At 43.9% G+C, this 288,358-nt stretch overlaps 1 protein-coding gene across 1 annotated transcript; it reads right to left on the minus strand.

Moving 5' to 3' along the window:
• Positions 1–29,680: 29,680 nt before the first annotated feature.
• Positions 29,681–193,647, minus strand: LAMA4 (laminin subunit alpha 4). The gene is made up of 40 exons (XM_088460491.1): positions 193,117–193,647; positions 178,752–178,853; positions 165,314–165,441; positions 160,656–160,736; positions 152,818–153,032; positions 152,212–152,312; positions 150,291–150,471; positions 145,805–145,897; positions 144,259–144,410; positions 134,873–134,983; positions 129,179–129,290; positions 108,716–108,883; positions 103,793–103,989; positions 101,029–101,145; positions 100,154–100,302; positions 95,187–95,328; positions 80,993–81,089; positions 78,213–78,311; positions 72,588–72,773; positions 70,807–70,946; positions 67,917–68,081; positions 67,307–67,452; positions 64,257–64,419; positions 63,063–63,196; positions 61,081–61,252; positions 60,862–60,993; positions 59,428–59,567; positions 58,140–58,275; positions 55,643–55,780; positions 47,782–47,915; positions 44,716–44,874; positions 43,399–43,552; positions 40,119–40,312; positions 39,825–40,014; positions 38,680–38,835; positions 37,943–38,102; positions 34,767–34,897; positions 33,045–33,138; positions 30,353–30,472; positions 29,681–30,238 (listed from the first exon to the last, which is right to left on the minus strand). Exons 1-40 carry the CDS (start codon positions 193,315–193,317, stop codon positions 30,093–30,095), a joined length of 5,736 nt encoding a protein of 1,911 aa, XP_088316617.1. The 5' UTR covers positions 193,318–193,647; the 3' UTR covers positions 29,681–30,092.
• Between the last annotated feature and the right edge of the window lie 94,711 nt (positions 193,648–288,358).

Genomic DNA, 288,358 nt, shown 5'->3' on the forward strand with positions numbered 1-288,358 from the left:
CGGCACTCGTAGAGGTGTCCCGCATCCTTGTCTGGGCGGAGCACAATCTTCCGGCTATATCAGCAGTATTCATCCCGGGAGTCCTCAACTGGGAAGCGGATTTTCTCAGTCGCCAGGACGTACATCCGGGGGAATGGTCTCTGCACCAGGACGTCTTTCAACTTCTAGTGGACAGGTGGGGTCTTCCAGAGATAGACCTCATGGCGTCACGGCACAATAACAAGTTGCCGGTGTATGGGTCTCGAACAAGAGATGAAAAGGCGTCTCTGGTGGATGCTCTGTCCGTCCATTGGACGTTCCGGTTTGCTTTCCTCCGTTTTCCCTTCTTCCGCAGGTAATCCGGAAATTCAAACAGGAAGGCGGTACGCTCCTGTTGATAGCTCCAGAGTGGCCCAGGCGGCACTGGTTCTCAGACCTTCAGAGACTGTCCGTGGACATTTCTCTGCGGTTGCCGCTACGTCCAGACCTGCTATCACAGGGTCCTTGTCTTCACCCGGACCTGGCTCGGCTGTCTTTGACGGCGTGGATGTTGAGATGACCATGTTAAGGTCCAGGGGGTTTTCCAGCTCTGTGGTACAAACCATGCTAAGAGCTCGGAAACCGTCCTCTGCAAGGATATACCATCGTGTGTGGCATACATTCTTCCAGTGGTGTTGATCGAGAGGTTATGCCCCTCGGGAGTTCTGTCTTTCTAGAGTGTTAGCTTTCCTACAGGCGGGGCTAAACCATGGGCTTCACCTTGCTTCTCTGAAGGTGCAGGTGTCTGCCCTATCAGTCTGGTTCCATCATAGGATTGCTGTGCTCCCTGATGTGCACACCTTTATGCAAGGTGTTCTTCGCATTCTGCCACCTTTTGTTCCACCGGTGGCGCCTTGGGATTTAGCTGTGATCCTGAGAGCTCTCCAGGGACCGCAGTTTGAACCACTGGGCTCAGTGGGCCTTAAATGGCTGACAGCTAAAACAATATTCCTTCTGGCCATTGCTTCGGCCAGACGTGTTTCTGACTTAGGGGCTCTCTCCTGTAGACCCCCTTTTCTGATTTTTCATAGGAACAGGGCGGTGCTGCGCACTCGTCCTGGATTCCTTCCCAAAGTTGTTTGAAGTTTCCACATCAACGAGGAAATCATTTTGCTGGCGTTTAACTCACCTGATCTTTCAGTGGGTGAGGCCACTTTGGACGTTGTGCGGGCCTTAAGAATTTATGTTGACCGCACTTCTTCGTTTAGGAAGTCGGACGCCTTGTTTGTCCTCTATGGCTTCCGTAAAAAGGGTTGGCCTGCTTCAAAGCAAACTTTGGCAGGTTGGATTCATACGGCAATTTCAGAAGCTTATCTTCATGAAGGCCTTCCGGTTCCATCCTCTGTGAGGGCTCATTCCACTAGGTCTGTGGGTCCTTCGTGGGCAGCTCGACGTGGTGCCTCTGCAGTCCAGATCTGCAAGGATGCCACGTGGTCCTCTGTCCACCCCTTTGTGAGGTATTACGCGTTTGACACCTTTGCTTCTCAGGATGCTTTCTTCGGGCGGTGGATTCTCCTTTCAGCACAGGAGCGTCCCCACCCTTAAAAGATACTGCTTTGGGACATCCCCAAGGTATCCTATGGATACCCTATGGACCCTGATGTAGAAAATATGAGATATGGTAAGAACTTACCTTTGTCATCTCTATTTCTACGAAGTCCATAGGGTTCCACAGGACTCCCGCTCTGTCGCACCTGTGCTGCACATGGGCTTTACTCTGGTCACCGTTTTTTTTCCATCTCCCTCTGGTGACAATGTGATTCTTGTGTGTGTCCAGATCTTTCTTCTCTCTCTTCCTTCTCCTCCTCCTCCGGCCTATGGCTTGGTACGTAACTGAGATGCCTTGGCTCGGGGGCGGGGTATAGGAGGGGGACCCTGCTGCATCCTGGGAGGCTGAAAACTTAACTCTATGGTGCCCGATGCCTGACGTCATCACCTATACCCCAAGGTATCCTGTGGAACCCTATGGACTTCGTAGAAATAGAGATAACAAAGGTAAGTTCTTACCATATCTCATATTATTTTGAAGAAACCAATGATAAAATATTTCTCAAAACATTCCTGTTATGGTTATTTAGTTATTATACACTAGATAACAACATACTTAATTATCAAGTACTCATATGGCTTGATTCAATACAGCACGATGCTTTATAGCCCCGGGAGGAAGCGCCCAGAGCTACTCAATTCAGTACGCTGTTTGGTCCGATTACAGGATCTCTTCTTGCACCCAACTGAGGGTTCGATGAGAAATCCAACATAAGTGCCGGCCGCGAGGCTGTTTTCCGGCTTAGTGTGGCGCAGCCGGCACTTTAGTCAGAGACACCCAGGTTAAGTTGCGAGAACCGTCATTCTACAACTGGCAACTAGCGGACCATGCAGCGTACTGAATTGAATAGCTCCGGGGGCTCCCTCCCGGGGCTAGTCAGCATCGCGCTGAATTGAATGGAGCCCACTGATGGGATTACCTCCATAGCCAAGTAAACAGCAGAGAAACTAGGACGGTCACCCATGGGCGCCCATACATAGCTACATTGCCAGCAGGGAGGCCACTGTGCCATATGTGAACTGGTTTCTGTGTGGTATAATGTGAATTGGGCTCACTACTGTGTATTTAACACATTTGTGGTGCTGCGATTATTTACACATTATACTTTTCAATAACATCACCAGAATATCTTATTGACAATTTTATTGGTAGTGACCCCCACAAGTTAGATGTCCTGGGGCCTTTTGCCTTGAAAAAGCTAATAAGTGAGTGCATCGGCTTGCTCCCGGTGCTCTAAAGGTGACCTTGAAGACAGAATCTATTTATGTGATGTGTATATCTTTATACCAGTGACAAATTAGATAATTTATTAACCCGCAGAGACCAATAATATAGATATAACAAAGTGTACAATTTTACCAAGATGAATCTCTATACAATGTACTGATGTATACAGACAGCACTAGCCGATATGTTAATTCAGGATTGGTATTCAGATATATTGATATACCTACCGCTATACGGCTACAACACTAGATGCATGTCCACATAGTTCTAATAATCCAATAATAGAGAATACCTCGGGATATATCCAGAGACCTATTTATTTTACACGTGTACTATTTTACAAATAAGTGATTTATCTTTTCCACATAAACAATATTATTGGTGTGCTTTTATATCAATATAGTATTTAAACTAATTATATATTTGTGATATAATTATTGCTCTTTGTAATTAGCACCGGGCTGGGTATGAAATCCCGGTTGTTGGGATGCCGCTGTTCAGAATACTGACAGCAGCATCCCAACAGCCAGAATACCAACACCCATTGGAACGCAAGGTAAGTTTTTTCCCTACCCTAACCCTCCCCGGTGCCTAAACCTAACCTCCCCCTCCCCGCACCTTACTCTTAACCCTCCCTCCCGATGCCTAACCCTAACCCTCTCCATAATGCCTGAATCTAAACCTGCTACCTAACGCTACCCTCCCCGTGCACCCTGATACCATTCGGAATGCCAACTGTCGGGATATTGGTGCCGGGATTACCGACCTGTCGGGATTTCGGCGCCTGTATATAGACCGTAGACATCCCGCACGCCGGGATGCCGACTACATCCCCACCTGTTGCAGCGTGATATTCCACTGTAGAGAGTCTTTCAATTCAATTACTGCCCTATATACACATATATATGCAGCGCAGCAACCCTTTGTGCAAGACGTGCTAATTTAATTATTGAGACTATTGATATATTTATATATAAATATTTTAAATCCAGTACAATATATAGGGATTGTCACAAATGTGATATATGCTGTTCTCATCATGATTTAGAGAGAACTGAAAGATTTGTGAGTGTACAGCTATAACATCAATGTGGATATAGTGAAAATTGTGAGTATAAAAGAGGCTGTGGAAGATACTGTCTTCTATGATATTGACAATAAGATATATCTATATACACAACACAGATGATGTGGATATACAGCCCCATTACAGACTTCACACTGAAAGGTTTTAGGTATACATTATATGATATTGATATGAGGTCAGGGTTTGAATGCATTCTGAGTTATAAGCCTCTATAAATTATATTATGATTTACGATATATGAGAAGAAAGCATCATTGATTGTTGTGATAGACAACAGTTCCCTATGATTAGCAATGTGTATATGATTCTAATATAAGATAACTTGTAATTACACTTAGATGTGGGTAAGGATTGAGATCCTCACAACTGGTGGATGAAGTGCAGATGTGGAGACTTTGGCCCTCATTCAGAGCCGCTCGTAAGCGGCCGTACGCTCGTAGTGAACCGATGTTGTGCAACCACGCATGCGCCGGTGTAACAATGCGCATGTGTGTACGGCTGAATGCGATCTTTTTTTCCGTCGTTCGTCAAATAGCAAACAGGAAGTGACATGTCAAATGTGATTGACAGAACAGCCCGTTTTGGGGCGTTGACGGGGGTGGAGATGGGAAAACGCAGGCGTGTCGAGGCGTTAAATTATCTCATGCGAACGGCCAATGTGAACGGAACAAGTGATACATCACTGTCTGATCCACTTTCCATTCAAACTGCTCGTTCAGCTTGTGGTCTGGTATTCTCTACCGCAATGACGATGGTCTCTTCCTCCTTCCTGTGCCTCTTCGATGTTTATCCGATTTATCAATTGTTGCCAGAAAAACAATCAACTTAGAATTGAAAACAAGCTTGTAATGTGTTTATCAAATAGTATTTTTTTAGTAGCACAAAACCGTACGCAGGTGAACTACTCAGCTGCTAATTTCTGGATTAGACAATCAATTAGCGTACCAATTTTTGTGAAAAATATGTGTTTTTGCATTTTGTATTTGGAGTTATTTTATTGCAACAATATTGTCATCATGTTTGTGTTTTTTCTTCATTTTTAAGGGGCCAAGAAAAAACTTGTCCTTTTTTTTTTGGCAAAGTGTTCATTAAAACTCCTAAATGGTTTTTAACCCTTTGGTTTCGGAATCCAAAATAATGTGTAGATTTCCGTTCATTTTTTTTGTTTGTTTTTTGCGGGATTACCTATGAACCAGTTTTTGTATAATTTCACAATACAATTGAGCAGATTTTCCAGATGTTTTATTTTTTAAACATTTTTTTTTTTATGTGTAATTGTCATAAATCACATCTGGATAACGTAAATAAATTAAAAAAATAATAACAAAACACACAAACACAAATAGTGGCAGTTGCCCAACACAAAATAACACAATTTAAAAACAATTCACAAGAAAGGAGAGGGAAGTTTTGGCCCTTAAGGAATATGGGGCAAGCACAGAAGGAATGTGGGAAAATTAGCCAGTGCTGTCATTGCCTTTTGGCCCGTTTGGCCGGGGTAGGGTGGGAGCCTGACCTGGTCCAGGAGGTCCTTCAGCTGGCCTGTCCAGAGGCAGATGTTGGGGCCTCTGGACTAGGCATAGGGCTAGGCACATTTGGAGGGATGGCTGTTGTGCCAGAGGTGGAGGGTCCTGATGTTCCGGCAGGAAGGGAGGCCGGCTCCACCATGTGCTGGTGAACAAGCTGCTCCAGGGCATTTGCAATCCTGATGTTGGCCCCAGTATTTGCAGCCAGGGCCTGAGCAATGGTCACGTTGGCCGCAGCATTTTGCTCCATGGCCTCTGCCACCCGTAGCAGACTGGCGTCCATCCTCAGCAGAATCTCCATGTGGTGATCCGATTTAAAATTGAGATCCGTGAGGAGGGCCACTGCCTGCGAGGGGGATTGCCCTGGACTGGCTTCTGAAGGGTCCCCAGCCGGATCTACTGCTTCCTCCCCTGCAGAGCCAGCAGAAATTCTGCGGCCAAGGCTCCCCTCTGGAGCAGACTCATCCGCCTGTGTCTCTGTGAGAAAAATGAGAAAAGAGTAACATTAGAATCTACATATTGTCACAAACACATTTCAGAGTTGGTAACATAACAACATTTACCTGGGACAACATGAGGAGCCGCAAAGTCTGGCATGTCCGTATCCATGTTGGACACGCCAAACACCTCCTCATCCTGTACACTGAAAAAGTTGGCATTATTCCTGCAGTATTTGGCCCTGTAACCACTTTTTATTAAAATGTAGTCTTTACGTACCGGCGTTTGACATCCCGGGTTGCGCGGTCAAACTCATCCACCCTATTGACAGCACTGGCTATGTCATCCCACATTTTCCACTTATGGCTTGCACCCATATTCCTTTCTGCCTGTGGCAGGTTGTCATGGCACATTTGGACCAAAACCTCCATCTCCTTTCTTGTGAATTGTGGCTGCCTTTTTTTTTACGTTTGTTTCTTAGGCCGACTAGGCCCAGCAGCCTCTGACATGGCATCCTCCACTCCTTTTGTAAAAAAACATTTTTCAAATTTTTATGTCAGACGTTCCCAAAATTATTGCTATAAATAATCCTTTAATACAAAAGAGACAAATACTTACCGGGCGCCTCTTGGCCAGTGTTTTGCTGCTCTGTAGCCATTTTAGAGAGTAAAGTTTCACTACAGCAGACCGTTTGTGAATTTCAGTGACGTATTTATACATGCGTCAGCATTATTCGTCCGCATCATTGATTGTGCGCTCCTATTATCCGTCCTTAATTTGAGCGGGAAAATAAAGACTATTTATGGCTTGGTGCGACTCGAGTCGAGGTGGCGGGTGATGAATGTTGGAGGTTTAGCTTGGAGGAGTGGATTGTTGGCGTGGTTTGTGGTTTGAGGCGGTTTTTTGGAGTTTGTTATTGGTTTTGGTTTTCTGACTTTTTTAATTTCCGTTCGCTTTTTTTTAATTGGTTATTTTCTTTTTTGGTTCTTTTTTTAGTAAGTCTTTTTAAAAACCTCCCTAAAAAAATAATGGATCTAATAACCAAATGTTAGTACTTATTTTTTTTTTTAGTTATTTAGGCATTGCCCCATTGACGTTTTTGGACTGTGACTTATTTGTCGGTTTTTGGTAAGTTTTTTTTGGTTCATGAAGTTACAATTTCGATGTGTTGGTCTTCGCATATGTTTTGCATAGTAATTTTTTATTTTGAATTTAACCAATCATGTCTTGACAAGAAATATAACTCTTTAGCGAAATATAGTTAGAGTTGTATTTAATTTACAATGCAAACTATTTAGCGCACTAATGTTTCCTTATTAACCAGTAAAAGATGCGAACTATTTAGCGCACTAATGTTTCCTTATTAACCAGTAAAAAATGCGAACTATTTAGCGCACTAATGTTTCCTTATTAACCAGTAAAAAATGCGAACTATTTAGCGCAATAATGTTTTTTTTGTGTAAAAAATGTAAAGTCATGTTTTACCACTAAATGTAGCGTGCATTTCATAACTAATGTGTGCTTTTTGGGAAAAAAAAATGTGTTTAGAATACAAATTTGTTTTAAAAAAAACTAAATATATTTTTAAATTTTGAAATGTAGGTTTTTCTACTCATGACAATACCCCGGCCTGTAAGCATCTTTGGATTTATTGGAAAAGATAAGTAGTTTTTTTGGTTCACATTTGTCTCAAACAATAACTACCTGGCTTACCATTTCAGGTTAATGTTGGTCGTATTATCTTGGCCATGTTTCCAGAACCCGACCAACCTCAACTTCGTCCCAGGCATAGGCCTCGTAGGCGTGCAAGGCCCCAGATATATAGAACACATGTCACCCTTTTTGGAATGCCAGATGATGAGGTCTTAAGACGATACCATCTTCCTCCACAAATCATCCTAGACACTCTCTCATTAATAGAGAGTGATCTTGAATGGCAAATTGTCAGTCCTACAGCAATACCACCACTTACGCAATTAATGTCGGTGTTACATTTCTGTGCCTCAGGATCCTTTCAAACCACGGTGGGAATAGTTGCCGGAATCTCCCAATCCTCCTTTTCAAGGATCCTGAGGGCAGTGATGGAGGCCATTTTTAAACACCTCCATCATTTTATTCAAATGCCAGTGGATATGGGTTCCCTTAGTGTGGCAAAGGCCAATTTTTACCAAATAGCTGGGTTCCCACTCATCATAGGGGTTGTGGATGGCACTCACATACCACTTCAGCCTCCAGCAAGGCTGGAGGCTATTTTTCGGAACCTAAAACACTTTCATTCACTGAATGTAATGGTGGTATGTGATGCCTCCCTCCAGATCCTGTCCCTGAATGCCAAATTCCCCGGGAGTGCACATGATTCCTTCGTCATCCGGCAATCAGGGATTTGGCACAAATTAGACAACCTACAAGCTGGTGATGCGTGGCTTCTGGGTAAGTTGACACCTTCCGTGGCAACCAATGCAAAGCTTGTTACACAATGGTCCTGATGTTTGTTTTTGTTTTTTCACAGGAGACAGTGGTTACTCTTGCACGCCCTGGCTGCTCACTCCTTATTTGGCTCCCACACCAGGGCCACAAAGTGAGTATAATTCCGCACTTACAGCCACCAGGCAGGTGGTGGAGCACTGTAACGGCCTTTTAAAAGGCCAATTCAGATGCCTCCACCGCTCTGGTGGTGAGCTCATGTATTTACCGGATATGGTTTAGAAAATTGTGGTCCTGTGTGGGATATTTCCCAACATCACCATAAGGAGTGGTGTCCCAATGCAGCCAGAGGATGCCTTGCCTGAGGATGGACCCCCGAGGTTGGTTGGAGGTCAGTATGTGGGGGGGCCATACGCGATGATGTGGTGGACAGATATTTTAGGTAATTATTGTAAAACATTTAGTTAATTGACACAATGTAGACATGTAAGATTTTAATGGCCAATTTTAATATTTTTTTTTGTCTTTTATTCCCTAAAATTACCAGAAAAAACGATGCCTACTACCTGATCCCCAAAATTGTCTTCATGTGGCCACATTGGATATAACTTCGGGAACAATTATTTCTTCGCCTCATTTGTGGATTCATGTTGGCCTGCTACTTCTTTTTGGCGTGTGTTTTCACTGTGTGAATTGTTTTGTCACAATTCACTTTCTGTTTATTATTTGTGTGTATTAAATTTTTGCTTGACGTTAAAAAGACTTTTCCTTGGTAAATTAAAAGCACGTGTAACCTGGGCCAAAAAATGCAAACTTTCATAATGGCTAATCCTTTAATGTGTTAAATTGTTAAGTAGTTTAACATGCTTTGTGGCAAAAAACAAACACCAAAGGTATTATGGTGAAACAGTATGTTTTATAAACTAGGCCTAAGCAGGTTTGAATTAATATTTACATTACCCACCAAAAAAAAAAAAAAAAAATGCTGGTAATTCTACAAACCTATTGGTATTGTTAGGTGTTTAATGTGCCAGCTTACATACTTACTTGCGCTTTCTACAATCTAATTTACCTTACTTTAAAAAACATGCTCCAATAGTCGACTTATGGAAGGTTAAACAATCTAATATTTACAGACAAGGAATGAGGCTTGTTAAAATACAACGCAATTTTATTTGAAACAACATTATTTGGGGGGGACAAAAAAACAAAAAATTAATTACGAAGGACCGCCGACATGTGGTCAAGGACCACAAGCATGGCGATGAGATGGGCCCGCAAGCTTTGCATTCCCGCCTGCATTGATTGCTGCCGCCTCTGGTCCTCTGTGGGCAAAAAAAATGTGTGGATTAATAAAATGACAATTTACATTAGATGTTTGCCAACAAATTAAAAATCAGACTATAGTTTAAACAAAGAAACACTTTTTAAAAAAAAAACAAAGTAATGGCAAACGCAAAGATGGTATAAATACAAACTAGAAAAATTACACACAAAAAGCCAACCAAAAAAAGGGCGAAGTACGCCAAAAAAAAACATTTTTTGGTACGGTAAACTAGAAATACACAAGTATGAGTGTTTGGACATGTGTGATATGTGTCAGTGGTAAACATCCAAGACATTGTCTTGCAAAAATATATATCCCAACCATTAAAAAAACTTAAAAATTTGGAAATGCACAGGCAAAAGGACATCACCCAAAAACCAAAAAATGACAAAGCAACCATAGTTTAAAAGGGAAACATACCAGTCATCTGTATGCCGGCTCTTGGAGCCCCTACATCCTCCTCCTCTGAGGTGGGCCAGTGCTGGTCCAAAGAAGGAGGGGAGATCTGGCTCAGCGAGGAGGGTGATGAAAAGAGAGGGGTGGGGGGAGGTGAGGGTGATGAAAAGAGAGGGGGGAGGGCAGGTAGAATTTGGCAGGATGGGAAAATTGGGCGAGGGAGGGGCCTCAGGTACTGGGCAGTCTGGGGTAGAGGGGGAATTTGGGGAAGGTTGTGGAGAGGAGTTTTGGCTGGGAGTGGGGGATAGGGGACGAGCCCGGCGTCGTCTTCGTATGCGATGCAGGAGTCTGCGCTCAGCCCCTAAATGATTGATGAAAAAAGTTTAGGCTGATTTTTTGGGGGGGGTTTGTGAACAAATGTACAACACCAAAAATGTTTAAACAGTAAAACAACTGGAAACATGCACACGCAGGCATGTCAGAAAACAACAAACAGGGCTAGACTGGAAACATGCACACGCAGGCATGTCATAAAACAACAAACAGGGCTAGACTGGAAACATGCACACGCAGGCATGTCATAAAACAACAAACAGGGCTAGACTGGAAACATGCACACACAGGCATGTCATAAAACAACAAACAGGGCTAGACTGGAAACATGCACACGCAGGCATGTCATAAAACAACAAACAGGGCTATACCGGAAACATGCACACGCAGGTTGGGCCGCAAAAAAAGCAAAATAAAAATACACTTACTTTCACTAATCTGCAACCGCAAACATGCCAGCAGGAGTGGCGTGCAGCAGCGCAGATCCGACCACCTGTGCTCCAATTGGCCGATATTTCGGCGATAGCTGAAGGAGCGCAGGCAGCGGCGCACCTCCGCGTACGCCATACGTTTGCGGAGGTTGGTGATGGGGGGAGGCTGGCTAGTGATCCTCTGGTCCATAACCTCGGTGAAGACCAGGAGCTCCCGCCTACTAAACGCGGAGGCTCTCATGATGGCAATGTTTTTTTTTACACAAAACAGTTTTAATAAAGGGCCTAAAAAAAATTTGTTTGGCTAATGTACTTGGAAAATTAACAGAACGCATTGTATTGGTTATTGTATGAGTCATGTGACCTACAGCCTCACAAATATAATGTGAGTTATGATAGGCTTGATGCAGTGACATGCGTAAGCTAATTTAAATAAAGAAATGAAAGTACTAAAAAATGCCTATAAAAAACAATGGAAAACAATAGTATCAATCCTAAAAACATGTAATTTGTAAAAAAAAAAAACATTGGTGTAACCGTACGTATTCTGCGGTAAAAATGACACACACTGACAAGAATAAAGTTTATTGACAATGAAAAAAAAAAAAAGGATTGAAAACGTGAATAGCAATTAAGGTAATTAATATATTGATTGCCATGAAACGATTAAAGTATGTTTGCAGAATGAAAAAGCAGGTAATCGAAATCTGACAGGCCCACTTCCGGAATTGACTTGTGCGAGCGACCAAAGCAACCAAAGAGGAGACGAATGGTCGCTATTTTGAACGGTCGCAAGCTAGAGGAGCGGTTGGCAGACTATAGGGCGGAAAATTAGCTACGAGCAAACATACGGACGAACGCTTGAATTTAAATATTTCTGCTCGTACGGCGGACGAGTGTACAGCCACTTGCGTCCAGGTCTGAATCAGGCCCTTTGTTCTCAGGGAGAGATTTACCTGACAATAAATTAATGCAGAGATATGTTTCAGTTTGGGAGGTTAATGATACATTGTAACCTTCATTGTAACCACTAGTGTGGAACTCTAAATCTAATACTTTGGGGTATGTTTACTAAAGGGAGAGTTTCCTATAGCAACCAATCAGATTCTAGCTATTATCTTCTAGAAAGTGCAAGTTATCAGTTAAGTAGAATCTGATTGGTTGTTATGGGCAACAAATTCACTTCTAAAAACTCCCACTTTATTAAATGTACCCCTTTGTGTCCATACTTGTATACTTTCTCCACACAAGATACCTTCATCACCACTGAATGAAATATTTTTGATGTCCCATGAACAAATGCTTTGAAGAACAGATTCACACATTGTTATGAGGGGAATTTGTTTATTGATAAATAAGTCTGTTTATTTTCTGCAAAACTCAAGATCATCAGTTTCACACAAAGCTACAAACACTATTAGGTCACTATATGAGCCCCGAACAGCCTAGTTGCTTTTTAATACACTAATTCCTCTCTTTAAACATAACACATATACTATCTTTTATATTTCATTGTTTCAATTATTCATGTATGGATTTTCAGTAAGCCAATAATGAAAGTTATATTTTAATACAAATGCATCCATAAATGACAACTTTCCTTTTTTTTGTTGCAAATAATATTGTTTATCAATTGTCAAGGTTAGCACCCCCTTTTCAGAACAGAACCGATATGTAAAAGCAGATAGTAATATTTATAGGGGTCTGTATAATTATATTCCTCACTTACGAGATGTAATTGGATAGACACATATACCTGCGCGGACAAGTGTTATCTCTTTGTCTACATGTCCTGGGCCCACACAAACTTATATCTGGCCCTGGTTACCATCTTTTAATTTTCAGATTCCCGTACAGATATATCTCTTTGCATCTCTATTTTATATTCTATATCAGTATTCCATTGTTATAATATTACAATAGGAGAAAACTTGTTTTCTAAATCAAAGTGTTGTTTATATCTTAACAAATCTGATTATTATATGCCTCATTCATAGGTATTGTATCCAAACCATTCCACCACTCCAATTGTTATACATTATTAATGGGTAGATCAGAATCAGCTAATTAGGATATACATAGTCAGTAATCCACATTTGTCCCATAAGGCCAAACATCAAAATGATAGAAATTGTTATACGTTATTAATGGGTATATCAGAATCAGCTAATAAGGATATGCATAGTCAGTAATCCACATTTGACTAATGTCCCATAATGCCAAACATCAAAATGATAGAAATTGTTATGACAAAATACATCTTTCTTGTAATGGTATCCATATAGTTCTTTGAGCACTTTGCCACATGTAATGATCATCCAATAGATGGTGATCCACAGTGCCATGTATCTTACCTTAGACAAACAAAAAGTTAAATCATATTGAGACATTTTGTATCAGTGGGCCTGATTCAGAGCTGAACGCTCTGGGCAGAACGCTCGCTCTGGATCAGGGCCGTCCTATTTAAATGTGGAGCGGCCTCTTGGACGCTCGCATAGCTGTGGGTTACCACCCACAGCTTATGCGAGCGTCCATGATGATGGTTGCGATGGTCAAAGACCATCGCGACCATCGGGCTTGCGACGAGACCCTGCGGTAGGGTCTCGCTGCCGCAAGCCCAGGAGTGATTTTGGCTCTATCAGAGCCAAAGTCACTCCCACTGACATCATTACTGATGTCAGTGGGGCCGGACTCAGACGGTAGGCGTTCCCATGGGAACGCCTCCGCCTGGCAGCCACGCCCCCAGCACGCCCACCATCGACAGCACACCCCCTTTGGTGCGAGACCCCGTGCGACGTATTTCTCGTCGCTCGCCGGGTCTCGTGCATGCGCACAACAGCGACCCGCTTGCGAGCGAACTTCCCTCGCGAGCGGGTCTGAATGACCCCCAGTGTTTGTAGTAAAAAAATTTTTTTTCAATGTGACATTTTTAAGGACTATTTTTATCCAAAGAGGAGTACATCATTATCAATATTTCATATGAATTGTAAATTCTAATAAGAGGATCCTAACATACAATTGAAGCAGAAATGTTATAACTTATAAATCAATCAGAACACAAGCAAACACACATATATAGAGTCTGCTGCCTGTATTTCACAGAACCAAAGTAACCACAGAGAATATATTTTAGGGCATAGTCAGTGGCTCTCTTTTCAGTTGGCCACACATTACACCTGACCAAGGCCAAGATTTATGAGACTGTCCCCTGGGACCAACAATCACATGAAAACAATATATAAATACACACACACAGCAGCGACCCCTGATTTGTCCCGTACGGTGATGAAGGGGTACCTATCCCTTTTTACCACTGTTATGCAGATGTCATTGCCAAATACAGTGTGAATCCAATGGCTTTAGTGATGGTACACAGTAATTATGCAGTATAACTCACCAGCTCCAGATGTAGCAAAGTGCTGGTGAAGCTGTAGGTCTTGTCTATCAGAACAGCCGTGCACAAGCCTGGAGCTGGCAGTGTAGGTCACCGACTGAAGGTAGAAAAAGAGTGCTACTTGTAGTGTTTATGCAGCAAATATCACAGGTAAAGTGTCACGACCTGGTCCTTGAGTTTTCCAGTCAGAGGACTGGGAGTTGGGGTGACTAGGTGGGGAGGCAGCAGTAGACGAGGAGGAAGTACATATGTCTTCCTCATCAGCTAATTCCGGGTCTCGACGAGACGTAACCAGAGTCTATCTCATTGGTGGTTTTCACTAGTGACCCTTCCAACTGGGATATGAGTTTAGCTGTGCTCAATGAGCAGGTCGCGGCCCCCTGATTAGTGACCCAGGAATTAGCAACTGACAGGGAGATAAGAAAGACAACTCAGTGGCTGGAGATTATCAAAGGAGAATATTGGTTATCACCGATGTAGTGGCTGGAGTTTATCAAAGGAGAATATCGGTTAACACCGATGTAGAATAACACTGAAGAATAACGGCAGCGACCGATGTAGAATATCACTGGAGAGTATAGGTAGTGACTGATGTCGAATATCACTGAAGAGTATTGGTAGTGACTGATGTTGAATATCACTGAAGAGTATTGGTAGTGACTGATTTGAATATCACGGAAGAGTATTGTTAGTGACGATGTTGAATATTCCTGAAGAATATTAGTAGTGACTGATGTTGAATATCACTGAAGAATATCGGTAGTGACGGATGCTGAATATCACTGGAGAATAACAGTAGTGACTGAAGTTAAATATCACTGGAGAACATCGGTAGTGACTGATGCTGAATATCACTAGAGAATATCACAGAGACTGGAGAAGCGCACTAAGGGTGCCCACACACATACCGATATACTTACGATCTGACGATGTGTCCGATTTCCCTTGAAACTCCGGCAGCTCAGCACACGATCTGCACACGATATGCTGTCAATCTTCATCCGATCTCCTGCAGCCAGACTTTTTTATAGTGCATTGTGTCCTAGATTGTCAGATCTGCCGTACAGCACGGCAGATCTGGCGATGCGATGTGCGACCTGCGGGGGCGTGCATAGCTTCGTGATCGTGAGTGGGGACTCACGATTTGGCCATTTTTTTCCCGATCTGTTATTCCGATATGTCGGAATTGGCCAGATCGGGTAAAGATTCGCTATGTGTGTGGGCACCTTTAGGATAAAACAGCGTGGAGCCTGGAAAAGTGATCTGAAGCTAACAGCTACTAGAGAAGAGAAGTTTTTCAGGTGACTTCCTGTTTCCTGCAGTCCTGCTTTGTACCCTTAGGTAGCTGTCCATTGGAGGAGAGCCGAGAGGTGACCAGGTTACCATTGGTGGTGGGTCTAATCAGGTGAGACAGACAATATGGCTGCACTCATGACCACTGCCGTGGGAACTCTGATATGGAGAATTGTGTGGAAGTCAACAGGGGCCCTGGGATAACACTCAGCGTGTTACCTGCCGCCACACTTGGCGTCTGACTGCACGGCTAGTCAGGGGAAGCCGGAGCCGTGGTGAGTAACAGCCGATCCCAGGCTGAATCCTGACACAAAGGTACTCGATGTGTGCTGCAACACTTGGGTCGGGAATCGATGGCTGTGTTCATGGCTGCCATCAAAAATTGCCCAATATACATGTAACAGATAGGGCCCCTCCTTATCCTCCCCCACACTGGCATATTGGATACAAAGGGCCTGATTCAGACCCAGTCGCAAGCGCTGAGCGCTCGCAACCGGGTCGATGGTAGGCCAGTGCGCATGCGCGAGACCCAGATAGCGGCTCCGTCGTGCGCATGCGCGAGACCCAGATAGCGATGGGCACTCCGTCACTCCGGGTCTCGTACCAAAGGGGGCGTGCTATCGATGTTGAGTGACAGCACGCCCCCTTTGGTGGGCGGGCCAGGGGCGTGGCTGCTCAGACGGAGGCATTCCCATGGGAATGCCTACCGTCTGGGGCTGGCCCCACTGACATCACAAGTGATGTCAGTGGGAGAGCTTTCGGCTCTGTTTGAGCCGAAAGCTCTCTGGGGCTTGTGGCAATGAGACCCTACCACAAGGGTCTCGTCGCAAGCCCGAAAGTCTTCCTGGCCGCTCGCTATAGCTGTTGGTGGTCACCCACAGCTATGCGTGCGGCCAGGAGACCGCTCTTAAAAACAAGAAGGCCAGCCCTGATTCAGAGCGAGCGCTCTGTCAGAGCGTCCGGCTCTGAATCAGGCCCAAAGTTCGAACTAGACCTGGTGCCCAGAGAAAGCACATGATGCCTCTTCCCACATGACACACACACACAAACAAACATATACATACATATTAGAAAAAGAGGGGACAAGCGCCTGATAGTGTGGTATTGTCAGATAATACAATGAACAATTTTTTAGAAGTGAGTACCCATACCATAAGTACACTTGTATATTAAGCGTAACAATAAATCCATCTTTAAACAGGGATCCCTCACGTTCCACCTTTCTAATTGATCTCTTCCCCCGACTCCAGTATGCCACCAATTTGGATATCCTTACAAGTGAACTACAGTCACTAGTATCCAATAATTAATATTTTTATTTCATGGTAAATAATTTTTAAAACAATATTACAATAAAAGTAAAAGAACTTATCTTAAAAACAGGGTGGCTGGTCCTAAGGGAGAGTTTTCTTGTAGAATCGTGATTTCCAGGGATGCACAGGATAGTCTCTTAGTCAATGGTGCAGGGTGTTGAATAGTGGCCCTGATTCAGAGCTGGTCGCTCTGACAGAGCGCTCACTCTGAATCAGGGCCGTTTTTTTTTTTTTAGAATCGCCTCCTGGCCGCTCGCATAACTGTGGGTGACCACCCACAGCTATAGCGAGCGGCCAGGAAGATGGCCGCGATGGTCAAGACCATCGGGCTTGCGACGAGACCCTTGTGGTAGGGTCTCATGGCCGCAAGCCCCAGAGAGATTTCGGCTCTAACAGAGCCGAAATCTCTCCCACTGACATCACTCGTGATGTCAGTGGGGCCGGCCCCAAACGGAGGTGTTCACATGGGAACGCCTCCGTTTGGGCAGCCACTCCCCCGGCCCGCCCACCAAAGGAGGCGTGCTGTCACTCAACATTGACAGCACGCCCCCTTTGGTATGAGACCCAGAGCGACGGATTGCCCGTCGCTATCCGGGTCTCGCGCATGCGCACGACGGAGCCGGCTCCGTGGTGTGCATGTGCACTGGCCCACCATCGACCCGGTTGTGAGCACATAGCGCTTGCGAGCAGGTCAGAATCAGGCCCTCAGTTCGTATATCCAGAACATCTCTCTCTGTAAGAGTAGTTTCAACAAGTCTCCTCCTCTAGGACCCAGGGTGACATTCTCAATAGCTTGATAGGTAAAAGTATCTGTAGAGGCATTATGGTGACTGAGAAAGTGTTTTGATAGTGAATGACTTTCCACCTTATTTTTAATATTACGAAGATGTTCCTGTATCCGTAATTTTAATACTCTTTTGGTCTTGCCAACATATTTCTTGCCACACCCACACTCTATCAAATAGATGACTGATGTAGTGTTGCAGGTTGCGAAATGTTTCAGTTTATATTCTCTGGTATCATTAAAGTTCCAAAAGGATTGTTTGTTGGGGTGAACATACTGTATTTACATACGTTACAGTGTCCACATTTAAAGGACCTGATGCATTTCAACGATGAATGTGTAGTCTGTGAGTTTTCTCTTTGTTTTAATTGACTTGGTGCCAATATTTTTTTGAGGTTCCTTGGTCTCCTGAAGACAATGTCCGGTCTGTTTGGTAAAATGTCCTTCAGAATTGGGTCCATTTTGATAATATTTCAGTGATTTTTGAACACATGTCTAATGTAGGGTTCCTCACTATTATATTGGGTAATGAAGGGCACACATTCCTTATCCTACTTGTTCTGATGTTTCTCTCCTCTTTTGGTTAGTAGTGCTTCCCTATTCAAATTGGCTCCTTTCTGCAGTGCCTTAGTTAGGATCTCTTCTGGATAGCCTCTTTCTCTAAATCTATTGGTATAAACTTCTGCCTGTTCTCTATACGTATTATCCTCTAAGCAGTTCCTCCTAATCCTGTAAAGTTGGGAGTATGGGATATTATTTTTCCAGGCCTTTGTATGACTGCTTCTGTAGTGGAGATAACTATTGTTATCGACTGTTTTGATGAAATTACTGGTTAGCACTTTATCATCTTCATGTGAGAGCATACATATGTGTAACATTTCTAGGACACCTATACTTTAAGTACCCTAGAAGAAAGTGGATTTGTACACCAATAATCTTATACCACATTCATGCACTTAACTTGAGAGCTCCTTGTCATTCAGTTGCATTATCCTTTATTTTAAAACACACATTTCTTAGCAGTCATAGCCAGGACTTGAACCCAGCACCTTTTACATTGACAGGCAGGAAGACTTCTGTAAGTACAGGAGAATATGCGCACCTTCAGTTACGAACTCCCTTATTTAACACACATTTCTCAAACCCATCATACCCTGGTCTCAAACCCATCACCTCTCACATTGCAGTCAGACACCTTACACATGGAGCAATCTGCTCCTGCAAAGTAAGCCTGTGAATTCTGAAGGTGCTTGGGGAAGTGGCCAAATGGGGGGGATGACCAGAGAGGAGATAGGGGCGGCCAGGAGATGTCAGGGATAAAAGAAGAGGAAGCTACAGGTGAGAATGAGTATAAACAGAAATTGCAAGCTCATATAAAAGTAATGTGCCTATAGAAATTATAGTGATCCACCAATCCACTACCACCATGTCCCCAAAGTCTCCTAAATGAAACCCATACAGGTACTCTCATGTTTTTGAAGGTGCCACGCATTAGTCTTCTTGACACATGGCTATGTTTTGTTTAGCTGTGCCAGGGAATATGTCAAACTGTGCATGATCGGCATCTTGGCATCTTTGTAGTTGGACATTGTGCATCTCTGTAGTTACTCTCAAATTGCTCTCTGCCACACATGTACTACAGACTGGCCACTGAAGAAAACACTGTGAAAGTTAGAGATATGCAAAGTGCTACTTCACCTTAACTAATGAGAGGAGCAGTAGAGTAGCCACAACTTTGGGGGCCCCATAGCAACATTTTGAAGGGGCCCCTTCCCAGTGCTTCTAGATAGACAGCTCTCCTCACAGTGATTGTTCATTTTATACCCCATAATAGTGCCCTAGTTCATTTTAAGCCACATAGAAGTGTCCTAGTTCACATTATACCAAACCAGTTCATATTATGCCACATTGTATTCCCCCACAGTACCCAATATGCTGCATTGTAGTGCTGCCAGTACACATTATACAGTGCCTCCAGTTCACATTACGTCATGCAGGGAGTGGGGACCAACCAGCTCCTACCTGAGGCAGATACTTCCTAATGCAGAACATTCTGTTTTGAGTGGAGATCTTAATTTATGCATGTTGTCTCTTTCTGCAACAGTCCTAATCTCTAAGCTCACTTCCCGGCACTTAGCTTCCTAAAGACTGTAAACAAGGAGAAGCCTACTCTCCAACAGTGCTGGGCTTGCTGATCAGCTCAACTGTGTCTGTGAGCATGATACAGGAATGTGGGAGATGGCTCATATCAGTGTGGAGTTTTATTGAGAGGGACAGACAGATTACCAATGAGTCCCCCTTTTAAGGCCCGGGCAATGGGCTGGACCCAATTTCTTAGCAGGTAATTTCGTGAACTTGGTAGAAAACTATATGAGCTGGGTCCAGGCCCCCTAAGACTCTGGGCCCCATAGCAATGGCACCCACTATAGCTACGCCCATGGAGAGGAGGCACCCACTATAGCTACGCCCATGGAGAGGAGGTTATAGGAAATCACAAATATCTCTGTGGCTGAATTCACCTTCAAACATAAAAAAATGCAAGAAATAATTTATTGCAAACGGATCTGTGGTACACAAGGGCCCACACTGCACTTCCTGCACTATAGATGATACCTCCCAGGGAAAATGGCATGGACACCATATTTGTGGTGATCAGGACATGCGCAATAAACTCTGGCATAGTGCTAGAGTCTACTGTACTTGGCACATGCACTAGTTAGAGAGACAGGACATGTACGGAGACTGCACATGGACCTTCACCTCTCTTAATTCATCCCTGTGTTCGTAGCATGTATGTGTAATGCTATGCAGGATATTGAAGGTTAATGTAGCATCTGGCCTGAGCTCAGGTAAGGGGGAGGCATCACCTTGACTACCGTACCATATTTAGTGACCACAAGCTAGTCTACGTGTGTCTACGTGTGTTACAGTTAGTTTTGGAAACTGTCCCAGTGATGAACTATGCAGTTATTTTGGAAGCACAGATTACTGTAAATTGTTCATCTACAGTGATCGCAAATACGCGCTATAGAGCGTATTTTACCCAAAAATGAGCACCTGAGACTCACTTTTTCAGAATTGGTGGGTCCCCGGGGCGCGCTCCGCCGCTATTGGCTACTTCTTAAATGATTGAAGTCTCCCTGGCCCAGCGGCAGGGAGCACTATTAAAGTGGAGGAGGAGCCAGCCCTTCCTAGAAGCAGCAGCTGTGGGACCCGGCACTCAGCTCTACAGGTACTGTACAAGCGGCTTCAGCGTATTGCACGGAGGGCGGCCCCGGCACTCAGCTCTACAGGTACAAGCGGCTTCAGTGTATTGCACGGTGGGCAGCCCCGGCACTCAGCTCTACAGGTACAAGTAGCTTCACAGTATTGCACAGAGGGCGGCCCCGGCACTCAGACATGAAGATGTCTTAAGCACCCTGGCAGCATAGAAGGCTGACAGCCGGCATGAAGGCAGCTTTGGCGTAATAAGCTGCCTGTATTGCGCCACAGCCGCCTTCATGCCGGGTCTGCCAGCCTTCTATGCTGCAGGTTGGCGCTTGCAGTGTGTACCCAGCATAACAGCACAACTGTGAGATTATCAGACATCATAGGAGTGTGAATGGAGCAGGAAAGATACTGTATTTTATCTGTCCCACAATGGCCATATCTATGTAAACTGACTACACTACTGTGTCATCAAAGGTGGCTTCTGACTATCTTTGTGTTTTAGTGAGGGGGATCAGTGGCAAACGCAGGATTTCTTGAGGGAGGTTTCCAAATGATTTATTTTAGAGTGAGTGTGGCCAGTTCGTGAACAGGACATAATTAACACTTATCCAGCTTTGCATCAATGTGTATTGTGGGGCATAATCACGGCCGGTTCCAGGGGTGCTCGACCAGTGCGGTCGAACAGGGGCACCACGCCATAGAGGGCGCAGTCCTCCCAACCATCCCGATTTCACCAGGACAGTCCCGTTTTTCAGGCACTGCCCCACTGTTCTACCCGCAGACCGAAGTGTCCCATGGGTGTTCTGGAGGTTGGGAACACGCACCATCGCAGCTCTGCTTTTTTAAACAAATAGCACCGGTACCGGTGAAGCTGAATGGATGGCGCGCGTCCACTCAGTGCATGGAGACTGCTGGAGGAGTGCTGGACTCCCCCCAGCATGACGTAAAATGGGAGGTGTGCCATACGGGCACGTCCCCAAAAAACATCATCTAGGGGCGTGGTCTGTGGAAATTTGGTCACACCTCTTTTCAGATGTGGTCCAACAACCTATACTGGCACAGGGTGCTGGTCCACCTGGAGCCATCCCTGGTCATAATTCCAGCATTTACAGGACCAGCGATCACAGTAAGCCATTACATGCGGCAGTATGGCCATCCTGTCTGAGCTGAATGTTTTTATTTCAAATGTGGGCACCATTCCAGAGCATTGGAGCAAGTCTGGGAGTCTGAGGGAGTAGCAGAACATAGCACTGCCCTGGACATATATGTATATATTGGTCTTGTTATGTACTGGATAATGTATTATTATACAGTATTAATAATTAAGCCTATAGATGGTCTATAGCAGTGCACCCCTAGCAGTGCATGTTTTCCATATCTCCTAGTTGGTGCATAGGTGTATTAATTACTGGCTGACACATTATTATTATTATCCTTTATTTATATGTGCGCCACAAGTGTTCCGCAGCGCCTTACATAGAACATAGAACTAATGGGTGAACAGGAAACAAGTAACTTACAGTACATTACAGTGCAGGACAAGGACATGATTTATATACATTGCTGCAATAGCGATTAAAGAACTCACAAGAAATAGCAGGGAGTTGGCAGTCACATGTTAGGTGCCCTTATGGGGAGTAAGGAGTAGAACAAAATGTAAAGAGAAGCACATGAGGGAAGAGGTCCCTGCTCGTGAGAGCTTACATCTGAGCTTACACATGTTAAAAGATCCACAGGTGGTGCTGATTATTTCATATGTGATACTGAGAAGAACATGCAGCACTAGTAAAATTCTATTATATTACTATTTATTTTGTAGTCATGGTGTGGGTTGGGGAGGGAGGGGGGGGTTTCCAGGCAACTGGAAACCCCTCCTGCGTTTGTCTATGGGGATTTACCTTATTATGAGGTGCACCAGCAATCAAATTGTGGATGGGCTGAGCAGTAACAAAGCAGATCAGTAATCAAGATGACCAGCTCAAAAGCTATAGGGGAGCCAGTTGTAACTGAGAAAACCCAGAAACACACAGAGCTGTAGGCAAACGCACAAGCATGCAATAGTTTTTATTGGCACCATATTTTATTTAAAGGAACTCAGGGGTCTATGCACTAACAATCGTGGTACTGCCGCGATTATTATCAGACCAACTCACAGGGGGTATTTTCATTTTTACTGAAAATATATCTGGTAACCAGAGGCTAGCTGGCAACTTTTAGCCTGGGGGGCAAATGCATGCAGGTGGCCCTGGCAGAGGAGTAGCGTGTAGCCAGGGTGCCCGAAGAACGTGCATGCGCGAGACGACCCCCTTATGCAGGCCTCCAGTAGTGATCCCCCCTATGCAGTGCCCCTTATACAGTGCCCCTAGTAGTGGTCCCCCTTGTGCCCCCAGTAGTAAGCCCCTTCTATAGTGCACCCAGTAGTGGTACCCCTATGTAGTACCCCTTATATAGTGCACCCAGTAGCAGTCCACCCTCCATGCAGTGCACCCAATAGTGGTAACCCTTATGCAGTGCCCCTTAAATAGTGGCACCAGTTGTAGTCTCCCCCTATGCAGTACCCCCAGTATTGCCCTTTTTATAGAGCCCCCAGCAGTGGTCCCTCGATGCAGTGTCCTCAGTGGTAGTCCTCTCCCCCCTATGTAGTAGTGCCCCTAGTAGTAGTCCTCTCCCCCCTATACAGTGCCCCTAGTAGTAGTCCCCTCCCCCTATGCAGTGCCCCTAGTAGTTGTCCCCTCCCCTTGTAGTGCCCCTAGTAGTAGTAGTCCCCCTAGTAGTAGTAGTCCCCCCCCTTTTAGTGCCCCCAGTAGTAGTTCCCCAGTTGTAGTCCCTCCCTTGAAGTGCCCCCAGTAATAATCCCCAGTAGTGGTCTCCACCTTACAGTGCTGCCAGTAGTGGTCCACCCTTGTATTGCCACCCCTGTAGACGCCCCCCCTTGTAGTGCCCCCAGTAGTGATATCCCCCTTGTAGTGCCCCCAGTAGTAGTCCCTCCCTCTTGTAGTGCCCCCAGTACTGGTTCCCCCTTTGTAGGGCCCCCAGTAGTAGTCCCCCCCTTGTAGTCCCCCCAGTAGTAGTAGTCCTCCCCTTGTATTGCCCCCAGTATTAGTAGTCCCCCCCTTGTAGTGCCCGCCCTTCTCCCAGTAGACACAGGTAATAAAAAAAATAAAAAAAACACTTACCTCAATCCCCGCTCCCGCCATCGCCATCCACTCCTCCGTCTGTCCTTCCCCGGCCGGGCCGTTCTGCATTATGGGGGAGACGTCATGACGCCTCTCCCATTGCCCACTGCGGGAGCTGGAAGATGGAGCGACTCCCGCAGTGGGTGCAGCAGCAGCTAATGAGAGTCTGACAGACTCTCATTGGCTGCTGCTTACAACAAACACACAGCTGCCGGAGCCGGCGGCTGTGTGTTTGTCACTTGTGTAGCGCTGACCGAACTCCGTCCGGTCAGCGCTACACACACGGTGCAGTCTGTGTCACAGTGAGACAGACTGCCCGCGGCCCACGGCCCGCATGACGCTGCGACCCGGGGGGCACATGGCACCCTGCCCCCTGGCCCAACCCGCCACTGCCAGTAACCGCTGTCCCTCCAAGTTGTATCCCCGGCGAATTGTGGTGTCTTTCACAGAAGTGAAGATTTCCCCGGGGGAAGCTGACACTGCGCATGTGCACAGCATTAGCTTCCAGGGCCGGCCAGGGGCTGCAGGGGAGAGATTGAAAGATCTCTCTCCTGGCCCTGGAGCCCCCATAGGATTACAGTAGTTTACACCATTAAAAGATGGTGTAAACTACCGTGGCTAATCTCCGAAACGCTTTGTTTTTTGGAGTTTAGTACATAGGGGTCAAATCGTAGTCCCCATTGGCAATAATGGGGACCGCGTTCTGAAGCGCTAATTAGCATTTTGCCGGAGATTTCTGTGAAATCGCCTGCATTGTGCTATTAGTACATAGGAGCAAAACATAAAATTATGCAGAAACTGCAGTTTCTGTATAATTTTATGTATCAAACAGCTTGATACATAGGCCCCATAGTCTCTCTCATAGGTGGATGTTTTGTTCAGCCTCATACATATGTACTGTGGAGGGTCCATCTTATAATCACTGGTTAAATTTATGCGTGCTGTATAAATGTCCCAAAGAACTGTGATTAGATCAGGGAAAATGCACCCATAGCAGTTAGGAAAAGAGCCTGTGTATAGGATTCACCCTCAGAACTGCACTCACCTAAAGTTACTAAACACTGTGAACGTGAGAATTAACTTAATTGATCAATTAGTAGCTGAGAAGACGAGTAGCTGAGTAGAAGAAGACTGTGTTACTCTGTGCATTCCTGCATTCTCTGACCTGAAGCAAAGTGCTGTAAGTGTTTAGTAAGCGGGTGGCGGGAGAAAGGGAAGGCGGGTGGGGGTGTCTTTTGGTGCAGGTTCAGATAATATTACAAACAGGATGGGGGCTGGAGGTGCCGTGGAGGCAAACAATGTAATCAGTCATTGTGGCAGGCGTGCAGAGGGGTCCGGAGGGTAGTCTCACAAGACTATTATTTAGAGTTCATAATGAGTCAGCACCTTACCTCCTTTCTACCCCCAGCATTTGTCTGCCCCTAAACCCCGTCTTGCCCACCAGTACTGCTCCAGCTGCCATCTACCCTTATTCCCTCCCTATCTCCAGCACTGCCTGCTCCTAACCCCCTCCTTGCCCCCCAACTGTCCCAACTGCTAACTACACTTATCCCCCCTGCTCCCTGCCTTAAACCCCAGCTCTACCCCAAATGTTGTCTGCCCTTACCAACCTCTACCCCAACTGTTACCTGCTCTCAGCACTGTCCCAACTGCTTTATGCACTTACCCCCCTCCCTACCCCCAACACAGCCTGCCCTTACCCCCCTACCCCAGCTATACCCCAACTGCTTCTTGCACTTAACCCGTTCTACCCCAACTGCTACCTGCCCCCAGCATTGTTGCAACTGCTGTCTGCCCTCACCCCCCACTTTGCCCACAACACTGCACCAGTTGGCTATGTGAGATTAAGGCAATGTAATTATAAGCCTTAGCCATACTGCCAAATATGTGAGTGTGACTTCACATGGCGTATGTGTAGGGCATGTGGTGTGGTCTGATGCTATATGGGGAGCTCAAAAGCATAATATGTGATGGGACCCAGAAACGGTGGAGTAGGACCCCAATTTTTTAAAGTGAGTGGTCCCTGGGACCCACAATTTTTTTAGCTGAGCACGATCACTGATTAAATCTTTAGATAATCCATTCTTCCCTTTTGTGACCTCATAGGCTTATCAGGGCCATAGCTAGGGTAGTGCGGCCGGTGCCAACGCACAGGGCACCACAGGTCAGGGGCCGCTGTTTGGGCCTGTCAAATTTCTGTTTATTATCATTCTCACTTATAGCTTCCTCTTATTTCATCCCCAGCATCTCCTGGCCTCTCCTATTTCTTCCCTGGCCCTTCCCCATGAGGCCATTCCCCTTTTTTGGGTGCATTATGTCCCTTTGAAAAATGAGGGGGGAGCCAATGCTCTTCTGGCACAGGGCACCAAAAAGTCTATTTACGGCTCTGAGGCTTATGCTGGGTACACACTGGCTGACATATTGGCCAGTGTGTACCAGCGTGTCCGTCAGCCAGTATGTACCAGCGATGTGTCTGTGAACAACGTTGTTCACAGACATGTCGCGTAAGTTGTGCTGCACAGCCAGTGCCCAGTATATCTGCAGATACATTAGGGCATCTTGCTGTGTGTATGATCGGTAAGCCGGGTGTCGGGCTCCCAGCGTAGGTCTAATGACAGGCATCGGGATTTCGATGCCTGTCATTAGTGCCTTGCCGGGATTAGACAATCAGGAAGCCGGCGGTCTGGATTACGTCCATCGGCTTCCCGACTGCTTCCCGATGAATCAGCTTACTGCTCGTTTAAGCCAATTAATATTCGTTCACAAATCTTGCACACAAATCAGGATGTTGAAACACATACCCACATTTGTGATTTAACATCAGGAAACAATGAGTTCCAAAATTGTATTTAAACTAGCAGTATTCTGCAAATTCAGCTCATCCTTTAAATACAGAAAAGAGAGAATGAACACCTGTGCTTTATCTATGCTAAAATAACACACTTAATCAAATTATTTGTTTGGGTTTAAACTCAACTGACAGCAATCTGTCAATTGAGTTAATCTTTGGAATATTTGTATTTAAATAGCAATTTGATTTAACATAAATCTGGGGCCATGGTTGAATTCCTGGGTCGAGTGAACCGACAATCCAACCCAGGTAACTTGTAGGGTTTAACACGGGAATGACCCAGGTCCCGTTTATAACATGGAGCCTTTCTGGTTTCTCAGCACTTGGAGTTGATGTCATCTCCAAGCGCTGTAAGAAGTGTTCCACTGCACCCCTGTGCAGTGTGAACAGCGCTGATCCAGGAATAACCCGGATCGGCACCGTAGCGGAAAAGGGGTATGTCCAGGGTCTGACCCATTTTGGAACTGTGTGGAAAAGCAGTATTAGGGGTAAATTTACTAAGATGGGAGTTCTATTAAGAAGAGATGTTGCCCATAGCAACCAATCAGATTCCAGGTATTATCTTCTAGGAGCGGATCTGCTCCTGATGAAGGATTATTACGAAATGCGTTGTGCGGACGACCTACTTGTACCTGTACTGATTTGGACCCACTACCACTTCCGTTTGGACTCTTCATATCAATGTATTGCGGTGGTGCCGAGCTATAAGCCCGGGACCCACAGCTAAAGAAAGCTAGCCCACCGCAACCAACAATAAGGGTGAGGATATCTTATCATCATTGCCCGCAAGGGAGTATATGGACAATCGTATCCAGGACCCTTTATATGTTTCTCATATGCCATTTGATGTATGAGTGTCTAAGGAATTTAATAAATGTATGTAAATTTTCGCTTATCATAGCGATCATTACATTTCATTTTTCCAACCGACTGCATCCATAGTCCAAACCTAGCGCCTCGTCACACACACCTATTATTATTATTACTATTATCCTTTATTTATATGGCGCCACAAGTGTTCCGCAGCGCCTTACATAGTACATAGAACTAATAGGTGAACAAGAAACAAGTAACTTACAGTACATTACAGTGCAGGACAAGGACACGACTTATATACATTGCTGCAATAGTGATTAAAGCACTCACAATAAGCTTCCGGGAATTGGCGGTCCCGTGTTAGGTGCCCTAATGGGGAGTAAAGAGTAGAAGAAAATGTAAAGAGAAGCACATGAGGGAAGAGGTCCCTGCTCATGAGAGCTTACCTATCCTGATTTTTCATTTACTATGATAAGAATGACGTGAATCATGTGTGTATATGCCACAGAGTGAATAGTGGGAATGGCACAGGGGCCGGCAACTCTGCCCCAGGACTCTACAGTGCATAGAGAAAGTATTCACAGCGCTTCACTTTTTCCACATTTTGTTATGTTACAACCTTATTCCAAAAATGGAATAAATTAATTTTTGTCCTCAAAATTCTACACACAGTACCCCATAATGACAACGTGTAAAAAGTTTTTTTTGTTTTTTTTGCAAATTTAATTAAAAAAAAAAACCCTAAGAAATCACATGTACATAAGTACAATAAAAAGTGTGGTGCGGAGAACTGGCGGTGCCTTTCGTAAAGTAAGGGAAGTACAAAGAAAAATACTTATCTAAGATGGTGTTTAGATCATATTTTTCCTTTGTATCATGGATGTTCTGAGAATGCTTCTCTTTATAATCAGTGGACTAAAGTTGTTTCATACATACAGTACATGAATGTGTAGTATTTTTTATAAATACTCCGTATATGTAAATAATAATTACATTTGATGGATATATCACATCAATTGATCAGTCACTACTTGTACAATATAATCTTCCCAGTAAACGTCTGGAACAACAATCCTCACTTCATATAAAAAAGTGAGCTCTTGCTAGTAAGGGTTTATAATGATCTCACTATGTATCTTACCAGATGACCAGAAAGGGTGACTGAGAGACACACCTGACTTACATAGACAAGTGCAGACCAAAGCCTGTAAAGGTATCTTTTCTCCCGTAAGACTTGAATCCGATTGAACATCTCTGGAGAGATCTGTAAATGGCTGTGCACCGACGCTTCCAATCCAACCTGATGGAGCTCGAGAGTTGTTGCAAAGAGGAATGGGCGAAACTGCCCAAAGATAGGTGTGCCAAGCTTGTGGCATCATATTCAAAAATACTTTGCATCAGCAAAGTATTGAGCAAAGGCTGTGAATACTTAACAGAGCACTGTGGGGTCTATTTACTAAGCAGTGTTAGGAGACACAGTGAAAAGTGATAAGGTGCCAGCCAATCCGCTCCTAACTGCCATCTCACAAGCTGTGTTTGAAAAATGACAGTTGGGAGCTGATTGGCTGGCACCTTATCACTTTTTACTCTGTCTCCTAACACTGCTTAGTAAATAGACCCCACAGTGTCTTAAATACCTATTCCCACTATTATTTTCTTTATGAATCTTACCTAGGGCCTGATGTTCGGGAATCTGAGCAGGCGCATGACCCATTCTGCGTATGTGCAGAACGGGTCTGCGATCCCACTCGCAGACTGGCAGCAGACTGCTGCCGTTTGTGGGTGGGAAGGGGGCGGCAAAGCCCTCTGTTCCCCCACATGGAGGCATCACCTTAGGCAGCCGATGTCCCGCAAAGTATCTGATGCTGCATTAGACAACGCAGCTCGGATAAGTAATGCACAGGAGGCGTTATGCCTCCTGCTGCATTACCATATCAGCACAGACGGAATTGCAAAGCTGCTTGCGAGCAGCTTTGCAATTCCGTCTGAAGCTGAATCAGGCCCCTAGTTCGCAGGTAAGTGCTGTAATTGTTGCTATAGAAGTGAGCTAATACAAACATTTCTAAAATAACTGATTTATTGTCAGTTTAAGATGTGCTTAGAAAAATAAACAAACAAGCGATAGGTGACAACTTTTGAACTAGATTGTTACTTTCATATATATTTAGAACACTTTATTTTGTAGCAGATCTTCATGTGCTTTTGACTGGCAATTTCTTCTTCTTGGCAGTCCATTCTGTCCATACTAAAAAGTATTTTTAAGTAGAAACCGTATCCAACATGGCCAGGTATTCTATTTGATGACATTAATACACATTTTGAGGTCTGTTTGCCCTTATAATAGTAAGACTGCTGTGTGATGCTTTGTGCAGCACACAGTATGTCATTTGTTACCCAAACTCTTCTTCCATACTGAATTTGTTGTACTCGTACAGTAGTAAAACCAACAGCCTAATGTGAACAGATTACAGTACAAACTTTTATTGTGCACAGTGACTGTTAGAACAAAGGGCAGGTATTGACGCTGACAGCCCCACTGATAAGGGTTGCTTCGCTGAAGCTCACTGGCTGCTTGTCAATCACAATGTTGCGGATGCAGCCTATATATGAAGTTCTTGTAGTCAGACTTGGAGCAAGCAAAGAGCCTAAGAAAGGGGGGAAATTGAAGAGAAACGTCAATAAGTGTTTAAGTGCTGCAACTATACTGAAAATACAGAATGTGAGTAGTATGAGTGTACATTATTCTGTCATATTCTTACCTGGCACTCCTCCAACAAACAACGGTTCTTTAAAGGAGACTAGCTTATTGTCTAGTGGGCCAACCACAAAGTTGAGCTCAGAGTCTACATCCAGTTGCACCGATTTGGCTATCCTTATGACTGTAATATGAATACACAAGAAACTAAGTATAGTTTTACAGCAAAGAGCAGACTATCTCCCAGATCCTAAAACATTTATAAGAACAAAAACACAATAATACTTCTAATAATATCTCTCTGCCAGTATAGAGTATGGTTAATGTCTATTCACGATATGTGTCTTTTGTACTAGAAGCATTAAAACCAAATGATACATTGGATTTTACATTCATTTTCAGAAGTTCATATTTACATGCAAATCTCACCATGTAAAAGCAAAGAAACATTTAAAAGAAATGACCGCACTGCTAGTACAGTCAAGGGAGGATTGAACAAAGGTCTTACTGGGAATTTTTTTTTGGTAGGCCAATGGCCTGATGGGGCTGCCTGGAGGCTGGCTAATATTTTTTCATTTCACATTCCTTCCTATTTATTTTTTACTCGGTGGCAGGGGTAAATTGTGTGGAGCTTCATTGATCTTGAAGTCTGCACTCGCCATGGACCGGACCTGTTTTAGAGGCAGGGCCGTAGCTAGGGTAGTGCAGCCGCTGCCATGGCACAGGGCACCACAGGTCAGGGGGTGCTGTTTGGGTCTGACAATTTTCTGTTTATTATCATTCTTGCTTGTAGCTTCCTCTTATTTCATCCCCAGCATCTCCTGGCCTCTCCTATCTCTTCCCTGGCCGTTCCCCATGAAGCCATTCCCCTTTTTTGGGTGCGTTATGTCCCTTTGAAAAATGAGAGGGGCGCCAATGCTCTTTTTGGCACAGCGCACCAAAAAGCCTAGTTATGGCCCTGCCTAGAGGGGCTGCCCCGGTGACAGTGAGGTGTGGTTAGGAGTGTTACTCACAACCTGCCCTGCGCTGTCTGTAGCAGAATGGCCCACAGAGATAATAGTCTTGTGAGATGAGGTAATTCTTGTCTCGAAAGCTCTCCACTCACTGAGATTACTGTTAGACAGACATCTGCATCCTGCACCACAGCAGCATTCTGCAACAGGCAGCATGGTTAAGTCTACCTAACCTCTGTCCCCTGCCTACTGTATGGGGCATATATATTAAAGTAACATTTTGGGAATACCCTAAAAACAGCTGTTTTTGGAGGAGTCCTACAAAATTTTAGCCTCCTAGGATGTAGCAACAAAGGACTAAAGATAATGTTAGCCTATAGTAGCTTATGGGCAAACTTTTTTGAAGAGGGATCCTCCAGATCCCTTTCCATGTGTCCCAACTGACACATACACAGGCGCACACTGGAATCGAATCCGAAGCAGAGAGATAGTCTAAGCCCTTTATTTTCCCTTTATTTTTCTGACACTTTGTCCCCACTAAAGATCCCCATGAAATAAAGTAGGAACGGATCTTGTAGAGATGTTTAATGGAGATAACGTTGCAGATTGCAGAGATTGGGAAAAATGTGGCAGTTTACACATGATTCTCCTTTTTCTTCGGGTTTTATTCTTTGTCAAAACATAGTTTTTTTTATTAGTCCCATTAGTAATGATCCAGATTTGTTTGGAAGTCTGGATGATATTTACCACAGGAACATTTGTTCAGGTCCATGAGAAGCTGGACATGGATGACAAGCTGCATATGATCGTCATGGGTCTCAGGAGATACTTTGCAAAAGTGAATGCAGATGATTGCCTTTGTAATGACCATTTAATTGAGCTATGTATTAGAGGGAGTCTCAAACAGGATGTCTACTTGTGTGCAACCCTCCTCTATGTACCGGATCTTAAAGTTGTAAATGGGGACCCCCGGTGTCTCCAATTTATTTGGTGACAGTCAATGCTGCACTCAGTACAGGATGATACCACTTTAAATTAGTAGATGTATTGTCAAAAGAATGATGTCACACCTGATGGTTGGTTTGGGTTGGAACAGGCGTGGGAGGCTGAAGAGGAGATTTGAGAGGAGTGAAAGAATTTAGGTGGCTTGAGCCAGGACTTCCTCATGTATTGATGTGAGGTAGAGTTACGGCAGTGGATGATGGGCAAGGACAGGAATAGAATATCTTTATTGAGCAGCAGGTTGGAATGGGACTGGATATATTATACTGAAGGAATGGGCAGAATTGGATTGGGACTGATGATGCTGGATTTAGAGCTGGATTGGTTTGAGACCGATGTTGATGAATTGATGGATTTGAATCCGATGTTGATGAAGTAAAAGGATGGCTAGTTATAATCATGTGCTAAACCCACTTAATTTTGTACTTGTCCCGCCCACATTATCCTACTTTCCACTATTTTTTTCCAGGGCCAATTAAAATTCCCAATACACTCCTAAATAGTACTTCATATGTTTATGTCCAGTTTCATTCATTACTATGTGCTTAAAGGATATAAATGACATTTATAGAATTAAGCACCGTGTAATACTGGTTTACTTTCATAGGATGTCATGAATCAGGTGAACATATACACAATGTATTGTTTAAAGAAAACTTTTAAATACAGTACAGTTATTTCAGTAAGCTAATTGTCGGCAGATATATAATTCTAAACATAATATGTACCTACAGTAAACACTAGTGATTTTGATAACTTGCAGTAGCACACACTTTTACAACAAAGGTACTTGTCACAAACCTGCAATTCTGTGCCACTGGCCATCACAGAGGCTTTGCTTTGGTACAACATTTGTAGAAAATTCCTTATTGCCAAATTTCACTTTCACTACAGCCTATGTTGAAACAAACATATATCTTTAATAGACAGAATTGATATTATACTACCAAACAATGCTCCATTTGTTTCACTGGGATAAAAACACACTCCATATAATAGCTAAAATAAGGTTACTAATCAATTAGAGTCATATTCTGTTGTTTTTGCTATTGTAATCAATTTATATATGGAAACAAAAGTTACACTAATCAGTTCATTTTATTTTTTTAACATAGCGTTGCATTTCTATCATTACCAGTGTTTTTTCCAAATGATCCTCTGTATTTTATATAAAACTACATAGATGTTTTTAAAACTTCTCTATAGACATTTCCCCATTTAACAGTGGGCCTGATCATTACGGATCACAACTGCGATTGCAATAGCGATTGCGCACGCAGTCTCACTGCGATAGTATGCTAATCCACGGCGATCGCTATCCCATCGCAGCACAACATAAGGACGCCCACTTTACCTTACACACATCCGTAGTCCTTAGCAAGACTGCAAAACCATCAGTAACATCGAGTACCATCGCAGCCTCATGCACACTTGCACAAGCTCTGACCTTACTCAGGAATTGCTAACTTCATTGCATGCTATGAGCACTCAAGCTACGTAGGGCATCGTAGTGGCTAATTTATGTACGTCCATGAAACGGCGTTCAAATGCACTGGCACGCATGCGTTTCGCCAACCACCCCCCGTCACCACCCACAAACGGCACTTCCTGTCAATCACTCTGCGATGGGTCTGCGTAGTCACTGCGATCGAAGTCCCAATCGCAGTGGCTGGTTCGTGTACGTGCACTGCGATGTATACGCATGCGCAGAACACAACATTCGGCCGGTTGCGAGCATAATCGCAGTTGCGATTGGTAATGAATCAGGCCCAGTATCTCTACCCTCATATATAAATGTATAGAACTTGGTAACAGGTACATATAGTGATTACCAGCACACTTTGTTGCTGAGCACTTGCACCGTTATGTGCTTTAACTTGATTACAATGCTTTTTTTTTTCCATTTTAAATATTCTATTAAATGATTTATTGACTTATAAGGGCTGATTCTGAGTCGGACACATTGTCGTTGTTAGACGCATTTGAGCGTCTAACACCTGCGCCTGCTATAAAGCTGGTGTAAGTTGTGATGGTGTGACCAATGTTGTGTCTAAAGATGCACCAAGTGGTATTTGAGTGTCTAAACATGTGCAAAGCGGTTGTCTCAGTCCTTGGACATGCAGACGCAGGTATGCACAACGGGGAAGGGCTTGTAGCTGTATTTGCATAAAGTTGCAGAAGCAATACTGGCAAAAGGCGCACACACAGACGTTGCAGTGTCCACCTCAGGATCAGGCCCATAAAGTCCAGGAAATAAGTGAGAACAGTGCTGTGCGACGGCTCAGTATTGATAATGTATACAGTATATAAACACATATTGCTTGATCCATCTGTTATTATGTTCCCAATAAACAGACTCAGCACAACAGTGTCTGCAAATATTTTAAAAGTCCTGCGCAATGGAATTGCCAAGAGTCCGATGATAAAACAAACAGAGATGAGGATCAGCTGGTATCAAAATAACTTAATCTACATATTATACAAGATAACCAAAAGCAATGAAATGTAAAATGTCATCATTACCTGTCCTTCTTTTAGGTGCATATTTATGTATTCACCATTCACATTTTGGATGTGAAACAAAATTCCAGAACTACTCCGAGGGCGCACTTCTATTACAAAATCAAACTCGAATCCGCTATGGAATGATTCCGCTAGGAAACATAGAGCATATTGCTGTAAGTATGTACCTTGTTTCATTTTATAACTTGTGCTCATCTAATTGTTAAATACAATGTTCATTCTCCCTAAAATAGTTGCTCTGCATTTATACCATACCGCCATTGTTACTATAGTTCGCAATGCAGAAAAGAAAGGACTTTACACCCAATGCAGTAATTGTAAATACAATTCTGGTATACGATATACTTAAGTGATAATTACATGTAACTGCTTCTGTACTCGTATGCAAACAGTAGTTAAAGGGGAGGTCAAATATGTTAGTAGCCAAAGTATAATGCAGAGCCATTTTTACTTTTGCAGATAGGTGAATATCTGTCACAGACAGCAAACCTTGCAAAAAGTTGCAGAAGGTACTGTATCAGGCCAGATGATCACTGAAAAGCAGAATGGGTACATGCTCCAATATGTATATTCCGGACAAATAAATGCACTTGTATAATAAATCTATCGTATGCTTTCACTTTTCTTCACATTGACAAATAAAGCCAGCATTTAACAAAGATAGTAAATAAGGAAAATGTGGTGTTACTTTCTCTTTTTTTATATAACTGTACTGAGGCTACTTTTCAATGGAGGCAAAAGCAGTGGCAGCTTTTATCTAAGGACTACAGGACTTCAGCCCTCCCAGTAAAATCTGCCACCTCTCACCACCCCACAATGAGCTCCGCCCCCCTCCCCAGTGAGAATGATCACTGCTCACTAGTAGAGCAGGGCACAGCAGGAAACAATCCTGGACGGTCCATATCCTGCAGTCGATGCAGTGACCAGCCTGTCCCTAAATGAGGAGGAGGGGACGAGTACTGGCTTGAGACTGCCATTGGAAGTTCTTACTGCTAATCTCACGCAGAGATAGCAGTACCAGGGGGAGGAAACTTCCCCTCCAGGGCCTGCCAGTCCAGTGTGTAATTAGCAGTAAGAACTTCCAGTGGACAGCTCACACTGTGGTAATTGCCGGCCTTGTATTGCTTCTAGGAGCTGCTCACACTGTAAGCGGCAGACAGGATACAGTCAATATTGCAGATGGGATACAGTCAATATTTGTAACTTATCCTAAATTGTACAACTGTAAAGTATGTTTGCTACCGATAATAATAATAACATTAATAGAAGCAATAGTACTAGCAGTGCTTTCATTCTGCAGTTTTTCAACTTAAATACTAACAATGTAACAAGTTATTTTAATTTAGTGACTTTGAGGGAAATGTATCAAGCCTTCAAAGAGTGGAGAAGTTGCCCATAGCAACCTACCCGCTTCTATCTATCATTGTATAGAATGCATTTAATAAATAATAGCTATAAGCTGATAGGTGGCTATGAGCAACTTCTCCACTCCTTAGAAGGCTTGATACATCTCAGACAGGCTTTATGTAAAAGTCTACAAATAATTGCTAAACAACAACAAAAAAGAGGAATAAACACGTAAAATAACAGTATACCATTGTACTAGATTGTCATTTTATTGGTTAAGTCAGTGGTTCCCAAACTGTGTGCCGCGGCACCCTGTGGTGTCTCGAGACACTTGCAGGGGTGCCTCAGGTTGGTGGTCCAGCACCAAATCAAATTCTTTATGGTCAATGTAATGTAAATATGTAGACAAACAGAAGCTCAAACCTGTCCACCACCACATAACTGAGTCCAAGGATGACAGTTCAGCACAACTGACTTCACTTTACTACTTCACTACATTTTTTTCTTAATTTCTCAATAATAAACTTTTGGCTTAGGGGTGCCATGAAAACAATTCTGATACTCTAGGGCACCGTGATTCAAAAAAGTTTGTGAACATCTGGTTTAAGTGTTAATTAAACTACAGAAAAAACTTTCTAACACAGCAGAAACAACTCCCCATCACAAGTATGCAAAAAAAACCCCATTTTTATTTAGCCTAAATACGCTCACAAAAAACATAATCGTTGCCAAAGCAACAAAGAAAGCACCAGTCAATGTGAGAAGAGCGTTTACAAATATCTAGTCACAAGCGTTTTGCTAGTGCTGGTGACCATCATCATGCGATATTTCAACCTGTCCCTGACCATCTGCAAATAATATGGCTTTACTATTTGTATATGGGTCCATTCTGCATGTGTTCGCAATTGTGCAATCACTGTTGTAACCAAATTCAGAACGACCCCATCCCGCAGTGTCGCCCATCCAATTGCAAGAGGACATCACATCGCAGAATCACAGAAATATGCTTTGGCATAAATATGTATGAACATGCGCACGCAGAGGCATTTAAGCGGCTGAGTGCGATTACGCAGTCCCATTCTACACACTCGCAGAATAGGTCCTGTGCATGCGCAGATTCCGATTAATCGGGAATCTGCATTCAACACTGCACTTGAGTGCACTGCTGAATCAGCCCCTCTGTGCTTTAATGGGATGCATTTTGTACCTTTGAAGAAGACCACCTTTTTACATACACTATAACCAATGTGATACCATATGAGTCTAAGCTACTAATGCTTTAGGATCACCAGCTCTTTCATTTCAACTTTACATTTTTCTTAGTTTGATTAATTTATTATGAATATAAAGGAACACTGGCACTGTGTTTATTTTATGTCACTTTTCTGTGTTTGCATGTTTGTATCACATTGGGTATAGCGTATCCCGACAGCCGGGATATCAACTACATCCTGCTTTTTAAGGTGGTTCTGAAAACCCACAAAGATAGGTCAGATTGGTCTTCTGGGGGAAGTTCTATAGACCATGTAGTGGATTTCCACATTAAGAGATAAAGATGAACTATCACAAATAAAGTAGAAATGCTTTTGTGTAGTTAATAAATGACATGCTCTACATTTACTGTAAGAAAGATAACCTTGTATAGAAGCTGCTGCTATTTTCTGAATTCCGTTATGGTCTTCGTGCCCCACTGACCCTGAAGGTGTCATGTGTCACTCTAGCCAACTATTTGCAGTAACATGTTTCTGCTAAAGAAATGCTTTTGTCCACACAGTCAAGACAGAGCATTGCTAGTGTACAACACAGTGTTTCATTCATTAGATCATTACCTAGAATCACATATCCTCCTTCTGATGAGATGTAGGATCCAGATTCCATGGGGCCTTCAAAGCAAGGTGTCACACTGAATGTCTGGGATGGGGAAGCTACAGACCGTCCATTAAGCTGCAGGTTTTTGAGGCAGCCATTGAAACTGTACACTGAGCTTATCTAAGAAAATGGAAACACGCAATAATATCAAGATTTACTGTGATAAAAAAGGAAAAAAAAATACTTAAAACAAACTTCTTGTTCCCACCAAAAATTCTATAAACTGTCTTAAAATATTAAAAAATATTTTGTCTAGATAAAGGTGTTCATAACAGGTTGTAATGACCATTTCTGAAAGTACTATGAACTATTTTCTTCTACCACTAATACCCTGATGGATTTGTCTCCACTTCCACTACTAATTCCAACTGGGCAACAAATGCTTCCCTGTCCTAATAATCAGATGGGTAAATGACATATGTGCTACACAGTCAGTTGCATCATATAACAGTGCTATTTTTTTATTATTATTATTACTTATGTATATAATGTAACTACAACTTTTCTCATAAGTGTGCTGTATCTCTGGCACTCAACTAACCCTCATAGCACACCACTCATACTGTCAGCAAGAAGCTGCTCAAAACATCAAGTGATAACATATTAAAAATCACTTGTACTTCAAAACCTATACACTACAATATGCTTCTAGTACTTGCATAACATTGATATCTATCTTCCTTTATAGGATCATTACCTGAACATTCTTCACAGCTCTCCCAGGGGCCACACCTCCTACATAAAGCGGTTCATCCACACTCCATATAGCTTCGGTCCCAGGAAGACTGTCTTCGAGCACTTGTAGACCATCAATTATTAATTTACCTTTGTTACTGTCACGGACACATATAACCTAGTTACAAATATAGTACACAAGAATAGATTTGTGAGGAAATTAAATTGAAATCAAAATATTAGACATTAAGAGGATGTTATCATTTTACTTATACACTATAGAATTTCCATATATATGTTGATCGTCCAAACAACGGATTCTTTGTACATTTAGCAGGTTTGTGAGATGATCAAAACTATTTGTACAAGTTTGCACTAAGAAAAAAAATGTTTTTGTTTTTTTCATTTTGAAACAATTATTCTACAACGAAAAAGTGAAAACCTGTCATTAAAGCGTTCACATACAGTATGTTTATTTAAAATGTCCTTCCAGCAATATTTATTAGTATATTTCCTAAGATATTATTATCACTGTTTACATGTAAATCCTTTTCTCTGAAATTAGTAGGATGTTGCACAGCATGGCGCTCACACGAGACAAACTCTGTACCAACCTTAACCCATGTGTTGGAGAGCAGGGTCAGCTAACATATAGCAGTAATAAATAAGACATATTTGAGAATCTATACACTGAAAACAGAGGGAAGAGCAAACCCCCCTTAAAAAACACAAGTGTAAATGCAAATAGAAACACTCTGGTTTATTTTGCCAAAAGTGTTACTAACTGTGATTTCATGGTGTGGTAATGGTTTGTATCAAGCAATATGCATCCTTGTGTATACAGTACATAAATAGCAGCTTTATATGGAGAAATATATTGCGATAGGAAACAAATCTTTCTCTCATCACAGCTATATTTCTTAAGGCTTCAATTCAAATATCCTCCTGAAACTGAAATATGTATATCGACATATGCCATTAGAATTTGATTTATACTGTACAAGACACCCTGTATTTTAGTTAAGTCATCGTTTCACAGATGAAATTAGTACTGTCAATTTTAATAATACATTGTCCTACCACCACTTCATTCAAAAACCTATGACCCTCCATCTCTAGAACACTAGTTGGAATTAGTTATTATTGCTGCAAACAACTTTGACTTACAGTGTGCCATATACCATCATTGTACTCTTTCTGGCTTGTAATTGTCAGCTTTTGTTGACCAATGTTAAACATAAAGTGTAGCTGGCCTTTAGCAAGGAAAAGAGTTATAAAGTTTCTTTCTTCTTTATCTGACGCATAGAAGACCATTCCATGGGATGAATTTGTTCTCAAATGGAAAGACAATTCAGATCTGCCAAACATATAAAATAATGCATTTATGTGTTTTACAGCCAGTTCTGTATGCATAATAATCAATGGAAAATTTAAATCAACTGGTCTTGTTATATAACTTACTTTTGATTGAATTGTTTAGGAATGTGCGTGTATTCATGGCGACTGTTTGTAGTTCCACCATAGAGGTAAGCATTTCTAACTGCTCTTGGTGTGCTAGATGAGGAACACTGTGAGACTTCTTCTGGGTTATCCTCTGGATGTATACCGCTAGCCCCAACTATTCTCTGTGGGGTCTTTGCTTTATGTTTTCCAAACTGTATAAATACACAAGTTAATGGATCTTGAAATTAGTTAATGAATTTATGTTCATACTATCAATGTTATATTCACCCGCTAAACTATGGCACATTGTATTTTCAAAATGACATCACTTTTATCATGTATGAAAGATCCTAAGGGGTAAATTTACTAAAGTGAGAATTTTTAGAAGTGAGTTTTAAAAGAGATGTTGCCCATAGCAACCAATCGATTTCTACTTAACATTGAACTAGCACCTTCTAGAAGATAATAGCTAGAATCTGATTGGTTGCTATGGGTAACATCTCTTCTAAAACTCACTTCTAAATACTCTCACTTTAGTAAATTTACCCCTAATTCTCAAGTGCAATCCTAGAAACAAATTACAATCATATAAAGAGATTTTATTCTATGTGTCAAAAACCATATGTGTTCTGTATACATTTATATTGTGGTGTGGTATTTTTGGTGCATTCTTGATCTTTATGGGAGTGCACTGTGGGTTAACAGAACTATTGGCTGTATTTTTCCCATTGATATTAATGAAATAGGGCATTCACATGAATGGAGTTTTATAGGATTGATAATAAGTTTTTTTCTCAGTAGAGATTCAGTTAGTTTAGTGGCCTCTGTGAAGGGAAGAGCCACTCTGTTCTTTGCAGCCCCACCCCATCAAAGCTCCAGCACCGCACTGACCATTTGGGGTCTGGTTCCTGCTATGAGAAGGGAATGCTACACTAAATGTCCCCTGTTTTAGTGGTAACTAACCTAGCACTGGCACTGAGAAATGTGGGGGGCCATGCTGTCCACAGGGGTATATCTATAATGGGAGCAGGGTGTGCGGTGCATACGGGCCCCCAGATCCAGGGGTGGGGGGGGGGCCCGCACTGCACACCCTGCACCCATACTTTTTTATTTTTCTACTTACGTCTCCGATGTCCCACAGAGTAGAGCTACAGAACATACCTGGAAAATGGCCGTCATGTCCATTTTCCTAGCGTTTTGTGCATGCGCAGTAGGAAATCACTGGGAAAATGTCTGCTGCACCATTTTCCCGGTGATCTGCGCATGCAGTAAACTCAGGGTACACTCTATTGCCCAGAGTCTACCGCTGCTGTCAGTTTGCTGATGGTAGCCGGAGAGCAAGGAGGGGGCCCAGGACGGGGAGTGAACACGGGCCCCCTCCTCTCTTAATAGGCCCCTGGCTGTCCAGTTCTATTTAACATACTGAACTTCTTCCACTCATTTAAACATGTTCAATGCAATTGCAAAGTAGTATCTACATGTAGTTTACATAGTGAAAGTGACATTGAAACAAATGAGTTATTGAGAATAGGAAAAGCTCAGTGCTCCTTGCATTCTGAGCACATTTACAGATGTGTACAACAGTGTCCAGCTCATTGAGGGCCTGATTCAGAGATGTACGCTAATGCCATCACAGCTGTGATTCCATATACAGCTACTGTGCAAAAATGTGCAAACGTTGCAGATGGAGAGGAATGTAGTGAGATGCCGGACTGTGGCTTTGCAAATCCAAGTATCTGTGTACAAAGACGCAGCATCGGTTGCAGATCCTTTGATAATCGGTCTTCTAAGTAGCACTATGGTTGTGCAAAATGGCTGCTTTCACTGTGACGCCGGAGCCACTTTCGCTGCGTGTGGGATCTCAGATGCAGGCTGTGACATGCCTGTGTTCTTTGCAGCCACTTCCTGTTACCTCCTACAATTGCTCCCTGTCAGTCACACTGTGAGTAAAGAGTTGCTGCAAGCAACTACGGTAAAGTACCTTGATGCAGGCCCGCCATTGGCACGGGTAACAGGGGGTGTTGCCTAATCTTGGGAGGCGTGTCCAGGCCCCCTTCTAAAAAAAACCTAAATTTTAAGCACCGCTTCTACGCTGGCGAGGGGGGCGCTCTGATCGCCTCCCCCACATAGGCATAGGAGACTGCTGTGGTTGCTGTTCAGCATCCACGAGCAGTCTCCCACTGCAGCTCAGCACACGCTGTATGCTGGGCCGCTGTGAGGGCGGCGTCGGACCCGGGCCCCCGCCGGGCCCCTCAGGGAGCCCGGGTCCAGGTAATTTGTACTCGCTCCCCCGCTCTCGGTGCCCCTGCCTTTATGCATGCACAGTGCGTATTAGACGCATGTGCAGTTTACCAATAATCGCTCAACTGCAAAAATATCATTATTCCCACTATGGCCCATAACTGTGTGGAGTTTGTATATTCTCCCTGTGCTTGCGTGGGTTTCCTCCGGGTTCTCCGGTTTCCTCCCACACTCCAAAAATATACTGGTAGGTTAATTGGCTCCCAACAAAAATTAACCATAATGTGTACGTGTGTGAGCATGTGGTAGGGAATATAGATTGTAAGCTCCACTGGGGCAGGGACTGATGTAAATGGACAAATATTCTTTCTGTAAAGCGCTGCGGAATATGTGTTCGCTATATAAATAACTGGTAATAAATAAAATAATTAATAATTATTGCATACTACTCTGAATCAAGCGTGGCTATGATTCATGTAACCACATATCGGGTTCAATTCAATTAGGCATGACTGAGTATATGCTCTTTTTTTTAGTAAACTCAACGCCAGTTGGATAGGGCGCTTACACAAAGCTAGCATAGACAACCTGGAGAAGTCCATCTAAAGCGACAATCAACTTTTTTATTTTCCAAGCAGACATCACGTTGTGTATTTTATACAAAAACATTTCAGTTCCAAAATACAAATAACTAGCAATTAAACTTATTAAAACTTGTACATTTCACCTTTATGTAAAAGAAAGTGGGATTGCAAACAACAAGAAACATCCCTTAATGGGACTATACCTCCCTGTGAGGATTTTGAGGAGCCATACATTATTAGACTTTAATATGAGAGGTCCCTTCCTCATCAGTACTATGTCTTAACTAGTTAATATTGGGTATAGAAGAGGATTTTACGGTATCGGTTTCTGTTACTAAAAACCTTTATTATCATTACCAATATATAACATTTAAACCAATCATGTGAGGAGAACCCATGCCATCACTATCCTGTGGTAAGTAATTGAATTAGTTTTTCTTCCAATAAACCACATATGAATTATTTTTACTTACTCTATTTTTTTGTTTTCCTTTGGCTTTAGAAGAGTTTCTTCCACGTTTATGGATTAAAGCAATTGGGGGTGTTTCAACAGGGCACCCATACAAAGACACCTGGACCTTTTCTGAGTATTTCTGGAAGTCTTCAACTTCCACATCTCTGTCAATTCTACAAAATAGGCAAGTAGAATAAAACAGTATATATGTATTATAAAAATAAAGTGAATACTGTTATAGAAAGTGATTTACATGTCAACGTATTGTGATCCAATTGCAGAGTTTTAATCACAATTTACAGTATTTTAGCAGGCATTTTCATGCACAATACCAGATACGTATGACAAAAGTTTAAGATAATTTATCTCCGTAGCTAAAATTAAGTAAAATGCAAACAATATTGTTTATGATTAATTATAACTCTTCCAACCGTTATTGCTTGTGAAGTATTTCACTGCCTCAGTCCTCTGATATCTCAGGTTTATAACAAGACCAATGTAGTTCCATGTATCAGACTGCACCACTGCAGTGAGACATGAGGCATGTGATTGGTTAATGCATTTCAAATCTTGGGAAATATTGGGACGTTTTGGGCACTCTAGTGAATAATTGATGTCCTGTGTGTCAGGCTGCAGAACTGCAGTGTGACAGATAGCATGTAATTGGTTGTAGTCTCTTCTGCTCTGCTTTTATTAAAATAGCTCTAAATGAGTAGGTTTTGATTTTACAATTTGCTGGCATGCACTATTACTTCTTTCTGGATCTTTACATTGTACTTGGGTTTGAGGAGACCTGCTTTGTAAGTGCACCACCCCTCTTGAAAGGAGGTTATCACTGGGAGACCCCACATCCATACTTTTGCTCTATGGACTTTACTAGGATAAAATTGATAAAGTTAAATACCGTTTAGTCTCCTGAATATAACATTGTATATTGTTTGTTTTCTATCAGGGTGCTGGTCGTCGAAATGTCGGCGCCGGAATCCCGACTTGCAGCCAGAACACTGATGCCGGAATCCGGACATCAGTTTAGATGCTGACGCCGGTATCCCGACAGCCGGCATTCCGATCATAAGTATTGCGGCCAGGTTAGCTGTTAGCCGCTTTAGTTTTAGGCACTAACTGGGAGGGTTAGGGTGCGGGGTAGGCTTAGGATGCCAGAAGGGAAGATTAGGGTTAGGGGTGAAGGGTTAGGATACTTACCTAGCCCCTGTCGGGATTCTGAGCATCGGGATGCCGCTGTCGTTCTTTTGACAGCTGACATCCCGACTGTGTTTACAACCCTGTGTGTTTACAGTTACACAAATTGATCATTTCTGAGCAGTTCAGGACAAACCTGGTGAAGTAAGCATTGCTGATGCACCCTGTAAAATTGGCTTGGGATACATTACTAGGAAAGCCTCCAAAGAAGAACTTTCTTGTCACTGGAGGGGTTATGTCTTTTTTATCCATGTCCTGGAAATTGATATCTGTCTCATCCACCAGGAGATGATACCTACAAGAAACATACAGTGTCCATCAGTACATTAACTACTGAGATTTATTATTTCAATTTCTTATTAACCACCTTACTGTATATATAGGTTTTACTTAAATTGGGTATTTACTAATGTCTGATCACCAGCTTAATTTACTGAGATCTATAAGAAACTGTATATCATTGCTAAGGCTTCTGGGTAATTGCTTTACAGTACATATTATGTGGCTGATTCTGAGTTGGGAGCATGGCAAAAAAAGTAAGTAACTATGGGCCTGAGTTAGATGTGGATGCTTATGCTACAGCCGCCTGGAAACGTATTGAGACGCTCAGCGTGGCGGATTCACAGATTCAAGTAACTGTATACAAATACGCAGTGGCGGCTGCAGTTCATTTGAGAATCATCCATCTGCGTAACCGTATGTTCGTACAGAATGGGTGCGGGAAATGAGACGCTGGGCTATTGTAGACGGATACATGTCACAAAAATGATCACGACATGTCTGCATTTGCACATTGTGGCTAAGACACATGCGCTGTCCATCGATAATCGCTCAGTGAAAATCGAAATAACGTCCACATCTGAACAAGGCCCTTTGCACCATGGTAAAACCATGTTGCAGTGCAGGCGGCAGCAGATTAAAGTGTGCAGAAATTTAGATTTGGGGGGGCGTCCTAGCTCATATCTAAATTGCAGTGAAAAATAAAGCTGTCCAGCATTGGTGGGCTACATGCAAAAGCAGCCAGTATTTACCCTGAATAAGCCTCTATGTGTATGAAACAGTAGCATATTATGTCATAGTTATGTCTGTTAAAATGTAGATAAAATACTTTGTGACTTACAGATGTGTCCACATACACCTATCCTTAAATCGCACAAAAAAAACAAGTTTGGCGAGCCACAGACTTTGCACCTTAACCATGCCATGCAACAATTTCTTAAAATATATGTATTAATCTGATACTTTATACCAATTATTTTGCAACATAATTACTAATCCTGCATACTTAGTACACTATTACAGGAAAACGTATATAATCTGGGTAAAAAGACAAAAGACAGAAGTCCTATATGAGTGACTCACACCATTGCAACAATAAATCATCATTCTAAGTACAGTACTTATGATGAACTGTATTACCGGGTGGCTAAAGGGCCGTAAATGTTTGGACCAGCTTCACTCATTATCGCGGTGAAGCAGGTCCAGACAATGCCCGCATGTACTATCACCCGGTTTGCGGAAAAAGGGATAGTGTTAATTCACTTCCTTCGGCTTCTGACTGGCGCTTGCAGTGAATCTGCGCCAATCAAAAATTTCCACTGCATCCGCGCCATTACTGAAAAAACCCAAACCACATCTTAAAGGTAGGAGTGCCAATAATGAAGGGGGCGCATACTGGGTCGGACGGTGGGCCCCACAGCCTGAGGGCCCACCCCCTCCTATAGGAATCAGGTTTAAGACTGTGCACTTGAACTATACATACGTTACATTATACTGCACAGGACTATGATGTATTTACTGTATAATATATATACATTTTTAAGGGGACCAGTCCATGCATTCTCTAATGGTTAGCCAAGCCTCAGTGGAGGCTGGCCACACCTCCTCTGGAGGCTGGCCACACCCATAAGTATGGGCCCCTATCACTGCATTCCCCCAGAGGACTCTTCATGCCCAGTCCGACACTGGGCGCCTAGCACATTAATATATGGGGGAGAAACAGTAACTGCAGCACATAAAGGGGGTCATTCAGACCCACTCGCAAGCAGCAGTACGCTCGCAAGTGGGTCGATGTTCCCCACTGCGCATGCGCACGACGGAGGGAGCTCCGTCGTGCGCATGCGCAAGACCTGGACTGCGACAACAAGCTGTCGCTCCGGGTCTCGCACCAAAGGGGGCGTGCTGTCGATGGTGACTGACAGCACGCCCCCTTTTGAGGGCGTGCCGGGGGCGTGCCTGCCAGACGGAGGCGGTCCCATGGGAACGCCTACCGTCTGAAGCCGGCCCCACTGACATCACTAGTGATGTCAGTGGGAGTGATTTTGGCTCTGATAGAGCCAAAATCACTCCAGGGCTTGTGGCAGGGAGACCCTACCGCAGGGTCTCCGTCGCAAGTCCGATGGTCGCGATGGTCAAGACCATCGCGACCATCTTTTTGGATGCTCGTATATGCTGTGGGTGGTCACCCACAGCTATACGAGCGTCCAGGAGGACGCTCCATTTTAATAGAGGAGGGCCCTGATTCAGAGCGAGCGCTCTGGTCAGAGCGTCCGGCTCTGAATCAGGCCCAAAGTACGCAGTTACCAGTTATCCCCATAACGCAGGGTCAGAGCCGTAACTAGACTTTTTGGTGCCCTGTGCCAGAAAGAGCATTGGCGCCCCCCTCATTTTTCAAAGGGACATAATGCACCTAAAAAAGGGGAATGGCCTCGTGGGGAAGGGCCAGGGAAGAGATAGGAGAGGCCAGGAGATGCTGGGGATAAAATAAGAGGAAGCTACAAGAAAGAATGATAATAAACAGAAAACTGACAGGCCCAAACAGCGCCCCCTAACCTGTGGTGCCCTGTGCGATGGCACCGGCCGCACTACCCTAGCTACGGCCCTGCGCAGGGTCATACATCTACCCCTTAGTACACTATTGGCTACTCACTACACTATTAGTAAATTAAGAGGCAAAATTTGTGAAAAAGAACTGAAGCACAGGAATCGCTTCCAATGGCGGACAGTCTACGTCATGCCAGGCGTCTTGCGCCATATGGAGTAAAAGGATAGGTGTATGAGGACACATCTATATCTCTGATCATAAATATTGCAGTGAATGAAGAAGAACTCCTAAAACTGACAAAAATTAAAATGTGCTGTTTAGTTTGAAAAACATAAAGGGTAAAGGAAGAATAATTGTTTACTAAGGAAAACACTGTACCTGGTTGGTGAAACTGACGCAACTATGAAGTGACTGTTACCATCGTTGTAGTGCATGTCTTTCGTCTGGACCTTTATGTCTTTTATAGATAAGACAACAAAACCTTTATCAATGGAAACTGAAAACACATCAGCCTGCAAAAAATAAACATAAACTTAAATATATTTGTGTCATACCACAAGCAGCAAACACATTATTATTATTTAGCATGTAAAAAAGTGATGATTTTAGATGAGCAGTGAATAGATGACATTGTGCAGGGCTGCCTAACACAATCAATACTCAAATAGGCCTATGACAAACAGTATGTTTACTGTTAAATTATCCTAGCCAGCGACCATTTATATGTAAAAAGTCAGACGTGTGAACAAAGGGCCTCATTCAGCAAGGAACGCAAAGGAGAGAACGCATGCGGTTGGCCGATGTTTTTGCAGTGCGCATGCATGTACATCACCAGGCAGTGCGATCGGGTTATGGTACACAGACTACACACAGTGTGCATGTAGACCCCTCCGATATTGATTGACAGGAAGTGCTGTTTGTGGGTGGTGGCGGGGGGTGGTCAGGCAAACGCAGGCGTTATAACACCATTATAAGGGCGTGCATAATTAAGGCAGTGCAGTGGAATACACAGGAAGTGCCAAAATCCTGTGGCAGGTCAGGTCAACCACTATTATGCTAATGAGTCCAATGGTTCTTGATGTTACAGATGTTTACGCTATCTTGCGTGCTGATCAGGCTGTGAGTAAAGGGAGATGGGTTGCTTAATTTGGGACTAGGCGTCTGCATCTTGTGCTGTAGTCTCCGTGTGTATGCCTTGATTAGCATATTCTCGCAGCAGACGGGTGCGTGCGTCTGCTAGCGTGTGTTCCTTGCTGAATCTGGCCCAAAGCTCACGTTGTTTATTTCCCCAATATGAGTGAGTGAGGTGAGATGATGCCTTTTTCTAGTTATAACTAGCAATGTTAATGATGAGCCTTATGGCACCTGTCTATACTTTCCTCCTTTACAGTACACTACATGTTGTGCATGGCATAGCTTGGATTCCCCTCCCTCATCTCTCTCACTCTCTTCTCCTTCTCCCATATCTCTCTCTCCTCGCTGCTCCCACCCCCTCTTTCTCCCTGCCTTGTCTCTTTCCCTTCATCATATTTGTCTCCTTCCATCGTTCCTCCTGTTTCTTGCTTTCTATGTGTATCCTCTCTTCTTTGTAGAGATGGTGGGACACCCTGTACACTCTGCTGTTTTCCTGTCCCCCATAGAAAAACCCTGTATCCCTCCTCAGGAGATCGTTGTCTGGAATGCAATGCAAATGCCTGGGTACCTGTATTGTGAAATTATTTTCCCGATCTTTATATGATACTGTAAGTTTATGCGTGAGCAGGACTTACTGTCAGAGAAAATCTTCTCCAGCTCACACTCCTACTGCTAGTTGGGCTTACTTTCAGTGGTTTGCCATGTGAAAAGGAATATGCTCAAACTAGCTGGAGTGTAATGCCACAGCCAGGGGTTATTAAAAAAAAATAATTAAATACTCGCCTACCTCCTGGCGCTGGTTGGTCCTCTTTTCCAATAGAGTTCTGGCCCAGCAAAACAAAAAGCAAATCAAAAGCGAGCTTACTCTAGAGTGGGCGCTGATTGTCTGTAAGCCGTGTAATTGTTGACTGACAGCCAGGGGTCACAGCCAATCAGCGGCGGTGTATTCTATAGCAACCTCTGATTGGCTGGTGGCCCGGCAAATTACATGAACCACAGTGTCTCCGTCATTTACCGAGGAAGAGATGTATGTGGAAAAACATACATCTCTTCTATGTCCGGCCTGGTCCATGTTACTCGTTTTTTTGTTTTGTCAGGCAGAGACTCTACTGGAAAAGAGGACTGATCTGTGCCAAGAAGTAGGCGAGTATTTAATTTTTTTTAAGGATAACCATGGATTTCTACTGGACAAGGAGACTTTGTACTTTCTACTGTGTGTGTGTACTGTGATTTTTTTACTATATTTTTACAGTGAGGGTAACGGTGCCGGCCGCCTGTTGGCACCTGTAGTCCCACTGTAAAAAATAACAGTACCCTTCTATTATTAACACTATTACCCCGGCACCTACAGGCCAGGGGTGCAGTGAAGAGCCATGGTCTTCAGCCTAGGCCTGGGGTGCTCAGGGAAGGGGGACCCCTTTATTGGGGGGTTCTCAACTCCCCTGGGATCCCCGGCCTGGGCTGACTAGTTTAGGGTCCCCGGTGAAACACTCCCCTGGTTGTGGCATTACACTCCAGCTAGTCCGGTGCTGGTTTTAAAAATACTTGGAACCCCATGCCATTTTTTCTCCGTATTTTTAAAACTGGCTCACAGAGCCCAGTGCTGGTTCAAAAAATATGGGGGACCCCTACATGTTTTGTCCCCCATATTTTTAGAACCAGGACTGCCTCAGGAGCTAGTGCTGGTTATGCTTTTGGGGGGGAACTCCATGCCGTTTTTTGTAGTTCTGATTTTTACACTTTTTTTTTTACACTATACACACATGCAGCCTGCACGTATCTCAGTGATATGTGCAGGCTGCATGTTCGGGAGTATTTGGCTGCGGTCAGACACAGGGAACTAGATCACATACACCATCAAAAGACACAATGCTGCAAAATATGCTTCTTGGTATAGTTGAGTGTTTCAGCAATGCTGTGAGTGTTTCAACTCGGACCAGACCAGTGAATTTACACCTCAGTCTCCGAGAAGATATTCTATGTAGCTAAAATTTTCTTTTGATTTTTTTTCTTGCCCACTGCAGATGCACTTCTACACAACTGCCCAGCTGGACTGGGCCAATACCTACTCAGGGCCTGAGTAAGGAGTAAAGCAACACATGTTGGTCACACTCCCTCCCCTAGCACATTTTTAGTACTTGCTCCTGGCACCACATGTCCACACTACATTTCTGCTCATATTAACCAAACCAATTGTATTTGTCATTTAGCTACAGATGTTTAAAATAAATGCCCTTTTTCCAATGGAGTTGAAAATAGGGAAAAAACGTAAAAAGAACATTTAGAAAAAAACAACTTTTTTTGTATGGGTTTAGAGCACAGGTTCTCAAACTCTGTCCTTAGGACCCCACACAGGTCACGTTTTCTAGGTATATTCATTACTCACTGACACATTTTAAAAGTTCCACAGGTGGAGATAATTATTTCACTTTTGATCCTGTGAGGAGACCTGGAAAACATGCACTGTTTGGGGTCCTGAGGGCCGAGTTTGAGATCCTGTGCTCTAAACTCATACGCTAATATCAAACAATATCCATATTAGGTTGTAGCAGATTTCTGCGTTTGTATATCAATTAATTGTCAGGTAAACAAAGCAAGCGAAGTGTTAATATAAAGAGAGAATTGTGAAAAATAATAAAGAGAGGGATTAAAATTGCTGACCATTCTTGTCTTGTATCCCTTATTAATTTGTATGTGTGGTCTGTGCTAAATATAGCCTTCTGTGTCAGAAATAGATAGATATACACTTATTACAGTGTATCGTTTAATGTGTCTCATGATGTAACATAACAGAATTGCGTTTGAAACATTGCGTCTGTTCATTGTGAAGTCCAGATGGCTGCAGGATGTATGCTGTTGTATAAGTTATAAAATGCAAGGATGATATCACTCTTATAAAGGGATATAAGGTACGTTATTTTGGGATGGGTCCATATCCCGACTGCCGGGATTCCGGTGGTCAGAATGCTGGTGCCAGAGTCCCGACACCTGTCAGAATCCCGGTGCCAGATTCCCGACCACCAGAATCACGAAGGTAAGTATTGGGGTTAGTGGGCAGGTTAACGTTAGGGTTAGGCACTAGGGGGAGGTTTGGGGTTAGGCACTAAGGGTAGAGGGTTAGGTTTAGGGTGTGGGGAGGAGGAGGTTAGGTTTAGGCACTTGGGGTGGAGGTTAGGCTCAGGCACTGGGGAGGGAGGGTTAGGGGTAGGGAGATGGGGAGGGTTAGGATACCTACTGACAGGTGTAGGTATCCTAACCCTGTCAGGATGCCGGCGTCAGGATTCTGACCGCCAGGATCCCGAATGCCGACATCCCGTACCTATCCAGTTGTTTATAGGTTTCAACAAGTGCTGATCTTTTAGATCTTTAATATACAAGATTCTTCGCACATATTGAAGGGAGTCAGATGTTGTAAATATATATAGAACTTTATTATATGAAATTATTTATTGTCCACACATGTTCTAGATATTTCTTAAAGTAAGTAAAGTGTGTTGAATATTATTCAAAGTAAATTATTATTCAAATAAAATAGATTGTACTGTATCCTAATGTGAGATTCAGTATCTGCCTGTTTATCCATTCAAAATCCTTGGTGTGGGATATATTCTCTACCCATCAATCCCATTCTTTGAATAATATCTGTTGTTATCGTTATTTGTTATTTTTCTTGTTTCCTAATCCTTTTACTGTTGTCATGAGTAATGCGTAATGCTGACTTCTCTATTTCTCACTCTTAGATGCATACAGAGTACATTCTGCCCTTATCACAAATTCTGAAGTACTTTTCATTGTATGGAAACATCACTGAATGTCTATTACTGTCTAAATCTGCAATAATCTACAATATTCTTTTACGGGCTGTAATTCTAAAGACAGTAAGGGGTAAATTTACTAAGATTCGATTTGGTCCCAATTTGTCCCGTTTTTCAACTCAGATAGGATCGATCAAAAATGGATGTTTTTTTCACTTAACAAATCGGGAATTTACCAAGCTCCAGGTTTTGACAGGATCATTTTGATTGATGGTGTATTTGGTCGATCCTGTCCGCTTTGTCCTGATTTAACCGCCCGAATTTCTCTCCCGCACAAGCAGGCTGCACATATCAGTGAAATATGTGCAGACTGTTTGTTATTTCTTTATTATTTTTAGGGTTCATTTTTGTTAAAAAAAATTACATGAGGTCCCCCCCCAAAAGGCTAACCAGCCCCGGACTTGCCAGCCTGTCCTGATACCTAAAATTATGGGGAACAAAACGAATAGGGTTCCACCGTAAATTAGGTACCAGCACCAGGCTGCAGGGCCAGTCGTTGGTTTTAATTATAGGGGGAAAAAAATTGCATAGTGGTCCCCCTATAATTAAAACAAGCACTGGACCCTTTCTAGCGGGGGGCTGATGCCACAGCCAGGGGAGCCCTTTCACCGGGCCCCCAGCCACAGCATCAGTCCTGACCACTAGTCATACCAGGCCAGGAATCACTGGGGAGTTGGGGACCCCCAATAAAGGGGTCCCCCTCTTCAGGGCACCCCTGGCCTAGGCTGATAGCCCGTGGCTATCCCTGCCACCCCTGGGAGGTGGGTGGCGGGTTGATAGTGTATGTGGTACCTGTAGTTCACCTGTAAAGAAATGTGTAAAAAAAATGCACAACACACACACCGTGAAAGTACAGTTTTATTACATACATACACACACACATACTCACCTACATTACCAGGGCTGGTACCTAATTTACGGTGGAATTTTAATTTTAGGTACCAGGACTGGCAGGCAAGTACGGGCCTGGCTAGCATTTTGGGGGGACCTCATGCCATTTTTAAAAAAAATTTAACCATTACAACACACTTGCCATTCAGAAACATACACAAATCACACTGATTTGTGTATGTTGAATGACAACTCGCAGCTCAGGAGGTGGTGCATTTAAAACTTCTATTGAGTCCCTGATTTGAGTGTAAAACGGGTGACTTTAGCAAAACGAATAATGGTAAATTCACGATTTGTATGAAATAAGTGAAAAATACTTCCGAATTGAGCCGATGGTGATATAATTTCTATTGTTCAAAACGGGCGAATTTGCGGCATTAAACCCTTGATTTCAACCTAAAAAAATGAAGAAATCACCTGACTTTTATGATAGTAAATTCCCGATTTGCCAAAAAAGTTATATTGTTACCCGAAAATGCAAATCGGGACAAACACAGATCTTAGTAAATTTACTCATAAGAAGCAGCCAGTTATTTGCCTAGGAGAATATGCAGACAATTATACATTGGAGATCATGACAATTGCCACCCCTCTGCCTGAACACTCCAAACAGTGACTTAGGGTATGGCCCACCCCAAGGGGGTGCAGCTGCCACAGGGGCCAGTGGTAAGGGAGGCCTGGCAAACCCCCCCAAAGGCACCCACTTATGTGGAAACCCCTGTTCTGCTAACAAAGTAGCACAGTGGAAAGCTCTTATGAGCATATGGAAGTCTGACCAATACATACATGTTAGTATCTATACAATAATCTGCAAAGGTCTGTCTCGTCATCAACATGCATGTACAGTGGGAGCTGGGGTGCACGCCACAGATGGGGTAAGTATATAGCAGGGTTGGACCAGGGAGGAGGAGAAGCAGGTGGCGGACCAAAGTGACCCAGAATGTGGCGGGTCCCTTTACTAGGTGGCTAATAAATAAATGTGTGATTCCAGCACATGCACAGTAAAGGCCCAATTTCTGAAGGACACGAAAACCAGAAAGGATAGAAAATATCTGTAAACTAATGAACTGAGATTATACATCTAATTTTATGTGATTACTAAAACATACATACTTATTGTTTACATTTCTATACCTTTAATTTAACTGCTTAAAACAAAGGGATAAAGCAAATGTACAAAACAGCAGCAAATTCAACAATAACATGGTGCAAATTAAGAATTTCTAAACAGCATGATACCAAAACAATTTTTTTTATAAACGATGTACTTCTAAAGATTATGGACCTGATTCAGACCCGCTCACAAGTGCTTGAGGGCTCGCGAGTGGGTCAATGAAGTGTTCTGCACACGCACAGCGGCCGCACTGCGCGTGTGCAAGCCCCGGAGCGAGAGAGAAATTCTCTCGCTCCGTGGCTCACTAAAAAAAAAGCGGCGGCTGTCGATGTTGATCGACAGCTCGCCCCATTTTGTAGGCGTGGTGGGGGGGTGGCTTCACAAACAGAGGCGTTCCCAAGTGAACGCAATGGTCTTGACCATCGCGACCATCATCCTGGCTGCTCGCAATAGCTGTAGGTGGTCACCCACAGCTATGTAAGCGGCCAGAAGGCCGCACAAAAGAAAACAAAAAACACCCAGATTCAGAGCGAGCGCTCTTTCAGAGCGTCAGTCTCCGAATCAGGGCCTATGTTCATTTTATATATACATTTAATGCAAACTAGAGTGCCATTAAATAATTAAATACAGATCACCAGCTCATGTGACATAGCAGGCTACACCTTCTTGGTTACACCATCATCACTGCTCTGTTATGTCACCTAATAAACCTGAGATCTTTTTTTTGTAGAGTATAAACAACTAGACTGATGTTTGGAAAAAACTGCTTGATACTGACACAATACTATGCATGTGTATTTAATAATACCTTCTTCTTTTAAATTCTTCCATTTACTCTTAGGGGAGAATTCAACTAGTCCCGATAACTTTTCGGGGGCGAAACATTTTACTTTTTTGCATATTTTAACTTTGGGTAATTCAATTAGAGCTTGTTCCTCCCCACCCCCCCCCAAAAAAAAGATCAGTATTTGGGCGAATACACATAGAATATGTGATAGGTTCATGTGTTTTCACTGCCGGCTTAAAAAAAAATCCCCGATAAGTGCTGCCAGCGGCCACACTTCGGGGCTGATTGGATAACCCCAGGGGCTCAATTAGCGTGTGGTAAATTACCGCGGCTAATTGAATTCACCCCATAGTTATAATTCTGTACAATGCTTCTAAATATTTTAAAACAAATAATGTAAGCTCATAAGTGACTCATAACCTAACCTATTGTACATGGTATTTGAAAATAATGTATTTTTAACATAAATAATTATTATTATGGTGAATTTGTACTCACCCCTTCAGAGTGATAGAGCAAGAGTCCACTTGGCTGTAATGTGGTAAAGCTAAAACCCCCTTCAAAGCTATCAAAGGGAGCCAACTTCTGATTGGATGCAATATAGCTTTGTCCATTAAAATACGCTCTGCGAGACATCTATGGTTAAAAGGGAATAATCAGTCAAATAATAAACAGCTATATACCTGTATTTAAAATATTTATGTAAACAATATTTATATAAATAAATTAAGCTATTCTTACCTATGTCTCATATGACTACATCTTTTTAAAAGATATTATGAAATTGACAGTTGTTTTTACTTACTCTTTGGATGCAAAAAGCATTAACAGATTTTCATTTGGAATAATCAGATTACAAGCAAAGAAAGGAAGCTTCTGTCTCACAAAGAGACTAAGGGGTCAATTCAATTAGTAGCTTGAAACTGTCATACATCATGTGAATGTGCGCAGGGACGCCGAGAGGGGGGGTACCGGGTACAAATTGCCCGGGCTTCCTGAGGGGCCCAGTGGGGGTCTGGGTCTGCCGCCGCCCCCCCCTCCCTCACAGCAGCCCAGCACACAGCGTGTGCTGAGCTGCAGTGGGAGATTAGGCCACGCCCCTTGTTTACCCGGGCCCGCAGCGGCTGTTGGCGGGCCTGAATGTGCGCAACTGGGAAATGTGAGATCCAATTAGAAATACCAATTTATGGTACTTGCAGCAAAGTTTTACAACTTTTCTACAAAATGTGACCTGGGAGAAGAGCAGGAAAAAGTGGGGAAACCACCCTGGACCCGCAAAAGAGACAACAGAGATAGCAGGACCATAAAGAAGGCTGCTAGTGGCCATAAGGAAAGTACTAAATGTCCTTAAAAGGTTTCAATTGGCTAAATTTAGCATTATGTATTAATGGTTGATAAATGATAACGAGGAAGTGTTTTTCATAAATGTAAACTTACCAGCATTTTGGGGTACAGAAAAATGTCTATATACTGTAGTAATGTTTCATTGTTTTTATATAATTTTGTAAAAAGTTGGAATAAACACTTTTAACTCTCTTCTGCAAGTTCAAAAACCCCTGTCCCACATCATTTACACTTCCACATACCTGTCCTACATCATTTACACCTCCACATACCTGTCCCACATCATTTACACCTCTACATACCTGTCCCACATCATTTACACTTCCACATACCTGTCCCACATCATTTACACCTCCACATACCTGTCCCACATCATTTACACCTCCACATACCTGTCCCACATCATTTACACCTCCACATACCTGTCCCACATCATTTACACCTCCACATACCTGTCCTACATCATTTACACCTCCACATACCTGTCCCATATCATTTACACCTCCACATACCTGTCCCACATCATTTACACTTCCACATACCTGTTCCACATCATTTATACCTCCACATACCTGTCCACATCATTTACACCTCCACATACCTGTCCCACATCATTTACACCTCCACATACCTGTCCCATATCATTTACACCTCCACATACCTGTCTCACATCATTTACACCTCCACATACCTGTCCCAAATCATTTACACCTCCACATACCTGTCCCACATCATTTACACCTCCACATACCTGTCCCATATAATTTACACCTCCACATACCTGTCCCAAATCATTTAACCCGCTACTGAGCTTTTTAGAGATATTCACCTGAAAAACTGTAATGTCTTTATTGGCCAAATTATTCTAATTTAACCCTTCCAAGTGTGTGATTATTCTTTGGAAAGGGGCGTACTGTTCTGCACTATGGACCTTATACAGAGATCACAGCTGCGATTTTGCATGGAACGCAGCTGCGAAAATATACCAATAGTTCCAAACCTTAGCCGAGCATAGGGACACCCACTGCTGCCTTCTCATATGCTTACGACGTCACTTACCTGTGTAAATATTGGTAACATTGACGCATACCGCGCAGCCATATAGCCCTTGTGGCAGGTCTGACCAGCCGCAGACTCCTGACACACAGAGGGATCTCATGCTGCGTATGAGATCACAATGGCTAATTTATGCACGCCCATGTTATGGCGTTTAAACGGTCAGACACGCCTGCCTTTTTCTGACCATCCCCCATTACCTCCCCAAAATGCAGACTACCTGTCACTCACTTTAAGAATGGGTTCTCTGTGCATGCAGAATTGCAAGACAAATGCTGCGCATGCGCAGTACGGCTTATACGCATGCACAATGGCAAACAATTGCTCGATCTATGTAAATAACGTCATTGCATCCGTCTCTGAATCAGGCCGTGTCCTGACATTTTTGCCACAAAATAAATATTTTCCCTACCCCTTCACTTGCTCTGTGGGATCTGCACAAAGAAATGCAAATTTCCTCTGAAAAATCAATGCAGGTTTGGAAATTAACTTCAAATGTAATTCTCAGTGTGAGTTCGCCGGGAGAACAGCTCACAGGACCCAATTCGCGTTTAACTGGATTGACCCCTAATAGTTACAGTATCATACAACTTACAAGTGACTCCTCGGGGCAGCCATAACTGATTCCAATGGTTTCTGGTTCTTCTAAGAGATTGAAATCTTTTTTCTGGAACTGGAAACTTTTCATGCATCCTCTATAGGCAATGTCTGCAGCCAGGTGAGTCTTCATACTGCAGAAGATAAATATTATTTATTGCATTACTAATACTAGTACTAATACAAGACAGCTTGCTTTAATAACAACTTCAGAGTTTTATTGGCAATGTACTTCAGCATAATGTACTCTGATTCAAGGAGCTCATTCAGACCCGCTCTCTAGATGCATTCGCTCGCTCCCAGCGTATACAAATCCAGCGCACGCCCAGCAAGGTAGGCGATCGTACGGCAAGGCATTAGCACGCCAACTATGTATTGGCGTGCGATCACTTTGTGTATGCAGACGCCCACCAGCCATTCTTAAAATGCCCACTTGCGCACGTCATCTCCTGGAAGTGCATGAAAACATTGATACATCGAGCACCATCGGATGTGCTTGCAACGCTTGAGGTTGACTATACCTTGCCACAAGCACTGCAATCACTTCAGTGTGAAATACAACCAAGAGACGTGTACTATGACGCTGCCTGTTAATTATGCACGCCTCTGAAACGGCGTTGAAACACTCAGGCACACCTGCGTTCGTACCTCCATTCCCCCGTTTCTAGTGGCCTGCCCCTGTTATCACCCACAAACGGCCTCTCCTGTCACTCATTCAATTGGGCTGTCTATGCTGGGCGAGCGAGCGCTTCCCGATCGTTTGCAGTGGTTCGCGCACGCGCAGATTTAAAAAATCGGCCACCTACGAGCGATCGCTTGCTAGCGAGCAGGACTAAATCAGCTACCAAGTTCTATACACTGACTTATAACTTATTGAAGTGAAAGCTGAATCTACTGTAACTGCTAGCTATTGTATGTAATACTCACAACATCTTTATTTTGTAATAAAAAGTCTCACTCTGTTGACAACAATTAAATGTGTTAAGTTATATATGGAATAACATATCACAGATTTTAAAATAAGTAAATCAAATTATTATCTTAAACCGACTTGAGGCAGTTGCCTTTGTATACTGTATAACTGTACTGTAGAGTTTGAGTTGTACTTTTGTAAAATGTGGTAAATCACGAGACATCTTCCTGTCATTCTCATGAATAAACTTGCTGCACTTCAACATGTGCATGTGGTTGACAGTGTTAATGTGTCCTGTTCCACTGACAAGCTTATTGACACAGCTTTTTTGCCCCCAGTCAGTCAATCCTGTTATTGAGAAGAAAGAACATACCTCTGCAGAATGTGTGAGGGAGCACCACCTATGTAAATGTCAGAAAATGGAATTGAAGTCTTTTCGTTGTCAACACTCTTCACGTGTTTTCTGTCAACCACCAAGATCATCTTCTTGGAATTGTGATAAATTACAGAAATCTGGAAAATTAAATTTGCCAGTGAAATCTATGATTAATCTGTTAGCTTCATTTATGCAAAATGAATATCATGTTTACAGATATTTTCAATTTAGCATACTGTGCAATAAGTAAATACCGTAAATGTTAACCATTTTCCAGCCAAGGTAAAGCTCCTGTATATTTTTTAAAGAGTGTTGTAGGTGTAAAGTTACGGATTCCTCAAGCAAGGAATACAATGGAAGGGGCTGTGCGCAGTCCTAGGGTTTTGCTTATGATTCATCATTGTCCTTTGGTTTGGTTTTGGAAAGACCACCCTCAAGTGTTATGATTTGGTTTTGGTTTTTGATTTCTTGAAGAAATTGATAAAAACAGCTAAAATCAAGTAACTTGGACCTGTTTTTCCTGTATTATTATTATTATTAATAACATCTATGCACACCTGAAGGTATGAGACGCCTTCAGCCTAGGATAGCACCCCTTCCCACATGTCCCCTATTGGTTTAAGCAGGGATCTGGCATTTTGACTGCACTTTAATAAGAGGCACAATCTAGGTAAGTCCTACAACATTTTTATACTGTAGTGCAGCTAAGGGTTGATTTTTGGGGCGTGGGTCCCCTGGATTGCTTTGGTTGGGCTGCTTCAAGACATCGCATTATAAACACATTTTTCCTTTCTTGCACTTTTAGCACCTCTATTGTTTGTTTAATATATATGTATTATTTTCACATCTTTATTTTTCACCTTACTATATGCAGCAGTAGCTGCTCTTATCTATCTAACACCTTTTTACACTTCACTTTTCCTTATTAGAGTGATGCCCTGGGGTGGCTCAGCTGCACCTGTTTGGGGGTGTCCTGCACTCTGGATTCCAAACCCAGTATGTTAGGGACCTACCCTCAGAGGTTACCTTGGTGCTGTGGGTAGGCCCATAACCATGGCCATGATTATGCCAAAACCTCTATTTATTTTTTGCAAAATTCTATTGCTAAATGTACTATATTATATATAATTAGTAATGTTGGAGTTGTGCACTAGTAATTCTTCTTTTTATTGTTAACATCAATAACAATTAATTTCCAGTAAAATTTGCCTAATTTTGGCACCTGAAATCACGAGGGAGAGACTTATATTCATTCAAAAACATTCAAGATATGTTATTTTGATCTGACTTGTGGGAAGACCTGAGCCGGGACTCAATTCTACTCAAAACCCCCAAAGTGATCAGAGTCAGGACTCAATTCGACACGAACCCCAAAGTTCGGGTGTATTCTTTTTTCTTCAAAACCAAACTTCTCATCTCTGAAAAAAATACCTCATGATATCTTGCATCATTGATCTGAGCTTTTTTCATTGAGTCATCAAGAAGCACAGGACCTTTACTGAAGCCAAAGTCATACATCAGCCTTAGGTAGCCATCTTGGATTTCTAGGCTAAAGAATTTGGTCTGAGGAATAATAAAAATGTTATAGGGTAACTTGACACAAAATGAGAGACCATTATACAGTAGCATTATGAATAGCAAAGTACTTACTCCATTAACCATTAGGAAAACAAGTGCATTATCTACAGGAGTTCGAACTTCAATGTCAAAACGGGTGACTTGTGTAAAGCGTCCTCTCCTTTCAATATTGCGCACTACAGCATAGCCAGTACCATCAAAGAAGTAGCTGGCGGCACGGCTCTGGCTGAAAGCCAACTTATTTCTATGAAACAAAAGTTATTATTATGATATATCTTATAGTAAATCCCAAATTCTAGATTACATATTGTCATATTATGGGACTCATGCAAAATTGAACGTATGCTTGTTTGCGCAACACATCTTGCATGTATAAGCGCTAAATGAGCGCACAGAGACATGACAGCACTGAGTAAACAGCATTCTAGTAGTGTCTACACCTGCCACCAAGGAGGCAGAACTGGGGTGTGAAGGGACATTTGGGTCTATGTATTAAGTCTAGGAGAAAGATAAAGTGGATAGAGATAAAGTATCAACTCATGTCACTTTTCAAACACAGCATTTAATTGACAATTAGGAGCTGATTGGTTGGTAGTTTATCTCCATTCACTTTATCTGTCTCCAGGGCTTAGTACATAGACCCCCATCATCACTTAGGCAAGGTTTAGTACAGATGCGATCACGCAAATGTGTCCCATGTAGAGCAACACATAAGTGTATATATGCTGTATCTTTTTGCACCAAGCCTAGAGCAGGTGAAAGTACACACAGTGTGACACAGATGATGACTTGTAGTAAACCAGGTACATATACTGTACTGCTGCTGAGGCAGAGGCATATGCATCTCAAGATGTGCATATGTGTGAAAATATAATCTTTTTCTGTGTATGTTTCTTCTGAGTAATGTATACCCATTTCACTGTACTTCCAACTCTCAAAGATCACAGATGAGTGCAATCTTCAAAGAAAGCAATTTTATTGAGCTGAGCAGACTATTCAAACTATATTTATTGCAATAAAAAATGCTGCAAAAGGTGTTCTTTATTATAATGTATATCAAATAGGATCATCCCACACAAATAAAGTAAATATGAGCTGTCTCTAAAAGACAAGGCAGAACTAGCTCAGTCACAAAAGTTGTGGTTTAAGCTATAAAGAGGAGACGTTTAATGCACTTTGCACAAATGTTCTGCCAATATTTGAATGCCTGGATTCTAAGTTTTTAAAAGTAATCTTAAAACGTGCAAGTGGCCTCATAAACCACCAAAATAAAGTGCTGAGGAGACATTTAAATAATATATATATTTTAGAAAAAAATAAAGATTTAAAAAAAGACTGTTTGTTAATAAAGATTATTAGAATCAGACTTATGTGACAGCAAACTTCTGACAAATTTACAAGCCGCACTTTAATCTTGATACAAATAAGGTTCAGTAGTGCTGGTTTTAGCATTGTGTTCTAAAGTTGAATGCTGCCTTAAAATGTCTAGAGCGCAGCAAACCCTGCTTCTTATACGTTGATGCATGCTTCCAGCACAATACATTGTATTGGTAAAAGTGCAATGCATGCAAAGTGCCATAAGAGTCCATCCCTCCATCCCTGAAAGGGTTTTGCCCATTTTCCCAGTGCATATGTGTGAACAATGCCTAAAATTTCTTATTTGTGAATTTGGCAAATTATTATTATTTTTTTTTAGACATCAGTACATTGCACTGGTCTCTAATCAAGTAAGCCTAGAATATTGTACAACTAGTTCTACGCTGTGCAGTTTTAAATCACTGGTGACTTATTTGATATAATTAATCTATTGTATGATCTCAACACCAGAATAGCTATAGTAAACAGAAATGTATTCTTTTTATTAGTGTAACTTTAATTTAGTGTGCATGTTTGTGGTATGAGCAATTACGATAGGGCTAACCTTGGTTTCATGGAAAATTTATAACTGCCCTAAGTAATTATATTTTAAAATAAAAATATCTTTGTTCAGTATTGCATAAATTATTTTGTACAATATTAAATGATTTCATGTTAAACTGCGACATTTGCTTTACCTCACACAAGGTGGCGCTGTGAATGTATTTATGTTATATATGTTCTGAAAGTTGTATAAGCTGATAACATCATTATTTACAGCAGCGAGCTCCAGGCAGCCAACAAAGCCGGGTAGGTTCAAACTGTCCGGGATCTGAAGAAAACAAATTACCGGTAAGCAGATGTAAATCACACACCAGCAATGTCAGACACAAAGCCTACCATTATGTTATTAGTTGCTAGTGTATATGCCATGTTTGTTAAGATGCTTGCAATATTAATATTAATGCATATTAAATGCATATGTAAATTATTTTACCTATAATCTTTTCTGATTGTAAATGATGTAATGTATGCACTGCCTGTGCGGGTGACCTTAAAGATTCAATTAAAGTTGATTAGCATATAGTAACTATGTTAAATAAAAAAAAAAATGTCAATAAAAAAATATATATTCTTTCTAGTCCTCATAGTGTATAATATAGAGTATACCTAAAAATGTATATTATTTCTATTACCTTCATCTATTGTGTTGGATACCAACATACAGTATGCCTGCTGTCTAATACTCTTGGGGATTCTGGCAGTGGCGTTCCTCCCTGAACAGACACCTGGTACGGGGAGGGCTAGAGTGCGCGCGGTAGAGCCACGTGCCGACAAAAAATGGTGCGTGGCCTCACGGGAAGGGGATGTGGCCTCCTGGCCGAACCCCCGTTTGGTGTTCAACTTCTTATTACTCGGGGGTGGTAGGGTTGTGCCGGAGGTGCAGACTGCCCTGTGTGCAGTGCCGGCTCCCTCACTGTGACAGGAACCGAGTAATGCACTTGGCTCTTGTCACTGAGGGGGAGTTGGCACCTTGGTGTCACCCCCCGAACCACCGTGTGACGCTACTGGTTTCTGGTGATAGTGGTGGTTCCAGTATATGTGTGTATAAATGCATGTATATACGGGTTGGGTATGGGATCCTGGCAGTCAGGATGGCAGTGATCACAATACCGACAGCGGCGTCCTGATAGTCATAATCCCGAAACAACTAGGTAAATGTACTAACACTAAACCCTAACCCTCCCCCCTGCAGTGTAACCTTAACCTTCCCTCCCCACAGCCTAACCCTAACCCTCCCCCTAGCCCTAAACCTGGATCTTGTCCCAGGCTGTAAATATATGCCTGTATAGTGTACAACATGTGAAAATGATTAGAGCTCCAACTCATACCTTAAATCCTTCAGGCACTCCCCCAACATAAAACACAGTATTCAGAGGGTCTAGATTAAGCAGAGAATCGCTCCCAGGAGCTTCGCCTTTCTTGATGAACTTCTCCTCTGCCGTACTGCTCTGACTAGGTACAGTTAAAAGTACTTTGCCATGCCGTCCCAATCTAGGAAAAAATGTAATCTATAAAGTACTGTATAGAACTTATAATAAGATATCTTATAAAATGAATGGGATATAATACATGGAAAACACAAACTTATATGATGCACTATAGTTAAATATATACAATTAAAAGTTTTTTATTTTAACAAAATATATATATATATATATATACATATACATATTTGGAATGCACAAGTGTGCAACATATCCACTTAACAGCATACAATAAATACAAATAAAGTCCAGTATCAAAAAAGTCCCAAATAATGGCAATGTACGTGCTGCTGTCCTCTTATTAGCATCACCACAGGCCAAATCATATCAATCATTAAACAAAAAGAAGAAGACAAGACGCATCCACGTGAGTAAAAAATAACAATCACTTTTACTAAGTGTAATAAGCTCACATATATCAAAGTAAACAGCGGCTGGCTCACACTCAATCCTCCGGGGCCTCCGGATAGCACCCAGGGTGATGGATATACATGTTATACAAAGTGGCAATCCCATCCGGCTCTCCTTGCAACAAACAGCTTGAGACTCAGCTCGTGACAACACCACGTCCAACGTCAGACACCGAACCACGCCCAACTAGTTTAATCAGCGAAGGACTTCGTCTTGAGAGCCGGACGGGATTGCCACTTTGTGTAACGTGGATATCCATGACCCTGGGTGCTATCCAGAGGCCCCGGAGGGTTGAGTGTGAGCCAGCCGCTGTCTACTTTGATGTATGTGAGCTTATTACACTTAGTAAAAGTGATTTATTTTTTACTCACGTGGATGCGTCTTGTCTTCTTTTCATTCCATTATATGTATATATATATATATATATATATATATTACAAACTATATTACTTAAGAAAATATACTAGCTAAGAATTGCAAGTAAAAGAATAGAGCCAGTGAAAAACAGATATAATAAGCAATATAATATGCAAGATTAGGGACAAAAGTCCCAATTGGAAAGCAAAAATATTGAAGGTAGGTGATGGTAAAAATAAGGATGAAAAAGAAAGAATAATACAGATTGGGTCCACATACTCTTAAAGTCTTGCAAAATGCCATATGCAGAAGTATAATATATAAATCGAAGCCATGTTAGTAGAATAATTCAACATTTATTGATATAAATATGAGCACTAGTCTCCTGAGAGACTATTAAGGACCTTGTGTTGAGTACCTTAGATTTTTGCTCCTAGGGTGCACCCTCATAAAGGCATCATTGTTAAACATACAACTATAGGAAGCTTTTTATGGGAGACCTTATCCACTTCCTCACCACCATCCTTCTCCCCCCTTTCCCATTGAATAGTATATCTAGACTATTAAGATCCACAAGATTGGTTCAGAATTATACAGTTGGAAGGTATCAGGGGTTCATGTGCTTTCTTGCACATGCTAAGGAGCAGTGAATGCAGGATGAGAGTGCCCTACCAGATTTCCAACCATATGAAAAAAGTGCAGTGGTATCTGCTGTGAATACAGTCACTGCAGGCTGGGTCCTGTTATAAATTACAGCGCAGGACTCAGCTGAGTGTCAAGGTATTCATGAGAGTATCTAAATAAGAAAGATAGGTATTTGATTACCTGATACAGAAGAGGTACAGAAGATCAGGGGAGCATGGACTTCAGGACCCCGCTTGTGCACAGCAGGAATTCCATAAGAGGGTCAGTAGTGCATTTCACTGTGGGTGGGGCTTGTTCACAGTGAGTGTGTTTTAACCTAAATAAATACTAATTTCTCTGTTTACAAGAACATTACAGTGCCCCACAAAGTGAAGTTTGCAGTAGCCGGCAAGGGACAGGAGCGGCCATTTGGCTGCGATAGAAAACGGGTCAGCGGTGTCAGGTTCCCTGGAGCCCACACTGCTTTACCCCTTCCTTAGACAGTAGCTGTCCCTCCTTTGAACATCATTGCCGGTGCACGTCTGGGTATCCAGTAGTGACACTGGCACACTACGCTTAGGGGTGAACGCTGTCATTAGAGCTCTCCTCGTTTAGTGGCTGAGTTTAAAAGCCATACTCCTACCCCGAGAAGATTAACAGCCCCTAGGGAAGGCGCCTACAGCAAACTTTTTTCCAGACCAGCGGGATGCAGCATGTTTGAGAATTATTAACTGTTCCCACTCCACTACCCTCCTGATAAAACAATCACCTTAATTCATTCCCGCACACCATCAGATGTGACCACAGTCACAGAATATATTATCAGTGCATCAAGCTTGTTTTCATTCCATCTGAGAGAACAAAGTTTGTTACCTTGTTTGTCTCACTGTGGAATATTGACTATACAACCCAGCTACCTAGTAGAATTAATGAACATTGTTGAGGCTCGTACTGTATATTTAGGTTTCTGTTTAGGATCTTTTTGTCATGCATATCTATCGTGTATAAGAAGTGACCTATCACGATTACATTGTTTTAGTGTGTGTCTTAGGGACATCTTTTGACACTCTATTTTGTGACATGTTGCTATGCTTATAGTAACTTTTACATATTGTTTTCAGTAAGAGAGATTTTTGATTTGAAACACTAGCCTGTATATTCATATTCATATCACTTTATTTCCGATATATTTACCATGCCACAAACACCACACAAGCTGTAGCGCTCTAATACCATTTATTGATCACCCTATATGTTTTAAGAGACTGGATATCTCTTTTTGGAGCAGCTCCCGTTAGGGTTATCTATACTTCATCGAGCGCAGGTTCTCCGCCAATACCAGTTACATAGTTACATCATTTGCATTTTTAAGAAAAATCGGTTCCTGCAAATAATTTTGACAGTAATTTCATTCTGCTCTGTTCTGCACCGATTGTTTGTATAGTGCTACGGTATTCTTACACACATTGTGCATGCATCGCTGCTAGGTACACATACATTACCTTTCTATTTTCACAAGACTAAAATATCCTGGCCACATACTGACAGGCTTAGAGTCCAGAGGAATCTCCACATCCCCACTTCCCAGGTTGTACACATATACCAGATTATTGCGCTTAATTGCGAGACCCATGTAGTCTGATTTGGCCTACAAAATAAAGTCTTGTTAATAATTCATTTCTTGTTAATAACTTCAAATACAAGTTGTCATGACTTATTAATGTATATATCTTTCAAGCAAACATAGATATACTGTATATACTTAATGTTATGTATTTTATAGGTCATCCTATTATGACCCCATTATTAGACTTAGCAACTGGTAAACTGCTGTGAGGAATACATGTAAACTGCAATTATGTGACAACTCCTCTGTCAGAGTTTTGTTGCCAAGATACAGTATTGTGTTACTAGAAGACAATTACAGATGCAGCTCTCTCCCTTTTTCCTACACTCAATACTGGAGAAAAATATTGTATGTCTAGGGAACAATATGGACCTGGTGTGTTTACTAAAAGGCAGCAAAAGTATGAACTAGTCCTTGGAGCGCGAAATTAAGACTCAGCTTTATAAAGAAAGAAAATAATAGATCTGTTCAGAATTATCCTTTACATTTTTATGTCCCAGATACATGATGAATCTGTCTTGCGGCTGTTGTTGGTGTGCATCTGGATTGATGTACAAGCTGATGGAGGAGTAAGCCTTTAGGTCAGCAAGGTTTGTTTTCAGATTCACATTGACTGCTGATTTGCCTCCAAACTTCATAGATACTTGAACCTGGAGGTTAACACAGAACATACAATGGTTATAAATGGACATAGCAAAGAAATACATATTATTTGTGAAATAAGTGTGCTTTGTCCTCCCCATTCTACAGGGCTAACAGCGACATCAGGCTCCATCCAGGGTGGCGTGCAGCAACAGCGCTGCTTCAGATCCCCTGGATAGCGCACACCCAGTCAGTTGTAATTCATACTACCTGTGTCTGTGTGGCTCTCCTCCACATAACCTCCTCCCAGCAGCATGTTGGTATTTTTGTAAACCACTATTTAAAAAATATATTACACCATGTGAGATGCTTTGTAGCCCGAACCTATAGGGTATTGTAGAGATCAAAGACAAGATCTGCAGATAAGCCACAAAGATTTTTTATCTGGTACGCAGAAAAGTATTGTCTGAGCGCAGAGATATTTCCGGTGTTATTAGTACATCTCACTCCCTCCTTTCCCTAATTATCGTCCAAACAATATTAAACTATTGTGGACATTTTTGTTTTATTTCTTGGGGAATATCCTTCAAGTAGTCTGGATGAGACCATACATATTCGACAGATGCCAGCTGTTTCTCTTCATCTTTAAATGGTCCTTGGAAAGAAAAAGACCCCCCTCTTCCACTGAGATGCTTATGTAAGTGTATAGCTGGTACACATATATTACTTTAGACGCAATATATTTAATTTGGTACTGAGGGTATTATACTATTTGGTGCTATTTCCATCTACACCCATTACAGATATATTTTATATCAGCAATTTAATTAATATGAATGCATTGTTATTTGTAAGCATGGGAAGGTACACATAATCATAATTAAGTGCCAAATCACTCTCAAAATATAAAGCATATAATAAATCAACATAGATCTTGTAACAGCTGTTATGTAAAAATACACCAGCATTAATTATGCCTGCATTCACATGTATGTAAAAATGTGTTGAGTTGGTGTATAAAAGTATTACCTGTGAGTCAATAACAATGGGATTTTGCCAATGTCATTAAGATAATGTTGGTAAGTGGTTGGTGAGTGAAAGAAGGCATTAGTGTTTGATGAGACTATAATGGCATAGCCGGGCAAAACTCTAAAGCTGGGTGCACACTGACAGATATATTGGCCGATCAATGGATCGGCCAATATATCTGGTGCCCCTTGGCCAGTGTGTACCACCGGTTATGTCTGTGAACGACATCGTTCACAGACATATTGCATTAGCTGTGTTGCACAGCCGGTGGACAGATATATCTGCAGACATATCGGTCCATCGACTAGTGTGTACATGCAGTCTGCTGATCGCCCATACACATGCAGCGGCAGCCGCGGGGAGGAGTCACCCCCGGCCAGCGGGACCTGCGGCTGTCTGGAAGATGATGGTAGTTCAGTGTATATGAACGACCATCATCTACAGATATATCTGCAGATCACTCGATCTGCAGATATATCTGCTAGGTGTGTACATACTGTACAGTGTTAGAAACTGCTATTTCTATCACTGTACAAACAGTCACTCAACTGTTTGCAGAGCAGTGCAATATAGGCCTTTCCAGAGAAAAATACAATTTGCGTTATTATCTCAGTATTTTGGTGATAGACAAGTTCACAGTCCCCCGTATCAAAATCTTGTGCTTGCCCCTGCAGGAGTATATAGGGAGGAGCACAGGTAAAAAAAAAAAAGGATAAGGCAAGAAGCATGAAAAGGACAATGATAAGAGAATTATTTCAGGAATATGGCAGTGGGAAATAAAGGTGAGGGAAGGAAAATAAGAGGTGAGTGCAAAGGGAACAAATATTAAATAAGTGTATGAAAGGGTCTGACAGTCTCCCCAATCACCAGGCAACCTGGATAGCGACCTGGGATGGCACTCGCGGTTGCTGGGAGACCTAGATGCCGGAGCGCCTCAGATGCTGCTGGATCTGCTGGATGCCGTGTTCCAGTTGTCAGCTGTCAATCATCTGAGCACCTGCAACTCATTTGTGGTGGATCTTTTATCAGTCTCTCTGGACTGGTGCCACATCGCTGGTTTACACCTTGTGTGAATACTGGTTCCTGTCTGTCTTTCGGTGTCTCTGCAGTTCCTGTCTGAAGCCTAGCTACCTTCACCACCTAGGTGACATCACATTCCTCAAGGCTGCAACTCGGCACCACTGCAACACCTCAGCCCTCAAGGTCGCACCTTGGCACGAGTGCTGCACCTCAGCCCTCAAGGTCAACCTCAACATCAGTGCCGCAACTCAGCCCTTAAGCCTGCACCTCGGCCATCAAGCCCACATCTCGACCCTCAAGGCCATATGTTATCATTAAAACCGCACTTCGGCCCTCAAGGCCACATCTTGGCTCTCAAGGTCGCAACTTGCCACCAAAACCGCATCTCAGCTCACCAAGCTGCATCACACCACCTGACCCCTGCATCTTGTGATCACCGGAATTGCCGTGTAAGCCCCTACTGCCCCGAGTTTAAGACCAGGTGGCCACCTAAATACCGGTGAGCATATCCAGCTTTAAGGGAACAGCAGGTGGCTGTTATTGACCTTACCAGCTTGACTCTAGAGGTCTTACACGGTAGTTCCTTGTTGATCATAACAGAAATCCAGTGGGTTCAAATACAAATGGAAATTTTTAGCAGAAGTATAAGGGCAAAATTACAATATAAAGCCAGGATTACAATGGAAATGTATGACATAGGGAAAACAGTTTATAGTAAATGGATACTTTTGATCACCACCCTACCTTACTAGCTATACTCCTTGTCTGTGCAATGAGCTCACGGATGCGGTGAATGCTGGATGAGATGTTGTTTGAAGGAAACTTGTGTTCGACAGTGTGCAGCTTATTCAGGAGCAAGGGCATAACTTCTGTCAGGTTCTTCACTATAATGGGACACAAGAAGGAGTTTAGGTTCAAAGTATGTATGTCACCCCATGTCCCCAGTTCACATTATGCCTCACTGTGCTCCAGTTCTCATTATGCCACACAGTGCTCCAGTTTACATTATGCCACATTGTAGTGCCCCCAGTTCATATTATGTCATACAGTGCCCTAGTTCATATTAAGACAATGCAGTTCCCCCAAGTTCATACTATGTCACAATATAGTTCACCAGTTAATATTATGCCACATTATACTACCCCTGTTCATATTATACCACACTGTAGTGCCCCAAGTTCTCATGCCACTTTACAGTGTCCCAAGTTCACATCATGCCACACAGTGGCATTAGTTCACATTATGCCACAATGTGTCCCCAGTAACTCACTAATGCAGCCATCCCATCTGGAAAATGAGCTACATGATATGTCAGTGTACCTCTAGCTGCTGGCTTAGTGTAAGCTCAAATATGTTATACAGAGATCACAGCATCCACACCAAATCCCCCTTAGTGCTGCCCACCCTGTCATATATACTTAACTGGGGTACATTCCACAGCACTGCTTCGTGATGAATTCCCATATTTGATACCACTACAGGGGAGGCACCTCTAAGCCCCCGGTACTCATAGCAATGATGCATTATTCAGCTTACACTGTAATGAGAGGCGGGGTATGTACAGGACCCACTACAGTTACGCCCCTGTATGTACTGTAACCCTCCTCTCAACAGAGTATAAGCTGTATAATGCAGGGGATTGTATCTTTTCATTTATACTGCACTGCCTAAAATGTATGAAACCCATACATGTATATTATCTTACCAAACATAAGTAAAGGTAATGTGAAACCAGAAGTAGGCACTGTATGTTTCTTCCTCCACCAATATTTAAGGTTAGGGTCAGGCACTATGAGTTGGGTTAGGGGTTAATCATATTCACCACCGGGAGTGCAGCTGCATCCGCCGTAGGTAATCATCAGCTTACCCCCAGGACCCGAAAGACATCACTGGAGCCTCCAGATCTACTGTACCTGATACATCACAGCTAGACCACCAGGGACATATTGTTAACATTCTAATCAAGTCAACATGTCATCAGTGTGGACATGATGTCGACGTGGTCAATGTCGACATTGCGAGCATGTCAACATGCTGCATGTCGACTTATGACCATGTCAGCATTCTCATATAGACATTATGAATGTTGACAAAATCTATCACACCTATTGAATGAACATATACAGTAAGGGGCAGATTCAATTAGCCCTGTGAGCCCTAAGCTATACAATTAAGGCTTCCTACCCCGCAAGTTAAGCCCCAGAGGGTGCAAAATCTGCGTTAAATGCACCCTCTGGGGCTTAGTGCTATGTATGTCATAGCCTGTACTACACCTATAAAAAGTAAAAAATATTGACCAATTTTTATGTATTGCATTTACAAATCAGGATGAGAACTGTATTATCATTCTCACTAGAAAATGCAATGTCCCCTTATGATAAATATATTCATGTTTTTCTTTCTTTTTTTTTAATGCATATAACACATTTTCATGAAATTTACACTACATAGTATTAGCGCACGGCGGGAGGCGGACTACATCCCAGTATGGGCATATATCAGAAGTGTTGAAAGATAACGCTTACCTGTTTCTCCAGCTGAGTTTACAACGGCGTTATAGGCAGAGGCATCAAAATCGGAATTGCTTAGGTTTTCTGCCCATGTCTTTGCATTTTGTGACATTGGATCAGTAACCTCAGATACCGTGGCACTGATGTTTAGAGCATTATCTGCTATAAGTTTTGACATTTCTAGGCGCTTTCTTGTGTCATCTGTTAAATGCACATTAATTTAAATAGTATAAATATCAGAACTAGTATATAGGCTTAACACATTTAGTTTCATTTGCATTTTATATCAAAGGTGTAGAAAAACCTATGTGATGATATGGCCATCTTGTTCAAGTCTGTTCAGTTTACATTAGCTGGAAAGTATATATGTGTATTTACACAAATGTTGTAGAACAGAGCAAGTTTGTGAAAATAATATAACATTTAATATACAAGTTATTTTTAATTGTTCTACTACTCTCTTTTTCATTAAAACATCAATTTATTTTAGGACAAGGTCAGAAGACAATTCTTTATTTAAATAGGAATGTAAAAATAAGTATGACAGTGTTGAAAATAAGTGATACAAATTTAGCCAAATTGTATTACTTAATTTATTCTCTCACAATTATCTCTTTTTTTCTGATGAACAATTATAACCCCAATGGAGCCCCCACTATACTGTAGGTATCTTCATTTGCCTGGAAAAATTACATAAGCGGAATGCACTTCAGGGGTTTTAGTGTGCCTTGTTTCTAAAAATTTTTTGCTCGACGTGATGAATCCTAAATCTGCAATTATAAATGAGTGTCCAGGGATAGAATTATACCTACTCATCTAGGAAATGAATAGGAATGAGTGATTAATCAGATGAAATCAAGTCAGATATCATACATTTTCTTGCTGTTGGATCATACATATCAGTGACTGAATACTAACCAAACTAGGATAGTCAATGTAGAAGTAGCAATGCATCAGATGAGTTTATTAAAGAGATACACATTCCTACTAATTTAACAGGATCAGTGGAAGAGAGCATAACACAAAATAACAATAGCAAGGTGCTTTCATAGAGACCACAACGGCGGTTCAAATCCCGACAGCGCATGCCCGGCAGGGGTGAAGATCCCGACTGCTGCTAAAGGTAAGTAACCCTAATCTTTACCCCCCTAACCTTAACCCTCCCTTACGGGTGCCTAACCCTAACCTCCCCCCCCAGAGCCTAACCCTAATCCCCCCTCTAAGTGCCTAAACCTAACCCCCCTTTCCCCACTGCCTAAACCTAAGTCTCCCGGGGGGGGGGTGCCTAACCCTAACCTCCCCCTGGGGGTGTCTAACCCCCCTTTCCCTAGCCTACACCTAACCCTCCCAAGAGGGTGCCTAACCCTAAATCCCCCCCGGGAGCCCTAAACCTAACACCCCCCCACGTTTGTCCATGCCCAGCGCCCGGCGTACCTTCGATCGGGATGCCGGGCATCGGGCTCCCGGCGTAGGTGAAATGACAGGCATCGGGATTTCAATGCCTATCATTTGTACCTTGCCGGGATTAGACAGTCGGGAAGCCGGCGGTCGGGATTGCGTCCATCGGCTTCCCGACTGCTTCCCATTTAAAGATTACCCAACCAAGTAATGAATCAACAGGAGAACCATGGACCAGTATTATAGGACTTTCAAAAGACATAAGAAAGATGGCTCTGGATCCTCCAAACTTCAACTTTATCACTGCTCCTTTGACACTCTGCTCTGCTTTTTTCATTTTATCTTATGAGCATATTGAAGGACAGTTCCTAAACATTTGAATTGCATCAAATCTCTGCATCTTTTCAATGTGCATCAAATTCCAGCTATATGTAAGCATAATTACAAATGGTTTGAAACATACCCTAAATCTAAATATTTTTTTTTTAAATAGAGTATTTGACTCTTTGAATGTGTGTTATAATATTACACTAATATTGGTATTTCTATACTTCTTATATGGTACAGCTGCACTGACCAAATCATCCTAAGTGCCAAATGAAAGGTTTAAGGGAAGTATTATTTCTTCCCCCATATGTTTGTCATCAGTGTCTGGTATAAATATGTTTATATTATTATTTGTAAGTGTAAATCATTTTGAAACTTATAGTGCCTTTGATTATTGCCTAAACTTTCCCTAGAATTAAAGGTTAGGCTTGAGTGATTGATCAGATGAAATCAAGTCACACACGATACATATTAGTGACCGAATACTATAACCGAAATAGGATAGTGAATGTAGTAGTTGCGGTGCATCAGATGAGTTTATTATAGAGGTATGTATGCCTACTAACTTACATAGTATACACAAGATAGCAATAGCAAGAAAGAGACAGTTAATAGAGTTATATTGTATCAGTCCTGATTCAAAGTTATGGCTGATACACAATGCAATTACATTGAGTCACCAGCAGATGGCACATCTGAATACATCTAGAATCTACAATGAAAAATCCACATAAGAAATAAGTAAATTGGTTATAGAATCAAATATTTCTATAGGTGGAACCCCATTGAGATTACAATTGCACATTAGAAAATAAAGCGAGGATTAGCTTCATTAATGTGATAAAATAAATGAAGTGATACAGGTAGTATTAATCCCGTATTTTCAACACTTTTATTCTCACAACTACATAAGTTTATTAAAATAGTTGGCTTTTTTAAATTAAATATTCTCTTCCTAAAAATAATTTGTTTAATGAATGTTAATTTATGTATTATCTATAAATGAGCCAGTGCACCACCATTTTTCAGGAATTTTCTCTTATCTAGCACTACTGACGACCACAAATAACGAACATTGGGCCTGATCCAGAGCCGGACGCTCTGACCAGAGCGCTCGCTCTGAATCAGGGCCCTCCTACCTCAACTTGGAGCGGCCTTATGGACGCTCGCATAGCTGTGGGTTACCACCCACAGCTTATGCGAGCGTCCATGATGATGGTCGCAATGGTCAAGACCATCGCGACCATCGGCCTTGCGACGGAGACCCTGCGGTAGGGTCTCGCTGCCGCAAGCCCTGGAGTGATTTTGGCTCTATCAGAGCCAAAATCACTCCCACTGACATCACTAGTGATGTCAGTGGGGCCGGACCAAGACGGTAGGCGTTCCCATGGGAACACCTCCGTCTGGCAGCCACGCCCACCAAAGGGAGCGTGCTGTCAATCAACATCGATAGCACGCCCCCTTTGGTGCGAGACCCAGAGCGACGGCTACCCCGTCGCTAGCCGGGTCTCGTGCATGCGCCCGACGGAGCTCCCTCTGTCTTGCGCATGCGCATTTGGGTACCATCGACCCGCTTGCGAGCGTCCTGCGCTCGCGAGCGGGTCTGAATGAGACCCATAGTTATCTGATTTAGGGGTCTATGTACTAAGCAGTGATAAGTGACAGAGTGAAAAGTGATGTCTGTGATAAGTGCCAGCCAATCAGCTCCCAACTGTAATTTTTCCAACACAGCCTGTGAGATGGCAATTGGGAGCTGATTGGCTGGCACCTTATCACTGACATCACTTTTCAATCTGTCACTTATCACTGCTTAGTACATAGACACCTTAATTACAGAGTAATGGTGCGTACACACTGGGCGATTAAAGTGGACGACTGAACGATAACGATATCGTTATCGTTCAGTCGTCCACTTTATCGTCCATTTTTAACACAAAAAAGATGAACGATGACGACGACGCGCGTTCCCGCGGGTCGTTCGTCATCCTCGTTCATCGGGCTGACATGCAGGCCAACCTGACGACCTCGTCAGGTTGCTGCATGTCAGGGAATGGGTGAGAGAGCCCGGCGCTGAACGATATCGCTAATGATATCGTTCAGCGGCTGTGCTCAATGTCATGAACGACATTGAGCACAGCCTGCCGGGGACACACTAGACGATATCGCTCAGGGAGCATATCGTCTAGTGTGTATGCACCTTAAGGGCAGGAACTGTACATTTAGTCTGGTGAGGTGGTTTTCTTGTTGCTACATAAGAGTACATTACTTGGAGCTGAATGTTATGACTGTTGCACAGCTCTTTGATCATTGATGTGACAAGGTATTATATTTCAAATAAGCTATCAATTGGAAACAACAGAGCTCCATGGTAACAGTATTCAATGTTGACCCTATTCTATAGAACTGTACACAATATCTAGACCATTTAGGGGCCTATTGATCACTGCCTAATTTTCACAAAAGCAGGTGAAAATGCACATTTTCCCCTGCAATTGTAAAAATTAAGTTATCGGGTCATTCATCAAGACGGTAAAGCATCCTGTGGAATGGCCCGCTGTCCCCATACACTAGTATGGGGACAGAATTCATCAAGCTCTGAAGATATTATATTTTCGGAGACTGACGGCGGAGCTCCTGCTCTGGCATCGTAACCCGCTCCTTCCCTATGAAAAGGAGGTCCGGGTTGCGATGAGGGATCCTTTCGGATCCCTCTGCTCCTGTCTGGCTCCTCCCGCCGGACGTCGGAGCGCTTGTCCCGTCACTGAAAAAGAGCAGTGAAGCAGCTCGCGGGGACAGCTGATATCGCATCAGCTGTCACCATGCTGGAGCAATGATGAATTGCTCTGGTAGCCGCAGCGAGTCAGAATGTTAATTATCGAGGACCGTTCGGACCCTGATAATTAACATCATGAATAGGCCCCTTAGTGACAGATATACAATACAAAGAGCATTGTTCTGACCTTTATACAATACAGAGAACATTCTAGTAACAAAAACTCATCTGATGCACTGCTACTTCTACATTCACTATCATAGTTTGGTTAGCATTCAATCACTGATAAGCATGCTATCTGAATAAATTTCATAACATTTTGGTGACATTTAAACAACACAGAAAACATTCCAGTGACATCTACACAATAAAGAGATCATTCTATTTACCTGTATATAAAAATAGAAAGCTCCTACAAACCTCCATACAATGTGCAGGGACTTTAACAGATCTCTATACAATACACAAAACATTCTACTAACCACTATACAAAAATAAGACTATCTGATATTACTTCATACATCATGCTAGTGGGCATGATAGAAAATGCGGGGCATACTAGTGACCTATATACAGTGCTGACTCTGGTGACTTTAAAATGCATATTCACAAACTTTGGTGGCTAACAGTGCTTATTCCAGTTTTCTGGTGACTATAAAATGGCAAACCAACCTCATTATCTCTAGTAGTTGTACAATGTAGATTAAAATGTTTTTGAAGTTTTTACAATGAAGACATCCCTGTCCCTACTGGAATCTCTGGTGACGATAAAATGCAGACCAAAATAGATTCCACTCTGTCCGCTGTAGATTAGGCTTGACTGTGTCGGTAAGCTATCATAACCAGTAGAATGCTTCCATCACACTAAATGGTGGACCTTCTGCCACTCTGATGGTGACTGGTCAGTGCTGTCCACCAATCAGAGTAATTGGTGAGCTCTGACTGTCAATAAAATTGTCCCTCTGCTACCCTCAGACATACAGTACACTTTTGATAAAAAATTAAGAATAAATTCTGCTGATGCAGTTGACAAATGTAGACCTGCTGCTATACAATAACATATATTTCAGTTTATTCTTTATATTAATATTGATAAAGCAAAATATTTTATAATGGCCAGAATGTAAACAATTGTCACTTACCGTCTTTTGCTAACTGAAGTTGTACAATAATATTTGCCAAACTTTCATTTAAGGCAATTTTTTTGGAAGCAACACCATCAACACGTTGTTTGGTCTCAGCTAGGCATAAGACATAAGAAACATAATGACATAATTGACCATGTTACAGTAAACTCAATGATATTACAGATAGCTAGGGGTAAATTTACTAAGATTCGAGTCTGATCAAGTTTTTTTTTTTTTTAAACTCAATCAGCATTGCCAAAACTCGTGAGATTTGAGGCTCCTGAAACTCACAAATTTATTAAGAAGTTAGTTTAGCTCAGAGTGAGTTTTCTGATGATGAAGCAGATCGAGATTTCTCCCCCAAGTAGCAAGTTTAGATGAGATTACTCACACGAGATTGCAGTGTTTTCTCTCTGCAAAACTCTCCTGAGCAAGACCCTATCACCAGCACGGCCAAAGCATTAACACACCAAGCCGGTCAGCCCAAGCTGGGGATATCAGGGGAGGTGGGGACCCCCCAAGAAGGGGTCCCCCCTCTCCCGAAACCCCAGGCTCTTCCCCGCACCTCTGGGCTGTGGGTACAGAGGTAATAGTATTGTAAAAACAGTTCTCAACTATTGTATTTTACACCTCCTCTGAGATCCCCATCTTGGCCTGACCGGCGTGGGGTATAAATACTTTGGCTGGGGAGACCCGGTGATAGGGTCCCCTGGCTGTGGCATAACACCCTGGTCAATTTGGGTTCAGTGCTGGTTTTAAATATAGGGAGACCCCTATGTATTTTTTCCCCCTATATGTAAAACCAGGACAGGCCCTGCAGCCAGGTGCTGGTTCCTAAATTACAGGGGGAACCATACTCGTTTTTTCTACATAATTTTAGGAACCAGGACTGGCTCGACAGCCCGGGGCTGGTTATGTTTTTTGGGGGGGACCCTACGTCATTTGAAAAAAAACAAAAAAAACTTTAGATTAAGTATACAGGCAGAAACATACACAAATCACACTGATCTGTGTATGTTTCTGGCAAACTCGCAGCTCAGGAGGTGGAGTGTTTTAAACTTCAATTTCACAGCAAGTTTGCTACAATCTCACCCGAGATTGTAATCTCGATTCTTGGTAAATTCCACAGTTGCATCTTTTTCATGAAAAGTACTTCCGATTTTTCCCAATGGTGAGTTGTTTTTGAGTTTGCTAACTCACCCAAGTTTTACCACTGAGAAGAAATCTTCCAAAGTCACCCGAGTTTGTCTTTAGTAAATTCGCGAGTTGAAAAAAATGACTAAACTCACCCGAGATTGCCACCTCAACCAAACTCGAATCTTAGTAAATTTACCCCCTAGAGTAATATATGTCATTGGGGGGATCAATGATATCTTAAAATTCCTACATCTGAATAATACTGAATGAAAGTATGGAGAATTAGCTCAGTTACTGTACTTCAATGTCTATTTGTTGGATATTGGTAGACTATACTTGCACGATATACACTATAGGGGAGATATACTAAAACTTGGAAAGTGATAAAGTGGAAAGAAATAAAGTACCAACCAATCAGCTCTTATCTGTCAGTTAGGAGCCAATTGGTTGGTAATTTATCTCTCTCCACGGCTTAGTAAATATCCCTCTTTGGCTTCCAGGTACATGAGGGGATGTTTAAAAAACATGTGGCAATGGTAAGAAGGGCTGTTGCCCATGTGCAGTTTACGAAATGGAATGCAAGCATCTCAATGGTTGCTATTAGTATTAGCAACACATTTTACCTTTGCATGCATGGGCGTCAGAACGGGAGGGGGGAACGAGGTAGCGGTTTGCCCCCCATAAAATGTGAATGGAGCAGCAGGTGGCCGGGGATGGTAAGGGGCAGTGCTTTATAGCAATAGGATGCACGGCCTGAGGACTGAGGAGGTGTAATGTGCGGTCTTTAAGTTAAAACACAGCACATTACATCTCCTCCTATGTGCGGTGCAGGTGCTGTGAAACCTAATGCTATAAAGCACAGCCCCAGACCATCTGCGCCGCCGGCTGCTAAGTCAGGTGAGAGAGAGGGAGGGGGGAGGGGAGAGGAAGGGGGGACAGCGCCGGAATGATTTTATGTTGCCCCCCAACATAAATTCGTTCCGACACCCCTGTTTGCATGCATCAGTTTTACAAATATTCCTTTTATTATTTTTGCAATTTTTTCTGACATCTGAACCTACTTAACCTCCACAAAGCTTAAGCTAGGTACACACTGGAGCAACTGCCATTCGTTCTGACATTGGAACGAATGCCCGTCAACAGTGATTGTGTGTCCACACTGGACGACTTTAATGAACGACGTAACAATCACCGTTACATCATTCATTAATAATGCACTGGCCGCTAGTGATATCGCTAGGTTTGATATGCAGCACATCAAACCCGGAGACCGTCGCTAGCTACCGCGGGAGGGCACAAACATGCATACACACTGAGCGATGTAGGCGGTATGTCGTAAAAAAACGGCCCGACATCGCTCCAGTGTGTATCCAGCTTTATCCTCAATAATACACTTACAATACTAGCAAGCAAATATGTATTTTTTTTTTAAATACAATGTCTTCAAAGCTATCCACAAACTGACTGATCCTACTGTGCATGTGAGTAGCCAAATTTGCTGACCACATAAGGAACTGTTAGTGATTTGTCATTTTTCACATTTAGGGTCTAGCTCCATAATAACTTGGTCTGGTTTTCATGATGGTTTTGATCAGATTATCAGTGCACTTTTTTTAGACCATGTTTGGCTATTGCATTCATTTTGCACTTATACTTACTGATATCCAAGATCTCCTGTAGGTCTTTAGCTTGAGTTAAGAGTCGGTCACTCTCAACTTTCTGGTAAGTGATCTGGTTATCGATACCATCTACGGCCTGGAAGAACAATGCTTATTGAGTAATGAAACAAACTGCTGTTATAACCATGCACATGTTAATATGGTTCTAAACATATTCTTTGTATTATAGTGGGGCTGCTGTAGAGCAAAATGGAGACAGAAAAGGTGCCCATAAATGGTTTAAATCTGCAGTTATACAAGTGTATTACAGGTGCCAGTTTTACCCCAGGGGAAATAGTAATATATGCACCATGTTGAAACTAGGATAAAACAGTTGTATATGTGGCTAGTAAATGCCAGGAGATGTGGCTTGACAGTGTTAGTAGTAATTTTTAAAATTATAGTACACAATTTGTACACAATTTAGTAATGATATATTATATACATAAAACAATCTGTATATGTCTGGATCTTGTTATTAATAGATACTAAAGTCACATTTACCATGTAAAATACAATTAAATGCATATGCAAATACAAAGAAAAGTAATAATTACTGTAAGTTCAATTAGTGGAAATGGTACAAACACCGGTGCCTTCCCCTTTAAAAAAAAAATCAAATGGGAATCTGCTTTCAGACCTATTATGAATATCAAATGGAAATAAGTAATATAAGCAGATCACAGAACCCACACTAATAAAAGTAATAGTATCAATGGAGGATGAAGGCGTCTTCAGCCAATCAGAAGTGGATGCTGGTCATCATTGTTATCCATGCATATTTTGTATCTGGGGACAAGCATCCAAAATTAACACCCGCAGACATGCACCTATGAGCCTCTGTTGTGATCTGCATGAGTCATTTTTGTACTCTTACCCCTGTTCCACCGCTCTAAGTGTAAGGAGTGCAAAAAGTGACTGAATCTACTGCATATATGGATTAGGGATGAGCGGGTTCGGTTCCCTGAGAACCGAACCCACCCGAACTTCGGGGATCCGGGGCGATCCGAGCCCAAGCTCGGATCTCCCTGTCTGCCCCGGATCCCTCTCCCGAGGCAAAACCTCGAGATCTGCTGTCGGATCTCGAGGTTTTGCCTCGAGCGGCCATTTAAAAAAAAATGCCTTTGCCTTTAATGGGCAAAGTGCTGATTGGCTGACAGAGCCGTCTGTCACGGCTCTCAGCCAATCAGCATTATGGTGCTCATTTGCATGTAGCACGGACTCGTGAGATCCGTGCTACATGCATCTGTGTGATTGACAGTGACACAGAGCACAGATGGGTCAGTGAGACCCGTCTGTGCTGCTGTGTATTTCAATGACACAGATGCACGCACGGACCAGGAGATCCGTGCTACTTGCATCTGTGTCATTGACACAGAGCACTAACGGGTCCGTGAGACCCGTCTGTGCTGCTGTGGTAAATAAAAAAAAAAAAACCTGTGTAAAAAGAGAAAAAAATGGCGTCCTCCCCCCCAAAAAAAGAGCAACCAGCCCCGGGCATTAGTGACCCAGTGCTGGGTGTGCTTAAATACAGGGGACAAACGACATAGGGGTCCCCTGTACTTAAACACAACCAGCACCGGGCTAGTCAGAACCAGAGCTGGTTGCCAAAATACGGGGGACAGACGACGTAGGGGTCCCCCGTATTCTGCGCAACCAGCTCTGGGCTCTGATCCGGTCCTGGTTCTGGAAATACAGGGGAAAAAAATGAGTAGGGTTCCCCTGTATGTTCCAGAACCAGCACTGGACTTTTTCTAGCGGGGGGCTGATGCCACAGCCAGGGGAGCCCTTTCACCGGGCCCCCCAGCCGCAGCATCAGCCCTGACCGCTAGTCAGCCCAGGCCGGGGATCCCTGGAGAGCTGGGGACCCCCCCAATAAAGGGGTCACCCTCTCCAGGGCACCCCAGGCCCAGGCTGATAGCCCGGGGCTATCCCCGCCACCCCTGGTGGCGGTGGGTGGCGGGTTGATTGTGTGGTGTGGTGTAAATAAAGAATATCAAACATTGTCTTTACAAGTAGAACTGCAAGTCCCAGCAAGCCTGCCCCGCATGCTGGTACTTGGAGAACCACAAGTACCAGCATGCAGGGCATTAAGGGCCCACTAGTACCTGTAGTTCACCTGTAAAAAAATGTTTAAAAAAAACACAGGACACACACACCGTGACAGTATAAGTTTATTAAACATACATACACACACACACACACACACACATGTACACATACTCACCTATGTAACCCTGTAGCATCGGTCCACTTGTCCGGTAAAGTATCCATAGGGGACCTGTGAAAAAAAACATACTCACCATCTCCTATGCGAGGTTCTGTCCTCTTCGTTCCAAAGTAGGCATCCCCGGACTTGGCAAAAAAAAAAAACGAAAACGCGATCCACGAACTTAGTACCGTTCTATAGAACGGTACTTCCCGAATGAGAGCTTAGCGGCGGGGTATCACCATGGAAACCCCGCTGCTAAGCGTTCATTGGCTGAGAGAGGCCATCTCCCGTCTCTCTCAGCCAATGAACGGCTCCCTCCATTGTAGTCAATGCTGGGAGCCGCAAGGTTATTAAAGTTTACCCTGCGGTTCCCACCATTGACTACAATGGAGGGAGCCGTTCATTGGCTGAGAGACGGGAGATGACCTCTCTCAGCCAATGAACGCTTAGCAGCGGGGTTTCCATGGTGATACCCCGCCGCTAAGCTCTCATTCGGGAAGTACCGTTCTATAGAACGGTACTAAGTTCGTGGATCGCGTTTTCGTTTTTTTTTTTTTGCCAAGTCCGGGGATGCCTACTTTGGAACGAAGAGGACAGAACCTCGCATAGGAGATGGTGAGTATGTTTTTTTTCACAGGTCCCCTAGGGATACTTTACCGGACAAGTGGACCGATGCTACAGGTTACATAGGTGAGTATGTGTACATGTGTGTGTGTGTATGTATGTTTAATAAACTTATACTGTCACGGTGTGTGTGTCCTGTGTTTTTTTAAACATTTTTTTTACAGGTGAACTACAGGTACTAGTGGGCCCTTAATGCCCTGCATGCTGGTACTTGTGGTTCTCCAAGTACCAGCATGCGGGGCAGGCTAGCTGGGACTTGCAGTTCTACTTGTAAAGACAATGTTTGATATTCTTTATTTACACCACACCACACAATCAACCCGCCACCCACCGCCACCAGGGGTGGCGGGGATAGCCCCGGGCTATCAGCCTGGGCCTGGGGTGCCCTGGAGAGGGTGACCCCTTTATTGGGGGGGTCCCCAGCTCTCCAGGGATCCCCGGCCTGGGCTGACTAGCGGTCAGGGTTGATGCTGCGGCTGGGGGGCCCGGTGAAAGGGCTCCCCTGGCTGTGGCATCAGCCCCCCGCTAGAAAAAGTCCAGTGCTGGTTCTGGAACATACAGGGGAACCCTACTCATTTTTTGTCCCCTATATTTCCAGAACCAGGACCGGATCAGAGCCCAGAGCTGGTTGCGCAGAATACAGGGGACCCCTACGTCGTTTGTCCCCCGTATTTTGGCAACCAGCGCTGGTTCTGACTAGCCCGGTGCTGGTTGTGCTTAAGTACAGGGGACCCCTACGTCGTTTGTCCCCTGTATTTAAGCACACCCAGCACTGGGTTACTAATGCCCGGGGCTGGTTGCTCTTTTTTGGGGGGGTGCACGCCATTTTTTTCTTTTTTTACACAGGTTTTTTTTTTTTTTTTTACCACAGCAGCACAGACGGGTCTCACGGACCTGTCATTGCTCTGTGCCAATCACACAGATGCATGTAGCACGGATCTCCCGGGTTCGTGCTACATGCAAATGGGCACCATAACGCTGATTGGCTTCCTGTCTGCCACTGCAGTGCCACTCCTAGATGGGCCACGTGTTTGTGCCGCCCCCTTGTGTCGCTTAGCATAGTCATCCAGCTTCCTCGGTACAACCTTTTGGCCTAAAAACAATATTGTGAGGTGTGAGGTGTTCAGAATAGAGTGGAAATGAGTGGAAATTAATGTTATTGGGGTTATTAATAGCGTAGGAACAAAAAAAGGCCCATTTATGTGATTTTAGCGGGTTTTTTTTATTTTTTAAGAAAAAATCCAGATCCAAAACACAAAACCCAGAACCCAAAACACGGAAGGGTGGTTTTGGCAAAACCAATCCAGATCCAAAACACGAAGAAAGATCCAGATCCAAAACCAAAACACAAAACACGAAAAGTGTCCGGTGCACACCCCTAATATATATATATATATATACAGCTGTAGAGGTGCTCCTTTATGGAACTAGTCCTAAATTTGCATATTCCTGATTAGTGCTGGTGCCGTACCTCTCTTCATGACCTGTCTTGACAAAAGACCCCAGAGGGGTCGACATATGATGTTAGATCAAATAAATACCCTTTTTTGATGTCTGTGTTTAACAAAGAGATGGTCCTATAGCTTGTGCAATTGTTAGGATATTTGCCATCTATAAATCTGGCCTCAAGGGAATTTTTCAAGAAATGATGGCTGGAACGTAATTCCCTATCTGCACTTTAATGTGATTAAGGTGCCATACTGTGTGGAATTCTGTGTATAATGGGCACTACTACTATGTGGCATACCGTGTATACTGAGCAATACTACTGTGTGGCATTCTATGTATAATGGGAACTACTACTGGTTGGCATACAGTGTATAATGAACACTACTACTGTATGGCATGCTATGTATAATGGGAACTACTACTGTGTGGCATACTGTGCATAATGGGCACTACAGCTGTGTGGCATGCTGTGTATAATGGGCAATACTACTGTGTGGCATACTGTGCATAATGGGCACTACTACTGTGTGGCATGCTGTGTATAATGGATACTACTACTGTGTGGCATGCTGTGTATAATGAGAACTACAACTGTGTGGCATGCTGTGTATAATAGGCACTAGTACTATGTGGCATGCTGTGCATAATGGGCACTACTAATGTGTGGCATGCTGTGTATAATGGGAACTACTACTGTGTGGCATGCTGTGTATAATGAACACTACTACTGTGTGGCATGCTGTGTATAATGGGCACTACTACTGTGTGGAATGCTGTGTATAATGGGCACTACTACTGTGTGGCATGCTATGCATAATGTGTACTACTACTGTGTGGCATGCTGTGTATAATGGGCAATACTACTGTGTGGCATACTGTGCATAATGTATAGGCTCCAATATCTGTGTCTGACTACAGTCACACACACATGCTCAGGTAATCACAATAATCAAAAGTTCAATCACTTAAGGTTGCACGCTTGTTCTGTCAATGGGTATGTTCTGTCAATGGGTACTATAATTGGTGGTGCACATAGGAAACACAAGTGCAGGTGCTGTCTTTCTATAGTATGTCAAGTGTTATGGTAGAATTATGGCTGCCACAAAGACTCTGTTTATACCACACTCCTTTTCCCTCTTTATCACATGTATGAGGGTGTGTCAAAAATTATCTGCACTCTGGCTGTGTAATTTATTTTAATCAACTTTCAGAAAAGACAAATACATTATATTTTGACATATTCTCCTTGCTTTTCAATACACTGTGTCCATCTGATAACAAGCTTTCCTATTTCCTCATGAAAAAATATTTTAAGCTGAACTGTGAGTCAGGAATGCAGCGCTGTCTTCACCTCTTCATCAGGGGTGTATCTTCGTCCTCTTAGGGCTTCTGATTTGCAAATGATTTGCAACATAGTCCACTGTCACTCGTCTATCTAACAGAATCAGTTCACATGCACACTCAATGTTCTCATAAGTCGTGGACGTGAATGGGCGTCAGGCTCGTACTTCATGGCTGACACTTGTGCGACTTTCTTTGAACTTCTCTATCCATTCATACACACTTCTTTGTAACAAAACACTTTCTATGCATTGCCTGAAAAAATATTATGTTCTTAGCACTATGCTCAAATTCTCTCCTTGACCTATGCCAATTTCTGCTCCTTCATAAGTTCCCTGTTTTGTTCCATAAACCCATGCGCCTTGGTGGAATCGAGTGACACTAGCACAAACTGAGGAGTACAAAAGCAAAGCTGATTTTCTGCTGCACTCCAAACCATTATTTGCTTTAAGAATTAAATACAGATTTCTGTTTATTATAATTGAGACGTACACAGATTGTTCCAGACAGTATATTTATTATGAAACAGTAGGCTCTTGAAGTAAATTTTCAAATTCATAATTTATCATTTGTCTGCAGATTTTTTTTATATAAAAACTGGAAAATTTTGAAATGTTGCTTGACAGATCACCGAGTGAACTGTAAGTTCATGTTTGTGTCTGTGGGGCTTGCTTTTTCATTTGTTATTTCAGAAGAACTTTGGATGCCTACTTGGAATGAAGAGGAGGCCATCCATGGTTTTGCTAAGTATGGAATTAATGGTTTTGGGATGTGGGGTTGTTTATTTTAATAGTTTCTTTACAGGCAAACTACAGGTGCCAGCCTGCCCAGGCATGCTGGCACTGGTTGTTCTACAAGTGTCGGCATGCCGGGGCAGGCTTGCTGGCACATGTAGTCTACCTGTAAAGAAAAATATTATTATCTATTCTTTACACATTAACCCCACACCCTCCACCCAGGGGTGTGTGTTCCTCAGGAAGCGAGACCCCATTTTTTGAGGAAGATGACTTTCCGAGGAAATCCAGCTCTGGGCTGACCATTTTGAGGCTGGTTAATGTTATGGCAGGAGGACCTCGTCAGGTCTATTGTTTGCGTGGGTTTTCCATCATTGTACGGTCGGAATTTGATTAGTTTTAAAACTGACCATAAGTAAATCTGCAGGTTCTTCATCAATAGTTGTTACGAAGTTCTAAAATCAGGTTTTTGGTCATTTTGTCATCGGTTTTGCCTTTAGTAAATGGCCAATTTGCAAAACTGACTGAAAAATGACAAAAAAAAACAAACCGACCTTTAGTAAATTACACCCAGATCTTAGTCCGTTTGAAAATGTGTGACACTATCTGAGAATTAAAACAGCATTAAATTTGTGATAATAAAGATTTTTTATCTATAAAATTGTATTCATAAACATTATTTTCCAAGCTGCAGATCTCAAGTGTGTTAGTGACCTCATACGTACACTGACATATAGGAATTTCCAACTGAGGGAAACCTATTTATCCTTTAAAGACATGGTAAATTTACTAAGATTCGAGTTTGGTTAAGATTGCAATCTCGGGTGAGTTTAGGCATGTTTTTCATCTCGCAAATTTACTAAAGACAAACTTGGCTGAGTTTGGGAAAGATTTCTAATTTTTCACTGAAAAACTTGGGTGAGATTGTAAACGTGATTAAACTCACCATTGGCCAAACTCTGAACTACTTTTCATGAAAAAGCTACAACTCGGGAATTTTCTAAGAAACGAGATTGCAATCTCAGGTGTAATTGTAGCAAACGCGCAGCTAATTAGAAGTTTCAAATAGACCACCTTCTGAGCTGCGAGTTTGCAAGAAACACAGATCAGTGTGATTTGTGTATGTTTTTGCATGGTAACCTTCTCTAAAGTGTTGACATCTAGTGGCTGATCATTGGTTGGTTACACCTGGGTCACAGCCAATGAGCGGCCACTATATGTAAAGAGGCCTCTGATTAAACAATAGTTTATTATTATTTACAATACTATTACACCCCCTTACCCACAGCCCAGGGGTGCAGGGAAGAGCCCCGTGCTTCACACTAAGCCTGGGGTGTCGGGAGAGGGGCGACCCCTTTATTGGGGGGATCCCCACTTTCCCTGAGATACCCGGCTTGGGCTAATTTGCTTAGGGTGCAAATACTTTGGCTGAGGTGACCCAGTGATAGAGTCCCCTAAATTAACCACTGCGAGGGAATACACAGCTTGAGTACTCACTGCGTGCAACGAGGTTAGCAATTTCTGAATAAGGACAGACCTGTAATTGTGCTTGAGGGGCCAATGTTACTCGATGGTACCAATGTATACGCAGGATTCCAAGATATTACGGATGTGTGAAAGCGGTTGGGGCGTCTCCATGCTGACTTTGGGTGTCTCTATACTAGCTTTGCAGTCATTATCATATTTTCGCAGCAGACCTGCGTGCGTAATCACAGCTGCAATCGTAATAGCAATCCGTAGTGAATCAGGCCCTAAGTTTGAAAATAAACTGTAATTGACCACTGGTTCACAATAATAAAAATACTGTCTGGAACAATCTGTTTGTCAAGTACAGCACTGCCCAGAGCATCCTCAGGATGTCCCAGGTGGCTGTACAGGCTGCAGAGTTCTAGCCTGGAGAATCCAAAGCAAACTCCGGGCTGCACTGCTGCAGTGACACTGGCTGCAGGGTACCATTTCAATCACCCTCCTAGCCAGATACAGGGGCCATGGGGCTGCAATTGTGCCGCCCACAGAGCCCTGCACTCTATGCAATGCCACCACTTGCACACCCCTAGTTACACCCCTTGACAGAGGCCCAGTGTTGAACCATATAGTTCTGTGGCTGACTTAGAGTTGAATGCGTTATGCAATTGTAGTATATGCACCAGTTTTACATCAGGCGAGATCAACATATGCACCAGTTTTATGCTAGGAGAGAACAGTAGTATATGCATCTGGTTTACACTAGGGGTGAGCGGGTTCGGATTTCTGAAATCCGAACCCCCCCGAGCCCCCCCGATCCGAGTCCGATCCGAGTCAGGCTCGACTTTTCCCACCTGACTCGGATCTGAAATCGAGGCAAAACGTCATCATCCCGCCTTCCGAGTCTCGCGGGTTTTGGATCCTATATAAGGTACCCGCGTCGGCGCCATTTTCTCACTCGGCTGTGGACAGTGAAGAGGGAGGGTGGGAGTTAGGGCTGGCTGGGCTGTGTAGTGTAGTGTAGTGCTGCTGTTGTCCACTACTTCAAAGTCCATAGGGGCTGGCTGTGTTGTGCTGTGCTGCTGTTGTTAATAGGGGCTGTGTCCACTACTTCAAAGTCCATAGGGGCTGGCTGGACTGTGTTGTGCAGTCAGTTCTCCATAGGGGCTGTGTCCACTCCAAAGTCCTGTGAAGTGTCCCAGTCGTGAAGGGGTGCTGTAGTGTTGTCCAGGGGGTGCTCTGTCCATCAAGGGTGCTCCCCCCAAGTGCTAAAAAAATAATATATTTTCTGTGTTTCTGAATTGTGTGCGCAGTAGCCGCACGTGCATCAACAAAGTAGTGCCAAGCGTGCGCCTGTATCATAAGTAAAGGGCCGGCTGGCTTGACCGTTAAAGGGTGCTGTAACCCCCAAAGTACACTCCAGTCCAAACCAAAAAAAAAATTATTTTCTGTGTTTGTGAATTGTGTGCGCAGTAGCCGCACGTGCATCAACAAAGTAGTGCCAAGCGTGCGCCTGTGTCATAAGTAAAGGGCCGGCTGGCTTGACCGTTAAAGGGTGCTGTAACCCCCAAAGTACACTCCAAACAAAATAAAAAAATATTTTCTGTGTTTGTGAAATGTGTGCACTGTGGCTGCACGTGCATCAACAAAGGAGCACCGCCAAGCGTGCGCCTGTGTCATAAGTAAAGGGCCGGCTGGCTTGACCATTAAAGGGTGCTGTAACCCCCAAAGTACACTCCAAACCAAACCAAAAAAATATATATTTTCTGTGTTTGTGAATTGTGTGCGCAGTAGCCGCACGTGCATCAACAAAGTAGTGCCAAGCGTGCGCCTGTGTCATAAGTAAAGGGCCGGCTGGCTTGACCGTTAAAGGGTGCTGTAACCCCCAAAGAACACTCCAAACCAAAAAAAAATATATTTTCTGTGTTTGTGAATTGTGTGCGCAGTAGCCGCACGTGCATCAACAAAGGAGCAGCGCCAAGCATGCGCCTGTGTCCCATAAGTAAAGAGCCGGCTGGCTCATTTCTTAAAGGCTGGTGTAACCCACAAAGTGCACTACTCTCCAGCAAAAATAAAAAATATTTTCTGTGTTTAGCCGCACGTATATATCAAAACGATATAACATAAATGGAGGACCAAACTTTCTCCGATAAAAATAAAATAGAGAAAGATCAAGAACCACTTCCTCCTAGTGCTGAAGCTGCTGCCACTAGTCATGACATAGACGATAACATGCCATCAACGTCGTCTGCCAAGGCCGATGCCCAATGTCATAGTAGAGGGCACATACAATCCCAAATGACAAAGTTCAGGAAAATGACCTTGAAAAAAACATTTAAATCAGCTGAAGAGAAACGTAAACTTGCCAATATGCCATTTACGACACGGAGTGGCAAGGAACGGCTAAGGTCGATCCCTAGTATGTTCATGACTAGTGGTTCAGCTTCACATGACGATGGAAGCCCTCCTCCCACTAAAAAAATCAAAAGAGTTAAGCTGGCAAAAGCACAGCGAAGAACTGTGCTTTCTAAGAAGATATCACAAATCCCCAAGGAGAGTCCAAGTGTGGTGGTGGTTGCGATGCCTGACCTTCCCAGCACTGGACGGGAAGAGGTGGCTCTTTCCACCATTTGCACGCCCCCTGCAAGTGCTGAAAGGAGCACCCACAGTCCACTTGCTGATATGCAAATTGAAGATGTCACTGTTGAAGTACAACAGGATGAGGATACTGGTGTAGCTGGCGCTGAGGAGGAAGTTGGCGAGGAGGATTCTGATGGTGATGTGGTTTGTTTAAATCAGGCTCCGGGGGAGACAGTTGTTGTCCGTGGGATGAAAAAGCCCATCACGGTCATGCCTGGGCAGAAGACCAAACATTCCACCTCTTTGGTCTGGCAATATTTCTATCCAAATCCGGACAACAACTGTCTTGCCATATGTACCATATGTAAAGGTGAAATAAGTAGGGGTAGGGACGTCAACCACCTAGGAACATCCTCCCTTATACGGCACCTGCACCGCGTTCATAAAAAGTTACTGTCAAGTTCAGAAACTTTGGCTAAGACCGTAAGCAGTCCAGGGACACCTAAATCCCGTTGTCCTGTTGTATCCAAGCGCCTGCAAACCACACTGTCAACTCTCTCCTCGTCAATTTCCTCCTTAGTCAGGATCGGAAGTAGTCCTGCAGGCCATGTCACTGGCATGACTGACTCTCCTATCCGGGATTCCTCCAGAGGATCCTGCATTGCTACGCTTACTGCTGCCGCTGCTGCAGTTGCTGCTGCTGGGAGTCGTTCATCATCCCAGAGAGGAAGTAGGAACACCACTACTTTTACTAAACAATTGACCCTCCAACAGTCCTTAGCGAGGAGGATGAAGTACGACAGCAGTCATCCTGAAGCAAAACGTATAACTGAGGCCTTGACTGCTAGGTTGGTGTTAGATGTGCGTCCGGTATCCGCCATTAGTGCAGTGGGATTTAGACAATTGATGGAGGTAGTGTGTCCCCGGTTCCAAATCCCGTCTAGATTCCACTTCACTAGGCAGGCGATACCGAGACTGTACAGAAACATCAGAAAAAGTGTCCTCAGTGTCCTGAAAAATGCCGTTGTACACAATGTCCACTTAACCACGGACATGTGGACAAGTGGAACAGGGCAGACTAAGGACTATATGACTGTGACAGCCCACTGGGTAGATGTATCACCTTACACAGCAACAGCAGCAGCGTCACCAGTAGCAGCATCTCAGAAACGCCAGCTCGTTCCAAGGCAGGCTACGCTGTGTATCACCGGTTTCAGTAAGAGGCACACCGCCGACAACCTCTTAGAGAAACTGAGGGAAATCATCGCCCAGTGGCTTACCCCACTTAGACTCTCCTGGGGATTTGTGATATCTGACAACGCCACCAATATTGTGCGGGCATTACATCTGGGCAAATTCCAGCACGTCCAATGTTTTGCTCACACAATAAACTTGGTGGTGCAGAATTTTCTGAAAAGCGACAGGGGCGTGCAGGAGACGCTTTGGGTGGCCCGAAAAATTTCTGGCCACTTTCGCCATTCAGCGACTGCGTGCCGAAGACTGGAGTGCCAACAAACACTCTTGAACCTGCCCCAACATCACCTTAAGCAAGAGGTTGTGATGCGGTGGAACTCAACCCTCTATATGCTTCAGAGGATGGAGGAGCAGCAAAAGGCCATACAAGCCTATACATCCACCTATGACATAGGCAAAGGAGGGGGTATGCACCTGACTCAAGCGCAGTGGAGAATGATTTCCGTGTTGTGCAAGGTTCTCCAGCCCTTCGAACTTGCCACACGTGAAGTCAGTTCAGACACTGCCAGCTTGAGTCAGGTCATTCCCCTCATCAGGCTTTTGCAGAAGCAGCTGGAGAAAGTGAAGGAGGAGCTAAGACGGAGCGATTCCGCTCGGCATGTGGGACTTGTGGATGAAGCCCTTCATTCGCTTTGCCAGGATTCCAGGGTGGTCAATCTGTTGAAATCAGACCACTACATTTTGGCCACCGTGCTCGATCCTAGGTTTAAAGCCTATGTGGTGTCTCTCTTTCCGGCCAACACAAGCCTACAGAGGTGCAAAGACCTGCTGGTGAACACACTGTCAGCTGAAGCGGAACGTGACACGTCAACAGCTCCTTCTTCATTTTCTCCCGCATCTGGGGCTGCCAGGAAAAAACTTAGCTATCCTAAGCAACCCGCTGGTGGTGATGCAGGGCAGGCAGGACCAAGTTTGGACATCTGGTCCGGACTGAGGGACCTGGCAACAATTTCTGACATGTCTACTGTCACTGCATATGATACTGTCACCATTGACAGAATGGTGGAGGATTACGTTGGTGACAGCATCCAAGTAGGCATGTCAGACAGTCCATACCTGTACTGGCAGGAAAAAGAGGCAATTTGGAGGCCCCTGTACAAACTGGCTCTATTTTACCTGAGTTGCCCCCCCTCCAGTGTGTACTCCGAAAGAGTGTTTAGTGCAGCCGGGAACCTTGTCAGCGAAAGGCGTAGGAGGTTGCTTCCACAGAATGTGGAGAAGATGATGTTCATCAAAATGAATTATCAGCTCTTCCAGGGAGACCAGCCTCCAGAACGTACAGAGGGACCTGTGGTGGTGGATTCAAGTGGGGACGAGTTAATACTTTGTGAGGATGAGGATATACACACTGAAGAGGGTGAGGAATCGGTGGATGAGGAGGATGAGGATGACATCTTGCCTCCGTAGAGCCAGTTTGTGCAGGGACACATTAATTGCCAGCTTGTTTTGTGGGGGCCCAAACGAACCAATCATTTCAGCCACAGTTGTGTGGCAGACCCTGGCGCTGAAATGATTGGTTTGTTAAAGTGTGCATGTCCTGTTTATACAACATAAGGGTGGGTGGGAGGGCCCAAGGACAATTCCATCTTGCACCTCTTTTTTTTCTTTGCATTATGTACAGTTTGGGGCCTAGTTTTTCAAACTGCCATCCTGTCTGCCACTGCAGTATCACGCCTAGATGGGTCACGTGTTTGTGCCGCCCACTCGTGTCGCTTAGCATAGTCATCCAGCTACCTCGGTGCAACCTTTTGGACATAAAAACACTATTGTGAGGTGTTCAGAATAGACTGGAAATTAGTGGAAATTAAGGTTATTGAGGTTAATAATAGCATAGGAGCAGAAAAACCTACAAATTCTGTGATTTTAGCTGTTTTTATGCTTTTTTTCAAAAAAATACAGATCCAAAACACAAAACCCAGAACCCAAAACACGGAAGGGTGGTTTTGGCAAAACCAATCCAGATCCAAAACACGAAGAAAGATCCAGATCCAAAACCAAAACACAAAACACGAAAAGTGGCCGGTGCACACCCCTAATATGGATGGATAAACTTTTTGTGTGTACGGTATGTGCAATACATAAAAATCACAATTTCCACCAAAGAAAAACCCTTACCAACTCTTCAATCACCCATGAAGTTTAATACATTAGTAGAAGTGTTAAACAAACACAAATATCCTCCCTTATTCCCTGTTTTTAATGTCAAAACAAGAAAAAAAAAATGCTGCTCAATAATAAAAACGGTATATCTGAAAAAACTAAAAAATATATATATTTATTTATATATTAGTATTGTATTTGTTTTATTTTACACGGTAAAGTTTATTTTGAATAAAACTAAATATATTTTTCCTTCTAAATAAATATAATGCAGGCTTTTGGGTACAGACTGAGCAACTATTGTACATCAGAGCGAAGTGGATAAATGATCTGGCAATAACACCAAAAAGCTGCAAGCTCCCAGCCATGGAACATTTAGGAACAGGTGTTGATAGCAATAGGGACTCAGTAAACACAGAAAACCATTGTGACTTACATCATTAACTCTTTCAGCAGTGTTCAAAGCTATAACAGATGTCTCATTAGCATCTTCAACCAAAGTTACAATTTTCTCATAGACGTTGGATGCATCAAAAGCTTTTTGTACTAGTCCATTTGTGTCAAGATTCTTTAAATCACTGCAGTTACGGAAACACATGTATAAGGTACATTGATTATATACAAATGTGTAGAGCAGCCCTTCTGAAGTCTGCCCCAGTTTCTTTGTTCAGCATAGAGTCATCCTGCAATTCAGCAAATCCAAAGGTCAAAGTTGACTGACAGTATAGCAATTATACACACATTTTGTGACCCTTTTTCCACTCACCATGGGCATCTAACCCCCTCCTACTGATAGAAAGTAGGTAAAACTACAATACTAAGTCTAAGAGGGGTATTCAATATGAAACGTTAACTTCACTGTCGAAGTTAACGTTTCATATCTGAGTTTTTACCTGCGTTAAAGTATCGGGCTATCTCCCGCTTATACCCGTATTCAATATAAAATTAACGAAAACGGGAAACTCCGAAGTTGGATTTGCGTAAAGTTACGAATTTTACCTTTAAAAAATTGTAAGACCCCCCTAAAGTAGTAAAAACATGGGGGAACACTATGGGTACCCCTGTTTTAGCCTTTAATTGAAAGTCGGGGATTTAAATAGTCGCAGCAGGTGTTTTTTTCCGACATTGAATAAGTGATGCAGAAGAGAGGTTATTTTTTTCGTTTTTTTAAGTGGTCCCATCAAATTTGGGGTACATGAAAATGGGTACTAGCATATTTTGATGTCCCTAAAGTAAGTTTTTAAAAATTCTGCATTTGTGCACCTGCCGCTATAATTCTATTCTAGAAAACATCTGCCGCATACTTGCAGAATAGCCCTGAACCTATTTCCCTATTGTTAAACAATTTTTTTCCCATTTTTTTTTTTAACCCCAATTTTTAAATTAATTTTTTGGGGTGTCCCTATTTTTTTAAAAAACTTTTTTTGACACAGTTCATTTTTAAATGTCATTCCCAGGGGTGCAGGCTATTTTTTTTAAGCCTGCACCCTAAACCCCAATTCTGCACTTTTTTTCGACACCTATTCAATGGTGAAAAGTTATCCCCGTTTTTTATCAAAGACTTTTCAAAACTGCGATAAGTCTTTGAAATTGAATACGGTGTAAAAGTCAAACCTGCGATAATGACGTCAAAAGTGCGATATTAACGCAAAAACGATGTTATCGCTCCCATATTGAATACCCCTGTATATACAGTACAGAAACATACAGTACTGAGGATGTTAGTCAGCAGGCAGGGACAACAGGGGCATATTGAGTGAGTAGGAGGTCTGTGTGCAGTCTAACGCAACTGAGCACACCATCTTATGGCATTCTATGCAATATACTGTATGTTGTGCTGAGAGCAAAGCTAACTTAGGACCAGTGGCGTAACTAGGGTATTTGGAGCCCAGGGCAAATTTGAAAAGGGAGCCCCCCTCCCGATGTGCACGCGCCGAAGGCGCGCGCGTCAAAAAATGGAGGTGCTACCTGTGGAGACCATTGATATATACACAAAGAAAAAATACAGGTGCACAACTCCAAATTAACTGATTATTGTATTTACTGCAAAATTTATTTATTTATATATAGAGGTTTTTGGCATAATCTTGGCCAAGCTTATGGGCCTGCCCACCATATCCGGGTAACCTCTTGTCGGGCAGGTCCCTAACATAGTAAGGCTCAAATCCAGAGCGCAGGACACCCCCAAACTAGCCCAGCCAATCCACCCCAAAGCATCGCTCTAATAAGAAAAGTGAGGTGTTAAGAGCAGCCGCTGGCCGCATATACAGTAAAGCATAAAAATAAAAAAGTGAAATACATATATATAAAGGAAACAGACAGTGAAGTATTAAAATGTGTTAAAGGAAAATGTGTTATACTGCGGTGCCCTGAAGCAGATCAGCAAAGCAATCTAGGGGGACCCACACCCCAAAAATGAACCAAAGCTGCACTACACAGTCTAAATATTAGCAGGACTTACCTATATTGTGCCTCTGACTGGTGTGCATATTACATTGCCAGACTCCATGCTGTAACCAATGTAGTAGAAGTGCTAGTCTGAGTGGGAAGTGGCTCAGGCTTCCCAGGTGTGCAAATCAATTGCATTGATAAGCACACCTGGGAAGCCTAAGCCACTTCCCACTCAGACTAGCACTTCTACTACATTGGTTACAGCATGGAGTCTGGCAATGTAATATGCACACCAGTCAGAGGCACAATATAGGTAAGTCCTGCTAATATTTAGACTGTGTAGTGCAGCTTTGGTTCATTTTTGGGGTGTGGGTCCCCCTAGATTGCTTTGCTGATCTGCTTCAGGGCACCGCAGTATAACACATTTTCCTTTAACACATTTTAATACTTCACTGTCTGTTTCCTTTATATATATGTATTTCACTTTTTTATTTTTATGCTTTATATGCGGCCAGCGGCTGCTCTTAACACTTCACTTTTCTAATTAGAGCGATGCTTTGGGGTGGATTGGCTGGGCTAGTTTGGGGGTGTCCTGCGCTCTGGATTTGAGCCTTAGTATGTTAGGGACCTGCCCGACAAGAGGTTACCCGGATATGGTGGGCAGGCCCATAAGCTTGGCCAAGATTATGCCAAAAACCTCTATTGTATTTACTGCAAAATGTATTTATTTATATATAATCAGTTAATTTGGAGTTGTGCACCTGTATTTTTTCTTTGTGTATGCGTCAAAAAATGGGCTTGGTCACTTAAAAATGGGGCATGTCAACATGACACACCCCTTTATTTTCACACTGAACATTCCTATCCATATGCACCTTAACCCCAGTAGTACAACTTATACAGTACCCCCAGTATGCAGTTGTGGTCCCTCTTATGCAGGCCCATAGTAGTGCCCCTTATACAGTATCCCCAGTAGTTGTCCCCCTTATACAGCCCCCAATTAGTTCTCCTTACTCAGTACCCCCAGTAGTGGCCCCCCCAAATGCAGTGCCCCATGTAGTATTCCCCCTTATGCAGTGCCCCCAGTAGCAGTCCCCACAATGCAGTGCACCCAGTAGCGGTATCCCCTTATGCAGTGCCCTTTATATAGTGCCCCAGTAGTAGTCCCCCCCCATGCAGTGCCCTTTATATAGTGCTCCCAGCAGTAGTCCCCCCATGCAGTTTTCCCAGTAGTGGTCCCCTTATGCAGGCACCCAGTAGTGATCCCCCCTATCCAGTGCCCCCTCTAGTGGCCCTTCCTATTATTGCCCCCAGTAGTGGTCCCCCCAGTGCAGTGCCTCTAGTAGTAGGCCCCTTTTATAATGCCCCCAGTGGTAGTCCCCCCCTCCCAAGTAGTAGTCCCCAGTAGAGGTTCCCCCTCCTGATTAAGTGCCCCCAGTAGTAGCCCCCCCCAGTAGAGGTCCTCCCAATAATGGTGCCCTCAGTAGTAGCCACCCCTCCCCGTTGTGCCCCCAGCCCCAGTAGAGGTCCCACCAGTAGTAGCAACCCCCCTCCCCCATTGTGCCCCCAGTAGTGCAGACAGGTTTAAAAAATATATATATATAAAAATATACTTACCTGAATCCACGCTACTGCTGCTCCAGTCCATGACACCGCTCCCGCCGCCGCCGCCCGCCAGTCCTCCCGGGCTGGCATGCTCAGCATTATGGAACAGACGTCATGATGTCATGACATCTGTCCCATTACCCACTGCAGGAGCCGGACGGAAGCAGGCTCTTGCAGTGGGTGCTGCAGCAGTCAATGAGAGTCTATCTGACTCTCATTGGCTGCTGTTTAACACACGCATCGCCGCCAGCGCTGGCGGCGATGCGTGTGTTATGCACAGCCTGAGTCCGCCTCCTAGCGCTATTGGGCAAGTGCTCAGGGGGAGGGAATGGGCTCAGCTGTGCAGCACAGGACCGGCGCTGGAAGCCTAGCGCCGGTCCTGTGTAAATGTGTAGCGCTGACCGCACTCATTGCGGTTGGCACTACACTGGCTAACTAGGGTGGGCGGGCCGGTACCATGGCCGGCGGCGCCCCCCGCACCGCCGGTCCGACGGCGCCCAGGGCACACACCCCGCTCGCCCTGCCCTAGTTACGCCACTGGTCTGGATACATCATGAAAAGTGTGGGCATTATTAGATTGGATAGGATAAGCCATAAGCAGTATAACATAGGATGAGAGACTCTTTGATTGAAGTGGGATTGGAACTTTTCATTGAGTTGCTAGACATTAAGGTCTCAGGGATAAATAAGAAACACATACACTGCCCTCAGTTTCAACCAAAGAGCTACTACCATAATTGTTACAGTAAGACTCATTTCTAAAAATGTAAAAATGCAAACTCATCCTAACCAAAAATGCTCTTTGGTAGCGTCATGTGCCAGCCTGGTATCAATAAACACAGGAGTCACCTTAAATTATGTGTTGGGTTATCTACTTTTCAAAACGTTATGTCATGTGCTACCCATATTATTCCTATATAATTTATGTTTTTGTGCATATTAGGATAATTGGATTTTTGCTGTTTTTGAAAGGTGGATTGTTGCCGATTCAAGATCCACAAAGTTTTTTTTGGTGGTGGTTAAAAAATATACACACATTTGCTTTCTTGCCATTTAAATAAAAAAGCTCTTTTTGGCCATTTTGAGTATATTGATTTTACTGTGTAAGGAGAATTAAGCAAACTAATGTTATTTTCTGATAAAAACAAAAGGTATAATTTATGTGGGTGCTAGTTACATATATTGATGTTGGAATGTGAACAGCTCAAAAAGTGGCTAAATAGTCTCAGCAGTGAACATGATGAAGCTGTACTACCATCTAGCTGACATAATTGATTTGATGGTTCTATATTACAAAACTGTCAGAGCCCCATGACCAACAATTAATTCATCATAAAAACAATCATAAATACAATTTAGAGACGTTTCCATACCATGTCTTTGATTACATCTTTTTAGATCACTTACCTGGCCAGCCCATCTGCTTGTCTTTGAAGCTTAAGTGCATGAATCTGGGCCTGCTGAACTATATCTTCAACGTTGCGGGATAAATTAGCTATTTTCTGTTGTAGTGTATTATTGGCACCATCTATTTCTGCATGATAACCAGACAGGTTCTATGTAACACAGAATACAGAAAATGAGACTAAGCTTTCCAACAACTTATGTCTGTAGAATATTATTTTATTAATGCTAGTATGATACAAAAACTTGAAACTACAAATCTTTATTTTGGTGCATTCACAAGTGCGTATACACTGCCTATGTTTCTGTAACAGCTACCTTACATATTACTGTATTGTGCTTTTTACATGGGTTTGTCAGATTTCCATACATCCATTTTTTTCTGACTTCTATATATTGAGGCTATCAAAATGTATGATTAATAAACTAAAAGATGCTGCCTGGGACATTGCAAACATGTGGTAACTTCCCATAGAAAAATATTTGTGTATTTTGTTTTTGTACTGTATTTGTCTATTGTTCATGAAAATGTGAGAATGGATCATTTTCTAATATACTGTTTGCAAATCAGGCTGCTGTCAGAAATGTACTGTATGCATATTACTGTATGTATATAATCATTTGAAAAAATAAAAGGAAGGACAGTATTAACAGGCAGATTACAGACTCCTGCTTTATACAGTGTGACACTAATTTAAGTTTTAACATCTAATTTACCACCGACAAATGGCAGCTTGCATAGTAAATATACACATTGGTTTCCATTTAAATTGAAAATTTGTCAGAGCACGTACAGCTTCCCATTTATGGTACACCTACTGTCATTAGACATGCAAAGTTTCTGAATAGTATGTTCATTGACATTACTGTTACTGTACCTTGATCACATGGTTTATATCTGCAATGATACTGTGGGTGTCATTCAACGTTGTCCAGCCCTCTGTCAGTGCATTGTTGACAGATGTTTCTACGTCTTTCACATTTTCTGTCTGAGCCTAGTGGAAAAGTTGCTCTCAGTGACAATGTAGCAAAATGTAAAAGCAATATAATTATTATTATTATTTTTTTTTTTAGAAAATATGAAATTAAGCAGGTATAGGAATCAACTAACCATCAGAGTACAGATTGAGTAAATACTGGTGAGACAGTCAGAAAATATATTTACAATTATTTATTACATTACTTAAACATTTCCAAAGATAATTTTGCATTTTGTAATTTAGCATAGTTCTCACAGCTGGACTGTTCCTGCTATATATTTTAGATTCTGGTGCCAAATAGTAAGAAAATAAAATGTTGGGAGATACAGCCTAAAATAAATGAAGATAGTACAAGTCAGTCCATTTGCTTAAATCTGTTGTCCTTATTTTGCTCTTTGAAATGTTGAGAAGCATTTTGTCAGATCACAGACCTAGAAAACAAACCAGCAATTATATAGTGTGAGTCAGAACCGTAACTATACTTTTTGGTGCCCTGGGCCAGAAAGAGCATTGGTACCCCCCTCATTTTTCAAAGGGAAATAATGCACCCAAAAAGGGTCATGGCCTTCATGGGGAAGGCCAGGGAAGAGATAGGAGAGGCCAGGAGATGCTGGGGATGAAATAAGAGGAAGCTACAAGTGAGAATGATAATAAACAGAAATTTGACAGGCCCAAACATCGCCCCCTGACCTGTGGTGCCCTGTGCGATGGCACCGGCCGCACTACCCTAGCTACGGCCTTGGTGTGAGTATTATATAGGACTGACATGTGTCAGGGTTCAGCCTAGGATCGGCCTCTCTCACCTCCTTGCCGGCTTCCCCTGACTTCCTTGCGGTCAGATGTCTGGTGCAGTGATAGATGTGGGGCTGAGTAGTTCTGCCTTAGGTGCTTTTTGCGAGCTTCCATGGTCGGCTGGGTGTGCTGGGGATCGGAATTCCCATCATGGGCGCCGCCATGACAGTTCCTCTCATGTGACAGTACTCCTAACCTATGGTAGCATGATTTCAGTCAGCTGATGCTGTGCTCCAGTAATCTGCTACCCCTGGGTATAAATCCGCCTCCAGAACTCTAGGAAGTTGCTGTTCAACTTCTTCTCTGTTCCAGTGATACCAGCATTGCTCTGTACTAATCTTTCAGAGAGTTACTTCAGCCTGTTCACAGTTCTCCAGTTTCCAGTATTAGCTTCCAAGCTATTCTTAGTCTGAGAGTAGTTCTCTCCCAGTATCCAGACTGTTTTGTTTTCTATGTCTGTGTGTCTTTGTATATGTGCTGCTAGTATTGCAGCTTCCTTGTGTCACTGAGGTGTCAGATTACCTGCTCGTATTAATTAGCTCACAGCTGGACCTCCCAGCACATATCTGTGTCAATCTGCCCTGTGTCTTGTCAGTGCAAATCTGCACTTGCATTTAGCACTCTCCTAGTGTATGCCTGACTTCTCTTTGTGTCTTGTCTCTGCCAAACATTTCCAGCATTCCCATATATTCCCTGAGTCCACTCTGCTCTTGTCTGTTCAATCTCCAGTATATGTCTGTGTTCTTTGCTCAGTGTCTTGTCTCTGGTAATCAGCTCCAATCATTTCTAGCATTCCCATATATTCCCTGAGTCCACTCTGCTCTTGCCTTTGCCCAGTATATGTCTGTGTTTTTCTGCATACTTAACTGTTTCCCGTCCATGCCTGTGTTATAGCATTCAGTGACATTTCCAGAGTTCATTCATTCCATTCACCTCCAGTGCTATTGCATTCATCATAGTTTCCGGTCTTCTGCCATTCCCAGGTACCTGTCCAGAGGGCCGCGACCTGCTCACTTGGTGCAGCTGATAACCAAATCCCAATTGGAGAGGTCACTGGAGAAAACCACCAAGTGAGTTAAACTCCGCGCCTCTGGGCAGGTCTAGCCAAACCTGGGTTTGGCCGCAACTAGGAGACCTAGTCTAGTCACTCCCCTAGTCACCCGAACCCCTCGGCTCACCGTCCTCCACAGAGGAATTCTTGCACTGGATCGTGACAACATGAAATGATACTTGCCTAGTTTTGGACCTTCCTATCGAGGAGACAGGGCTGTAGCAAGGGGTGTGCAACCAGTGCAGCTACCCAGGGCGCAAAGTCAAGGGGGTAGCACAGTCTCTACCAGTGGTGGCCCCAGAGGTGGGGCTGAAGTGCAGTCTAAAGTTCAAATAGGGGAGCCACACCACCTGGCACCCCAAACACAGCCAAACATCGCCAGCCAGGACTCACTGGCAGTTGGTATGGCTCCCCTATTTTAATTTTTGACAGTGCTGCAGCCCTACCTTTGGAGCCGACACTGGTCTCTACCCATATGGCACCCCATCACACTGTTTTACCTTGCAGGGTAGCTCTGCAGACACCCCTCTGCAAGAAAGCCGCAAGGAGTATCCTTAGGACACTCCCGGCAGTCATTTTCCTGGCGAGCCCCAGCTCCCCCCGCACTAAATGTGTGACATCATGATGTAATGTGCGCCGGAGGTGGGGGGTGCCAAGCAAAGATGCACAGTCCTGCTGGGGCACTGCTGGGGCCTGTTGAAGGGAATCGCCTTATCAAGTCCCCACCAACGGGGTGGCCCACTCTCTGAGATTTTCTTACTGTGAATACCGACATTATTCTAATCTTGCCTCAAAAATTAAAACTAGAAAACATCTTACATCATGCATATGGAGTTTGACACTGTTTTCCGTGTTTTTATCTGTTGTCTGCATGATGCGCTCGCGGGCTTCCTTTATGGCCTCTTGGATATCACTGAGCTTGTTATTGTAGTCAGTGATAGGCTCCAGCACAATAGGAAACAGGGACTGCGTATTGTTGTACATCTGCAACCAGTCCTCTTTCACCTCACTTAACACTGAAACATAAAAAGTCCATGTCACAGTCAGTCATATGTATACACCATATACTGTACATATATTTCAGCCTGAATTTACTGTAAATGCATAAGGTAGACATAGTACATAAAACCACACTTTTACAAAACACATCTGTGCACAATTAAAAATTAATTTTGGCCTAATTCCAGAGGAAATATTACATGTTCAATTTTTAATTTACTTAGTTTAGTTATTTTTTGTGAAAATTTAAGAAAAAGGTCCTGTATACTTTGTGGCCTACAGTTTTAATTACCACCAATACACACTAGGGATGAGCACATTTTAGAGCATTGGTTTTAAAAATTTTGCTCATTTCTAATTTATGCTCTCATAAGATATTTATTCATTTAAAAGACACACTGCCAGCAAGCAGGATCAGAGTCCAGTGGCTGAACAGACAGAGAGGCCTATTCATCAAAACTCAAATAATGGTTTTAAGGACATTTTCCTTAATTACCGTTATTTTAGTATTCATGAACACACTTAACACAGTAGATATCACTGATATCTCCTGGCTAAGTCCGCCTGCATTCATTTCCATGGAGAAATTAGGCTATTCATCAAATTACCGCAGCTGTAAGCAGTGCTGCGCATGCGCTGATTTTGTGAACGTAACGGCGCATGCACAGCACAGATTACAGCTGCAGTAAGTTAGAGCAGGCAGGGAAAGTATCTATTTCCCAAAAAGCTGTCATTCCAAAAATGACAGCTTTTCGGAATAGATAATGATGGAGAGGAGGAATGATGAATTCCTCCGGTAATTAGGTAGAACTCCAAGCGAGTTCTAAACCTAATTACCTCCAAAGAATTTTTAGTAATGAGGAATAGGCCCCAGAAATACTTAGGAAAGTTAAGGAGTATTCATGAACAGAATAAGGGCCTGATTCACTACGGATGGCTATTGCGATTGCGGTTGCGATTACGCACGCTGGTCTGATGCGAAAATATGCAAATTAATGCAGTTGAAAAGCCGTCGCACAGCCAGCATAGAGACGCCCACTACCTCTATCTCACGTCCGTAGTACCTTGCAGTCCTGAGTATACATCGGGAACATCAAGTAACATCGACAGAAAGCAAAGTATAAAATGAGTTAGCCATACATGTACAGTAGTTGGTAACAAGACAGGATTAATTCATTGATCTATAGGCAATATAAATTAGTAAAGCATTTGTCTAATAAGAACAAGAAGCGACAGTATATTAGAAGCCTGGGTGAAGGGGGCATGGTCTAATCGTGGGAGGCGTGGCCACATCCCCTCAGGGGAACATTTTTGTGCAGCGCTGCGTGCTGGGGAGGGGGGTGCTGTGAGTCCCTCAGCCCAGCACATAGCCAGTGGGGGGCGCGATCAGCGTGATTGCTCCCCCCACAGGCATAGGAGACTGCTGCGAGCAGTCTCCCAGTGCAGCCCAGCACACAGCAGCATGTGCTGGGCTGCTGTGATGTAAGAGCGAGGGGGGGGGGGGCAGCGCCGGGCCTCTCCAGCAAGCCCGGGTAATTAGTACCCGCTCCCCCCCCCCTCTCGGTGCCCCCTGGTTAGAGATACAATAATATGACAAACAGAAAGTAATGTATATGTTGGAAGTCAGATGGAGGAGTCAAAAAGTATATGTATATGAATCCAGAGATACCCTAGGATCTGTCCAGGCTCCCAGGTAGTGAGGAAAGCTGTTCCCTGGAAGTGCAGCACTGCTGGGACTGAATTCTGACACAAAGGGGAATTCAATTCATAATGACGTGCAGCTGGACGTCACGGCAAACTTCACTGTTTATTGCGGTCGAAAATATTCACCAATTATTGCTCCCACCTTTATGTAGCGTAGATACGGTCATAAAGTGGCTATGAAGTTTGCCTGACCATTCCAGAGGCACTTTGTGGCCATCTCCAAATATTAAATTTCCCGATACAGTATATACCTGTATGAACCAATCCAGTGAAAATCGTGTACAGACTTAGGACCTCATTCAGAGTCGGTCGTTGCGGCCGCACGGTCATAGGGGAAAGGGGCCGGATATGCAAATTAAGCGATCACAAGTTGTGGTCCTAAGATGAGATCGTTAGCTGAATGACCCAGGGTAAGAAGCGGCCGTAAGACTAAATCACGCCCCCTTCTCGTTCACCACACATGTCATCTCCTGGGATATAAGGATTAATCACGAGCATCGGGAACCATCGGAACTGGTCGTAGTGCTTAAGGTTGACCATACCCTCTCTTAAGCACTACGATCAAGTCAGTGTACAAACCACCCATGTCACGTGTGCCATGACACTACTTTGTTAATTATGCACTCCCATTAAACGCTGTTCGCATAATTAGGCACGCCTGCGTTCGGATCTCCACTCCCCCGTTTTCAAGCACCGTCCCCTGTTACCACCCACAAACGCCTCATTCTGTCACTCAAACTACCGACCTGGCTGTGTTCAAGGAGAGAGAAATTTCTGATCGTAGCAGCTAGTTTGCGTACGCGCATTGCGAACTTTACGCATGCGCAGTTTAGCGAACATCGGTGGCGTACGATCGTGCGGCCGCAACGACTGACTCTGAATGAGGTCCTTAATGTAAACCATTGCTACTGGGATGTTAGACCTTTGATTTGCAGAATTCTTCCATTATTATATAGTCCAGATATCGCATTTTTGCCTATATGTGTTTTATGTATGTTTTGTTTAGGTGAATTAAACTATAAAGAATTTAGTATTCAATAGTTCAATTAATTTCTAAGTGTGGCCCTCAGAGAAGTACTTTATCTGTCATTTAGTCTTATCACAGACTTAACGAGGTATTATAGCTGTCATGAACAAAGGAGCTAGTAAAGTGGCATAAAGGGCTGCGGGTATCATGGCTATTTCTGAGTATTGTTCTTGTTTAGGCCCTCATTCAGAGCCGTACGCTCTGAGCAGAGCGCACGCTCTGAATGAGGGCCGGGCTCCATTTTCATGGAGCGTCCTCCTGGACGCTCGTATAGCTGTGGGTCACCACCCACAGGCTATACGAGCGTGCATTTTGATGGCCGCGATGGTCGAGACCTTCGCGACCATCGAAATTGCGAGCCGGAGCCTGCGGTTGAGGTTTTCAACCGCAAGCTCCGGAGTGATTTTGGCTCTATCAGAGCCAAAATCACTCCCACTGACATCACTAGTGATGTCAGTGGGCCGGCTTCTGACGGGAGGCGTTCCCGTGGGAACGCCCCTGTCAGGGAGGCACGCCCCCGGCACGCCCACCAAAGGGGGCGTGCTGTCAATCAACATTGACAGCACGCCCCCTTTGATCGGACACAACGAGCGAAGGAAAGTCCTTCGCTCGTCGTGTCTGGCGCATGCGCACGACGGAGCTCCCTCCGTCGTGCGCATGCTCAGTGCAGACCATCGACCCACTTGCGAGCGGACAGCCGCTCGCGAGTGGGTCTGAATGAGGCCCTTAGTGCAAAGGATTGAGAGTGATGCATCTTACCGGCACCTATGCACTTTGTTGTAGTATTTAGGTATCAATACTTATAATAAAGATGTAATGGTTGTGTCTGTACATAGATTTTTTTGCAAAAGTGTACTCCTTGGGATTGTGTATGAACTATGGAGACAGATTTTTTTTCTCCAGGATTTTGGTTTGTCTGTCTGTTCGTTCCGGCATCACGCAAACACTAGAGGATGAATTTGGATTGCATTTTCAATAGTGTATAGATTAGTCACCTAGAAAAAAACTGAGGTATGTATTATCTCAATGTGACATCAGGGAGAGAAGCAATAAAGAAAAAAAACAAACGTTTGTAGTTTGCAGGCTCCTCAAGTCAAAAATGACTACATGTACATATACTGAATTTTTTGGGGACAAATAAACTATTAGGGACTGTCTCTTGTATAGAGTAATTAATGGGTAGGTTTGTGAGTCTGTTTTGACTACATAAGGAGCCTTAGGCACTGCTGTTCAGTATGTGGTGAAGCATTGTCCTGTTTGCATCTATGCTGCTGTCCTGATGACGGTTCCTGAGAGAACCGTAACGTTGACTACTATGATGATTTTTCGTGAGTTTTCAATAAAGATGTGATTTTATCTTTCAACTACCTGGTGAGTGCCCTTTTTTCTATGTTTTATATTTTTGGATTACCCTTTGGGATTCATGAAGAGCACCACTGCAATGTCTATACAGATTAAGCTTTGAGTGCAGACTTTGACTTACTTATATATATATATATTGCACACCCGAACGCAAACATTTATATATGCACGCATATATAAATACATAGATATATATATCTTAAGATCTATGTCACAGGAAAATCCAACTATATGTTAAGTACTAATCGGGCAGCTTATCTTGACTCCTGAAGTTGCAGTATACATGTCAATCCAATAGATGGTGTACCAAGACAAATACTACATATCATAGAGTCGCTGCTCATGTTACTTGCAACCTTTCAGTGTTACTGTAAGTTAAATGGCTTTCTCACGAGTTAGTAGCCCCAAGCATCTTTTTATGTTCATCTCTGAAGGAAATCTGCAAATATTGTTTACAAAGACATTTTGTGATCAATGTCTACAAAATAAAATAAATATCACAATATTAGATGCCACTACTGTCTTTGTAAAATTAGTTCCGCTGTGCCATAACAGACATCCATGCGAGCAAAGCTGCGAGCGAACGCTAGTATATATATATATATGTATGTATACATGTAATAAAAATCAACATGAATGGTGTAACTTACGGTATTCTGCATTTCCTGCCTCCTCCTGGACCAGCATACGTTGCAGGTTAAAGGTTAAGATTGCAAGGTCCTTCAGCATTATTTCTGCTTGCTTCATGTTTTTAATACGATCTGATGGGCTCACATCCCCTTGAAGGGATTTATAATGTTGTAGTTTTTGAAGTGTATCTGAGAAAATAATGTAAACAATCGACAAATTTACTTTGAAATTTAAATTTAAGTCAAGCTCAGTATAACATTTTCTTTTTTGTAAAGTAAGTACATTCAGAACTTTTAGTGGAGAGCACACTGTAAAACATATACGTCATACATGTGTGAAACCAATGGCATGACTCTATAAAACTTGACTAAAACACCATAGTGGGATGTAATTTTATTCTAATGATAACTTATTTTTATTAAGGTACAATATATTACCTCCCACAGAAGTTATGTATACAATTATTTGCCCAGTTGAGTTTAAAGCAAATAAATAAATAAAAGTGCAGAACGGGTCCTGTATGAACAGACACAGAGTGGCAACAAAGTGCCAGTGATTGACAGTCTCTTGCCATTTGGGGCGGGGAGGCGGCTGCGACTGCCTACGTTTTCCAATGTTGGGGGGAAGGGAAGAGGCCAGGATCTCTGTCAGCAGACGGGGATTACCTGATCTCTTTGGGACTTCTGCGATGACCAGCCTGTGTGACCTCCAGAGTACGGACCATGCAGGACCATCCCTCCCATGACAAAAAAATAAAGGGGGGTAGAGGATGTATACCGCCCAAAGACTCATAGCAGAGTCAGATAAAGCAAATTTAGAGCTGAATGGGGGAATAACCAAGAATGTGGTGTAGGTCATGACCAGTCATATGCACAAAGCATTTCTGAATTTGGCTTTTAGTCAAGTTAGAGAATTGACCCCAGCTCTTCAGAACTTTTCAGAAGTCCACTACACAACGAGATCACACAGCTTGCTTTGTCTAAGAAGAAACAGAGTCTGCTCTAAGTTGTCTCCCTGCTTCTTTCATGGTAGAGAGCTGCAACTTTACTTACTGATAGTTTAAGGTATTAGTGACTAATTAGTCATTAGTAATGTGCAGCCACTGGAGAAATTTGAATGGACATTTGAGGAGATTGGCATGCGGGGATGTCTGGTTGGAGTATGATGGTAGTGGGAGGTAGGATTGGCATATTCAAGTGAGGAATGTGAGGAACATCTGGAAGGTGGATGTGGCATTTACAGGCATTTTGGGACTATGTGGCTGATGTGTGTATGCAGAGGTAATTATGGTGCTTTTTCCATTTTCAAAAATAATATATATATTTTTGGTGTTCAGTGAGATATGCAGCAGGGAGAGGGAGAAAGAAGGGAGCAGAGTAAGAGATGTGGTGTGTGTATTCCACACAAGTGTACCCATTTATTTGGCACATTTGCGATTTGAAGAGACTTTCATGAGTCCAATGGGTCAGGACCAATGTGCTGATACCAGGAAGTTGGGTAGAAATGTTCCACTAACAGATGTCTCTCAGTGCCATGTGCACCAGCAATCGGTGTGCTCAGCATTGAAGTGTATGAAGTTTCCCATCGCTGATATACAGTACTCAGAAATAGGGATGGACGTCGATGTCCAGTATATCAGAAAGATTGCGGTCAAACTCCAAAAATGCAGGTTTGACCTTATTTCTCATATGCACCAAGCCCTGGAATGGGATGCACTCCGGGGCTTGGTTGCGGTTGGTACCGCTATCTTTTGGCCCCCATTCTGAGCCTTGTTCCTCCCCCTTTTGCTGCAGTTCACTTGGTTGTGACGTCAGAGGTCCTTTACAGCACTCCGTTCTATACCTAAGCCGTCGCAAAGGGCCGCTCTTACTGAGAAATCGGGCCTTTGCGATGGCTGGCATGCATGCGAAGACCGGCGGAGTGCGATGTGTCATGCATCCCGCCCTTGGTCCCTGAAGGCTCTTCATCCACTGCGCATGCATAACCTTTTCTTTTCACTGTGCACACGCAGCCAGTCACTGACTTCCCAATTGTGTGTGAGTGAAATATCGAGCATGAAGATCATTATTATTTTTCTGATTATTCTCTGTATTAAATACAGAGATGATGATCCCACAACAATCCCAAAGATTGATACAGGACTGACCATTGGCTATCCCTGTTTTATAATTCAGTGTACTTATTGTGTTTCTCACAATGAGAACTCAGGCACTCATGAGCAGAGCAGTGAGGGAAGATAAATGAGCTATCTGGTTTAATCATCTATGTGACAGCTGGTTTCTGCATATTTGTTGCATTGGATAAATTGAACACTGACAAAGAAAGTGGCAGCCTATTATGTAATTGATGTTATCCTGACAATTATCGCTTACACAGAATAATAGCATGCATTGTATTACTGCACCTCATTTCACATGTTAGAGAATGTCAGCCTCTCTAGACCTGATAATGTGCAGTAGAAGTGACACCATAGTGTGATACCCTAAACTATTAGTTTATTCACAATGTAATCAGACAACATAGTATAACAGTAAAGATAGAGATAGTGAATAATTTCTTATGATTATTTTACTTTGCAAGAACAAAGAAACACTTGGCAATATTCATATATCAACAATGTATTTCAGTAGACAGTAACACACACATTAACACTCTCGTTTATTTTATTCTTCAGGAACCTGAAGATCACCAGCGAACTCTGGACTTCGAACCTACAAACTATAAATGGGTAAGTATTCTCTAGTGGCAATTATCAAATGACTAATTTTGCAATTCCCTTAACATCTCTAAAATATATACAAACAACCTCACGTGAGTAGGATAAGGTTACATCAAGAATACAATTGCAAACTTGTGTTACTTTTCTATATACCTTTTTAGGAAAACGTTTTCCTCACACTACTGCTCTTTACAAGTCTTACACAATGCTAGTTCAGTGCTGAAATAGTTCATAGGGTGCACCCTTCGTTGCCCGGGATATGAAGAACAATTCTTTGGGAATTATTTAACTGGCAATCTACTCTGTCTTTGCCAAGTCCTGTACAGATGTTCTTAAACTGCTCCAGCTACAGTACTCGTCTCTAATTAATGCAACACTGTAATCCTCTGTAAATGATCCTGCTGAGGTGGTGTTGGTGTTACTGTCAGTTCCTTCTCTGCTTAGCAACCTTAGGGCCTGATTCAGAGCCGGACGCTCTGACCAGAGCGCTCGCTCTGAATCAGGGCCGGCCTAGCTTAAAATGGAGCGGCCTCCTGGCCGCTCGCATAACTGTGGGTGGCCACCCACAGCTTATGCGAGCGGCCAAAAAGATGGTCGCGATGGTCAAGACCATCGCGACCATCGGGCTTGCGACGAGACCCTTGTGGTAGGGCCTGTCTGCCGCAAGCCCGGAGTGCTTTTGGCTCTATCAGAGCCAAAAACACTCCAACTGACATCACTAGTGATGTCAGTGGGGCCGGACCCAGATGGTAGGCGTTCCCATGGGAACGCCTCCGTCTGGGCAGCCACGCCCCCGGCACGCCCATCAAAGGGAGCGTACTGTCACTCACCATCGACAGCACGACCCCTTTGGTGCTAGACCCCGAGCGACGGCTTCCCCGTCGCTCGCCAGGTCTCGCGCATGCGCATTTGGGTAACATCGACCCACTTGCGAGCATACAGCACTCGCGAGCGGGTCTGAATGAGACCCTTAGTTCATAGCGAGAGTATTACAAGTGCTGGAAGTGAAGTGTCACCCTAACACTGCTGGTAACTGTTGTACCTAACCTCCAGTATGCGGTATCAGGGGGTTATTCTTACTATTATGAATGCAGTCTATAAACCCCATGCTGATCTCTGAAGGGACTGTTGTGCATATGTAATGGTGGACAACTGTAGGCCTCCAGTTAATAGGCACTAATGTCACTGAGTATCTATTTGGGAGGTTGCAGCAGCTTCTTACCCCTCCAGTATCAGCTCTCAACCTCCGGCTCCTTTACAAGCTCAGTCTCTCTATATTTCCACAGCTCCGCCTGAGGCACTCCCTTAGGGGTCGTCTGACACACCCTTCTTGGGCTGATTGTTCTCAGGAACCTCCCCGGATGACAAAGCTTGGTCCCATCGGATGTTCCACGCCTCAGAGACCTCCGCTGCTTGTCCCGGAGTACGGCCGCAGCCCTCAGGTAATCATCAAGGCAGCTCAGCCCCTTCTCCTGTCAAGCTACCTCACCAACTGCTGCCCAACTGTCAGTACAAGCCCCTCTGGTCGCGGGGCACTGTTTCTCTATTGCATTGGAGGTCCAGTCTCTCCAGCCGCACGCCAGCTCCTGAAGCTGGCTACATTGTCCACTGTCACCAATGAATACATTCAAATGTCCAGCAGCACATAGATAAGGGTACACAACATGAGGTACTCCCAGGTTCTGGGGTACCACATACTTCCCCGCTAGAATGATACGAGTCCTCATGCATCTCACCATTTTAACAAGTTTGGCAAACATCACTATAACGTTACAGCTCAGTTACAATATAACAACTGCCTTCAGAACAACGGTTGACTATGTTTATTTCTTTTAAGTAACATCAGTTGGATACTTTGATGCACACAACCTTTGGTTGCAATATCTACTCCTGTATACTCTACTGCCTGTAACTAATGGGTAGAGTTCCCTTTGCTCTTCTTTCCTGACTTGTTACATGCTTGCTGCAAAATTAAGGTGCTCTCTTTGTAGCCTATTGTTGTATATTCATAGTCTGGGCGATGCCACTCTGGAAGCAGATATGTCACTGCTTCCTTAGCTACACTAGGGATATCAGATTCAAAATTCAATATAACTGAGTCTGAGTAATGGGGTTTAGAAGGACTCGATTCTTCTGCCATGGCCGTTTGGTTTACTCCACAACTATCTTTTTTCTGGTCTAATGCACGTGAATGTGCCTGATTAAGGTAGGCCGTAATGGAAACTGTATCTTCCATTCTAGGCTTAGTCTCACGTACTGGCTCTGGAAGAAGTGGTTGCTTGACTACATCCTGCCGTCTATGCCGTACCATCTCACTTTCCGATGTTTCAGGTTCCTCTCTATATTCATGGTATTGGTAATTTTGCAGGTAATTACGTTGAGAACCTCTGCGATGTGAATAGTGCCAATATCGCTTACGATCTGCGGCATATCTGCTGCCTTGAACTGGGACACCGCCAGGACCAGTGACATTTGCTGCTTGTAGACCTTTCTCCCCAACAACGACATCAAACTCTACAGTCTCTCCATCTCCCAAACTGCGGAGGTACTTCCTGGGGTTGTTTTTCTTGATGGCGGTATAATGTACAAACACATCCTCCATGGTGTCCTTCCGGCTGACGAATCCATAACCGTGTTGCACATGGAACCATACGACTTTGCCCCAAATTCTTCTTGCAAAGGTTGATGTAACATCGCCTGCTGATGGCGTGCTTGCAATTTTTATTTGGTTCTGTAATATTGGGCTAAAACTCGCAACTCTGGGTTGCCCAAATTCCATTTGTGAACCTATTCTTTCTGTCTCTTCTGAGGGCTGGTCCTCGGGCTCTCTATGGATGCAATAGTGTTCAATGTGGCCACTTTGCCGACAACTTCTGCAGATTGGCTTCCCTTGTGAATCGAATTCGTCCATTGGATATCGGCCTGACTCACGTGGAATGTTCCATCGTGACTTGTTTCTCCCACCTTGTTCCTGGTGCCAGTCTCTGTGTTTGCTTCAGCCTGTTCTTGTCGGAGTTCTCTCAACTCTCTTCCCATCTCTGAAAGACTTTGTGCCAATTTGGTGATTTTATTATCAAGGGCCCCGATCGGATCATGAGCAGACTGTACCTGCGTCTGCTGGGTAATTGCCCCCTTTGGTGTCAGGGGGTCAGGCCCAATGTATTTACTGCTCTCTTCAACGTCTCCATCTTCCATCTGTTCCGACAATTCGTTGTCATCACTCTGATTGAGTCCAAGAATTTGCAACATCGTCTCCTTGAACTCTGAAAATGAACAGCCCTGATGGTTGTGTTTCCACATCTTCAGTTGTGCTCGTAGTGCTTCTCCTCGTGCCCCTTCAAATAACAGACTAATTAAAGTCTCATCTTCATGTTGATCCTCTTGCGGGTCTAGAGCTTGGACTGCCTGCATGGCCTCCTGTAGACCCAGAGCAAACTCCCTCAGGGACTCTTGGGGTCTTTGTTTCCTGGCATAGAGACGACCTTTAAGTTCGGAGATGGTTCGTGAATTGAAGATGCGCATTAATTCTTTGAAGATTTCCTCAACCGTTTTCTGCTCTCCGTCAGACAATGCTTTAACTTCACGTCGTGCAGGACCTTTCAACTGCCCCATTAATATCTCGACTTTCTGCGTTTCACTCAGCGGGTATAGCCGGAACATGGACTGCATTTTGTCCTTGAATTCCTTCAAGGTGCTCATACCCGTTGTACGTGTATTCCCGGAGTATGTTGGCAACCATGGGGCCCCAAAATAGTATGGCATCATGATGGGTGATGCCTGTGTCATATGTGCCACACCACTGCTGGGTGAGACATTTACTGATGGTGAAGCGGGTAGTCGTCTCTGATCTGAGGTTGATGCAGGAGTTTGTGGTGCAAACATTTTCCTGTCGTATCCTGTTCGCGGACGCCAAATTGTGATACCCTAAACTATTAGTTTATTCACAATGTAATCAGACAACATAGTATAACAGTAAAGATAGAGATAGTGAATAATTTCTTATGATTATTTTACTTTGCAAGAACAAAGAAACACTTGGCAATATTCATATATCAACAATGTATTTCAGTAGACCGTAACACACACATTAACACTCTCGTTTATTTTATTCTTCAGGAACCTGAAGATCACCAGCGAACTCTGGACTTCGAACCTGCAAACTATAAATGGGTAAGTATTCTCTAGTGGCAATTATCAAATGACTAATTTTGCAATTCCCTTAACATCTCTAAAATATATACAAACAACCTCACGTGAGTAGGATAAGGTTACATCAAGAATACAATTGCAAACTTGTGTTACTTTTCTATATACCTTTTTAGGAAAACGTTTTCCTCACACTACTGCTCTTTACAAGTCTTACACAATGCTAGTTCAGTGCTGAAATAGTTCATAGGGTGCACCCTTCGTTGCCCGGGATATGAAGAACAATTCTTTGGGAATTATTTAACTGGCAATCTACTCTGTCTTTGCCAAGTCCTGTACAGATGTTCTTAAACTGCTCCAGCTACAGTACTCGTCTCTAATTAATGCAACACTGTAATCCTCTGTAAATGATCCTGCTGAGGTGGTGTTGGTGTTACTGTCAGTTCCTTCTCTGCTTAGCAACCTTAGTTCATAGCGAGAGTATTACAAGTGCTGGCAGTGAAGTGTCACCCTAACACTGCTGGTAACTGTTGTACCTAACCTCCAATATGCGGTATCAGGGGGTTATTCTTACTATTATGAATGCAGTCTATAAACCCCATGCTGATCTCTGAATGTACTGCTGTGCATATGTAATGGTGGACAACTGTAGGCCTCCAGTTAATAGGTGCTAATGTCATTGAGTATCTATTTGGGAGGTTGCAGCAGCTTCTTACCCCTCCAGTATCAGCTCTCAACCTCCGGCTCCTTTACAAGCTCAGTCTCTCTATATTTCCACAGCTCCGCCTGAGGCACTCCCTTAGGGGTTGTCTGACACACCCTTCTTAGGCTGATTGTTCTCAGGAACCTCCCTGGATGACACAGCTTGGTCCCATTGGATGTTCCCCGCCTCAGAGACCTCCGCTGCTTGTCCCGGAGTACGGCCGCAGCCCTCAGGTAATCATCAAGGCAATGCAGCCCCTTCTCCTGTCAAGCTACCTCACCAACTGCTGCCCAACTGTCAGTACAAGCCCCTCTGGTCGCGGGGCACTGTTTCTCTATTGCATTGGAGGTCCAGTCTCTCCAGCCGCACGCCAGCTCCTGAAGCTGGCTACATTGTCCACTGACACCAATGAATACATTCAAATGTCCAGCAACACATAGATAAGGGTACACAACATGAGGTACTCCCAGGTTCTGGGGTACCTCAATAGTACTGTAGATAGTGAAAGCTGTTGGGGACATGACAGAGAGGTCAGATGGATACAGCTCAGAGTGGAAAATCATCCAAACCACAGAAACAGGATGTTGTTGATGCATAAAGAGACATGATAAACTGCAGTGTATCCCAAATTAACTCTTTTTTGTCTTTTTTATTACTTATTATACCTTTAACCACTTAGCTGCCGTGGAGCATGTGAAGCGACCGGAGCCAGAAGTGCTTCATCTGGCAAGGGTGCATCACATGTGACCATGCCAGTCTGCTCTGTCCCCCGGCTTCTGCAAAGGAGACCCCTTCTACACAAGTGCAGAACAAATCTCTTCTGACTCCCCGGACCCCCTGAAGTAATGTGGCGGCATGTGACCAACATCACTGTTGGAATTGTGCCCCAGAATGTTGTGTGAAAGGCACTCTGGGGCGCATGCGCCTAAAGTAAAAGTGCGAGGAGGGGAACATACTGTAGTTCCCCTCTGAGCACAAATAGTTCACCTCTGAGCACAATATGCTTATCTATGAGGGCCTGATTCAGCAGTGCAGATTCCCGCCAGACCTGTTCTGCACATGTGCAGAACAGGTCTGCGAGGCCGCATGCAAACTGGCAGCAGACTGTTAGTGAATGACAGTCTGCTGCCGTTTGTAGGTGGGGAAGGGGTGACGATGCCCTCCGTTTCCCAAAACGGAGGCATGTCGCCGCCGTTGCGGGGGAGGGAAGAAGCCAGGATCTCCGTCAGGTGACTTAGATTTCCTGGCCTCTTCCTGTAAACTGCAGCACCGGCTGCAGGACCCCATGGGTCACCGCAGCCAGCCGATGTTACGCAGATTAAGCGATGCTGCGTTGGACAACGCAGCTCGGTTAAGTAATGCACAGGAGGCGTGATGCCTTCTGCTGCATTACCATATCTGCAAAGAATAGCAATTGCAAAGCTGCCTGTGTGCATACATCATATCTATAGCCTGAGTGCAGCTTTGCAATTATGATCCTTACAAAATCAGGCCCTGAGTGTGCAGATGCAAATGCAGCAGGGGGGACTGATTATCAGTTTCCCCTGCACCATGCGCCACTCCGCTCTGTAACAAGGCAAGGGGGTGGGGCTATCTCTCGGGGGAGGAGGGGGAGGAGGGGGCATATTTTGGCACTTGGGCAGAGGACATTTATGCTGCCCATTAAAATATTTTTTTTTGGCTGAGGGAGATATATAAAAATTTGTTTTATTACATATATAGTGACACATGGGGAGGAAGGGGGGCTAAACTGGGGACCAATTGTCCCTGGGGGTGAGTGTGGGGTCTCTGCTATGGGGACCTATTACTCCTAAGGGGGGTGGGAAGTGACACGGGGGGGGCTATTTTTCATGGGGGTGGGAAGTGAAATTACAATGAGAGCTTATGGACACAGGGGTTGGGGGGGTGCAAAATATCCCCAGATATATATTTTTTGATAAAATATTTAAATATATTTTTAAAAATACTTTTTTAAACTTAATTAAATAATTAATAATAAATTATGTTTAAATGTAATAAATTAAAAGTTAAGTAGTTAAGTATGATGATGGGAATAACATTTTTAGGTTTAGAGGGCCAGAACCCCCCCCTCCACAAGTTTTCTTATTGTTTACTGCAATTGTCTGAATGCCTGCATGTAAATATTCTTCATTTGGGGAGGCAGATAGAGAGATTGGATCACCCAGAAATAACCCCACATGAATATATGTACTGTGGAAAAGCACAGATACTGTAGATACCCAGTAATTTATTTTTGCAAATTACAATTATTTATTTTTATTATTTATTAACAGTAATGTGTATAGAGCAAGAGCACACATATTCTGCCGCAGTTTACAAAGAATATTTTGGCTATTCACATCAGTCCCTGCCCCAGTGGAACTTTCAATCTATGGAGGTGATTCAGCATCGGACGGAATGTCAAAGATGCACGCAGGCAACTTTGCAATTCCGTCCTTGCTAATGTGCAATTGAGACACAACCTGCCATGGTCGAATGTGCAGTAATATGCAATTGTAACACTCCCTGCTGCATTTGAAATCCCAGCACTGCGACTGAGGTCGATTGTCGCGATGGTGGGCGGGGCTGGACCACTAGCCAGCTGAGTAAGCCTCAGCTTACCCAGGCTGGCCTTCCTTGAGAAGGCCAGGAAACTGCATCCGTCGACGCAGTCCCTGGCCATGCCACTCCCGTTTCTGGGAATGCCGGTCGCCCCTACACCGCCCCTTAAATGCCTCTGCCTGTCAGTCAGGCAGAGACATCGGAGGGGCTGCATGCGATCGATTACACAGGACCCATTCAGCACACTCACACAATGAGTCCAGCGCACATATAGATATATACATATTTTTGTCAGAATCCATTTAACCTACCAGTATGCTTTTTAATAGTGGGAGGAAACTGAAGCACCTAGGGGAGAACATACAACCCCCACCCCCCCATAAATATGGAATGTGTTTTATTTCATTCCAGAACATTAGTGCTGTGAGACAGCAGCACTAACCACTACACTGTCCATGCTGCACCAACAGTGTGTGTTTAAGATGGTCCTGTCACTGTGTCATTTTATCATGAGAAATAGTTTGTCCTTTAGGGCCTCCTACACACTTGAAATACAATTAAGTGTTCAATGCATGTTCTTAGTACCTATTATATTTGTTTTAATATTGCTAAGCAACTAAATGATATAAGCATGCTTCCTTACTCTCCCCTACTTCTCTATTGACTCCCAGAAGAGTGGTGTACCCTCCAGCATACTGCCCACTTCCTAGTAAAACGGGAGGGACAGGGGGACAGGAGGATGCAATTTTTGGCAGCATTGCACCTAGGAATGCAGGGCCATGGTGACACAATTTGCCCATCCCACCCTCATCACTGGCGAAATAAATCTTCCCTTCGAGAACTCCAATAGAATAGTTAAAAAAAGTTGTCAAAAGTTGTCAAATATGAATATAAGCAAACGGACCTGTACACAGAAAGGTTAACATGCGTTGAGTCAATTTCAACATTGTCTGCAATCATGAATCTCAACACTTTACACAATACAATGGTGTTTTATGGCAGTGTTCATTAAGTACACGGGGTTTGATTCAGTATGGATCGCTATTGGATCGCAGCTGTATAATCGCAAGAAGTTGTGCTGCGAAAATATGCTAATATTTGCAAACGCTCAGCATCTGTAATACCTCGCAATCCAGTGTATACATCGGTAACATCGGACCTTCACGCACAATTACAGCAGCTCTCAGAAATTGTAAGTCTCGTCGCACACAGTGAGTACTCAAGCTGTGTATGCTGTCACAGTGGCTAATTTATGCACGCCCATGCAACGGCGTACAAACGGACAGGTACCTCTGTGTTTCTCTGACCACTCCCCCTCGCCACCCCCAAACACTGATGTCCCGTCACTTACTCTGCAATGGCTTTTTATGTGTGTGCGTGATCGTAGTGCGATCACAATGCTATCGCTGCGCATATGCACTGCGGTGCATATGCATGCACAGTACGTACAATCGGCAGATCTATGTACACGGTTGCATTGCGATCCATGCTGAATCAGGCCCATAGTACGCTATGCTGCAGTGAAGCTTTGAAAACACACTGTATTAAAAGAGAGGGCAAAGTACAATTTTTTGTCTTTGCTTTTAATAGCCTTTTTTTCAATGCCAGTGTGTAGGAGCACGTAAACATAGAAGACACAGTAACAATGCCAGTGTGTAGGAGCACGTAAACATAGAAGACACAGTAACAATGCCAGTGTGTAGGAGCACGTAAACATTGAAGACACAGTAACAATGCCAGTGTGTAGGAACACGTAAACATAGAAGACACAGTAACAATGCTAGTGTGTAGGAGCACGTAAACATTGAAGACACAGTAACAATGCCAGTGTGTAGGAACACGTAAACATAGAAGACACAGTAACAATGCTAGTGTGTAGGAGCACGTAAACATAGAAGACACAGTAACAATGCCAGTGTGTAGGAACACGTAAACATAGAAGACACAGTAACAATGCTAGTGTGTAGGAGCACGTAAACATAGAAGACACAGTAACAATGCCAGTGTGTCGGAGCACGTAAACATAGAAGACACAGTAACAATGCCAGTGTGTAGGAGCACGTAATTATAGAAGACACAGTAACAATGCCAGTGTGTAGGAGCACGTAAACATAGAAGACACAGTAACAATGCCAGCGTGTAGGAGCACGTAATCATTGAAGACACAGTAACAATGCCAGTGTGTAGGAGCACGTAAACATAGAAGACACAGTAACAATGCCAGTGTGTAGGAGCACGTAAACATAGAAGACACAGTAACAATGCCAGTGTGTAGGAGCACGTAAACATAGAAGACACAGTAACAATGCAGAAAGTTGAGAAGATGCCTGAACTGACAGTTGACCCTGGTTTCCAGATCATGTTCATAGATTAGTGCATTAGAATACCTATTACCAGGTATGAGAAATGTTGCTGCTTTGATGAAAGGAGATAAATGGACGTGTGTGGGTCAGAATCCATAGTGATGTGCCTGAATTTGTGATTGAGAGTGTATAATTTGGGTTTTGTTTGCAGTCAAAGATATTCTAATGAATATGAAGGGTCTAACACAGCACATTTTGACACGTTTAGAGTCTTTTTGTACGGGCTAGGTATGGGATCCCGGCGGTCGGGATGCTGGTGGTCAAAATACAGACAGGGGCATCCTGACAGTCCAAATCCCGACGCCTACAGGTATCTACCCCTACCGCAACCCTGTTTTTTTTTATAAGAGGTACAAACCTGCTTACTATAATACTATAATGGTTTCACAGTCACACAAAATGTTGTATAATGTGTCTGTGAGAATGAATGACGAAATATGAATAGGATTGAGGAGTGTTAAGATTATTAGTTTTTACTGACAGTGTGTTTTGAATGACAGCCTTGTTGCTGGGTAAATTGAGTATTAGTTTGGGTGTGATCAGCTGCTTCCAAGGGCCAGTCATATAGTTTGGGGGAGTGGTTATAGGGGACTATATAGGAGCCTGTGGTCCTTGGGATCAGCCTCTTTGAAAGAAATTTTGAAAGCTAAGTACCAGTGCCCCTGTGCCATAGCCCAAGCAGCTTAGTTTGATCATGCCTCGCCCACGTCGCTCTGCTCCCCCACCCCGTCAGCTAGCTGATTATGCTAGCCCCCTCAGCTTGCCCCCTGCGCGTCCGCGCCCCCCCCTTTCCCCACCTGTGCTGTCCCCACGTCCTCCTTCCCCCCCCACCTCACCTCTGATACTGCCGTCCTCCCCATCGGCTCCCCCTCCTCCCGTGCACGCTGGTGCGGCTGCACCAGCGCATCATGCGGGTCCTGCTACCCCGGCGGAGGTTGTGCACTCGGCAACCTCCCCGGGCCGACTCACTCCCCACGCGGCTCTGGCGGGAGCGTCCGATGGACGCTCCTCGCCGTCCCACAGCAGTCGCGCAGCGACTGGCACTTCCGCTGCGCCAGTGGGGGCGCGAGTGCTCGCGCCTCCCGCTGGTCACTCTGCATCGGACCCGCCGTCGGGAGCGTCCGCTGGACGCTCCTTGCCGGCGCCCATCAGCCACACGTCGGCTGCCGCTTACGCTGCACCGGCGGGGGCGCAAGTGCTCCCGCCTCCCGCTGGTTACTCTGCATTGGGCCCGCCGGCGGTTAGCGTCGCGGGTCACGTGGGGTCATTAGGTTTTGGTCCCCGGGGAGCGGGGGGTCCCGCAGGCCTGGTCTGCACGTCAGGCCCGGCGGCCATCTTAACCCCGGCGGCCATTTTGAGTAGCACCCCTGGGTCTATCAGCCCCATGCTTAGTCAACCTGCCCAATTTTGGCCTAGGCAAGCTGTCCCTTCCACCTATCACAATCCATGGTTCCCCGCCAACAGTGCCCCACCTCCCATTTATAATGCGCCCCCCTTGTCAGTCGGCTCATCCTGGGGTCAGGCTTCATGGAGCTCCGGGGCGGCCCCCCCATTTATCCCTCCACCTCAGTTGTGTCCTCTCCGCCTTTTTATCCCAACTACTCTGGGGCCACTTTTGGACCTTACCCTTTCTCAGGTTTTCATCCGCAGCTTTATTTCCCTTATTTGCCAATTTCGCAGCAAAGCGCATCATCGGCTCCCATGCCGATGCTACCTTCCGCATCTCCTGTCATGTACAGTCAAACCTCCACCCCCTTCACGCTGGTGCCTCCGGCTCGTCTGTTAGCCGCGCCTGCACCCCTTCCGCCTACGCCCGGCATTCCCACCCCCCCCGCGCAGATGGTAGTGACTTCCAGTCCTGTTGTTCACCAGTCTACCCCGGTTGCAGATAATCGGAGGGCGATCGAGGCTCCGTCAAGCGAACCAATCACTGTTGCAGCAGCTGATCCGGTGTGCGCGGAGAAAGGGACGACAGGCGAGTCTTTGGCCACGACGAATGAGCAAGTCGAGGGAGCTGTTCCGGGTCCATCTGGTGCTGGTGAGCATGAGTCTTCTTGTTCGTCTATGTCTGACTCCTCCTCTTCTTCTCATTCTTCTGGTTCCCCTGCGCGCCCGCGTAAAATAGCCAAAATGGTTGCCAGGCGTTTAGCCAAGAAGTCAGTGAGTACAGCTGCACAGGGCGTTAGTGTGGAGCTAGCTACAGTGGCGGCAGGGGCTGATTCAGTGCATTGTGCGAACACCGCCGTTCTTCGCGGCCTGCGAAAGAGTGTGAGGGGGAGAATTCGTAAAGGTAAATTTGTCGACTTCTTTACGCTTACCGAAGATATGAAAAAGGCTTTTGGTCAGGCTAAGAAGGCGGGGGGTATGGGCGAGGAGGCTTTCTGTAGTTTCACCAGTTGGTTGAAGGGCATGCTGGTATTTGCGGCGTGCTATTTGGAGACGCGAGCGGATGAACATGTAAACATAGTGAGATATATTTTTTTAGTGCTAGACATGTTTGTCCGTTCGCGGGCCTTGGCATGGTGGGAATACGACGTGCAATTTAGAAGAAAGCATGATGGCAGCAAGATTATTCCGTTCGGAGCAAAAGACGTAGAGGTGTGGTTAGAGGTGTCGCAGCAGCGTAGGCCCCCTTTGGACGGGATGCATCCTCGCAAGGGTTATGCTAGTGGCAGGACGGGGGCGACGGGAGTTATGAAGGGCAAGTGTTTTGCTTTCAACGACTCCCGGTGTACACGGGGGTCGTCCTGTCGTTTTCGTCACTCCTGTCGTCTCTGCGGGGGGGAACATCCAGCCAAAGATTGCCGTAGAGGGTCTGCTAGTGCCACCCAGGATCGTGAAGGGTCAAAAGGAGCTGGTTAAGGCTCATTCGCCTATTTGTTTAGCTGCACTAGCTCGCTGGTTGGGTCTATATCCTCATAAGGAGGACGCTTCTTTTTTGTTAGAAGGTTTTTCGTTCGGTTTTTCTCTGCCAATAGTGGGTCCTTTATGGGTCCGGTCTCCCCGTAACTTGCGCTCGGCCAGGGACTACCCAGAAGTTGTGCAAGCGAAAGTTAGGGCTGAGGTGCTGCTGGGGAGGATGGAGGGTCCTTTCCCTGTTCCTCCGTTGCAGGATCTTTGTATCTCTCCGGTAGGTGTGGTACCCAAGAAGGCCCCTGGGAAGTTTCGTTTGATCCAACACCTATCATATCCTGATGGGCGTTCGGTGAACGACGCCATTCCTGATAGTTTTTGTAGAGTGAAATATCAAAGTTTTGATGAAGTCTTAGTGCGCAGTTTTGGGCAGGGCGCGCTGCTGGCTAAGTTAGACATTGAGTCAGCCTTCCGTTTATTGCCGTTGCACCCAGACGCTATGCAGTTTATGGGATTCAAACTAGAGTCAGGTTACTTTGTTGACAAATGTTTGCCTATGGGTTGTGCGGTTTCCTGTGCCTATTTTGAGAAATTCAGCTCTTTTCTACACTGGTGTGTTCATGCCGGCACAGGACAAGCGGGCGTGGCACACTATTTAGATGACTTTCTCTTCATAGGTCCAGGGGAGAGCGACGTCTGTGCAGACCTCCTGTTTTCCGCTCAAGCTCTGTTTCGCAGTTTAGGAGTTCCCATTGCGCAAGATAAGACGGAGGGTCCCATTTCCTGTCTGTCGTACTTGGGAATTGAGATAGACACGGTTGCGGGTTGTTGTAGGTTACCAAGCGACAAAGTGGCTAGATTGTTAGAACAGATTGCGGGTTGTTTAGCAGTGGACACGGTAAGATTACGTGGAGTTCAGTCACTGCTGGGTTCCTTTAATTTTGCTTGTCGCATAATTCCCATGGGCAGGGTTTTCTGTAGGAAATTGGAGAGGGCCACTGCTGGGTCGAGACAGCCGCATCATCATATTCGTTTGTCGTCAGAGATTAAGTAAGATCTTCGGGTTTGGACCAAGTTTCTGGTTCAGTTCAATGGCGAACGTATTTGGCCAGCGCCTCCAGTGGCAAATGGGTCATTGCAACTGTATACTGATGCGGCTGGATCATCTGGTTTTGGGGCTTTTTTCAATGGGGAATGGTGCGCTACTGCTTGGCCTTTAGTTTGGCGCGACAAAGGCTTAACTAGTAATTTGTTGCTCTTGGAACTGTTCCCAATTGTCGTTGCTGTGGAACTCTGGTCAGCGCGTCTGAGTAACCGGCATGTAATTTTTTGGTGCGACAATTTGGGGGTGGTGCATGCTATTAACAATCAGCGATCGTCCTCTCCGTTAGTTTTGCGTTTGCTTCGTCATTTAATTTTGCGCTGTTTAGAGGCCAACATACGTTTTAGAGCTCGTCATGTACCGGGTGTTGTTAACGAGATTGCAGACGCATTGTCTCGTTTTCAATTTGAACGTTTTCGGGCGCTTGCACCGTCTGCTTCTGCTGTTGGTTTGACATGCCCCCCGTTTGTGTGGCAGATAATCAGGCCGGCTTAGAGGCTTTGGCGATGCAATCGCTCGCTCCATCAACTCTCCGCAAATACTCGGCCGCATGGCGGGATTGGAGCAGTCACTGCGCGCGCCAAGATTCGGAGGGTAAGTCTCCGAAGGAGTTGCTGTCATCCTTTGTGTGGGAGAGATATCAGCAGGGGAGGTCCAGGGCCTACGTGGCGTCGGCGCTTGCGGGAGTCTCTTTTTTTTGCAAACTAAAAGGTTTGATTGACCCAACCAGGTCTTTTCTTCTTGCTAAGGCTCTAAAAGGTTGGGCTAGGCAAGCTCCTGCTCGCGCCGATTCCCGTCGGCCGGTGGACACCCAGCTTTTGGCAGCATTGCTTAAGGTTATGGAGAAGGTAGCTTCTGATTCGTTTGAGGCTGCTCTTTTTCGTTTAGCTTTTTCTGCTGCGTTTTTTGGAGCTTTCAGGGTTAGCGAATTAGTGGCAGTTAATAGTTTATCTGAGTCCTCCGGGTTGTTGTATAAGGACATTGTTTTTAGAGATGCGGCGGTGCTTTGTAAGCTCCGTCTCTCTAAAACGGATCAGTCAGGTAGGGGTAAATGGGTCACGCTTGCGCAGCAGCAGGATTGCAATATTTGCCCGGTTCATTTAGCATCGCAATACATGTTAGTGCGCCCAGTTGGGGGGATTCAGTGGTTGGTTCATGCGGATGCTAAGCCTCTCACAAAGTTTCAGTTCACTGCGTTATTTAAGCGAAGTTTAATAGAATTGGGTTTAGATCATACAGATTATGGCACCCATTCCTTTCGAATAGGGGCAGCCACTTGTGCAGCGCTTGCAGGGGCATCTCCTTCGGATATTCAAAAGGTGGGGCGTTGGAAGTCAGGGTGTTATAAGAAGTATGTTCGCTGCGACAAGTTGTAGGTGCGCACCCTGCGATAACCCGAAAACGTTGTTTACCTGCCAATCGTTGAACGGTTAGCGTTCAACAATTGGGGGTGTGAGGGGATTTTTTAATTTTCCTCCCGTTAGCCATGATCTGGCCCAATTTGGTTCACGGGTAGGTTTTTGGTTTTTTCTTCTTCACTCGGGTTCCTGTTTCCCCCTTTTTTGGCATCCCTGCTAGTTAGTTGCTCTGTTTTGTTCTAAGTTGTGTCGTTTTGATCCAGGTTGGGTGTGGTTTCTCATGTTAGGGTTTCTTCTTTTGCAGTGTTGACAAAAGAAGACGGGCAGGTGTGGTTGGTTGGCCACTCCTACATTTTTGGGGCGGAAAAACATGTCTCGGGTCGGACTAGTGGCTTGCCAATTGGTAGTCGGAAAGTGCGTTGGATTGGAGTGAGAGGTTTGCGAGTGGACGGTGTTTTGGCACTGATTGTTTCTGCGGTAGCAAAATGGGGAATGCCCGAATGGCTGGTGCTTCACGTTGGTGGCAATGATGTTGGTCAGCTGACAGGCGTGGGTTTAATCGTGAGTCTGCGTGAGATTGTGGATTTGATTCGTACAAAATGGCCATCCATTCAGATGGTGTGGTCAGAGATGACACCCCGCTTGACGTGGAGAGGAGTGCGAAAGTTTGGGGCATTGGAAAGAACACGGAGGAAGGTGAACGTGGCAGTGTCTAAGCATGTCGTGTCGATAGGTGGCTTGGTGGTGCGTCATGGCTTTTTTGAGGGTGATCTTGTACGTTTCTTCCGTCATGATGGCGGGCATTTGAACGGACTGGGTATGAATCTTTTTGTTCAGGATTTGTTTTCGTTTCTTGGTTAGTTCTTTTGGGTGGTGGGCCAGTCTCTATTAGGGCCTGGCTTTGGCGGGAGTACGCTGCAGCTCAGTGGTTTTATGGGACGCAAGATAACTGTGGGAGCACTTGCTCTCGATGTACAAGGCGGATTTGTCCTGCTCCGCACGGGGGGACCCGGGCGTTTTTGCACGAAACGCCTCGGATTGGCCCAGGAGGGAAGTGAGACCCTCACGGTTTAAGTGCGTCTGAAAGGGGGAACGGTTTAGGCGTTCCCTGAGTATTTTGGAGTAAGTTAAAAAGCTAGAACTGAGTCTGCAGCGTCTCTTTGCCACCCTGGTTAGGTTAATTGATTCAATTATAAATAAAAGCTGTGACCTTTTTTAGCCAAGCTATGGTGTCTGTGTCTTTATTTGTAGTTAAGGTTAAGTAAGCTAATCAAGGTTGTATAAGTTTGGAAGTTATAAACGTATGTAATTCTTATGAACATAAAAAGCTTAGACTGTGCCTGTAAATATTTTATGGCTTTTAAAAGACCCCAGAGAGTTCTTCTGAATAGTGAAGCACTTTCATGTGTTTGTCTTATTCCACTGACTATACACTAAAGAAGCCCTATTTATTTTCTGAACAAGGCAATCCACAGCTAGAAGATCTTTAGTTAACCCCACCATGATGTTTCTACAGATCATCAGCCCTCACAAATAGAGCATTAAATAAGATCTGTAACTGGAAACATATCTTATATAGTAAATATGTATCTTTTAAATACTCATTTCTAGCCATTTGGTTTTTACAGAAACATATCACCTGCTTGATACAGGTGCTATCCATTACTCCCTATTATAGAACCTTCGTTTACTGAGGCATTGTGGAAAGAGATGTAATAAATCTGAAACTTTTAAAATAAAACTAAAAACCATTCTTCATTATTTGTTAAATTTTTTATATACAGTCTTGTATATAAATGTAAATGTAAAAACGACTGATCATGCAGGGCTCTGCATGGAATCTTACGGTCCCCATACATTTGTGACGGATCGTCGCAATGTTGAGATCGGATTGGAAACGCCGATCCGCCGGTCGGAAATGCCGACCGACGAACATTGATATTCCGCGATCCATCACAGGATCGGTGAAATTCTACATGTTAAATTTCACCGATCTGCCAATCACAATAATTTTTTGATCGTGCGGCAAATCTGTGAAATCCAACATGTTGGATTTCACCGAGGCGCCGACCCGGCATCTCTGGATCGCTACATCACGGCGATCCATCGCTGATGTATAGGGGCCTTTAGTTGGTTTCAATAAAGACACTTTTGACATTTCTTAATTAGGTGAGAAGAGGTTGGTAGTTTGTAACAGTGAATAAATTCAAAAGTGAAAAATAGACTTTTTTACAACAGGCCCTTATTACTATAGGAGGATGCTGTGCCAGTGCCTATATTATGTGCATTATAATTTATAGTTATAAAAAATCCTATTATCAGGGTTGACACTACCACCAGTGAACCAATGTGGTCTTCTAGGATGGCAAGATTTGAATGGCCTCTGGCAGGACCACTGGGAGATCTGTCTGTCCTCTGTACTAAGTGGCGTGACCAAACGTTTGGGGGCACGGCCACAATCTATTGCAAATTCCGGGGTCTTCTGTACATGCTGCACAGCTGTATACTGGCTTGGCACTGCCCTCCTACCTCTGTGCACCCCTAATTTTTGTCATCCGCTGTACCTAATATATGCTGAGGCAAAATTAACAAAGAAGAGTTGTCACAGAATAACACATCTGCAATACTATAACAAGAAATTTCAGTAACTTTTAACTAATAATATTATTTTGTTTACCTTGGATGCCATCCTGTATATCACTAACTTGTTCTGCAGTCAGTTTAGCACGCCTCATCGTTTCCAATGTTTCTTTGTGTATTTGCTGGCCTTCCATCTCTGCTAAATTTCCCTACATGCAGCCAATGTCAACATAAATTCACAAAGTTACATTCTGTATTGATGCAAAACGCATTACATTCCATCTTAGGGGTAGCTCATTCCACACACAGCTGCACGAAAAAAACACTGATACAGAACAAAGAACAATATATAGTACACGAAAATACTTACATTAAGATACTTCCATGACAAAGCATTATACAGGAAGAAAACAGTCATTGCTTCATGCATTTATGTGTGTTTGGCCTTTTTTATGCATAGGAGTAGGTTTATACATTAGATTAGCTGTGCCATAGGGCTAGGGCTTTGTGCTAACTGAACTAATGTCAAATCTGGAATTAAAGCAATTTCAGATTAATTACATAAAATACATTACTGGGTATTTAAAACATACGAGGATATATTGTAAAGATTCAATAATCACCATGAACAGAATGAGATAGAAAGTTAAATGTGGGAGCCACACACTTCTGCCAGTGTTTCTTGACCTTCTGCAACCCATCATTATAGAAGTCCTGCGATTGCCTGGAGAACCACTGTTCCACTTCCAGAATTACATAATTTGTGTTGTTAAATCGTCTACCGCAAAGTGGCGACTAGGGGAGATGGGGCAAAATTGCATAGCCACACCTGTCTGCTTCCACAGTGGATGCTTTGCCTGGATGTGCAGGTGCATTGTCAGCTAGGAGACGGATGCCTTTGCTGATCCTACCATGGCGTTTTTCTTTCATGGCATCTGGCAATTTCTGCAGAAGGGTGCAGTAATAAGCGCTGGTGATGGTCTGACTCTTTGGAAGGTAATCAGTTAGGATTACGCCACAACAGTCCTAAAAAACGTACAGCATGACCTTCCATGCAGATTTCTGCCCCTTGGCTTTTTTGGGAGAGGGTGAGGTGGAGTGTTTGCACTCCTTGCTCATTTCTTTGGTCTTTGGATCGTACAGGTAGACCCAGGGCCGGCTCTAGCTTGATCTGCTCCCTGTGTGGCGAGGTATCCAGACGCCCTAAATCTCGCGTGGTTGGAAGCTGTGTGCGACCAAAAAGGGGGCGTGGTCATAATTACTATAGGCCACATACCGAATGATGCTATTTGGGGGCGTAATTTCTGGATACTAATAACTTAGCATCCACTATCCTTGCGCTTCACTTAAAGAGGAGTAGAGTAATAGGTGGGTAGTAAAGAATTCCCCCTTTATGCAGCTAGTTCATCTACCAGTACCTGGTACACGCCTCCCATTTAACATTAGGCTGGGGGTGAGCCCAGCACTACGTCAGTAGCTGGGCTGCCCCCAGCTTTCTGCCTGCACTGAATGGATGGCATCGGTGCACAGCTGAGGTGCCTAAAATTCCGACCGCGCGCAGGACACTGCGGGTGGAACAGCGGGCAATGCCCGAAAAATGGGATTATCCCGCTGAAATCGGGAATGGCTGGGAGGGGTGCGCCCTCTATGGGGTGGCCCAACTGTTCGACCGCACTGGTCGAACATGCCTCGAGCCGGCCCTGGGTAGACCCAGCATTCATCCATAGTCAAGTGACGTGCAAATAAATTTTCAACATCCGCTGCGAAAATTCACATCGAGTTTGCTTGTGAAATGGGGTCAGCAAGCAGGGAACCCATCGTGATGACACTTTAGACATGTGCAGTTGCTCATGCATAATCTTCCACTCACTCCCATAACTAAGACCAACTTATTTCATGACCACTTCAATGGTTATTTGTCTGTATTCGAGGCAAGAGCCTCCACTTTCTTCACCGTGTCAAGATCATCCGTGGTTGAGGGTCTCCCAGATTGAGGCTCATCGGAGAGGGACATGTGTCCAGTTTGAAAGTTCCTTTTCCACCTTACAACTGTGTCATATTCTCACCATAAACAGTCACCATTTCATCATGGACTTGGCAGGCGCTATTACCCTTCAAATGGAGGAACTTAATAACATTGCAGGCTTCAGTTTTGTCCATATGCAGGTTACTGACATCTACAAGCTCCAGAAACTAAACAAGTTGACATAAGTAGCTGTAATTTACAACATCATGCACATAAAGATCAATGATTAGGTTGATCAAATTACATCTGGATATCTCAAAACCTTCATGATGGTAATTAGAACTTTATGACACTCCCTTGTATTTTTAGTAAAATTTTATGTTTTAAATAAAATTATATTTTCAAACACTGTGATGTTTTATTTAAAATTATGTTTTCTAAACTGTTCACATATTCTACACATCTCTTGCATTTATATATAATTCAATGTCATGAAATAAAGCACTGTTACAATGGGAATTATTCTACCAGAATCTACTGATAGTGCTGTACAGTATATGCATATCTTAGTATGACTTTTAGTTTATATCCTTGTTGGAATCTCACATAGTGAAGTATTTAGGAAAATATAGGGCCTGATTCAGACCCACTCGCGAGCGGCTGTCCGCTCGCAAGTGGGTCGATGTTCTGCGCTGAGCATGCGCACGACGGAGGGAGCTCCGTCGTGCGCATGCGCCAGACGCGACGAGTGAAGGACTTTCCTTCGCTCGTTGTGTCTGATCAAAGGGGGCGTGCTGTCGATGTTGATTGACAGCACGCCCCCTTTGGTGGGCGTGCCGGGGGCGTGCCTCCCTGACGGGGGCATTCCTAAGGGAACGCCTCCCGTCAGAAGCCGGCCCACTGACATCACTAGTGATGTCAGTGGGAGTGATTTTGGCTCTGATAGAGCCAAAATCACTCCGGGCCTTGCGGTTGAAAACCTCAACCGCAGGCTCCGGCTCGCAGTTTCGATGGTCGCGATGGTCAAGACCATCGCGGCCTTCAAACTGCACGCTCGTATAGGCTGTGGGTGGTGACCCACAGCTATACGAGCGTCCAGGAGGACGCTCCATAGTTATGGAGGACGGCCCTCATTCAGAGCGTGCGCTCTGCTCAGAGCGTACGGCTCTGAATGAGGGCCATAGTGCTGATTAAAGACCAATGTGTAGGGTTGTACTGACCAGCAAATTCTCAATGCAAGAGTTCAGACTGAAAACTGACTTTAGGGGAAGTACCAAGTGCAGCAAGCTAAGTAGCTTTAGCAGTGGGTGTTATCTCTCCCTTTGTCAGAAGGCTTATGCTGGGTACACACTAGACCAGGGGTGGCCAACCAGTCAGAGGCAAAGAGCCAACAAATATCTGTAGTTAAGCTAAAGAGCCGATAGCATGCGTGCGTCCAAGGCGCGCAAGCACAAATGGGGTAGCTACCACACCCCATTTTTGTGTGCAAGCCTTTGGTTTGACACTTGCAGGAGCATGACCTTGTGTCACACCCCCGTTTTTAGTCACGTTGGGGTGAGCCAAGCACATTGAAAATACACAATTTACATAATCTTCCCAATATAATTCTTTCACTGACGTGAAAGAAAAAGCCAGAGCAAAATAGAAAACATTGACAGAGCCACGTTCACATAAAATACACTGAAACAAGACAGATTCACATAAAATATTCTGAAACAAGCCAGATCCCCATAAAATACATTTTAAAAATCACACCCACATAAAATACATGGTAAAATCCAGAACTACATAAAATACATTGAAAAAGCAAGATTCACATAATACACACTTCAGCCCCTCCATGTGTCACTCCAGCCCCCTCCCTTGCCATTCCAGTCCACATTCATGTGTCAATGCAGCCCCCCCATGCCACTGCAGCGGCCCATCATGTGTTACTGCAGCCATCTCCACCCCACCCACCGGAGTTATCTCAAAAGCCCCACTCTGCCCCCATAAGCATGAAATCAGGCAGCAACCCCCAGCTATCAGGCTGCCCCCCCCCACTGGCTCTCAGCCAGTAGTGTCCATTATGCAGTGCTCCCTGTAGATTTGTCCCTTATGCAGTGCCCCTGTATTTGTGCCCCTTATGCAGTGTCCCCTGTATTTGTGCCCCTTATGCAGTGCCCCCTGTAGTTTTAACCCTTATGCAGTGCCCCCTGTAATTGTGCCCCCTGTAGTTTTGTCCCATATGCAGTTCCCCCAGCCCAGTACTTACCTGACCGCTCTGGCTCCGGCTCCCGCTGCCTCTGACTGGATATAACTAGATCCAGCAGGCGCGTGGGGTAGGCTCCTCACATCGCGGGTGACGTCATGACGTCAACCTTGGTTTGCATCACTGGGAACGCTTGCCTCTGAAGCGATCAGAGGCTTCTTTAGCCTCTGACCACTTCAGAGGCTAGCATTCACAGTTACAGTGGGGGAGCCGCATCACATAACCTAAAGAGCCATGGGTCGGCGACCGCTGCACTAGACGATATGTCATCCAATCCGGCGGATCAGAACCAAAAATTGGACACATTGTTTAGTGTGTACCTGCTCGTTAATGATGCGCGCTCCCGCGGGTTGTCAGCCCTCGGTCCTACATGCAGGGCCAACGGGGGATGTTGTTAGTGACGCCAGTCCGTCACTGTCCTGTCTGCATTGGCAAGTGTGTATGCACTTGCTGATGCTGGCTCCCCCGCCTGGTCCCGTCGCTGCAGAGTTTGGGCTGGGTACACATAGTTTAGCGTGTACCCAGCCTAAGACAGAACTCATCATTCAATGGTAGGCTCTGAGTTCAGAGGTGCACACTATTGCAGAAGTGACTTTGTCTTTTGCTGCTGCACAACTACATCTTAATGCTGATGCCGCAGTTGATGGACTTCATACAGAGATGCCCACTGGCTGCGGTACTTATCTGCCGCTGTGCGCATTAAAATGCGACATCAGCAGCACCATCGGTCGCTCCGTCGAACATTGCACCAGCCTTATGGAGTCACAGATTATTCTTCTGACACGCGACACACACGGGTCTGGTTAGTCACCCCGTTACCACCCAGGAATGCCCACTAAAATTGCCTCTCTCTGCTTCCAAATTTGTTCCGCAGCTCTCGTTGGTAACCATCAGGACACCGTCGCAATTCGACTTGGGGACATGCGCAGACTGAAAACATTGGCCACTTGCGCAAAGCATCAACAATTCGTTCACCTCTGAATCAGGCCTCCACTATCACCTTCTTCTCCAGTGCATTAGGAAAAGCTGTGAATATCCCTCACTTTATTTACCAGGCAAACCAGACATAGCTCAATATAAATTGACATTGCTCTCTTAATACAGCGGGTCACACACTGGGGTCTAGGAACTATGAAAGACATGACTTACCGCTGAAGAAAAAAAGACTCAAAACCCAAGAAATTACACCGCATTGCTAAATCAAACCCTCAACATATACTGTACATATTTCTGAAACATATTTCTGAAACACAGTACAGCTGTATTCCTATTATACTGTAGGTTTGTGAGATTTCTCCTAGTATAATAAATATATGGGGTATCCAGAATCATCATAGATATATAAAAGCCATGTGTTTTTATATAACACAGACACATGACAGCTGCAAATGAAAAAAGAGCAACACTTACGTAATGCAAAATGATTTATTTAAATATAAGCAAGCAGTGTGTTTATTAATCTCATAGAATTTTACCAAACTATTCTATGTAAATACAGTCGTAGAGATGTCTTTTTACCTTTAACTCTAAATGAAGCCTGTAGTAGTTTATATACAGTACTATACAGTACTAACCTTCTGTGCAATATTATTGACGGCTGCCTGAAGATTGTCCACTTCTATTTCAACATTATCAATCTGGAGATCTGCAAAGCCTGAGTGGTTCTTCTTTTCTGCTAGATCTTCCTTTTAATGATAAACAAAACAAATAAATGGTAAGAACGTTATAGTACATGCATTGTTACATGGGAAAGCACTAGTCTATGGCTGCTACTGTATGTACTTTACTTGTCAGTGCATAGCTAGTGTTTATTGTAAATCAAATATTAATCTTAACTTTTTGCAAGTAGGTCCAGGTATTAAACAATTGTAATTAAAAGGCTTCTCACTTGGAAATATGGAGATATATTGGCGAGCTAGAGAGATATGAGAAGCTATAAACTTGATCTCTTGTACGCAGGCATTTGTTTGCAGTACTGGCTTTTGCTGTAATATTTCATTACACTAATGATACTTTTTTGTTTTCACATATGGTTTCCATTGATGTCAATGCCATGTGAGATTTTTCCTGGAAAAAAAAGAAATTCCCAGGATTTTCTAAATACACACAGATAAGCTTCTCAAATCTACAATTCTGGTATGCAGGTACAGATGCGTCCTTGCACATCTTTGCTACAGTCAGGGGCGCCGAGAGGGGGGGGGAGCGGGTACAGATTACCGGGGCCCGGGCTTCCTGAGGGGCCCGACGCCGCTCCCCCTCCATCACAGCAGCCCAGCACACAGCGTGTGCTGTGCTGCAGTGGAGACTGCTCGTGCAGTCTCCTATGCCTGTGGGGGGGAGCGATCACACTGATCGCGCCCCCCCCTGGCTTTGAGCAGGGCTGAGGGGGCCCAGAGCGACCCCCCCCCGTGCGCCGCTGCAAAGCTTTTTTTTTGTGTCGGGAAGCGGGTGTGGCCGCACCTCCCGCATTTAGGCCATGCCCCATATTACCCGGGCCCGCCGCGGTTCTCAGCGGGCCTGGCTACAGTCGTGCCAAACAGTCCCAGATCACCTGAAACTCTGCTAGCACCGAGTGTAATTTTTGTGTCTTTATCTGACGAAAATGCAACTACGATGCAATGTGATGCAACTAGGATGCACCAGAAGACTGTACTCATTAATTTGATATGCAACACTTCTATATCTGTGTGCAATGCCACTGTGTGCAAGTGTCACATATCAAATTAATCAGCACAGTCCTAGTGTATCCTTATCACATTGAGATTTAGATGCATCTTCTACAAAAAAAAAACTCCTGACGCTAGCAGAGTAGCATGGGGCCTGGTGGCTCACTTACGCCAGGCATGTCGTGCTGTGTGGCGTATTGAGGATAGATGTAGCAGGACACATCTGTACATATTTTCAACATGAAAGTATTTCTATTAATGCCATATTAGGTTATTTCTGCATAATGAACAGACTCATGAGTTATTTCAAAAGAATAAGAATAAATTCTAGAAAACTTAATTTTTTGGTACATATACATTTTTGCCACTTGGATACACTCATTTTTGTTTGCTATAATTTAATAGTAGTAGGGGGCTCTTGCTCTTTATTGTTGTTTTTGATTGTCTAAATTTGAACAAAACTGTAGAAAACCTCAACTGATTTGCCAGTAGCCATGGTGTATCCAACACATTTCGTCTGAATGGTATATAGCTTCATTCCAACTTCATCAGAGCAAATTGTCACCTATCCACAAATAATTTGACTGTATAAATGTTCCTTTACTCTTCCTATTAACAAGCCTGAGCAGCCTATAATAGAAATTGTATTCTATTTATTTGCATGCACATATGCCAGCTTCAAACAACTCAACTGAATCAATGTAAAAACATAAGCTGAGACTAAAAGAGACTGCTTATCTATCTATCTATCTATCTATCTATCTATCTATCTATCTATCTATCTATCTATCTATCTATCTATCTATCTATCTAATTTGTGCATGTATACTTAGTTAGATGACAAGAAAACGAAGCACCACAGCTTTGTGTAGATGTCATACATAAGGGATGTCTAGTGGTCAGTGATACTGCACCCATATATAGCTGTCTGATCTTTATGGTCACCCACCTGAACCGCTAAATGAATCGGTGAACTAAAGAATTAAGTCGCCCTGCGGTCCGCTGGCTCCTCGCACGGCACAGTGGGAAACGTCATGACATCACTCGCCACATATAGGGGTCAATCCGATTAGGTGCGAATTGCGAGATGCAAGGTGCGAGTTGCGATTTTCACTTCGAATTCGCATAGCGAATTAAGGGGTCTATTTACTAAGCAATGTTAGGAGACAGAGAGAGAAGTGATAAGAAAGTGATAAGGTGCCATCCAATCAGCTCCCAACTGTCATTTTTCAAACACAGCCTGTGAGATGACAGTAAGGAGCTGATTGGCTGGCACCTTATCACTTTCTTATCACTTTTCACTCTGTCTCCTAACACTGCTTAGTAAGTAGACCCCTCATTTTGCAATCCAATTAGCAACTCGCACTGATCAGTCAGACTGAATTCGCAACTTTCCACTCGCACCTCCCTGAGGGTGAGAGATGGAAAGGAAAGTCTTTATTTTAAGGTTAAAATGTGGGGACACTGTGCTGAACCCCTTGGACACCAACCCTAATGATCAATTAGGCAATTGGAAGTTTCTAATTAGCTTATTTAGTCCAATAATTACATGTCATTTTTTGGGGTAAAAAAAAATGTCCTCAAATTACCCCAAAATCAACTTTGTCTTTACTGTAGGCACCCCAAATTTAATCACAATAATTTTTTAGTTGAAAAATCATTGTTTTTTTTTTTTTTCCATTTTTCAAGGTGCCCTCAAAGTACCCCAAAATCACCCTTATTCCTAAAGTTTTTTGCATTTTTCCTTTAATTCGTTTGAGATTTATCATTTTCTTGCATTTAAAAAAAAGCACAAATCAGCCATTTGACACCATTTCAAAACCTACAGTAACATCCTAATGGCCAAAAACAGCCGTCTATACAGTTCTGCTAACAAAATTATCCATTTTGGGGGGTCCAGGGTGGTCTCCCCACAATTTCATGCAATTCTTGCAAATCTCATTTGGCAGTCAATTCTCACCCCTCCGCTGTGAGTAGTGCAATTAGGCATTTTTAATTGGATTGGAGAATTCTCGGGAGCGAGCGTCGCGGCGATGTGTGCGAGTTTAAAGAAACAAACTCGCTACTTGCAATACGTACCTAATTGGATCGAGCCCATAGTGCGGAAGCTAGGAGATGGAGCTCCTGAGTTGAGAGAAGGAGCTGGCCGCACTGCAACGGGTGAGCTTGGCCGGTTCTGCCTCCAGGGCATCCCGCCCTGTGCTACGGCACAGACCACACCACCCTCCTTACGGCCCTGGATACATGTATGTTGAGGTGTTGTTTTGATAAAAAGTGTTGTTTTTTTTAACTTACTGTACAGATGTTAGTTGCAAGTGTTTTTTCACTAATATTTTTATTTGTATATACACACTTATAAATTACAATAGAAACAGTTAAATGTACCCCCAAATACTCTAAATATGTTTATTTGCTACAATTCCTATTAATGTCATCATCTTTCTTCATTCATTAACAAAAGTTATAAAAGTCAGTCCTTTGAACCCCTGTAACAGCCTCCTATAGTTTTCTTATGGCCATAAAAAACCTACACTGTCCTCATGGCCACTTGCTACCTTATGTAACTCCTTTTTGGCATTCAGTATGATTTCCCCACTCTTTCATGCATATCACATAGATCGCATAGTGTATATATTAGGGGTGTGCACCGGCCACTTTTCGTGTTTTGTGTTTTGGTTTTGGATCTGGATCTTTCTTCGTGTTTTGGATCTGGATTGGTTTTGCCAAAACCACCCTTCCGTGTTTTGGGTTCTGGGTTTTGTGTTTTGGATCTGTATTTTTTTGAAAAAAAGCATAAAAACAGCTAAAATCACAGAATTTGTAGGTTTTTCTGCTCCTATGCTATTATTAACCTCAATAACCTTAATTTCCACTCATTTCCAGTCTATTCTGAATACCTCACACCTCACAATAGTGTTTTTATGTCCAAAAGGTTGCACCTAGGTAGCTGGATGACTATGCTAAGCGACACGAGTGGGCGGCACAAACACGTGACCCATCTAGGCGTGAAACTGCAGTGGCAGACAGGATGGCATTGAAAAACTAGGCCCCAAACTGTACATAATGCAAAGAAAAAAAAGAGGTGCAAGATGGAATTGTCCTTGGGCCCTCCCACCCACCCTTATGTTGTATAAACAGGACATGCACACTTTAACAAACCAATCATTTCAGCGCCAGGGTCTGCCACACAACTGTGGCTGAAATGATTGGTTCGTTTGGGCCCCCACAGAACAAGCTGGCAATTTATCTGTCCCTGCACAAACTGGCTCTACGGAGGCAAGATGTCATCCTCATCCTCCTCATCCACCGATTCCTCACCCTCTTCAGTGTGTACATCCTCATCCTCACAGAGTATTAATTCGTCCCTGCTGGAACCACAGGTCCCTCTGTACGTTCTGGAGGCTGGTCTCCCTGGAAGAGTTGATAATTCATTTTATGAACATCATCTTCTCCACATTTTGTGGAAGCAACCTCCTACGCCTTTCGCTGACAAGGTTCCCGGCTGCACTAAACACTCTTTCGGAGTACACACTGGAGGGGGGGCAACTCAGGTAAAATAGAGCCAGTTTGTACAGGGACCTCCAAATTGCTTCTTTTTCCTGCCAGTACAGGTACGGACTGTCTGACATGCCTACTTGGATGCTGTCACCGATGTAATCCTTTAACAGACAGACGCACGCTTGTCGCTGCTGCTTTGAGGATTCAAGTGCGGCTACAGCCCACACAATTCACAAAGACAGAAAAAAAAAAGAATATTTTTATTGTTTGTGGAGCACACTTTGAGGGTTACACCACCCTTTAACAGACAGACGCACGCTTGTCGCTGCTGCTTTGAGGATGCAAGTGCGGCTACAGCCCACACAATTCACAAAGACAGAAAAAAGAAGAAGAATATTTTAATTGTTTGTGTAGAACACTTTGAGGTGTCACCACCCTTTAACAGACAGACGCACGCTTGTCGCTGCTGCTTTAAGGATGCAGGTGCGGCTACAGCCCACACATTTCACAAAGACCAAAAAAAAAAGAACAATATTTTAATTGTTTGTGTAGAACACTTTGAGGTGTCACCACCCTTTAACAGACAGACGCACGCTTGTCGCTGCTGCTTTAAGGATGCAGGTGCGGCTACAGCCCACACAATTCACATAGACAGAAAAAAAAGAACAATATTTTTATTGTTTGTGTAGCACACTTTGAGGGTGTCACCACCCTTTAACAGACAGACGCACGCTTGTCGCTGCTGCTTTAAGGATGCAGGTGCGGCTACATCGCACACAAGTCACAAACACATTAAAAAAATAGTTTTTTATTTTTTGGAGCACTTTGAGAGTTACACCACCCTTTAACAGACAGACGCACGCTTGTCGCTGCTGCTTTAAGGATGCAGGTGCGGCTACAGCCCACACATTTCACAAAGACCGAAAAAAAAAGAACAATATTTTAATTGTTTGTGTAGAACACTTTGAGGGTGTCACCACCCTTTAACAGACAGACGCACGCTTGTCGCTGCTGCTTTAAGGATGCAGGTGCGGCTACAGCCCACACATTTCACAAAGACCGAAAAAAAAAGAACAATATTTTAATTGTTTGTGTAGAACACTTTGAGGGTGTCACCACCCTTTAACAGGCAGACGCACGCTTGTCGCTGCTGCTTTAAGGATGCAGGTGCGGCTACAGCCCACACAATTCACAAAGACAGAAAAAAAAAGAACAATATTTTAATTGTTTGTGTAGCACACTTTGAGGGTGTCACCACCCTTTAACAGACAGACGCACGCTTGTCGCTGCTGCTTTAAGGATGCAGGTGCGGCTACAGCCCACACATTTCACAAAGACCAAAAAAAAAAGAACAATATTTTAATTGTTTGTGTAGCACACTTTGAGGGTGTCACCACCCTTTAACAGACAGACGCACGCTTGTCGCTGCTGCTTTAAGGATGCAGGTGCGGCTACAGCCCACACAATTCACAAAGACAGAAAAAAAAAGAACAATATTTTAATTGTTTGTGTAGCACACTTTGAGGGTGTCACCACCCTTTAACAGACAGACGCACGCTTGTCGCTGCTGCTTTGAGGATGCAGGTGGAATCTAGACGGGATTTGGAACCGAGGACACACTACCTCCATCAATTGTCTAAATCCCACTGCACTAATGTTGGATACCGGACGCACGTCTAACACCAACATAGCAGTCAAGGCCTCAGTTATACGTTTTGCTTCAGGATGACTGCTGTCGTACTTCATCCTCATCGCTAGGGACTGTTGGAGGGTCAATTGTTTAGTAAAAGTAGTGATGTTCCTACTTCCTCTCTGGGATGATGAACAACTCCCAGCAGCAGCAACAGCACTAGGAGGAAGTGGTTCTTGATCTTTCCCTATTTTATTTTTATCGGAGAAAGTTTGGTCCTCCATTTATGTTATATTGATATATATACGTGCGGCTAAAGCGCACACAAACACAGAAAATAATTTTTTTTTGGTTTGGACTGGAGTATACTTTCGGGGGTTACAGCACCCTTAATGGTCAAGCCAGCCGGCCCTTTACTTATGACACAGGCGCACGCTTGGCACTACTTTGTTGATGCACGTGCGGCTACTGCGCACACAATTCACAAACACAGAAAATAATTTTTTTTTTGGTTTGGACTGGAGTGTACTTTCGGGGGTTACAGCACCCTTAACGGTCAAGCCAGCCGGCCCTTTACTTATGACACAGGCGCACGCTTGGCACTACTTTGTTGATGCACGTGCGGCTACTGCGCACACAATTCACAAACACAGAAAATAATTTTTTTTTTGGTTTGGACTGGAGTGTACTTTCGGGGGTTACAGCACCCTTAACGGTCAAGCCAGCCGGCCCTTTACTTATGACACAGGCGCACGCTTGGCACTACTTTGTTGATGCACGTGCGGCTACTGCGCACACAATTCACAAACACAGAAAATAATTTTTTTTTTGGTTTGGACTGGAGTGTACTTTCGGGGGTTACAGCACCCTTAACGGTCAAGCCAGCCGGCCCTTTACTTATGACACAGGCGCACGCTTGGCACTACTTTGTTGATGCACGTGCGGCTACTGCGCACACAATTCACAAACACAGAAAATAATTTTTTTTTTGGTTTGGACTGGAGTGTACTTTCGGGGGTTACAGCACCCTTAACGGTCAAGCCAGCCGGCCCTTTACTTATGACACAGGCGCACGCTTGGCACTACTTTGTTGATGCACGTGCGGCTACTGCGCACACAATTCACAAACACAGAAAATAATTTTTTTTTTGGTTTGGACTGGAGTGTACTTTCGGGGGTTACAGCACCCTTAACGGTCAAGCCAGCCGGCCCTTTACTTATGACACAGGCGCACGCTTGGCACTACTTTGTTGATGCACGTGCGGCTACTGCGCACACAATTCACAAACACAGAAAATAATTTTTTTTTTGGTTTGGACTGGAGTGTACTTTCGGGGGTTACAGCACCCTTAACGGTCAAGCCAGCCGGCCCTTTACTTATGACACAGGCGCACGCTTGGCACTACTTTGTTGATGCACGTGCGGCTACTGCGCACACAATTCACAAACACAGAAAATAATTTTTTTTTTGGTTTGGACTGGAGTGTACTTTCGGGGGTTACAGCACCCTTAACGGTCAAGCCAGCCGGCCCTTTACTTATGACACAGGCGCACGCTTGGCACTACTTTGTTGATGCACGTGCGGCTACTGCGCACACAATTCACAAACACAGAAAATAATTTTTTTTTGGTTTGGACTGGAGTGTACTTTCGGGGGTTACAGCACCCTTTAACGGTCAAGCCAGCCGGCCCTTTACTTATGACACAGGCGCACGCTTGGCACTACTTTGTTGATGCACGTGCGGCTACTGCGCACACAATTCACAAACACAGAAAATATATTATTTTTTTAGCACTTGGGGGGAGCACCCCTGATGGACAGAGCACCCCCTGGACAACACTACAGCACTCCTTTAGGACTGGGACACTGCACAGGACTTTGGAGTGGACACAGCCCCTATGGAGAACTGACTGCACAACACAGTCCAGCCAGCCCCTATGGACTTTGAAGTAGTGGACACAGCCCCTATTAACAACAGCAGCACAGCACAACACAGCCAGCCCCTATGGACTTTGAAGTAGTGGACAACAGCAGCACTACACTACACTACACTACACTACACTACACAGCCCTAACTCCCACCCTCCCTCTTCACTGTCCACAGCCGAGTGAGAAAATGGCGCCGACGCGGGTACCTTATATAGGATCCAAAACCCGCGAGACTCGGAAGGCGGGATGATGACGTTTTGCCTCGATTTCAGATCCGAGTCAGGCGGGAAAAGTCGAGCCTGACTCGGATCGGACTCGGATCGGGGGGGCTCGGGGGGGTTCGGATTTCTGAATTCCGAACCCGCTCACCCCTAGTATATATGTATATATGTGCAATACCTGAAGGGTGGTCCCGATTTGATGCTTTTTGAATTGCGTGAATTGCTCTATTGTATTAATAAGGAATTTGCAGCTAAATGAATCTGCCCCAATGTGTAGCACAAGTTTAGCAGAGAGTCCTCCTAAGGTGTTTGGCTAAGATGTGGTACTGTAGCAGCACTGGAGCAGGGCGATTTTCCCCCCTAAGCCATCCCTGTCCCTCCGAACATGTGATGTCATGATGTCATGCTGAGGGGGCAGGGCCACCGAAACCAGCAAGAAGAGCACTACCTGGAGGCTGTATAAATGCAGGCGCTGTGTGGCAGCGAATGTGCCGCCCTCAGTGCCCTGTGTAGAGGCACTGTTTGCACACCCTAGTTTCAGCCCTGCATTATAGATATTTTTTTTTTTTAACTCCCAACTTCAGACCCAAGTCTTTTTTCTCCCCTAAGTGTGACACCAGCTAATATATAGCCATATATTAGCTGGTGTCACACTTAGGGGAGAAAAAAGACTTGGGTCTGAAGTTGGGAGTTAAAAAAGCAAAACGTATGTATCCCGTGGGTGGGGCAATAGATGCTGGACAAGCTGGTTCTTCTATTAGCTCGGAAGGAGATATTAGATGTTAGTTTGAATTTCGTTTACTAGCAGAATGTTGTTGTACTGTTGGTGTATGACATGAGCTTTCGCAATGTCAGTACAGGAAAGTTTTCCCTGCTCCATTACCACTGTGCACTAATGCCGATGTTTGTTAGACATTTCATTGATTACTTACAATACCATAACAGACAGATAGCAATTCATGCAGAACAATAGACAAAAACCCCAATTACAAGCAAAACAAAATGAATACTATACCGTGAGTAGAAAGATGGTAGAATTAATGTCATTAAGAAGTTTATTAACTGCAACTCCAGTGGATATGCTCTGTATCGTTGCCCTAGTTTGGTTAACTAGTAAAGAATTGAGTCTGAGGTCATCAATCAGGTCCCAGATACATTTATCACAACCTAAGAAAACAGGAGGGTAGTTAGATCGTACAATAATGTTTATGGAAACACTTTGGGCCTGAGTCAGAGATGTATGTAAAGCGAATGTAATGGTGACACTTTCCGTTTTCAATTCAAATATCCATCTGGATTCAGTCAACCGCATCAATGCGACTGCACCAATTTCCATTTAACCGCTTGTGAATGTAGCCGTCATCATCATCAACATTTGCATCAGTCCTATCCCTGGTACAAGAGATCCATAAGAAATCGGATGGATCTCTGCAAACGCACAAGTCTAAACAGTCTGCAATGCAACCTACATGCACACTGCAGGCCAGCAGCACCTTTATCCTATGTGCAAACACCCAGTTGCACTAACTGAGCCACACATGGAGACGCAACTGAGATCTGTATGCCTATGTTCTGTGTATGCAGACCCTGGTTGCTAAAAATCATAAGATCCAACCTCAGACTTACTTGCATGCAGTCCCGACTCAGGCCCCGTCTTTTACTTCATTATGTACAAACTACAATAAAATCTTTCCAACCTTTACACAAATATATTGTTTGTGTGTGCAGATTTTACTGAATAAATTGCTTCATTTATATATATATATATATATATATACACCAGACAACATTGTATATTTGCTTTGTGGATACAGTTGTTCAATGGTACACACAATGCACAGCCTAGATAGAGTCAAAGGCAAGCAAAATAAGTTCACCAGTCTTAATATAAAAGCATCAGTGAAAAACACAAAGAAGGCAGAAAGATAGATAAATACTATATAAACTGTAGTAATGGTGAGGGCATCTTCAACCATATTGATCAGTTAGTTGCCTGGACTTGGAAACTTCTAAGTGTATTCTGCAACATTTTGCACTATGGAGAAATATCTATCTATCTATCTATCTATCTATCTATCTATCTATCTATCTATCTATCTATCTATCTATCTATCTATCTATCTATCTATCTATCTAACTATCTCTCTGTCTATCCATCTATATTCTTTTAATGACTTAAATAAAGCTATGTACACAGCACAATACTGCATTTACTGTAGGTGCTCTTAAATGTGCATTTCTGTATATTGTGCTGTGTTCTTTATATTCTGCATATAGGTAACCTAATCCCACTACATGGTTCGCTGCCCTGCACTTAAAGCAATCCTATTCAATATGTTGCATATTGCAATATATGAAAGTTTTAAGTCTTTTCCCTGTAGTCTATCATTTCAATTTGGATGTGGTTGGGCTGACTAAACAACTATAATTTATTCACCTTGATGTCTGTATTGTCATTTTCATGACTAATGACAACAGCTTCTTCTGTAATTTTATTTATAGTTTCTTCTTTTCTTAAAGTAAGAGAAAAAGTTATGTTCTCCCAATTGAGAGTAACTTACTAAATGAACAATCGGATCCACTTGGATTATCAGGGTCCTCTAATAAACACTCTCCTGTTTTATTGTTACATGGACCGCCACCACAGTTACATTCTAGAAGACAAGAAAAGAGCGATAATTGTGTACAGGAAGGAAACATGCATGTTTAGGATTACACATAATGCAGAACATCTGTGTATTCCAGAAACAGTTCTCATTTTACAGTGAGGTATCAGCTACTAAAAGAATTTAATAGTAACCTCTATTAACAGAACAAAATAACTGCAAATGTGTCCTAGATAAGGAGTGGCTCAAAGAAATGCTGTATGTCTATTTATCAACTATCTGGGATACCCAGTGTTGCCTGGGTTGAAGAATGGACCTTGAAGTACATCTGCAGCCTTAATTTTTTACATTGCCCTCGCCTATTACCCCATTCCATCGATCCTGAAAATATCCCCACTGTTTGCTAACATGGTTTTAGCCCTGAAATACAGTATTTAAACACTATTACCTCAACACTGAAGTATAAACAATTAGGAGCCAGAAAAAAAAGGCTGTTTGAAGCCAAAACTCTGACTGTTTGGAATGGGGTATATCAGGAGCAGAGTGACTTACAGGGCAGAAATCACTACGATATCAGAAATCATTGATGAGCAGAAATCTCTGCAGACCAACTTTGGAGAGCATGGCATATGAAAATGTGCTTGGAGGAAATCAGTAACTGTCAGTGCAGGTGCAGTGAGACAGTTGATCCTCCGATTCACTGCTCTTCCGTTGGAGCACTACTTGCCCCCCACTGGTACATATCAGCCTGTTCCTTCAGACAAGTACAGTTTTATGCTGGGTATGCTCTGGCCAATATATCGGCAGCTCAATTGAGCGGCCAATATATAGTGTGCACATCGACAGGTGTGTACCAGCGATGTGTCTGTGAGCAACGTCATTCACAGACATATCGTGTCGGCTGTGCAGCACAGCCGATGGGCAATATATCTGCAGATATATTGGCACATCATGCTGTGTGTACAAGTAGTCAGCCTGCCCCATTGTGACATCAGGCACAACACATCGGGCCGACGACTGGCAAATGTGTATGCACTTACCAAGCATCAGATAGGACGGCGGATCCATCGTTATTGTGTGTACCCAGCTTTAGGCACTGGAAGACATCCTGAGTGAACTTGCTTAAACCAAAATTTCAAATCAGAGACTCCAAGACCTACTTGGGGGGCACCATGTAGACCTCCATGGTCCTGACAAACTTCAAACATAGCCAAAAACATAATCCTGGTCATACTACACCACCATGCCAAATTTAGTGGAACTAGTACAAAACTCTGGCCGTGCATAAAGAACAAACAGACAGGCATACACTTTCTTGCTTGTTATATAGATTAGGGGTCTAATTATCATAGTTCAAAATAGTCATGTTTTTGTTTAAATTTGCCCACAAATATTACTTTAGCCTCTTTGACTTTCAATTAAACATAAACTATCCAGGATATACTTCAAAAGAAAAGTAATTCTCCTCAGATTGGGCCCAAACCATTATTCCCAAATGGACCATTACTATTAATGAAGCAAAAATCCTCATGGCACTACAATTACAGTAGTTGCAAACTTCTGGTTCATCATTCTGCTTAGATTAGTCATCCCATTTACCAAAATATTAGTATGAAAACAGGAACCACAGGTTAAAAATATATTTGCCCATGCAAAAGCAGCATTGTGGTGTGCATATAAACATTTGCAAAGCTTTAATAATTTATAACTGGGTGTCGCTCTTACCATTACTTTAAATGAGACCACACAATTTTTCATTTTTACTCTTTGAGTGTAGAGTAGAGGCAGGCTCTGACAGTGATGCATTGCCCTGCCCTCATTCTGCACTATGATGACCCTGATCTCCGTTTCCATAGGGCAGCAGCACATCCTATGCAGATGCTGCACTCCGTATGCTGAGCTCCTCAACTTCCTATAGTACCTCACTGTACAGCTGTTTCCTTTTCCTCCACAGGCTAAAGTATGTATGTCATCATGCCCCCTCACCCCTATCAGGACCAAGTGTGTATATCACCTTGTCCTCCCTCAGGCCTTATTGTGTGTCACCATGCCCCCCAGGCCCCAGTTTGTGTGTCACCATGTGTCCCCGCAGGCCCCTGTGTCTGTGTGTCACCATTCCCCACAGGACCCAGAGTATTTGCCACCCTGTTTCCTCCAGGCCCCGATGTGTGTGTTACCATGTACCTCCAGGCCCCGGTGTCTGTGTCACCCTGTCTCCCAAGGACCCAGTATGTGTGTTTCACCAGGTTCCCCCCAAGCTTCACTGTGTGTGTCATCATGTCCCCCTCTCCCAAGCCTCAGTGTGTATGTTTATATGTTCGTCTGTCCCCAGTATGTATATCACCATGCCCACCAGCCCCCAACATATGTATCCATGTTGCCCCAGGCCCATGTGTGTCTCTTATCATCATTATGTGTGTTTGGCCTTTCTTTGTCCTCCTTCACATGTGTCTCTGATTACTCCTCTTATTATATCTGTCTCTCCACCTACTTCTACCATTTACCCACCACCTCCCACCTTTCCCGTGCCCTTCACGAACCACTGTTCCTCTTGCCCTGCACTTTCTCCTGCCACCACTTTTCTTCTTCAACTTCTGCCCTCTTTACCATGTTATACATTAGCACTGGAGACTGAGAGTCCCCATTATTATCAATGGGGACTATGGTCTGACCCTTGTATACCATACTCCAAAAAGCAAAGCTTTTCAGAGATTGGCCCTGCTGGCACCTAGAGGTGCTGCGGAAAAAAAATCTGAGACACCGATGCCATGAACCAAAAAAGTTTGGGAAGGAACCACTGATCTAATCTATTTTTTGTAACATCTCCTTTTTGGAATTTTTTTATTTTTCATTTTTTTATTGTGTTAATGTTGCCTAGCTGTCATGTTGCATATTGTTCCCACTGATCTTCTAGATTACAGCACATAATTGTTGACTTCTGTCCCCTTACCTATGAGGCTTGTATGTACATGTTATGAACAGACTTAATTTTCAAGGGCAGGGGCTTAAGTGTGGGGGGACCAGGTGGAGCTCATGCTCAGGGTGCCAGGGCTGGTAGGAGGTGCCATCTGGAATGCATTTTTTGGTAACAGACTACCAAGGAAAGGGAACTAGCCCTAGTAGATCCTGGTCAGAAGCAGATTACTTCCTGATGTTGTGTCATGTGACTGTTGCAGTCACATGGCACACACACTGGATGGAGGCTGCTGCTGTTCCAGGTCCTGTGCAGCAGACAGCACTGCAGGAAATAATGTAAGTAAAAGTGTAATGTTAAGACTAACCCACGGTGTTGGGGAATGTTGGTGTACAGGGGAGCATGTTTATGTGTAGGGGGCATGTTTCAGGCATGTTGATGTGTAGGGGCCATGTTGGTGTGCAGAGGGGCATGTTGGTGTACAGTTGGCATGTTGGTGGGCAGGGGTGGCATATAGGTGCAAAGGTGCATGTTGGTGTGCAGAGGGGCATGTCGGCATGCAAGGGGGCATGTTTTTGTGCAAGGAGGCCTGTTGGTGTGCAGAAGGAGTATGTTGGTGTGCAGGAGGAGTATGTTGGTGTGCAGGGGGAGTATGTTGATGTGCAGAGGAAGTATGTTGATGTGCAGAGGAAGTACTGTATGTTGATGTGCAGGAGAATTATGTTGATGTTCAGGGGGCATGTTGGTTTGCTGGAGGCGTGTTGGTGTGCAAGAGGAGTATGTTGGTGTGCAGGTGGAGTATGTTTGTGTTATTGGGGAGTATGTTGATGTTGCAGTAGGAGTGATAGTGAGAGAGTAATTACAATGGGTGTGAGGTAAGGGGTCAGGGAGTGTGGTAAGTGAGGAGTATTTCTGTGGGTGAGCTATGCTGTATGGGAGTGGTGGTGCATGAGGGGAATTACAGTAGGTAAAGAATGGAGTCATTTTGTAATGTACATACAATCAAAAATTTAAGCTGAATGGTTATGTGTTAGTAAAATTAAAGCTATAGTACTATATACAGAGCCGTAGCTAAGGCGGTGTAATATGTGACACAACCAAGGGTTACTAATAAAATTGAAAAGGGGGAAGGGGCACCCTACATGTGCAATTTAGTATATCTGCATAGTAAAAATCATCCCTTTAGAGCATTAATTGTTGTGTGTATTAATGTATTAATGTCCAATAGTGGTTTACCAGTATTAAATTATCTAAAATCTAACCAAATTATCTTTATTCTCATTCTCTCTCTCTCTCTCATTCTCTCATTCTCTCTCTCTCGCGATATATATATGTATACATACACACACTTAATGTATTGCATGCACAAATGTACTAGACTTAAGATTAAACTGCTTCACTGTTCTGAAATGATGCATACCACACATTTAGCAAATATTTATGAAGCATCTCCTTACATGTCATTTTGCCATTTTATTTATGAGCGACATCACTTGCATTCAGATACACTGTTCTGGAGGCACTTACTCTGGCAGCCAGATGGCCTGTAATTCCAGTATCCAGACTTGCATCTCTCACATTTCAGGCCAGCTGCACCAGGTCTACATCTGCACTGTTGAGTCACGGGTTCACAGTAATTATCCATGGATGCAGCACTGCACTCACACTTCTGACATCCCAAGCAACTGTCATAACCATAGTGCCCGATCTAAGGAAACAAAACAGTGAAACATGAGTGGGCATGATAGTCTGTTTCTTCACTGAGCAACGTAAGAATGAAAAACACATGTTGCTGGTGGAAGTGTAACAGCGTAACAACTATCTTTTGTCAATGGGAGGTATTACCATATTATAAAGAAGTTACACAATCCATTTTTCTCTCTATTTTTATTCTTCCAACATTAAGGATAATCATTCATTTGATGAACGATATATCATGAGTGCATGGCGGATGTGTACACCTGATATGTCAGTGAATGATGTCGTGGAGGGTGGGATGGGGTGGAGACTGAGGTTATATCAGCATATATAGTCTAAATATATATACTATATACTATAGTCTAAATAGTATATATACTAGTCTATATAATAATCTGCTAAAGTCTGTCCTATCTCCAATAAGGGTGAGTGAGAGAGTATGACTGTCAGTGTCTATATTTATTTTTTATTTATTACCATTTATTTATATAGCTCTAGCATAAGTGACATTGCTTTACAATACAGTAGATATTAGAGGCCTGCACACAAGCCCACCTGAGTCTAGATGAAGTTAAGTACCAGATACTGTGTACTGATCCATCCAGATTACAATAGAAAAAAGTGCTTAGTGAGGCAATATGAGTATGATCCATTCACACAGAAATCTTGGTTTTGGGGGTCAGAGAGTTGTTAAAGTACAGAAAGAGAATAAATGTAAGTTTTTAGTGTAATATACAAAGAAGGAAGGGAAGGATAGACTAGAATATAGTTTGAAAATTTGTTTTGTTGTCTGAAAAAGTGACAATTCATGGAATACTTGAAGGTTTGGAGCAGGGTCGGCTCCAGGGATCTTAGCACCCTGTGCCAGGCCCATACCCTGTGCCCAGCATTCGTGCGTGCGACTGAAATAGGGGGCGTGACCTCATTTCCATAGGTCACAACCCCTAAGTGATGTTATTTGGAGGTGTGCTCGCATGGCACGCCTCCAAATAACATCAGGTTGGGGGTAAAGCCCCGGCCTCCTTCACTGGCTGGGCTTCCCCCAGCCCTCTCCCATCAGTGAATGGATCCCCCTGTTCGATCGCACTGGTCGAACACCCCTAAGGCCGGCCCTGGTTTGGAGGGTAGTTGAAAGTCTTGTTATACAATACAGGGCATTCCACAGAGTGGGTGCAGCTGAAAAAAGTCATGTAGCCATGAGAGGGAGCAGGTAATGAGTGTGGATGAAAGTGGCAGATCATGGGCAGAGCAGAGGGGTTAAGTTGGGAGATACTTTGATACAAGGGAAGAGATGTATGCAGCTTTGTAAATGATTATGTATATTAGAAGTATTTTATATTGGATTTTATAAAACATAGGCAACAAATGTAGGGACTGACAAAATGGACAGCAGTAAAAGAACATTTTGCAATAGGGATGAAATATTAGGGGAAGACCTGTGGGAAGGATCTTGCAATAAGCAATATGGGAGACTATTAGTGCACAAACTACATTGTTTGCAGTGTGGGAAGTGTTTCATAGCTTTTGCATAATGAAAAAAAAAATAATCACAGGTGGGGGAAGCTACTGTAACTCATGAGTATTACTGGGGAAACCATTCATAAGAATTGCTATTTATCCACATTGTTGCAGATGTTTGGAAAATTACTTATTTGAAAGTTATTTTGTATTAAAAATATGTTTCAATATACAAAATGTTGCTACATCTGAGGTTACAATGACTCCAGATAAAAAGTGACCCCATACTCACTTCACAACGATCACAGGCAGTTCCAGTGACGCCTGGTTTGCACTGACATTTCCCTGTGATATCACTGCAGAATTCGGTACCACACATTGAACAGCGGCACTCTGAAACAATAGCACAATTTATGAGAGGATCTGTCCAACGTTCCCAAGAATGCTGCAGTCCCCAGGTGTAAAGCTTCATCCATGGAAAAAAACACTACACATTTCATTTATTCTACATATGCAATATAATTCACACTATATATTATTATTCCTTGGATTTTTTTTTGTAATATTTATTGAATGTGAGATTTTAAAATATAAAAGTCACATTATAACCCAATTGTGTGAACATGTTATTATGGAGATTGAATGTACTGTGTATGTGACGAGCTTAAACGGCTTATTTAATGTGTTTTTTTTTCAATGGTGCACGTACATCCCCCACTTAATGGTTTTTAAACTCAATTTTTCTTAAATAATGTTCCTTTTAAAAGGACAGCCAGCCTGTGAGTGGGGTAAGTGTTAAACAAGCAAAAGATTATCTTCTCTAAAGTAATAGCTAATCTCCTACCGATATGTAAAGTCAGCAAGATAAGCATACCTCCTCATACACTATGATCAGTACCTGTGCAGGTTTTGGCCACTCTAGCATCCCCATAATATCCTGGTGCACAGCGCTCACAGAGAAAGCCAGAGGTGTTACCAAAACAGCTGTTACACTGTCCTGTCACCACATTGCAGTCTTCGAAAATCAAGTTAGGATCCGAGTTACCGCTGCAGTCACATTTTCTGCATGTGCCACCTCTTAGTAGAGGGTTTCCATAGTAACCTGGTGCGCACCTACAATAAAAATAACGTATCCATAACAAACTGTACTTTTTGGATGAAATAACCTTGTAAATCACCTTGTAAAAACAGCAGTTTGTTTTTATATGTCTTTGAAACATTTAGAAATCTTTTGTTAACAGTATTTAGTGTTTTATAGTTCAGCTATTTGCTATTTATGGGCTTGTGTCATTTAAAATTGATGGAGACTACTTATTTTGGCATGGAAAATAACATTCAGAATTTATAGTCAAACTGGTTACAAAATTCATAACAAACAACGACAATGTAAGCAAATGGTGCTATTACCGTAGAGATGATTAAATCTAATAAACTATACTGTACAAGGAAAAAATGTGGATGTGCAGCACAAATGCCATTCCTTTCCTATTTGCCATGTTAGGTATTGAACCCATTGTATTGGTGGGTGCTTGCAACTGCCAAGGTGCCAATATGTTCCTGTTCATATTGGAGGTACTGAGCAGTTTAGGATTTTGTTTTGGTAAATGCAGTTACTGCATCCATATGTAAGAGAATATAAATAGATTTTGTTTTGTGAGATAAAATATATTTAAGGGGTCTATTTACTAAGCAGTGTTAGGAGACAGAGTGAAAAGTGATAAGGAAGTGATAAGGTGCCAGCCAATCAGCTCCCAACTGTCATCTCACAGGCTGTGTTTGAAAAATGACAGTTGGGAGCTGATTATCTGGCACCTTACCACTGTCTTATCACTTCTCTCTCTGAGGGTTATTCAATATGAAACGTTAACTTCACTGTCGAAGTTAACGTTTCATATCGGAGTTTTTACCTGCGTTAAAGTATCGGGCGCACTCCCGCTTATCCCCGTATTCAATATAAAATTATCGAAAACGGGAACCTCCGAAGTTGGATTTGCGTAAAGTTACGATTTTTTCCATAAAAAATTTGTAAGACCCCCTAAAGTTGTAAAAACATGGGGGATCGCTATGGGTACCCCCGTTTTAGCCTTTAAATGAAAGTCGGGGATTTAAATAGCCGCAGCAGGTGTTTTTTTCCCGACATTGAAGAAGTGTTGCAGAAGAGCACTTAGGTTATTTTTTTTGTTTTTTTAAGTGGTCCCATCAAATTTGGGGTACATGAAAATGGGTACTAGCATATTTTTAAGTCCCTAAAGTAAGTTTTTAAAAATTCTGCATTTGTGCACCTGCCGCTATAATTCTATTCTTCAAAACACCTGCCGTATACTTGCAGCCCTGAACCTATTTCCCTATTGTTAAACAATTTTTTCCCATTTTTTTTTGTTCACCCCAATTTTTTTATTAATTTTTTGGGGTGTCCCTATTTTTTTTAAAACCCAAATTTATTTTTTAAAGGGTGTCCCGATTTTTTGTAGGACATTTTTTTTGAACATTTCCTTTTAAGGGGACATTCCCACAACTACAGGCTATTTTTTATAAGCCTACACCCCCAAACCCCTATTCTGCATTTTTTTTCACTTGCTATAGTGCTTAGAAAAATTATCCCTGTTTTTCAAAAAATGACCCTTGAGCCCATTTAAGGAAAAAAACGGGAATTTTCGGGAAATATGCCTGGGACCCCCCTAAAGATGTCCTGACATGGGGGATCACTATGGGTAACCCCGTTTTTGCCTGCTTAAGAAAGTCAGGTTTTTAAAAAGCTTTCCAAGGTGTTTTTCCCTGCTGCGGCTATTAGAAACCCCGACTTCCTTCAGGAGTTAAAAATGGGGGTACCCATAGTGATCCCCCATGGCTGACTCACCCATGTGGGAACTGTCAGTTGCCGGAGCCAATCAGCGGGCGCTCTACAGTGAGCGCTGCCGCTGATTGGCTGACGGGACTGCAATGCCCCGTGAAGTGCCGGCAGTGGCCATTCGGGAGCTATCTGTATGTGTGACAACACACATACAGATAGCTTGTAGCGTGGATCGGTTAACACTTTTTTTTTTGTTTTAAAACACCCATGGATTACTGCGGAGACCAGAGCTGGATGTAGGTAAGTATGAAATCTTTCTTGCAGGGCCAGCTATCATTGATCTCTACTGGAGAAGGGGACAGAAACTTCTGGTATAGGTAAGTATGTGTGAATGGGTAGGTGTATGTAATAAACTTATACTGGGCACGGTGTGTGTGTTTTGTCTTTTTTTAACTATTTATTTTACAGTGAAATTACAGGTGCCGCATGTCTGCTGGCACTTGTAGTTCCACAAGTGCAAAATGGCAGGCATGCTGGCACTTGTAGTTCCACTGTAAAGTACAATAGTGTTACATTATTTGGCCCCCGTATTACCCCCATATCCACCGCTCCAGGGGTATGGGGATGAGCCCCAGGCTTCAGCGTAAGCCTGTGGTGCTCGGGAGAGGGGGGACCCTTTTTTGGGGGGTCCCCGATTCCCCCGAGATCACCGGCTTGCGCTGACCGATTTGGGGTGTAATGCTTTAGACCTGGAGCCCCAGTGATTGGGTCTCCGGGCTGTGGCATTGCACCCCGGTCGGTTGGGTCTGGTGCTGGTCTTAAATATAGGGGGTACCCCACGTCATTTTTGCCCCCTATATTTAAAACCAGCACTAGTCCCTGCAGCCTGGTGTTGGTTTCTAAAATACGGTGGAACCCTACACATTTTGTTCCCCGTATTTTTAGAAACCACCACTGGCTGGCTAGCCTGGGGCTGGTTTGGCTTTTGGGGGTGACCTTATGTCATTTTTTTTTTATTTTTTACTAATTTTTTTTACAGGTTAACTAAAACGGGAATTTTCGGGAAATATTCTAGGGACCCCCCTAATGATGTTTAGACATGGGGGATCACTATGGGTACCCCCATTTTTAACTCATGAAGGAAGTCGGGGTTTCTAATAGCCGCGGCAAGTGCATAAATGCGACTTTGAAGAAAGTGGTGCAGAAGAGCATTTAGAATTTTTTTTTTGCGAAAAATAACTATGCCCAGCAAATTTGGGGTACTTGAAAATGGGGGTCAGCATGTTTTAAAGTTGCAAAAGAGACTTGAAAAAATCGTGAAAAACCCACTTGCGCAAGGAGCTGCAATGAAAAAAACACCTGGGGCATACTTGGGGACCCCCCCAGAGTCATGTTCACTATTTTTTAACTTTGTTCCCCAACATTTTTTTTTTTTGGCCCCCAAATTCAAAGTGCTTTTTTTGGGGTGTCCCGATTTTTATTTATTTTATCTTTTTTTGACACAGATCGTTTCAAAGGGTCATTCTGAAGGGTGCAGGCTATTTTTTTTAAACCTGCACCACTAAACCCCAATTCTGCACTTTTTTTCGACACCTATTCAGTGGTGAAAAGTTATCCCCGTTTTTTATCAAAGACTTTTCAAAACTGCGATAAGTCTCTGAAATTGAATTCGGTGTAAAAGTAAAACCTGTGATAATGACGTCATACATCCGATATTAACGCAAAAACTGACTTATCGCTCCCATATTGAATACCCCTATCTGTCTCCTAACACTGCATAGTAAATAGACCCCTTAATGATTGTCTAAACCTAGCAGTAGTGATAAGTGGTGGCTCCAGAGGTAGGGCTGCAGCACAGTCCAAAATTCAAATAGGGGAGCCACACCAACTGCCAGTGAGTCCCGTCCAGCGATGTTTGGCAGTGTTTGGAAGGGCAGTTGGTGTGGTTCCCCTATATGAATTTTGGATTGTGCCACAGCCCCACCTCTGGAGCCGCCACTGGTAGTGATACATGGAGAGTCCACAGTATAGCAAGTAGCTGCGGAGCCTTTTTATCCTCACAGAACCACTTTGCACATGAGGCTGAGCAGAGGTGCCATAGATCAAGCATCTCTCATTATTTCCAAGTGGACTCTTTTGACACCATTCATCCTCTTTAGTACGAGGTTAATGATGAACCAACAGGCATTATTTCTATAAAAAAAGGGTGGTCCTTGTAAAGAAGATATGAGTTTGAATTAACATTTTCACTTTCCCAGGTTTAGCATTCGTACAGTATATTAGACCTCAATCCTACAAATGGTCATATGCAATGAATATCCTTATTTATTGCCTACTGTGTATATGATCAGCAAGACCATGGGGTAAATTTACTAAAGTGAGAGTTTTTAGAAGTGGAGATGTTGCCCATAGAAACCAATCAGATTCTAGATATTATCTTCTTGAAGGTGTTAGTTAAATGTTAAGTAGAATCTGATTGGTTGCTATGGGCAACATCTCCACTTCTAAAAACTCTCAATTTAGTAAATATACCCCATGTTTATTGAGAGAATCTCAATATTGATTCAGTATCACTCTGAATGTATATTATGACAAAACCAAAAAGTTAGAGCCTATATTCAAGTCAAGAAACGTACCATCACTATCCTGCAGCAAAAGGGTTAACTTAGTGAATCCTAAGCAGAGCAGTGTGCAATATGTAAGTTATCACTGTAAGTTAGTATATCACTCTTCATAGAATATCTTGACATACATTGTTACCATAGGCGTTAGAGTTTTTTGCAGTTACCAACTTCCAGGAAATGTATGCAAGCACCGGCGTAGAGATCACACAGATAACGTTAGCACTGTGCCAGAGTCTTCACTTTCCTTTGAGAAAGCACCAGTGGCATATTTCTGGCACACTCTTTGGATACAGTCAGTGGGCACAGGCCAGTCAGACACGTCTGAAGAGAGTGTCATAAATTTGGCGTCGGCTGTTACGGTTCTGAGTGCAGGGTTAGCAGCGGTTACTTCCTTGACTCATGGCCTGTGTGTGTGTGTGTATGTACTGTATGTATGTATATATATTTATATATAATTTGAACACATAATGAACTGCCTTTATAAAAAAAACTCTTTCTATGTAATTCAGTTGGTTTTCATTATTTATAGCAGTGATTCCCAAACAGCGGCAGATTTTGCCTAGGGACTGCAGCATCCCCACCCCTGTCTGCACTGGCTATACTGTGACTGACAGTGGCTTCCTATTGGAAGCGCTACCTGCCAGTCACATATACAACAGGCAGTCTCGGGGGGAGCTGTCTTCCAGGAAGAAGCCGCTACTCTGCCTTTCCCCAGCCCTAACCGGCTCCTAGGGGCTGCAGACAATGCAGCGCTTTGGAAGCCGGTAACATGCACACGGCTCCCCGCTGCTAGTGCGGATGCGCTGGTCCTGGCGCCCTACATATGGATTACGCAGGCGCCAGGATCCGGCCAGGAGGAGCTGGTGAGTGTTTAGCAGCGGCAGCCCCCCTCATAGGAGCCACTGCTGTTCCCAAACGATATTGAATCACAGAATTAGCATTTTTTTCACAGCACCCCAAGGAAAAATATTTCATATTCAGAAAATCACTAAAAACAAATTAAATTGTGCTTTGCTGTCATCCTTAGACTCAGTTGAGTGATGGTGGACAGGTGTGCTTCTGTTTGGCCATGTATCTTATGACTGGCAGCCACCAGCACTGGTGTTGTCTATTACATTTACCATAAATAATTTGAATTGGTACTGAACCACCAACCTGTGGCACCTCTGCAAGAGCCCCGTGGCAAACAATTTGGCAACCACTAATTTATTGGTTTAATTGGGTTAAAGTGTGCAGTAATAGATATTATGAATTTAAAATGATAAGAAAGAACACATACATTTTGAACGACATGTTAATATTTGATGACTAAATAATGTGAATATGGAATAAGAGATATAAGATGTGTGTCACAATAAGGCAGCATGTAATGTGATGACTGATGATGTATCAGCTGTACATTAAAATGTCCATCTGTTTATTATACATAAATAACAAAAGTAGTCAAAGTAAATGTAATGTAATGGTTAGCATTACTGCCTCACAGCACTGAGGTCGTGGGTTCGATTCCCACTACAACCCTAACTGTGTGGAGTTTATATGTTCTCCCTGTACTTGCATGGGATTCCTCCGGGTGCTCTGGTTTCCTCCCAAACTCCAAAAATATACTAGTGGGTTAACTGGCTCCCAACAAAATAATCCCTAGTGTGTACAGTATGTGTGTGTACATGTGCTAGGGAATATAGATTGTAAGCTCCACTGGGGCAGGGACTGATGTGAATGGCCAAATACTCTCTGTAAAGGCTGCGGAATATGTGTGCGCTATATAAATAACTGGTAATAAATAATGTATCTCTGAGCTTGTCATATACAAAGCTGGAATAATCTGACAAGGTAACTGTAAATGTGTTAATTTATCTTAATAAATGATAAAATATTTATTTACATAATCTATTTATGCATCCCATGTGGGCTTTCTGTTTTTTTCACATCTCTGTGATGAATTATGTGGCTTTTATATTGCGGATTTCTATATTTTATATTACAGTTTCAATAATTCCCAGTGACAAACAACTTGATTTTAAGAAAAGAAGCTCAAGTCTGAAAGCTAGGGGCAAGTAAGGAAGCCTGTGAATGCCCCACAATTAGGAAGTCTCATGGTGGCTCCATTTCCTGACAAATGCCCTGTTGCCTAAGGGTATAGACAGGGATCAGAGCTGTAACTGAGGGCTTGGGGAGCTTCATATTTCCTTCTTGCCCCATACGCTAACATTACAATTACAGTATATTATATTATTATATTATAATCCTGCTGTGCTCAACTTCCAAAGCATCAGGGCGGAAAGCAATTTCTACAAAACACATCAATGATATAGTACACATTGCAAAACTGGCAGCGTTAAGAAACTGCAGCTTTGTCTACTCAGAAAGATGTGTTTATGAATATGGTCATTTGAAATACTCCATTGAGATAGTCTGACAAAACAGTCCATGGAATTTCCGTCTACTCCTATGCTAACTTGTGGTTATAGACATCTGGATTCTAACAGAATACCAACACATTTATAATATTTCACATCATCTGATATGAGATTGATGTTAAAGTTCAAGTAGGTTGTTACTGTAGTTTGCTATTATCAAGACGGCTTACATGCATTCCCATATGTTTTTGGAATATGCAGCATACTGATGGAACAAACTTTTCCAGGGTTAATGGCCCCCCTAATTGTGCAGAACACGCAGAATTGCACATCCTATCCCTCCTACTGAAAAGGTAAACTATGGAATTGCAGCTCAGTCAGAGTCAAAGGGTGCAACTTATATGCACTGTGCCAGATGCTTGGTTCTGCCTTTTATCAACTGAGCATCTCAATGTAATGTTCTGTATGGTACATTTGGAGGTGAGCAAAGAGATCTCCATGAGACTGAAAACCTTTGCATTTCAATGAGCCGGTAAATCATTTTGCAAAGGCCAATATGAGAGTAATATGAACTTTTCAGCAAACCTGTCTTTACAGATGTTATATAAAAATTCTACTTTAATTGAACAAATCTAACTTAGAAATTAATTTGATGCTAATTTTCAGTTTAAAGCAGCGATAAAGATTTAATGAAATGATTTAATGCCAATAGAACCATTGTGCCTATTCTGCAGATGGTTTGGAGAACTGTACTGCAGATGTGGAATGTGGAATAGTTATTTGGTGTGAATTACCAGTAAGCCATATGACCACATGGTACCATAAGAGTTCTTTCTAACACAACTTAGTTCTTTGGTTGTAAATGCAGTCTAACAGTGGGAAATGCTTAGTGTCCCCTCAACCTTTATGAATGTTGTACGTAAACGACCGAAATAAGTAAATGCAGAATCTTAGCACTTACCTTTCACATTTAGGTCCAGCAAAATTTTCCTTACAAATACAGCGCACAGACCCTCTCTTAATCGAACAAGTAAGAGCAAAGCTGGAGATTGAAATAAGAAAGTAAAACATTCATACAATGAATAGTTGCTCATATGTCCATGTCTAGATACATTTAATAAGGCAAAATAATTGTTGCTAAATCAAAATGATGTTAAATGATGTAACTTTTTCCAGTTCTATATAAAGTAAAAAGGATCATTGATAGTGTATGTAGCACTACTTAATAGCTGGAAATCCTTCAATTATCTTTGCTTATTTGACTTCCCTATTCTTTGCACATCCTTCCATTTTAATATCTACTCTAACTGGCTTTTCCTCTGCTGCATTTTGCTTTTGTGCAGATCTATTGTTTTACTTTACGATAATGAGTCTTTATCCGGCACCGGGGAACTATCTTCATACAGAGTTAGTAACGTCTGGAGCTGCTATGTGTTCAGTGTCTTACAGTAATCAGGCATATCTACTTTGGGAACTCTTTCTGGAGTTGTACAAAGAGATGGGACATCTGGTGTAATGGAGAGAAATTGTTACATCTGCTTCCTCCTAGTACGAGCTTATAAGAATCCAGTTCATGGGAACGATACAGAAAGTAACAGTTCCCATCAGAGCTGTGATGACATCATGTGTACTGTGTCTCCCCTTCTCCCCCTAGAGGGAAAACAAACTCTCAAGCCCTTGACAATGGAAAGATCTGCACACTATTTTAAACACAATCTATATACAATATGTATCACACAAAGGCTAACACAAATGTGACTGAATAAAATGTAATAAGTCCTCATATACATGGATGCATTTCCTGCTCCCATGGCACGTTAGCTTGGAGCTGGGCTTAACACTTGGTGAATGCAACTCCTGCGCTGCAATTAAGATTCATAAAACCTTATGAAGAAAGTATCAGTAGTACACAGAATTATTCATGGTGAACACTGAGAAGATATGTATACAGCAAATCATTTTGCCTAATGCATGTGTATAATGTGCACAATAAGGCTTTAAGCCTGTGATGCTTTTTAGGAATGAAGCCAATAATCCAAGCTCAAGCTTCATACACAGCTGCAAGTCCTGCATCTATCTATTGCTAGCTGTACACAGTGAAGTGTTCCTTGGAGTCATTTAAGGACTTTCTTCTCTAAGCACTGGTCTAATATTAAACGTGCCAACAAACATGGTTATGTGATGTACAGCCTTCATTATGATCCAAGTATACACAAATAACAATAGATTTCTAGGTAGAAGTGCCTGAGCGAGCCCTCAGAGTGTGAAATGCGTGGAACCCTGGGTTACATTTCCATGATGCCATAGAACTAGGTACTGAGTCACCCAATGATGTGCTTTTTAAGCTTTTTTTAATTCAGCTAATTAGGAAAACTACTCTACCCTTGGTGCTACATGATTATCTGTATTATTAAGTACAGTTATTACAATTTATAAATCATTGCTTTTCTACTTGTCAGCTGAATCCACTTTAACTTTTTCATATTGTGCTTAAGAAACTATATATTTTGTGATACACAATTACACTTTGTAGTTTATAATATTGTGGGAATACCATCATGCTCTGCAGGGGCATTTCTAGAGAGAAGGGGGCCCGTGTGCAGTCTCCGAAACGAGCCCCCTCCTCTCTGTCGGGCGGCCGGCAGCGCACTGAGCTGTGCGCGGCCAGCGCTGGAGTTATAGACTCTGGGCACTAGAGTGCGCCCAGAGTCTATAGGGTATGCACAGGCCATTTACCCTGTACTGCACATGCGCAAACGATGGTAAAATGGCCGCGGCGGACATTTTCCAGTTGTTTTTAGAGTACCGGACCCCCGCTCTGACGTGGGACTCCACGCTCTGATGGAGAGATAAATATGCTATGGGTGCAGGGTGTGCGGTGTGGGCCCCCCCTGGACCCAGGGGTCCGTGTACCCCGCACACCCTGCACCCATTATAGATACGCCCCTGATGCGCTGCTAAACATTGTTCTAATCTATCACAGTTTGTACCACACCCGGGTGCATTCAGTTATGGATTCTGGTTCGGCAACACTGATTCATTCCTGACAGACTATTCTTTAGTTCAGTTCCAGTTCTCTTTGCACATAAATGGTTATGCTTTTACATTATGTGTATCATCCTTCTTTGTCCAAACCTATAGGTTTGTTTTTGTTGCAAACAAATCCAGTATGATCCACACTGATTTTCATTACATATTATTTAATTCACATTGCTCAGAACCTGGGGTGTGCCCTATTGTTTTTATACTCTTCATTTTGCCTAATGACTTGTTAATAAGGCATAGGGGCTGATTCTGAGTTGGGGGCAGTCGTGGCCGACTCTGTGTCTTTTGCCACAGTCATGTGACTTTATGCTAATACCGCTACAATGCCCTTCCCTGGTGTATATCTATGCTTCCGAATGTGCAAGGACTGAGATGCCCACTTGCAGCTTCTATAGACGCTGCACTACCATCTGGTGCATTTTCGACCGCACAATCAAAACTTGCACCAGCCCTATGGTAGGTGCAGTTTCTCAGTCTCCTCTGTGAGTAGCTGTGCGTCTCTGTATGCAACCGCTTTTAGTGACATGCCCGCAACAAGCCTGCAACACTCCAATAAGAAGCAACATCTCCATGAATCTTTTTAGTCACCCCCCTGTTACCTTCCAGTCAGCGTCCATGAATGTCCCTAACATTTCTGCTACCGTGCATCCAAATCTGTACTGCATATCTGTATGTACACAATAGGGCTGCATGAATATCAGAATAGCGTCTACTTAGAATCAGGCCCATAGTGAGAAAGCCATGGCTCATATTCTACATAGTCTATGTTTTGTAAACATTGTTTTCATTGATTAAAAAAAAAAAAAAAAAATGTTTTTGCAAAAAAGATTTTGTGGTTTATATGTAAATTTTAAACTGTAAAGTGCAGAGGAAAGTTCTTATTTTTCACAAGGTCTACGCCGGTAGTTCTCAAACTCGGTCCTCACATGTTTTGCAGGTCACCCAGCAGGTGCACAGGTGTATTCATTACTCACTGACACATTTTAAAAGATCCACTGGTAAAGCTAATTATTTCACTTGTGATTCTGTGAGGAGACATGGAAAACATGCACTGTTTGGGGTCCTGAGGACCAAGTTTGAAAACCTATGGTCTACACCAGTGTTGGCTAACCTTGACACTCCAGCTGTTGTGGAACTATATATCCCAGCATGCCCTGCCACAGTTTTAGCATGCCCTAATAGCAAAACTGTAGCAGTGCATGCTGGGTTATGTAGTTCCATAACAGCTGGAGTGTCAAGGTTAGCCAACACTGGTCTACACCTTTTGTTTTTAAGAGCAATTTAGTACATATAAAATTATAAATTCATATAGATTTAGTCACTTATATTGTTACCTTTATTATTTAATATTTAAGTAGAGAGCATCATATTTATTTATTTATTTATTTATTTTAAGTTAGCCATACAATTTAGAAAATTTACTGTTGAGGTGGAAATATTATCATAGCCAAGAACACACTACATAACACAACATGGATTGCTACATACAGTACAGTAGGCATGAACATGATGCAAAACATAACGTGTTGCTACATAAACATAATCATCTTACAGAACACAACATGGGTTGCTACAAAGCCACAACTATCCTGCAGAACCCATCAAGATCATACTGCAGAACACAACTCATATTGTCTTACAATTGTAACATGTGTCATGCTGTAGATAACATCTGTCTCATAATAACTTGGAATAAATTGGGGGAAATTCAATTGCAGGCTATCCACTGCAATTGCAATTCCAGCTTTAGCGCAGCCTTCCTGGCAGTGCAGGTTCCCCGCCGGTGGAAAAAGTCATACCTGCACAGACTGGCCATCGTGCATGCGTATGACAGAAAAGCCAGCAGATGAGCGGAGGATGCCGCCAATGAGGGGGAAACCGCTGGACCTCGCTGGCGAAATATGCCGCTGGTGTTTAGATTCATTCTTAAATGGGGCCCTTAACATAAACATAAATTTGTATATGATATAATAAAATGTATGATTGTAAGTGCACAACTAGATGGGAGTTCATTTCCCCTCGCCACTGATATTTTTATGCGTGCAATATAAATGCACTGATTGCATATTAGTTTAGTGCCACAAATTATTTTATCTTTGTTTATATAAATTCTGGCTCATTAACATTTACATGTGTCTGTACAATTTATCTCCATAAAAATGTGCACAACACTAACCTAGTAATAAGAAAATATAAAATCTGTGCTGCAATCCAAGTCTAATGTTTAGTAAACCTTAATAGGTTTGTGCTATTCATTTATAAATCAGGACACACTTCACACATGTACTTATGTTACAGTGGTCATCTCCTTTGCCAATTTAGTAACTGGATACTAAAACACAAAGTAAACCTGCAAAACATTCATCAAAAGGTACAACAAAATGTTCCCTAACCTACAATTTCTCTGCCAAAGCTTCTCCATGTGTCCCAAATTATTTATTGTAATTTGTAACTACTGAGCATCCATTTGAAAGTCCTGCTTCTGCCAGACGTATTGAGTGCTGTGTTTTTGATTCTTTCCATAAGTAATTAATCTGATAAAACTAATTATGTACTCATACAAATGTTACCTACTTGTTAGAGCTAAACAGTAGTGGACAAGGACATTGTAGGCAGGATCTTAGAACGCCTTGGGCCACATCAGCCATGTAACCAGTTGGACATCGTTCGCAATGCTTCCCTGTCGTATTTCTTTGACAGTCCTATGCAAAATAAGAATTAAACACAAAAGTCAATATGATATGTAACAGATTATTAAGTGTTTCAATCACTAACAAAAATATAATGAAAAATCTATGATGATCATTTTGTAGTTTTTAGAAATGATTGCGATTACATAGCACATAAACCTGCAACATTTGGAGTAACATTTATTTGCAGATACTGTCATCTACAGCAGAGTCATACAAGTTGTCTGTCTGAGGTATTTGGCTTTCCTGTATTTTATTCCACGTCTACAAATATATGAAATCATATAATTGGTCAGAGTAAATTTACGGAGCTTGGATGAATAGTTAGTTGGACCAGTCCCGGCCCTAGCCAATTTGCAAGATGTCAACTGGTGCCCCCTAGCATGTATATATATATATATATATATGTGTGTGTGAATGTAGTTATGAGACCGCTGCAATACCGACATCCAAATCCCGACAAAGAACTTAAGATAGGTGTCAAAATACCGACGCCTATCTTAATCCCGATGCCTAGGCGAATAAGGTAAGGCCAGGACGCCCTTAGCATTAGCCACAGGGGGAGATGGTTAGGTTTAGAGACTGTAGCGTGGTTAGGACTAGCTTTTTTGGGGAGAGGCTAAGGTTGTGCACAACTGGGGGGGTTAGGGTTAGGCACTAAGGAGCGAGGGTTAGGTTTAGGCACTAAGGGGGGAGGGTTAGGTTTAGGCACTAAGGGGAAGGGTTAGGTTTAGGCACTAACGGGGAAGGTTAGGGTGTGGGGTTGGGTGGGTTCAGGTTAGGCTACAAGAAGGGAGGGTTAGGGGGAGAAGGGGGGAGGGTAAGTATACTTACCCAACCCCTGTCAGGATACCAACCATTGGGGTGCCGCTGTCAGTATGATGACAGGAGACATGCCGACAGCCGGCATTACATACCCATTCCATATATATATATATATATATATATATATATATATATATATATATGCACACTCACTTTCTTCAGCAAAGAAAAAGCCAAAAAAGCACACACGTTTAGATGATGAAGTGTTTATTTACTGTACAAAGACATCAGTGTTCAGTCACGCAGAGCTGGATTAAGGCTTTAGGGGGCCCAGGGCACTTAAGAGTGTGGGGCCCTAAAGAGCATAATTTGGGAAACGGGGATCGTGTTCTCGAGCGCAAGCCTTTGGTTCGATTATTTACGCAAAGGACAGCTACTCCAATAAAAGTTCTCCTTTGTGATGTGAGGACTTCTGGGTTTATGACCCGGGAGTTATACTTCACATGTGCGGCCGCGGATCCCTTTTGAGGAGTTAAGCGTAAAGAAGTGGTAAGTATTAAAAATATGGGTGCAGGGTGTGTGGTGTGGAAACCCCCCTGTGTGCCCCGCACACCCTGCACCCATTATATAAACGCCCCTGCACACACATACATAAACACACTTATACAAACAGACACATACAATATATACACAGTCACACACACTTCTATCCGTAAATACAGTTTCAGACACAACTACATACATACACACACTTACAGACACACTATAGACAGGCAGTATAGTGTCCCTTCCCTCTCACCTTACAAGATACAGGTATACTTTACACACTGTAAAAGTAGCTCCTCCATCCCCTCCTCTCTCCCATGCTGTGCTGGCCTGAGCGACAATCCGGCTCTGCAGTCATGCATTAATACTGCAGCAGCTGCAAAATCCCAAAGTCCTGCTAGAAGCTCATTGGCTGGAGTGTGTCAGGTGTGTGGGCGGGGCACCAAATGTAAACAAACAGCCCTCTGTGCTGGCTGGGCTGTCAGTGTGCGCTGCTATAACGGAGGTAACAGTGTTACCGTAACACACACTAAAAAAACCACCAATGAAACAGTGTAATAAAGCAGCCACTCTACAGCGCGCTGAGCTCCGATTGTGGCAGATGCTGGGGGAAGTGCAGAGCCATGGAATGCCTCTAATGGTGCGTACACACTGGTCGATAAAGTGGACGACTGAACGATAACGATATCGTTATCGTTCAGTCGTACACTTTATCGTCCATTTTTAAACCCAAAAAGATGAGCGATAACGACGACGCGCGTTCCCGTGGGTCGTTCATCATTATCGTTCATCGGGCTGACATGCAGGCCAACCTGACGAGGTTGCTGCATGTCAGGGAATGGGGGAGAGAGCCCGGCGCTGAACGATATCGTTAATGATATCGTTCAGCGACTGTGCTCAATGTCATGAACGACATTGAGCACAGCCTGCCGGGGACAACACTACACGATATCGCTCAGGGAGCATATCGTGTAGTGTGTACCCACCATAAGGCATTCAAGGTGCCCTAGGCATTTGCTTTGAATGCCTATGCCTAGGGCCGGCTCTGAGTTGAACTAGTTAAAAAAAAATTACCTTTTAGAAAATAAAAAAAATATTATTTAATAGAGCCAGACTTGCTACTTACTCAGTCAGCTGCCTATGGAGTGAAGGGGAGAGTATGAACTAATAATAGAGGAGAATCCTGGGTATGTGTCGTACATACTTGTTTCTTATCCTGCAAGATTATCGCTAAGGACTGTTATCAGATAAGCCTACTACTTGTTTTCATTATGAGAAGCTACTTTTAAATCCAAATTTGTATATTATACGAGGGTGGTTCAATAAATAAGGCCTCTCAATGCGTACATTTTTTCAACTCGAACATATACATACAATCCAAAATTTACGATTTAGTAAACTATTGCAAAACATCATACAATAATGTCAAATAATGGGAAAATTATTTCACTGTATAGCGACAGCTGCTGGAACGTGATCTTCAAAATGCAGTCGCAATGCTCAGAAAGTAGTGCCGGCCCCTCGGCTCCCTCAGATTCCTCACACTCCCCTCCTCCCTTCCCAGGCAGGGCAAAGGGCCCAGGATCACCCAGCCATGGCTGCAGGAAGACAGTCTTCCTGCAGCCTGACTTCATGCGGCACAGGCCAGCCTTGGCTGCCTGCACTGCTCTCCACCCAGACAGTGATCGGTGATCCTAACAATGTCTCCCACAGCCTGAGGCTCTGAGCTCCCTGCAACCATATCTCCCTCCAGGCTCTCCCCCTCTTCTAGGCAGAGCCACAGCATTATATTAATATATTAATACAATAACATTTTTTTTTCTAGTTTTTATTTACTATGTAAAACATTTTTTTCTAAATATATCCCCCCAATTTTTTTTTAATTATCAAATTATGTCTTTATAACCGTAATCTGTTCACCATGCTAGGAATGTAAATTAATGAGCCAGGATTCCACCATAGTGGTACCACATGAAATTCTATGTATGTATTTTAGCCTTAAAAATGTTTAATGATGGACATTACCTAATCGTTTGTTTTTGCACAAGTAATGGATTTTGTTTATACTATTAGTTATTTATAGTTAGCAATATTAAAATACACCTATTGCCGTATTTACTTCAATTAAGTATATTGTTTAGGAAATCTTCAAATGATTCCATTTGTTACCACATACTGGGTGTCAGACTTCATGGTGCTTTAACCCCTACAGAAATTCCTCACTACTGACAAGATCATACTAATGTGGTCAGAACCATTGTTTGAACATCACCACACTAAATAAACACAACCGGACTTGCACGGGCCACTGTGTTGAGGATTATTTTCCTTGGTCAAGAAAAAACGACATTGGAGGTTGATGTTCACAGCAGCAAAACCATATATATATAGGATAACAATGGCCATCTGTGATTTACAAACCATAGTAAGATTGTTTTTGGCTTCAGTTCAGCATCATGGTGACTGTGAGTAGTTGGATAACTCACATTACTTCCATCACCACCACTGGAAAGTATTACATTTTATCTCTTCATCACTATTTTTCTAAATGTTTCATAACAACTGTAACAACTGCTGGAAAAAGTGACAATTAAACAGGAAAGTCCCAACCTATAACATAAATATAAATTTGCAGAGAGGCTGTTTTGTGCATTTTTGTATCATATTATACAGTAGTAACTGTATTAGATATACAGTAGTACTTATATTGTATTATGTAAATACTACTTAATTAAATTACTATTTTGCAAATTTGTCCAACTCTAAATGTCCCCCATTAGTATACAGGTGCAAGGGAAGATGAGGAACTGCTCTGACTATATAATTTGGGGAGGATTTGTTAAATATTTGTTTTTATTATTTAACTGGAATCTTCCTTCAAAAACATTATTTGCTCCTGGCCCTTTATGAAATGAGACTTTCAAGCTGCTGGGAGCTTTTCAAGGAGTTTAAATAGATCTCTTATGGGCATGACCTTCTAGCTTTAATAATGCAGCATCTTCCCCTGGAACAGCACCAAACAATGACTCACTTGTTGATTCATATTCTGTTCCGACTTCCTGTTCAAAATGGTTTAATAGGGAATTCATAGTAACTTAAATATGAGAGGAAGTATAGTCATGGTAACTATTTCACATAGTGATAGTCAGTCAGAGAGAAAATCCCAGACATGAACGATATCTGTCCTGCATAGTGACAAATGGGTTCCATGTCTACTGCAATATGGCTTCAGCAATTCCATTTACAGAATCATATTTGTATTGTGCACTTCAAAAGTTTTATTTGTATTTTGGTGATTTCTATACTGACTTAAAAAAATTTAAAATACAGTAATAGTGGAATAAATAACAGTACACATACCTAATGTCATACAGATACAGAAATGTAGTAAGATCTCCGTGGGAAAATTCTATATTTAAGTTGACAAGGTTACCTGACCTGTTTAAAGACTTGTAAGGAAATTATGAATTATGCAGGGCTGCCATCAGAAATGGTGGGGCTCAGGACTGACAAAGTAGGCAGTATAGGCAGCAAAATAGGCAGTCCCCCACACAAATTTTTTTTATAAAATGTTTGCCATCTCTAACCCCCTTCGGTCTCTCTAGCTCAGCCCTGCTGTCCGACTCTTGTCTCCAGTCCAACCCTAGCAAGCCATCCCCAGTCACAGCAAGCCAGCCAGCCCCAGGCCCAGCCAGCCAGCCAGCCCCAGCCAGCCAGCCAGCCACAGCCCCAGCCTTGTTGCTCCTCACAAGCTGCGGCTCCTCTCTATCAGTGGCACCCCGGTCTCCAAAGAAAAAAAACAACTTTATTGCAGGGCTGCAGGCTTTGCAGCACAGCGCTGGCAGTAGGAGCCAGAGGCAGACAGGCAGTGGTAATGCTGGCGGCAACGGCAGGTGGGCACCCCTCTCTGTTCCAGACCCCCTCTCTGTCCGGGCCCAGGACTCCAGTCCTGGCAGTCCCCCCCTGATGGCAGCCCTGGAAACATGTGTTTTAGTTTACGAATGCATTTACAAATCTGCATTGACACTGAGATAGGTAAGGCTTATTTTATGCTTTGTCTAATCCGGTAGGTGCATGTGTAAACCAGCTAGCTGGTTAATGCGTGCACAATGGAACTGAAAGGTTTGACTTGGACTTTCTCTTTCAATAATAATTAAAAAAATAAATATTCCAAAATAATCTATGAATATTTTCAAAAATAATGTGATCAACAAATGAAATAATAAAGATTTTTTTTCTTTCTTGCCATGATGAGATGGCAGAAGAAAGAATACAGCAGTACTTGTATTGCCATGATCCTTGGCAACACGGTGTCCAGAACCTACAGCTGGTGGTGACCAGTTGTTACATAGGGAGGATCCCTATCTCCAAAGAAAACAAAGATAGGCCTTTCTCCATTTGATTAATAGGACCATGAGACTGATTGTTATGCACACGGGTTTACTAGAGCAAGTCTCAGTAGTATGATGAACTTCTACAAGCTAATAAGGTACAGAAATGAAAATCAGGGTCCTTGACTCAGTCTGAACAGTTACTGTATTAACATCAGGGGCGATTTAAGAGAGGAGGGGGCCCATGTGCATCCTCCATGTGGGCCCCCTTCTCTCTGGCAGCGCAGTGGATTCTGGCTTAATGCCAGAATCTACAGCACATGTGCAGATCCCCGGGAAAATGGCGGCTGCACCTTATTAGTGGGAACATCTCTACTGCACATGGGCATGTCCCTGGGAAGTGTCCGCCACCATTTTCTGTGTGATTTTTGCTGCTCTGCAGCGCTGGGCATTCTGGAGACTGCAGAGAGGTAAGTATAACTATATATGGGTGCAAGAGGTCCTGTGTGGTCCCCCTGGACCCAGGGGCCTGTGTACACTGCACACCCTGAACCCATTATAGATGTGACATTGATTAGCATACCCTCAAATGGTAGGCTGAATTACATATGACTCTACTTCATTGTTTTACAGGTTGTATAATATTTGTGTCTACTAAAGGGCAAGAAAACTTATCATTGTACAGATGTGTCCTCATACACTTTGCCTCAAAACGCCATACGGCGCGATATGTCCATTGCGATAAAGCCACGCCGAGAGATGTAGCATAGCTTCTTTTTCTTTTCATTTTGTAACTTATTCTCATTGCAGACACGGCCTATGAACTACATGCATGGTGTAGTTCATAGGCTACAGCGGCTAATGCCACCTTCAGATGGCATTAGTTGAGGGTCAATAATTGTGGCAGCATCTCAACCCCCATAGAAACCAATCGGAGATACCTGCTGCGGTCCCTCCTTAATACATATGGGGGATACTTAATATTTGAGATAAACCCCCGAAAACTTCTGACCCTCCCGCGGCCGCCCTTCCCCTGTCGGACGTTACTGCCACCTTCCACTCTCCCCTTCTCCCTCGGAGGTCACTCCGTCCCACTGACTGCCGCTGCCCACCCTTCCCGGCTGCCACAATCCCCCGGCGCCCCTACAGGAGAAGCAGCAGCACAAGAGGACGGTCCGCCAGACAGAGCTGCGGGGGTAAGGAGAGAGATACAGCTGGGGGGATCTTTATAAATCCCTCTGCTGTGGCTGCCTTGTAAATCTTCACAGGCTGCTGTGGAACTTTTCAGAACTTGATGAATAGCTCTGGCACTTATTTTTTACTTATTTTTGTTTTTGTGAAAAATAAGTGATGATGAATAGGCCCCAAGGTGTCTCTTTATTAAGGGTAAAACGGTTGTCTCGGCATGGTGTAAGTTAGAGGTGTGCATTTTGATTTTCCTGAAAACTGAACACATCTAAACTTTGGGGTTCCGAGTTGATTCAAGCCCCGTTTTGGATAATTTTTGGGGTTTTGAGTAGAACTGAGTCCGAGATGGGGTCTGCTGTAAGTTTGGAACTCGGATTTAAAAACCAAATCACGGGTTTTGGCTTGCGTGTAAACAAGTCCAAAATACTGATTTAGCTGGTTTTTTTAATCAATTTTAAAGAAATCCAAAACTGAATCCGAAACAAAACACATTAGGGTGGTTTTGACAAAACCAAAACTTTAACATTTGAAGGCGATTTTGCAAAAACCAAAACATGAGGCTCCGAGCACATCTGTTTTTTCATTATCCCTGCCACTTAACAATTGCTGAACACAGGAATTATAAGAAATAGGCTAACTAATGCTACAGAGCCTGATTCAGAAAGGATCACAATTGCAATAATGCACGCAGGCAGCTTTGCAATTGCAATCCTTGCAATAATGCAAATGCAGCAGAAGGTGTATGACACCCCCTGCTGCATTTGCTATCCCAGCAGTGTGACGGAGGTCGCAGGCTGGGATCACCATTGCGACCATCGGTGGTTGATGGTCGCGATGGTGGACGGTGCCGGGGGGCCGGACAGCTGAGTAAGCTTCAGCTTATTCAGGCTGGCCGGCTTGTGAGCCCAGAAGACTGTTTACGTCCACGCAGTCTCTGGGTTGGCCACTCCCGAAAAACGGGGCGGACACGCTCCTTTTACGAGGCCACCCCCGCCCCCGCAATGCTCCTTAAATGCCTCTGCCTGTCAATCAGGCAGAGGCATTCAAGGGCTTGCGTTTGATTGAGGACCCATTCTGCACACTTGCAGAATGGGTCCTGTGCACATGCAGATTCCTGATAATTGGGATTCTGCGTTCAGCAGTGCACTTGCCCACAGTCCACATTCCTCAATAAACTCTCAATGGAGACTCTGTCTGGCCTGATTTACCTATCTTTTCTGAAATTGGCCCCATTTGCTAACACCATCTTCTAATGACTCCCCTGCAGCCTTCATGCTTCTCCTCACCTGTTGATCTCATTCTTCTAATGCACAGTGTCCAAGCCTGCAGTAAAATTATAGCGATAAACAACCACTCTTCCTGGACAAGCTCCTATCGAAGCCAATGACTCTGTAATGTTTTTATGTAAAATAACCTTGTAAAATGATTCCTTATCACCTAAAAAGGAATGATACTCCAGCAGAGTGTGTCTGTTCTCCATGTCTTTAAAACAATGTCAGTCACAAAGACATGTAGGACAGTGAGTAGAGCCTTTATGGAGGACTGACTATGGGGCAATGAAATGGTGTAAATCCATAGGTCGGACCGGTGCTCTAATAAGTATATATTATAAAACTTTTGTTTTACAGACACACTTTTCCCACACTGTACTCTTACTTGCATTTCTGGAAATCTGCACTCTCTTACATTCTTTCTTCATTCCTACTTTCAACTTTTTCTTCCCCTATTTACCTCATCCTTACCATGACCATGTTTTCTTCAACTCCCACCTTCACTCAGTGTCTACCTAATATTTTGTTCTGCCCCTTGCTACCACCTTTATCCTATCCCCCTTGTCTCCTCCACTTTCTCTTCCCCTTATCTTCTCTGTTTACCTAACTTCCCATCTTCTCCCATTACTCCACTTTCATTTTCTTATACTCCACCGGGGTCCTACTACCTCACTGCTAATCCCCCTCCCACCCCGCTTTCCATGTCACTTCACCCCACATCCATCCACATATCATTAATCTCCCTTCCTGCCCACCTACTACTGGCTCCCCTTCTAGCACTGGAGACCGCACCATTGCTACACTCTATTCATCTCGGTCCCTCAAATTAATCTCACCTCCATGCTACAGCAACCCTGATAATCTCATTCAAATCTCTCCAACAAACTTTGTCCATCTATCCTGTGCCCTCTGCAATGCCAGGTCAGTCTGTAATAAACTGGTCCCAACCAATGACCTTTTCATCTCCAACTCCCTGAATCTCCTAGCTATTACTGAAACCTGGATTTTACCCTCTGACACCACTTCTCCTGCAGCTCTCTCCTCTGGGGGCCTCAGCTTTTCCTATACCCCATGACCTGGGGATCGCCATGGTGGTGGTGTTGGGGTCCTTCTATCCCCTGGTTACTCATACCAACCCATATCCTCTGAACCATCCCTTACATTCTCTATATTTGAAGTCCATGCTTTACACCTCTTCCACCCAGTACACCTCTGAGTTGCTGTCATTTACCGTCCCCCTGGTCTCCCTCCAAGTTCCTTGACAACTTTTCTTCCTGGCTCCCTCACTTTCTCTCCTCAGACCTTCCCTCCATTATCCTAGGTGACTTCAATATTCCAATTGATATCCCCACAGAATCCTCTGCCTCCAAGCTCCTCACCCTCACATCTTCACTTGGTCTCTCCCTATGGACCGCCTCTCCCTCCCATGTGAGTGGCCATTTGCTTGATCTGGTCTTCACTCACCGTAGTGATATTTCTGATTACTCCAATTCCCCATTCCCACTGTCTGACCATCACCTTCTCTCTTTTAACCTGTCCCTCTCTCCTTCCCCTCCTCTACCTTCAAAAGCCACCATCACTAAGCGTAACATTGACGCTATCGACACCGTTTCCTTTTCTTCCCTGCTTGACTCACTTCTTTCCCCTATCCTCTCTCTCTCTCCTGCCCTGAACAAGCCACTTGCCTATACAATGCCTCCCTTATTTCTGCTCTGGACTCTGTTGCTTCGGCGATAACTACTCACACTCGCAGATCTACTCCTCAACCCTGGCATTCCAAATGCACCAGATACCTGCAAAAGTGTTCACGAACCGCTGAGCGACAGTGGAGAGGATCACGCTCTAAGGCAGATTTTCTCTAATTCAAATTTATTCTCTCATCCTATAGTGCTGCTCTCTCCCTCTCTAAACAGTCATATTTCAAGATCCTCATCTCCTCTCAGTCCTCTAATCCCCAGCATCTCTTAACCGCTTTCAAATCCCTCCTTCACCCACCCCTCCTCCCCTCCCCTCCTTGCTCTATGCCTTTGACTTTGCTACCTACTTTACTTCTAAGATTGATTCCATATGTCAGGACATCATAACATCATATCCAACCAGTCCCCCAGCTCTCCACCTATTTCCAAGATCACCCCTTCCTCATCAACTTTACCAACTCTAACATCCTTCTCCCCTGTATCTGGAGAGGAAGTCATGGCCCTCATCTGGTCCTCTCCCCCTGCCACCTCCCCCCTTGATCCCCCCTCCGTCCTCCTCCATTACCTCTCTCTTTCTGCTTGCTCCCATCTTGCCCACCTTATTAACCTCTCCCTCTCATCAGGCACTGTTCCTTCTGCAGTCAAGCATGCCCTTGTCTCCCCCATTCTTAAAAAACCTACCCTTGATCCTAACCTTCACTCTAACTACTGACCCATTTCTCTCCTCTCTTTTGCCTCCAAACTCCTTGAACGGATTGTCTACAACCGCCTTACCACTCTTCTTTCCTATTTATCCCTCCTTGACCCTTTTCAGTCCGGCTTCCATTCTTTCCACTCCACTGAAACTGCCCTCATGAAAGTCAGCAACGACCTCCTTGATGTCAAATCTAAAGGCCACTATTCTCTGCTCATTCTCCTTGATCTGTCTGCTGCTTTTGACACTGTGGACCACCCTCTCCTGCTACATATTCTTCACTCCCTTGGTCTACGTGACACTGCCCTCTCCTGGCTGTCGTCCTACCTCTCTAACTGATCTTTTTCGGATTCCTCTCATGACTCTTCTTCCCCCTCACAGCCTCTTACAGTAGGTGTTCCACAAGGTTCTGTTCTTGGACCTCTCCTATTCTCTCTCTATACTGCCTCTCTAGGTGAACTCATCAGCTCTTTTGACCTCCATTATCATCTCTATGCTGATGATACTCAAATCTACCTTTACTCCCCTGATCTCTCCCCATCTCTTCTGACTCGTATCTCCAACTGTCTCTCTGCTATCTCTTCCTGGATGTCCCAGCAATTTCTTAAACTTAATATGTCAAAGACAGAGCTGATCATCGTCTCACCCTCACACTTAACCTCACTTCCCACTATTTCTTTATCAATTCATGGAATAACTATCTCATCTAGTCCCAAGGTGCGATGTCTTGGAGTTATCCTGGACTCATCCCTCTCCTTCAAACGCCATATCCAAAACCTTTCACAGTCCTGTCGTTTCCATCTCAAAAATATTTCCAAGATCAGACCCTATCTCACCCAGGATGCTACTAAACCCTCATACACTCACTGGTCATCTCCAGATTGGACAACTGTAACCTCCTCCTATCTGGCCTCCCCAAATCCCATCTCTCTCCTCTCCAGTCTATGCTTAATGTTGCTGCATGTCTTTTCTTCCTCTCCAAATGCTCTACATCTGCCTCCCCTCTCCTACAAGTCCTCCACTGGCTCCCCTTCCCTTTTAGAACCCAATTTAAGGTTCTCACGCTCGCTTACAAAGCCCTCACCCAATCTTCTCCCATATACATCTCTGATCTCATCTCCCTTCACTCTCCTCTCTGCTCTCTTCGTTCAACTAATGCACGCCGCCTTTCATGCCAGCTGATTACTTCCTCCCACTCCCACCTCCAAGATTTTGCCCGCACTGCTCCCCACCTCTGGAACTCTCTCCCACTCCCCATCAGACTCTCCACCTCTTTGCAATCCTTCAAAATGGCTCTCAAGACCCACTACTTCATCAAAGCCTTCCAGCTATCATTCTAACTCCCTGCTACATGCTCCTTCCTCCCCATCTACCCATCTGTGTCAAAGCTGTTTGTCTTCCCCTCCCTTTTAGAATGTAAACTCTTACAAGCAGGGCCCTCTACCCTCTTGTGCTTCTCCCTACTTTAGTTTCATTTACTTCTTACTCACCCCTAAGGCACCTAACACTTGGTTGCTTATGCTCTGTTGCTTATCTGGGTGTTATGGTTGTTAATGTAGCAATATATATTATCAATGTCCTGGTCCTGTATTGTATTGTTCTGTAAGTTGCTTGTCAACAATTTGTTTATGTACTTTTTAAGGCGCTGCGGAACACTTGTGGCACCATATAAATAAATTATAACATTAATAATAGTAATGGGTCCCCACTGAAACCATTGATAAATATACTCCTAGGTATACAGTAAAACATATTACTTTTGGGATGTGGATCACTGTCACTCAGGGGGCCGGACAGCTAAGTAAGCTTCAGCTTACTCAGACTGGCCGGCTTGTGAGCCCAGAAGACTGTGTAAGTCCACGCAGTCTCTGGGTTGGCCACTACCGGAAAACGGGGTGGACACGCTCCGTTTCCAGGGCCGCCGGCCACCCCCGCCCCCGCAATGCCCCTTAAATGCCTCTGCCTCTCAATCAGGCAGAGGCATTCAAGGGCTTGCGTTCCATTGAGGACCGATTCTGCACACTTGCAGAATGGGTCCTGCGCACGTGCAGATTCCTGATAATTGGAATTCTGCGTTCAGCAGTGCACTTGCTGAATCAGACCCACAGTCCACATTCCTCAATAACTCTCAATGGAGACTGCTGTCTGGCCTGATTTACCTATCTTTTCTGAAATTGGCCCCATTTGCTAACACCATCTTCTAATGACTCCCCTGCAGCCTTCATGCTTCTCCTCACCTGTTGATCGCATTCTTCTAATGCACAGTGTCCAAGCCTGCAGTAAAATTATAGCAATAAACAACCACTCTTCCTGGACAAGCTCCTATCGAAGCCAATGACTCTGTAATGTTTTTATGTAAAATAAGCTCGTAAAATGATTCCTTATCACCTAGAAAGGAATGATACTCCAGTAGAGTGTGTCTGTCCTCCATGTCTTTAAAACAATGTCAGTCACACAGGAATGTAGGACGGTGAGTAGAGCCTTTATGGAGGACTGACTATGGGGCAACAAAATGGTATAAATCCATAGGTCGGACCAGTGCTCTAATACATATATATTATCCAATAAGTATATTATCTCTGCTGTACTAACAAAATAGTAACAAATATATTGATAAAACTAATTTTAAAATAGTACAATTAAATGCATGAAAGATGAATACTGAAGGATTGCATGTATGATGTGTTCAATAGGATAGGTCTGGTCACCATATGCTAATAAACACATGCAGCATTTTATATGGTTTTCATATTTCTTATTCATAAACACATATGTTTACAGTATTGTAACAAACAACTGTAAAATGGAAATAAATAAAAACTGATCTTACCATACAGGACCCAGAACCATCCAGACATGTGTGTGCGTTTCCATTGCATGCACACGGCAAACATTCTCCAGAGACCGAATAGTAGAATCCTGGTTGACATCTCTGCACAAATAAACACACATGGCATGCTTAGTAATACAATATATCTTTAAGACTTTTTTTTTTAACTTCTTATTATTAAGTTTCCTTAGTTTTCAAATGTGTAGACTCTGAAAATGCTCTGAAGATCTTTTTATTTTTGGATCACCTACGTGAGATCTGCTTTGTAATGTGAAGATTAATAACCCTTTAATACTAAAAACATGAAGGGGTATTATTCATTTTGATTCTACTTATATAGTGCGCTCCATGATCAGAATCACAATTGTGTAGTTAGCTGTAAGGCAAAAACATATACAGTCATTTTAGGGCACAAAGACAAAGAATGCTGCCCACTGGCTTTTAGTGTCATGGGAATTGTTTTTAACACTGGGCTTGAAGGAGCAACTCTGCCTTCCAAATATGGGATCAGATACTAAGTATTTTGAGAGGGTGTTGGCATTTCTGTCTACACAGCCAGCAAGAAGAATAATCATGTAAATGAACTATGTTTCATGCTAGGATGATTCCCTGGATTTATTGCACTCTGGGCCTGAGGACAGAGTTGCTATCGCAGCTGCTAATATGGTAGCAGCTGTGATAGCACTAATATGGTAATGCAGCAGGAGGCGTCAGGTTATACTGTACTTGCCTACTTGCCCGGAATCTGTGGGAAGCTCAGGATTTTTCAGGTAGCCACCCGCACCCCCGGAAGAGTAGGCACTTCTCCAGCATCCCGCCCACTTCCTAGTGAAGTGTGCAGAAGGGGGATAATTTTACCGGGAGTCTACGGTCTGTCACTAGGGGGAGGGGCCTAAAGATGCAAGTGGTCTGGCCCCGCCCCCCATCACTGCCTAACTGCAGCTCCTCTCTTGGCTTCTCCCAGGGAGGACAGATCAAAATTCAGTAAGTATGCATTACCGATCGGAGCTGAGTCCTAGAACACAGCATTAGATCATTTGCGATACCATTAGCCGGCTGAGTGTCTCCATTTAAAAATCTGGTGGAAGGCCCAGTGATGCTTATCTCCACTGCTTCATGTATTAGAGGAAGTGCATTTATTGCAGCTGCCTGCTGGGGATAGAACTGAGTATTTTTTGTAGGGGAGAGTTAGCAATTGTGATAAGTGCATAGTAATTTGGAAAATAATCCTGCTGCTTTGTGTCTGGGCTGAATGTCTGTATCAAGCACTTCTGGCCAACATAAACCCATGACCAAAATTCAGTGTTACTTCAATCCTTACCTTATATCGGAGTCCAAAGCCTAGACCTAATATTAGCTCAACAAGCACAAGCCTCAGTCCAAATGTACAGATACTGTATGTACAATAAACCAACCTTAGCATTACAACAGCTCTGATTTCCCCCCTCCCACTGGGGATCCGATCAAAATCAAGACTTTCGGGATGCCGGCACTTAGAATGCCGGTGCCGGATTCCCGACACCTTGCAGAATCCTGGTGCCAGCATCCCGACCACCAGCATCCCGACAGTAAGTACTGAAGCTAGGTCGAGGGTTAGGGTTTAGGCACTAGGGGGAGAGTTAGGGTTATGCACTAAGGGTGGAGGGTTAGGGGTAGGGTGCAGGGAGGGAGAGGTTAGGCTTAGGCACTAGGAGGAGATTAGGGTTAGGCACTAGGGAGGGAGGGGTAGGGAGAGGGGAAGGGTTAGGATACTGACCAACAAATTTCATTATCCTAATCCTATCGGGATGCTGACGTCGGGATTCTGACCGCCAGGATCCCGAGTGCCGTCATCCCATACCCAAACCCCATCTCCCTAACTTTGAATGATAACATAATTTGTACTAGTGGAAATGTTATCAAAGTTTCGGAAGAGGAGACTCATGTGATTCCAAAATTTCTTGTTTAGGGAGTATTCGTATTGGAATCGCCATAAAAATACAATGTTTTCAAAACTATTGTAATACATTATTTTACATTAATAAATTGATTTGGTCTATGGCCAGAGACCACTAAAGCCTTAGAGGCACTGAATGCTTGTTATGTTTCCATTTGAGATACATGGAAAACGTTTTAGTAGCTCTTTTCAGAGCAACGCCTGCTGTCAGTAGACAGACATGTTGTGGGCTGAAGCAATGTGCAGCAGAATGCAGCCCCAATTCATGGAACTAATGTCTCATGAATATTGGTCATGAAGTGCCTTTAGCAAGATGACACGCTCCTAGTGAACTATTATCAGGAGCAGAGGCGTCTTCTACCCTCTTCACATAGGGGGGCTGCCTGTGCTGCAGTTCGACTATGGACTTAGAGCCTGAGGTGTCAGTCCTGGCACCTGTGCAATGGATCTGGCAGGTGCACAAACACCATTGGGACCGGTGGCAGTGCATGTGCACAACCACTGGCTTGTAGGAACTACATCGGCAGCCCCTAGAAGCCGGGTAGGGCTCATGGTAAGACAGAGAAGTGGCTTCCTATTGGAAGCACTATCTTTGCTAATCGCAGCCCAGACTGGCAAATCCAGGGGGAGATAACACCTCTGATTGGGACTGCCTGTTCTGTGTGTGATTGGCAGGTAGTACTTCCAATGGCTCACTGGAGGTGGTGGATTTTACTGGGAGCCCCTACGTAAAATTCGCCACTGACCAGGAGTATTGTTTCAGCCAACAAAAAACAGTGTGGTACTCAGGGCCCTGGTACTGTTTAAATTAGAACATCAAACCTAAGCCTTCCATTCTGTAACAATACACACCTCGGACATGATTTAGTGTCGATGCTGCACGCATCTGCGTATACATCCCGATGGTTATTACTCTAAGCTGCAGAACGAATTTAGAGCTGGGGATTTCAGTGAGCATTCCTGGGAGGAACATAGGGATGGCTAGCCCGATGCGGGCATGTCACTGGAGTGTCACTATGACTGGCTGGGGGGGTTCTTAAATAGGGAGCACTTCTATTTCCGGGTTAAACATTATTTTTTGCTGTATTTAGGAAGTTTATCCCTATAAATAGACTATGGTCTGTAAAACTTTAAATTTAAAGTTTTCTCTTATCTTTCTGAAATGGGAATTGTGCTACAATGTAGCAACTACTTAAGGACCTGACCTCAAAGATTGTGTGTGACTTTGTTATAAATAAATAGAAGTCATTTCTCCATATATAGTGAGACAGACATTCATCTTGGAAGTCTTTTGTGCTCTCGCTGTAGCACTGAAGGTGTGGAATGTGGTGCTGAGAGGTTTATCTGTAGGACAGCTGAGTTAATGGCTACATTAGTTACATTATACAGTATACTGTGAAACAGGCAGCACCTTGTTCAACTCCATTTTCTTTTGAAAATGGCTGTTTATGAAAAGGTTGTCAGAAAGCTACATACAGTACATACTAAACAATTATATATCTCGCCCTCCCTCATATGGCATGAATCTGATGTTAATTACTGCATAGTTAAGGATTTAAGGATCAGATCACAGAGATATTCAGGTGCTGACTCCTAGTAAGATGCTTTAGCGTCTTTTGCTGTAGCTGCTACTGTGACTTTATGCTAATGCTAATATCAGCCATTTCTCTGATGTACAGCCTTGCTTCTGAATGCGGAAGAGCTGGGACTCCTACTTTGAGCTGCTGCTGTCACAACCATCAGATGCGCAATCGGGACTTGCACCACCTTAATGCTAAATCCAGAATCTCCGTCAGTGAATGGCCTCCAATATAAGTGATAGAGCATACCTTAACTCCGAAACCACTCCAGCGACATACCCCATAATGCGTCCATAAAATGGAAGCTCTGATCTTCGTTATTGTCCCAAACACGAAGCAGCCGCCAATCCTGGTAACATTCACCTACCTCCTCCCTTAATGAAGGTATACGGTTAGAAAGCCGGCGGTCGAAATGCTGGCTTCCCAAAAGCGTAATCCCGGCAATGGATTTAACATGTGTTAATCCCGACGCTGGAACACCGACCCCGCCATCCCAATCGTTCGTGACAAGTAAGTAGAACACTTAGCCTGGGGATGGGGGGGTTATGTTTAGGGACCCACAGGGGGATTTAGGGTTAGGCACCCCCCCGGGGAAGGTTAGGGTTAGGCTAGGGAAAAGGGGAGTTAGGGTTAGGCACTAGGGGGGGAGGTTAGGGTTAGGCATCCCCCCGGGTGGGTTAGGTTTAGGGTGCGGGAAGGGGGGGTTAGGTTTAGGTACCCCTGGGGGGAGGTTAGGGATAGGCACTAGGGGGGCAGGTTAGGGTTAGGCACCCCTAAAGGAGGGTTAGGGTTAGGGGGGGAAAGGGTTAGGAATAGTTAAAATACTCACCCTGTCGGGATCTTCACTGTTCTGTCTTCCGGCGTTGGTACTACATCCACCGGGTTTAGGTCCGGCGGCATGTCATACCGATTCCCTTAATGACAAGTGGGGGAAAATCATAAATTGGAAAGTGATAAACTACCAGGCACTCAGCTCCTGTCATGTTACAGGCTGAGTTTGAAAAAGTTAGGAGCTAACTGGTTGGTAGTTTATCACTTTCCAATTTATCACTTTCTAGAGCTTACTACATCTACCCCTGGGTGACACCGCGTAAAGTGCAGAATCAATGGGTTTTCCGTTAAACCACAGTGGGTGCCTTTTCTCGCTGACTTTTCCCTGCAGCTTCTGAAGCTGCAAGGACAAGTCCACTTCTGGGTTTTAATGTGTGCGGTAAACCCAGCTGATTGAATTGGCTCACGGCTAATTGGATTCCCCTAAAAGACGAATTTACGGAGGAATGGCAAAAGTAGCTGGTACCTGTAATAAACGGGGCTGTGATATGCGGCAATAAGAAATGACAAGGGAAACTTTGTACTATTAATAAATCTAACCATTGCATACTTACCTACTTTTGAAAAAGCATTTCAATGAGATTGTGAAAACAACACCTATGAGCGCGGCTGTAAAGTGGGCGTGTACTGCTACATCTGAGAGGTGTGTCATAAAATTGACTTAAGGGGCCTATCCATTGGCAGATGTATTTCTGAAGAGATGATATCCCTTGAAAATTCCGGTGGCTGTGCTGAACGATATCTGTCATGTACATGATAGATTTTGGCAAACGACGAACGATGAATGATATCGCATTACATCATTCATGGAGTGGATTTTTTCCTCTGCAGCGCTCTGTAGCTGCTGCTAATATCTTTCGTCGTTCGACGTTCGTCAGTTACCGCATGTAAACTGCACAACATTGCTAATATCGTAAAGCATCCTGAAGGACGTGAAACGTTGGAAGACATAGCAGAGCAGTGTGCAACTCCAAGCAGGACTGTGAGAGCAGCAAGCCGCCGGCAAGTGACATCATCACCAGCCACTGTGGTATGCTCCAGTCGGATCCCCGCAGAGTATTCTGGACAGCAAAGGAGGAGAAGATCGCATGCTGCAAGAGTCCCAGAGTAACCCACAGGTAGGGTAGGTCAGGGACAGTAGCTAAAATATCTGGATCCCTCCTAATCATCTGGACATTGAATATAATTTACCTCCTGCTCTAACATTGTTTTTAAAAGAGTTTTAAACATTGGAGTCTCTTTTTACCTATCCTAATACCCTCTTCCCCTCCCTGCTTGTCTTGCTGGCGCATACTGTTTTTATTAATTAATTAATTTATTTATTTTTAAATATTTTTTTTAAAAAGCTTTTTTGTTTTTATGTTTAAAGCATTTTTTAATTTTTTTATATTTTTCTTATTTTATTTACTATTTTTAACATAGATCAATAGGAATTAGCTAACAATAGTACTTAGCGTTCAGTCATACAAACAAAAATAAACAGAAATAAACACCTTGCCATCTGGCACTAGCTATACAGAAGTGATCCTAGCTCACTAATAAACAAACTATAAGAAGGTTTTTCCAGGTTTAGTTTACCTGCTTTTTATCAACCTGATTCTCTCACAGAGACATGAAAGGCTGTCCTCTGCCCAGGCAGTGTCTCCCTGTAATCATCAGCCTCACAGCACTAAAAAACAGCCACACAGCTGAAAACCCTAATTAGCATACTGTGAAGCTAATAACCCAAAAAACTCCTAACACAAACACCTTCCTGAGGTTTCAAAAGACATAGGTCAGGAATCTAGGGCAAATATACCTGCCTTCCACTATGATACCAATGACCTTGTCACAATGGGTAAAAGCAAAGAGCTCTCTCAAGACCTTTGCAACCTTATTGTTGCAAAACATACTGATGGCATTGGTTACAGAAGGATTTCTAAACTTCTGAATGTTCCAGTGAACATTGTTGGGGGACATAATCCGGAAATTGAAAGAATATAATTTCACCATAAACTGACCACTACCAGGTGCTCCTTGCAAGATTTCTGACAAAGGAGTGAAAAAAATTATCAGAAGAGTTGTCCATGAGCCAAGGATCACTTGTGGATAGCTTCAGAAAGACCTGGAATTAGTAGGTACAATTGTTTCAAAGAAAACAATAAGCAAGGCACTCAACCGCCATGGCCTGTATGCACGCTCACCATGCAAGACTCCATTGCTGAAGAAAAAGCATGTTGAAGCTCATTTAAATTATGCTGCACAACATTTGGACAAGCCTGTGAAATACTGGGAGTATGTAGTCTGGTAAGATGATACCAAAATTGAACTCTTTTGATGCCATAATGCACACCATGTTTAGAGGAGAAATGGCACTGCACATCACCCCAAAAACACCATACCAACAGTGAAGTTTGGAGGTGGGAACATCATAGTGTCGGGCTGTTTTTCAGCATATGGTACTGGCATACTTCATGTGATTGAAGGAAGGATGAATGGAAAAATGTACCAAGACATTCTTGATAAAAATCTGCTGCCATCTACCAGGATGCTGAAGATGAAACAAGGGTGGACATTTCAGCAAGACAATGATCCCAACACACAGCCAAGGACACTCTCAATTGGTTTCAGAGAAAGAAAATAAAGCTGCTAGAATGGCCCAACCAATCACCTGACTTGAATCTAATTGAAAATCTATGGAAAGAACTAAAGATCAGAGTCATAGAAGAGGCTCACAGAGCTTTCAAGATTTGAAGACTGTTTGTGTGGAAGAATGGGCCAAAATCACACCTGAGCAATGCATGCATGTGGGATCTCCCATATTTTGGATTGGATATAAATCCCTCTCTGTCTACTTCCTACTCCTCCTGAACCAGCTATGCCTTGGTGGGTTGGCTGAAAGTACTGCACAGATCATTATGATCTTTGGAGGCTTCGTTGTGTGTTAAACATAGCATAGTTTTTTTTTTTTTTAAATGTACCCTCTCCCCTAAATCCATAACCAGCTCTGTACCTCTCAGCCTGGTTTGGTGCTGGAATATAGGGGGGGAAATGGTGTGTGTTTCCCCACTATTTTCCAATAAACAGCAGTGGTGTCACTGCGGGTGTGGAACGCATCCGGGTATCACCGTCAGAGGAGGTGACACCAAAATGCCGGCACCTTCTCAGTGACAGGAGCTGGGTGCTGCTGTGTGACATTCTCCTGCAGCACTTGGCTCCTGTCAAAGAGGAGGAGCTGACAGTGCAGGCACTAGTCTTCGTGGGTAGCCCAGCATCTCCAGGATGGACATGGAGTAATGTGAAAGGGATTTCCTGTGAAGCCACACCCCCTTTATGTTAGGCCATGCCCCCTTTTCTATTGCACTTGACTCTGCCACGCTGGGGGATATGAAGTGCACACCGGGTATCACCAGACCTAGTGACGCCTCTGTTATACAGCACCAGTCTGAACCAGCTGCGGAGCTATGCAATAGCAGGGAGACACGCCACCCATCTGTCACCTCCTAGTCTCAATCGCAACTATGACATTGTTTACATGGACCCTGGAGGCACGGGCAGTGCGACTTAAACGCATGGAGAGCAGTAAAAAAAGATTGCTCAACTGTGTCTGTCTCAGAATCAGGCCGTAGTGGGGCCCACTAATGTGAGGCCCACTAATGTGAGGCCTGGGGGTAAATATACTAAAGTGAGAGTTTTTAGAAGTGAGTTTTAAAGTGCTGTTGCCCATACCAACCAATCAGATTCTACTTAACATTTAACTAGCACCTTCTAGAAGATAATAACTAGAATCGGATTGGTTGCTATGGGTAACATCACTTTTAAAACTCACTTCTAAAAACTCTCACTTTAGTAAATTTACCCCCTGGTGTCTACTTATGTCTTAAAGTGGTCCTGATCACATATGTTATTAGTTGTGCAGAAAAGGCTTTCTGTTATGTCTGACCTTTTAACATTCCTATTTACAGTTACAATGATCTGTTTTGAAAAAACACCATTCACATCAATTAGCTATAATCAGCCCAGCACCGGAAGCATATCATAGAAGGGAAATGGGAGCATATCATGTTCCCCATGAAATAGGTTATGTTGGCTGAATACATAACAGACACAGCAAACTAGGCAAGTACAACTTGTCATTTTTAATGTTTTTTAATGAATTGTGTTTAAATACAATGTGTTTCATTTGTATGGAGCAAGTAGCATTCAGAATGACACACTGCAGTGCAACACAAGTTAAATGGACTTGACACTGTAATTATACATGGTCTCATATGGCACAACGATTTCTATTTACCCTATTTGCTGACATTTAAAAAATAAATGTTAAATGCCTAATTTTAATGCAAGACGCTCTGGCTAATAATATTTGGACTTGGACATCACATACTGTACAATTTTACCTAACTGTAACTCCTGTAGGACGGCAACAAAAAAGCGGATGTTTTTTGTCCACATGTGTTATGTGAAATTAGGAACACATGGAATGAGGCCCTGTGCATGGAAGGCAGCGATGTGAGGCAGTAAATCCTTAGCTTGCTGTCCTGCCATTAATTGTGTGCACGTTGATTACTTGTATTCTGACAGCTGATTTTCATTAATATCTCCGTGAGAAACTGAAACACTTGAATCAAAAACATGTGTGGTTTAAATTTCCCCTTAACTTTAACTGTGCACTTTCAATCAAAGAAAACAGTATGACTAATCTCAGGGGCTCAGTTACCCAGCATAGGAAATAAAACACACTTGCCCTTGTGACCATAGCATTAGCTGGCTCATCATAGGGTAAATGAGATGATATAACAAATATGTAAACCCTGTATACAAGACAAATAGTGCAACACCCTCAAACATACAGAGCCTGATTCAGAGTTGCGAGCAAACCGCCTGCGGACAGATCTACGATTTGCTTTGCAAACTGAGAATGTATCTGGGCCTGCATACGCCACTCAGAGCAATTGTGAGTGAATTGGGGTTGTAGGGATCTCAGTTGTATTTTCAGTTGCAGCTGAGTGGGTGTAACTCGGCCGAAACTGAGTGTTCGCACAGAGGATAAGTTTGCCCCAGGCGTGTTGTGAGTGTGTAGACGGAATTGCAGGCTATTAAGTTATGTGCGTGTACAGAGATATGTCCGACTTCAGAAGGATCTCTTGTGCCATAGATAGAGCTGATACAAATGTCTGTTAATGATGATTATGACGGCTACTTTTACCAGTGGATGGGTGATTGTGGTGTAGCTGTGTCTTAACTGGCCAATCCCTGAGTCACATTGTTTATATTATATTCCCGTTATGAGGTGAAAACATATTAGTTCGTCTAATGAGCATCAATGTAAGGGTCAGCATCCATTGGTTCATCTCATGTGCATCAATTTAAAGGTCAGCCTACTAACAGTTTAGGACCTTCTACAATTATTCATAAAAGAGCTGAATATCTTTATGACATTTGTAGAAGTGCACCCAAAAATGAGCTTTCCTGCAGTAGTACAACTGTAAGGCAGAGAATCAGAGTACAGTAAGAGATCCGATCTCTAGCACCTCTAATGTGCTAGAAAATTCAAATCCTTTACAGGGAAGAATAGAGCTGTGTGCTTCTCAGCTCTTCTATCTCTGCTGCTCTCCCAGATAGCTGTGGTATTTATGCTCACCACGTTTATATAGCTTTGAAGGGGCTGTGAGTTGAAGGTCCAATTATAAGCAACAATATCTGTAATATTGCAGAGATTGTGGGCTTAGTCAGACGTGGACACAGTGTCAATGTCGGATGTAAGCAGCTGATGTTTTCAGTCTGCGCATGTGTCTCCAAGTCTCACTGCACATGCGTCTTGATGGTTAAAACTGAAAGCCGCAGAATGAATTTGGACACAGAGAGAGGCAATTTCAGTAGGCATCCCTGGGTGGTAACAGGGGAGTGGCTAGCCAGAAGCGTGATTAGCAGTGATATCGGTGGCCATGTTCTTCAGACGGACATTCGATGCCTCCATAGTGCTGATGCAGTGTTTGATGGTGTGTCTGATGGTGCAACATATAGTGTGTCTATCGGGTCTATTTACTAAGCAGTGTTAGAAGACAGAGTGAAAAGTGATAAGGTGCCAGCCAATCAGCTGCCAACTGTCATCTCACAGGCTGTGTTTGAAAAATGACAGTTGGGAGCTGATTGGCTGGCACCTTATCACTTTTCACTCTGTCTCCTAACACTGCTTAGTAAGTAGACCCCTTAATATGCAAAACAGCAAATTAGCGCTGGATGTCTCTATACTCATTCCATCAGCTGTCGCGCTGTGTAAAAAGACACAGTGGCGGCTGCAATAGTGATTCTGGCCCTAAGGTTTCTGCTGCTTATATTAAAATATCAAAATGAACATATTCACCTACTTTTGTATAAATTGAGTATCAAACTCATACATCATCCATCCAGCTCCACCCCAGTACCTCCACCCGGCTCTACTGCACTCACCGCCTCATGACAGGATTCTTCATGCCGGTGGTGGGTGTTCAAGATCTTCGCAGCCAGCTTTCATGCTGCACATGCACAGTTTGAAGACAGACTGTGAAGAGTCCATGAAGACAGCAGCAGCAGGAGAAAAGTATCTCACTTCCGAAAATCTGGCTCCGCAGAAAGAGCAGCTTTTCGGAACTGATAGTTTAGGGTTAGAGGCGTGATGAATGCCTCTGAAAAAAACTTTGAACTTGCAGCGAGTTCAAAATATAATTATCACTAGTGATAATTATGTAATGATGAATAGAGCCCACAGTAACTAGTGTTTCCAGAAGCGTTTTCTTAGCATTGAGTACACTTCACGTCTTAGGGTCCTATTCTTCATCAGGGGCTGTATTAAGTATTCGCCTCACCATGGGGGATACTTAACATCAGAGCAATTCATCATTGAAAAGCAGCTGTCCCCGCGATTAGTAGCGCAGCTACAGAAGTAACTGTGTTACTTACCTGTCCCCGCGGTCGGCTTCTAAGCATGCGTGACCTGAGGTCACGCATACGCAAAGCCACTTGGGAGTCAGTGAGGAGGCAGTGGAGGATTCCGCTCGGATCCCTCTTCGCTTCCCCAGAACTCCTTCCCGTCGGAAGGAGCGGGACTATGAGAACAAGCGCCATCTGGCTTGTTCTCGTAGGCACATTCCGATAACTTTCAGTTTTTAGAGTTTGCTGAATATCAGGTGGACCTATTCGGACCCCTGATGATGAATAGCCCTGTAACCTAATTATGTGGAAACTGGCACCTCCGCATGGTTAACGGGCCATGTATCGTATGATAAGTAGGCCCCTTAATATCTGCACATATTACAGCACAGCTGGTAACATATGGTTTCACAAATTATTACAGAAGTATGTTTATTGTAGTATGTCATTTAATATCTACAATATGTTGAATATCCTGGACACAATGAGACAATAATCTGGGTATTGTTCTCATACTGCTAATTCCTTGCTTTAATACCATACTGAGTGGAAATCAACTTTGCAAGCAATGCTTGTCCTATTATCAGAAATACATGGTACATCTTCCATTCTGCATTGTCACATATATATATATATATATATATATATATATATGTAAGAGGCACACTTATACCCCTTTTACACCGGAGCTAAAACCCAGGTTTTTGAAGGGTTAACCCGGGCAGCTCCCTGGTGTAAAAGGGGAGAGAGTTGGATCGCCGGGTCGAGTGACCCGGCAATCCAACCCAGGTAACTAAGAGGGTTTAACACGGGCGTGCGCTGCTAGCCGGCCGATTGGTCCGGCTTCAGTGGCGCTTGGAGATGACGTCATCTCCAAGCGACCACTTTCACTCCGCAAAAGCCGGGTCTATGCAGACCCGACTGCGGCGTGAGCGGCGCTGACTCGGGAATATCCCGAGTCGGCGCCGGCAAAATTCCGGGTCTGATCTGGATAGGAACTTTGTTCCAACTCCGGGTCAGACCCGGAATTTAGGTGGAAAAGGGGTATTATTCATTCATTACTAGCTTTTATATACTGCTATGCATTGCAACATACTATGATCTTGAACTCTTGGGAATTTCTGACAATTCAATTATCCCTTTGTACAATACAGCACGTGATCTTCCCAATGCTTAAAGGTTATGAGATTCTCAGAACATAAAAATGTCCACTTGGACTCCTGCCTGTACGACTATCATCAAACACATCAGTATGAGACAATGTGTGAATTTTGCTTCTTCTTCTTTTATTATACTGTACATTATTACATGTGCGTGATATTTATGTAATCACACAAAGCAGTATGTAACAATCACTACTATGAATCTGAACAGGTTCAAAGGAAAACTTAATATTCATGGAAGCAAAAAAGTGTAGAATAACTCGTTAAGCAATCAATGGGACATGATCCATTCTGTATGAGTAATAAGCATTGATTACAATTGTATTAGAGATTTGGTTTTTACATTGCTGTATTACATTTATAAATGGTGCTTTGACAGTACGTATTGCCATGTGTACGCACTGGTATTTCACACTCACCAAATCAGACAGGGATAACATTTAACACCTACTTGGTAAGTATGTGCAACTGTTATTATAGTATTTCAAATAGTGTGCATCTATTTTTGTGTCTACAAATATCTCAGATATATGCAAATCATTCTCATGACTGCCAAGTGAGAGTTTGGTCTCCGAAGCAACATTTTCCCCCTCTCCCCCTGCTATATCTCCATTTTTTAGTTCTGCAATGGAATCCCATGTTTTGTAGGCTGAGGCAATCTTCCCTGTGACATATGTGCTGGGAATGCACACAGTTTAGGGAGTGTGACCTTATGGACCAATAGGGAGCTACAAGCTCATTGCTTTTGGTCCACATTGTCACCTGTCCTTATTTTGCTGCTGATTATTATGCCAGTTAGTTTGTGTGGGCACTTTACTGTAATCCAGTGCTGCACATATCTTGTATTAATGCTGCTGTCAGGGCATGGGTTTTGGAACCAGAAAGCTTGCCCCATCTTCCTTTGTTATCTATCTATCTATCTATCTATCTATCTATCTATCTATCTATCTATCTAAATACAGACAATATTTTATACTGTACAAATCTGATCTCTGCCCTTTTTTCCCAGACATTTTCATGTTTCTACAGTGTGTCACGTTTTTTCTAGCTTTTTCCTTAGAGAGGAGCAGGATACTATTTACACATACTGTGGGGCATTTGTTATTATGGTGTTGGTACTAAAAGTTAATAAATGACCCTTGTGGAGCTAGCACTTCTAAATCACACAGTGTGACGGCTGGCATTCTATTCTCCATGATGTCATGGTCCTGACCTGTAGCTCACACTTTGGGCGCAGATACTTTATTAAAGAAGTGAAGTTTTAAAGGTACAGTCCACTTATACCAAATATGTTTATATGTTATAGCTATTAACGTAATCACATAAAGCAGCATGTTACATTATTACCATGAAGCTGAACACAAAGAGATAATTTTCATAGACATGAAAGCTATGAATAACTTTAGTAATTGATGGAGAACATGCTGGTGTGTGTTAAATATTACAATGTTCTATTGTTAGCCATAATAGATGCTGCAAGGTGTAATTATTCATACACTATTAAAATACTCAAAAGCTCTGTAAAGCTATATAAATTGCAGATGTAATGAGAAATTGCCAGCAATAATATTACAGTCTTAATTGCCAATGATACATATCAAACTGCAGTTAGTAGAGCCATAACATCACTGTATTGAATACAATTCTATTTTTATAACTATGAATTAATTTTCTGTTAAGCTTGTAGTAACCACTGGTGTTTTCATATATTGTCCTTGACAGCTACAGTACTTATTGACCCAGTATATATTGCAGTTCAGCCCAGGCTTAGATGGTACAGTAGGAATAGCCCCAATACTGTATATATATTTTTTATATCTTATTTTATAAATCTTTTTAGTTTTTAAGTGAACACTGTTCCTGTTTAATATTTACAATAGAAACAATATTATATTACAGCTCCAATGAATTGAACATGATAAGACACCATACAGGGACCCATGATGGATAGAATGATTAGTTACCTGTGATACTGGAATCAGCCTGGTAGGAATGGATGGTCGCTGCACGACTATAGCATTGAAGTCCTGTATGTTGGTGGCAGACGTGCTACCTTCAGCTTCCAAGTGAATCGCGCTGCCTTCAAATGAAGCATTGCAAGGGTAAAGATTTCCCCCAAAAGCTATTAGCACAAACGCATACCACGGTAGGAAATTGTGAGCCATCCTTTTCTTGCATTCAGTAATATTTCCCCTTCTACAAAATGCAAGTCCAATTCTCAGTCAGACACACACCCTCTTCACTTCTAACATTTATAAAGTTGTGCTGTGATTTTACTGTCCAGATGTCAGGCAAAGAAGGGTGTCCACTGGCTAGCTGCCTTTTTACTCACATACAAAAAACCGTTCTCTGTTTTGGCCAATTAGTTGCTGTACTTTCACTGGAGTATAAATGAGTGTAGCTCAGTGAGGTCTCATACATCAGTGTGCACTGCTCCACAAGCCCCTAAGGCACCTTATCTTCTGTGTCAGGATACAGGATACAGACTGTACAGTGGTGTTCCACTCTCTGCTTTCCTATACTGCAATCAAGTTTACCTTCGATTTTAGACCCTCCCTCTGGAAGCACTATGAGCCTCCTACAGTATGATGATGAGGATATTACAGAACAGGATTCAGACATATCATGGCTCTGTGCTGCCTTATTAGTGACAGATAAAGTAGCCAGTCATGCACATATCACTGTAAGAGAAAGATTACAGTACATGGCATGGATTACCCCTATAAAACACAGGCTTCACAGAAATATTATGTACATGTTTCTTTACTGTATTATATATAATTAAAGGTTTGGTTAAAATCTCATTTGTAATTCCTAATTTTTTTTTATTGATATGTTATAAAGGCTGTGTATTAGCATTTGACTCACATTTCTGCTTCACTAGCTGTATACATAGATATCACATTTCTAGGATCTAGGAGCTGCCCATCCACTACTAGATGCGGGGGCGGCGGCACGATTACGACGCTGTCGTCTCCCACGGGGTGAACTGCATACACTGAATGTTCAGATGTTCAGTGTATGCAGATCAATCATCCCCGAACATGGCAACCTGACGGTGGTCGTCAGGTTGACCGTCATGTTCGGGCGATGATTGATTTTAAAAATGACCAGCGGGCACGCGCATCGCTGGTCATTTTTAACATTTTACTGCCCGATTTGCGGGCGATTACCAAGCGTTGGAGCGATAACGATGGTCGTTATCGCTCAATTGCTAGGTTTACTCACCTAGTGGATGGGCAGCAATTCTCTCCTGGAAGACCAGAAGAACGACCTACTATGGTTATGTTGACGTTATGTTGACAAGAACATTATAGACAATATTCTTGTCAGCACCATAATCCCGGCGCCACAATGTCGACAACGATAAAATGCTCATTAAAGCATTTTAAAGCTTTCAGCAGTATCACTGTAAGCAGGCTACTTTCAAAGTAAGTTTACAATGATACTGCAGACTCTGGGCCTGATTCAGAGCCGGACGCTCTGACCAGAGTGCTCGCTCTGAATCAGGGCCCTCCTACCTAAACTTGGAGCGGCCTCTTGGACGCTCGCATAGCTGTGGGAGCCGCCTCCGTCGTGTGCATGCGCACTTGGGCAACATCGACCCGCTTGCGAGCGCTCAGCGCTCACGAGCGGGTCTGAATCAGGCCCTCTGTGTACTCACATCTCTGTATACCTCACAATTCTAACTACACACCCACAACACACCCTAAGGGTACTAGGCCTTGGAGAGAGATAAAGTGGGCGGAGATAAAGTACCTCTAGGGGAGGTGAATGTCATCGGAGTAAGGTGCTATTTATTTTCTACAATTATTTCTCCAATTTTATAATTTGGTGGCCCAGTTTAAGTAGATTTATTTTTTTGCTATTTGCAAAGTTGAAAATAATTTTGGAATTAAACTATTAATCCGATTCACTTTCAATCTTTATTTTCTTTTTACATATTTTGCTACATTCCCTGTATCACCATTCTGGAAACATATCAGTCCTTTCTAAAGGCTCATACACTAGATGATTGTTATGAACGATAACGATATCATTTAACGATATATCGTTCATATCGTCCAGTGTGTATGAACTGAACAACCAACGATGCATGCTCCCGCGGGACGATCATGATATCCCCAGTCGGCTGTACATGCAGCTCAATCTGGGGATATCGTTAGCGATGCCATGCTGCCGAATGCAGCATGCCCCCCCCCCACGCTGTCGTTCATCGTGGCCGACATCAGTAAGTGAGTATACACTTAATGATGGCGGCACCCCCGCCAGGTCCCGTCGCTGACGATATCGCCGCATACTGTACACACATTGTCTAGTGGCTTAATTTAAAAAATGGAAAGGCTCTTTTTGTCAACTTATTACCTCCGATATTTTCTGGTTTGCTCCAATTGGTTTCTGTTTATAGACGTTTTATGTCATGTGGAATGTACTTGAAATAGTATTTATTTAAAATATTTTATAGCTTTTCTATTTGGAGTTCATGCTGTTATTCAGGGGCACACGTTCCTAGCTACTGCATGTCAATATTTCTTTGAGATACTGAAACTTTCTTTCTATAGCCTTTGTAGCTCATTTTCAAAACATTTTTTTTGAAACTCAAGTTAAATATTACCATATTTTGATCATTATTTCTTTACAGCAGCATTACAACCTAGGAATATAGGAACCCTGAGGGCTGCTACATACAGTTGTTTTTCCTGGGGCTCTGAATGTTCTTTAATTCAGAACTGGTGAATTTATTTTGTTAACCATCTTTAAATGGCTTTAGGGGAGAAGGGCCTAATCTAATATTTCCTAGATGTTAATGCAGCTTTAAAACCTCTTCTGCACATTAAATAGAAATCAGTTCTATTATTAGCACCAAAGCCACCAAAGAAACTAACTTTTTGTTTCTTCTGCCACTTTAAAAAATTAGTAATGTTTTAAAATAAATAGAAATCTTTTGGTGGACCCCCTACCCATTTGTAGCACCTGCTGGTTTCGGCTTGCATAGGTAATAAGTGCCTGACTTCCATTGGGTCGCCTATCCTTGCTCTATTTCATGGAAGTCGTCTATCCTTATACAGTATTTGTTTATTGGCAGTCTTTATTGCTAAGTTCTGCCACTTCTTAAAATATTTGACTGTGCTAATTCCATGCTGTGACTTTATTCTCATGACCTGTTATGCTATATATTTAATGCATGGTTATGCTTCCTGTGTGAGGTGTAAAGAAGCTTCACATAAATAATAAACACAAATTCACAAATTGATAGAAATCTGAATGACTTTCCAAAAGCACTAGTTTTATTGTCACAATTTATATCAACATTATCTTTTCTGTGGTGATAAGGGGGGGGGTAAGGTGCGCTCTGCCTTGGTGTTATGGTGTGGTTGATGGGAGTGGTGAAGTGAAAAGGGAGGAGATGAGAATGGGGGGGTGGGGATGGGAGGGGAGGAGATGTAAAATGTATGGATGGATGAAATGAAAAAAAACAGACAGAAAGGGTTGGGGGCCAAATCTTTTATTGGAGAAGTCACAGTGCTGCTCCTTATGGGTCTTGGGCAGTGCGGGGATGTGGGAGTGGTGAGACTCAGGGTGGGGAAGTTGCTGGACCCTTTCAGGGGTCTCCCTGACGTGCGGTCCACTGACCCGCACGTATCCCCTGCTGGACCTATGGTCTACAGTCTGAGGAGTCTCACTGAGTAGGTAATGGAGCTGGGTGAGTGGGGCACCGAGGCGGCGTCCCGCGTGGTGAGGGGATAATCTCGGAGTACTTACCTACCGGTAGGATTCTTGGTAGGTGGTGTGTCAACGTTGCGGCCATGTGGTAGGATGATGCTTGTAATGGTGGTAAGTTGCGAAAGTCAATTAGAGAACAGGTCGTGCTGCGGGCTGTGGGGCTGCTTGTTGCTTGAGATCACCAGACCTGTGGTGGTGGATGACCGCTGTGTGGTGTTCGTGGTGGTTTGTCGCCCCTTGCTGGTGTGTGAGCAGCTGGGCCGGCTAAGCCGGAGGGGGGAACTGCTGGGAGTGCGACTCCTGTATGGCAATGCCGGGGGGGGGACCAACTGGCGGAGGGTGGTCTGCCCTGGACTTCCGAGGTAGAGGTGCACTCGTGGGGAGGCTGGCGTGGTCGGTCACTGGAGGTGTGGACAGTGGCCAGCCGGAGTGCATCCTGGTGCTTGGTGGGGGGGCGGCCGCGATCACCGGTGGTCCCTGGTGGAGATGAGGAACGTCGGAGGATCGGGCGATTTTCTTTTCTGTCACTTGAATTTGAAATAATAATTGCATTTCTTTATAATCATTTATGTAATGTAACAAACACCAATCCAAGGAATGCTGGATAACCCTCCCAAGATCCTTCTGCTGTCTTACAAACGGTTTCTGTATTCACCATCTCACAGGTCTTAGTTTTAAATGTCCTCCATTGTTTTAAGCATCTTCTCTCCAACATAAGTGTACCCTCCCCAATGAGGTGCAGCCTATTCCTACTATACAGTCTGCAGCCAAAAGGGACCAATTTACATCCTTAAACTTCTTTGTTTTAAGTTAACTTTTACATTCATTTTGAGGGTCATTTTTTAACTGTAACATTGGCTTTAATACCCATATTTATTATATGATCCCTGGGTACTCTCCAGGTCCTCCCAATAATATATCAGTCAAATATTCTATATGCAGAACCCAAGCACGATAGAGACTTTTGGATTCTCATGCCTGTTGACCAATTTTCTATTCATCCTTCTAATAATTGTATTCCCTACTGACAAATTCTATCTATTCTTCACCACACACCTGTTACCACTAGTGGAAGTTTTATTTTGCAGCAATGAAAACTCTAGAGAAATCCCCAATATATGCTACTTTGGCATAGCCATTTGGATTTCAGATCAGAATTAACCTCCCCTATTTTCTTCCCTCACCCACTTCTTCTATCTGTGACCCAACAACATATCTATACCCTCTTAGTGGACTGAAAGTGATGTGCCAAAGATCATGCCACCGATCCATTTCTGCCTCTATCCCCATCTCCATCTATCAACTTCCTGCTCCCTTTCCAAGGAATCTTCAACACTAGATTACTGTCACAGGTGTCTGTATTTGATGATTTGTCTCGGAATCCTTGGGTCCATCTGAACCTACACACTGATACACTGCACTGGAACTGGAAACTGAGCAAGCCCCGGCAACCAGACACCCAGAACAGGGAAACCAGTCACCCATTGCCGAGAGTGTCCAGATAGATCTGATATTATGGTGCTTGCAGGGAAATAGACACTTTAGTGAAGCACTTGCTGAGAATCAGGAACTTTGGAAAATGCAGAATACTTGCTTTGAAACAAGCACTTTGATGAATGTAGGGTGCTTGCTGTGAAACAGGCACTTTGGAGAATGTTAAACAGCAGATATGGGCCCTGATTCAGAGCCGGACGCTCTGACCAGAGCGCTCGCTCTGAATCAGGGCCCACCTCCATAAATATGGAGCGTCCTCCTGGACGCTCGTATAGCTGTGGGTCACCACCCACAGCCTATATGAGCGTGCAGGATGATGGTCACAATGGTCTTGACCATCGCGACCATCGCCACTGCGAGCAGAAGCCTGCGGTTGAGTTTCTCAACTGCAAGGCCAGGAGTGATTTTGGCTCTATCAGAGCCAAAATCACTCCCACTGACATCACTAGTGATGTCAGTGGGGCTGGCTTCTGACGGTAGGCGTTCCCTTGGGAACGCCTCCGTCTGGCAGGCACGCCCCCGGCACGCCCACCAAAGGGGGCGTGCTGTCAATCAACATCGACAGCACGCCCCCTTTGATCAGACACAACGAGCGAAGGAAAGTCCTTCGCTCGTCGCGTCTCGCGCATGCGCACGACGGAGCTCCCAGGAAGAAGAGTACTGCAGAGTGCGCATGAATGCAAGTCTTCAGCAGCAGTATTGGCCAAATACAGGTGCTGTGGAGCAGCAACTACACTAGTGGAATTAATTCTGGACACTTTTAGGAAATTTTTTAAATGTTGCACTTAGTCATTACTTTTACATTATAATTACTTCTAATTTATATTCCAATCGAAGTATATGTGAGTATAATCATTACTATTTATTTTTAAGTTGTCATTTGTCAAATTTCCAGTGAAAAATCAAGTAAAACCACAGTTTTACAGGTATGCTTTTATTATGGAAAAAAATTATGCATTTTCAGCAATACACAAAATTAATATTTCGTTGGATATCCTATGTTTTTATGAACAGCTTTGATTTGTTGAGGCATCGAGTGAACCAGACGCCTCAGATCTTAAGGTGAAATCACGTGGTACCAGGCCTGGATTATGGCTTCAATCCGCTCTCTCTTGTTACTTGGATTTTTTTCGTGATACCATCACTTTAAGCCATGACCAAAGATTTTCTATCGGATTTAAAGCCGGACTATTTCCTGGCCAAGGCAAGACAGAGATTTGGTGATCACCGAACCACTTCATGGAACTGTTGGTGGTGTGGCATGGCACTCAATCCTGCTGATAGATACACTTCTGTGGGTCACCTTCGAACAAATCCTCAATTGTGGTGTACAGTTTCGCCTCCAGCAACGCTTCTTGATACTTTTTGCCATTGATATTGCCATCAATGACAGCCAAACATTCCACACCATGGCTGGCCATGATGCCCCACACCATCACACTCACTGGGTGCTTCATAGTTGCCATGGTGCACTCGGGCAAAAGATCTTTCCCAGGCCCACGCCGAACAAATTTCACTCCATCACTCCCGAAGATGCGGATTTTGGTCTCGTCGCTCCAAATAATCTTGTCCCAGTTCTCTTCTGTCCAATCTTTGTGCCAGAACCCAATCTATATGTTTCTGCCTCTGTGTCTGGTTTAGATACGGCTTCTTTCTCAGGGGTCCTAGCTCGCAAACCATTGTCACAATTTTTTTTACATATGGTTCGGTCACAAACTTGGACACCAGATGTTTTCATTATGTTGTTCATGGCTTTTGCAGACCTTCGACAGTCCTGCAGGGCTCTGCACTCATCTTGTTTTGTAAGCGTGGGCTTTCTCCCAGTTCTTGCAGCTGATTTTGTCGATCCACTGCCCGCAACCCTTATGCAGAGTTTCCTTATGCCTGACTTCATTGCCCAACCTCTTCACAATTTCTTCATAGGTATACCCTTCCTCACAAAGCGCCATGGCTTTGCCTCTCTTTCCAGGCGACCAGTCAACAGGTTTCGAGGTATTCAGAGCCATTTTAGTCGTTATTCACACTTTGACCAGAGCTGCAACTAGCTATGAGGATTGATTGTAAAGGCTGCCACAGTCTGGATAAATTGAGTGCTGAACAAAGCACATGAGCCTGTATGGATGTTGTGTGGGATCTGCTCCTGGATCCTGTCAGCATGCTGCCTGCTGTGACTGGTGACTGCCTGCATCTTCACCAGTGACAGTGGCTGGTAAGTGTATTTCAAAACCTTCTCTCTCTCTCTTTTCTTTCTCCCACTCTATCTCTCCATCCACTACTCTGTTTCCTCTCTCTGACAAATCATGTTAAAATATTAAGTAGAAACATCCTACATTAAAATAAAAATATTAAAGTATTGATTTGGTATAGCAGAATATGAATTTTCTGCATAAATATCAAATAAAACATTTTTTTATCGAAATGTCCAGAATTAATTCCACTACTGTAGGGATGGGCAGAGCAATTCACCGTACTGAGTTGAGCCACATGGCTCAACTCAGTGGAGTATCTCACGACAGTGTCTCGGGACACGGCTGTTTAGAGCTGTAGCAAGCAGGGGTGCCGGCGACTCTGAGTGAGTCGCTGACAGCTCCACCCTGCAGCCCAACACTACAGATAATGCTTCTGCACTGACTCTCCTGAGTCAGTGCACAGCACACTCCCAAGTCCTGGCAGTAGCAGCGCAACTCCGAGTGAGTCGCTGACAGCTCCGCCTCCTACACTGCTGATCCGACCTGATCATATTTCTGCACTGACTCAGTGCAGAAGTATGATCAGGTCGGATCAGCAGTGTAGGGGACGGAGCTGCCACTGACTCAGGTTCCCACTGACAGAGAGGCTAGAGAGGTGGGTGTCTCATCACACCAATGACTCGAATCATTTGTACATCTGAATGATTTGAGTCATTTTGTTGAGACACTCAGGGCCTGATTCAGAGCTGCTCGTAAGCGGCCGCTCGTTCGCTCCGAGCGATGTTTGCCCAACTGCGCATGCGTACGGATCGTTATACGCATGCGCGAACCAGTCAGTGCGGTCGAAATTCATGTGCTCGCAAAATAACGAATGCCTGATAATTTGAGTGACAGGAGGAGGCGTATGTGGGTGGTAACAGGGGAAGGTGCTTGAAAACGGGGACTGGAGATCTGAACGCAGGCGTGCTTAAAGGTCAAAACGGGCATTTTATGGGTGTGCATAATTAAAACAGCAGCGTCATTGACCACGTCACTGGGTTATTTTATAGTCAGAACTGCTCGCAAGATTGTGGTAGCAAAAAACAACCACAAGAATAGCGAGCAGTTAATACCCTGGTCGATGTACTCGATTAATCTAATAAATAGCGGACATGACGTAGGATGCGAGCGGCCAGGGGGCGTATTGATCCAAAAAACGACCGCAAGTTTTGTTCGCTCGTTCAGACCTAGAGGCGTGAACAGACCGCAAAGAGCGAACGGTTCATTTCAATAGCCACCCCTATTTTCAGGACGAGCGAGCGCTAATTGCGTCTGGCTCTGAATCAGGCCCTCACTCAGTAGCCATCTCTAGCAGCAACATAATCTCCCAGGGTCCTGTGCTCTCAGCGATGGCACTGCTCACACACCATTGGTTGCAGACCTGACCAGGAGGTCAGCCTGGAGGACAAACAAGGCAGAGTAGTAGGTTTCAATGTGATAGGATCACTGGAGCACAGGAATTCTAGTGTGTAAACTCTATAACTGTCAGTAATGTATAGGTGCAAAGGGCTAATATTTAAAGAAGTGCTAACCAATCAGAAACCAGGCCAGGACCGGTCCTCAGATGACACACAAATCATGTGATGTCAAGAATGAAAACAATGAGTAGCAGAGAAAAAGCAAATGCAACAAAACTCAGTTACTTGCTGTTCCTAACACTGTGATTGGCTTAATGTTGTGTGGTGCCTATTGTGGTTGGTTAATGTACTGGTGTGCAGGATTAATGTTATGCGGGAGTTATTAATGCAATGTTTAATCCCAGTTTTTATTTACTGTATTGCTGTAGGATAAATAGAACTATTTATTAAAGGTAAATACTTTTTAGCATCAGGGCTGCTGGGGGTAAGGAGGCTTATTTATTAAATGCAAATGCTATCAATTTAATACTGCAGAGACAAAGATGTCTCACTCACTCAGTTTTTATATAATGAGTCTTATGTGTTACTCAGAACGATATAATAGGAGGGAAGAATATTTCAATAGAACCGATAGTCTGGTAAAAGCGGATGATGGTCCAAATACATCGATGTTTGAATTATTCCATAAATTAGAAGATCTACTTAAAGATGAGACCAGACATTGGCTTGATAAATGTATGTTGGGTAAATACCTCAAAGTAAAAAGAATACCAAGGGGTCTCCGTATTTTGGAAAATTGTTCTTGTAAAGATGACCCCAATTTTACAATAAAATGGAGAGACACTTGACCAGTGTTCATTCATGCTGATGAAATTATTGATTAATCACAGAGACGAGAGAATAAAAAGGATTGAAACTGAGATTGATGCAACACGGACTGCTTTGCACCAATTTCAGGAACACCCAGCATTTAAGGAGAAAGATGTTGGTGTTAATAGAAAAGTTGAGGTATTTGAGAGAGACATTATAGACAATAAACACTCCAAGTTATATAGAGACCATAAAGACTATTCAGATGAAAGAGTAAGGAATTATAATAGAAAATCATGTACAGAAAGAGACATTTCTAGACAACAGACTAACAAAAGACTAACTGAGGCATAAACTAGTTTATTCCTTAAAGGACTAAAATTTGCCCCCCTCCTCCAATCCCAACTTATTTGATCTTTTCGTGGAATTATGTAGGTTTAGTAGAAAAAAAATCTGTCGAAAAATAGAGGGGTCGCCTGTAATTGTCGATAATGCATCATCTTCTTATGAATATCACTTAGCAGAAATGATATTAATTGCATTTAGAAGAAAGTGACAACCACCCTGATAAGTGTACATGTATTTTTGATATTTCAAGAACAACCCATAATGAAATGACAGCAAGTTGCAAAGTCAAGTCACAATGTTTTCCACTACAGTATAAAAGTGCCCTTAAAGAATTTGAACTGTTATGTATGAAGACTGATATAGATATGACATATCATTACAATCTTTCACAGCAAGAAAAACATGCTTTGAAAGAACTACAGAAAGACTTGTCAATAATAATCAAACCAGCTGATAAGGGAGGGGGGGGTAGTGGTTCAAAACACCTCAGATTATGTGGCAGAGGCATTAAGACAACTTTCTGACACAAAGTTTTTTACCATCCTTGTAAAAGATCCCACTTTTCTTTTTTCAGCACACCCGGTCACACCCACATATTATCACCTTCCCAAAATATACAAAACAATCCCCCTGGTCATCCTATTATTTCGGGTGTAGGTTCCCTCACTGTGCATTTGCCACATTATGTGGATCAGTTTTTACAGACTCAAGTTGTTTCACTGGAATCACATCTCAGAGATACAACACACTTTCTCAATAAAATATCTAAGATGGAATGGAGAAAGGAATATTATTTTTTAACGTGTGATGTTACATCATTATGTGCAAATATAACCCATGAGTTAGGTGTCTCTAAAGTTGAGATGAGTCTCAAAGAAGACTTAGGGCTATCAGTGGAACAATGGGAGTTTATTCTTCAGTCAATTCACTTGATCCTTACACATAATTATTTTTTATTTGATCACATTTTTACCTTCAGACACTTGGCACAGCACTGGGGACCAGGTTCACGCCAAGCTATGCGAATATTTACATAGGCATGTTAGAAAATGAATACATATGTAACGGCCCATTTGGTGCAAACCTGGTCCTCATCACTAGATTCATAGATGATTTATTTTTTATTTGGAAAGGGAATTCTTTATCTATTACACAGTTTGTTCAACACCTTAATCACAACCACTTTAACCTCACTTTCACGAGCACTTGCCACCAACACACTATGATTTTTTTAGATATTACACTCAATATTACTGATAAGCAAATATGCACTTCTACCTTTCAGAAAGAGGTTGATTGCAATAACTATATCAACTATAAGAGTAACCATCAAAAAGTTGGCTTAATAACATCCCTAGAGGACAATTCCACAGATTAAGGCACAACTGTAAGAGGAGTGATAAATTTGTCAAACAGGCGACCCCTCTACTTGACTCATTTAAAGAAAATCAATACCCTCAAGAATTATTGCATAAGGCACTAGATGATACCTAGGGCCCTTGATAGGACTACACTCCTATCTAAGGAACAAGCACATACCAATAAGAGGGGAGGATTTGATGGTTCCTTGGTGTTTGTGTCCAAACAAAATAGTTTGTCACATAAGATCAAGAACATAATGGTAAAAAAAAATTATATTCTAAAGTTGGATTCTGTGCTTAAAATTAACTACAAGATAAACCAACTGTTGTATTTAAGAGAGCAGATAAAAAACACTTTTTTGATGTAGATCAATAATATATATACTGTATTTGTGCAGACAGTGTTCATTTAGGAATTGTTGTCTTAATAATATATAAAAATGGGTGCTTTTTCTCAGCTGTTCTATCTACATTACTGGGTACATGATATTTCTTTATTGGTCGAGAACATGGGGAAAGCAATATGTTATATGATTAAAAATAAGGTTACATCGTGTCATTAGAAAGAATCGATGCATTAATGCATGGTATATCTATATTTATAAAGCTAAATTGTGGCAATGCTATAAATTTGCTTTCCTATCTTGAGTATCATAACTTATTATATTGTGAACTAAAATTCTGAACATTACAATACCCTGTGTCTTTGAATTGTTTCTTTATATAATATTGGATATGTACTAATGTGCGATGTGGAGATTTAATGTATGTGTGTATATTACATATGTGTATACATACCCTTATATCTATAAAATACGAATGTTATCTATTGTATTATTCTGCACAAATCTAAGCACTTCCAACAAAAAGCATTTTATTTGGAGCTCTTGAATTATTTCTTAAAATATACACACATTGCGATATGGAATATACATTTTTGAGCCTTTGGAAACTCTAATATATGGATCGATTCACTATGAATGATATGCATGTATTATATTAAGTAGATTTAAAACTTTTCAACAGATTGTATTTCTTGGATGGATCAGAGGTTGTTCTCTTAAACACTTTCGGATGTATGGAAAAACCTTATCCATCTAAAGACTAATTCTAAAAGGAAAGATTATATAAATATATGGATATATTTTGAAAGCCTCCTACATTCAGAGAAAAATTATCTATACCAATAATCCTATGTACAATATATATGTCCTTATTTTTTATTTTTCATTTGTCATTTCTTATATTTTTTCATTTTTTATTCTTATTTTTTATTTTTCTAAAGTGTTTTACCTCTTTGTATAAAATAAAATAAAATAAAAATAAAATCTAAATAGTAAATTGAATAAATATACTCCTCATGAATATCACTGATATGAATAAGTATACATTTTTAAGATTAATATAAAATTTTCATTATTAGATTTTTATTGCTTGTATGATTATAGTTATTTAATTTGTTTGTGTTGAATCAACTGAATAACCCATAAACCATCTATTTTAATTTTATGTATAAATAGATTTCTTTTTTTAAATTTATCATGTTTAAGTACAACAGTTTCTAATAATAATAATAATAATAATAATAATAATAATGCTGATTAACTCACTGAAACTAGTTAAATCAACTGACTGAGATTTGCACTAATTGGAAGGCAATTATAGCTATTTATAAAGCTGTAACCAGTCCAGTGAGATCCATACCTTCTGAGGAAACCAGGGTTGTAACACCCAGAGAAACGCGTCAAGGACGGAGAGATCAATCTGCTCAAGCTCTTTTTCAATCACTCTGTATACAGATCCACTTTTTATTGCACCTTTAACTGCCAGGAGGAAAACTCTGAGCGGTGGACCTAGTGTCAGATCACTGGAGACGCCGGTGGGTCTGCCGGGATTTTATTACTCACTGCACAGTCTGGCTGCCATACCTCATTGGACAGCGGATTAATAACCTGCCTGTGCTCCTGCTGATGAGCGGTTGAGAGCAAGTCCATGTGAGACTTCCATCAGTGAGTAAGTTGTGTAAATTACTTATTCCACCGCTGTATGTTTGTGTCTGAGCCCACAATAAAACGGTTGGATCAAGCTCAGCACTTAAGGCAGAAGCGCACGCCGGTGACATTCATTGCTAACCGGGGACAATTTTAATCTGTGACCTTAAAAGGACAGCATATCTAAAAAGAACTGGCACAAAATAAACGGAAGACCATTTGTATTATATGAATTTGTGTTTCCTTCAGGATAGATTCATGGAGATAACATCTCTTATGGATTCTCGATTAGTTATATTCGTATAGAGAAAAGTAATCTGGGAAACAACCTTTTGTAGAGCTTGAACAGAATTTTGCACTACACTGTATTATTATCCCTAAGTTATGCATTAATAGGTACAGCATGTTATATGCTATAGTGATATTATATTAAATTATATATATATTTTTTATTTACTTGTGTGGTTATGTAAACAAGTGCTCCATCTACACTTTTATGAATTTAATGTTGAATATGGCAGGGGGAGGGGAGAGGTCTATCAATTAATAATTGGTGCTACTGATTTAATGTCAGTGCTGGTTGAGGGGAGGGAGGCCGAGAGTGTTTGCCATTGCTCATCTTTTCAGAGAGTGAGTAATACCTATCTCTTTTACAAACAAGTCTCCAGCATTCCAGGATCCGGGCAATTCTAATAACAATAATGTTTATTTATATAGCATTTTTCTACAAAAGGATCCAAAGCAGCAACTACATTTTAAAACCAACAGCATCAGGTAGGTGAAGCTGCAAGATCAGAGCAGAGCTGTCTGACTACTATCCCCATTCTGGTGGGACAGTCCTAATTTTGGTGGACTCACTGCTTTGAGCTGCCAAAACGTTGCCCCTACTGCAGAGACGTTTGGAATGTACATCCTGCTCTGTTCATGAAGAGGAGCTGTGTGCACCTTACACTGATTATTCAACAGACACATGGCCTGATACAGAGATGTACGCAATGGCAATTTTTATGCAGATTGAGTGATTGTTTGCCACTGCGCATGCATATAAGCCGCACTGCGCATATGCTGCCAGTCACACAGAGGATCCATTTGCAAAGAGAATGACAGGTAGTCAGCATTTGTGGGAGGTAACGAGGGGGTGGTCATAAAAACGCAGGTGTGTCTTAGTGTTTAAACGCCGTAAGATGGGCATGCATATTTTAGCCATTGCGATCTCCTAAACAGCATGAGAGCCCTCTGCGTGTTAGGAGAGCTGCAGTGTTTGCAGCTGGTCAGATCTACTCCAAGGGCAAAATGGCTGCTCAGTGTGCATTGATGTTACCGATATTTACGCAGGTAAAACGTATTTTACAGAAAAAAAGTAAAAACTGAATATATCTTGCTTCTGATGTCTTTGTGCTAAGCTAAATGCTTGCATTAAACTTTGCACCCTTTAGACCATCCACCACACAGAAACCTTACTCGGTTTTTGCTTAAGGTGTAGTCCCAGTTAGAGACTACAGTTTAAATAGCTTAAATTATTAATAACATTGTTTATACATATTTTTCTTTCCTCCAATCACCTTACACACTTACAGATGGACAATGTAAGGAAACCCCGCAAAACATTTAAAATAAATTCATTCAAACAAAATCTGTCCTTGTGTTAAACTATGCACTTATCCGAACAAATACACTTTTCAGACAGTTGCCAGGAAAATGAAAAACCTCCTGTAAACTAGCCAGTGCCTAAATGTTACTTCATCGTTTCAGAAATGTGAACCTCTATTTACAAAGGGTGTTCTGTTTTCCCCTTAAAGAAATGCTTTGTGAGGCACCAGGAACAAGGCTGTTAGTGTACGAAGGCAGACTACAGTACGTTGCCCAAGGCTGACCACTGCTTCTCACTGTAGGCTCATATAGTACATGGAATGTCATTTATTTTCCACTGTTACCATATATCAAAATGCCAAATATACTTTGATACTTTCAGTTTTGATTTCAGCAAATGCTACATTTCTGAAGCAGGATGAGTCTTTGCAAACTATTTGCGCAGTATGTAAAAAGAAAGCAATCACTTTGGTTAAAGTTTTAGGGTTATCTACTATATAAAAGTGAAACTTTGTCCTTCTGTCTTTCTATACAAATCCACAGTTTACAAGCAAAGATCGTGAAATTTTACATACGAGCGTATTAAAACACTGCGGAGGCAACTAAAATTTTTTTCCATCAAAATTAATTACTGTTCATTTTTAATTAATTAAAAACCACAATTTTTGCTGTATGCTCATTGTGGGGCCCTGCACACAGTACTGCTGTTTGCTGCCTCCAGTAGTGATATAAGATAAGAACTTTCTTATTTCTACTATTTATACTATTTCTGTTCTTTTCTCCTTCTGTCTTTCTATACAAATCCACAGTTTACAAGCCAAGATCGTGAAATTTTACATACGAGCATATTAAAACACGGCCGAGGCAACTAAAAAAAAATAAAAAATTTAAATGAATTACTGTTAAATTTTAATTAATTAAAAAAACCAAAATTTTTGCTGTACGCTCATTGTGGGACCTCACAGCATATGGGTAGGGCCTCGGAGAAAGCGTTTTGTGTTGTCATGTTTTGTCATGATCTTAATGTTTATTATTGAAGAGAGCTTTAGCAGGCTTTCCCAGCATTCTCAGCTGTCTAACTATACCAAATTATGCAACAACATTGACTTCTTTCTTCGAACTGTGTCAAAATGATGACTTTGCAAGGACCCTGCTGTACTGTGAGCTGCCAAAATATTACACATGGAATGCTTCTCAAAAAGTTTTTATGTGCAGAAAACAGGGAGTCGCTGTAGATCGTCATCCTGGTATCAGAGCAACAGAAGCTCTTGGCCGTGTTTACACTGTACATCCGACACATTTTGAATGCTTCTATCTCTGAAGTTTGCTTTACACCATTACAGGTCCTACTTCCTTCAAAGACCTTAGGACTGTTGATGGGGAAGTTTGTCACACTTTTCGTGAGGCCTGCCTAAGGAGAGGTTTGTTGGAGGATGATGTGTAAACAAACATTCTTAAAATCCCAGGCAACGCCGGGTACTCCAGCTAGTAATTACTAAAGGTCAGTTTAATTTCCAAACCAAAACTGACCAACAACGATGGTTATTGCCATCGTATTTGTGTCTAAAAAATCAATATTTACTATCGTTGGTTTATACTCTAACCAGACGATGATGTCAGTCGTTCTTTTCAGCTTTAACTGCAGTTAGTATTGATCATTGATCTTTTGGGTCAAAACCGATGGCAATTGGAAGTACAAACACAACGGCAATCCTGTCCAAACAGAAGCACTGCACAGATCAGTATGATCTGGACAGGCTTTGTAAGCTTAGAAACAGTTAAAAAAAATGTATATTACTAAAAAAGTAACCAGCCCCGGACCTCTCAGCCTGGGCTGGTACTGAACAATAATGGGGAAAAATGGTGAATGGTTCCCCCTATTTTCCTATAACCAGCACCAGGCTGAACCAGCAAGGGGAATAATACCATAGCAGGGGGACATACAGCGCTCACATCACATTAAACAGCCCCAAACCGTTCAATCTGTTCAAAAAGAAAATGTAGTCCCCCCTCATGAGGATCATCCATCCCTGGTCTGAAAGCTCAAGACTATTCCCCGCATCCCTGGTGGTGGTGGTCGCAGGGTTCATTTGAAAAAAAAACAAAGCTTAGTGCATGTAATGACATGAATGACTATGTATACAGATTGTTATCCATCTCTCAGCAATTATCTTTCAGTGAGCATCATAACACTGTAGTTGACGAGGAGGTTACAATGACGATGCTGCAAAACCTTACACAAGAGTATGACTTTCTTGGTAGAGACATTAGAGTCTAGCACTACAAAGCTAACCATAGGGACTGTACATGCTAAATTATTGCAGTTTCAAGAGTAAATACCTATAGAATCAAATCTGCAAAATTTTGTTCTTCTATCTAAAAGTACAAAGCACAAAAGCCTAAGCATAGATGTTTCAAATGTCACAAATTGGAACACAAGGCCTCAGAATGCAGAACAAGTGTATCAAGTGGCACCTCATCACCTAAGCATGACGACTGGAGTCAGCATTACATGTAGCAGACAACCACTGCAAGGACTGCTGTTACTTGGACTCAGGAGCCACAGGGTATTTTAGCTGTAATGAAAGTTGGTTCAAGTCATTAAAGCCGTGTGAGTGTCACAACATACACAGCGTTTGCTTACCGGGTCCAGTGGCATTGGATTCTGGGGCAGCGGGTAGGAGATTCACGCTATTGATACCGTTTAAACAGTATCGATATTAGAGAGATTTGATTGCACAGACCAGATTGCCCATACCTCCCATCCCAATATAAAATAACTTTGTCACACAGAAACAGTTTGCCGTTCCAACATACACAAAGGTACTATATTGTAAAAAGGGTATAATCAGCCTTAATCTATACAATGCAGCTCTATACAGGATAAAGACAAAGATACAATTACCAATACTTCGCCATGCGGTCTGGATCCAGACTAACAGCTGTCTCTGAGATAGCTGGGTGTTTCTCCAGGGTCAAGCAGAGATGGACAAAGGGAGAGGAAGAAGGGGTTGGGATCCAGACTGCATAGGAATTTATAGGTGTACAATTTCCTTTGAACATAAGCTAAATACTCAGAGGGGCTCCCTATTGGCCTTTTATTACTGAGTCACAATGGTTGTTGCTATTCATTGGTTAGTAGACGGTTGACGTCACTGAAGGTTGAACTGTGTTAGAAAATCCCTTTGTCCTACCCTTGGCATGCAAATCTACAGGGGATGTGTACAGTGATTTTTACAGTATAGAGTAGAATTCTTGGCAGGTCTTCATAACTCGATAGTGATCCCTTCCATATTCATTCTGTTGGTTTCATATTCCTGTTGAGACAGAGGAAAATCGGTAGATAGTACTCATGACCCATTTATCTTATTCCTGAGCCCAGATATCATATAACTGCTATTTAACATGTAACATTCACTGTATACCTTTAAAACACATAAACTTCTATGTTTGGAACATTTATTGTGTAAGTGGGTGAATATTTGTATGAGAGGAAAGAGGTGATTATGTACTAAATAGCATTGTGCGTATCTCAGTCAGTTTAGGGTTAAATGGGATATAAGTTTATTGTAAGGAAAGGCTGCTGTCCGTCGGGGTAAGGTTTCTGACAATAATATTTAAAAGCTAGCTATGCGATTGAAACGCAAAACAGTATTTAAACAGTATTGCTGTACTAACTTTGTTATGTGTTTATGTAATGTAAAATGGCGCCTAACCGTGAGCATGAGCATGAGCATGGCTCGCCATTCACAAAATGGCGAGTTGCGGGGGCATGGGATGCGTGTGCATGTATAGCGAGCATGTGCAATTGCGCGTGCGTAAGTGCGTGCACGAATGCGGCGGGAGCGTGTGTTCGCATAAAATGGCCGTGGACGATCAAATCGTCCAATGGATGTCGTGTTGCGATTCGTGCGCAATTAAGCGATCGCAACCAATTTATACGGTTTCAACAGTGGATTACAGCTGCTGTGTGGATGGCGGCAATCTTCCTCTTCTCCAGCTGTAGTGGGCTGTCTTCTGCTGGGCTGCACAGGCGGCTCCCATAGGGATGTGCTCGCCATTCTGTGCAGAATTTAAAGGGTCAGGCACAGCAAAAGTAGGAAGTTTATTGGTCACCCATTGGAAACTCCTCCTACTTAAGGAAGTCCATAGGAGCACTTCCTTGCAAGAGTATAGGCTTCCAAACCTTACTCCAGCATGCTTCCTGTGATACTATTGCTCGCTCCTGACCTTGGCTAGTTCGTGACCTGACTTCGTCCTCTCCCTGGTACTGCGCTTGATATTCCAGTTTTGACCCTTGGCTATCCTCTATGACTTGCATATGTCTGCTCCCTGGTACCATCTTGTCCATTTGGTTCTGACCCGGCTTGTCGACTACATTATGGGCTTCATTCAGAGGCTGCCGTACGGTCTACGACCGCACGGCCGCCTCGATGTTTGTCCAGTGCGCATGCGCATGAGGGAGCCGGCTCCTTCGTGTGCATGCGTGAGACCTGCTACGACCGACAGCGCCGGTCATAGCGGGTCTCTTTCCAAAGGGGCGAGCTGTCGATGTTGATTGACAGCTCGCCCCGTTTGGAAGGCGGGCCGGGGGGGTTGCAGCCCAAACGGAGGCGTTCCCATGGGAATGCCTGCCGTTTGGGGGAGGCCCCACTGACATCACTAGTGATGTCAGTGGAGAGCTTCCGGCTCTGACAGAGCAAGAAGCTCTCCGGGGCTTACGACAAGTGAGACCCTACCCTAGGTTCTCGTCGTAAGCCCCGATGGTCGCGATGGTCTATGACCATCGTGACCATCACCCTAGCGGTTGTTAGAGCTGTGGGTGTAAATCCACAGCCTAACGACCAAAACAGAGGCGGCCGGTCAGGATGCAAGTGGCTGCCCAGTTTCTGAGCAACCGCTTGCATCCTCCGACCGCCTCTGAATGAGGGCCTATATGCCTTCATAATACACAGTTCCTATTCCAGAGTATACGAGCATGTTAGTCTCTATACCTCAGTACTGGGTCTTACCAATCCCAAAGTATGGGCTAGCAGTCATTATCCACCCGAGAGTTGTGACAGTGAGTCAGCAAATATAAGAGAGATAGGAGACAAGGTCCTAAATGCCATAAAAGTCGGGACAATTACTGTACACTTGAAAGTAAAAGGCAAAGCAATTGCCACAGTCATTGAAGATGTACTATTTCTGCCTGCTCTAGAAACTAATCTAATTGCCATTAGGGTACTTGAAAGGAGAGGATACAGCATCAAATTTGCAAAGGGTCAGTGCATTGTGTACAACCTAAGAGGGACTGTAATTGCTGCAGTAATCCTGTACCAACAGCACTATTCCCTAGACATAGTGCGATGGTAGCTACTGAATCCAACCAATCAATGCAGCTGTTTCATAGAAGACTAGGACACCTGGGGTATGATGGAGTACAGGGGCTTCTAGATGGCATGGTGAATGGGATGATGGTGGACAAAACCAGCAATAAGGCTAGAATATTAGTGTCCCTAACGCTACATAATAATAGCACCCACTCTGGGTCATATAATTACATACTGTTGTGCCACATGATAACAGCTCATACTTAAATATATGTAAGCTGAGAGCCAACTCACCTAGGAGGTACCCCAGAAACCTCCAAACAGCACTACAGGAACCAGCACACCACACCCTCCCAATGCTGGTTCCGTCCTTACCTCTCAGAACAGCAATACCAAATGTTAGTTGCTCATATCAACTTAATACTTTTTCACAGGTACTTGTAAAGGGAGAAGTTTACTCTGGGATACAGAAGAAAAGAAAAAAGTTTCCCTTCAGCTCACTGCAAGAAAAACAGCAGAAAGGCTTGAATACTACATGATAATAGAATCCAGAGCTCTTTGTTGCATATATTTTCAAATATATGATTAAGTGCCGGGCCACATCAAGGCTCCTCTTTACCAGCATCCCTAATACTATATAATAATAGCACCCACTCTGGGTCATATAATTGCATACTGTTGTGCCACATGATGACAGCACATACATAAATAGATATGTCAGTTAAGAGCAGTGGCGTAACTAGGGTCTTCGGAACTCAGGGCAAATTTAAGATTGGAGCCCCCCCCACACAGGAAAATAAATTTAGCAGGCCTTGGGCACGTGGAAAAAAGTGGGCATGGTCAAACAATGAGAGGCGGGGCTACTGAAACTGGGGCGGGCCAACATGACACGTCACCAATTTCTTGTCAGTCTGGGAACATTCCTTTCTATTCCATATGCACCTTACATATACGGTGGTTTCTCAAAATGTGGAACTCTTAAGAAATACATCCTCCCTGGATCAGCATACAACAGTGGTTCAACCAAACTCCTTCCCCCTGTGTAACTTCCTTTCCCCTGCATCACACACCATGACACACACACACACTGATAATATACATACATACATACATACACACACACTGACATACTCACTGACACATATACATACACTGACACACACTGACACATATACACACACCATGACACATATATACACACACACATTTATACATACACTGACACATATACACACTGACATACTGACTGACACATATACATACATTGACACACACTGACACATACACACACCATGACACATATACACACACACTGACACATATACACTCACTGCCATAGATACACACTGACACAGAAACACACAGCCATACACACACACACACACACTACCATAGATACACACTGACACATATACACACACACCATGACACATATACACACACACTGATAATATACATACATACACACTGACACATATACATACACTGACACACATTGACACATACACACACCATGACACATATACACACACACACACTGACACATATATACACACACATATACATACACTGACACACACTGACAGATATACACACTGACATACTCAGTGACACATATGCATACATTGACACACACTGACACATACACACACACTGACACATATACACACACATATGCATACACACAAACACTGACACATATACACACTGAAATACTCACTGACACATATACATACACTGACACACACTGACAAATATACACACACACTGACACATTTATACACACACTGACACATACACCATGACACATATGCACACACACACTGAAAGCCTATACAGACACACTTACACGCACACTGAAAGCCTATACAGACACACTTACACACACACTGAAATCCTATACAGACACACACACACACTGAAAGCCTATAGAGACAGACACTTACACACACACTGAAAGCCTTTACTGACAGACACTTACACACACACTGAAAGCCTGTACAGACACTTACACACACACACTGAAAGCCTATACAGACAGACTTACACATATACCCACACACACCATGACACATATACACACACTGATAATATACATACATACACACTGACACAAACTCACTGACACATACATACACTGACACACTGACACATATACACACCATGACACATATACACACACACCAACACATATATAAGCACACATATACTGATATATATATATATATATATATATATATACACACACACACTGACAAATACACACACACACTGACACATTTACACACACACACTGACGCATACACCATGACACATATACACACACACACTGAAAGCCTATACAGAGACACACACTTACACACACACACACTAAAAGCCTATACAGAGACACACTTACAAACACACTGAAAGCCTATACAGAGACACACACTTACACACATACACACTGAAAGCCTATACAGACACACACTTACACACACTGAAAGCTTATACAGACACACACACATTGAAAGCCTATACAGACACACACACACAAAGCCTATACAGAGACACACTTGCACACACTGAAAGTCTATACAGACACACACACACTGAAAGCCTATACAGAGACGCACACACACACACACACTAAAAGCCAATACAGATACACTTACTCACACTGAAAGCCTATGCAGAGACACACACTTACACACATACACTGAAAGCCTATACAGAGACACACACTGAAAGCCTATACAGAGACACACACTTACACACACACACACTGAAAGCCTATACAGAGACACACATTTACACATACATACTGAAAGCCTATACAGAGACACACACTTACACACACACTAAAAGCCTATACAGGGACACACTTGCACACACACTAAAAGCCTATACAGAGACACACACTTACACACAAACACACTGAAAGCCTATACACAGACACACACTTACACACACACTGAAAGCTTATACAGACACACACACATTGAAAGCCTATACAGAGACACACTTACACACACTGAAAGTCTATACAGACACTTACACACACACACAAAGCCTATACAGAGACACACACTTACATACACACAAATGCATCCAGCAGCCCCCCACATAAAAAATGACCACCCCCCTCACCTCCTGCGGCAGCTTAGCCATTCAATACCCCCCCACCAGCGACAACTTAGTTTAGACATCCACTCTCTCCCCCCCTTTGGCAGTTTAGCCATTAGCCCTCCCCCTTCCTCCAAGAACTTACCTGTAGTGAGCGCGGGCAGCGGCGATGGAGAGCGCCAGGGAGGGAAGAATCACTCCTCACCAGATGCAGATGGCAGCTCTGGTCCAGGACTTCAGTAGGTGAGGAGGAGGATAGAGCTGGTAGGAAGGCTGCCTAGGAGGGGCTGCGAGCCTCTGCTGCAGCTCCCCCTACAGGCAGCCAAGCCAACAGCAGGCACACTTGCCTGCTCATTAAAAGACAGACTCAGGACACAATAGTGGTGCGCGGGAGGGCATGCGGGTACGATGCCCTGGCTGGCAATGCCCCCCTCTGCAGGGCTTGCCATGGCGCCCAGGGCACATGCCCCACTTGCCCTGCCCAAGTTACGCCACTGGTAATATAGCACTATAAGAACCAGCACACCCTCCCAATGCTGGTCCCATCCATACCTCTCAGAACAGCATTCAAAATAGTAGTTGCTCATATCAGCTTAATGGTTTTTCACAGGTGCTTATAAAGGGAGGGTCTTACTCTGGGCTACAGAAAAAAAGAGTTTCCCTGCTGATATCATTGTCGCACAACAGATTTTTGATATTAGGGGTGTGCACCGGCCACTTTTTGTGTTTTGTGTTTTGGTTTTGGATCTGGATCTTTCTTCGTGTTTTGGATCTGGATTGGTTTTGCCAAAACCACCCTTCGGTGTTTTGGGTTCTGGGTTTTGTGCTTTGGATCTGTATTTTTTTTTAAAAAAGCATAAAAACAGCTAAAATCACAGAATGTGTTGATTTTTCTGCTCCTATGCTATTATTAACCTCAAAACCTTAATTTCCACTCATTTCCAGTCTATTCTGAACACCTCACACCTCTCAATAGTGTTTTTATGTCCAAAAGATTGCACCGAGGTAGCTGGATGACTATGCTAAGCGACACGAGTGGGCGGCACAAACACGTGGCCCATCTAGGAGTGACACTGCAGTGGCAGACAGGATGGCAATTTGAAAAACTAGGCCCCAAACAGTACATAATTCAAAGAAAAAAAAGAGGTGCAAGATGGAATTGTCCTTGGGCCCTCCCACCCACCCTTATGTTGTATAAACAGGACATGCACACTTTAGCAAACCAATCATTTCAGCGCCAGGGTCTGCCACACGACTGTGGCTGAAATGATTGGTTCGTTTGGGCCCCCACAAAACAAGCTGGCAATTAATGTGTCCCTGCACAAACTGGCTCTACGGAGGCAAGATGTCGTCCTCATCCTCCTCATCCACCGATTCCTTGGATAAAACAGGAAAAAGGGATTTAGGTGTCCCTGGACTGCTTACAGTCTTAGCCAAAGTTTCTGAACTTGACAGTAACTTTTTATGAACGCGCTGCAGGTGCCGTATAAGGGAGGATGTTCCTAGGTGGTTAACATCCCTACCCCTACTTATTTCACCTTTACATATGGTACATATGGCAAGACAGTTGAAATATTGCCAGACCAAAGAGGTGGAATGTTTGGTCTTCTGCCCAGGCACTACCGTGATGGGCTTTTTCATCCCACGGACAAAAACTGTCTCCCCCAGAGCCTGATTTAAACAAACCACATCACCATCAGAATCCTCCTCGCCAACTTCCTCCTCAGCGCCAGCTACACCAGTATCCTCATCCTGTTGTACTTCAACAGTGACATCTTCAATTTGCATATCAGCAAGTGGACTGTGGGTGCTCCTTTCAGCACTTGCAGGGGGCGTGCAAATGGTGGAAAGAGCCACCTCTTCCCGTCCAGTGCTGGGAAGGTCAGGCATCGCAACCGCCACTACACTTGGACTCTCCTTGGGGATTTGTGATATCTTCTTAGAACGCACAGTTCTTCACTGTGCTTTTGCCAGCTTAACTCGTTTGATTTTTTTAGCTGGAGGAGGGCTTCCATCATCATGTGAAGCCGAACCACTAGTCATGAACATAGGGAAAGACATTAGCCGTTCCTTGCCACTCCGTGTCATAAATGGCATATTGGCAAGTTTACATTTCTCTTGAGATGATTTAAATGTTTTTTTAAGGTAATTTTCCTGAACTTTGTCATTTGGGATTGTATGTGCCCTCTACTATGACATTGGGCATCGGCCTTGGCAGACGACGTTGATGGCATGTTATCATCTACGTCATGACTAGTGGCAGCAGCTTCAGCACTAGGAGGAAGTGGTTCTTGATCTTTCCCTATTTTATTTTTATCGGAGAAAGTTTGGTCCTCCTTTTATGTTATTATTGATTTGATATATACGTGCGGCTAAGGCGCACACAAACACAGAAAATATTTTTTTATTTTTGCTGGAGAGTAGTGCACTTTGTGGGTTACACCACCCTATAAGAAATGAGCCAGCCGGCTCTTTACTTATGGGACACAGGCGCACGCTTGGCGCTGCTCCTTCGTTGATGCACGTGCAGCCACAGTGACCACTATTCACAAACACAGAAAATATTTTTTTATTTGGTTTGGAGTGTACTTTGGGGGTTACAGCACCCTTTAACGGACAATCCAGCCGGTCCTTTACTTGTGACACAGGCGCACGCTTGGCACTACTTTGTTGATGCACGTGCGGCTACTGCGCACACAATTCACAAACACAGAAAATATTTTTTTATTTGGTTTAGAGTGTACTTTGGGGGTTACAGCACCCTTTTACGGTCAAGCCAGCCGGCCCTTTACTTATGACACAGGCGCACGCTTGGCACTACTTTGTTGATGCACGTGCGGCTACTACGCACACAATTCACAAACACAGAAAAAATATTTTTTTTTTAGCACTTGGGGGGAGCACCCCTGACGGACAGAGCACCCCCTGGACAACACTACAGCACCCCTTTAGGACTGGGACACTGCACAGGACTTTGGAGTGGACACAGCCCCTATGGACAACTGACTGCACAACACAGTCCAGCCAGCCCCTATGGACTTTGAAGTAGTGGACACAGCCCCTATGGACAACAGCAGCACAGCGCAGCACAGCACAGCACAACACTACTCTGCACTACACTACACTACACAGCCCAGCCAGCCCTAACTCCCACCCTCCCTCTTCACTGTCCACAGCCGAGTGAGAAAATGGCGCCGACGTGGGTACCTTATATAGGATCCAAAACCCGCGAGACCCGGAAGGCGGGATGATGACGTTTTGCCTCGATTTCAGATCCGAGTCAGGCGGGAAAAGTCGAGCCTGACTCAGATCGGCCTCGGATCGGGGGGGATTGGAGGGGTTCGGATTTCAGAAATCCGAACCCGCTCACCCCTAGTTGATATGAGCAACTACTATTTTGTATTCATGTCAGTGGACAATCCTAAAAGACCAGCATGTGAAAGCTGCATGAAGGGCAAGCAAACTTGTTGCACCTTTCCCAAGTTTGCATCCAAAACACAAGTGCATACATACTGTATGTGTGTGGACCAATAGGGATAGAATCTATGAGTGGGAAACATTACTTCATGACACTCATCGATGATGCTACATGGATAACACGTTTATTTTCTAAGGAACAAAAGTGTAGTAACAGTCAAGTTCAAAGAGTAGAAGTGCCTTGCAGAGAACCAAACAGGTCTAAAAGTAAAGGTACTAAGATCTAACAATGGCAGAGAATATGAGAACAAATATCTAGCCAACTATATTAAAAGAAATGGCATAAGCTAACTATTGCCTTAACCCACAGGACAATAGTTAAGAGAACTCTAGCTATGCTGGATGATGCAAGTCTTGACAAAAGATTTTGGGCAGAAGCAATGCCCAAAATGTGTATTATTCCCTATAGTAATGCAAATAGGACGCACAAGCAGCTTCTGCTGATTCAAATGATATGCAGCATGCCTATATTCTGTGTGTAACTGCGGTTATATCTGCATGTGAAATGCTATGTTACACTGTCACAGCCACTGACACTGTAACGTAGCATTTCGCATGCAGATACACCCACAGTGGTACATGGAATATAGGCATGCCGATTATATCATTTTAATCAGCAGAAGCCGCTTGTGCATCCTATTCGCATCACTGTGCAAATAAGATGCATTTGAATGGAAAAAGATGCACACGTTATGTTTTTTTTTGTTTGTAAATCTATTTTATTGAAATTTTCAACATACAAGAAATAATAAAAGAAAAAAGGAGTATGATCCAAATGCATAAGTCCAACATAGCTAGTATATAGAGTATATCAACCAGTTATATAGACTCTATGATTATATCATGCAGTAAAATGACTGGTATTAAATCCATAACATTGGTGATAAATCAAGAAATTTAAACTAAAATCTAAGCATACAGTAGGTGTATCTAGATATTTAGTCCAAAAACTAATCATATCTAGTTAAGAGGGAGCAAAAGACGGACGAACAAGACGACAAATATGAGGGAAAGTGGGTGGGAGGAGGAGGGGGAATGTTGCAGGCAGCATGAACCTTTCAGGAACTAGAGATTCAGACAAGGTCAGAAGATTGTCAAAATATATAATTCAGGATTCTGAAAGAAGTTTGCAGAGTAAAAACCATTCTGTAGTTTCAAATGATTTAAATATTTGCTCCTGGAAGCGAGTTCCAGGGAATTTATATATAGCCCCCATTTTTTATAGAATGCTATAACACCTTTTTCAATATTAGGTAATGTGGAGCGTCTGTCTAGATACATTAATTGTAATAATTTTTGTTTAACTTCATTCAATGATGGGGATGAACTGGTTGTCCAGTGCATGAGAATTATTTTCTTTGAAACAGTGACCAGTACAGTAAGAATGGGAGTGACTGACTTTTTTAGGGGGCCTAGATCTCAATTCACGAAATTTGCACAGAGGCATGCCATAGGGTCAGGTGCAAGTGCAAAGGAAAAAATGTTGTTGATGAAGAGAAGAACCTTATTCCAGAATTTTTTGATCTTACCACAACTCCAGAAACAATGTAAAAAAGTGTCATTAGAGTGATGACATTAAAACAAAACCCTTGCTCTGATGGGACCACATATTTGCGCTGAGCGGGTGATAGGTAAGCCCTTTGTAGTGTGCGTATATGAACTTGAAGATTTGCCGATTGAATGGTTCTCATAATTGAGTCATAGTGAGTCAATAAAATCTTAGAAGTAGATATGTTGGGTATATACAGTCAGGTGCATAAATTTTGGGACATATAGAAACCGTTGTAATTCCTACACCGTTCAGCTGATTTGGATGTAATTACCCTCAAATTAAATCTGAAAGTCTGCAGTTAAAGCACATCTTGTTTGTTTAATTTCAAAGCCATTGTGGTGGTGAATAGAGGCCAAAATATGAAAATTCTGTCAATGTCCCAATATTTATGCAGATGACTGTATTGTTGCCAGCTAGATGTCAGTGTTTTCCAGTGTGATTTAGAGTTAATTAACATGAGTTCAGAGTAAATAAATCTTATTTTGTAAGGAATTTTCTCACACCATTTCAACACCGACAGAATGGGGTCAGAGTCTGTGAGGGTAGAGATTGAGGGCTTAACTGTGGTAACATAATGGCGGATCTGCAAATACATATAGAAATTATGTTGTGGGAGTGAAAATTCGTCTCAGAGAGAGGAAAATTATGAAATATTGCCTCCTGGTTCAAATACTTTGGAAGCAGAGAATAGTCCTTTATCTCTCCAGAGTAAGAATTTATGTTGGATAGCGAGGGGGTAATAGAGGGGTTACCCCACAGTGGGACATAGGGAGTCTTCAATGGACTTCTGTGAAATGATTTCATGAGTGGTATGTGTCATTGAAAATAATATGATTTTTTACTGTGATAGGAATGCTGGAAGGTTTGGTATGAAGCAGAGCACTGGGTGCAAAAGGGGCAAATAGTGCCTTGTCTAATGTCAGGTCAATATAGGATTGTTTATTAAGGAGCCAGTCAGCAATGTACCTAAAGAATGTAGAGAGTGAGTAGGAGTAAAAATCTGGGATTCCAAGTCCTCCAGATTTACGTGTCGCTTGCAATCTGGCCAATGCTATTTTTGTTTTTCTCTCCTGCCATAAAAATCGAGACATGCCTATTTTGGGAAGGGCAACATAATTTTTGGAAATACGAATAGGGAGCATTTGCATGATATAAAAATGTTTGGGGAACACTATGCTTTGAAGCACTGCTGTCCTGCCTAATAAAGAGAGGGGGAGGAGTTTCCAGTTATCTAATAAATTTGCTACCTTAGTCAGAGCTGGGGTGAAGCTTGCCTTATATCATTTAAAAAGGTCCGAGGTTAAAGATTTTGGCAGTTGCAATGTCGAAGGAAGATATAGAGGGAATAGAGGAGAGCGTTAACATGGAGCCATGTAGAGGAAGTAACTCAGATTTGGAAATGTTGATCCTATACCCAGAAATAGCGCCAAAAGAAGAAATAATCCTCAATACTTCAGGAATGGAAGTGTCTGGATCCGATATGAACAAGAGCATGTCATCCGCAAAGAGAGCGACTTTTAGATCAATGTTTCCAACTCTGATACCTTTAATGATTTCAGAGGAACGGAGAGCGATGGCTAAAGGTTCCAGGGCTATAGCAAAGAGGAGAGGGGAGAGGAGACAACCTTGCAGAGTGCCTTTACAAATTGTAAAAGGTAGGGAGAGAAAGCTATTACAGGAGACCTGTGTCTGGGGGAGGAATATAGCATTTTAAGGGCGTCTATGAAAGAAGCTGGGAAGACAAAACTAGACATAATTTGAAATAGATGATTCCATAAGATGAGATCAAAGGCTTTCTCAGAATAACCTGTTTGAGTTTTTAAGGGGTGCACCACCATGGTAGTATGAGTCCCATTAACTAGATTGTAGAGTAGAGTAGTTTTATTACCAAATTTGTGATATCGATGTTGAACCGAAAAGAGATATCTATCACCCATGGTCTGCATTGATTCTTCAATATGGGTCTTGATGTTAATATATAATTGTTTGGTGTGAGGTGAAGGTAAAGTTTTATATTGCTGAAAGGCCTCAGATAGGGAAGTCTGGAGGGATATATAAAGAATGGAGTATTTTTTATTGGTAGAAGAAACATAAGATATAACTTAAAGGATTGGGTTTGACTCTAAATGGGGGAGATTATTGTTTTTATACTCTTCCCATATAGATTCAAGTCTATTTCTGAGTTTCAGAGGTTGTGCAAGGTATATAGGAAATTTCCAAAGTTTGATTGACCCCGACTCATCAGGAAAGTGAAGAGATGCTGTAATTAGAGCATGGTCTGATAGGGAGATCGTCTCTATGCCACCCTGGGAAACTTTTGGAAAAATGTAATGTTGGAATAGAAGATAATCAATACGTGAGAGCATCCCTTTGGCTGCCGAAAGACAGGTGTATTCCCTATCAGTAGGGTGTAATGCTCTCCAAATAGCGACTAAGTTTAAACTTTCCGATATCTGTGGAATGCCTAATTTAGGTAGGGAAAGACTGCGGGACATATGTTTTGATCTGTCCATAAATTTAGAAGAGATTAAATTAAAATCCCCACATAACAAGAGGAGATCATTGTTAAGAGGTAGTAAAGTGGCTAGTAACTTCTGAAAAAAAGGTCTGGAATAGGTATTAGGGGAAAACACACTGCAAAGAACAAACCTGTGACCCTTAACCTTAATGCTACTCACCACAAAGTGGCCCTCTGGATCATAGATAGTGGATAGTACCTGTGCCTATAAATGTTTCTTTGCCAGAATGGCTACCCCTCACGCTTTAGAATTGTAATGGGCCGAGGCCAGTATAGACCAGCCCAGCATGTTTAGCTTCATGATCTCTGCAGGGATGAGATGAGTTTCTTGGAGTAGGGCCAGCGCGTTTTCGCCAGGTATGATTGTTCACCAGTGAACTCATTTTTGGATATGTACCATTAGTGAAGTGGTACAACTGTAACTTATTTGGACACACTTACTACAGAATTTTTTGTATCTCAAAATATGCATCTGAATATATTTTGTCTCCTCTGCTACCAAGTGATAATACATCTATGTGTTTAAACTAATTTGCATTATACTTCGCCGCTATAAAAATTCACGGAATAGAATATTTTCCAGTGATTTAATATTAGAATTCTTTCCAGTGATTTAAAAATTCTTATTCAATGATGTTGGGTGGACTCACTATCTTTAAAGAGCCCAGATACCCTTTATTTTAAAAGAAATACTAATAGAAGGTATTTTTTAATATACACTATATTTTCATATAATACATACTTTTGTTATTATTAAGATTTTTTCCAATGAGTGCTCCCCAAAAAGGAATTTTCTTTTTTCTTTTTGGCTTCTGCTAAAAACACTATTTGAGTATTTCTACTTTATTCCTGGGAGCACCGCCAAACCACGCATGTTTATCGGATAGTATGATCTACTGAGTATGAGCGATTATTTGGTACTACATACAGTACATGTGTTTACTTTGTAAATACCTCAATAGTTCAGTGCCGGATCACATTATATGTTTTGAATATATTATTTCTATGAGACCTGTTCTCCAAGCCGTCCACTTTGTTCCAGAGTTGGTTGTTCTCTTTATAAAGAGCATCCATGGAGTGTTTTACAGTAGGTCTGAAATCTCATGGAAAGCTGCCCCTATTTTATGTTCTGATTCAGTTACTCTCTGCGTCAGGCTGCCTAACTGGGCTGTGATGTCAGCAACTGCTTGTGTAAGAAGTGGAGCCATTGTAGACTTAATGGCTTCCACAATGTCACCATAAGTTGCTGGAGCATCCAGAGAGCGGCATACCTGAGAAGGTGAGAAGCCGTCCACCTCAGCTGCCGGTTTCTTAGGAGCCGGGGATGCTGCTGCGGGATCGGCGTCAGGCCCCATATTGGGAGAGGCACAGCGTTTCTCCTCATGTTGAGAAGTTTGCGGCAAGGGGTTCTTTCTGAACTCTTGAGGAAGGGATTTGGGGTGGTAATAGAGGCTTATGAAGTCGTGAAATACTTGGACTTATTAATGGAGCCCTAAGATGGAGCTTCCTAGCTCCATAAAGCCAGAAGTGGAAGTCGCTCACACATTATGTTTAATGCGACTTGTAGAGCATGCAGGTAAGATCTATGTGGACACATCTGTATACTGTTAAGGAACGTTGTTTCATGAGACTACTTCAGCTAAGACTACTAAAGTATTGTACAGCCACAAAGACTTGTGATGCTAGACATGCCTACAGCTGAAAGCGTGTCACAGACTGAGACATTAAATATAGCTAACCAATCGAGGAACAGGAGTTCCATGAGGAGCAACAAAGGAAAGCCTTCTAGAAAGTACAGTGAGGTGTGTGCTGGACTTGTTAGCTGTGTACTTCAGAAACTTCATGATCCAAAACCATGTAATGACTGTCAACAGTGAAAATCTGCTATAGGTTCTGCAGATGACAACAAGTGTCCAAAAAGCATGAAGGCATCAAAACTTGTGTGTCAAACTGCAAATGTAAAAGCTGCAAAAATACTTGCAGTTGCCTTACCTACTATTGCAACTTTGGTAACCTTTAGGAAGTTGGAAGCAACTTCTAGAGAATCATTACTTGTTGTAAAAACTAAACAAGACACAGAAGATTCAGATAAAGTGTATTTTATCACTAACTACACGTGAGCAGGTCACAAAATAAAAAAAACAATAGCACATCCTAAAAATGGATGAAAAACTAAGCACAGCACTGCCAGAAAAAAACGGACCTGGTATTCCGAAGGGCACCAGACTTAAGGAAGAAACTAACCATTTAAGAACAGAAAAAAATCAAAGACAAATAACACTAAAGGGACATGATGTGACGAAAGCTTTCTACCATTGTGGTAGAAGTTCCAGCTGTAAAAGGCTAGGATATAGCAGTACGAAGCCCACTTGTTGCATTAAGTCCCAACAAACACAGAAAGAGTATAACATAAGGGAAGTCATCACCTGTGACAGTGGTAATGTCAAATACATGCTGGAGTACCCCTGTGGCCTCCAGTACATAGGCCGCACCACAAGAAATCTCAAGGCCAGAATAAACGAACACCTCAGAAATATTGTCAAAGGATACAACAACCACAGCGTGTTAGAACATTTCAAAAGCAGACAAATGTAACCCAAAGGGCCTAAAATTTGTAGGAATAGACAAGCTGCATTATAACTGGAGGGGCGATAACAAGTTAGAAAAGATTGACCACACAGAGTAGATGAATATTTGACCTATATACCTTACTTCCAAAGGGTTTAAATTTTGATCTTTAAACCTATCATCGCCCATTCCATCATAACTAACATCTCGGGCACCTGGTGGTATATTAAGAAACCATATATCCTCCCCCTCCAAGTCAAACTACAATCAATTTTCAAGCATAAGAGGATCAATTAGGTAATCTAGACTAAGTATGTGGTTTATCCACAATACATTTATCTTAGTATGATCATCAACTGGGAATGATTGATAATATGTAATGAAAATCACTGGATGTACACATAGTAAACTTTGTACACAATAAACACTCATCAGATATAAGCATTACCAGCACATATCCTGATCACAGTGTACATGGAGAATATTAAGGATATGCATGCAGTGAAGAATAGATGTAAGTGTTCATATCTATAGAACACATAGTCTACTTATATAAGCAACACAGTAAAATGGATTTGACAATAATAGTATGGAGTTTCTGCACCAACCAAAGATGGCCACTGCCAGGAACGGGGACGTAAACAGTATCACTAGAGGCTGAACACCTATGCTAACAAAGAAGCAATATACGCAGGAGGGGAACAATCCATTATAACTGTAGGAAACTCTACTAAGGATCCGAAGTCGATGCATGTGCAGATACACAGGCTGTGCCACAGACATCACGTGACGGAAAACCGCGTCACTGAACGGGCGCCGACGGCAGGACCCGGAAGTGCGGCCAGGCAATGACCGCACACTTTGGTACATGGACAGATCTTGAGTAGTAAGCCTGAACAACTGCCCAAATACTCCATTTGCCCTTGAAAAAGTCCTGCTTTAGGGATGAAACGCGTTGGTTGCACAGCACAAATACTGATTGACTTTAAATATCCATATTGTTTTTATAGATTGAAATTGCGCACACTGTAGTGACCTTACTACTGGTGTAACTTTTAATAAATTCTATAATAAAAGAGAGTTATATAATAGAGGACATTAGAATACATCCTTATACCATAGAGCGCTTACTCCCCTCGTTCTGTGACTTTACCTTAGTCTTTAGATGAAGTTAATTTCTTTAACCAAGAGAATACTGTCAACATTGCTGTCAAACACTACTTTATCAGGGAGCTGATAGAGAATGCCTCAATTAGTATATTGCATTTGTCCAGAGAAAACAGTATTGTTGACTTGGCGATGAATAGTTTGATTTCTCATATCTTGAATGTTTTCTTACAGAAATGCAGACTGGAACATATTTAAATGTTGATGTTTTCTATTGTTATAAGACCCTCAGCAGCCTAGTTAGAGGGACTGACTTCCGACATGCGCTACTGCGCATGCGTGCCTTCGCCATCAGTCTTTCTCCTCGATGTCAATAATGCATGGATGTGCTTCTGAGACTTTGTACATTAGTGCCAATCAGGTTTCCACAGAGTGCCCTCAATCTGTCCACCACTGCATAGCACTAAAAGCATATCGCTATGCCACAAGAAGCATAGGCACTGTTATTACCTGGCACACTACAACACCCAACATACCATTATCACTCCTGGTTGCATCCAGCACAGAAAGTGCCTTGTACCTGTGTTCAAACCACCTGTTAATCTACCTTGTTAAGTTGCCTCCAGTGTGAACTAACTGCCACTAAAACACATGCTGCACAAACCAGCATGCAACACTAATTCTCCCTAGGCACAGAGTAGTAATAACAGAATATTATTAAGAGTTACACTCTACTAAACTCTGTTAACAGTTTATGAGCCCAGAGTGTTGATCCAGCCAACTCTGCTAAACTCTGTTAATAAGAGGAGCAGGGAGAAGCAGAGTGAGGGGCACTGAGTGTGGTGGGGTGCCACATATTAATTACCCAGGTCTGGCATTTTCTGAGGGACTTGACAAGCTGTAGAGGAAGAGAAAATAACCCCTCCATGGCAAGTGCCACAGCTAGTATTTTTCAATCTCATAAGGGGCATTGCCATATCTCACAGAATTTGGTCATACCAACCCTGTACAAGGTCCTTCAAAGTAGACAAAATGTGGCCTTGGAATCCATGTTAATGCCCCCGCCTGAAACACATGATATCATGGTCATGACCTGTCCTCAAAGACATGTATTTAGCAAAAGGCCATGACCTAAGAACAGTGAAAGGCAACCTGATACATTACAGGGATGCATGTGTTGGGCCCTCTTACCTTCAAAAGGGCCACACATTACACCTTAATTAGACTTCATCTATATAATTTGGGACACATGTGAATTACACAGGGTCTGTGGCTGATTAAAACCAAGTGAAATGGAGGTTTGGGTACAGAATGCTGGCACTCAGGATCCTGGCAGTCAGAATCCCGATGCCGGCATCCCAACAGGGTTAGGATACTGACACCTGCAGTTAAGTATCCTAACCCTTCCCTTACTCCTAAACCTAAACTCCCCCCGCAGCCTAAACCTAACCCCCCGCAACCTAAACCTAACCCCCCCTCTCCGCAGTCTAACCCTAACCCTCCCCCTAGTGCCTTATCCTAACCCCAATAGTTTACCTCCTGAAGAAACCGGTGTGAGGTTCTGAATTTGTTGTGGACCCGGGGTGGTGATAGGAGCAGACACAGAATACAAATATGGTGAGCTGTAACAGAATGCAGGTATGAAGAGCTGTAACTGAATGCAGGAATGTTGAGCTGTAACAAATGCAGGCTGAGGTAATGAAGTCCAGCTGGGAGTGAAGGGAGGCAAGTTGCAGGGAACAGCAGGTTCAGGTACTCAGGCAGGTGAAAAGGTATGTGGAGGGTGCAGGGTAAGTCCAGCAGGTTGGAGCAGGCAAGGTTCAGGCTAGAAGTGTATAACAAGCAGGCAGGTAAGGCACAGGTACTTTCTCTCAGCCACAGCTGAGAAACACGTTGAACTGGCAAAGGAAGGAAGGCTCTGGACCTTCCTAAATACTCAGTGCCACTCTGTGACTGGCTGGAATGAGCACATGACCTACCAGGATTGGACAGCCGGAATCACATGGCCGCAGGCAAGATGGCGGTGCCCATGCCAACGGAACGGAAACACCACCAGACCTCACCAGGCCTAGTGACAATGTGCCCGCACAGAACCACGAGCAGCCTATGCCCCTCGCCAAACACCAGCACCGCTGCCAGAGACCCCCCGCCATAATGACCTCACAGGTAATACCCGGTGACTACAATGCCGAGAAACCCTGGCCATGACAGTACTCCCCCCTTATGGGTGGCCTCAGGACACTCACCAGACTTCTCCGGATGGGCAGCATGGAACCTCTTGATGAGTGCAGGAGCATGGACATCTCGGGCATCGGTCCAACAACGTTCCTCTGGGCCGTAGCCCCTCCAGTCCAGTAGGTACTGCAAATGGGGAGACTGGAATCCAAGACCTGGGAGACCTCAAACTCTATGCCCCTTTCAGTCTGGACACAGGGAGAAGCAGGCAGGACTCTGTGGTATTTGTTTAGCACCAGGGGTTTCAACAGGGAAACATGAAAGGAATTGGATATTTTCAGATAAGGGGGTAGCTGAAGGTGATAAGCCACGGGATTAATGACTTCTATGATGGAGAAGGGCCCGATGAAGCATGGAGCAAATTTCATAGATGTACTCTAAGTCGTAGGTTTCCGGGTGGACAACCAGACCTGGTCTCCAACTTGCATACGTGGTACTTTCCTACACTTCTTCTCAGCTTGAAATTTGTAATGGGAGGATGCCTTCTCCAGGTCAGTACGAACTTGAGACCAGATTGAAGCAGATTTCCGTACAGCGTCTTCTACAGCTGGGACATCAAAGACGGGCAGACTTTGAAATTCAGGAACCCGAGGATGAAGGTCGTAGACCACTTGGAATGGTGTTTGGTTCGTAGAAGAGTGGTAGGAGGCGTTATGTGCAAATTCAGCCCATGGCAGCAATACAGACCAATTGTCTTGGGAAGATGTCATAAAAATCCTCAGGAAGGTCTCAAGTTTTAATTAACCCTCTCAGTAGAACCGTTGCTTTGTGGGTGATAAGCCGTAGAAAAATTTAGCTTTACTTGCAATACAGAACATAAGGCTCTCCAAAATTTTGCTGTGAACTGAACACCACGGTCAGAGACTATCTCAACAGGAAGACCATGGAGACAGAAAATATGTTGAACGAACAAGTGAGCCAAGTCAGGGGCAGAAGATAATTTCTTTAGTGGTATGTAATGCACCATTTTAGAGAATTGGTCTACTACGACCCAGATGGTAGTGAACCCTTGAGAATTTGGCAGATCCGTGATGAAGTCCATGGAGAGATGTGTCCATGGACGTGATGGAATAGGTAGTAGCAATAACTCACCAGCTGGTGCCTGACGTGAAGATTTATGCTGGGCACATGAAGAATATGAAGAAATAAATTCTGAAATGTCTGCTTTCATGGATGGCCACCAATAGGGGCCACAAAGGTCTTCCTTGTAGGGGGCTGTAACTGTAAGGTGCTGAAGACTCTTGACTCCAAAACAGGGGTATTTTGTTGATTCTCTGATTTGTCATCACAGCGGAATGATCTGGACAGGGCATCTGCCTTTTGATTAAGGGCTCCAGACCAGAAAGTCAAGGTGAACTGGAACCGAGCAAAAAATATCACCCATCGGGCCAAACGAGGACTCACGCATTGAAGATTCTTGTGGAAGAGAAGATTTCTATGGTCCGTGAAGACAGTGAAGGGAAACTTGGCCCCTTCCAGCAGGTATCTCCATTCTTTTAATGCTAACTTTACTGCTAAAAGTTTTTGTTCACCAATGGCATAATTTCTCTCGGCAGGAGAAAACTTCTTGGAGAAGAACCCACAAGGATGAACTCGATTATCGTCATAACGCACCCACGGCCTCTGATGACGCATCCACTTCCACTAGAAACGGCCTATCCAGATCTGGTTGTCGTAAGACTGGAGCTGAAATAAACGCCTGTTTTAAAAGTTGGAAGGCAGTCTCTGCCTCAGGTGGCCATAGGGCAGGGTTAGCGATTTTTTGGGTCAACGCGGTAATGGGAGCCAGTAATGATGAAAATCCTTTAATAAAACGTCTATAGTAGTTGGCGAACCCAAGCAATCTCTGGATGGCTTTCAAAGTTTGAGGATGGGACCAATCCAAAATCGCCTGCACCTTCTTGGGATCTATTTCTAGACTGGAGCCAGAGATGACGTAACTAAGGAATGGCACACTGGGAACCCCAAAGACACATTTCTCCAGAGTGCAGTAAAGGTGGTTCTTTCTCAGACGGGACAATGCTTCCTTCACATGTTCATGATGTTTTGTCACAGAAGATGAAAAAATCAATATATCGTCCAGGTAAACTACAACCGAGCCATACAACAGGTCCCAGAAAATCTCATTGACAAAGCCCTGAATCACAGCAGGGGCATTGCACAACCCAAATGGGCATTACAAGGTATTCAAAGTGTCCATCTCTAGCATTAAAGGCGGTCTTCCATTCATTGCCAGCACGAATGCGGATGAGATTATAAGCCCCTCTCAGATCCAGCTGATCCCATATGATGGACCCTTTAACTTTGTCAAACAATTCTGTGATCAGGGGTAGAGGATATCGATTCTTAATCATTATATCATTGAGGCCATAGAAGGTCTTAGGCCTCCGTCTTTCTTACCAATGAAAAAGAAGCTGGCTCCAGCAGGAGAGGTGGAAGGATGAATAAACCCCTTCGCTAAGTTGTCCTGGATGTACTCTGACGTGGCTTGAGTCTCAGGCACGGATAGAGGAAAGGTGCGCCCACGAGGTGGCATCTTGTCAGGTAGCAGCTTGATAGGACAGTCCCATTCTCTGTGGGGAGGTAAGACGTTTGCCTGTTGCTTGGAAAAACATCAGAGAACATCTGGTACTCCTTGGGAATAGCTGGAGATGTTAACGAAGCTGTCTTTCTTACAGGTCGTATTTTGGGAAGACAGGATTTCTGACAGTTAGTTCCCCATGACAGAATCAGCATTCAACACCAGTCTATCCTGGGATTAAGCTGGCGTAACCAGGGTAGTCCTAAAATGATTTCTTGAGAAGCCAGTCCTTTAGCTAGAGGACGTCCATCTACAGAAGTCAGGGAAATTGCTTGCTTGAGAGATGAATAAGGAATCTGTAGTTTATCAACTAGGCTGGAAGTCATGAAGTTTCTGGCTGCTCCAGAGTCGAATAGAGCAGAGACGAAGACAGGGTTGGGCTTGAGATTCAAAGCTAAGGAAATCTTGAAATCTTTAGTATTTGGGGACGGGCAAATAACTCGTAACTTGATGTCCCCAAGGTCAGTTAGGAACAGGCGTTTCCTGACTTGTGAGAGCAGGAGGCCACCAGGTGACCCGAATCTCCACAGTACAGACAGAGGTTTTTTTAGCATCCTTCTTTGACGTTCCTCTTTGGAGAGATGGGTTTGGTTCACCTGCATGGGCTCCTCATCTATAGGAGGAAGGGGTGGACGGATAGGCAAGGGAGACATAAATGACCTTTGCCAGTCAGTTCTGTGTTTTTCAGCCTGATGTTCTCTGAAGCATAGGTCAATTTTGTTGCAGAGTGAGATCATATCATTTAAATTGGTAGGAAGCTCACGGGTAGTCAGATCATCTTTTAATCCGTCTGAAAGACCATGCCAAAAGGTGAGGTGAGGTGAGGTGAGGGCCTCCTCATTCCACTTAAGCTCTGATGCCAAGATTTGAAACTGTACGGCATATTGGCTGACAGGACGAGTTCCTTGTCTCAGGGACATGATGCTGGACGATGCTGACACTGTGCATCCAGGTTCATCGAAAATCCCCCTGAATGAAGATACAAAGTCTGTATAGTTATCCAGCAGCAAGTCTGAACGCTCCCAGAGTGGGGAGGCCCAACCCAGAGCCGAGCCGGTCAGCAAGGACACGATGTATGCCACTTTGGTTCTAGCGGTGGGGAAGTTATCAGGCTGTAACGTAAAGTGTATATCACACTGATTTAAAAAAACACGTCAGAGTTTAGGATTGCCATCAAATTTGCTTGACATGGGTAGATGTAGACGAGGGGATACCCTAGTCCCTGTATTACCAGGCACAGGATGAGGCGAAGTTGCTGATACCCCAGGGGTGATTAATGAGGTTTGCAGATTATCTTGGCGTTTAGACATCTCCTGTAGGCACTGGGCCATTTGATGTTACATAGCTTCCAGGTTTTCTAAATGACCAGCAATACAGCGAAATAAATCCACTCCAGACTCCTGTTCCATGGCCAGATCCATGGGGCCAGTACAAACTGTGAGGTTCTGAATTTGTTGTGGACCCGGGGTGGTGATAGGAGCAGACACAGAATATAAATATGGTGAGCTGTAACAGAATTCAGGTATTATGGGCTGTAACTGAATGCAGGAGTGATGAGCTGTAACAAATGCAGGCTGAGGTAATGAAGTTCAGCTGGGAGGGAAGGGAGGCAAGGTGCAGGGAACAGCAGGTTCAGATACTCAGGCAGGTGAAAAGGTATGTGGAGGGTGCAGGGTAAGTCCAGCAGGTTGGAGCAGGCAAGGTTCAGGCTAGAAGCGTATAACAAGCAGGTAGGTAAGGCACAGGTACTCTCTCTCAGCCGCAGCTGAGAAACACGTTACACTGGCAAAGGAAGGATGGCTCTGGACCTTCCTAAATACTCAGTGCCACTCTGTGACAGGCTGGAATGAGCACATGACATACCAGGATTGGACAACCAGAATCACATGGCTGCAGGCAAGATGGCGGTGCCCATGCCAATGGAACGGAAACACCACCAGACCTCACCAGAACCACGCGCAGCCAATGCCCCTTGCCAAACACCAGCACCGGTGCCAGAGACCCCCCCACCATAACGACCTCACAGGTAATACCTGGTGACTACAATGCCGAGAAACCCTGGCCGTGACAACCGGGACCTAAATACCTGGAGAAACGTGTCAATGAGAAAGGAGTGCTTTGGAAGCTCTGAAACATTGTCTGTCCACTGGACACTCACCCATTTATCAACCAGTGAGAGCGCTGCACCATCGGACCTCTGTCCCTCATCAATATATTCCTCCGTCAGCAAAACTTTCTGGACTCTGGCTTCCTATTTACATCTCAGCTGGCAGATACCTGTGGGCGGCCAGTACACAGGGGACTGAGATGGATCTATTTGGACATCTCGCATTCCCAGAGACCTCGCTCCTGCCGTCAAGCGGTAGAGCACTGCATCCCGTAGGTCCTACCCAGGACGGTGATTGCACTTTGGTTCTTGATCTACAACACAGCCGGCATTTACTGAGGACTGAGATGGACCACCTAGATGGTTTATATTTCCGGAGATTGCGCTCCCACTGCCAGGTGGTAGAGCACTGCACCTCATAGACCAAACCAAGGATGGTGTAGGGGTGAGTGTATGAGTCCAACAGGTGGTATACATCACTATACAGCTCTGGAGACATAATATATACTTCTGGTTAAACATCCAATTCCAACAGAGCAGAGGATATATTCATTATCAGTTCTAATACAGATCTTTGGATAGTGAGTACAACCATACTTATATATTTTGCACCTACAAGTAAACTGTGTCCTGACCTATGAGGATTTGGACTTTGATCTATAGAAAAAACTATGGGCCTGATTCAGAGCCGGTCGCTATTTGCGCTCGCTCGTCAGGAAAATAGGGGTGGCTATTCAAATGAACCGTTCGCTGTTTGCGGTCTGTTCACGCCTCTAGGTCTGAACGAGCGAACAAAACTTGCGGTCGTTTTTTTGGAAACTAGGCCCCCGGCCGCTCGCATCCTACGTCATGTCCGCTATTTATTAGATTAATCGAGTACATCGAACAGGGTATGAGCTGCTCGCTATTCTTGTGGTTGGTTTTTGCTACCACAATTTTGCGAGCAGTTCTGGCTATAAAAAAACCCAGTGACGTTGTCAATGACGCTGATGTTTTAATTATGCACACCCATAAAACGCCCGTTTTGACCTTTAAGCACGCCTGCGATCGGATCTCCACTCCCCGTTTTCAAGCACCATCCCCTGTTACCACCCACATACGCCTCATTCTGTCACTCAAAATAGCAGGCATTCGCTATTTTGCAAACACACGATTTTCGCCCGCACTGACTGGTTCGCGCATGCGTATTACGATCCGTATGCATGCGCAGTTGGGCAAACATCGCTCGGAGCGAACGAGCAGCCACTTGCGTCCGGCTCTGAATCAGGCCCTATATGCACTGCATTTGGTACTAACCAAGATATAAATCTGAGATTAACAAAAGAGCTTTAAAGCAATTCCCAAGTCATTTATATATTTATTATATTTTATATTCTATCATTCATATATCTTGCCTAATTGTTTTATTAAAACCTGTTTTAGTAATATTTTGTGTTTTTATTTCAAACAAGTGCTCCATCCAATTCTATCCAGATTTCGAAGCTCTTAAGACTGCCTTCACACAGGCTCCAGTGCTGCGTCATCCTAATCCAGATTTTCCGTTTATTCTGGAAGTTGACACCTCTGAGATTTGAGCTGAAGCTATCCTACTGTATCTCAGAAAGATGCTGTTGACAACAAATTGCACCCCTGTGCTTTCTTTTCCCGCAAGTTCACCTCAGCAGAACGCAACTATGTTGTGGGTAATCGGGAGTTGCTCACAATTAAGTGGGCCTTCGAGGACTGGAGGCACTGGATGGAAGGAGAAACATCAAATCACAGTTCTTACCGACCATAAGAACTTGTCATATATCCAGTATGCAAAGAGACTGAACTCCCGACAAGCTCGTTGGGCATTGTTTTTTACCCGGTTCAATTTCGTCATATCATATTGTCCTGGATCTAAAACCTCAAGGCGTATGCTCACTTCAGAAGCTTTGTTCCAGTACAGCAGTCCATTACTTCTGATGAACCGATTATTCCCAAATCTCGCATTCCTTGTGCTATTACCCAGAATTTGGCTTAGCTCATCCAAGCCTGTCAGTTAGAATTGCCTCCAGATAAACCTTCCAGTCTTCAATTTGTTCCAGAAAGATTCAGGAAGACACACTTCATTCCTTCGACTAAGCTACCATCTGCTAATGAACTCTCCAGCTTTTTCCTTCAGCATATCTTTAGCCTGCATGGTCTACCTGTGTCGGATTGAGGAATACAATTTGTGGCACAGTTCTGGAGAGCCTTCTGTTCTTCCTTAGGTATCTGCCTCAGCCTTTCTTCAGGGTACCATTCGCAATCCAATGGGCAAACTGAGCATGTTAATCAGTCTCTGGAGCAATTACGCTGTTATGCCTCCAAATGTCATAACGATTGGGTTTCTCCTCTGCCGCCTGCTGAATTTGTTTTTAACAACTCATTTCATGCAGCATCTTTAGTGTCTACTTTCTTTTGCGTCACTGGTCAACATCCCAGAGTGAATTCTTTCGACTCCATCTTGCCTGTTTAGCATTCTGTCTCTTGGCTCCGTTGCATTTGGGGCAGCGTTCATCAAAGCCTTCGGAAGGTCTTGCTCTGCTCCAAGGAGTCTGCTGATAGACATCGGAGGTCATGTGTCTTCAAGAAGGGTGATTTGGTTTGGCTCTCTACGAAAAACATTAAGCTTCGCCAACCTACTCAGAAACTTGGTCCTAGGTTTATTGGTCTATTTCGCATCATTGCTCAGGTTAATCCGGTAGCTTTCAAGCTTCAATTCCTCAAGTCTCTCCATATCAACAACACCTTCCACTGTTCCTTATTCAAACCGGTCTTCATTTCTGTCAAATTCAAGCCCAAGTTTCCACCCAAACCTGCCTCAATTGTGGTCCATGGTCAACACGAATTTGTTGTTGAGAAAATCTTGGACTCTAAGATTTCGAGTGGTCGTTTGAAGTTCTTGGTCTACTGGAAGGGCTATTGCCCGGAGGAATGCTCCTGGGTCCCTGAGAATGCTTTACACACTCCTAGACTTCAGAGACTTTTCCTTCAGATTTTCCTGATAAACCAGGCTCTGGGGGTTCTTCAACCCAGCGTCAAGGGGGGGGGTACTGTTACAAGTCACGGTCATGACTTGTTTCCTCCCAGCGATATAATCTCTTTCTAGTTCCGTCAGTTGCTAGGCGATCTGGACTATGCAGGTGTTAGGGATCGGAGGTTTAGTCAAGAAGATAATGCTGTTACAGTCTTAGGAGCAGATGACTTAGGCTGATTGTAGCCTGTGGGCCGTGAGCAAGATGCGGCCTTTGGGCCGTGTAGCAGCCTTGAGAGCTGGAAACCTTGGCTGGTTGCGGCCTGTGGGCCGTGAACAAGATGCGGCCTTTGGGCCGTGTAGCAGTTTTGAGGACTGGAATGCTATGGCTGGTAGCGGCCTGTGAACCATGAGCAAGATGTGGCCTTGGGCCATGTAGCAACTTTGAGGGCTGGTATGCCTTGGCTGGTAGAGGCCTGCGGGCCGTGAGCAAGATGCTGCCTTTGGGCCGGGTAGCAGCCTTGAGAGCTGGTATGCCTTGACTGGTAGAAGTGAAGATACCTAGTGTCACTGAGTTGACACTAGTGATGGTACAGAGGAGACATACCTAAGATGATGGTTTGTGACTTGTGCCGCAGAGTTGACCCAAGCGTAGGTATGCTGGGTTGCGTACTCAGGACGCTGAGGTGCGGCCTATGGCGCTGGATTGACACAAGCGATGGTACGCTGGGTTGCGTAGTTTGGATGCTAAGGTGCGACCTGTGCCGCCGGGTTGACACAAGCCAGGAGCCAATCCAGATCAATCCTGGCATGATGGATAGGAAGTAGGAGGAGTTTCAATGAACGCTGGCCCGGTGTTCACCTCGCCCTGCATACGCAGCGCAGCGGCTTGTGACAATACCCCCATTCCTTTACAAGGGGTTAAAGAACTAGAGGGATCTTCCTATCCTGTCCTGCAGCCTATACTTGCACCTGAGTGGCCCGACAGATGTGCATGCACAGTAGGTAAGCCTGATCCATAACTTTTAGTAAAGCTATCACTTTACTTTACACTCATCACCAGGTCAAGCTTATATTGGAGTCTCCGTCCCACAAAGAGGATATTGATAAATCAGCAATACTAATTATTTCTTATTGTTGAGATATGCATTTCCATGCTGCTTTTTATAATTATTTTTAATGTAGAAAATAACTTGTTAGAAACATGAACCAAACAAAGAAAATGAATAGTAAACAATGAAAGCAATAGAACATAATGGCAATCCTACTGAGCAGTGATGCCCTAAGGACATGCCTAGTTTTATTCTACGGTAATTACAGTCTAGTACTGTCCATCATTACATATAGCTATCTATAGAAATATCCTGTCTGCCCTGCTGGTGTTTATTACAAACCATTGTTCTTAGTGACATCAAACCCACTGGGGCTTTTCCTAGTGTTGCATTTTGTTTCCGTTTATTTTGAAAACTGCATCTTTTTCTATTGTTTTGCATTCATCATGGGCAGCAGCAAATGCTAGTAAAATGCTACTGCCAAATATATGTTTAACACATAGCGGACTATGGGCCTGATTCAGACCCACTCGCGAGCGGCTGTACGCTCGCAAGTGGGTCGATGGTCTGCACTGAGCATGCGCACGACGGAGGGAGCTCCGTCGTGCGCATGCGCCAGACACGACGAGCGAAGGACTTTCCTTCGCTCGTTGTGTCCGATCAAAGGGGGCGTGCTGTCAATGTTGATTGACAGCACGCCCCCTTTGGTGGGCGTGCCGGGGGCGTGCCTCCCTGACGGGGGCGTTCCCACGGGAACGCCTCCCGTCAGAAGCCGGCCCACTGACATCACTAGTGATGTCAGTGGGAGTGATTTTGGCTCTGATAGAGCCAAAATCACTCTGGAGCTTGCGGTTGAAAACCTCAACCGCAGGCTCCGGCTCGCAATTTCGATGGTCGCGATGGTCACGACCATCGCGGCCATCAAAATGCACGCTCGTATAGCCTGTGGGTGGTGACCCACAGCTATACGAGCGTCCAGGAGGACGCTCCATGAAAAAGGAGCCCGGCCCTCATGCAGAGCGTGCGCTCTGCTCAGAGCGTACGGCTCTGAATGAGGGCCCATGTGTAAAATAATATTTGCAGTATATTCCCCAAAAACATGCGTTTTCGTGGGATACCTGCAAATGTTAAGTTTTCCCTCGAATGTACCACAGATGGACGGTTACAGTCCCACATTTTCCGACAGCAGCCGGAAAATGTATATTATGGTACAGTAGGTGACAGGGAGAGTGTGCAGAGACAGGTCTGGTAGGTGATAGGGTGAGTGTCTGTAGGGCAGATGATGTGGATGACAGGGCGAGAGAGTCTGTAGGCAGGTCTGGGTACAGCACCCCTTCCCCACTCTTCAATGTTCTCCTCTCACAGCACTCTCCCACTCCAATGCACTCTCTCCCCTTCATCATATCACAGCAACCCCCACCTGCCTTCAATATGCACCTCACATCGCCCCCTTCAATATTCATCATTTCATAGTAATCTTCCATAACACATCTCACAGTGTTCCTCCCCATGGGCAGCACCAGCAAACTGCTTGCCACCCTGACGTGACACTGATGAGGAAGAGGGGAGCTATGGGAGGCAGAACTGCTCGACTGCTCAGATTGTGTTACAAGTGTAATAAATGCAGGCCAGCCCCCCCCTTCATTTCTGCAACTCCAGTTCTGCAGTCTGTCCAGTTCCAGGAGCCCCCTTTCTGTGTCCTCAACAGCCCCCCATTCTCTGTCCCCAGCAGCCCCCCTTCTCTGTCCCTAACAGCCCCCCTTCTCTGTCCCCATCCCCAGCAGCCCTCCTTCTGTGTCTCCATCCACAACAGCCCCCCAGTTCTGTATCTCCACCCTCAGCAGCCCTCCTCGTGTCCTCAGCAGCCCCCTCCTGTGTCTCCATCCTCAGCAGCCCCCCATTCTGTGTCTCCATCCCCAGCAGACCCCCCTTCTGTGTCTCCATCCCCAGCAGGCCCCACTTCTTTCTCCATCCCCAGCAGCCCTCCTTCTATGTCTCCGTTGCCAGCAGACCCCCCTTCTGTGTCTCTGTCCCCAGCAGACCCCTCTTCTGTGTCTCCATCCCCAGCAGACCCCTTCTGTGTCTCCGTCCCCAGCAGACCCCCTTCTGTGTATCCATCCCCAGCAGACCCCCCTTCTGTGTCTCCATCCCCAGCAGACCCCCTTCTATCTCCATCCACAGCAGCCCTCCTTCTATGTCTCCGCCCCCAGCAGACCCCCATTCTGTGTCTCTGTCCCCAGCAGATGCCCCTTCTGTGCCTTCGTCCCCAGCCAACCCCTCATCTGTGTCTCCATCCCCAGCAGACCTTTTTTTTGGCCCCTGCAGCCCCCCTTGTTTGTCTCCAGCACCAGCAGCACCCCTTGTGTCCCCAGCAGCCCCCTTTTCTGTGTCTCCATCTTCAGCAGCCCCCCTTGTGTCCCCCACAGCTTTCCTTCTGTGTATCCATCCTCAGCAGCCCCCCATGTTTCCCCTGCAGCCCTCCTTCTGTGTTTCTGTCCTCAGCTGCCCCCTTACACATCCTCAGCAGCACTCTTCCATGTCCCCAGCAGCCCCCACACTTAACCTCGCAAGTTTGCATTGCTGCTCTGGGCTCCCGCAAAGCGGCTCCAGTGCTCCTCTCTTTCAGCGGTGTCACGCGCACCGGGTCTTTAACATAAAAAAAACCTCTATTGGCCACGGTGCTGGCGGACGTACTATAGATATAGAATCAATCATAGTAGCTGCACGGCCCGAGGAGGGCTGACAGCAGCAGCCTCATCCTGGTGCTGCTGTTCTTCACATAGGGATCTATTTATTATTAAATACATGCGAAACATTCCCCAAAAACACCCATTTTCGAGGGATACCTGGAAATATTTAGTATCCACTGAATGAATTATGGAGGGATCACAACAGATATCTGCTGCACTCCCCCCATTTTCATCAGCAGCCGCAGCATCCATAGGTTTCTATGGGGGATACGATGCTGTCAGATTGACCAAGTTCTGGAAGGAGAAATATTCCAGAACTTGGTCCCCGCAGCTTACACCATCTGAAGATGGTGTAAGCTGCTGCAGCCTATGGGCTACACATTGCAAAACTAGCCAGGAGAGGGTTCCATAGGAAGAGGCACCACTGTGTGTTATAACATGAATAAGGGACTACTGTGTGGCGTAATTTGAATTGGGGATAATGTATTATAAAAGGGAATTACTGTGTGTGTCACAATGTATTATACAGGTCATTATTGTGTGTGGCATGCAGTGGTGTAACTAGGGCAGGGCGAGTGGGGTGCGTACCCTGGGCACCGTGGGACCGGCTGCGTGGGGGGGCGCCGCCGTCCACGGTACCGGCCCGCCCTAGTTAGCCAGTGTAGCGCCGACCGCAGTGAGTGCGGTCAGCGCTACACATTTACACAGGACCGGTGCCAAGCTTCTTCTATTACAAAGAAGGGGACTACTACTGGGGGCACTACTGGGGGGGATACTACTGTGGGCACTGTTTCAGGTGGGGGGGACCAGTACTGGGGACTACTACTGGGTGGGGGACACTACTGGGGGCACTGCTTGGGGGGAGGACCACTACTGGGGCCAACTATTGGGGGGGATACTACTGGGGCACTGCCTTGGGGGAGGGGGACTACTACTGGGGGGATACTACTGAGGCACTGCTTCAGGGGGGGACCACTACTGGGGGGATACTACTGTGGGCACTGCATCATGGGGGACCACTACTGGGGACTACCACTGGGGGGGATACTATTTTGGGCACTGAATCATGCGGAACCACTACTGGGGACTACTACAGGGGGCACTGCATCAAGCGGGACTCCTACTGGGGGAACTATATAAAGGGCACTGTATAGGAGGGACTACTACTGGGGGCACTACTGGGGGCACTATATAAGGGGCTCACTACTGGGGGCACTGCACAGGGGGGTCCACTACAGGGTGCACTGAAAAGGGAGAACCACTACAGGGGACACTGCATAAGGGGGACAACTACTGGGGGCACTGTATAAGGGGCACTGTATATGGGGGATCACTACTGGGGGCCTGCATCTACTGGGGGCACTGTATAAGGGGAACTAATGGGGAGCACTACTGGGGGCCTGTATAAGGGAAACTAATCGGGGCCTGCATAAGGGGGACCACTACTAGGGGCACTGCATAGGGGGGGACTGTATAAGGGGAACTGCATTAAGGTTCAAATGGAAAGAAATGTTCCCAGTGACAAGAAAGGGGTGTGTGTCATGTTGACACTCCCCATTTTTCAGTGGCCACATCCATTTTTCGCCGTGCGTGCCTACGGCGCGTGCACATAGGAGGGGGGGCTCCAAATACCCTAGTTACGCCACTGGTGGCATGTATTATAAAGGGTATTACTGCATGTGGCATCAGTGGCGTATCCAGGGGGGCCCCGCAACACACACACCCTGCACTAGGGGTGTGCACCGGCCACTTTTCGTGTTTTGTGTTTTGGTTTTGGATCTGGATCTTTCTTCATGTTTTGGATCTGGATTGGTTTTGCTAAAACCACCCTTCAATGTTTTGGGTTCTGGGTTTTGTGTTTTGGATCTGTATATTTTTGAAAAAAAGCATAAAAACAGCTAAAATCACAGAATTTTTGGGTTTTTCTGCTCCTATCCTATTATTAACCTCAATAATATTAATTTCCTCTCATTTCCAGTCTATTCTGAATACCTCACACCTCACAATATTGTTTTTAGACCAAAAGGTTGCACCGAGGTAGCTGGATGACGATGCAAAGCGACACAAGTGGGCGGCACAAACACGTGGCCCATCTAGGAGTGACTCTGCAGTGGCAGACAGGATGGCATTTTGAAAAACTAGGCCCCAAACAGTACATAATGCAAAGAAAAAAAAGAGGTGCAAGATGGAATTGTCCTTGGGCCCTCCCACCCACCCTTATGTTGTATAAACAGGACATGCACACTTTAACAAACCAATCATTTCAGCGCCAGGGTCTGCCACATGACTATGGCTGAAATGATTGGTTCCTTTGGGCCCCCACAAAACAAGCTGGCAATTAATGTGTCCCTGCACAAACTGGCTCTACGGAGGCAAGATGTCGTCCTCATCCTCCTCATCCACCGATTCCTCACCCTCTTCAGTGTTGTGTACATCCTCATCCTCACAGAGTATTAATTCATCCCCACTGGAATCCACCACCACAGGTCCCTCTGTGCATTCTGGAGGCTGGTCTCCCTGGAAGAGTTGATAATTAATTTTTATGAACATCATCTTCTCCACAGTTTGTGGAAGCAACCTCCTACTCCTTTCGCTGACAAGGTTCCCGGCTGCACTAAACACTCTTTTGGAGTACACACTGGAGGGGGGGGCAACTCAGGTAAAATAGAGCCAGTTTGTACAGGGGCCTCCAAATTGCCTCTTTTTCCTGCCAGTACAGGGATGGACTGTCTGACATGCCTAATTGGATGCTGTCACCGATGTAATCCTCCACCATTCTGTCAATGGTGACAGTATCATATGCAGTGACAGTAGACATGTCAGAAATTGTTCCCAGGTCCTTCAGTCCAGACCAGATGTCCAAACTTGGTCCTGCCTGCCCTGCATCACCGCCAGCCGGTTGCTTGGGATACCTAAGTTGTTTCCTGGCAGCCCCAGTTGCGGGAGAAAATGAAGGAGTTGTTGACATGTCACGTTCCGCTTCAGCTGACAGTGTTTTCACCAGCAGGTCTTTGCATCTCTGCAGGCTTGTGTTGGCCAGAAAGAGAGACACCACATAGGCTTTAAACCTAGGATCGAGCACGGTGGCCAAAATGTAGTAGTCTGATTTCAACAGATTGACCACCCTGGAATCCTGGCAAAGCAAATGAAGGGCTTCATCCACACGTCCCACATGCCGAGTGGAATCGCTCCATCTTAACTCCTCCTTCACTTTCTCCAGCTGCTTCTGCAAAAGCCTGATGAGGGGAATGACCTTACTCAAGCTGGCAGTGTCCGAATTGACTTCACGTGTGGCAAGTTCGAAAGGGCTGGAGAACCTTGCACAACACGGAAATCATTCTCCACTGTGCTTGAGTCAGGTGCATACCCCCTCCTTTGCCTATGTCATAGGTGGCTGTATAGGCTTGAATGACCTTTTGCTGTTCCTCCATCCTCTGAAGCATATAGAGGGTTGAGTTCCACCGTGTCACAACCTCTTGCTTCAGGTGATGGCGGGGCAGGTTCAAGAGTGTTTGCTGGCACTCCAGTCTTCGGCACGCAGTCGCTGAATGGCAAAAGTGGGCAGAAATTTTTCAGGCCACCCAAAGCGTCTCCTGCATGCCCCTGTTGTTTTTCAGAAAATTCTGCAACACCAAATTTATTGTGTGAGCAAAATATGGGACGTGCTGGAATTTGCCCAGATGTAATGCCCGCACAATATTGGTGGCCTTGTCAGATATTACAAATCCCCAGGAGATTCTAAGTGGGGTAAGCCACTGGGCGATGATTTCCCTCAGTTTCTCTAAGAGGTTGTCGGCGGTGTGCCTCTTACTGAAACTGGTGATACACAGCGTAGCCTGCCTTGGAACAAGCCAGCGTTTCTGAGATGCTACTAATGATGATGCTTCTGTTGTTGCTGTGTAAGGTGATACATCTACCCAGTGGGCTGTCACAGTCATATAGTCCTTAGTCTGCCCTGTTTCACTTATCCACATGTCCGTGGTTAAGTGGACATTGGGTACAACTGCATTTTTCAGGACACTTTTTCTGACGTTTCTGTGCAGTCTCGGTATCGCCTGCCTAGTGAAGTGGAATCTAGACGGGATTTGGAACCGAGGACACACTACCTCCATCAATTGTCTAAATCCCACTGCACTAATGGCGGATACCGGATGCACGTCCAACACCAACATAGCAGTCAAGGCCTCAGTTATACGTTTTGCTTCAGGATGACTGCTGTCGTACTTCATCCTCCTCGTTAAGGACTGTTGGAGGGTCAATTGTTTAGTAAAAGTAGTGGTGTTCCTACTTCCTCTCTGGGATGATGAATGACTCCCAGCAGCAGCAGCAGCAGCAGTAGGCGTAGCAATGCAGGATCCTTTGGAGGAATCCCGGATAGGAGAGTCAGTCATGCCAGTGACATTGCCTGCAGGACTTCTTCCGATCCTGACTAAGGAGGAAATTGACGATGGAGTTTGCAGGCGCTTGGATACAACAGGACAAAGAGATTTAGGTGTCCCTGGACTGCTTACGGTCTTAGCCAAAGTTTCTGAACTTGACAGTAACTTTTCATGAACGCGCTGCAGGTGACGTATAAGGGAGGATGTTCCTAGGTGGTTAACGTCGCTACCCCTACTTATTTCACCTTTACATATGGCAAGACAATTGTTGTCCGGATTTGGATAGAAATATTGCCAGACCAAAGAGGTGGAATGTTTGGTCTTCTGCCCAGGCATGACCGTGATGGGCTTTTTCATCCCACGCACAACAACTGTCTCCCCCGGAGCCTGATTTAAACAAACCACATCACCATCAGAATCCTCCTCGCAAACTTCCTCCTCAGCGCCAGCTACACCAGTATCCTCATCCTGTTGTACTTCAACAGTGACATCTTCAATTTGGAAATCAGCAAGTGGACTGTGGGTGCTCCTTCCAGCACTTGCAGAGGGCGTGCAAATGTTGGAAAGAGCCACCTCTTCCCATCCAGGCATCGCAAACGCCACCACACTTGGACTCTCCTTGGGGATTTGTGATATCTTCTTAGAAAGCACAGTTCTTCGCTGTGCTTTTGCCAGCTTAACTCGTTTGATTTTTGTAGCGGGAGGATGGCTTCCATTGTCATGTGAAGCTGAACCACTAGTCATGAACATAGGGAAAGACCTTAGCCGTTCCTTGCCACTCCGTGTCGTAAATGGCATATTGGCAAGTTCACGTTTCTCCTCAGATGATTTAAATGTTTTATTTATGGTCATTTTCCTGAACTTTGTCATTTGGGATTTTATATGCCCTCTTCTATGACCTTGGGCATCGACCTTGGCAGACGATGTTGATGGCATTTTATCGTCTATGTCATGACTAGTGGCAGCAGCTTCAGCACTAGGAGGAAGTGGTTCTTGATCTTTCCCTATTTTATTTTTAGGGGACAAAGTTTGGTCCTCCATTTTTGTTATATTGATATATATGTGCTGCTAAAGCGCACACAAACACAGAAAAGAAGAATGTTTTATTTTTGTTGGAGTGGTTGGGGGTTTCACCACCCTTTAAGAGATGAGCCAGCCGGCCCTTTACTTATGGAACACAGGCGCACGCTTGGCACTGCTCCTTTGTTGATGCACGTGCAACCACAGTGCACACAATTCACAAACACAGAAAATAATTTTTTATTTTGTTTGGAGTACACTTTGGGGGTTACAGCACCCTTTAATGGTCAAGCCAGCTGGCCCTTGATTTATGACACAGGCGCACGCTTGGCGCTACTTTGTTGATGCACATGCGGCTACAGCACATACATTTCGCACACAAACACAGAAAAAAGAAGAATTGTTTATTTTTTGTGGAGCACACTTTGGGGGTTACTGCACCCTTTAACAGACTTATGACACAGGCGCACGCTTGGCGCACCCTTTAACGGTCAAGCCAGCCGGCCCTTGATTTATGACACAGGCACACAATTGGCGCTACTTTGTTGATACACAATTCACAAACACAGAAAAAAATATTTTTTTATTTTGTTTGGAGTGCACTTTGGGGGTTACACCACCCTTTAACAGACAAGCCAGCCGGCCCTTTACTTATGACACAGGCGCACGCTGAAACCTAGTCCACACACATACTGTTAAGTTTTACTTTTCATAGTGTACCAGATAACTATTTATTACATGTTTATTAATTTTGACATTTAACATGTCTACCCCAAAATACAGGGTTTTTTTTTGCATATTTAAACCTAACCCTTAACCCTAAACCTATTCTTAAATGCACTGTCGACATTCCGGTGTCGACAAGTTAAATGTCAACATTATGAACATGTAAACTTTTTACTTGTCGACCTTATGTCCATGTTGGCATTCTGAATGCCAACATTGAGAACTTAACGACAGTCTGGGGTTGACATTCTGAATGTCAAATATCTGACCGGACATTACACATTAATGCTAAAATTAAGAGTTTCTGAAGACTTACAATGCAAGAGGCAAGAGGTGGCTGTAAATACAAAGTGTTGCATTTTTTAAACAATCAGCAAACATATTATAATACACCAGGTCATAGCAAATTTATTTTTACATACCCAATGGCATGTCCTCTAAAAACCAATAAATAAATAGTATGTGGTGTGAAAGTTTTGCATAGAAAATTCCTTCATTTCCTAGGGAACTCTTCCCATGTCATTCACAGTTACTACAATGTTCCCAGCTGGAACATGTAGACTGTGAAATATAGTACTAAAGGCTAATAGTGTGTGCGGGCCAGGGCTCTAGGGGTGCAGCTATGTGTATCCCAGTGTTGTTGTCAGAGGCGGATGCTGACTGTGGAATGTACTGTGAAGAACATGTTTAAGGATATTTAGTAATGCCTGAGCTGCATCTGCCTTTTTAATTGAACTGTGAATACTTTTAAACTGACATAATGCCTATAGATTACAAGGACAATGTGCCCTCTCTTCAGCAAATGGCTGGGAATTACCCCTATGAAAATTTTTCCAGATCATGTTGAACAAAATTCTCCAACAAGGAAAGCTCTGAAAAGTTATATATTACACTACTAAACGAAGCCCAATGCCAAACGATTTTACAGAGACCGCCCCCAGTATGTAACTGAACTTTCGGAAAAAGTTGATGGTATCTTACAGAAAAATTATGGGTATTTAGCTTTTTATTTTGCATGTTGTAGCCTTTATACAGACTGTTGTTACAGGAGAATATAAAAAATATTAAATTATATTAATGACTTTCTAGTAATTGTGTGTTGATAGAGATACACAACTCTTACTACTGAATACATGAGTACATACAATATTCAATGCCAGGGTGCACTCACTACATTGTGCAAGGACAACCTTTTTTTTTAAAACATTTTCATCACTTCCCTGGCAAGATCACATCATTTGCTGCCACGCCAGACTGTATCACTCACTGAGCGGCTCCCGGCCTCTCTGCATCCTTGCACTCTCCCCCAGTGCCTGCTGTGCAGACGATCGGGCAGCCTGGCAGCAACCACCACTTGGTGTCTGCAGACGGGAGCAGCCATTGGGAAAATACAATGTTATGATGTGCTGATCGACATTGGTCCGATATATTTTTGATTAATTTTTAAAAATCAATATCAATGTTAAGGGGCCTATTCATCATCACTTAATTTTTACAAAAGTAGTTGAAAATGCACATTTTCACCTGCAATTGTAAAAATTAAGTTATTGGGCCACTCATTAAGAGGGTAAAGCAGGAGATATCAAAGATATCTCCTATTTATATTCCTTTTGCGGAATGGCCCAATGTCCCCTTACACTAGTATGGGGACAAAATTCATCAAGCTACGAAAATAATAAATTCAAAAAAATAATAATAATAAAATAATATTTTCGGAGCTTAGTTTGGGGGGGAGTATTCGCCATGTTCGGAAGGAATCCTAGGTTGCGAAGAGGGATCCTTTAGGATCCCTCCGCCCCTGTCCGGCTCCTTCTGCGGGACATTGGGGCTCCTGTGAGTGACCTGTAGGTCACACAAGCGCACTAGCGTTACTGCTGCGAAAGGAGCAGTGAAGCCGCTCGCAGGGACAGCTGATTTTTGCATCTGCTGTCTCCACGCCGGAGCAATGATGAATTGCTGCGGCATCTGCGGTGTGTTAGAATGTTAGACCCCTATATGTTTAAAAAATTGCAGTTTTTTTAATAAAATCGTGTTGGATAAGTTAAAAATAGATGTTCTTGACCTAATTCAATCCTAAAAAACCCGACCATTCCTGAGCGGTTTTGGAAAAAAATATTAGCCAGCTAAGTGGTTAAAATAAATGGCAGCAAAATTCAAAGAGATTTATTACGACCACAATGGCAAGTAGTGTAATCTTTCAGGACTGTAGCTAGAGGTGGGGACAGCCCCTAGGACATGGCACCTGCATTTGGCTTGGAACGGCACCCTGCACCAAAGTATAGTAAAGGCTGTAAAGCACGCCTTCACTATACAGTACTTGGCACTTCCCTACACTAACCCCCATTTACTTCTCTAAGCTGTAACATATGTAATCTGCATATGGACATATCCAAGATACATCCAACTAAAACACAGCATTCTTCATATGTCAAGCATACAAATGCATCTTGACATTGCTAGTAGTAAATATGAAAGTTGAAAGTGTGATATATACAAGAGAGAACTATCATCATTGTTTATTTGGATGGTACCATAAACACTGCGGCACTGGACAGTAATGGTGCATACACACGACCAGATTTTTCCTTCAGATATGAACGATAACGATTTAAAAATCGTTCAGTTGTTCATATCTGAAGGAAAATCGTTCATATCTGACATGCCTGAATGATGGACGATCAACGATGCGCGTTCCCGTTTGTCAGATAACGATATCTGACATCTGATGGGTTTGCAGTCAGACTTGGACGATTCCATTCAGTTTAATGCAGTCAAAAAACGTTCAATCGTTCAAATCGTTCAAAACTTTGGTAAAATCATTCAAATCGTTCAAATCGTTCAGTCGTTCAGTCGTTCATCTGACAAATCTGACCGTGTGTATGCTCCATAAGAATGATAAATCATACATTATCATTTATGCAAGTCACACAAAAAATAAATACATACAATGTTGTTGTGAGAACTTACAGTCTAGAGGGAGAAGGCAATGCAAATACATTTAAAGTAAAAATGGTAGAGGCATTAGTGTCAATAGACTTTAGGATAGGCTATAGTGCATAGGTGGGTTTTGAGAGCGCACTTGGTCGATTGAAAATTGAGGGAGAGTCTGATAAGGTGAGTTCCATAATTCAGGAGCAACATAGGAGAAGTTTTGTAGGCTGGAGCAGTGTGTATGATAGAAGAGGTACAGCAAATGTTAAAGACTGATCTACTGTAAGAGCATACATCCTGAGTTTGTGGTTGCCCCCTCTAAGAGTTAGCAGCCAGGTGGGTGGGGTTTGGGGGCATGGCACAGGCTATTAACAGTTTTGAAAAGTGGGAGTGGGGCAACAATGACACAATTCGGTGCAAATTGCTTTATCAAAGTGCCCTGGAACTCTTACTTCACTCAGGAAGTAGACAGCAGCAGGCGACTGCAATGACGCTCCAGGAAACTTGCCTACTGTACTCTTCCGGATAAGCTACTCCAGATCTCAGATTCTCCTGGACGTTCTGTGAGGGTAGACAAGTATGTCTAAGATGGTGAAAGTGAGTTTATCTTGTGATATTATTGAGAGTGTTATCAAAAATTGTGTCCTGTCAGTGTTAATAATTGTTAAATTTGCATTTTGCATATATAGGGCCCCATTTATCAATGAAACATAACCCCTTTAGCGCTCGCTAAAGGGGTTATGTCATCCATTCAATATTTTATCACAGCATCACATAATTTCAATATGTTTGTCACTGCATCACCTTTGCTATCTTTAGATGGCAAGAGTGATGTGTTCCCATTGCCAGCAATAGGGACTTGGCAGCAGTCTTCCTGGCTTCAGTTAAGCCCTCCAGGCACTGCTGGGTCCCTGCTAGGTGAAACAGTCACTCACATGTGCAGACTGACCGTCGCACATGGGAATGACATAGAAGCCAGTCGGTGACAGCGGTAGGCTGCAGCAGCTTAGAGGAGGATGCCGCCGAGAAGGGGGACGTTGCTGGACTTCGCCTGCGAAGTAAGTAATGATGAATACCAGTGGCATATTTGTTTGTATCACTGCGATACTATATGAAATATGCCACTGTTATTTAGGTTTGGTGATAAATAGGGTCCTTAATTAAATGAAATAAAAACACACCCAAATCTGTTGTTTATCACTTATAAATCCAATTGGAATCCGCTTTACTGTAATAGTCCAAACGGAAATGCCAAATATGTGTTAGAAAGAATACAATGAGCGGGGTGCCACAGCCATTTACATGTTCTAGACGCCTTTTGCTGATCAAGTGGGGCGCTGGTTTATACAATGCATTAGTCACAGTACTAATTTGTTTGGCTGAAGACTTAGGTTTTGGAGTGTCCCTACTGGGTCTAGTGAGGATAAAAAGTAGGGATTAGCCTAATTGTTAGTGGCAGTTCCTACTACAGTTATGCATACTTGCTTACTCTCCGAGAAGGTGCAGGAGTCTCCCAATTTTTCAGGTAGTCCCCTGCACCCACGGAAAAGTAGCCGGAACACCCACATCCCGCCCACTTCCTAGTAAAGTGGGCAGGATGGGAAGATAATTGCCGGGAATCTCTGGTTTGTAGTGAGTAGGCAGGGATAAAATGTACTGAATCGTACGACCCGTGCTTCGCAATATTTTGCAGTGTCTGGGGCCCAATGATGTGAGTATCTGGCACGCCCCCTAATGTTGTCAGCCAAGTCTTCTCTCCAGGATTCTTCAGGAGAGGAAAAACCAAGAGTATGCAAATATGCAGTGGTGACTACCTGTGCTCCTTGATTTGGTTCAGTAATATATTGCTATATCTGTAACTTGTGTCCTTTACTTTTTCTTTTTTTAAATGATTAATGCTGCCTACCTTGGTTCTTTGAAAGTTTATGGATTACCCCATCTGTCTCTAGTCCTGGACTTTGGATTATTTGACATTGATTATTATGTTAGTTTCTGCAGGAACTGTTTATTATCTACATTGTTGTGTTTGTCTTGGCAATAATTATTTGCTCTCCTGCTGCTGAGCCTTTGGTCAGAGATTTTGGGTTTGCATTCTATTATATGGTGGTGTTTTATGTGAATACAGTATAGTTATCTGCTTAGCTTTCTTAAATAGTATTCTGCTGTGAAATCTCTTGCCAGTGTTCTAATTGTAAATGAGTTTATTGCCTTGAGTGCTGGTGATGTCAGTAGGGCCGCCTACAAACGGCCATTTGTCTGGCCACCCCCCCACCCTGCCTACAAAACGGGGCGAGCTGTCGATCAACATCGACAGCATCCCATTTGTAGCAAGCCCCGGAGCAAGTGAATTTCTCTCTCGCTCCGGGGCTGGCGCATGCGCTGTGCGCACACGGCACGTGCGCAGTGCCCCACCATCGACCCGCTTGTGAGCGCATAGGTGCTTGTGAGTGGGTCTGAATGAGGTCCTGAGTTTGCACTACTGCAGATTCTCTCCTATATTTCACATACTGTATTTATCCTATGCAGTGGTGTAACTAGGGTATTTGGAGCCCAGGGCAAATGAAAAAATGGAGCTCCCCCCACACCCCAAGTAGGTGCGCCGAAAAAGTGGCTGTGGTCACATGCCACAAGGGGAGTGTCCACTGGACAATGGGGGCGTGGCAACATCACACACCGCCGTTTCTCGTCACTCTTGGAACATTCCTTTCCATTCCATATGTATCTTAATGCCCCAAGAACTAGTGCCCCTCTTGCAATGCCCACTGTAATAGTGCCCCATATGCAATGTCCCCAGTAGCAGTGCCCCCTGTAGTAGTGCCCCTATACAATGCCCCCAGTAGTGCACCCCTAAACAGTGCCCCCCAGTAGTGCCCCTTATATTGTGCCCCCAGTAGTAGTCCCCCCTATGCAGTGGTCCCCCCCATGTAGAGCCCCTTATATAATGCCCCCAGTAGTAGTCCCCCCTATGCAGTGCCCCCAGTAGTAGCCCCCCATACAGTGCCCCCAGTTGTGCACCCTTATACAGTGCCCCCAGTAGTGCCCCTTATATAGTGGCTACTAGTAGTAGTCCCCCCTATGCAGTGGTCCCCCTATGCAGTACCCCAGTAGTGGTCCCCTGCATGTAGTGCCCTCAGTAGTGTCCCTTATATAGTGCCCCTAGTAGTAGTCCCCCATTTGCAGTGGTCCTCTCTATGCAGTGCCCTTTATATAATGCCCCCCAGTAGTAGTCCCCCTATTCAATGCCCCCAGTAGTGCCTCTTATGCAGTGCCTACAGTAGTGCCCCTTATAAAATGCTCCCAGTAGTAGTCCCCCCTATGCAGTGCCCCTTATATAATGGCCCTAGTAGTAGTCCCCCCTATGCAGTGCCCCCAGTAGTAGTCCTCCCTATGCTGTGGTCCTGCCTATGCAGTGCACCTTATATAATGCCCCCAGTAGTAGTCCCCCTATGCAGTGCCCCCTGTTGTTGTCCCCCTTATACAGTCCCCCCAGTAGTGCACCCTTATACAGTGCCCCCAGTAGTGGCCCTTATAAAGTGCCCCAGTAGTAGTCCACCTATGCAGTGCCCCTTATACAGTGCCCACAATAGTGGTCCCCTGTATCCAGTGCCCCCAGTAGTGCCCCTTATATAGTACCCCCAGTAGTAGTCCCCCCCTATACAGTGGTCCCTCCTATGCAGTGATCCCCACTATGAAGGGTCCCTTATATAATGCCCCCAGTAGTAGTCTCCCCTATGCAGTGACCCCAGTAGTAGTCCTCCCTATGCAGTGGTCCCCCCAATGCAGTGTCCTTTATATAATGCCCCTAGCAGTAGTCCCCCCTATGCACTGCCTCCAGTAGTAGTCCCTCCTATGCAGTACCCCCAGTAGTAGTCCCCCCCCCCGCAGTGGCAGACAATGACACATACAGGAAAAAAACCCACCTACCTGAATCCCTGCTCCTGCGCCCGCCGCTGTCTTCTCCTTCGTCCTCCCGGGGGCAGCCCACTCTGCACTATGGGAGAGATGTCATGATGTCATGACATCTCTCCCATCACCCACTGCGGGAGCTCATGAGTGAGCTCCAGCCCAGCTCCGATAGTGGGCGCAGCAGTCAATGAGAGTCTGTCTGACTCTCATTGGCTGCTCGACCCCCCCTAGATACACCACTGTTCCTATGTCATTTGTCCTATTGGCTAGTACATTTAAGTATACATTATTAGACCTATTTAAGCGTCCCATTTATCCTTATCTAATAATACCTAATAATACCAATCAGTCACAAACCTCTACTAGCCAAATTGCAGTGACATTCAAGGGGATATACAGTAGTCAATCGTTTGACAATGACAATATTGACAATCATAATGTTGACACCACAATGTCGACAGCTATGATGTTAAAACATGTGGACTTTCTCAGAACATTAGGATAAGACTGCAGGCAGGAGGAGGACGATTAGGGATAGGCTCTGGGGGAGATTAGGGTTAGGCACTAGAGGAACGGTTAGGGTTAGGGATCAGGGATAGAGGAGAAATACCTTATCGCCAGGGAATCGGAGGTTTGACCTGAAAATCTCAGTCACATGACCACCAGGACCTTGAAAACACCACAGGAGCCACAGGAGCCATCAGGAGCAGACAAATTACCCCTGGACCACAAGGGAAGATATGTCGACATTTCATTACTGTCTACATGATGAATGTTGACATGGTCAATGTTGACATTATGATCATGTTAACATTTTCATGACATGATGAATGTTGACATTTTTACTGCCGACATATCATACCCAACCCACATCTAAGTAGCAGTAAGCATAATTAGTTTTAAGGGAAAGACTGTTATGTATCTATCTTATGGTTCTAAAGATTTATTATGATTATGTGGTTTTATTAAAGGGTGAAGGGACTTAGCTTTCCTAAATAGTGTCTCAGCTGATGTACCCCCCAACCCCAGTAAATAGTGGCCACTCTTGGCATGCTTGAATACAGCATCAACAGTTGAATGATTAAAATGTTTGTAGTGTGATGACAAAACCTATTGTTAGATGACAGCACAATGGACTTACAGCAAGCTCTAAATAAATTTATTTCAGAGGTGAACACTAATTTCACCGCGACTGCAACTTTTTGCGGAGTCAAAGTGGCGATAATATGTAAATGCTAGTCTCAGCGTTCACCTTGTGTACTAGCGTGCACTGGAATGTGCAAGCCCTGAAACACCCACTTTCACTCCGCCAGTGATAGCAACTTCTTCACCATTGGCACAGAGTTGCATTAACCATCAATACGTGCACAGCCTATGGCAGCCGCCATGTCTTCTACTGAAATTCCACTAAGCATGGCCTTTGTGGCAGTGGCTCTGCATCTGAGAACTCAGCCACGCTTACTGACATGCCTCTGACACTCCCAGAAAATGCCCATGAGACAGTTTTTTTTGTGTATACTTCAGGCCACCTCCCAGTCACCACTCAGGAATGCCTCACCGTACCTAATGCCAGCACACCCATATACATAGACAACCATGCTGGGCCCAGGTGGCAGGGGGCATTGCCTAATCGCAAGAGGCGTGACCTCACCCCCTTAGAAAAATAAATAAATTTGCAGCGCCGCCCGGTGCACAGCCAATGGGGGGCGCGATCAGCATGACTTTTTGCACATACACATTAGCAAATAATCGGTCAATTGTGCAAGCAGCGGCACTGCGTCCACCTCTGAATCAGACCCTTAATGTACTATGAATATAAATGTGCAATGATTTCTCCTGCAGCACTCTTTTAGGGCACAGCTAAAATATACTGAAATGCAGTGCACCCTAGTGGTTATTTTTCTAATAACTACTTGTGGAATTCTATTTTGAATAAACTCCTAACTTTAAATCTGACTTTATATCAAGCACCTGAAGTTAATTATACAACAGTTAAAACTATAGTAAATGAATTATTGAGAAATTGTAAGTAGACATCTCTCTCAGGTATGAAAATGAATATCAAATAGGTTAAATACAGTTTTATCATTCCTTCTGGTACAATATCTTTAAAAGCCTTTTTTTAAGAATTCTAATAGTTTGTAATAATAATATATTATTTGTGTTTTCTTTCAGAAGAGTGTTTCTATCTATCTATCTATCTATCTATCTATCTATCTATCTATCTATCTATCTATCTATCAAATCAAGTGTCCTCACTGACTGACTCATCAACACCCATCCCAAACCCCTATACCTAGAAACATGAAAGTAGGGGAGTATATGCCTTTCATAATGTATGTACACACTAAGAAGAGCTTTCTCAAAATTCGACTCCTAAGGGGGGGAAAAGGGCTAAAATATTTCCTCCCCCTGTTCAATATCCTGCCTGACTGACTCATCGAGGCTGCAGCACAGTTCAATTCAAACACCAACTGCCAACCCATGTGCTGCTACACATCACTGATAGTTGGTGTGGCTCCCCTATTTGAAAAGTGAGTTAAAGGAATGTGTTAAGCTGCATACACACCAAATGATGTGTACTCAGCGCAATATTGTTTGAGGCGGGACCCGACAGGGGTTCCAGCATCAGCAAGTGCATACACACTTGCTTATACCAGCAGCAATGGAGCCCCCACTGACGATATCGCTCATCAGACCAGCATGCAGGTCCAACGGGTGATGTCGCTGACGACGTGCAGGAGCGCACATCATCAGCGGGTACACACTGACCAATGTGCCCGATATGTCATCCAATCCGCCGGCTTGGACAATATATCGTCTAGTATGGGGACTTTACTACACAGGTATGAAAGGGAAAGTGTTACTACACAGGTATGGGAGGGGAATGTGTCACTACAGGGGTGAGCGGGGGTAATGTGCTACTACAGAGGTAAGAGAGGGGAATGTGTTACTACAGGGATGAGCGGGGGTAATGTCTTAACACAGGTGTGAGGAAGGGGGATGTGTTACTCCAGAGGTGAGGGAGGAGATTAAGTTACTACAGGTGTGAGGGTAATGTGTTACTATAGAGGTGAGTGGGGATAATGTGTTACTACAGAGGTGAGGGAGTGGAATGTGTTAGTACACAGGTGAGGGAGGGTAATGTCTTACTATAGCAGTGATGAATTACTATAGAGGTAAAGGATTCACTTGTTACTGAAGTGGTGAGATAGAAATGGAATCAGTAAATATCTAAGGTGTACCCGGGTGAAACAGGGTACATCAGCTAATATATATATATATATATATAATATATATATATATATATATATATATATATCAGCCTGGAGCTCAACGTAGTAATGCGCACACATTGTCCCAGGAGTTTGAAAAAGCCGAATGGTGTCGTCCGTCAGAAAGGAAGATAAGTGCTTCCCAAACTTGGAAAAGCAAAAGGGGGGATGTGTGGTGAGAGGGTTTGCCTCTCACCTGAATTACCCACATTTCTGTGGGATCAGCTCCCTCCAAAGGAGACTAAAGTAAAACCTGTGCAGTAGCAGTAGAGATTTGGAACTTTGGGTTTTCAGAATTGCACAGTTCCAGCTGCAAGTCATCACTGGAAGACAGGAAGAGTTTAAAACTTTCATTCACCTGGTGCTCTGGGCACTGATGCTAAATAGCGGCCAGCGAGTAGGCCTGAGTTTCCGTAGTGCCAGGGACTTTCAGATTTGGCTGGCTAGGAAGCACAGCATACAGTGGCTGCAAGCGGAACATTAGCCCTTTGGGTGCAGGATCATTTGTTTCCACCTGCATGTCTAATCAATGTGCCTGTTTGTCCAGGCCTTTGTGTGTATATGTTAAGCTGCAGCGTCTGCTGCCATTAAAAGACACTGTTTTACCGGGAACCTGCGTGTTGTGTGTCCTGCTTTCTATGACCCTGTTACATATTTGGTGGCCAATACGGGGACACTGTGCTGCTGTGGCGCAGCACAGATGCCTCCTGGGTGCAGGGACGTAACGGGTGGTGCGACCTGTGCCATGGTACAGGGCACCGCAGGGCAGAGGGCGCTGTTTGGGCCTGTCAATGTTCTTGTTTATTATCATTCTTACTTGTAGCTTCCTCTTATTTTATCCCCAGCATCTCCTGGCCTCCCCTATCTTTTCCCTGGCCCTTCTCCATGAGGCCATGGTAAATAATTGATATTTGAGAGGGCGCACAGCAATTAAAGTGGCCAGCCGCTTCTTGGGCTGATAGACTTGTACCCTATCTCACTGGCAAGGCACAAAAAGCATATGCTGACATCCTTCACTGATGCGGCAAAGTATGATCTGGTCAAAAACACCATTTTGCCCGGTGAGGACACTACTACCAGGGGTCCATATTTGGAAGCAGGTTGCAGAACTCGCCAGACAGGGGCAAAGTTGGCTCCAGCCGGTCGTCCGCACTGCCACACAGATTGTGGAGTCGGTAATTATCGACCAGTGCATAAGGATCCTAGTTTGAAGCATGCAGCGCCTGGTGGTACACACTGATCCTCAGAACCTGGAGGAGTTAGCTATAGTTTTGGAGCTGAATGAAATCAGAGGAAATATGGCAAAAATGTTGGAAAAGAGACCAGGCGCTGCGGCAAGCTGTCAGGCAAGAGGTGGAGATGCTTCAGCTTGGGGTTATTGAATAGTCCAGGAGTAATTGGTCATGTCCTATTGTCCTAGTCCCCAAGCCTATGGGGGCAATATGTTTCTGTAACGACTTTAGACATCAGAATCAAGTTTCCCAGTTCGACGCATACCCGCTACCTTGGGTGCATGAAGTGGTGGAAACTTTGATGAGTTGCTGGAAACTTATGACCCTAGACCTCACAAAGGGGTATTGGCAAATTATCTTAAGCAAGTCTGCCAAGGAGAAGACAGTCTTCTCAAAGCCAGATGGCTTGTATCAATATAATATGCTTCCTTTTGGCCAACAAGGGGCACCAGCAACATTCCAGCGTGCCATGGATCGCCTAATAAGGCCACACCAGGGGTATGCCATTTAGACAACACTGTCATATATACCGAAGATTGGGAAACATACTAGCCCAAAGTCCAAAAAGTGCTGGGCAGTTTAAGACAACGCGGGTTTACGGCTAATCCAGCCAAGTGTACCATGGGACTTTCAGAGGCCAATTACCTCTGGTATGTGATTGGCAAGGGACAAGTGAAACCCCAACTATGGAAAGTGGATGCAGTTAAGTCCTTGCCAAGACTCTCCACCAAAAAACAAATGAGGATCTTCCTTGGGCTGTTGGGCTATTGCCGCCGTTTCATCCCGCATTTCGCCTCCAGAGCTTTACCGCTGACTGAAACCTTTAAAAAGGCTCAGCTGGAAAGAATCCTCTGGTCCAAAACAGCTGAGGTAGCATGGGAAGATATGAGGATGGCCCTGTGTTCCAATACAATCTTAGAGGAGCCTGATTTATAGAAACCCTTTGTCCTGCAAACTGATGCCTCCACAACAGGCTTGGGAGCTGTTTTGTCACAGTCCATTGTGGGTGAGGAGAAGCCAATTGTATACTTAAGTAGGAAACTGCTGCCACGTGAAACAAAGTACGCTATAGTCGAGTTAGAATGTTTGGCAATGAAATGGGCAGTAGAAGCCCTACAGTATTATCCCCAGGGAAGAGAGTTTGTCCTAGTCATGGATCACGCACCCTTGAGGTGGATGCACCTCAACAAAGAGGATAACCCCAGGGTTACACGTTGGGTCTTGACCATTCAACAATATAAATTTGTCGCACAACATTGGCCTGGAGCTCAACATAGAAATGCATATGCATTGTCCTGGAAGTTTGAAAAAGCCAAATGGTGTTGTCCATCACAAAGGAAGATGTGTGCTTCCCCAAGCTTGGAAAAGTGAAAGGGGGGATGTGTGGTGAGAGGGGTTGCCTCTCACCTTAATTACCCACATATATAGAAAAGAAGAAATAGTTTAACTCTGTGCCTCTGTACTGACAAACACTAGCAACTTATTGAGAATACACTCTAATCGCCTATAAAACACAATATATATAAAAAAACACAAAGTGACTAGCGCTGTGTCTCTATGTAGCAGATCTGTGTGTACCAGATATAATGATACTTGGTAGTTGACAATATCCTTTCTTTATGCTTTTTATCTCCCACATAACCAGACAGACACTTACATTCTATTTCTGTCCAGTGTGTGTCGAAAGGTTTCTTTACTTGTTTTTAATTATCCCTGCAGTCAGCCAATGCCCTTTTATCCCCAAAGAAAGACACTTACTTTATAATTCTATCTCAAGTGCATATAGAGGGTATCATTAACAGCCCTTATATTCAAGGAGGAAAAGCAAGCAAGGCATCCACTTCTCATAAAAGATTTGTAGATTTATTAATTCACAAAACATATCTCAATATCCATATAAAAATGACATTAAAAATAGTCCATGAAAATAAGGCCCTCATTCAGACCCGGACGCAAGTGGCCGTTCGTACGTTCGGCGTACGTAAAAAAATATTTAAATTCAAGCACTCGCTCGTATTTTTGCTCGCAGCCCAACATCCTCCCCAAACTCAAGCGACCCCTCCTCTAACTAACGAGCATGCCAAATAGCGAGCGTACATCCCCGAAGTGACTTGAAGGGAACGCACGCACTAGTACTACCCGGAAGTTGGACTGTCAGATTTCGATTAACTGCTCGTTTATTCTGCCTACCTCCCTCAATCGTATCATGCCAATCAATATATCAATTAGCTTAATTGTTTTTTTTTTTAACACAATGCAATAAACTTTATTCATGTCCATGTTTGTGTTTACCCGCAGAATACGTACGGCTTAAACATTCGCTTTTAATTGTCAAAATACATGTTAGCCCCAATTAAATAATTGTTCTATTTGTTTTTCTACCCGCATATTTCCCGGAGTTCATTACTTTATTTAAATTTGCTTACGCATGTCACTGCATCAAGCCTATCATAAGTCTCAAGAGATTTCTGGCCCTGTCGAACACATGACTCATACACTAACCAATAGAATTGGTCCTGTTAATTACCCAAATACATTAGCCAATCAAAAAATTTTTGGGCACTTTATTAAAAATGATTTTTCACAAAAACACCATTGCCATCATGAGAGCCTCCGCATTCACCAGGCGCGAGCTGCTGGTGCTAACGGAGGTCATGGATAGGCGGATCACCAGCCAGCCTCCACCCATCACCAACCGCGAAAAGTGTTCCGCATATGCGGAGGTACGGGCCCGCCTGCGCTCCTTCGGCTCACGCCACCAGATTGGGCAGCTGGAGCGTAGGTGGTCGGACCTGCAACGGCGGACGCCCCGCTTGCTGGCATGCTTTTGCATGCAGATCGCCGAAAGTAAGTTTTATGGACTGTGGTTTTCATGTTTGTCTTTGTGGCCCTAACTGCGTGTGCATGTTTTCCCTGTATTTCATATTTATTCATTGTACTCATATCTGCATGGCCATGTTTTCCCTGTATTTCATATTTATTCATTGTACTCATATCTGCATGGCCATGTTTTCCATGTAGTTCATATTTATTCATTGTACTCATATCTGCATGGCCCTTTTTTTTGGGGGGGGGATTCGAAAATGGTGTTTTTCGCGGATTGGTGGCTGTAAGTGCGGAATTATACTCACTTTGTGGCCCTGGTGTGGGAGCCAAATAAGTAGTGAGCAGCCAGGGCGTGCAAGGGTAGCCACTGTCTCCTGTGAAAAAGAATAGACAACAATCAGGATCACTCTGTATGAAGCTTAACATTGTTATGTACTAAAGGTCTCCACTTACCCAGAAGCCACGCATCACCAGCTTGTAGGTTGGTTAATTTGTACCATATCCCTGATTGCCGGATGACGAAGGAGTCATGTGCACTTCCTGGTAATTTTGCATTCAGGGACAGGATCTGGAGGGAGGCATCACATACCACCATTACATTGAGGGAGTGATAGTGTTTCCGGTTTCTAAATATTGCCTCCAGCCGTGCTGGAGGCAGAAGTGGTATGTGAGTACCATCCACAACCCCTATGATGTGTGGGAAGCCAGCTATTTGGTAAAAATTGGCCTTGGCCACACTAAGGGCACCCATATCCAAAGGCATTTGAATAAAATGATGGAGGTGCTTGAAAAGTGCCTCCATCACTGCCCTCAGGATCCGGGAAAAGGAGGATTGTGATATGCCCGCCACTATTCCCACCGTTGTTTGGAACGATCCTGAGGCACAGAAATGTAACACCGCCATAAATTGTGTAAGTGGTGGTATTGCTGTAGGACTGTCAATTTGCCGCTCAAGATCACTCTCTATTAATGAGAGAGTGTCTATGATGATTTTGGGAGGAAGACGGTAGCATATTAAAACCTCATCATCGGGCATTCCAAAAAGGGTGACACGTGTTCGAAATATCTGGGGCCTTGCACGATTACGATGCCTACGCCTGGGACGAGATTGAGGTTGGTCGGCTTCCGGGAGCATGGCCAGAACAATCCGACCCATATCAACCTGAAATGGCAAGATTTGAATGTCAGGCTTTTTAACCCCCCCAAAAATAATTTTTTTTACTTAGCTTGAAGATACCATCCATTGATGCATATATGCCGGGGTATTGTCATGATATGTGGAAACTGGAAATAATCACAACATAAATATACATCATTTTATGCTGGCCATTTCTGGTTCAAAAATTTAAGCAAGACAAAACATAAAAGGGGAGAAACACACATTTGGGCAAAGAGCAAAACGACATTGTGCACACTACGTCAAATTGAGGCCAAATGTAAGCAACAAATGCTAAAGAGAAAACACAAACAATTTTAAGGGATGAATAAGCATTTCACAAAGCGCTAATTAGTTCGCAAATACAAGTCACAATAGAAAGTCTTCAAAATGCGCTAATTAGTTCGCAAATACAAGTCACAATAGAAAGTCTTAAAAATGCGCTAATTAGTTCGCAAATACAAGTCACAATAGAAAGTCTTAAAAATGCGCTAATTAGTTCGCAAATACAAGTCACAATAGAAAGTCTTAAAAATGCGCTAATTAGTTCGCAAATACATGTTATAAAAACGCAGCTAAAAAAAACAAAAAAAAAACACAGATTTCGGATTTTGAAAATCAAAGGTTACATGTGTAAGGCCAACCAAAGTTGCATAAAGACAACCAAGAACATTTACAAAACAATTTAACAAATGAACTTACCAAGAGATAATATATAAGAATCCGGATCAAAAGGTGTTTGGGGCAGAGCCAAAATAAAACCTAAGAGAGATGAAATGACGCCAAAAATTTTTTAGAAAAATCTTAAACAGAAGGAGACACAAATTGTACCAAAGTTTGACTTCCCAAAACTTCCCAAAACTGGAAACGGCCAAAAAAATTAGAAACGAAAAAAAGCGAACGGAACTAAAAAAACGAATATATCCCCCAAAAAAACTTCCAACAACGAAAACTCCTACACCAGCCAACAATCAACTCCAACCAACGTAACCTCCAACATTCAAAAAAACGCCACCTCGACTCGAGACGCCCCAAGCCATAAATAGTGTTTAGTTTCCCGCACAAATTAAGGAGGGATCATAGGAACGCACAATCAATGATGCGGCCGAAAAATAAGGTCGCATGTATAAATACGTCACGAGCCAAAACAAACATTCTGGTGTATTTCTTGTTTGGAGCTCAGACATGGCTACAGACCAGGGAAACAATGGACAACAGTCTGGCGGTAAGTATTTCAGGCATTTTGACTCAATGATTAATTAGAAACATAATATTGTGCAAGTTGTGAAGTTGAGAATTCTCCAAAATTACACAAATAGGTGAGGAGGATGACATGGAAGAGGCTGCTGGGCCCAGTATTCCGGGCAAAGCTGCCAAAAAGAAAAGGCAGCCACAATTCACAAGAAAGGAGATGGAGGTTTTGATTCAGAAGTGTGTGGACATCCTGCCACAGGCAAACAGGAATATGAGTGCAAGCCAGAAGTGGAGAATGTGGGAAGAGGTAGCCGTTGATGTCAATAGGGTGGGTGATTATGTCCGTCTAGCCCGGGATGTCAAACGGCGGTAAGTAAACACTTCCCCCCCCTAAAAACAAAACCCATTTTAAACAAAAGGATAATGGTTCCAATTTCACCCACAGATGGGCCGACTTTAAATATCGCCTGAAGCAAAAACTGGCGGACAGGGCTAGGCATGCAAGGAGGACAGGTGGGGGTCCCACCCCTGTGTCATTGGAGTTGACTGATTTAGAAGAGCTGGAACAGGGGTGTGTGCAGCCTGTGGAGGTGTTTGGCGTGTCCAACATAGATACGGACATGCCAGACTTTGCGGCTCCTCATGTTGTCCCAGGTAAATATTGTGATGTCACCAACTCTGAAATGTTATTGTGCCAATATGTAGATTCTAATGTGACTCTTTTCTAATTTTTCCAACAGAGACACAGGCGGATGAGTCTGCTTCAGAGGGGAGCCTTGGCCGCAGAATTTCTGCTGGCTCTGCAGGGGAGGAACCAGTACATCCGGCTGAGGACCCTGCAGAAGCCAGTCCAGGGCAATCCCCCTCGCAGGCAGTGTCCCTCCTCACAGAACTAAATTTTAAATCGGATTTCCATACGGAGATTCTGCAGAGGATGGACGCCAGTCTGGTACGGGTGGCTGAGGCCCTGGAGCAAAATGCTGCGGCCAACGTGACCATTGGTCAGCCCTGGCAGAAAATACCAGGGCCAACATCCGCATCGCCACTGCCCTGGAGCAGCTCGTTCGCCAGCACATGGTGGAGCCGACCTCCCTTCCTGCCGGAACATATGGATCCTCCACCTCTGGCACAACATCAGCCAATCCTCCAAATGTGCCTAGCCCTGTGCCTAGTCCAGAGGCCACAACATCTGCCTCTGGACAGGCAAGCCCGATGACATCCCGGACCCGGTCTGGCGCCCTCCCTCCCCCAGCCAAACGGCCGAAAAAACGGTGACAGCATTGGCTACTTTTCCCACACTCCTTCTGTACTTGCCTCATATTCCTTTCTAGCCAAAACTTCCCTCTCCTTTCTTGTGAATTGTTTTTAATTTTTGCATTTACGTTTACCAACAATTTATTGTTTGCACAATTAATAAATATTGTGGAATGAACACTGCCAAAAATGTTTTGGTTAAATATGTGCATTTATTTTTTTGGGGATACCAATAAATTTACATCAAATGTACGACTTTGTATTCTGACATTATTGTAAAAATGGGTTACATTTAATCCGGGCCCACAAGTCAACAACGTTCAACCTAAAAAATTACACATTGGAAAAAAAGAGATCGTTAAGGAACGTTTAAAACATTACCTAAGGATGAAAAATCACCTTGCAAACACAAAATGAGGCACCAAACCTAAACATGATGACATTATTGTTACAATAGTCCAAAAACAACACATTGCGGCCAAAATACACCCCCACAAATGTACGCTAATTGATTGTGTAATCCAGACATTAGCAGCTATGATTTCCACCTGCGTTCGGTTTTGTGCTATCCAAAAAAACTGCTTTCCAAACACATACCAAGCCGGTTTTCAATCAAACACTAATTGATTTTCTGACAAGCCGTGATTAATCGATGCTACATCGTGGAGTGCCGGGACGGAGGAGAAGGCCATCGCCACTGTGGTCGAGTTATCCAGCCCCTAAGCTGTGCGAGCATTTTGAAGGGAAAGAGGATCATCCAGTGACGTATGAGTTGGTACGAACACATTTGACGTTCGCATTTGTTAATGTATGTACGCCCAAAAAACGCCTCACCACGCCTGCGTTTTCCCATCTCCTCCCCCGTCAACACCCAAAAACGCCCTGTTCTGTCAATCACATTTGACATGTCACTTTCTGTACGCTATTTGACGAACGAGACAAAATAAGCTCGCAATCTGCCGTACGCACATGCGCAGTGTAACACCGACGTATGCGCGGTTAGTCAACATCGGAATGCAACGAGCGTACTGCTGTTAACGAGCGGCTCTGAATCAGGGCCTAAGTCCAAAAAAGAAGGAATAGATACCACAATCCCTGGGAAATTATGAAAACACTGCCGCTCTCCGTGCTGCAGATCACGGACCTGATGATGTTATGCGGCTAGACCCCGCAGGCAGGAAACCTCTTTACGGGTGTGCGGCTTCACCTTCTACGCATTTCGGAGAGTCCTCTCTCCTTTTTCAAGATATCACATGCCAGTGGGATCAGAGCCGGATTTAGACCTCATGGCCCTAGGCAAGATGCCAGTTTGGGGCCCCCTCCCACAAACCCATAGAGAGAGAGAGAGAGAGGGCCTAGGCGGCATTCACAGGTCTTATTAGCAATAGTAGTAAATAAGGAGACACTACTTCATATAATTGATAAATCCTTATCTACTACTAATGCTACTAAGACCTGTGGGGAGGGGGGGGCAGGACAAGGAAGGCTGGCCGGATTAGGAGGGAGACGGTGAAGGCTGGCAGGACTAGGAGGGAGACAGGGAAGGCTGGCATGGCTAGGAGGGAGACATGGAAGGCTGGCTGGACTGGGGGGCAGCACAGGGCACGGAAGAATGGCTGGAACGGGGGGGAACAGGGCAAGGATAGCTGGTGGGAGGGGGAGAACAGGGCTAGGTCAGGGATTAAGTAATTAGCAGGGTACCTGTTTTAAAATGTCTTCAACTGGCTGCGCTGGTGCAGCCAGTTAACCAGAATTAGCGCCAACAGAATTTAAAATATTGAGAGAGTGGGGGGCCCGGGGAGCTCTGGTAGAAGTGCTGCATCGACATTTCAAATATGGCGGACGCTCCGGATTGGCTGCCGGTCCGCAAGCTCAGGCTGGCTCGTGGCTGGCACCATAAATGACATGCAGCCTGCATTGTATTTCAATTCTACGTGGCTGCCAGTGCAGCACAGCTACACCCGGGCCCCCCCTCTTTCCCCTGTCTCCGGGCCCGGTACTCGAGGCCTGCCAGTTCCTCCCTGATGGTGGCTCTGTGCACAGGTGGCACACTGACACAGGGTCGGATTGGGATGGAAAACTAGCCCGGGAAATTTATAGTAGCAGCCCTAATGGGGGCGGAGTTTGTTAAGGGGGACACATGCGCAGATTTAAACAAAGCACAAGAAAAAAAACACATTAGCCCCCACAAGTAAATAATAAAACACATTGGCTCCCATAGAAAAAAAAACATACAAAAACAAACTGACCACCACAATGTCCCCTGCAGGGAAAAAATAAAAACACATTGGACTCCACAAGAAAAAAATTGGCTGAGCAGTGTACTTCACCAGGGCTGTGGGGTATGGTGGGTAGTGTATGTCCAGGGTCTGGGGGCTACTGTATTTCTAGGGGGCCAGGGAGAAGGGTATGATCTGGAGGTTAGGGGTAGGGAGGGTTACAGTATGTTCCAGAGGCAGGGATGGTAGTTAGGGTGGGTACTGTATTGTGAGGCCATGGGGTAGTCTGGTTAGTCAATCAGGGGGCAGGACAGGAGTAGTAGTAGTGCAGATTAGGGCCTGGATGGGAGTAGTAGTGGGAAGTGGGAGTAGATGTAATGCGGGCAGGTTTGGAGTAGTAGTATTGCGAATCAGGGGGCAGGCTGGTAATAGTAGTAGTAGGGACCAGGGGGGCAGGTTGGGAGCAGTAGTGTGGAGCAGGGAGCAGGTTGGGAGCAGTAGTGTGGAGCAGTGGGGCAGGTTGGGAGCAGTAGTGTGGAGCAGGGGGGCAGGTTGGGAGCAGTAGTGTGGAGCAGGGGGCAGATTGGGAGCAGTAGTGTGGAGCAGGGGCAGGGCATAGTGGTGGAAATAAGCAAGCAGCATAACAGTGGAAGGGAATCACTGAAAAGAAGCTTAACATGAATCACCTCCACTCCGGGGTCAACTCCGCATGGGTCCCGACTGCCGTCCTTCTCTCGCGCTGAAAGCAGCAGCCAGTGAGTACACTGCACAGCCAGTCAGTGAAAGCTTCTCCCAGTCCCACCAGTATCCCATTCCTCCTGCGGTGGCTCCTACTTCATCCCAGCTATACAGCAGCCTCAAGCACAAGCCCCTTTCATCCTGCCGGTTTGTCTCCTGCAGCCCCAGGGGATGGCCCGGCCCCGACTATCCCACAGAGACATGCGGCCTGACAGCGGGCGGCAGAGGGAGAAGACTCTCAGCACAGTGATGGCGGAGCCAGTAGGTACGGAAGCGCGGCAGCCAGCGTTGGCCAGCCCAGCTGGGCTGCAGACAGCAGCACGGACTCTTTAGGAGTGAAGGAGGACTGCGTGACGTCATGACATCATGACGTCACGCGGTACTTGCGCAGTGCTCCTCTGGGCGCGCTGTGAAAGGCTGATTTCTTAGGGCAAATGGGGCCCGTCCACGGGCTCCTTGGGTCCCGCCGGGCCCTAGGCGGGTGCCTAGGATGCCTAGCGGGAAATCCGTCCCTGAGCGGGATCAGATCCCTCCAAGGGAGACTAAAGTAAAACCTGTGCAGATACTGTAGATAGAAAATGTACAGTATATATATCCAAGGGTGGTTCAATAAGTGAGGTAACAATATATATAGGTATATATAGATTGGAAGCATTAGAACTCAGGCCCTGATTCAGAGCCGGACGCTCTGACAGAGCGCTCGCTCTGAATGAGGGCTGGCCTTCTTGTTTTTTAGAGCGGCCTCCTGGCCGCTCGCATAGCTGTGGGTAACCACCCACAGCTATAGCGAGTGGCCAGGAAGATGGTCGTGATGGTCAAGACCATCGCGACCATCGGGCTTGCGACGAGACCCTTGTGGTAGGGTCTCGTTGCCGCAAGCCCCAGAGAGATGGAGGCATTCACGTGGGAACGCCTCAGTTTGGGCAGCCACTCCCCCGGCCCACTCACTCAACATCGACAGCACGCCCCCTTTGTTACGAGACCCGGAGCGATGGTTTGCCCGTCGCTATCCGGGATCCGCGCATGCGCGTAGCGCTTGTGAGCGGGTCTGAATCAGGCCCTCAGTGCATCAATTGCAGTCATTTGTTGTTCTAAATCACACATTGTTTGTTTTAATAAATTGTCTATTTATGTTATATTGTCTATCAGCACTACCTTCTCCTTTTTTGTATTTCTGTATTTTTATTGGATTGCAGTTTCCACTTGGTTTATCTGCTTTTTAGACAATATATGTTCCTAGGAACACAGATCTGTGGGCCTGATTCAGAGCCAGACGCTATTTGCACTCGCTCGTTCAGAAAAAGGGGCCAGATATTTAAATTGAGCGCTCGCTCTTTGCGGTCTGTTGACGCCTGTATGTCTGAGTGAGCGAACGAAACATGCGCTCGCTATTTTGTAAAGACGCCCCCTGGCTGCTCGCATCCTACATCATCTCCGCTATTTATTAGATTAATCGAGTACATCGGAAGGCGTCTGAACTGCTCGCAGTGCTTGTGGTAGGATTTTCCTACCGCAATCATGCGAACAGTTCAGGCTAAGAAACAACCAAGTGACGTGGTCGATGACGCTGCTTTGTTAATTATGCACACCCTTAAAACTCCCGTTTTGACCGTTTGGCACGCCTGCGTTTGGATCTCCACTCCCCGTTTTCAAGCACCTTCCCCTGTTACCACCCACAAATGCCTCATCCTGTCACTCAAATTAGCAGGCATTCGCTATTTTGCGAGCACTCGATTTCCAACCGCACTGACTGGTTGGCGCATGCGCATTACGACCCATACGCATGCGCAGATGTGCGAACATCGCTCGGAGCGAACGAGCGGCCGCTTACGAGCGGCTCTGAATCAGGCCCTGTGCACCTACATCCATTAACCAGAGCAGATAGACCACTGCTTCCCCTCACAGTCATTAGACTGTGGCTCATATCAGTCATACTGTCCTAACATCAGTTGAAAGATGGCAGTGTTGGCAGAAACATGGTCAAACATTGAGCTGTGTAGTGTGGTCAGATTTCTATATCTAAAGTGGTGACGTGAGAGTAGACGGAGAAACGCAGGCGTGCCTGAAAACTTGAACCCAATTACATGGGCGTGCATAAATTAGCCACTGCGATGACCTACGCAGCTTGAGTGCTGACAGCGTACAACAAGGTTAGCAATTTCTGAGTAAGGTCAGACCTTGTTACCAATGTACACGCAGGACTGCAAGGTATTACGGATGTGAGATAGTGGTAGTGGGCGTCTCTATGCTGGCTGTACGATGGCTTTGTGATTGCATTCATTAGCATATTTTTACAGCAGACCTCCATGCGTAACCACAGCTGCGATTACAATAGTGATCCATAGTCAATCAGGCCCTTGATGTGTAATGTTAAAGGCAGTTGCATCATGTGACACAGAAGACAAATTAATTATTTATTTACATATATTTATATAGATGCATTTGTAATTTAGGAAAGAGAGCCTTACACATTGTAAGCACGTTTTGCTATTGCCCGGTCTCATTTACAGTATTACTGTTTTGTTCCCCATTGTAAAGCACAACAGACTATACTGGTGTGATATAAAGAAATGTTACAAAATAAAAGGGCCCCGGGGAGATTGATGTCAGTGTCATTATTAGATCATGCTTAGACTCTGCTTTAGCACATGACTGTTCTGAGGCAGTTCCACCATATGGCAACACCGGGACAAATTGCATTACTTTGAATAAATGAATCATATGCATTTCAGTACCCAGTGCCATCTATAAAGAATCTTGTATGAATTCTCTTTACCTCTTGACTTTTGGTAATAATGTTAATAATAATAATTGGCGGTATGGGCCAGAATCTGATAGAAGGTTCTGGCTGCCTAAAACCAGTTAGAGCCAGTGCTGCAAACTGGTCACACAGACACTGGGAGAAAATAAAACCTGACAGTTGGAGTGAGTTATCTCAGAGACAGGGAGAGAGGTGGAGTCTGTGTTTTCCAAGGGAGAGATCGTCAGAGATTCGGCAGCTAATGATGTCGCCCATCGGACCTGCATGCAGGTCCGATGGACCAGGAGCGCGCATCGTCAGCAACATAGCGGGTACACACTAGACGATGTGCCTGATATGTCGTCTGATCCGGTCGGATCAGGTGACATATGGTCTAATGTGTACTAGGGGTGTGCACCGGCCACTTTTCGTGTTTTGTGTTGGATCTTTCTTCGTGTTTTGGATCTGGATTGGTTTTGCCAAAACCACCCTTCCGTGTTTTGGGTTCTGGGTTTTGTGTTTTGGATCTGTATTTTTTTTTTAAAAAAAGCATAAAAACAGCTAAAATCACAGAATTTGTGTGTTTTTCTGCTCCTATGCTATTATTAACCTCAATAACCTTAATTTCCACTAATTTCCAGTCTATTCTGAATACCTCACACCTCAAAATAGTGTTTTTATATCCAAAAGGTTGCACCGAGGTAGCTGGATGACTATGCTAAGAGATACGAGTGGGCGGCACAAACACGTGGTCCATCTAGGAGTGACACTGTAGTGGCAGACAGGATGGCAGTTTGAAAAACTAGGCCCCAAACAGTACATAATTCAAAGAAAAAAAAGAGGTGCAAGATGGAATTGTCCTTGGGCCCTCCCACCCACCCTTATGTTGTATAAACAGGACATGCACACTTTAACAAACCAAACATTTCAGCTCCAGGGTCTGCCACACGACTGTGGCTGAAATGATTGGTTCGTTTGGGCCCCCACAAAACAAGCTGGCAATTAATCTGTCCCTGCACAAACTGGCTCTACGGAGGCAACATGTCGTCCTCATCCTCCTCATCCACCGATTCCTCACCCTCTTCAGTGTTGTGTGCATCCTCATCCTCACAGAGTATTCATTCGTCCCCACTGGAATCCACAACCACAGGTCCCTCTGTACGTTCTGGAGGCTGGTCTCCCTGGAAGAGTTGATAATTCATTTTATGAACATCATCTTCTCCACATTTTGTGGTAGCAACAACCTACGCCTTTCGCTGACAAGGTTCCCGGCTGCACTAAACACTCTTTCGGAGTACACACTGGAGGGGGGGCAACTCAGGTAAAATAGAGCCAGTTTGTACAGGGACCTCCAAATTGCTTCTTTTTCCTGCCAGTACAGGTACGGACTGTCTGACATGCCTACTTGGATGCTGTCACCGATGTAATCCTTTAACAGACAGACGCACGCTTGTCGCTGCTGCTTTAAGGATGCAGGTGCGGCTACAGCCCACACATTTCACAAAGACAGAAAAAAATGAAGAATATTTTTATTGTTTGTGGAGCGCACTTTGGGGGTTACACCACCCTTTAACAGACAGACGCACGCTTGTCACTGCTGCTTTGAGGACAGTATCATATGAAGTGACAGTAGACTTGTCAGAAATTGTTGGCATGTCCTTCAGTCCGGACCAGATGTCCAAACCGGCCCTTGACTTATGACAAAGGTGCACGCTTGGCGCTGCCACTGTGTTGATGCACGTGCGGCTACATCGCACACAAGTCACAAACACATAAAAAAAATAGTTTTTTATTTTTTGGAGCACTTTGAGGGTTACACCACCCTTTAACAGACAGACGCACGCTTGTCGCTGCTGCTTTGAGGATGCAAGTGCGGCTACAGCCCACACAATTCACAAAGACAGAAAAAAAAAGATTTTTTTTATTGTTTGTGGAGCACACTTTGAGGGTTACACCTCCCTTTAACAGACAGACGCACGCTTGTCGCTGCTGCTTTAAGGATGCAGGTGCGGCTACAGCCCACACATTTCACAAAGAGAAAAAAAAAGAAGAATTTTTTTATTGTTTGTGGAGCGCACTTTGAGGGTTACACCACCCTTTAACAGACAGACGCACACTTGTCGCTGCTGCTTTGAGGATGCAGGTGGAATCTAGACGGGATTTGGAACCGGGGACACACTACCTCCATCAATTGTCTAAATCCCACTGCACTAATGGCGGATACTGGACGCACGTCTAACACCAACATAGCAGTCAAGGCCTCAGTTATACGTTTTGCTTCAGGATGACTGCTGTTGTACTTCATCCTCATCGCTAGGGACTGTTGGAGGGTCAATTGTTTAGTAAAAGTAGTGGTGTTCCTACTTCCTCTCTGGGATGATGAACAACTCCCAGCAGCAGCAACAGCACTAGGAGGAAGTGGTTCTTGATCTTTCCCTATTTTATTTTTATTGGAGAAAGTTTGGTCCTCCATTTATGTTATATTGATATATACGTGCGGCTAAGGCACACACAAACACAGAAAATATTTTTTTATTTTTGCTGGAGAGTAGTGCACTTTGTGGGTTACACCACCCTTTAAGAAATGAGCCAGCCGGCTCTTTACTTATGGGACACAGGCGCATGCTTGGCGCTGCTCCTTTGTTGATGCACGTGCAGCCACAGTGCACACAATTCACAAACACAGAAAATATTTTTTTATTTGGTTTGGAGTGTACTTTGGGGGTTACAGCACCCTTTAACGGTCAAGCCAGCCGGCCCTTTACTTATGACACAGGCGCATGCTTGGCACTACTTTGTTGATGCACGTGCGGCTACTGCGCACACAATTCACAAACACAGAAAAAATATTTTTTTTTTAGCACTTGGGGGGAGCACCCCTGACGGACAGAGCACCCCCTGGACAACACTACAGCACCCCTTTAGGACTGGGACACTGCACAGGACTTTGGAGTGGACACAGCCCCTATGGACAACTGACTGCACAACACAGTCCAGCCAGCCCTTATGGACTTTGAAGTAGTGGACACAGCCCCTATGGACAACAGCAGCACAGCACAGCACAACACTACTCTGCACTACACTACACTACACTACACTACACAGCCCAGCCAGCCCTAACTCCCACCCTCCCTCTTTACTGTCCACAGCCGAGTGAGAAAATGGCGCCGACGCGGGTACCTTATATAGGATCCAAAACCCCCGAGACCCGGAAGGCGGGATGATGACGTTTTGCCTCGATTTCAGATCCGAGTCAGGTGGGAAAAGTCGAGCCTGACTCGGATCGGCCTCGGATCGGGGGGGCTCGGGGGGGTTCGGATTTCAGAAATCCAAACCCGCTCACCCCTAGTGTGTACCCATAGTTGGCATACTATGGGTACACACAGGGTGCCCATACACGGTGTGATTTGTTTACGATGCGATCTCGTATACGATTTCCCTTGAAAATTCTTCCCTTGAAAATCTTTCCGATTTGTGCCAACAAATGGTACGATTGTACAAACGAGCATACGATTAGATGTGTCGTAAAATGATTGCAAATTGTTTACAATATATCGCATGTAGCAAATAACCTCACGGTGCATCTGCTGGAATCTCAGTAGGGGAGGGCTTATCTAGGAGGTATAAAGGGCAGCATCCATGGTGACTCTGCTCTGTGACTAGTGATGCTTGGTTTTATACCCTGCTGAACTCTGTTATAGGCAAGGATAAAACAAAACACAATAGCAATGTACAAAGTGTGTTCTATACTACATTCTGTGGTGATGGATTCCTATCGCTATTAAGCTTCTGCTAGCCTTTGGCTATTTGATGCACAAACAGGGGCTGCCTGGCAACTTTTAGCCTGGGGGGCAAATGCATGTAAGCGGCCCTGGCAGAGGAGTAGCGTGTAGCCAGGGTGCCCGAAGAACATGCGTGCTACGGCGCCCCCCCACCCCCCCTCAAGTGTTCCAGGGAGGAGGTCGGTCCATATGGGATTAATGTAAAGTAAAAATAAAGATTAGGGACAGCCCCGTCATGGTGCCCATATGCAGTGCCCCCCTGTGCCCCAGGAGAGGACTCCCTTATGCAGGCCTCCAGTAGTGCCCCCAGTAGTGATCCCCCTTATGCAGTGCCCTTTATACAGTGCCCCCAGTCGTGGTCTCCCCTGTGCAGTGCCCCTTGTGCCCCCAGTAGTAAACCCCTTATATAGTGCCCCCAGTAGTGGTACCCCCTATGTAAGCCCCTTATATAGTGCCCCCAGTACAGTCTACCCCCCCATACAGTGCCCCCAATAACGGTAACCCTAATGCAGTGCCCCTTATATAGTGGTCTCAGTTGTAGTCTCCCCCCTATGCAGTACCCCCAGTATTGCCCTTTTTATAGAGCCCCCAGCAGTGGTCCCTTGATGCAGTGCCCCCAGTGGTAGTTCCCTCCCCCCTATGTAGTGCCCCTAGTAGTTGTCCTCTCCCCTTGTAGTGCCCCTAGTAGTTGTCCTCCCCCCTTGTAGTAGTAGTCCCCCCTTGTAGTGCACCCAGTAGTAGTCTCCCCAGTTGTAGTCCCCCCAGTAATAATCCCCAGTAGTGGTCTCCACCTTGCAGTGCCACCAGTACTGGTCCCCCCTTGTAGTGCCCCCCCTGTAGTTGCCCCCCCTTGTAGTGCCACCAGTAGTGGTCTACCTCTTGTAGTGCCCCCAGTAGTAGTCCCTCCCTCTTGTAGTGCACCCAGTAGTGGTTCCCCCCTTACAGTGCCTCCAGTAGTGGTTCCCCCCTTGTAGTGCCCCCAGTAGTAGTAGTCCCCTCTTGTATTGCCCCCAGTAGTAGCAGTCCCCCCCTTGCAGTGCCTCCAGTAGTGGTTGCCCCCTTGTAGTGCCCCCAGTAGTAGTAGTCCCCCCCCTTGTAGTGCCCCCAGTAGTAGTAGTCCTCCCCTTGTAGTGGCCGCCCCTCCCCCAGTAGACACACGTAATAAAAAAAAAAAAAACAAATACACTTACCTGAATCCCCGCTCCCGCCGTCGCCATCCGCTCCTGTGCCTGTCCTTCCTGGGCCGGGCCGCTCTGCATTATGGAAGAGATGTCATGACGCCTCTCCCATTGCTCACTGCGGGAGCCGGAATATGGAGAAGCTCCTGCAGTGGGCACTGCAGCAGCTAATGAGAGTCTGGCAGACTCTCATTGGCTGCTGATCAAAACAAACACACAGCTGCCGGAGCTGGCGGCTGTGTGTGTCACTTGTGTAGCGCTACACACGCGGTCACAGTGACACAGACTGCCCGTGGCCCGCATGCCGCTGTGGCCCGGGGGGCACATGGCACCCTGCCCCCCGGCCCAGCCCACCACTGAGCACAAATGTGATGGAGCTGAGGAGAGGAGGAGGATGAGGTCGAGCTGGACCAAGGAGTTGCTGATGAGGTGGGAGACTCGCTTCCATATGCACCTGTTGATGGACATAAGAGAGAACAACCTGGATGATTACCACAACTACCTGCATATGGATGATGCGACCTTCCAGGAGTTTCTGCATCTGGTGACCCCCTATATCCAGAGGCAGAACACCAGCATGAGGATGGCCATCCCGGCTGAGGAGAGGCTCATTACTACCGTGAGGTACCTGCCTACAGAAAGGTCCTTTGAAGACCAGAAGTTTGGGACCCTCATTTCCCCCCAGGCTTTGGGGCGTATCATCCCGGACATCGGTGATGCCATTGTCACTGTCCTGAAGTTCCACTACTTTAAGGTGAGTAAAAACACTACACATTTTTTTTCAGGTGAAAGAATTATTTTTTTTTTTCACACTGAGGGAAAAAATCAACCAACATGGCTGTAAATATCAATAAACATATTTTTACTTAAAAGCAAAACCAACATGGTTTTAAATGTATACACAATGCTATATCAACAAGTTTTATCTCTCCCAATAGCTAGGCAGCTGTATGGTATAAGGTGTGTCAGACAATGTATTGAATAGGCCAAGAAGCACACGGCACAAGTCCAGATAGTGACCCTGTCCAATCTGCATCATCCGCTCTGTATACCATGCAGTAGCTATTGGGAGAGATAAAACTTGTTGATACTGGAGGAAAAAAACCTTCTGAAAACTATTTTTATCCTTTTCAGGACTCAACATATTTAAGTAATGTAAAATAACTGCTATATCAACAAGTTTTATCTCTCCCAATAGCTAGGCAGCTGCATGGTACACCGTGTGTCAGACAATGGATTGAATAGGCCAAGAAGCACATGGCGCAAGTCCAGATTGAGGCCTCGGCATTCTGCAATCTTTCCTTGTGCCATGCGTTTAGTGACGCTGTCCAATCCACGTCATCCACACCATATACCATGCAGTAGCTATTGGGAGAGATAAAACTTGTTGATATTTTAAGTTATAATTTAAAAAATAAAAAAATTGGGGGCACTCCTCATCCTCCGCCAACATGGCTCTGTAAAGAACCTCTGATTAGGATGTGGAGGGATTGTTGGGTTTGGAAGTAAGGTAAATGGGATGGAGTTGGCCCCATTTGCATGGCCTGGTAGCTTGGTGGTGGGTAGGAATGGGATGAGGATGACCTATAGCATGGCTGCACTATTGTCAGGGGTAGGGGCTCATCAGCCAGCCTTCTTGTGGTGCCCAGCTGCTTTAATCTCCCCTAGATCACTGTCAAATAGATGATCCTCTGGGCATGGATTTGTTGAGTTTTATCCATTTCCTGGAGACTACTGGCTATATGAATGCCCAGGTGGTCAAACATTTAAAGGGGCTTTTGTAGGGCCTGCTCAACCTGTTTAAGCAGCAGATATGGCTGCGCCTGGGTCTTGTGCTGGTACCTACGCCGTCTTGAAGCAGGCGGAGTAAATTCGGCCTCGCTCTTGCTTTGGGTGACCATTTGCGGACTAGTGGTGAGGTCGAGGTCTGGTGTTGTAGACTGTTGGAGGAGAGAGAGAGAAGAATAATGTTAATAACATATTTTGTAAAAAAAAATTTTATTTCTTTATTTTAGTTCCCAACAAATGGTGGAGGAGTGGCAGACCTTTGCGGAGGAATTTGAACGTACAGTAGGTGGAATTTCCCCAACTGTGGTGGAGCCATTGATGGCAAACATATCCGCATTAACCCACTTGCCCACAGCGGATCCTTGTTTTACAATTATAAGGGTTTTTTTAGTATAGGGCTCATGGCGGTGGTGGTCGCCAATTACGAGTTTATTTTTGTTGTTGTGGACAAAAATGGCCGTGCTTCTGATAGAGAGTCTTTTAAACAAACCCTCTTTTATGAGAGACTTAACACCAACCGTCTGAATTTGCCAACTACAGCGGAAATGAAGCACGGCCTTAACTGTGTTTTTGTGACTGAAGAGGCATTTGCTCTCCATGGACACTTGCGGAAGCCATATGCGCAAAGGGGCCTAACGAAAGAAACACGCATCTTTAACTATCGGCTATCCAGGGCACGGATGATAGTGGAAAACACCTTTGGCATTCTCTGCAACCGATTCAGAATTTTCCATATTGCTATAAATCTGTGTGTGGACATAATAGGTTCTGTGGTCTTGGCCTGCTGTGTCCTCCACAATTTCCTATGCAAAACTTTGTCTATACAACAGAGGACAATAGACACGGCTATGGCAGACGACCCAGACCATCCACAGAAGACATTGCAAATGCCCTCTGTGGCCCCATCTGTAGTTGTGGAGTCAACAGGGAGTGCATGGGCTAAAGAGGTCAGGGTGCAATACCTGGCCTACTTTAATAGAGTGGGGCCAGTACCATGGCAGGAGTACAGTATCCGCTAGCGTGATATGGACAATTGTGGACTAGGGAACTTTTCAAAAACATCTGGCATGGTGTGTATGTACTATGGCCCTGATTCAGAGCCAGACGCTCTTTCAGAGCGCTCGCTCTGAATTAGGGCCGTTTTTTTTATGGAGCCGGCCTCCTGGCGGCCCGCTAAGCTGTGGGTGACCACCCACAGCTTTTGTGAGCAGCCAGGTGATGGCGGCTTGTGATGAGACCCTTGTGGTAGGGTCTCGTTCCCACAAGCCCCAGTGAGCTTCCTGCACTAAATAGAGCAGGAAGCACACCACTGATATCACTGGTGATGTCAGTGGTGCCTCCCACAAACGGCAGGCGTTCCTTCAGGAACGTACAAAATTAGCTCAATACCTGCGCTATGAAATGCTATAAATAATATGTAGAATATGAAGAATAGAGATTCCAAAAGAGATGATATGAGCAGAAAACCATACAAACAAAAAATTGTAATATAAAAAATAATTTTACAATGATAAATTCGTTATGACCGGTCAAAAATAAGAAAACAAAATAGAAATAAAAATTAAAAATATATATACACACATACAAAATAAGCAATTGCAATGTTAAAAGTTAATTGGCTATTAAGTTACTATATTATCCCAAAATAACTTACAAAAATAATAATAGTATTAATCAGAAAAATCACTGGAGGAGGTGGATCCAAAAAATATAAAAAAAAAACATAAATAGTAATCCATACTGTTCGCATCTATGTTAAATAGTCCTCAGTCTCACCGGAGATAATGCACTATTTGTTACAAAGTCACAGCAGCCTGTGTCCTTACTCGTAGCAAGCTTGTCACATGTATAACTTACAAATCCTTTGATCCGTGTTAAATACGAGTATGATGCTGTAAGCGGCGGAGGAGGCTCCGGAGAGACAGGTCATAAGCGGCTCCTTACAAGTCAGATGCTGTTAGTGTCTGTCCGGCCGCGTCTCGATACTGCCTCGACTCCTAGCTGTTGGCTGTTTGTCCAGCGAGACCGCAAATCTCATGTACCGATGAGAAAATGATGTATTTGATAATAGGTGCAAATAGAAGGTTCAAATGGGTCCAAAGAGTGAGTCCTCTGACATGTTTCGCTCCACAAATCTGGGGCTTTTTCAAAGAGTGAATAACATACTCCACATGGACCCCTTTTAATAGCAGGCTGCTCAATTTCATTGGTATGTCAATTAAGACAATTGTTAACACCTGCATACGATCCACCTCCTGTCCACCTCCCCCAGCAGATACACATTTCTTATAGTCTCAAATTTAGAAAAAATATATACACATCTAAAAACCTATGTATATAAATCTGCACATATCACTAGATAAATTGCCAATAACCAAGATAAATTATAAGATATCTGCTATCTTTAATACAGATAACTAAATAGCTTAAAACCACAATAAACAAATCAAATATATATCTTGGGTTCAATGAGTATCGAACCCATGACCCATTGTATCCCAAACCATCACTCTACCTCTACACTATTGCTCATTGCTTATTGCTAAAGGTGAAATACCAAGCCTGTCAACCGTTGTTTGAACTACAAATATTTCCTCTCTATACACATATACATATATATATGTATATATATATATATATATATATATACACACATACATACATATATATGCATATATACATACATACATACATACATACACACACATGTAAACATATATATACACACACATACACATACATACACATATATCTCTCGGTCTCATAATGGTTGTTTTACCTGAAACCACAGAACTGATGTTAAATATCTCAATCTAGGAGATTTATAAATGATGTTGATCTCACCATTCTAGAACAGACACTGTAAAACATTCCATGTACAAAAGTATAGATAGGCAGTATTATGTTCTAATTTAATTAATCTATACATCTGCTCCACTGTTACCACAATACTAAATATATCTCAATTCCCTAAACATTAATGGAGTTGATATGGTCAAAACAATATAAATACTCCATATAATAGATTTATCACTAAACAAATATTTAATTGCAGATCCTTATCATGGGCGCAGTGTGTCTTGAACCTATACCTTTATATATCACAGACCGTTACACTACCTCTGCACTACTACTAATATCTAATCTAGAAATGTGTCTGTGAGCCTATCAACCGTGATATGGAACTCTAAATGTTAATCTATAATGAATAGTGTATTAATATACCTAGAACCACTGGTCAGTCTTATAGAATATTGAATGATTAGAAAGATATACAAACCCTATTAATGAAATGTAAAACTGAACACTATCAATATATGAATAATTAATCGTATAAGTTTCTGAAATTAATCTAGAGATCTGATCCATTATCACCTTAATTGTGAATAGGAGCTTCAATTAACAGATAAGTCAGCAACCAATATCGCTTAGTCTTTAAAAGTGTATATAAAGAGATAATTTTATCCATCTTTCCCATGTCTAAAGGGTTGACGAATATAATGTTTCCTAAACCCATATCAAGGGTATCTGATTAAGCAAATGATTCGAAATCTATATTCTCATTGAGACCTAACGGAAATAAAGTACCAAGTTTAAACATCCATAGTGCTTCTTTTTCACATAAGTACCTGAATCTATCCCCACCTCTGTTGGTATTAGCCACATGTTGTAGACCTATTAGAACCAAACCACTCGGGTCCCGGCCATGTGTATTAAGAAAGTGCTGGGAAACACTATGTTTAGTGTATCCCCTTTTAATGTTGTTTCTATGTTCTCTAAACCTGGTCTTAAGAGACCGAGTGGTTCTGCCCACATACTGCAGGCCACATGGGCACTGCAGTAGGTATATACAATATGTGGTGTCACAATTTCTAAATTCACATATAGGAAATATCTCTTTGTTGGTATTAGACCTAATTTCCGTAGTTCTATTAGAGATGTGCATGCACGTCAAGCATCTTGTTTTCCCACATTTGAAACACCCTACCGTGAGCATAGGTAACCATGAAAGGGTCTTGGTGGTGCTTTTGTCTTTTGGGGCTTTCCTGAGCATATGCCAATATATTTTTTAAATTCTTGTTTTTCTTAAAAACTACCCTTGGTGCTAAAGTGGTTTGTAATATGGGATCTTGTTGTAAGATTCTATAATTTTCTTGTATAGTTTTTTTAATAGTGGTCGATTGATTATTACATTTTGAAATAAAGTTCATTTGGGTCACTCCAGATTCATCATGCATTTCATTAGATGTGGGTTTGTTTCTCAACTTAATAAGTTGTGTTCTATCGCTATTTTCTACCTTCTTATAAGCTGTCTGTAAAAGTGCTAAGGGATAACCTCTGGAAGAAAAATCTTGAAACATGAGTTCAACTTGTAGTTTGAAATCTTCTGTAGAAGAACAGTTTCTGCGTAGCCTACTGAACTGACTATAGGGGACATTCTGCAGCCAAGATTTGTAATGGCTACTCGAAAAATGAAGACAATTGTTGGTATCTACTGGCTTCTTGAAATTTTTTGTTTTAATGGTTCCCCCCTGAGAGGAGATAGTTAAATCCAAATAATTCACCATCGTGTGACTAAATGTGTGAGTGAACTTAAGATTATAGTCATTAACATTCAGATGTGAAATAAATGATTGTGCTGAAACTTCATCCCCATCCCAAATAATAAATAAATCGTCTATGTAACGGCCATAGTGCACTAGGTTCGTGCCAAATGGACCCTTCCAGATGTACTCATCCTCAAATGCACCCATATAAAGGTTGGCAAAACTTGGCGCGAACCTAATGCCCATGGCCGTCCCAAGTACCTGTATATAAAACTCACCCTCAAATAGAAAGTAATTGTGCTCCAAAATAAAAGTGATAGCCATGAGTAAAAATTGTTTACGTCCCCCTGAAATCCCCATGTCTTTATCTAAAAAACACTCCACAGTTCTAGTCCCTTTGATATGAGGTATATGAGTGTACAGAGCTTGTACATCAAGAGTTTCAAAAGCATAGCCAGACTTCCACTGGACATCTTAATACAGTATATTAAGAAGGTGTGTGGTGTCTCGGATGTGGGATTTCAAGGAGATCACATACTTCTGCAAAAAATTATCAATAAATTGTGACAAATTAGCTGTAAGGGACCCAATACCAGAAATAATAGGATGCCCCAGGGGTGCTGTGAGGGATTTGTGAATTTTAGGTATATGATAAAATAAAGGTATAACCGGAAAATCAACGTGCAAAAAATTAAATTCCTCCTTGGATATGACTCCTCCTCTAAGTGCCTCTTGAAGTAATCCTTTTAATTTTAATGAGAATTCTAATGTGGGATCTCCTCTTATTTTCCTATAGAAGGTAGTGTCATGTAACCTCCGTTTGTGTAGCCACCCCCCATGCCTGCCTCCAAAACAGGGCCAGCTGTCAATCACAATCGACAGGCGCCCCATTTTGATGCGAGACCCGTAGCGACGGAGTGTCTGTTGCTGGCCGGGTCTCGCGCATGCACTCGCCGGAGGCGGCACATGCGCAGGGGGCAATCATCGACCTGCTTGTGAGCACATAGCGCTTGTGAGCGGGTCTGAATCAGCCCCTGTGGGCCTGATTCAGAGCCGCTCGCAAAAAGCGAATGCTCACTCTGAATCAGGATGGGCATTTTTTAAAAAAAAATCGGCCTTCTGGGAGCTCGCTTAGCTGTGAGTGACCACCCACAGCTTTTGCGAGCGGCCAGGTGATGGTCGCGATGGTCATGACCATCGGGCTTGCGACTAAACCCTTGTGGTAGGGTCTCGTTCCCGCAAGCCCCAGTGAGCTTCCTGCTCTAATCGATGTCAGTAGGGCCGCCCTCAAATGGCAGGCGTTCCTTCAGGAATGCCTCTGTTTATCCAGCCACCCCCCTCCCTGCCTACAAAATGGTGCGAGCTGTCGATCAACATTGAGTGAATTTCTCACTTACTCCATGGCTCGCGCATGCGCATTTCGCACGCCGCACGTGTGCAATGCGCCACCATGTGAGCGAGTCTGAATCAGGCCCTATGATTGTGCTTACTGCATCCAAAGAGGATTGTTCTTCTGTTTCAGGAGGGTCCTCTTGCTGCTCTTCCGGGACACTCTCGACCATGAGTGCTTATGAAGCTCTCTGCGGCTCTTGTAGGAACTTGAGGAGGTCGAAATACCACAAGGTACTGGTGTATACCTCATCTGCACCCGCTCCAGATGCCCGCGACTCCTGCTGTTTTTTTATTTTCTTTGACGTACACTGGGCCTGATTCAGAGCCGCTCGTAAGCGGCCGCTCGTTCGCTCCGAGCGATGTTCGCACATCTGCGCATGCGTATGGGTCGTAATGCGCATGCGCCAACCAGTCAGTGCAGTCAGAAATCGAGCGCTCGCAAAATAGCGAGTGCCTGCTAATTTGAGTGACAGGATGAGGCGTTTGTGGGTGGTAACAGGGGAAGGTGCTTGAAAACGGGGAGTGGAGATCCGAATGCAGGCGTGCCAAACGGTCAAAACTGGCGTTTTAAGGGTGTGCATAATTAACAAAGCAGCGTCATCGACCACATCACTTGGTTGTTTCTTAGCCTGAACTGTTCACATGATTGCGGTAGGAAAATCCTACCACAAGCACTGCGAGCAATTCAGACGCCTTTCGATGTACTCGATTAATCAAATAAATAGCGGAGATGACGTAGGATGCGAGCGGCCAGGGGATGTCTTTACAAAATAGCGAGCGCATGTTTCGTTCGTTCGCTCAGACATAGAGGCGTCAACAGACCGCAAAGAGCGAGCGCTCAATATAAATAGCCGGCCCCTTTTTCTGAACGAGCGAGCGCAAATAGCGTCCGGCTCTGAATCAGGCCCACAGTACGTAAATTCTGGATTTTAGCTTTCACCCACTTTGGGACAGCCTTGTCGTGGAATGGTTTGCTGAAAATTACAAGCTCTTCAAATGCAGCAGCTCTCTTGAATTTTGCACCACAGACATTCGTGTGCACCATAGCGCTCGAGAAAACCAGTGACAAATTGTCGCTCTCTTGCACTGGTCATTTCTGTGGGAAAACAGAAAAAAAAATATTTTAAAAATTTTTAAGTTTTAATGTTTTAACAGATAAATTATTTTAAATAGTTGATATGTTTTTAATGTGTCATTTTTACATTTTAAAATTTGAATGTTTTACTAGTTGAATTATTTTTATTAGTTGATGTTTTTAATGTGTTCTAAATAAATTTTTAAACCTCTGTCGGTTTTATTTCATTTTTTTTTATTTAAACAAATGGGGGACAACTTGCATTGTGCTACACTGTCATAACATTGGCTGGGGTAGTGGGTACATTGCGGGTGTGGTGGATATTAACTATTGATGGGCTAGTACGTTGGTGGCATTGGGTACACTGGGGTGCAGGGATTAATACGCATTGGGGGTGCAGTAGTTAGTACACATTGGGGGTGCAGTGGTTAATATGCTTTGGATGTGCAGTGGTTAATATGCATTTGGGTTGCAGTGGTTAATCTGCATTGGTGGGGCAGGGGTTAATACACATTGGTGGGGCAGGGGTTAATATGCATTGGTGGGGCAGGGGTTAATACACATTGGGGGTGCAGTGATTAATACACATTGGGGGTGCAGTGGTTAATATGCATTGGAGGGGCTGGGGTTAATAAGCATTGGTAGGGCAGGGGTTAATACACATTGGGGTGCAGTGGTTAGTACACATTGGGGGTGCAGTGGTTAATATGCATTGGTGGGGCAGGGGTTAATATGCATTGGTGGGGCAGGGGTTAATACACATTGGGAGTGCAGTGGTTAATATGCATTGGTGGGGCTGTGGTCAATATAATACCCCTTTTCCACCAAAATTCCTGGTCTGACCTGGAGTTGGAACAGAGGGCCTGATTCTGACTCGGTCGCAAGCGATGTGTGCTCGCAACCGGGTCAATGGTGGGCCAGTGCGCATGCGCACGACGGAGCCAGCTCCGTCGTGCGCATGCGTGAGACCCGGATAGCGACGGGCAATCCGTCGCTTTGGGTCTCGTACCAAAGGGGGCGTGCTGACGATGTTGAGTGACAGCGCGCCCCTTTGGTGGGCGGGCCGGGGGAGTGGCTGCCCAAACAGAGGCGTTCCCATGTGATTGCCTCCATTTGGGGGCGGCCCCACTGACATCATGAGTGATGTCAGTGGGAGAGATTTCGGCTCTGTTAGAGCCGAAATCTCTCTGGGGCTTGCGGCAACGAGACCCTACCTCAAGGGTCTCGTCGCAAGCTCGATGATCGCGATGGTCTTGACCATCGCGACCATCTTCCTGGCCGCTCGCTATAGAAGTGGGTGGTCACCCACAGCTATGCGAGCTGCCAGGAGGCCGTTTTTAAAGAAAAATAGCCTGGCCCTGATTCAGAGCGAGTGCTCTGTTAGAGCATCCGGCTCTGAATCAGGGCCAGAGTTCCTATCCGGATCAGACCCGGAATTTAGCCGGCGCCGACTCGGGATATTCCCAAGTCGGCGCTGCACACACCGGAGTCGGGTCTGCATAGACCCAGCTTTCCCGTCATGAAAGTGGACCAATCGGCTGGCTTGCAGCGCACTCCAGGTCATCGTGACCCGGAGTGCGCTGTTCTCACAGCAGGATTTCACGGGCTACGCCTGTGTTAAACCCTGCTATTTACCTGGGTTGGATTGCCGGGTCACCCTCTCCCCTTTTACACCAGGTTAACCCTGCAATAATCCGGGTTTTAACTCCAGTGTAAAAGGGGTATTAGAGATGAGCGGGTTTGGATTTAAGAGATCCGAACCCACCCGAATTCCCTGCCCGAATACTCCCTGCCTGCCCCGGATCCCTGACCTGAGGCAAAACCTCGCGACTCCTCTGTCGAGTCGCGAGGCTTTGTTTTCAGCGGGCTTAACGCTGATTGGCTGAGAGAGCCATCTGTCACGGCTCTCAGCCAATCAGCGTTAAGTCCATTGAAAACAGCACAAAAGAAGAAAAGAAGATGGTGCCCATCATCCCCCGCCACCTGACACCGCCGGCACCCCCTGCTGCCGACACCACCGGCACCCCCACTGGCAGCATCCCCCGCTGCTGACACCACCACTGCTGACACTCCTGTACTGCTGCCCAACATACTGAGGGCCTGATTCAGAGCCGGACGCTCTGACCAGAGCGCTCGGTCTGAATCAGGGCCCTCCTACATGAAAATGGAGCGGCCTCTTGGATGCTCGCATAGCTGTGGGTGACCACCCACAGCTATAGCGAGCGTCCATGATGATGGTCGCGATGGTCAAGACCATCGCAACCATCGGGCTTGTGACGGAGACCCTGCGGTAGGGTCTCGCTGCCGCAAGCCCTGGGGTGATTTTGGCTCTATCAGAGCCAAAATCACTCCCACTGACATCACTACTGATGTCAGTGGGGCCGGCTTCAGTCGGTAGGCGTTCCCATGGGAACGCCTCCGTCTTGCAGCCACGCCCACCAAAGGGGTGCGTGCTATCAATCAACATCGACAGCACGCCCCCTTTGGTGCGAGACCCGGAGCGACGGCTATCCCGTCGCTAGCCGGGTCTCGCGCATGCGGACGACGGAGCTCCCTCCGTCGTGCGCATGCGCAGTAGGGCACCATCGACCCGCTTGCGAGCGTCCTGCGCTCGCGAGTGGGTCTGAATGACCCCCTGAGGACACTGTCAGCGACCCCTACACTGCCGACACTCCCACACTGAGGACACCACCAGCACCCCTGAACTGCCGACACAGTCAGCAAACCTGCACTGAGGACACCGCTGGTGCCCCCGCTCTGCCGACACCGCCGGCACCCAGTATTGAGAACACCACTGCACTGCCGACACAGTCAGCAAACCTGCAATGAGGATACTGCTTGCACCCCCACACTGCCAACACAGCCAGCAAACCTGCACTAAAGACGCCGCTGGCGTCCCCGCACTGCCGACACAGGCAGCAAACCTGCACTAAGACACCACTGGCACCCCCGCACTGCCGACACAGCCAGCGAACCTGTACTAAGACACCACTGGCACCCCTGCACTGCCAACACAGCCAGCAAACCTGCACTAAAGACACCACTGGCACCCCCACACTACCAACACAGCCAGCAAACCTGCACTAAAGACACCGCTGGCACCCCCGCACTGCCGACACAGGCAGCAAACCTGCACTAAGACACCACTGGCACCCCCGCACTGCCGACACAGCCAGCGAACCAGTACTAAGACACTGCTGGCACCCCCGCACTGCCAACACAGCCAGCAAACCTGCACTAAAGACACCACTGGCACCCCCACACTACCGACAGAGCCAACAAACCTGCACTAAGACACCGCTGGCAACCCTGCACTGCCGACACAGCCAGCAAACCTGCACTAAAGACACCGCTGGCACCCCCGCACTGCCAACAGAGCCAACAAACCTGCACTAAAGACACCGCTGGCACCCCCACACTGCCGACAGAGCCAACAAACCTGCACTAAAGACACAGCTGGAACCCCTGCACTGCCGACACAGCCAGCAAACCTGCACTAAAGACACCTCTGGCACCCCCGCACTGCCGACACAGCCAGCAAACCTGCACTAAAGACACCGCTGGCACCCCCGCATTGCCGACATCACTGGTACCCTTCACTGAGGACACTGCCAGCACCGCAGCACTGCCATTCCATGTACTGAGGACACCGTCAGCAAC

The sequence above is a fragment of the Taudactylus pleione genome, unplaced genomic scaffold (genome assembly GCF_031769625.1).
Source record: "Taudactylus pleione unplaced genomic scaffold, aTauple2 ptg000046l, whole genome shotgun sequence".
Classification (NCBI taxonomy): domain Eukaryota; kingdom Metazoa; phylum Chordata; class Amphibia; order Anura; family Myobatrachidae; genus Taudactylus; species Taudactylus pleione.

What these genes read in the sequence shown, in the direction of transcription:
- LAMA4 (XM_088460491.1), bottom strand. Translation starts at nt 193,317, where the DNA reads ATGGCTCACAATTTCCTACCGTGGTATGCGTTTGTGCTAATAGCTTTT. An exon ending in TATACAGGATGGCATCCAAG is followed by an intron (nt 108,884 to 129,178) that starts GTAAACAAAATA and finishes TTATTTTCTCAG; the next exon opens with ATACACTTCAAAAACTACAA. An exon ending in TCAAACTCCATATGCATGAT is followed by an intron (nt 101,146 to 103,792) that starts GTAAGATGTTTT and finishes CTTTTCCACTAG; the next exon opens with GCTCAGACAGAAAATGTGAA.